This window comes from Salmo salar, chromosome ssa04 (assembly GCF_905237065.1).
Source record: "Salmo salar chromosome ssa04, Ssal_v3.1, whole genome shotgun sequence".
Classification (NCBI taxonomy): Eukaryota; Metazoa; Chordata; class Actinopteri; order Salmoniformes; family Salmonidae; genus Salmo; species Salmo salar.
Window position 1 is genome coordinate 28,127,889 of NC_059445.1, and position 288,358 is coordinate 28,416,246.

Consider the following 288,358-nt stretch of genomic DNA (forward strand, 5'->3'; position numbering starts at 1 on the left):
ACTGTGTGAATGGAAGAATGCCTGGATTTCTTACAAACTTCATGAATGAGTCTAAATGAAAGAAAGCAACAAATGAGATAGTAGTACGTGCAACCATAGACATAACATCTTATCCAGCAACCTACAATGACAGTAGTGAAATAAGTAAGCGGAAGCAATCACATATTGTGACCATTGCAAGTAAAATGATCCAACAAAAACAAGGAGTACAAGAAATGAATAACCTAAAATGCTAACATAGCATCAATAGTTTTAATCCAGCGCAGGCCTTACATACTCTAGTCCTGTCCTGGGGCTGTACGGATCAAGCATCTCAGAGTAGGAGGGTTGATTTATGGTCAGTTTAGCCTTTTAGATCACCATGAATAAGATTACGTGGACAGAGGGGACCTGATCCTAGGTCAGCACTCCTACTCTGAGACCCTTGATACATATGGCCCCAGGTGCATTTCATCCATGCATCCCTCACCTATGATGCCATGTTACCCAATCAGACAGATGATGGCCCTTCAAAACCCTCCAATGACAAAATCACCTCTGACAGGGCTAAATGACACCCTACTGTTAAGGTCAGGATACAGCAGTGCATGACAACTGTTCTCAGGCCAGTTTATACTCAGAAGAAAATAGAGGCTCCAGAGGTTACTCCTGACCACTGTTCTGGGATCAGTTTATACCTGGAGAGAGAGCGAGCTTTACCATTATAATAAAACTGAACTTGGATCAGTGCATGGAGGTTGTGTCTGTCTGTATAAGGAAGGTAGGGCTATCTCCTGTAATGGTAGTTAGCGGGATTTGATGGATGTGAGCATCACTCACGAGGCATGAGTCTGCATACAGGAGCCAAGCAAGACTAGGCAATTCAGCTCTCCTCCATTCTCTTATGTCAATGCATACTCTACCGTAGGTACAGTACGGTATATTAAGAAAAGAAAGGACCTGGCTCACAGACCCTGGGAAAAAGTGAAATGTAAGGATTCATCTTTGATCTAAGTCATGTACTCATGAATTGAGAAGGCATACTTTCAGAACAAAAACAAAGGCAATGCAATAACAAGACACCCAGTAGGCTACAGAAGGATATCTGTTAGCTTCATGTCAACACTACAGCAAGCAGACCAAGCACTCAACTCAAAACGAATGATTTATTTAGATTGTTTAAGGAACCCAGGAAATAAGGACAAGGACCAAGCCATTCAAGGGGTTAAGTAGTGTGAATAACATTGACCTTGCAAACATACGGCAACAATGTATGAGAATAGCCTACAAGTCAAACCATAAAAATATAATAAATCAAACAAGACTGCATATGACACGCATTGCATTCTTGCGCTGATAAAGCAAGTGATGAGAGTAACTGAAACAATGAAACAACTTTCAACATTGAAATAGGCTACTGAAACAATCTTCGAAAAATAATGCGTGTCCCATGAATGTGCTCTAGACTACATGCATCGTTTGATAAAACGAATTGCAATAATTTACAATGACGCACCAAACAACGAACGAACACATTGAACAGATCTCGGAGTATCCCTCCAAGAATAAACTGAGAAATACTCACGTTTTGTTAGAGAATTTATGTATTGTCGGTCAGTATCCTCAGGGCAATATTTACGAGAGAGGAGCAAAAACAGTGCGCACCCCTGCCTTCTCTGTCAATTTCAGTGGAAATGAAGCAGTGGGTTGGTTCTATGCTGCAGTTTTAAAGGCATATCTGATCTACCAAAAAAGCGTGGCAGGGGGGCAATCCCAGCGGAATACACACATGCATTAACCCAATCCACTTTAAAACGCCATCAATATTACATTCACTGGATGTGCGCAGCAGATGTACAAAAATAAACTATATTTCATACATTATTCAAGTGTATGCTGCTTTTGTGATTTTTCTTTGTGACAGGGTGGATAAATTACTGTTTTGTTTGTTTGTTTTCTATTTTATTAGAGCCTATGCCTTAACATACAAATATTAGGATGATACATATGACATATTATATATAGAGATTTGTTTTATTTTTATAATTTTGTAATTGCTCCTTTCTACAGTAATTATTTCACATAGCCTAACTCAAGATTGTTTGCAAACTGTGCCTCTAAAATCACATCCCGCGCGCTCAATTCTCAATTCTTTTGACACTTTTACATTTACATTTACATTTTAGTCATTTAGCAGACGCTCTTATCCAGAGCGACTTACAGTAGTGAATGCATACATTTCATACAACTCATACATTTTTTTTTTTTTTCTGTGCTGGCCCCCCGTGGGAATCGAACCCACAACCCTGGTGTTGCAAACACCATGCTCTACCAACTGAGCTACAGGGAAGGCTTTTCTCCAACTGTGAAAAGTTTTGTTCCCTTCAATGTCCAACTTTATAACTATTATTATCATGCCCAACCTGAAACATACAGTAACTCTTTCTCTCATTTCTATTCTGCGTGCTGGGGAATCCCGCGCGCGCTCAGTTCGCATCGTGGCCTTGGTTACTAAGAACACTCTGCAGCCCCTCCCTCCCAGGAGGGAGGCTGTTGCTATGACAACCTACATTATGCAGCAGTCCATGAAAGCCCCTTTCAGATACTTAAAAAAGAAAAGAAAAGAAGGAAGAAGTTATTTTCATTCCTGTTTGATTACAGAATTCCTTGATAGTTTGATAGTGGCTCAGAGTGGGGTGTGTCTGTGAAGGGGTAGGCCTGTCTCCCCTACCTAGCCCTATGCAGAACTGATTATAATTTTACAATGTATTGTGCACTGTGCTGGGAGAATCCTAAAGTAATAAGCATGTGGTGCACAGAACACACTGGTGCCTAGCAGGACACTGCACCCAAGTCAGACTGTTCTCTCTGCTACCGCATGGTAAGCAGTACCAATGCACCAAGTCAGGACCCTGAACAGCTTTTACCCTAAGCCATAAGACTGCTAAATAGTTAGTTAAATAGTTAACCAACCCAGACTATCTGCATCTGACCCTTTCTGCACTAACTCGTTTGACTCATCACTTACGCTGCTGCTACTGTTTATTATCTACCTTGTTGCCTAGTCACTTTATCCCTACCCACAGTGCATTCGGAAAGTATTTAGACCCCTTCTCTTTATCCAAATGTTGTTATGTTACAGCCTTATTCTCAAATGGACTAAATCCTATTTTTCCTCATCACTCTACACACAATACCCCACAATGACAAAGTAAAACATATATTTTTTTTAAATGTTTGAAATATTATATTTACATAAGTATTCAGACTCTTTGCTATGAAACTAGAAATTGAGCTCAGGTTCATCATGTTTCCATTGATCCTCATTGAGATGTTTCTACAACTTGATTGGAGTCCACCTGTGGTAAATCAATTGATTGGACATGATTTGGAAAGGCACACACTTGTCTATATAAGGTCCCACAGTTGACAGTGCATGTCACAGAAAAAACCAAGCCATGAGGTCAAAGGAATTGTCCATAGAACTCCGAGACAGGATTGTGTCTGGGGAAGGGCACCAAAATATTTCTGCAGCATTGAAGGTCTCCAAGAACGCAGTGGCCGCCATCATTCTTAAATGGAAGAAGTTTGGAACACCCAAGACTCTTTGTAGAGCTGGCCGCCTGGCCAAACGGAGCAATCGGGGGAGAAGGGACTTGGTCAGGGAGGTGACCAAGAACCCAATGGTCACTCTGACAGAGCTCCAGAGTTCCTCTGTGGAGATGGGAGAACATTCCAGAAGGTCAACCATCTCCGCAGCCCTCCACCAATTAGGCCTTTATGGTAGAGTGGCCAGACGGAAGCCACTCCTCAGTAAAAGGTACATGAAAGCACACTTGGAGTTTGCCAAAAGGCACCTAAAGACTCTCAGACCATGAGAAACAAGATTCTCTGGTCTGATGAGACAAGATTGAACTCTTTGGCCTGAATGCCAAGCGTCACGTCTGGAGGAAACCTGACTGGGAGACTAGTCAGGATCGAGGGAAAGATGAACGGAGCAAAGTATAGAAAGATCCTTGATGAAAACCTGCTCCAGAGCACTCAGGACCTCAGACTGGGGCGACGGGTTCACCTTCCAACAGGACAACAACCCTAAGCACACAGCCAAGACAGCGCAGGAGTGGCTTTGGGACAAGTCTCTGAATATCCTTGAGTGGCCCAACCAGAGCCCAGACTTGAATCCGATCAAACATCTCGGTAGAGACCTGAAAATAGCTGTGCAGCAACACTCCCCATCCAACCTGACAGAGCTTGAGAGGAACTGCAGAAAAGACTGGGAGAAACTCCCCAAATACAGGTGTGCCAAGCTTGCAGCATCATACCAAAGAAGACTTGAGGCTGTAATTGCTGCCAAAGTTGCTTCAACAAAGTACTAAGTAAAGGGTCTGAAAACCTATGTAAATATGATATTTCTGTTTTTGCTTTGTCATTATGGGGTATTGTGTGTAGATTGATGAGGGAAAAAAACAATTGAATTAATTTTAGAATAAGGCTGTAACATAACAAAATTTGGAAAAAGTCAAGGGGTCTGAATACTTTCCGAATGCACTGTATATGTACAGTTGAAGTCGGAAGTTTACATACACCTTAGCCAAATACATTTAAACTCAGTTTTTCACAATTCCTGACATTTGAGCCGAGTAAAAATGCCCTGTTTTAGGTCAGTTAGGATCCCCACTTTATTTTAAGAATGTGAAATGTCAAAATAATAGTCGAGAGTATGATTTATTTCAGCTTTTATTTCTTTCATCACATTCCCAGTGGGTCAGAAGTTTACATACACTCAATTAGTATTTGGTAGCATTGCCTTCAAATTGTTTAACTTGGATCAAACGTTTTGGGTAGCCTTCCACAAGCTTCCCACAATAAGTTGGGTGAATTTTGTCCCATTCCCCCTGACAGAGCTGGTGTAACTGAGTCAGGTTTGTAGGCCTCCTTGCTCGCACATGTTTTTTCACTTGTCCAGTTGCCCACACATTTTCTTAGGATTGACTTCAGGGCTTTGTGATGGCCACTCCAATACTTTGTTGTCCTTAAGCAATTTTGCCACAACTTTGAAAGTATGCTTGGAGTGATTGTCCATTTGGAAGACCCATTTGCGACCAAGCTTTAACTTCCTGACTGATGTCTTGATATGTTGTTTCAATATATCCTCATCATTTTCCGTCCTCATGATGCCATCTATTTTGTGAAGTACACCAGGCCCTTCCGCAGCAAAGGACCTCCCCACAACATAATGCTGCCACCCTCGTGCTTCACGGTTGGGATGGTGTTCTTTGGCTTGCAAGCCTCCCCCTTTTTTCTCCAAACATAACAATGGTCATAATGGCCAAACAGTTCTGTTTTTGTTTCATCAGACCAGAGGACATTTCTCCAAAAAGTACGATCTTTGTCTCCATGTGCAGTTGTAAACCGTAGTCTGGCTTTTTAATGGCGGTTTTGGAGCAGTGGCTTCTTCCTTGCTGAGCGGCCTTTCAGGTTATGTCGATATAGGACTTGTTTTACTGTGGATATAGATACATTTGTACCTGTTTCCTCCTGCATCTTCACAAGGTCCTTTGCTGTTGTTCTGGGATGGATTTGCACTTTTCGCACCAAAGTACGTTCATCTCTAGGAAACAGAACGCGTCTCCTTCCTGAGCGGTATGACGGTTGCATGGTCCCATGGTGTTTATACTTGCGTACTATTGTTTGTACAGATGAACGTGGTACCTTCAGGCATTTGGAAATTGCTCCCAAGAACGAACCAGACTTGTAGAGGTCTACAATTTTTTTTCTGAGGTCTTGGCTAATTTCTTTTGATTTCCCCATGATGTCAAGCAAAGAGGCACTGAGTTTGAAGGTAGGCCTTGAAATACATCCACAGGTACACCTCCAATTGACTCAAATGATGTCAATTAGCCTATCAGAAGCTTCTAAAGCCATGACATCATTTTCTGCAATTTTCCAAGCTGTTTAAAGGCACAGTCAACTTAGTGTATGTAAACATCTGACCCACTGGAATTGTGATACAGTGAATTATAAGTGAAATAATCTGTCTGTAAACAATTGTTGGAAAAATTACTTGTGTCATGTCAAAGTAGATGTCCTAACCGACTTGCCAAAACTATAGTTTGTTAACAAGAAACTTGTGGAGTGGTTGAAAAACGAGTTTTAATGACTCCAACCTAAGTGTATGTAAACTTCCGACTTCAACTGTACATATCTACCTTAATTATCTCGTACCCATGCACATCGACTCGGTCCTGGTACCCCGTGCCAACTGGTAAACGTAAAGTTTCCCTGAGGTACAGATCTAGGATCAGCTTCCTCTCCTCCAATCCTAACCATTTACCTACGTATTTTTTATTTTATCAGACACTCTTATCCAGAGTGACTTCCAGTTAGTGCATTCATCTTAAGATAGCTATGAGGGACAATCACAGATCACATTCATAGTAAGTACATTTCTCCTCAATAAAGTAGCTATCAGCAAAATCAGAGCTAGTAAGGAGGGAAAAAGTCAAGTGCGAGTGTTAGATCACCTTAACCATTAGTGGGGAAAATGCTAAACTGACCCAATATCAGCATCAAGGGTAACTTCACACTACACCAGTGCATGACGAGATTAGTATAGTTCCAGATTGTCAATTATTCCCAGGCCAATCTCATTGTTGTATTCACAGTGTTTTGATTGAGCTTTGGTCAGAGGCTGACAAAGCAGAATTAAAGCGCAGAAGCCTGCTGTGCAGAGGGTAGTTAGTGCTGGGGTTGGTTTGTGGTGGCTGAATTTTTCACTCTCTTTTTCTCACTCACTTATCCACTTATTCGTCTACACAAAAATGAGTCCTTGGTCTAGTGGTAACATACACTGCTCCCTTGCAAATGTATTTTATAAAGCCCTTTTAACATCAGCAGTTGTCACAAAGTACTTTACAGATACCCAGTCTAAAACCCAGAAGAGGAAGCATTTCAAATAGTTTCTAAAAAGCGTAAAATGTACAATACATATTTAATAAAGGAACATCTTCAACTCCATCCTAAGCCTTTGGTCCCAAAATGGAACCGCTTCTCTATAGTTCTCTGTCATTTGGGGGGGGGGGGGTAACCAGTATCAGGGGCTTTTTCCAGGATAAAAGGGATAAAAGGGGGAAAAAAAATTATAGCATGAATTTTAAAAGCCCCAGACCCCTTACTGTGTCTCTGTTGGGGGTGAATCAGAAATGATAGTGCTGCGTTTGAACAGATCAAAGAAGACCTACATTCACTGAGCATTTACATATAGGCTAAGTCTTTTTCAAGGAGGGCAATTAGATACAGTGTCTCGGTTGATATAGAATAATGAACCCAGTATATTTGCTCAAATGAGCAAGCTAAGCTTGATGTCATGAAATAAGTGAATTGTGTAAACATGTGTAAGGATAAGTATTTCTTTCATGATTTTTTTAGAGGAAACCAGCCACTTTGATAGAAAATCTGCCCCAATTCGAATTTGTCAATGCCACTGTTTTTGCAACAAAACAAAAAAACACTGATCTAAATTAGTCTGACATTATCGTGTCCATATTCCACCTTCATTTTTGTGCATATTCCTCTCCACAAGCATAAGAATAAATCTGCAATCTTTTCCATTATAAAAAACATAATGGAAAAGATTGGCACCATGTAAATTATTGTAATACCTGTGAACTATCCATTTAACATATTCATATTTTACAGTATGATAATGATACTATGTTTATTGAGGTCTGGCTCCATACCCCATGGCTCTTTTCTTCTTGTCTCTTCTCTCTCTGACACAGTCTCTTTCTTTCTGATGTAGTTTGGTGCATAGGGCGATAATACGACAGTCACCCTCAGATCACATCATGAAAGGACCTGCAGCAGGAAGAGGCAACCATTAGTGTCATACACCCACATTGACACAATACCTGGTCACAAGCTTAAGTGAGGGTTCCCTTTTCAAAGGCATTCTCTTTGAGAGGGTAAGACAAGATGGCACTTTTCATCTATCTGAATTCAGACGGTTTACCTTTCAAGGGGGTATTTCGTTTACTATGCATACTATCTGCCTGACAATTTTTACTACCACTTGTGTGTTTCCCCACCAATATTCACATTGTTGGTTTTATAGGTGTCCATGATATTTTGTGTCACTGAATCCAAGGAGGCCAGGTACAGGCATCAAAACATCAATGAAGTGTAATTAATGTGTAAGAAGTGTTTCAGCACACCAAACCTTATTTTTTACACTTGATAGACCACCAATGGTCATTTAGTCATTAGTTTGTCAAAGACTTTAATAAGAGTGCGACTGAATGATGATGTGGCACCATAAGCTAAGGGTTGACATCCTCATGGTGAGATAAAAACACCAACTGAAACACTAGATCATTTCAGGGCCCTGTTGTATACAATGTGTGTTGTGTCACTAATTGTAGCTACCGTCAATGCATTAGCCCTGTAGACTAAGGCATTAGAATCGAAGACAAATGCTTGTAGACAGACCGAACATCTCATTGTTTGCAGGGTTGCTGAATAACAATCCATTACATGTAATGGATAAAAAAATAAAAAAACTGTAATTGTAATCCGTTACATTACCAGCAAAAATATTGTAATCAGACTACAGATACTTTTGAAAAACTAGGATTGCGGAAAAAGATTTGACACCTTTCTGTTTTCTCAATGACATTTAAATCAGCATAGAAAAAAGCAGTGGTGCAGCAGTGGTGCAGGCTTGCAGCCTATGGGCGATATGGATAGCCTATTATTATTATTATTATTATTATTATAGCCTAACTTATTATTGATATATAGGCTACATAGCGCATTGATGTGAATCCAAATGTTTTGTCATTTAGCTATTTGCGCCTGGATTGTGGTTGTTGTGGATGACTTTACAAATGTAGACCTATACAGTATCTCTATTCTAACCCAATAATAGATGAATTTAAGAAGTTTAAGCTGACTATCAATCATTGTTTTTGTGACCAGTGGTGTATTCGTTAAGGAAACCGTTTACCGTTTAGCCTAACCAGACGGAAGCAAACATCGGAAATTTGAGTTTCTGTTGGACAAATTTTGGTAGGCTAGGTCTTGTTTTGTTCCATTTGCTTCCGTTTAACAACGTTCTGCAACACAATCGGTGTAATGAATATGCCTATGCCTCAGTGAAGAGCCATCCAAAAACTTTTTGTACAGGTAACTGTCCCCCGTGGGAATCAAACCCACAACCCTGGCATTGCAATTGCCATGCTTTATCAACTGAGCCACACAGGAACTGACTTGATTCCAACGTCCACAGATATTGATTTTTGGTTCAGATGTGGGCCGGACCGGCCTTGATATGGCTCAAACATAGATGTTTAATTTTGGTTCAGAATCTGAACCTATAATAGACATCTATGCTTCACAAGTTTGGACAGCACAGTACAGCACACACAGTACATTAAAGTACATTACTGTCACGCCCTGATCTGTTTCACCTGTCCCTGTGCTTGTCTCCACCCCCCTCCAGGTGTCGCCCATCTTCCCCATTATCCCCTGGGTAGTTATACCTGTGTTCTCTGTTTGTCTGTTGCCAGTTCCTCTTGTTTGTTGAAGTCAAACAGCATTTTGTCTCATTTGTCTTTTCCCCGGTCTCTCTTTTTCTCGCCATCCTGGTTTGACCCTTGCCTGTCCTGACTCTGAGCCCGCCTGCCTGACCACTCTGCCTACCGTCCTGAACCTTTGCCCCTAGACTGGATTACCGGCCTCTGCCTGACCTGACCCTGAGCCTGCCTGCCATTCTGTACCTTTTCCCCACTACTCTGGATTATCAACCCCTGTACAGTCAGTAAAGACAAGTACAGTATAGTACAGCACAGTACAATACAGTAGAGCACAGTAGAGTACAGTAAAGTCAATAAAAGTAAAGTATAGTTCAGTACAGCATAGCACAGTAAAGTATAGTTTAATGTACTGTATTACACCCTAATTTACTCTAATATACTCTACTTTAGTGAACTAAACTGTACTGTACTGTACTCTACTGTCCTCTACTGTGCTCTATTGTACTGAACTGTCGTACAGTACCGTTCAAACTTGTGAAACACAGCCTAGATGTCTACGATTGGTTCAGATTTGGTCTGGTCCGGACCGAACAAAAATTGGATCACACTTTATTTGGATAGTCTGGATAGTCCATCTGTAGATGCTCTACAGATGGTCATACTATCAACAAACTATCAGTTGATAAGCAACTGCTTGCTAAGGTTATGGTTAGGGTTAGGTTTGGAATAAGGGTTAGGGTAAGGGTTACGTTTAGGGGTAGGGTCAGTAGATAGTTAGTTGAAATGTTACATGTGGACTATCCAAATAAAGTATTACCCAAATGTGTACTTGTTTGGAGGCGGAGCTCATTAGAATAATACCCAGAATACTTTGCAAGTATTTGTTTTTACATTTATATTTTGGTCATTCATCAGATGCTCTTATCTAGAGTGACTTACAGTCAGTGATAACATAAGTGCATATGACAGATGTGAGCAATAATAAATATTATATGTTGCAATCTTCAATAATACAAATTAGTATTGTGATATAATGCTTACTTCATTGAGAATGTATGTGCAGTTCGAATTTGGCCATAGAATCAATGACCAAAAAATATCTATTTTCAACATCTGTAAATTACATCGTTTCAACTTTCATTCAGACTGGAAATGTACCTGATTTCAACTTCTGGAAAATACATATTTGAATGTCCTGAAAATACATATTTTCAACGTCCTGAAAATATGTGTTTTCAACTTTCATTCAGAACTGGAAATGTACCTGATTTCAATGTCCGGAAAATCAGTATTTTGAACATCTGGAAAATACGTATTTTAAATGTCTGGAAAATGGTCTTTTCACCTTTCATTCAGAACCTAAAATGAACCTAACTTCAACGTCTAGAAAATACTCATTTTAGACGTAATTTTACTTACTAAGACACACATATGAAAGCACACACACATTCACAATCTGTCACACAAATCTGTCACACTCACTTTACACACGTTCAGCCATGCATGCGTGTCACTTTTTTGTGTTTATGTTTCACCGAGCAGCCCAAATCCCAAGTGACATGACAGACACCTGGAGATTTACTCACGGGGAAACTTGCTCTGCCATTAGCCTCTTAGTGCTAAACACTATGGCAACTCTCTAATCCACCGGCTGCTAGAACAGATCTCTATGGGCGTCACGCCCATGTGGAAAAGGGTCTATGAATCATATAAGGATTATTATATGGGTACTCCTGCAACATGTAAGTAACATATAGAGCAAGTGGTATATATGTATGTCTTATAACAAGTAGCCCATAATCAATCACAGGCATAATGCAAGAACAAAATGTTTTACTTTGTCACATGTATGTGAGAAACACAGGAATTGTGAATCATACATGTTTTGCTGTGTTTTCTTATAGGAAGTAGGCCATAATCATAATATGTTGACTTTAAAACATGTGTATAAATTTTTTAGATATGGATGGAGCACATTGTGCATGCTCCCCTGCAAGATCTCACCCAGGAAGTGGTCACTGTGATCGGCCATGACAGGATTAAAATCTTTGAATTTTTTGTTGAAAGGGTACCTGTGTTTTTGTGGTGAAGGAGCTGAAAAGTGAACACTGGTTTGAATTAATTTTCATGCTGTGGCATTTTTAAGCTAGTTTACATCAATGTTAATTTATGGTTTAGCATTGCTCCATGACAATGACATTTTTAAGGGGGTAGTTGACAAGAAAATAAAAGTTTCATAAAGTGGTTTACTGTTGAGATCAATCCACATCCCATGCCATTTGTTAAATAGATACAGCTTTATGATAGGGAAAGATAGGGAGCACCTAATTTTGGAATGTAATGATGACAGAGACTGATAGATACGTACACTACATTGCAAAAAGCATGTGGACACCCCTTCAAATGAGTGGATTTGGCTATTTCAGCCAGACCCGTTCCTGACAAGTGTATCAAATTGAGAACATTGCCTTGCATTCTCCATAGACAAACATTGGCAGTAGAATGGCCCACACTAAAGATCTCAGTGAGTTTTAACGTGGCACCGCCAAAGGATGCCTCCTTTCCAACAAGTCAGTTCGTCAAATTTCTGCCCTGCTAGAAATTTGTGTGCATATGTATATAGAAATGGTTTGTCGAGATCTGTGTGGAAGAACTTGACTGGCCTGCACAGAGCCCTGACCTCACCCCCATTGAACACCTTTGGGATTAATTGGAACGCCAACTGTGAGCCAGGCCTAATCGCCCAATGTCAATGCCCGAACTCACTAATACTCTTGTGGCTGAATGGAAGCAAGTCCCCACAGCAATGTTCCAACATCTAGTGGAAAGCCTTTCCAGAAGAGTGGAGGCTGTTATAGCAGTAAAGGGGGGACCAACTCCATATTAATGCCCATGATGTTGGAATGAGATGTTCGACGAGCAGGTGTTTACATAGGTTTGACCATGTAGTGAATGTCTAAACGTAACCGGTAAATTTAGTTTTTGCACTAGATGGTGCATTTATGTTTTGTTATTGCCTATTATGTTCTGTCAATGTCTAAAAATTGTAACAAGGCAACTGTAAACATGTCATTCCCCACGAATGATGCAGTGCCCCCCTTGGGCCAATCACTGGAATTTTCTTTATAGATTTTTTTTTAAATTTGATTTATTAACACTTTTTATTTTATTGAATATCCAAAACATACAATATACTTGCAGTGAAGCCGCTCAACAACTACACCATACCAGTCATCCAACAGACTCCCATTCAGTGCGACACACAGAAGCATCCAGGTTCAATGCCCTGCTCAAGGGCACGTTGACAGATCTACCACCAGGACAAAAAATGTGAACCCGAACCCTCCAAGATCCCCCCACAGTTCCCCAATAGCTGTCCCTCAACCAATCGAGACCCCTCCCACTGTCCCCCACAAGAATAAAAAATAAATAAAAAATACAATTAATTCCATTCCCCACCCCCAAGAACCCCCCAATGCACCAACAACCAAGAGAATAAACTAAAGAGAAAAAAGAAAAAGACAGAAGACAACAGCAAACAACAATGCAAAAAAATTAAATGACATCAAGGACAACTAAAATCATAACAGCAATGCCAACTGTATATGTTTGTGTGCATGTATGTGTGTGTTCTTGTATGCGTTTATTTGAATGAGAGTGTGTGTATATGCATGTGTACAAACACCTGCACGGCATCAGCCTCAGGCAAACCAGCATTAGCTGTAAAAACACTGCCCCTCAGTGTCATTCAAACATACTTTTTATTATGTTTTATGTTATGTCTTCCCTGTGGCTCAGTTGGTAGAGCATGGTGTTTGCAACACCAGGGTTGTGGGTTCGATTCCCACGGGGGGCCAGTACAAAACAATAAAAAAATGCATGAAATGAAATGTATGCATTCACTACTGTAAGTCGCTCTGGATAAGAGCATCTGCTAAAATGTAATTTTGACTTTTATCTTTGAACATCATTCTATCTCCCGCACAGCAACTCCACTCCCTTCTTGTCTCCAATTCCACATCCCAACCCTCAGCTTCCCTCAACCGATCCCACCTATCTCCGCTGGCCACCCTCTTCGGATTTCTACGCAACATATATCTTTCAACTATGCTGTGATGTTTAATGTACAATTTCAATCTATCTAATCGAATAGAATCCACAGATTGCGAGTTGAAGACAAATACTTTTACTAAGAGTATTAGTATATTAGTAATTGACTGACCCGGTCTCTCCAGATCTCCTAACAGTACTATTTCTAGGGTTAATTTTAGATTAATGCTAAGCATTTTCAGCCATTCCTGAACCTGAGACTAGAAACAGGCTACCCGAGGGCAATACCAAAATAAATGGTCTATTGATTCTGTATCCTCACAACACAATCTGCAGAGTTTCTATGATTTTATGCCCCAAATATTCAACATTTTGTTGGTAGCAAGAATTCTATATAATACTTTTAGCTGAAAAGCACAAAGTCTTGAATCATGCGTTGTTTTATAAATCAACTCATACACCCTGTACCATGGAATCGGTACATCAAAAATCTCTTCCCAACTATTTTGCAATCTGTACGGCACAGATGTCAACATCCTGGTCCTCAAACTGGTATACTTTCCTATTTATGCTAATTTTTTTTCTCCGCCAGTTTTGATCCTTTATATTGGGCAGACAGACCAGTTCCCTACCTCCTCCCACTTCTACCTGCCTCCTCCATTTTTGGGGTGATGCTGTAATCAATTGGTTGAACTCTTGGATTGGGCAGACCTTCCCATACAATTCTGATAACTCCATGAAGGACATAACTCTACCATTCCAATTTACAATATCATTTAAGAAAAAAATACCCTTTTCAAAAATCTTTCCCATAAATACAGGTATTTTATCAACCAGCACATTTGAGTTCAACCATAATATTTCTTTGAGTTCAGCCATATTATTTGTGATATCTTTTCAGGGGGATGAAATTGAAATTGTAGCCAGCTCTACAATGCTTGTCTGAAAAAGAGAGATACTTTGAAAAAAGTATAATTTTCAATTAATTGAAAATGAGACATGGCAATCTGCACAAAGGCAAAAGGCCATTTTTAAACAATGGATGAGCTTTTCTTAGTAATTTACTTGAGGACCATTTAGGGTTCAACCTTTGAATAAGTGAAGCTTTTAGAGAGAGGTTTAGTTCTTTTATATTTAATAATCTCAACCCACCCAATTCATATTCATTATATAGATAGGCACGCTTTATTTTGTCTGGTTTAGCATCCCAGATAAAGTAAAATATTTTTTTGCTCATATGATTTGAAAAATGAATCATCAGAAGTAGGCAGCGCCATAAGTAAGTGAGGAAACTGAGATATGACTAAAGAGTTAATCAGGGCAATTTTTCCATAAAAAGACAGGTATTTACCTCTCCGTGGTTGCAGGATCTTGTCTATTTTTACAAGTTTTCTATTGAAATTCATTGTGGAGAGCTTATTTGTATATTTTGTGATATGAATACCAAGTATGTCTACTTCACAATCAGCCCATTTTATAGGTAAACTGCAGGGTAATGTAGAAGTTGTATTTTTTAAAGATCCAATACATAATATTGTACATTTATCATAATTAGGTTTTAGTCCAGAGAGTAAAGAAAAGTTATCTAGATCTTCAATGAGACATTGCAGGGATCTAGCTTGTGGACTTAATATAAAACTTGAGTCATCAGTTTTGGATCTGATTTTAATAGCTAGCATTTCGATGGCCATAACGAATAGATATGGTGACAGTGGACACCCTGTTTAACTCCTCTTGACAATTCAAAACTCTGAGAAGTAGCTGTTTTTTAACTATTTTACGCCTGGGGTTGCTATACATTATTTTTACCCATTTTATAAGAGAATCCCCGAAATTAAAAGAATCCAGGCATTTCTAAATAAAATCCAGTCTTACTTTATCAAATGCTTCAAAATCCGCTACACATACCAGGTCTGGCTTCTTAGATGTTTCATGATGTTCTATTATTTCTAGTAGTTGTCGTATATTATGTCCAATGTATCGTCCATATAAAAAACCTGTCTGATCAGGATAAAACCCTTTTAATTATGAGTGCTATGCATTTTGCTGGTATTTTTGCATCACAACATTGACGTGTAAGGGGCCTCCTGTTTTTTAGATAGACTGGGTCTTTATATTTGCCATCTGGGTCTTGTTTTAATAATAGAGAAATCAGACCTTCCTGCTGAGTACCTGACAGACTACCATTTCTATAGAAGTAGTTAAAACAATCTAACAATGGAGCATTTAGTATATCAAAAAAGGCTTGATATACCTCTACCGGTATGCCATCAAGCCCTTGGGTTTTTCCAGAATTAAAGGATTTAATAGCCTCAAAAAGTTATTCCTCTGTAATTTGGCCTTTGCACTGATTTTTCTGTACATTTGTTAATTTCCCATGTTTATATTATTTGGAAAGAATTCCTTACTGTTATCTTCATTCAGTGGGAGAGGACGAGACGGAAAAGAGAACATTTGCCTAAAATATTTAGCTTCCTCTTTTAAAATATAATTCGAAGAATCATAGATGACTTCAGTAACGAGTTTCTGCAAATTATTTTTGTTAGTGTTCCTGTATTGGAGATTCAGGAAGAATGTTGTGCATTTTCCATCCAGTTTGCTTTATTTTTGTAATAGATTACATTAGATCATTCTTGAATAAGTCCTCAAGATCTTTTTGTTTTTCCTCTAACTTATTTTGCATCTATGTAGGATCGTTTTTATTGCCATCTACCTGTACTATTAGTTCATGGATTTCCCTTTTTAGTCTTGTCTCTTTAGCCAGAAACTGTTTTTTTTTATTATTGATGAATATTGAATTGAATGACCTCTGAAGGTACATTTAAAGGGATCCCAAACAGTAAGGCGATTTGCTGAACCTGTATTATACTGGAAAAATTCAGTTATAAATTATTTTTAATCTTTGATGCAAGAGAGAACGAGACAAGAAAGTAGTCAAGACGACTAGCTTGATTAATTCTCCTGTATGTATATCTCAATAGGTCTGGGTTTTTTAGTCTCCAAATATCCACTATTTCTAATGTCTATTTCTAATATTTGTGATTTCCTTAAGGGCACGGTGATGATAGTTTGTAGAGTGATTACCTTTACGGTCCATTGAAGTACTTATCACTGTGTTATAGTCTCCTACAATAATGATTTGATCATTTGTTGCCTATAAGTTCAATAAATTGGTATAAATGTTTTTGAAAAAGTATGGATCATCCTGATTTGGACCCTATAGATTAATGAGCCAAATCTCTTTTTCGTCCACTTTCATATTCAAAGCGATCCACCTTCCTTGCGAATCATTCCTGACTATTTGCACATTCAGATCAACATTTTTGTTAATTAATATCATCACACCCTTTGAGTTCCTTTGTCCATAACAGACAATTATTTCACCACCCCATTCCTTTTTGCACGCAACTTCATCTAAGGATGTAGAGTGAGTTTGCTGTAAACAGTATATGTTATATTCCTTTTCTTTTAGCCACGTAAAGACTGATCTTTTTTTATAATCTGCCAAACCGTTACTATGATAACTAGCTATACTTATTTCACCCCTTACCATAACTAGATACTATTCTCAGTATAAATTGACCATAATTAGTGCTTGTAAAGTTACTGCCATCAGAGTTATTATGACGGTCAAAATTAGAGCTTTCAAATGTCTGATATTTAGAATTCAAGAAATTCCCTTGCCTGTTTGTGTCACGTCCTGACATATATAAGTTGTTATTTTCTATGGTAGACTGGTTAGGGCGTGACAGGGGGTGTTTTTGTGTTTGTTCTATGTTTTCTATTTCTATGTTGTAGTTCTAATTTGTCCATTTCTAGGTTGTTTTTTTTGGGTTGACCTTCAATTGGAGGCAGCTGGTCCACGTTGCCTCTAATTGGAGGTCATATTTAGTAGGGGTGTTTCTGCATGTTGTTTGTGGGTGATTATATTTTGTGAGTGTGTATGTTCCTCCTGCATCACGGTTTGTTGTTTTTGTTAAATAAATATGCGGAACCAAAACGCTGCATCTTGGTCCACTCCTTATCACAGCCGTGACAGAATCACCCACCACCGAAGGACCAAGCAGCGTACCCAGGAGAGAAAGGAATGGACCTGGGAGGAAGTTCTGGACGGAAAGGGATCCTGGACATGGGAGGAGATCCAGGCTAGATGGGATCGCCTCCCATGGGAACAGGTGGAGGCAGTGAGAGCGGAACAGCGACGAAGGGAGGTACTAGCCCGGCAACGAGGCAAGTGTGAGAAACATCCCCCCAAAAATGTTGGGGGGGGCACACGGGGAGATTGGCAAAGTCATGTTGGAGACCTGAGCCAACTCCCCGTGCTTACTGTGGGGAGCGAGTGATGGAGCAAGAACCAAGTTATGCTGAGATACGCACTGTGTCGCCAGTGCGTATCTACAGTCCGGTGCGCTCGGTGCAAGCTCCTCACAGGTGCCGTGCTAGAGTTGGCATTCAGCCAAGACGAATTGTGCCAGCCATAAGCTCCAGACCTCCAGTGCGCCTTCACAGCCCAGTACGTCCTGTTCTTGCTCCCCGCACTCGCCTTGAGGTGCGTGTTAATAGTCTGGCGCCTTCAAAGCCAGCCCCACGCATCAGACCTCCAGTGCGCCTGCCCAGTCCAGTATGTCCTGTTCCTGCTCCCCGCACTAGCCCTGAGGTGCGTGTTACGAGTCTGGCGCCTCCAAAGCCAGTCCCACGCATCAGGCCTCCAGTACTCCTGCCCAGTCCAGTACGTCCTGTTCCTGCGCCCGCACTCGCCCTAAGGTGCGTGTTACTAGTCTGGCGCCTCTATGCCAGCTCCACGCATCAGGCCTCCAGTGTGCATCCATAACCCAGTACAGCCAGTGCCTGCTGTGAGCACTCGGCCATTAGTGCGTCTTCCCAGTCCGGTGAGACCAATTCCTGCTCCACACACTCTCCCTCCAGTGCGCATCCATAACCCGGTACAGCCAGTGCCTGCTGTGAGCACTCGGCCCTCAGCGGGTGGTCTGCAACCCAGAGCCTTCAGCGGTGGTCTGCAACTCAGTCTTCAGCGGCGGCTTTTAGCCCAGAGTCTTCAGCGGCGGTTGGCGGTCCAAAGCTTCCGACGATGATCCATGGTCTGGTTCCTCCAGACAAACAGAAGCGGGGGGGATCAGCGGGCGGTGGGGGTACTACGCCCGGAACCAGAGCCGCCGCCATAGACATTTTTCACCCACCCTCCCCTTTGTGTTTAGTTTTTTGGGGGCGGGGGGGGTTGTTGTGGTGTTGGCATTCGGAGTATGCACCTTTGGGGGGGGGGTGTACTGTCACGTCCTGACATGTGTAAGTTGTTATTTTCTATGGTAGAGTGGTCAGGGCGTGACAGGGGGTGTTTTTGTGTTTGTTCTGTGTTTTCTATTTCTATGTTGTAGTTCTAGTTTGTCTATTTGTAGTTTTTTTTTGGGGGGTTGACCTTCAATTGGAGGCAGCTGGTCCTTGTTGCCTCTAATTGGAGGTCATATTTAGTAGGGGTGTTTCTGCATGTTGTTTGTGGGTGATTATATTTTGTGAGTGTGTATGTTCCTCCTGCGTCACGGTTTGTTTTTATTAAAGTATTTATGTATTGCATCACGTTTCACGGTTATAATAAATATGTGGAACGAAAACGCTGCATCTTGGTCCACTCCTTATCACAGCCGTGACAGTTTGGCTGTGAGCCAATGCCACAGATGTTAGAAAATTGAGTCAAGAGATTATGTGTGTAGTAAATCTGAGTAGGTTGATGTGTATGATATTGGATGTGATTTAGTGAGTGTGTACGATGTCTGTATAAGATGAAGACTATAATGTGTGCTGTCCAAATAAATAATAACTCAGCCAATTTGCATGGTTGAGTGTCTATGTGTGTAACATGTAGTGCGTATAGCCTTAATATTCATGATGATAATTGTAATCCATATCGTATCATCGTCATAGTTGCATCGTAAATACCTTTAACATTGAAAAATACATCCCAGCATTGCCATAGTAATTGACGTTTCACATGATCATGAAAGAGACCTTGCATTACTCTAGAGGCTTCATTGCAGTACAAATCTATTCCGTACAATATGTTATATGCCCCTATTCTGATATCTTCCCCTTGCTTGTTGTAAACATATATAAACTTGTAGACAAATACATAAAGAGACAAACAAGAAACTTATTAAACAGTTCTCGACAATAGAGGGAGAGAAGAGAGCAAGATCAGGTGTGTGTGTGTATGTATAAGTCCGTATGTGTAAGCGTTCATATCCACTTCATAGTGTTCAGATATTTTGACCATTCCCATACTTTCTTTTTTTCGTAACCTGAAGTCCCTGTAGAATTTAGTACAGACATGGTGTTATGGAGCTGTCTCGGAATAGCTGTCCATCCACAATGAGAAAGGCACGCTTACCCTTCTCCCTCTGTTGCCGCTGTACCGGATATAGTCTCTTACGACATTCATTTATCTTTCTTGGAAATTGGTAATTGAGACCGGATTTGGTCCCTTTAAGCTCCCTTCCCCTGCTTTTGATCTGCTCCTTTTATTGGTAGTGTTCACATTTTGCGATGATTGGTCGGGGACCCTTGGTCTTGTCGCTCCAAGTCTGTGTACTCGGTGGAAACCCACCTTGTTTACAGTCTCTATAGGAAGTTTCAAGGCGGATTGCATGAATTCTCTGATCGCGCCCTCTGGATAATTGGATGCATCCTCAGGAATCTCAGAAAAAAAAATGATTTTCACGCATGCTATGACTTTGTATGTCTAGTAGTGATTCCTTCATCACCCTGTTTTCCCTAAGTAGACAATCCATGTTGGTATTGTGGATTTTTACTTTGGCTGTGAGTGCCTTGTTCTCTCCTTGGAGCGTGAGAATTTCACTCTGGCTAAACTACAAACTCCCCTCAGCCCTGCTACCTCCTCACACAACTTTTCCAGCGTTGCATGGATTCCAGACAGAGCACTAGCCTCTACTTCAACGGTAAGTAAATCGTCTGTGTCTGTAGATTAATCTGCTTTTCTTTTTTTGTCGGGTTAAAGTTATTTTGTGAGGTAGTTGGATCTTTCCATGATGGAGTTTGTCATTCCTCCATAGCGCAAAGCTGTTGGTACTCATCGATTTCCCTCAGGATCTCCTTAGTATCCAGGTTGGCTCTTTACTGCAACCAGTTGTTTATGAAAAGATAGCAATGAGTCATTCCCACGACGACGACAGGTGTCCGTAGTACAGTCAGCAAGCACTCGCGGAATCCACGCAAAAAAATGGAACACAAACTTGCAGTCCCAACCGTAAAGGCTAACCGCGTCGTGGAATCCTTAGCAACAAAACTTCAGTTCTGATTAAAATCGATTTAATGAAAAAGATTTAATATAAACAACAAACCAAGTGGAGACAGTACAATGCTCTGATGACGTATGTTGCGTGATGACATCACCTCGTGTTTCTTTGCCCAAGCCTTACCTGTCATTGTGTCTTAATTCAGTCAGGTTTTTGAGTCTAAGAATAATCACTGTTATTTTGTAAATTATGGATCTCTATGGCAAGACTTATCATTCACTCAAGTTTCATCAAAATCCGTCCAGTGGTGTCTGAGATATTGCGTGTGTTGGCTAGACCCAAATCCCTGAGCATGTGTGCCAAATTTCAGTGAAACAGATCAAGAGATATAAACATGTGCCCGTTATAGCGCCACCATGAGGTTGATATGTTCTTGTATATGATGAGTCTTGAAAGTGTTTGCAACATGTGTACCAAATATTGTTACAATATATCCTTGACTGATTTATATGCGTTTATGTGCCAGACCACGCCCACGTGAATGTTTATTGGTCAATAGCAGCCATGTAGTTTAGGTACTATTCTGGAAAATATTGCGTTGAGACTACTTTGTCCATAGATGCCACATATCAAGTTTCATGCAGATTTGTCTTTCGGTACCTGAAGACTAGCGTTTTAAGTGTTCTTCCCAAAATTCCAAGTGGCAGAAAATCCATCATGACGGACCTTATGGGTGCCTGAGGCAAATGTGTTCATTTTGAGGAGAGGGACCTGTATACTTAATGTCATGCCTTTAGGTTAAACGGGAAGAGGGGCATGACTTTTCAAAGTTTGTATTTTCAATGGCTTGTTATATTTTGTAAATGTCGGATCTCTATGGCAAGACTCATCATTCACCCAAGTTTATCACGTGTGACTAACGGACGGAGACAGATCCACAGACCCACTCCCCGATTTCATCATGGGGGACAATAATAATAATGATGACAGAGGCAATACATAGGTTTTTGTCTGTTTCATCACAGGATATCTTGGAATTACGCAATCTCACTTTGACCGCTATCACTAATTCATATCACAGTGCATCCTCACAGAGTGTCTTAAATGCCACTGCCTATCACCCCGTAAAACAATGTCCTCCTCACTCCAACCATGGTAATGAAGACAAGAACCTACCTAATATGACCAGACATCAGAGAGTAGCAGGCACCCCACCATGTAGGCTGCACAGATGCTGAGACACCCATTCTGAGAGGCCTTGATAGGAAACCCAATGGAACTCACCTGCAGTTCGGCATTAGAGCTGGGTAAGTGCTCCGTCTGATAGGCATCCAGCTTTGCCGCCACCGTTGTGTTATGGCGTCATCTCTCTTTCGGACTTGGTTAAGAAACAATGTCCTATTTTTAGCCCACTCACCATTGAAATAGTCTGACTCTTAGTCCAACTGTTCCTTCATCGTCTCATTTCAAAAGAACTCACAGACGAAAATGGATAGAATGAATCGTTTCATTAACTATTCTTGGTGTCTACAACCGCTCCCCACTTCATTTGTGAGAAGATACTTTCACTCTGTGTCGCCGAGGAACTAAAGACGTCACTCCGCAGGTGTGAGCCGGAGGATAAAGAGGGATTGAGAGGGAGGTAATCCTAAACGCATGGGTTGATCTACAGATAAACGTGCCAAGTCAACGGCCACGGGAGTCTGTCAAACTAGGGGCCCATCACTAAGACAGTTTGTCTGTAACTGACTGGGATCGAATCTGGGCCTCTGAGCGCTGCACTACTGTGTTAGCCTGCTGACCTAAAGCCTTGGCATTAGCCGGTGGAGCTAATGCAACTCTTCAGATAATGTTACTGCCTTACATGTCACCTCTCCCGCCAGTGCCTCAGATTTAAGACCGGAGGAAACATGGAGTAAACTTGAGGATCACAGGGTGTTTAAGAGTCACTTTGCAGATTAAAAACACATTTATTGGCCCTCATATGTAGTATAGATTGAGCTAACCTGGTTGTTTTTCTAGTTCTATATCACTGACAGTTGGTTTGAGTGCTGGGGTAGCTTTATTCCGTTTTCTTGTTAAACGTAGTTATGTTCAAACAGTAAGGCTGGTCTGAATGCATCTCCTCACATTAAACTTTGATTCAGTATCCTCTATCATGGGCACAGCTGGAATTTCTATCTGTGAGCTATACAAATGTTCTCAACAGGACAGTGTCATGTCACCACTATCAATTAGCCATGTGCAGAATATCAGTCACCTATTATCCTCTAGCCAATGAGCACAGCAGAATAATGTAAAGTAACCATGCTTGCTAAATAACCTATGGACATACTTGTGCAATAATCCCCTTGCTCTCTTCTCACCAATGGGGGCATATATCTTGTGATGTATTTAAATGATTGCTTACCCCTTGTTCCTTCACTTGCTGGCTTGCAGGTGTTGAAGTGTATTAGGTCCAAATGACTTGTCCAGGCAATCTGGACCTAATGGCACAGGAGGTTGAGCACTTGCCCTGAAACACCAGAGTTGCTGGTTCAAGCACTGCTTCAGCTATTCCTCCTCAAATGCTAGAGCTACATTTAACCCAGGCAGAATTCATACACTCTTTATTTGAACTGCTTACAGATTAGCTCATATACCTTATGAATGATATGGAGTCAAAGTCACAAGAAGGAAAAGCAGCTTACATTCAGCATTAAAACTTCATTACCATCTGTTCTCAATAATGCACTCACTGCACAGTAGGATAAGAGAGAGTGAGTGAAGACCCCTAACTGGATTTTCCAGGTTGAAGGACTTGAGGTTCACCTTACAGACAATGTAGTAACCTTGTGTTAGTTATCCCGCTGTATGCATTAGGAGAGATCTGCAGGCATTCATCTCCAATGAGAACCTCAAAGGATATATAGAAGGCCACAGTGCAAAGAAGCAATGGACTTTTTTTTTCTCCACCTCAATAATTGAAGTATACTGCTATTGTTTGTTACTAGAAACCAGAGTTTTTTCAACGAGGACCCAGAGTTTTCACATGCATCACATGATGAGGGGAAAAGCTCAGGGCCTAAACAGATGAGACAGCCTATAGTGAGGAGGTCAGAGACCTGGCTGTGTGGTGCCAGAATAGCAACCTCTCCCTCAACGTAATCAAGACAAAGGAGATGATTGTGGACTACAGGAAAAGGGCGGCCGCGCACACCTCCATTCTCATCGACGGGGCTGTAATGGAGCAGGTTGAGAGCTTAAAGTTCCTTGGTGTCCACATCACCAACAAACTATCATGGTCCAAACACACCAAGACAGTCGTGAAGAGGACACGACAAAGCCTATTCCCCCTCAGGAGACTGAAAAGATTTGGCATGGGTCCTCAGATCCTCAAAAAGTTCTACAGCTGCACCATCGAAAGCATCCTGACTGGTTGCATCACTGCCTGGTATGGCATCTGTTCAGCCTCCGACCGCAAGGCACTACAGAGGGTAGTTCATACAGCCCAGTACATCACTGGGGCCAAGCTTTCTGCCATCCAGGACCTCTATACCAGGCGGTGTCAGAGGAAGGCACTAAAAATTGTCAACGACTCCCGCCCCTCTAGTCATAGACTGTTCACTCTTTTACCATACGGCAAGCGGTACCGGAGTGCCAAGTCTCGGTCCAAAAGGCTTCTTAACAGCTTCTACCCCCAAGCCAGCCCTGCCTCCCCCCCTCCCGCTTTTACGCTGCTGCTACTCTCTGGTTATTATCTATGCATAGTCCTTTTAACTCTACCTACATGTACATATTACCTCAATTACCTCGACTAACCGGCGCCCCCGCACATTGACTCTGTACCGGTACTCCCTGTATATTGCCTCGCTACTGTTATTTTACTGCTGCTCTTTAACTATTTGTTATTTATTTGTTATTTTTTTTATGTCATTACCATAGCAGCACCCACCCATAACACACGCTCCAGCAGGTATATTTCACTGGTCACCTCCAAAGCCAATTCCTCCTTTGGCCGCCTCTCCTTCCAGTTCTCTGCTGCCAATGACTGGAACGAACTACAAAAATCTCTTAAACTGGAAACACTTATCACTCCTGGTCACTCAGATTGATCCCACTTTTACCAGCACACGATTCACCTTCTTTGAGACCCCAAACGGATCTCCCAGTCACACATCGTTAAAAACATACACTTATCATCCCCATTTTAACAATTTCTTATTTTTCCATTCCTTGATTTTATACTACTGTTCTCTAATTTTCTTCTCCAACTCCACTCAACTCACTTCTCGTTTCACTCTCGACATCCACTTCTGCCATGATCCTCCACCTTATACGGTGTCTTCCCCAGATGGTTTTGATCCATCCCCTCCAAAACGGTAACCATAACCACACATCACTTGCGCTATTCAGTATTTTAAAAAAAAACATTTTTAAGGCTGCAAGAAGCCCCTGGAGTGACGCGGTGCCTGTCGTGAGAGCAGAACAGCCAGAGTGCAGCAGCAGCAGAGTCAGCTACAGGTTAGTGCAGGGTTAGTGGTAGCTAAGTAGCTACACACATGGTTATGGGCTTAAAAACAGAAGACATGTACCATGTCAGAGTTTGCATCCCGATATTACACTTTATATACATCACAGAAGACTGAAATATAACAAAACCGTTTGACATATACATTTTTTTTTATAATGTTGATTAATCAGTTCTGAGTGAACACAGAAGTGTGGCCAGATCGGCACAGCAACCCTTCATCAGACCACACTGACCTAGGCTGCCGTAGGAAGGCAGTTAAAAGAAGCACATGATAATTCAAGATCATCAAGATAGTTCACAAACACACAATGGTAATAGCCTTTCAAAGAACCCTTTTAATTTGATAACAGTGCCAGCAGTGTTCTGGACATTTCATTTACTTTAAAGCCTATGTGAAATGGTAGACTATGTATCATCTTTAGAACAACTTTGATTACCGAAGAGCAGGAACAAAAGCCTGCACACACACGCAGTAGCTCTCTGGAACCGGTTAGAGAACCCTGCAGTAAAGGATTTTGAGAATAATTATACACGGTACTCTTTTGCCCTCTAGTGGTTTATCCTAAACTCCCTCTGAGAAAATCAATTCTTTAACAGAATTCTCAAGGCTGTTTCTTTCATCGCCAGTGATAGTAGACAACAATATTTTGTAATATCATCAATCAATCCCGTACACCATCAATCTCACGTATGAACCCTGGGTTGTTTTCAGTAGGGTAAACTATATCAAAATGAAAAAATAAAACGTATGACTTACTTTTTGGACAAATTTAGGTAGTACCTCCCGGTTTCAAAAGGTTTTCTCCCTACTGAACACCACCGTCATACACCTCAAGGTAGTAAAAGTGATCTATAGACACAATCCCTGTCTGGAGTTGACTGATCTACACTCCTTGAAACAAAGCTCTAGATTTGTTCTTAAATGGGTATTTTGTAGCTTTTTAGTTATAGGTACATAATTGTACCCCAGTTCATACCTCAGATAGTAACTTTCTTAAATACAATGCATTCGGAAAGTGTTTAGAACGCATATGTTTCCACATTTTGTAATGTTACAGCCTTATTCTTAAATGGATTAAATCATTTTTTTCCCCTTATCAATCTACATACAATACCCCATAATGACAAAGCAAAAAGAGGTTTTCAGAATACATTTTACAGCCTCGAGTCTTCTTGCGTATGATACTTTAATATGTTTGGACCACAGGAAGAGTGGCTGCTGCCAAGGCAGCACCTAATGGGGATCCCTAATGAATACAAATACAAGCTTGGCACACCTGTATTTGGGGAGTTTCTCCCATTATTCTCTGCAGATCCTCTTCAGCTCTGTCAAGTTGGATGGGGCGTGTCATTGCACAGCTATTTTCAGGTCTCTCCAGAGATGTTCAATCACGTTCAAGTCCGGGCTCTGGCTGGGCCACTCAAGGACATGTAAACTTGACCCGAAGCCACTCCTAGGTTGTCTTGGCTGTGTGGTTAGGGTCGTTGTTGGAAGGTGAACCTTCACCCCAGTTTGGAGGTCCTGAGCACTCTGGAGCAGGTTTTCATCAAAAATGTCTCTGTACTTTTCTCCGTTCATCTCTCCCTCGAACCTGGCTAGTCTCCCCGTCCCTGCCACCAAAAAACATGATGATGCTGTCAGCACCATGCTTCACCGTAGGGATGGTGCCAGGTTTCCTCCAGACTTGACATTCAGGCCAAAGTGTTCAATCTTGTTTTCTTCAAACCAGAGAATCTTGTTTCTCATGGTCTGAGAGGTCTCAAGATTTAGATGCACTATTGTAAAGTGGTTGTTCCACTGGATATTATAAGGTGAATGCACCAATTTGTAAGTCGCTCTGGATAAGAGCGTCTGCTAAATGACTTAAATGTAAATGTAAATGAGAGTCTTTAGGTGCCTTTTGGCAAACTCCAAGTGGGCTGTCATGTGCCTTTTACTGAGGAGTGGCTTCCGTCTGGCCACTCTACCATAAAAGCCTGATTGGTGGTGTGCTGCAGAGATGGTTGTCTTTCTGGAAGGTTATCCCATCTCCACAGAGGAACTCTGGAGCACTATCAGAGTGACCATCCGGTTCTTGGTCACCTCCCTGACCAAGGCCCTTCTCCCCCGATTGCGCAGTTGGGCTGGGCGGCCAGCTCTAGGCAGAGTCTTGGTGGTTACAAACTTCTTCCATTTAAGAATGATGGCGGCCACTGTGTTCTTGGGGACCTTCAATGCTGCAGAAATGTTTTGGTACGTACCCCAGATCTGTGCATCGACACAATCCTGTTTCAGAGCACTATGGACAATTCCTTCAACCTCATGGCTTGGTTTTTGCTCTGACATGCACTGTCAACTGTGGTACCTTATATAGACAGGTGTGTGCCTTTCCAAATCATGTCCAATCAATTGAATTTACCACAGGTGGACTCCAATCAAGTTGTAGAAACATCTCAAGGATGATCAATGGAAACAGGATGCACCTGAGCTCAATTTTGAGCCTCATAGCAAAGGGTCTGAATACTTATGTAAATACAGTATTTTAGTTTTTTATTTATAATACATTTGCAAACATTTCTAAAAACCTGTTTTCGCTTTGTCATTATGGGGTATTGTGTGTAGATTGATGAGGAAAATGTTTCATTTAATCCATTAGAGAATAAGGCTGTAACGTAACAAGATGTGAAAAAAGTCAAGGGATCTGAATACTTTCTGAATGCACTGTGTAGTCAATAGGTACAAAGCTGACCTTGGATACGGTACATGGCACAACACTTCCACTCACTGCTGGCCAAAAGAAATTAACTCAAAGCCACGCCCCCACTAAGCCACGCCTCCAATATAATTTCACAGTGTGCCTTGCCTTTTCGAGTGAATTCGTTCATTTTCAGTCCTGCGGCCTTCACCAAGTGAGTTCCTAGGCTAATGTTATCATTAAAATGTAACTCTTTATGACAATAAATTACATATCTCATAAGGCCTTATTTTGCGGGCCTGCGAAATTCTGGTAACTTTACAGATTTCCTGCTTATTCCCTCCCATTTCCAAGAATCTTCCAACCGGGATTCCTCAAAAACCTGGGAATTTTGTGAAAGTTACAAACATTTTGCAATTCTACCTGCAAGTCACATCATGCTGGTTTGGAAAGTGATGTGTAATTCCTATCAGAATCCAGCCAAGTTAGGATATCCAGCAACTTTTATTCACCCACAACCTGCATTCAGAATGAAAACATTATGAGGAGACTACCTAAACCATTGAAACTGGAACAACTATTTCAGTAACTGGTGCTGTAACGGCCGTTGTAGGAAGTGGACCAAAATGCAGCGGGTACGTGAATGCTCATATTTATTTTATTACGAACTCCACACAAAAACAACAAAACGAAACCACGAACGACAGCTAACAGTTCTGCAGGCTAAACATAGCAGTGCACGAATACAACTTCCCACAAAGGGACAGGTGAAAACAGGCTACCTAAGTATGACTCTCAATCAGCAACAACGATGTACAGCTGTTCCTGATTGAGAGCCATACCAGGCCAACACAAAGAAATACACAACATAGATAGAACCTAGAATACGACACATAGAACATAACCCAAAACCCCCCGGAATACTCAAACCAAACACCCCTCTACATAAACACACAACCCGAACCACATAAAACAAATACCCCCCTGCCACGTCCTGACCAAACTACAATAACAAATGACCCCTTTACTGGTCAGAACGTGACAGGTACAAAAAATCTAATCTATTACATTAGTTTAGAAAAATATGTTATTTATCTTTGTGTAGCATAAGATTACTCAATCAATCTACGTTAATGAAAAATCAATCTGCATTAGAGCATGTGATAATGATTATAGTACAAATTTGTATTTTAGGGTACTACCCCATTGACAAAGCCATTAGCTCCTTTTGAGTGGCAAAAATACATCAATTGTACCCTATGGTGGGTATTGAGGGTACACAAAATACAGTACGTTTGTATCCTTGAAAAAACAGAAAAGTAGCTTCACAGTAGAGTGGGATGATTGCATATTTTATATTCAAAATATAGGGTACAAAAATGTACCATTATACTAGGTTATCTGCACATGTACCCTAAAAGGTACTGAACAATACCATGTGTGTCACGCCCTGACCTTAGAGCCTTTTTTATTCTCTATTTTGTTAGGTCAGGGTGTGACTTGGGTGGGCATATCTAGGTTTCTATTTCTTTGTTGGCCTAGTATGGTTCCCAATCAGAGGCAGCTGTTTATCATTGTCTCTGATTGGGGATCATACTTAGGGCAGCCCTTTTTCCCACCTGTGATTGTGGGATCTTGTTTTTGTATAGCTGCTGTGAAGCCTGCAGAACTTTACGTTAGTTTTTTGTATTTTGTCGGTGTTCATCAAATAAAGGTAAGATGTACGCTTACCACGCTGCACCTTGGTCCAGTTCTTCAGACGATCGTAACAGAAGATCCCACCACCAAAGGACCAAGCAGCGTGGCCAGGAGGAGCCGACATCCTGGACATGGGAGGATATCCTGGACGGTAAGGGATCCTGGACGTGGGAAGAGATCCAGGCCGGAAAGGATCGCCTTCCATGGGAGCAGACGGAGGCAGCGAGAGAGGAACGGCGAGGAAAACAGGGATCAAGGAGACGACGGAAACCCGAGAGGCAGCCTCAAAAAAATTTTTGGGGGGGGCACACGGGGTGGCGAGCGGAGCAAAGGTGGGAACAAGAACCAACTCCCTGTAATTACGATGAGGAGTTGGTCACGGTTCAGATACCATGTTCGGTTCTGCGCACCGTGCTTCCAGTGCGCACCGTGCTTCCAGTGCGCACCCTTAGCCCGGTGAGTTCTGTGCCTGCTTTCAGGAGTTGCCGTGCTAAGGTGAGCATCTGTCCAGGACGGATTGTTTCAGCTCAGCGGTCCTGGTCTCCAGTGCGTCTCCTCGGCCCAGGATATCCTGCGCCAGCTCTACGCACGGTGTCCCCAGTTCGCCAGCACAACCCAGTGCGGCCTGTGCCAGCTCCCCGCACTTGCCGTGCTACAGGGGGTATTCAGCCAGGACGCTTTGTGCCAGCTCTATCCTCCAGACCTCCAGTCCGCCTCCACGGCCCAGTGTATCCTGCGCCGGCTCTACGCACAATGCCTCCAGTGCGCCTTCACAGCCCAGTGCGTCCTATGCCAGTTCCACGCACTCGGCCTCCAGCGACGGTTCCTGGCCCGAAGCCTCCAGGGATGATCCATGGCATGAAGCCTCCAGTGATGATCATGGCCCGAAGCCTCCAGTGATGATCCATGGCACGAAGTCTCCAGTGGTGATCCATGGGACGAAGCCTCCAGAGATGATCCATGGCCCGAAGCTTCCAGCGACGGTCCGCGGTCCGGAGTCTCCGGCGACGGTCCGCGGTCCGGAGTCTCCGGCGACGGTCCAGAGCTTCCGGCGACACTCCGGAGCTTCCGGCGACGGTCCGCGGTCCGGAGCTTCCGGCGACGGTCCGCGGTCCGGAGTCTCCGGCGACGGTCCGCGGTCCGGAGGCTCCGGCGACGGTCCTCGGTCTGGAGTCCCTGGCGACGATCCGCGGTCCGGTCCCTCCGGCGACGATCAGCGGTCCAGAGCCTCCGGAGCCTCCGGCGACGATCCACGGTCCGGTTCCACGGAAGTGGGGGGAGCCTCAAGCGGAGCAGGGTCTGCGTCCCGCACCGGAGCCTCCACCGAGAGGAGATGCCCACCCGGACCCTCCCCTATAGGTTCAGGTTTGCGGCCGGAGTCGGCACCTTTGGGGGTGGGTACTGTCACGCCCTGACCTTAGAGCCTTTTTTATTCTCTATTTTGTTAAGTCAGGGTGTGACTTTGGTGGGCATATCTAGGTTTCTATTTCTTTGTTGGCCTAGTATGGTTCCCAATCAGAGGCAGCTGTTTATCGTTGTCTCTGATTGGGGATCATACTTAGGCAGCCCTTTTTCCCACCTGTGATTGTGGGATCTTGTTTTTGTATAGCTGCTGTGAAGCCTGCAGAACTTTACGTTCGTTTTGTATTTTCTTTGTTTTGTCGGTGTTCATCAAATAAAAGTAAGATGTACGCTTACCACGCTGCACCTTGGTCCAGTGCTTCAGACGATCGTAACAATGTGAGATTATTATGTGTACCTCTGAAGGTATATTATGTGTATTTTGATTTTATTTTTACCCCAGGGAACAATTTGCACCCTAACCGTACCCTTATATATCCTTTTTTAGTAGCTAACCCAGACGACGCTGGGCCAATTGTGCGCCACCCCATGACCACCGTGCAACTCGGGAGGCCACTCCATAATAATTTTTCCAGAAATGTAAAAGATTTTACCACTGTTATGTGACAGAGCTGTGAATTCAGGAGATGCCAATAGACTACTTAAAGGGATAGTTCTCCCAAAACGTTTGCCAACATTTTCATGTTGTAAAGACTAGGGGCGCGATTAGCAGTATGCAACGTTTTGGAACGTTCCGATAGAAATAGGCTATGTAGAACAAACATGCCTGTCTAACATGTAGAATATGGTATCACATCGTCTCTATTCATGGCATTTCTATCTTCAACGTTCGCGATCGATTGGCAACTGAACATTGCCCAGCTGGCCATATTCCACATTATGATTGCTTACTCTCCCTTTAATTAATATAACAGATGAGAGAAAGGGTGTTAAATGTCTAGCACGCTGTAGCGCAGCCCTCAGTGCGTCTGCTTAGAACAGCCCCCTGTAGAATGCATACAAAAACCAATATGAGCCACGCAAAGTTTCAGATTCACAGCAATGTCCATTCCTGACGGAAAAAGGCTGAGAAGGACGGAGAAAAAAGCTTCACGGCTTCAAAGTGACATAGCATCGGATGATTTTATTGATTTTGTTTAACATCATCATTTTTTTAAATGATCAGTGCTGTAGAATAACATTCTAATATTCAGTCCTGTGTAGTTTAGTGATTACAGAAATGTTCTCCATGTAGAAGTTTGAGTTTATTAACATCAAAGACAGTGACTTGGAGAAGAAGGCAGCAAAGCAGAACCAAGGCAATTAAGTGGAGCAGCTATATAGAGTGGTGGGAATTCCAGCTAAGACATGCGTAGTCTGATCCCCATAAAGAATCACATTAAAACAGTAAAAAACACCAAGCCTGGTCCTGGATCTGTTTGTGCTGTCAGGCCATGACAACAACCATATTGTTGGCTGTAGAGCACAAACAGATCTGGGATCAGGCAAGAAAACATTCCTCCTTGCTTTCAGTTCCACCATCACCTAGGTCCTAAGGAATCCATGCCAATAGCTCACACTGTAATTTAAGGTCAACATTTAAAAGTGAACATGAACTGTAGCCTACTGTGGATGAAGTCACTGTATTGTGTGCGTGCAACTTCTTGAGTTGGCTTGAAAAACCACCAACATCAATCAATCAAAGGGAAAATCTTAATCGCCACCATTTGGTTTGGGTTGGGCAACATTGGACAAATGTTTCAACACCGTTTTGGGTTGCCAGGCGCCTGCTCTGTCATGATTAGGAGTCGGGCCTAAGTTTAGAAAGGCTAAGGCTATTAGTCAGACAGACCACTGCTAGTGTTCAGTCCCACAGCGTCCTGACTGACCTGCTGGACTGGGTTGTCATGGTTACCACCCCATAACAAGGAAGTGGCAGCAGAGTGGTGGGGGGATGCAAGGGGAGACATTCTGTATTGAAGTCCCACCGTCTTTAGTGGCTCTGACGCAAGACCACCCATTGTCGACATGTCCCTATGAAATGAGCCCGACAGCAGGAGACATTGTGCGATAAGATGTGGGAGGCCGCTCTTGTAAAGGGCCATCCTTGTAAAAGACTGGACATTGTTTTAAGTCTGGCGGAGAGGGGATCTGTCATACACTCTGACTGTGACTGTAGATGGGGAAAGAGAGGGAGAGAGAGGAGCATTGTGTCTCACTCTTTAGTCATTAGACATGTCGTAGGCCAGCGTCCCAAATGGCACCCTATTCCAATATAATGCACTACTTTTGATCAAAGCCCTATAGGGTGCCATTTGAGATGCAGCCCGTCTGGGCTGACGTATGGCCTTTGGGTCTTTTGTGACATTCACTGCCTCACTTCATTTGCATTGCAGAGAGCAGGGAGATAAAAATATAATGGCCTACTGCAGGGATGTGGCCTGTAGGATTGATTTAGGCTTGCTCTGAGAGTTACAGACAGAAATGTTACAACAGCTGTATAGAGAGTACAGTAGATTGAACTTGTTGATTCAAGACCAGTTGAATTGAGCGCCTCAGTGTATGGTCTGTGAACAACGATGCTGTTCATTGTGACAATTTCAAGAAAGGAAAAAGTCTGGTTAAGCATTTCCTCTCACCTTCACCTTCACTACTTCCAAGCCTCCATATACAGTTTGCTACATGTAAACATATTGCAAGCTCTACGTATAATAAAAAATAGTATGTCTTTACACTATGTACACAGAGTGGACGGCTAATCGGCTAAGCCCGTGATTTGTAGTATCCATTCTAATAGCTATTTCGGTCAGTGCAATGGAATGTAGGGAGGATTTACAATTCAGGAGACATTACTGATGATGGGACGGCTACATCAAGCTTCAAGTTAATGTACTCTAGTTGTTGTTATTTAAGTCAATGGCACAATGCTGTTTCAAAGGCAAGTGGTGTGACAAGCTGGCCTAGTTCCAGATCTGTTTGTGCTGGCTTGCCAATGACCATAGGAGTGGGCAAGCCAGCACAAACGGATCAGTCTAGTGAGGAGCAATTGCAGGGCTGAAGAATCTACAGTATTACTTGAATCACAACCATTGGCGGTCAAGGAACACAATTACACAATGTCATGTAGTACAAAAATCAGATGACAACATTCACAGTAGAAAGGTTAAGGATTACAAAGACGATTATTGTGACAAAATACGGAGACAAACAACACCATGTTGGGTGTTACTTCAGTCTGAAGAGCTAGATATTCAATGCTGTTTTTCATAGCATTAGCGTTGGTCTAGGTATAGCATATAGCAGGAAAAATATTTCCTTTGTGTGCACTTCTACTCAATGCTAGAATGGAGGCATTTTATCGAGAGCATTTAGAAACATTGCTTGTTATTGATACATAAATACAAATGTCAAAAGTACCACAAGTACATGAAAATACATTGCATGACAAAGTACATGTACTGTATTCTAAGAGGTAAAGGTAAAACTTTACAGTGGAATCATACCAAAGGACTAACTGGAGTATCATAAACAGAGGATAATGGCTCAATAACTTTCTGTTCTTGCTAATAGTAACAGTTAATGTACTTGATACAGTACACAATAGGATACCCGATTCAATCAAACCCTGACAACCTGGTTTCCAAAACAAGTGAAAAACAACATTCTTTATTGACAATTCAAATTTCGTTCAGTTTCCTAATGTCTGACTGCACATATTATTTTGTCCAAGACAATGCAGCACATCAGCTATAATGTCTATTTAACTTAACCTCGGAAACCTGGATAGCCAGTTGGATTGAATAGGGCCTATGGGCATTTCTTTTTTTTTTTTTTTACTATATACTATTTCTGCAATGTCAAGTATAACCGAGGTATAACTTCAGTGGAGCAGGAAAGGAACTCAGTGGTCAACTGCTGAGGAGTACAATGACACTGAGAGCAGGGTCGTACTCATTAGTACAAATGGAAAACAAAAACGGTTGTTTCTTATTGGTTTCTAGTGAATAAGGCCCTGAATAGTTATTTTCACTATTGTCCCGCCCATAGTATCTGAGAGGACACTGATTGGACCAGCTCTTTTTTGCCAATTCCAAGTGAACCCTAATGGATCAGACTCACACTAAATCAGTGAAGTGAAGCAATAGAAAAACAGAGCGATATTCAGTGTGGACTCCAGGCTACTGTATAGTTTAGCTGTGCAAAGGAAAGTAGAGAACCACAGAAATCAAAGATACAATCACAACAGCAGCAAGGCAGCGTCTCACAAAGCTCATACCCTGAATGAAGACACTAACACAGTCCCCAAATTGTCAAAGCTAATTAGCAGCATTCAAACATGTTTAGTAGTGGTTTTTCAGTAACACTTCGTTTTACAGTCACTGTTTACCAGGTAGTTACCTAGAAAGTACTTGTTAAAATGGTAATTATCTAATAATTGCATAGTAATCACACTTCAGTTTCTACGAGATTCATTGACACACGTGTCTCTATGTACCATTCGGTAACAGTCAATTACCAATAGTGTTGAATTCTTTGAGGTGAGTACCAGAAAATATTACTACCACATAGTTTGTAAGTAAATACCATGTAAACACCATCTTAAAATGGTCTGTAAAAAAAAGCATTCTAATTTTTCTTCTATTTTGACATGTCATTATACAGTATTTCATACAGTTTAAGACCACAAAGCAGGCAAAGAAGGCTCCTAGGAAAAAAGGGGGATTTTGCCATTTGTCAGTTCTGTCTCCCCGTGAAAAATGCTCAAAAACAAACGGGGGCTCACGAAAAAATAATCTTATCTACAGAGAGGTTACATAGAGTGCATTTTATATTTTGCAGTTCATATAATACGTTTTGACAGAGCCCTGTACATTGACTTGATATGGATGAGGTGGGATGTCTTAGAGTAGCTAATGAAAGAGGACACAAAATGTCCATCTACAGTACATGGGGAAAACCATAGTACATTTCTTCCTCTCTGGCTCCAATCGAGCTCCACTATATTTGAGTTCTACTTCCAGGTGGGCTTGATGGTCCTACATGACATAATGGATTGTACAGATTTCTCGGAGAAACTGCTGCTCTTGCGTGAGCGCTCGCGGGTGGGCGGCGGTGGGGGGGTGTCGCTACGCTGGGTGCTCGCCCGGCTTGACGCCCTGACGCTATGCACCCTCTGCAGACCACCCCCTTGGGCCTTCTCCTTCTCCTCCCCCCGGGGTGAATGCTGTCCCCCTTTGGCAGGAGGTGTGGTTGTGGCGGCGGCTGGAGGCCGAGCGGGTGCTTGACTCTGGGAGCTGCTCCGGGACAGGAGAGAGGGGCTCCTGGAGGGGGTCGGGGGGTTGGAGAGGGCGGGAGCGAGTTCCTTCTTGGTGGTCCTAGAGGAGGAGGCCACAGTGTTGCGGGCCCAGCCAGGCAGGGTGGCTGATGGGGTTTTGGAGCTGTGGGTAGGTGTTTCGGGAGCAATGGCCTCAGAGGGTGCTCCAACCTGACCTTGGGCCTGGGCAGCCAGGGCTCTCATGGTGGAGCGGCACATCTTTGCCTCCGGCGGTGGCTTGGGCAGGTTCCTCAGCGGCTTGGCGCTGGGCTTTCGGAAGGAGGGCTTTCGTGGGTTGAGGTCACGTGCCCAGCCTGATAGGCCGGCGCTCCCCTGGGATTTGGTCTCCTCTGGGGGCAAGCTGGAGTGGCGGGGGGGCCTACTGATCTTCTCGCCCCTCCCCCTGGCTGGGGTGCTCTTGTCACGGAGCGGCTGCCTGGGTACTGCACCCTCATGGCTCCCGGTGGGTCTCTCCACCCGCCTGGCATTGCTGCCAGTCCGGCTGAGCTTGGTGATGGGCACCACCTTCCGCATGCCCTGGTTCTCAGTGGTGGTCAACATCCTGACACCGCGACCCACTCCGCTGTTTTTGGAAACTTTTGACACATTCTTGGTCTTGGCGTGTGTTGGTTTAGGGCTATACGTCTCTACAGCTTTCTCACCCACCTGCCTACCCTCCGCCGTGTCCCAGCTATCTGTGTCCCCCTCTTCCGTGGTGACGAAGGAGCCGACGGATGGGGCACGTTCGTCTCTGGACTTTGACGCCGACATCTCATTTGTGGAAGCGGAGACGGACTGATCTTTTGTGGATGTGGAATCAAAGTTGGAGTTGGAGGATAGCGAGCTGGGGTCTTGAAGGTTCCCCTGGACGTTGTTGCAGTCAGTGTTCTTTACGTCGGGGACCAATCCTTCCTTCATTAAAGGCGAGCTTTCGATCTCAGAGTAGTCAAGCGCTACGGAGCAGTCCGTTTCTGTGCAGTCTAAGATGTAGAAAACCGGTTTCTTATTGGATACGGAGGGGTCAAGAGGGAGGGTCGTGTCGCAGGTGGTTGAGGAGATGGTGCTGCTGTCCTCCTCTTCCTCCTTCTGAAGTGGGCCCACCACAAACTGAGAAGACGCCATTTTACCTTCCCACACCGCGGGCTCTGGCCCTCTTTCCAAACTCTTTGGATAAGGAGGAGGAGTATCCAAAATGAGTGTCTTTGGAGATTCCCTCTCCCTTTCCAAGTCCGTCACCACCACGTCTTCGTGGTCGACAAAGTGCATGTGATTTGTGTTATTGTTCGGACTGGGGGGGTCAAACGGTTGAATTCCCGGGACTAGTGTGTGCCTCTCCACGCTGACGTTCATGTGTGCCGTGACGATCGCTCCGGGGTTGGGAGTCTTCTGAAAGACGTTATGGTTGTGACACGAGCGAGGCAGATAGCTCCCCTCGGACACGGTCGTGTAGTTGTTATTATTGTTATACGGTTCCTCATTGACATTAAATCCTGTGGAAGAGTACATGGCCAAGGGGCTGATGGGCTCTGTCTCGGCCCGGTGTGACGTGGCCAGCACCTGACGCCCGTTCCCCAGCTCGCGGTTATCGTCCTGGGACACAAGCCAGGGGGCGGTTCTCCGTTGGAGGGTGCGGCCGGAGCGCGGCAGGCTGTTGAACTTGTTGGCATAGTCTGCTGGCAGCGCCGCGCCACTGCCAAACAGCTCCAGATAGCTGTGAAGCTCGCGGTCGGCCATGGCGGCCACAGTGTGGCGGTGGCGACGGGCGCTGGCTGAACGACCCAGGGGGCTGTGGGGGCTGGCGGGACGCTGCTGGAGGAAGTCCAGTAGGCCCTCCTTGGTGAGCATGTCCACGTCGTTCTCGCTGCTGCTGCGGCCAAAGCCGCTGTTACAAGCGCCGGCAGCCTGCTGCTGGTCAGCATTCCAGGCAAAGCGCTTCTCCTCCAGCTCTCTGAGACGCCGCTGCCTGGCCGTCTCCTTCAGCTCCCGCTCCAGGTTATCCTGACAGAGATAGCGAAAGGACGGGCTAATTAATAACATTTTGTGTACAGGAAAGTATTCAGACCCTTGACTTTTTCCACATTTTGTTATATGTTTACATATACCTACATCAGTATGTTTTTTTAAAGAGTTTATCATTTTTTGTTACTTCAGGAAATGCAATGCATGTTAACGTGAGTTACTTATCTGAAACTACATAGTAGAGACTTAAAAGATTTGAATTGAAATATTTAAAGAAAAAACACCTCACCTTGACAGCCTTTTTGAACTTGAGACAGAAGTCCTGGAAGATGCGGAAGCACTCATCCAGCATGAAGGTGTCCTTGTCTTCACAGAAGAAGTCAATAAGCGCATTTCCCTCCTTCCGCAGGTCCAGCCTGCGCCTCTTCAGGTCTTGTAAGGTCTTTGTGGAGCTCTGTTGGGGATGACAGACAATGGATGACAGACACATAGATTAGATATATAAAAAACAACACATATTTGAACATATTATTACCATCAAAAAAATACCAAAAACAGGGGGCTTGGTGATACTGTATATCAGGGATGTAGGATAGTATGAATGGTAAGCACTTATCAACATGCAAAATACATATGGACTCATATTGGCCCATATTTGTTATGCTTATGGGGTGTTCTTCCAATTGAGATCATGGTGGTAAGTTATCTGATATACATTTATTTGTCTACTATATGTACAGACACACCTCACATGACATTGAAGCCATGTTACAGTCACCCTAGGATCCGTTTTGGTATCACAACTGGCTAAGGATGCCTTCACTGTGTGCCGCCCTCATGCGCCGTAATCAGCACAGAGTAGAATTTCCAAATTAGATTCTGACTGAATGCGCTCCCACCTGCAGGAAGGGGTCCAGCTGCTCCAGGAGCTCCGGGTCACTCTGGACCTTCTCCTCCAGTGATCTGGTCCTGACGTAGAGAGACGAGAACTCCAACTCGATGTTTTCCACTGATATTCTGCGGGGATATACAAATCATCCAAAGCCTGTTAAAATACATTGTGTGGCTCAGTTGTTAGAGCGTGGCGCTCGCAACGTCAGGGTTGTGTGTTTGATTCCCGCTGGGACCACCCAAAAAATGGGCTCCCGAATGGCACAGCGGTCTAAGGCACTGTATCTCAGTGCTAAAGGTGTCACTACAGACACCCTGGTTCAAATCCAGGCTGTATCACAACCGAGTGTGATCTGGAGTCCCATAGGGCGGTGCACAATTGGCCCAGCATCGTCCGTGTTTGGCCAGTGTAGGCCATCATTGTAAATAATAACTTGTTCTTAACTGACTTGCCTGGTTAGAAAGAAGAAAAAAATGTATGTGCTTTAGATAAAAGCATATTCTAAATGGTGTATATTATATATATTATAATAAATGTGAATAGTTTAAGATTCTAAAACGTTGTGGACTGCTGTAGCAGATGGCTATGTCAGCATCATAAAATGTGACTTTGTATTCCTGAGACTTGAAGTACTGCTGACCCTGAACCCAGAAATGCCTTGGCTTGTATCGGTCAGTGGTATTGATGGTGCTTTAGAAATTGCTATGTTGTGGTTCACTGTGGCAGAAATGGACCATGTTATGTATGGCACTTGTCTATATTTGACCATTGAATGCAAAGGCCTATCTACAGTGCATTCGATAATGGTGAAGGCACGACAGTTAGAGAGGCTGGAAGTAAGGATGATGTGTTAGCATATCCACAGCGGAGCATTAACTGTTGGCACACCAGGAGAGAGGGAGAGCTGAACTGTAGCATGCAGAGGTGACCTTGTAAAAGAGCTTGACAGCCAAAGGGAAGATAATGCATCCTAAACAGTGCAGAGCCATTGGGAGCTTAAATTAATTTGAAATTCAACTCATGGCGTTAGTAGGGATCTGCGATTTCATTCAGTGCTGCTGTTATTCTAGCCAATAATCAACCTCTTCATTTGATTGGATTTAAACTATGAGTATGTATTGTACCATATATTTTTTCTATGGCGTTAAAGCTACAGTCTGCGATTCAAAAAACAACAAAGTGGTCACCTCGCCACTTGGTAAACAGCTGAGGTATGCGGCTGGAGAAATGTAACCAGACTTAAAGCTGCAGTCTTATTAAAGCAGCAGTCTGCAGTTCAGAATACAACAAACAGGACACCCCACCACTTGTTTAGGTAAACGGCTAAGGGATTGGGGTGGGGCTGCAGGAATGTTACTAGACTGCAGCATTAAGCACAAATCATCATCCAGTAGTAGTCATATAAAGGCAACATATACTGATATGGCTAATGGAGGGGAATAATCATGCTAATGCTCTCTAAGAGCAGTGGCTGAAGCAAGAACCTAAAAGCTACACATAGCATTCCAGGAACTGAGTTAGTGTTCTTGACTGTGAAAAGAGACCCATAAAAGTGCTTTTACGGTATAGGGCATCCATAGATAACGGGTATGAAATTGACTGGGAGTCTTCTAGGTGAACTAGTTGTAAGACTCTTGTCAAAGGAAAGCAGTGCAAATGCTGCGTTCTTGACATGTCAGAGTGTTCGGAAATAAAACGTGCAAACTCTGAGCATTAAGATGGACTTTTTACCTGGAAGCACTCTGGATGTCCTGAAGTTTCTCAGGGAACTTCAGCAGCTTCTCGTCCTTCTTCTGTGCCTCCTGAGTAGATAGGAAAGGAATTATAATTAGCCTTGTATAATGCTTTATTACATGTTATGTACACCCATATAATTAATTACCCCTTGTAATTTCCACTCTGTTTAATAAAGCTTGAAAATACATAAGGACTCCTTAAAAAATAAAAACACACAAACATCTGCCATCCTTCCTGCAATATTCAAAATGTCTCTCATTTGGCCTCTGTTTACTCAAACATCAATGTCATGCAATATTTACAAGTGACAACTTCTCTGCTGTTGAAAGGGCATCTGTGGAAAGCCTCTCCTTATTCTGTGTCAAAAAAGACATATTCACACATCTGACATTCTAACAAACTAATTCAAACAAACTACTGAATTCTGACCCACTGGGCACACCACGTCATTTAACATTTACATTTACATTTAAACGTGGAAATGTTGGTAATATTTGGATGAGATATTGATCAATAAGATTTCAACCTTTATTCAGCATTAGCATATGTGCTAACATGCATCTATAGGTACAGAACGGTAATATTTGAATGCAGCAACAATCTTTTCTCAAAAACCATTAAAGACTGATGTAATGAGTCTAAATACAAAATCTGAAGTGAATCTGACGTATGGTTCACAAGGATAAGATGAATGCAGATGATTTTGAGCATTAGCGTTACACATGCAAAGAATGAGTTGTTAATAGTTTCCTTGTTTTTTTAAATATAAATACCAAATTCAGTATGGTTCAGTTTAGGGACGGCAATGATAGCGATGATAAGTTTCAAGTTGATAGGCCACTGTGGTGTCGATTGGTTTAAATGGACAAGGAAAATCTGAGTTTTGGTTTGTCAATAACTTCACCATCTTTTGGCCAATCCCTTAGCTTTTCAACTAAGTTAAGATATGCACCATAGGCCTACATTCCACATTTTGTGTGTACTTTCAGCATATTTTAACATATTAGTGAATGTGCTAATATGCACCTACTGGTATAGTGTGGCCATCTTTGAATGCATCAACGCAGGGACTATTGTGACCAAAGACCAAATTTGGAGTGAATCTGACTTTTAGTCCATGAGAAGATTCTTTATGAATATTTTAAGCATTAGCGTAACTTTGTCAAAAAAGTGAATTGTTAATAGTTTCCTTATTTTTTAGGATATCAATGGCAAACTTAACATGGTTCATCATGGTAATGTCTCTGATGAACCTAAACGGTTTCAAGTTGATAGGCCATTACGGAGTGGATTTACAAAGGATTTAGATGGACACGTAAAATCTGATTTATCAACAGCTCAGCCATTCTTTTTGAAGTTACTCATAGCCTCTAGTTTCTGTGTGCTTCGCTCTGAACTCTGAATTACCTGGATTGCAGTTGAGATGACATTAAAAGTACATAGTGCAAGTTATCAATGCTGTTCAATATTCTGCACAGATTATTATAGCAACTGCGAAGATTTCCACAGACCTGCGACCTTTGCATGCTATTTTGAACATGCACGCTTTCTATGATTACATAAGACATTTATAGTTACAGGAACCTCAAAACATGGTTCTGGATGTGTTACTCATTTTAAAGTTGAATAAATACTGTTACATTAGTTTGTAAAATATCCTAACTTTAGGCTATTAATTGTATTACAAAAGTTATATTTGTAATACAAATATCAACATTGTCACGTCCTGACCAGTATAAGGGGTTATTTGTTATTGTAGTTTGGTCAGGGTGTGGCAGGGGTGTGTTTGTTTTGTGTTGTCGGGGTTTTTGGGTATTGTTCTATGTTTTGTATTTCTTTGTGTTGGCCTGGTATGGCTCTCAATCAGGGACAGCTGTACATCGTTGTTGCTGATTGGGAGCCATACTTAGGTAGCCCTTTTTCCACCTGTCTTTTGTGGGAAGTTGTTTTTGCACTGCTGTGGTTTGCCTGCAAACTGTCTAGCTGTCGTTCGTTTTTTTCTTGTTTTGTGTAGTGTTCAAATAAAGTTAAGATGAGCGTTCACATACCCGCTGCATTTTGGTCCAATCACTACGACGGCCATTACAACATTTAAAGGGAATGAATCTAATGCTTGGATAGTTTCATCTGAGCCACTGGCTTAATCCTATTCTTTAAATTATATTTTTGGTTTAGTTGGAGACGTGAATCCAACATATCATTTGTTAACTTGTGGACAAGTTAATAGGCAAAAGTGCATCGCAAAAGTGATATTGAATTGTGCTTAGTTGTCCACACAAACAAAAATCTACATTTGAAGGAATTGTATCTTTTGTACCACTGACTTAGTCTGACTTTAATTCCAGTTTGTCTACAAATTAATAATTGATATGTTGAAATAACCATCTCAAGAATAGGACTAAATCAAATCAAACTTTAAACACACTTTAAATAATGTTTGACTTGATTTAGTCCTATTATTTTACTTAGAGATGGAGATGTGAGTCCAACATATTAATTATTAAGTTTAATATTACATTTAAAATCAACCAAAGCTTGAAATCCTAGGCCCATATGCATTGTCTATTTTTAGTTGAACCGTGGGTTGACTTGAGACAATATCTGTTGATGACTTTGCAAATTCAATAATAATAATAATAAAAAGGCCTAATATAGGCCTAAATAGTATCATTGATGATATATGACTTAACATTTGTTCTGTTAAACCCACCCCTTGAAAATACAATAGTGAATCTATTTAGTTATTAAGAGATCTCTCAAAAATCATTCTCACTATAACAAATTGGTAGTAGTCAGTGACAAATATTAAAGCTAAGCAGAGCTGGGCTTAGTTAAAATCCTGGAAGTGCATAGTGCAAGTTATCAATGGTTGGTTATCTTTGAATGCAGCAAATGGATGGCTGTAGATAGATCAACTCTCCAGTAGGAGGTGCTGCACAGTTTATAGATTTTTTCTGATAGTGGATATAACGTTGAAGATCTGAAGTTGTTTCAAATATACAAATTCAACAAGGTATGTCTATGTTGAAAATTAGTAACCATGATGACATAATCCTGTGATTGAAATTTTACCCTCAAAACAACAGTTGATGACTTTTTGCAAATCCAATGTATTTTCCACCTAGATTCCATGTCTCAATACATTGACAAATTACGTTAAAACAACGTTGATTCAACCAGTTTGTTCCCAGTGGGGAGTGTCTGTACTCTGGTCGAATGCCAAAAGGATCCACAGGTCAGCACACTGATTCATACACCCAAATGGTGACATTTCATTTTAAAGTGAGCATGACCAGAAGAAACCTGAAGATATTCCTGCACACTGCTTGCTTACAAAGTGATTCTCCACTAATCTGTCTCTCTGTGTGTCTCCTCCAGTGTGTTTCCTCCAGTGTGTATATGTGTCTTCTCCTGTGTGTGTTGTACATGTCTGTTTGTCTCCTCCATTATGTGTCTCCTCCAGTGTGCCTGTCTCCTCCAGTGTGCCTGTCTCCTCCAGTGTGCCTGTCTCCTCCAGTGTGCCTGTCTCCTCTAGTGTGTCTGTCTCCTCCAGTGTGTCTGTCTCCTCCAGTGTGTCTGTCTCCTCCAGTGTGTCTGTCTCCTTCAGTGTCTCCTCCCATTTCTCTCTGTCAGACTCACCAAAGCCACAAAATGCAGCAGGTTCATGCCCGGTTTGTTAGCCTTGGTGTCAGCCAGTGAGAGGAGCGATGACAGCTTGAAGCCCACGGCGTTGCCCGCGTAGCCGCCCTGCGGGACGGGGAGGAGGATAAACGAGCAGTGTCATAGTGGTGCCATAAAAGCCATTATCCCACCTTAGCCATCGTCATATCAGATAGATAAGGAGAGAGTGAGTGAGTGAGTGAGTGAGTGAGTGAGTGAGTGAGTGAGTGAGTGAGTGAGTGAGTGAGTGAGTGAGTGAGTGAGTGAGTGAGTGAGTGAGGATAGATAAATAGAAAGAGGAAAGTGAGAGATAACGGCATCATTGGCTTACAGCGTTCATGATGTTTCCAGCCTGCAGGACCAGGTGGAGGATGGCGTGTAGTTCCTCACAGGTCATCAGCTCTACAGAGAGAAAGGAGTGAGGGGTCAATACAAACCCATAGCATGCAGAGCATTTAGCAGTAACCTCCATCAGATCTGGGCTTCAAAAAAATAGATTCAAATACTTTATCTGTGCCTAGTTGAGCTTGCCTGGCTTAATAAACTAATAGAAAAGTCCTAAAACTGCAAACACCGCCCATCTGGCACTCCAGGCAGACTCAAGCTAACGCTCAAAGTATTTGAAAATACTTTCAAGTATTTCAACCCAGGTCTGCCCCCATCAAACACCATCACTGGTTGGAATTAACTTCCACCATACACTTCCACTATAACTCAAGCTAGCTTTCAACTGAGATATACAACTGTATAGAGATGATGTCATAGTTTTAGCATGACTGTAGGCCTATTGATATTTCAAATACTGTACAATACAGCTAGCTACTCATTAGGAGTAATGTCAGCCCCCACCAAGAGTCTGGTTTCACTAGTAATCACAATCAGGAAGTAGCTTGTCTGTGACTTGCACTTTGTTTAAATAGCAAATGGACAACAGCGTAACAAAATGCATCATATATGTACATGCACATCCTAGATCAAATGCTATTCATGATGAGATGGAGTAAACACAAAAAACACCCACAAAATAATGACGGTTCAAACCAACTTATCCAACGTTGCAGCAATGTGCAGAGCTGTGGTCGAGTGGATAACACTCCTGGCACATGCCACATAAGGCCCTGTACTGGAGATCAGGGTTCAATGCCTTCTTTCTGTGTCTCCCTTCTCACTGTCTTCCATCCATCTACACCTGTCTAATAAAGCACGCCAAAAAACCTTGCAGCTATAACCTCTTTTATGTAACATAACGCCGCCCAGAGGCCTAATGTTGATGAAACAATTCTTCATTTTGGCCAAGTGCCGTGCCGAACTGACATCTCAATTCAGCACTGCCGCGAAGAGGATACGGTGCATGGGCATCCTGAGAGGGAAGCCAATAAAGTGTGGCTGAGGGGTGAGAAGCTGTGACTCAGCTAAAATGACATTGAGCCGCGTTCAGCTTAGAGCATGGGGGGTTGGTGTGTCAAATATGTCCCACCATTTATTGGATGCTTTGTAAAGCCCCAAATTCGCTGAGAGGTGAAACTCCATGTAAGGACGTTTTACGAATCATTCAAAAACCCTGCGCTATGCCCTAAAAGGCCTCACAATGCAGATTTTACAGCAGCCTGCACTCTCAAGACATGTTTAGCTTACTAAATGTATCAGGGCAATTAATTTGCTAAATTGGTGCTGCTCTTTAGGCACTACCAAGCTCATTTGAATGTATTAGCTACAGTAGCTGCATACCAACAAATCATGCATAGGCCCACTGTACTACCATAAATGTCAACGTGTTGCATATTTCGGAGCCCAAATGACAAAAACCAGTCGACTGTGGATCATATGATTGGTTTCAGACGCAGTGCTTAAATGGGCACCCTACAGTATAATAACACTGACACACTGCGGCCATCCGCTGGTTTCAACTGTTTGTCATCACGGCCTATTTTGTCCTTAGAGATCATTAACCATTAAACAAATGGTTAACCAAATGAGGTCTACTGTCCCTACCCCCGAAAAAATCTCTAGGTGCATCCATCCACGTCTCTATATATCTGTAAATACAGTATGTATCTCAGTATCTTTCTATCTCTGTATTTAAATGTCTCTTCATTGCATGAACCTCAATTTCTGTCATTAACCTGAAAACCTCCTCTGCATGAACCCTGCATCCAGGGGTTGGAAGCAACATTATTTTTCAATCATTTAGTTCTGAACAGAAATATAAAGTTTTTGGTTCCGTTCCACTTTTCTAACCAGGAAAATAAAGTTCTGAAACGGTTCGAACCCAAAAAAAGTACTGGTTTGTATCGTTCCTCTCTGTTCCTTTTTAAACCTCTAAAATATATATATTTTTTACATTTAGCTCAACATTAAATTACTTCACGGATCAGTGCAACTTGCTGTGGAGCAGGTAAGCAATTTAATGTGTAAAGGAAAGTAGATAAGAGCAAATAGTATTTTGCCGTAACAGCATAGTTTAATCATAATGAAAGACAAACACACACACTGGGCTGCCAGTCACAGTGTAGGGCACAAGATGCAACTGACATTTTGAGGGCGAGGAGAGAGCAAAGCGAGAGAGGATGGCGGAAGCATGCTTTGAAACACTAAGCATCTTGTTATGATATGCATTATCTGAATTAGGCCAACAGAATTATACCTACGGAGAAGAGGCGGAGGAACTTTGAATATCTTTAGCTAGAATTAAAAACATGTCTTTACCTTTTTGTAGGACCATTAGCATTGAAAAAGTAAATCCATTCTTCTCTAATTAAACATCTCTCCCTAATTTCTGAAATATGCTTGTAATGTCATCCGATCCTCGTTTGTTAAGTGAAACGACACCGCTGGTCCTGCTCACATTGCCCTACCCTATGCTTTGACCTCTTTCTCCCCTCTCTCTCCAGATGAAATCTTGCGTCTTGTGACGGCCGGCCGCCCAACAACCTGCCCGCTTGACCCTATCCCCTCCTCTCTTCTCCAGACCATTTCCGGAGTCCTTCTCCCTTACCTCACCTCGCTCATCAACTCATCCTTAACCGCTGGCTACGTCCCTTCCGTCTTCAAGAGAGCGAGAGTTGCACCTCTTCTCAAAAAACCTACACTCGATCCCTCCGATGTCAACAACTACAGACCAGTATCCCTTCTTTCTTTTCTCTCCAAAACTCTTGAACATGCCGTCCTTGGCCAGCTCTCCTGCTATCTCTCTCAGAATTACCTTCTTGATCCAAATCAGTCAGGTTTCAAGGCTGGTCATTCAACTGAGACTGCTCTTCTCTGTGTCACGGAGGCTCTCCGCACTGCTAAAGCTAACTCTCTCTCCTCTGCTCTCATCCTTCTAGACCTATCTGCTGCCTTTGATACTGTGAACCATCAGATCCTCCTCTCCACCCTCTCCGAGTTGGGTATCTCCGGCGCGGCTCACTCTTGGATTGCGTCCTACCTGACAGGTCGCTCCTACCAGGTGGCGTGGCGAGAATCCGTCTCCGCACCACGTGCTCTCACCACTGGTGTCCCCCAGGGCTCAGTTCTAGGCCCTCTCCTATTCTCGCTATACACCAAGTCACTTGGCTCTGTCATATCCTCACATGGTCTGTCCTATCATTGCTATGCAGACGACACACAATTAATCTTCTCCTTTCCCCCTTCTGATAACCAGGTGGCGAATCGCATCTCTGCATATCTGTCAGACATATCAGTGTGGATGACGGATCACCACCTCAAGCTGAACCTCGGCAAGACGGAGCTGCTCTTCCTCCCGGGGAAGGACTGCCCTTTCCACGATCTCACCATCACGGTGGACAACTCCATTGTGTCCTCCTCCCAGAGTGCTAAGAGCCTCGGCGTGACCCTGGACAACTCCCTGTCGTTCTCCGCTAACATCAAGGCGGTGACCCGATCCTGTAGGTTCATGCTATACAACATTCGCAGAGTACGACCCTGCCTTACACAGGAAGCGGCGCAGGTCCTAATCCAGGCACTTGTCATCTCCCGTCTGGATTACTGCAACTCCCTGTAGGCGGGGCTCCCTGCCTGTGCCATTAAATCCCTACAACTCATCCAGAACGCCGCAGCCCGTCTGGTGTTCAACCTTCCCAAGTTCTCTCACGTCACCCCGCTCCTCCGCACACTCCACTGGCTTCCAGTTGAAGCTCGCATCTGCTACAAGACCATGGTGCTTGCCTACGGAGCTGTGAGGGGAACGGCACCTCCGTACCTTCAGGCTCTGATCAGGCCCTACACCCAAACAAGGGCACTGCGTTCATCCACCTCTGGCCTGCTGGCCCCCCTACCTCTGCGGAAGCACAGTTCCCGCTCAGCCCAGTCAAAACTGTTCGCTGCTCTGGCACCCCAATGGTGGAACAAGCTCCCTCACACCTGAAACCCCACCTCTTTAAGGAATACCTGGGATAGGATAAAGTAATCCTTCTAACCCCCCCCCCAAAAAAAAGATATAGATGTACTATTGTAAAGTGGTTGTTCCACTGGATATCATAAGGTGAATGCACCAATTTGTAAGTCGCTCTGGATAAGAGTGTCTGCTAAATGACGTAAATGTAAATGTAATGTCGTCAGTAGGCTACAGTAACCTATGCTTCAGAGGGGAGGGGCAGGTAGCCTACACACACACGCACACCTACTGGCAAAGATTTCCAGCTGGCAGGCAGACGCTGCATAGGCGCTTGGTTGTGATTTTTGTCGGACAGGAAGAAAATGCCCGGAACGTAAAATAACGTTATTAACCGGTTCCCATGCTTTTAAAATAATGGTTCCGGAACAATATAGATCACTTTTGTTTTCGGTTCGGGTTCTGTTCCTCAAATAATTTTGTTATTTTCTGGTTTTCTGTTCTGTTCTCTGAACCGGTTCCAACACTTACCTGCATCTACCACTCATCTACTTTATATATTGGTCCGAATACAGCGCCAGCTCAAATGACACGCACGCACCCGCGCACACACTGGGTCCTTGTTACACCTCAGTGCTGCGACTCAGATATCTGGGTCTCCAGTCGATGGTGTGTGGCAGCACCAGCGGTGGCCGCTAGTGGGGCAGTGGTGTGTCAACATCCTTACCTTTGGTGGCCACGCGGATTACATCGATATCACGGCTCATCACAGCGCAGGATGGAAAGAACTCGTCACGCAGGACCATGGCCTCGATGCGCAACTCAAACCTGGCAGGGGCGACAGAGAACAGGGGGTGTCAGATTCACTGGCACATGGAACAGAATAGTACAATTTACTATACAACTCCAGGCCCTCAGTTTCGAGGGCCAAAGCACTGATGGTTTTCATTCTCTCCTAATCAGGTACTGCCTTGATCAGACTGTTGCATGATGATGAGGAAACCCATGGTCCTAAATGACTTTTATGACGAATCACACCTGGTCCTAAATATCAACAAGACCAAAGAGGTTTGCATAGACTTCAGGAAGCGTACAACACTTACCTCTGCAACATCTAGGTCAGAACACAGAGATTGTAGAAGAATACAAATATATGGGTGTCCTCTTGGACAGTAAGCTTCACTGGAGTAAATGTACAAACCTGATCTTAAAAAAGAGTCAACAGAGACTGTACTTTCTCAATTTTTATGTTGACTGTTCTATACTGACTCTGTTTTACAAATCTTTCATTGAGAGTATTTTAACTTTTTGTATTGTTTGTTGGTTTGGTAATGCCACTGTCAGCCAGAGAATTATGCTGAGAAGGATTATTACCACAGCAAGCAAGGTACTTGGAGTCAAACAGACAGGCCTGGATGAGATCTTTAACATCAGGGCCCTCCGCAAAGCTCACAAAATAATTTTAGACCCAAGCCACCCCCTGTACTCAGACTTTGAACTACTCCCCTCTGGGTGCAGGTATACGGCACCCCCCAGGAGGAAAAACAGAACTAGACAATAATTTGCGCTAGTTGGGATATCCCTCCTAAATAGCTCTGGCTAATGTTCCTATCGACCCAGTAAGGCCAGCAGGCTAGTCTCTTTTTATTGGTATGTAACTGTTATGGAAGTTGTATTGTCAATTTGTTTTGTATTTAAACACCACTTTAAACGTGTACATGACACTGCAACAAAATTTCCCCATGGGGTCAATAAAGTCAGTAAAGTAAAGTATGACTTACACTTGGCCTTGATCAATTAACTACCAGGAAGAAAAACAGTAGTAGCTTAGCCCTCGAAGGGCAGTAGAATTGACCTCAGGTACAGCGTCAGATACTGCACACCCGTTTATTTAATTGAAATAAGTACTCAGTAAATTTCTCAAACCTGCACAGTTTATGCTTTAGTATATAACCATGCATTTTCCTTTGAAGCAAATTAAATTGCAGAATGAACAGTTGTGGTTACTGGAAAAATACTAGCAAGGTAGACTCATGAAGATATGCTTAAAATGGATGATAAGTGAATCAAGATTTGATTGATTCATGCAGTAACAGGGACGGACTGGGTCCAGAAATCGTCTCAGGCATTTCAAACACACCGGCCCATGTTTTTCCTCGAGGCCCGAACACCAGCTCATTAATTTTGTTGAGGCCCTCATTATTAGGCAAATAATGATCCTTTTGCACAAAGAAAAAAAGTTTTAGACCGGTCGTCATTAGGCTAAATGAGTACAGCTTACCGAGGCACCTGGATCAACAGGTACATGAAGGAGTCTGCCAGGGTCAGTTTGCTGGAGTCCCCTTTGAACTCCCTCAGTTTCTTTACCTGTGGATGTGACAATAAACATATGAACATGTTCCTATGTGGCTCAGTTGGTAGAGCATTGTACTTGCAAAGCTGGGATCATGGTTTTGATTCCCACTGGGGCCACCCATATGAAAATGTATGCACACATGACTGACTTTAAGTCACTTTTGATGAAAGCGTCTGCTAAATGCCATTAATATTATATTGTGCTGCAATATGTGCAATCCATAAGAACTCAACCTCAACAACACAAATGTACCTTAAACATTGTTTATGTACACAGTAACTTAGACAATGTCTGTCATTAAATCATTTAATTATTGTGCTCCATCCATTTCAGAATGATTTACTGGTATTTATATCATAGACATGGAGGAAACCTATGCTATCTGGGATGTGCTAGTACCCTATTCAAAAACTGTGGTGCATTGCCTGGCTGGTACACTGTGTTCTCTCTCCTTTACACTCTCTCTCCCTTTACACCTCTCTCTCTCTCTCTCTCTCTCTCTCCTTTACACCTCTCTCTCCCTTTACACCTCTCTCTACCTCTCTCTCCCTTTACACCTCTCTCTCCCTCTCTCTCCCTTTACACCTCTCTCTCACTCACTCACTCACTCACACACTCACTCACTCACACACTCACACACTCACACACTCACACACATACCTCTTCAGACTCGGGCAGGAGTTTGAGCAGGTCTTTGAGGAGATCAGCTCTGTACAGCTTGCCGTCTCCATGGCGAATGTCCTCCACAATGGACAGATTGGACCTGGATAAGATGAACACAGTGATAAACCTTATAGTGCATTATGATGCGGTTATAATGCAGGGCAAGATGTTATAAGCATGTAAAGTATGACCCCATTATAATATCTTATTATCATCAGAATAGATAGCCATTTTGAGTCGGTTGACAATTTGCTGCAGAGAGACTTAACATACTATAAGCCTTGTTATAAGAGGCTCTTACATGCTCATAACAAGTTATAAGCATTATACCCGTACATTAAAGAAACACAACATATTATACACCTTATAATAGAACATCTTAAAGGCTCATACAAAACAAGTTATAAAGCCTTATACCCATTAGCTGAAATGGTACTGAAGTTCAGTTCATTGGTAAACAGCACAGGCTCTCACTCTATGTCTGCACAGAGCAGTAAATCCAGCTAATCCTCACACAGGCACCTTGATATGTGAGCCCGATGCCCAGGCCTGATGTGGATTTATGAGCCATGGGACTGGAGAATCCATGAATTGAAAGGGATTCGGGGAGATGCGGTGGGAGCCCGTGCAACTGCAACAACATGCTGCTAATTCAGTAAGAATGCATTCTCTGGAAATTGGGTTGTGTCATATCAAATCGGGGGGAATCACTTAACATATGATATTCTCATTGGTGGTCAACTGTAAGGGGGAGAATGTACAGTTGAAGTCGTAAGTTTACATACACTTAGGTTGGAGTCATTAAAACTCGTTTTTCAACCACTCCACAAATGTCTTGTTAACAAACTATAGTTTTGGCAAGTCGGTTAGGACATCTACTTTGTGCATGACACAAGTAATTTTTCCAACAATTGTTTACAGACAGATTATTTCACTTATAATTCACTGTAGCACAATTCCAGTGGGTCAGAAGTTTACATACACTAAGTTGACTGTGCCTTTAAACAGCTCAGAAAATTCCAGAAAATGATGTCATGGCTTTAGAAGCATCTGGTAGGCTAATTGACAAAATTTGAGTCAATTGGAGGTGTACCTGTGGATGTATTTCAAGGCCTACCTTCAAACTCAGTGCCTCTTTGCTTCACATCATGGGGAAATCAAAAGAAATCAGCCAAGACCTCAGAAAAAAAATTGTAGACCTCCACAAGTCTGGTTCATCCTTGGGAGCAATTTCCAAACGCCTGGAGGTACCACGTTCATCTGTACAAACAATAGTACGCAAGTATAAACACCATGGGACCACGCAGCCATCATACCGCTCAGGAAGGAGACGCGTTCTGTCTCCTAGAGATGAACGTACTTTGGTGCGAAAAGTCCAAATCAATCCCAGAAAAACAGCAAAGGACCTTGTGAAGATGCTGGAGGAAACAGTTACAAAAGTATCTATATCCACAGTAAACTGAGTCCTATATCGACATAACCTGAAAGGCCGCTCAGCAAGGAAGAAGCCACTGCTCCAAAACCGCAATAAAAAAGCCAGACTACAGTTTGCAACTGCACATGTAGACCAAGATCATCCTCTGGTCTGATGAAACAAAAATAGAACTATTTGGCCATAATGTTTGGAGGAAAAAGGGGGAGGCTTGCAAGCCGAAGAACACCATCCAAACCGTGAAGCACAGGGGTGGCAGCATCATGTTGTGGCGGTGCTTTGCTGCAGGAGGGACTGGTGCACTAAACAAAATAGATGGCATCATGAGCAAGGAAAATTATGTGGATATATTGAAGCAACATCTCAAGACATCGTCAGGATGTTAAAGCTTGCTCGCAAATGGGTCTTCTTAATGAACAATGACCCCAAGCATACTTCCAAAGTTGTGGCAAAATGGCTTAAGGACAACAAAGTCAAGGTATTGGAGTGGCCATCACAAAGCCCTGACCTCAATCCTATAGAAAATGTGTGGGCAGAACTGAAAAAGCATGTGCGAGCAAGGAGGCCTACAAACCCGACTCAGTTACACCAGCTCTGTCAGGAGGAATAGTTCAAAACTTATTTGTGGGAAGCTTGTGGGAGGCTACCCAAAACATTTGACCCAGGTTAAACAATTTAGGCAATGCTACCAAATACTAATTGAGTGTATGTAAACTTCTGACCCACTGGGACTGTGATGAAAGAAATAAAAACTGAAATAAATAATTCTCTCTACTATTATTCTGACATTTCACATTTTTTAAATAAAGTGGTGATCCTAACTGACCTAAGACAGGGGAATTTTACTAGGATTAAATGTCAGGAATTGTGAAAAACTGAGTTTAAATGTATTTGGCTAAGGTGTATGTAAACTTCCTACTTCAACTGTATGTTTCAAATGTCTAATTAGTCTTGTTAGCATTATCAACCATTATCAAGATTCCCATCGACATGAATAACAAATAACATACTGTAAGTAGTTGAAGTTACTGTTAGCAACAAAGTTGTCTGTGAGTGACAATATACTGTACTGCACTAGCGACTGTGTTACATAAACGAAAGTGTCCAAGTCCAGTGTGGACGAGGCAGTATTGATAGGTGCTCTTGTGATAAGAGTCAAATGCTATGAAAATACCAGGGGGAGCCATGCAAAACATCCTATGAGATCAGCCCTCTGGCCCTGTACACACTGAAGTTGTACAACTGATGTAAAACGCATTTCAAATCATATCATATCAAATTGTATTTGTCACATGCGACGAATACAACAGGTGTAGACCTTAAAGTGAAATGCTTACTTACAAGCCCTTAACAAACAATGTAAAAATAAATAAATAAGTGTAACAAATAATTAAACAGCAGCAGTAAAATAACAATAGTGAGGCTACATACAGAGGGTGCCGGTACAGAGTCAATGTGCGGGGGTACCGGTTAGTCGAGGTAATTGAGGTAATATGTACATGTAGGTAGAGTTAAAGTGACTATGCATAGATAACAAACAGAGAGTAGCAGCAGCGTAAAAGAGGGGTCTGGGTAGCCCTTTGATTAACTGTTTAGGAGTCTTATGGCTTGGGGTAGAAGCTGTTAAGAAGCCTTTTGGACCTAGACTTAGCGCTCTGGTACCGCTTCCCATGCGGTAGCAGAGAGAACAGTCTATGACTTGGGTGGCTGGAGTCTTTGAACATTTTTAGGGCCTTCTTCAGACACCTCCTGGTATGGAGGTCCTGGATGGCAGTTAGCTTGGCCCCAGTGATGTATTGGGCTGTACGCACTACCCTCTGTAGTGCAACCAGTCAGGATGCTCTCGATGGTGCAGCTGTAGAACCTTTTGAGGATCTGAGGACCCATGCCATATCTTTTCAGTCTCCTGAGGGGGACCTGCTCGATCTGCTCCACTGCAGCCCCGTCAATGAGAATGGTGGCGTGCTCGGTCCTCCTTTTCCTATAGTCCACAATCATCTTCTTTGTCTTGATCACATTGAGGGAGAGGTTGTTGTCCTGGTACCACATAGCCAGGTCTCTGACCTCCTCCCTATAGGCTGTCTCATCGTCGTTGGTGATCAGGCCTACCACTGTTCGGTAAACTTGATGATGGTGTTGGAGTCGTGCCTGGCCATGCAGTCATGAGTGAACAGGGAGTACAGGAGGGAACTGAGCATGCACCCCTAAGGGGCCCCTGTGTTGAGGATCAGCGTGGCGGATGTGTTGTTACCTACCCTTACCACCTGGGGGCGGCCCGTCTGGAAGTCCAGGATCCAGTTGCAGAGGGAGGTGTTTAGTCCCAGGGTACTTAGCTTAGTGATGAGCTTTGAGGGCACTATGGTGTTGAACGCTGAGCTGTAGTCAATGAATAGCATTCTCACATAGGTGCTCCTTTTGTCCAGGTGGGAAAGGGCAGTGTTGAGTGCAATAGAGATTGCATCATCTGTGGATCTGTTGAGGCGGTATGCAAATTGGAGTGGGCCTAGGGTTTCTGGGATAATGGTGTTGATGTGAGCCTTTCAAAGCACTTCATGGCTACGGTAGTCATTTAGGCAGGTTACCTTAGGGACAGGGACTATGGTGGTCTGTTTGAAACATGTTAATATTACAGTCTCAGTCGGGGACAGGTTGAAAATGTCAGTGAAGACACTTGCCAGTTGGTCAGCGCATGCTCGGAGAACACGTCCTGGTAATCCGTCCGGCCCTGCGGCCTTGTGAATATTGACCTGTTTAAAGGTCTTACTCACATCAGCTACGGAGAGCGTGCTCACACAGTCGTCCAGAACAGCTGATGCTCTCATGCATGCTTCAGTGTTACTTACCTCGAAGTATAGAAGTAATTTAGCTCATCTGGTAGGCTTGTGTCACTGGGCAGCTCGCGGTTGTGCTTCCCTTTGTAGTCTGCAATAGTTTGCAAGCGTGCCACATGCGATGAGCATTGGTACCGGTGCAGTACGATTCAATCTTTGACCTGTATTGATGCTTTGCCTGTTTGATGGTTCGTCGGAGGGCATAGCGGGATTTCTTATAAGCTTCCTTGTGCGAGTCCCACTCCTTGAAAGCGGCAGCTCTACCCTTTAGCTTAGTGTGGATGTTGCCTGTAATCCATGACTTCTGGTTGGTGTAAGTACGTATGGTCACTGTGGGGACGACGTCATCGATGCACTTATTGATGAAAAACTTGGCACAACCATTGTGATACAAGGGAGAGTTTTTCTGCACAAAAATAATTACACACGCATTGTGGAGACACCGCACAATGGTTGTGTAAACAACAATTAGTATCACAAAAATATAAATTGAATCACACCCATTGTGTCAAATGTGTTGTACATCAGTTGTACAAGCTGAGTGTATACAGCACATGCTCTGTGCTGGCATGCAAATCCCGAGCTACAACTCTCTCTCAGTCTACCACACCACAGTGAGTTAGCATTAGCCACTCCAGACTGCTTATGTAATACATAGGACTTATTGCTAGCCAAAGCTATCGCCACCAATTAAACATGAATGAAACAATGTGGACCTTTTCTCCTGGATTATCAACCCAGATAACCTTCTCTGTAACTGTATTTTGTGTGTGTGTGTATGTGTGCGTGCATGTGTGCGTGTGTGTGTGAATGTGTATTGTATGCGGGGCATTGCTCTTCCTGAGTAGATATCTTCAGGGTCAATACTGCTATATTCCTCAGTAAATGTAGGAAATGGTCCAAAGAAATTATCATTTTTTACATAAAACAATTTTGCAGGGGCCTTTGAAGGATATATGCACAGACAGTGATGTGTTAAGGCCAGACTATACTTCTTCTGCAGGCCATCATGTCCCCACGCCATACTTATTAACTGTGTGTTTGAGCTGAGGAGAGAACTGCCAGTCACACACACACTGAATAATACAGTATATGCCCAGTCAGTCTGGGTAAAGAAATACTTTGATTAAAAAAACAACTCCAGGGGTTTTTCATTAAAACTACTGCTGTATAAAACATAGATTTTAGGGTGAGGGACTTCAATATCCCTAGACAGAAACTTTAAAATATCTAAAATGAGTCTAAGCCTTATTTATACTTTACGTATGTACGCAACGCAAGAACGCAATGAAATATGCAAAATGGCGATCCTGCGTAGTTGTGTTAAGTTACAAAATGGCGTTGCTGCACATGTTTGCATATTTTTGCTTTGCAAGAACGCAGGACATCCAATTTGTGTAGCTAATTCTGTACTTGCGTTGTGTACACGTAAGATATAAATTAGACCTAAGACACTCAAATAGGACAGAAAGCTTGGAGCTTGGGGGCTTTCAGACAAGGGACTCTGATCCTTATGTGAGTTTTCAAAGGTCTTAGACGAGAAACTTCATTACGATTCCGCTATGTCCTTCGTGGTCAGCCCGGTTATGACGAAGTTTAATACAGAATCGGAAACCTTTATCATCTAGCTTTTCTTGGCATTTAGGGAAGTTGTAGCCTGCAGACACTGTTTCTGCATCCAACTGTGCAGCAGTGTCGTCTTGCCAAATAAGACAATGACAAGCATAAAAAGATTGGCAAACCAGCTAGAATTTACCCAAAGGATTTCAATAGCATTTTGATTTAAACACTATACTGTCATGGCAAGTTGTATTACAATAAAGTATCTTCCTATATAGAGTAGTAGGCATCAGTGAGCACTTCAGCCTGAGCGCATGGTAGGTCACCTTGGGAGTTGGTACCATTTAGCATTTGAGCTACGTTGTTTCGCGATGGAAAAGTCAGTCAGATAAAATAAGGGCTAAATCTGTGTCTGATTACTCTAGGGACCAGTGGGAGGAGAGCTGGACTGTCCACTAAGCACCTGGCTGCTATGGAGACAGGTAAAGAGAAACAGACAAATGACGCAAATATGCACACGCGAGCGCGTGTGAGCATGCATGTGTAACCGATGTGAAATGGCTAGTTAGTTAGCGGTGGTGCGCGCTAATAGCATTTCAATCAGTGACGTCACTCGCTCAGAGACTTGAAGTAGGGTTTCCCCTTGCGTTGCAAGAGCCGTGGCTTTTGTGGCGCGATGGGTAACGATGCTTCGTGGGGTGTCAGTTGTTGATGTGTGCAAGGGTCCCTGGTTCGAGCCCGGGTTGAGGCGAAGAGAGGGACAGAACCTACACTGTTACATTGATGCTGTTGACCCGGATCATTGGTTGCTGCGGAAAAGGAGGAGGTCAAAAGGTGGGATGAGTGTAACCGATGTGAAATGGCTAGTTAGTTAGCGGTGGTGCGCGCTAATAGCGTTTCAATCAGTGACGTCACTCGCTCTGAGACCTGAAGTGGTTGTTCCCCTTGCGTTGCAAGGGCCGCGGCTTTTGTGGCGCGATGGGTAACGATGCTTCGTGGGGTGTCAGTTGTTGATGTGTGCAAGGGTCCCTGGTTCGAGCCCGGGTTGAGGCGAAGAGAGGGACAGAACCTACACTGTTACATTGACGCTGTTGACCCGGATCATTGGTTGCTGCGGAAAAGGAGGAGGTCAAAAGGTGGGATGAGTGTAACCGATGTGAAATGGCTAGTTAGTTAGCGGTGGTGCGCGCTAATAGCGTTTCAATCAGTGACGTCACTCGCTCTGAGACCTGAAGTGGTTGTTCCCCTTGTGTTGCAAGGGCCGCGGCTTTTGTGGCGCGATGGGTAACGATGCTTCGTGGGGTGTCAGTTGTTGATGTGTGCAAGGGTCCCTGGTTCGAGCCCGGGTTGGGGCGAAGAGAGGGACGGAACCTACACTGTTACATTGATGCTGTTGACCCGGATCATTGGTTGCTGCGGAAAAAGGAGGAGGTCAAAGGGGGGGTGAGTGTAACCGATGTGAAATGGCTAGTTAGTTAGCGGTGGTGCGCGCTAATAGCATTTCAATCAGTGACGTCACTCGCTCAGAGACTTGAAGTAGGGTTTCCCCTTGCGTTGCAAGAGCCGCGGCTTTTGTGGCGCGATGGGTAACGATGCTTCGTGGGGTGTCAGTTGTTGATGTGTGCAAGGGTCCCTGGTTCGAGCCCGGGTTGGGGCGAAGAGAGGGACGGAACCTACACTGTTACACATGCATGCACATGCAAGCACACACACCTGCACAGAGATATACTCAAAAACACACACACACACCTGCACAAACACGCGTGCACAAACAAACACAGGACACGAGTTCGGTAAACACAAATAAAGGTCATTCATAGGTCATGCTTTGAACAACAAATGCAACAGGCACAGATAGTTCAAACTAGTTGTACTATAATTGGCCTCACCCCTCTATGGAAATACCCTAACCCAGTGGTTCTCAAACCTGGTCCTGGAGACCCAAAGGGGTGCAAATGTAGTTTTTTTGCCCAAGCAAAATCAAATCATCATCAAGCTTTGATGATTTTAATCAGGTGTGTAGTGCAAAGGCAAAAACAAAAATGCACCCCTTTGTGTCCTCAGAACCAGGAATGAGAACCACTGCACTAACCCATTGACAACTATACAGGGGCAGCAGGTAGCCTAGCGGTTAGAGCGTTGGGCTGGTAATCATAAAGTCGGTGGTTTGAATCCCCAAGCCGACTAGGTGAAAGATGTGCCGTGAGCAAGGCCCATAACCCTAATTACTCAGGTAAGTCGCTCTGGATAAGAACGTCTGCTAAATGACTAAAATGTAAATACAGAGAACTCCATAATTACAGACATCCATGCACACACACGTGACCTTATCCCCAAGTGGTCAACCTAGCGTGCTGGACTAAGGACGCCACCAGTTACACAACAGCGTTGTGTTTCGCACAAGGCGTCTCAGGCCGATCGGTGGAATTTCATGCACGCTTTATGTAAACTAATCTAACAGAACCGGAGGAAGACTTACTTCTTGAATTGCTTGAGGAAAATGCCCACGTTCATGCCCCGCTTGGAGTCCAGAATGCTGATCTGAGAACAGTAGAAAGAGAGGAACATGATTCAGTACAGGAGGATATATGTGGGAATGATGGTGATGCTAGATTAGGGTTGCAAAGCTACCGGTAATTTACCAAAGTTACCGGGATCTTCAATAATTTTGGTAAATAATATGGCAATCTACAATGACTATACAAAACATTAAGAACACATGCTCTTTCCATGACCAGGTGAATCCAGGTGAAAGTTATGATCCCTTATTGATGTCACTTGTTAGTGTTTTCTCTTTTCTTTTTTATCCTGAAGAACTCCCAAGTCCTTAACGATTACAAACATACACATTACATGATGCAGCCACCACTATGCTTGAAAATAATGAAGAGCAGTACTCAGTAATGTGTTGTATTGGATTTTCTCCAAACATAACACTTTTTAGTCAGTACAAAAAATGATTTGCTTTGCCACATGTTTTGCAGCATCACTTTAGTGCCTTGTTGCAAACAGGATGCATGTTTTAGAATATTTTGTATTATGTACAGGTTTCCTTCTTTTCACTCTGTCAATTAGGTTAGTTTTTAAATCAATCCACGATTGTGCCCCCTCAATACATGTCAGACATGCTTTTAAGTTATGTACCAAGTAGGTTCCTCAGGTCCTCTGGCACTGGCCTTTTAACTACCCCAAAGCCTAGGACCAAGAAGCATGGAGAAGCAGCCTTTAGTTATTATGCCCCCAGCCTCTGGAATAGCCTGCCAGAGAAACTGAGGGTGGCTGAAACTGTGGACATATTTAAAACAAAGATCTTAAAACACATATTTTTAGCTTTTCTTTTCCTTAGGGTGCTTTTTAGTTGTTCAGTTTGCGTAATTCTTTTGTTTTATATCATATGTGTAGTAAATATTTCAGCTTTTATTTTCATCGTTTTTTCATCGTTTTTTTTCCCAGTAAAACACATTGCGTTGCATTCCACATCTGAAATGTGTTGTATAAATAAAGCTTGATTTGATTTAATACAGATAGTAAAACAGACATGTATTTATCTTGGTTGATTTTAATATGAATGGGAAGGATCATAATAATTCAAATAGAACTAAATTGATGAGATATGCCGAGAACTGTGGTTTGAAACAAATGGTTAATGATACTAATAGACCATCAAATAAGTTGGGTCACCGTTTAGACACGTGCATTGATCTGATCTTCTGTAGTATACCATTGCAATGCTTAAAAGCCAGATCAATGCCAGTGGGCTGGACAGACCATAATATTGTAACCATAAGCATGAACACCAAGGTTCCAAAGAAACCCCCAAGGATTGTGGTCAAGATACATTTTTAAACATTTAATCATGAGCTATTTCAAAATGATTTGGCTGCTGCACCCTGAGAGCTGATTTGTCTAGAGGATGATTTAAATCACACTACAGAATGTTTTATTGATTTGCTCACTGATGTAATGGACCATCATTCTCCAGCAAGAAAGAGTACAGTTGGGGCTTGTTCATCTCCATGGATTGATGATGAACTGGGTGAGGCTTAAATTAAACCGTAAGAAAAAAAAGTTATTTTACAAAAATGCTTTTATTGATTGTATTAATGATTCGAAAAAGGTATGGAATACAGTTAAGGGAATACAGTTAACTTGGTACATCTATATACAGTCAACTTTGTACTGTATGGAATACAGTTAACTTGGTACATCTAGGTTGACGGGAGAACAATAACAAAACCAGCTGATATTGCAAAATCATTTTGCAGATTTTTTTACAAAGAAAATGAATTTACTGAGCGATAATGTAAACACCCATTCTTCCACACAAGCTATTGTCCAATGGATTGATGATCGTATTATGAGCAAAAAAAACCTGCTCTTTTTGTCTACAAATGGTATCAGTAGAGGTGTGAAACCTATTGAAGTCATTACCCGATGGTAAATCTACAGGTTATGATCTTATGGACAATTTTATACTTTGCTATGCTGCTCCACAGATTGCAACTCCACTGAAATACATATTGAATTGGTCACTGGAAAAGGGGACGTTTGCAAATGTATGGAAGCACGCTAAACTGTGTCCTATCCCGAAAGACAGCAAAGAACCCATTACTCCTGCCAATGGTCGACCAATTAGTCTAATCCCCTCACTCAGTAAGATATTGGAGGGTATTGCGAGTAGACAAATACGGGAGCACATGGAAAATAATGATCTGATTACAACCAATCAGCATGCTTATCGCAAAAACCATTCCACTACCACTGCATTGGTGACATGACTGACCAGTGGCTCAGTGCTATGGATAATGGCAGGTTTGTGGGTGTACTATTTTTTTAGATTTAAGTGAGCATTGGATTTAGTGGATGATGAAATCATTTTGACAAAATTATTGCATAATGGAATAATGTCCACCTATATCAATGGTTCATTTTCTTCCCCGCATTCTTATTGGCAGACTCAATAGCCCTGGCTTCTCAAATGACTGCCTCGCCTGGTTCACCAACTACTTCTCAGATAGAGTTCAGTGTGTCAAATCGGAGGGCCTGTAGTCTGGACCTCTGGCAGTCTCTATGGGGGTGCCACAGGGTTCAATTCTCGGGCCGACTCTTTTCTCTGTATATATCAATTATGTCGCTCTTGCTGCTGGTGATTCTCTGATCCACCTCTATGCAGACGACACCATTCTGTATACATCTGGCCCTTCTTTGGACACTGTGCTAACAAACCTCCAAACGAGCTTAAAAGCCATAGAACACTGCTTCCGTGGCCTCCAACTGCTTTTAAATGCTAGTAAAACTAAGTGCATGCTCTTCAACCGATTGCTGCCCGCACCCTCCCGCCCGACTAGCATCACTACTCTGGACGGTTCTGACCTAGAATATGTGGACAACTACAAATACCTAGGTGTCTGGTTAGACTGTAAACTCTCCTTCCAGACTCACATTAAGCATCTCCAATCCAAAATTAAATCGGCTTCCTATTTCGCAACAAAGCCTCCTTCACTCATGCTGCCAAACATACCGTCGTAAAACTGACTATCCTACCGATCCTTGACTTCGGCGACGTCATCTACAAAATAGCCTCCAACACTCTACTCAGCAAACTGGATGTAGTCTATCACAGTGCCATCCGTTTTGTCACTAAAGCCCCATATACTACCCACCAATGCAACCCGTATGCTCTCATTGGCTGGCCCTCACTACATATTCGTCGCCGAACCCACTGGCTCCAGGTCATCTATAAGTCTTTGCTAGGTAAAGCCCCGCCTTATCTCAGCTCACTGGTGACCATAGCAACACCCACCCGTAGCACGCGCTCCAGCAGGGATATTTCACTGGTCATCCCCAAAGCCAACACCTGCTTTGGCCACCTTTCCTTCCAGTTCTCTGCTGTCAATGACTGGAACAAATTGCAAAAATCACTGAAGCTGGAGTCTTATATCTCCCTCTCTAACTTTAAGCATCAGCTGTCAGAGCAGCTTACCGATCACTGTAACTGTACACAGCCAATCTGTAAATAGCACACCCAACTACCTCAACCCCATATTATTACTTACCCTGTTGCTCTTTTGCACCCCAGTATCTCTACTTGCACATCATCATCTGCACATATATCACTCCAGTGTTAATGGTAAATTGTAATTATTTTGCCTCTATGGCCTATTTATTGCTTACCTCCCTACTCTTCTACATTTACACACACTGTACATAGATTTCTATTGTGTTATTCGACTGTACGTTTATCCTATTTGATCATCGACTGTATCCTACCTCATTTGCACACACTGTATATAGACTTTTTCTATTGTTTATTCCATGTGTGACTCTGTGTTGTTATTTTTGTCGCACTTGGCCAGGTCGCAGTTGTAAATGAGAACTTGTTCTCAACTGGCCTACCTGGTTAAATAAAGGTGAAATAAAAAAATTCAAAAGCTTTAAACTGTGGAATACCGCAGGGCAGTTGCCTTGAGCCACTTCTTTACTTAATATATACCAATGACCTTCCGTATGCCTTATCTGAAACTCAAGCTACTATATTTGCTTATGATACTACAATTTCTACAGCAAGACAATCGGTTCAACAGGTACAGCAAGCTCTACAAGTTGATCTGGAAAATATCAGGAGCGGGTTTGCCAGAACAAACTTGTTTTAAACACCAAGAAAACCAAAGTTATGTTTGTCTGTTCCACCAGGAAAATGCCAACACAGCATGGGATACAAATAAGTATGGGGGGAGTACAAATTGAGGAAGTGGCAGAACCCAAACTACTACAACATTTTTTTTAACTGCATGCATGATCAGAAGGATAGCTAAATATTTCCTAGGAAAGATTCTTAAGCAAATAACCCAAGCATTAATTGGGAGTCAGGTGAACTAGTGTTCTGTGGTCTGGGAAAATGCATCATCAAGTTAAATTAGGAGGCTGCAGATTGCACAGAACAAGGCAGCAAGGATTTATTTTATTTCATAATTTAATCAATTTAAATCAGCCAAACTCATTCACAACAGTATTCAGTTGGTAAGAGACAGACATTCAGTAAATACTAGGAATAGATTGTCCACCATCTATGTGTTATCCAGAAAGAAAAGACTGTTAGAGTATTTATCTGGTCAATATGTCAGTGTATTATGTATGTTTGTAACAGTGTGTTATATGTGAAAATGTGATCGTATTATAAATTGTATTTTAATGTTTAAGGGCTCTTGGAAGATTAGTCCAAATGAGGACTAAAAAAGATCCTGATAAAATAAAATAAAACCATTGGCCTCGTGGTGAAATCCCTGAGCGGTTTGCTTCCTCTCCGGGAACTGAGTCAGGAAGGACGCCTGTATCTTTGTAGTGACTGGGTGTATTGATACACCATCCAAAGTGTAATAAATAACTTCACCATGCTCAAAAGGATATTCAATGTCTGCTTTTTGTATCCATCTACCAATAGGTGCCCTTCTTTGTGAGGCACTGGAAACCCTCCATGGTCTTTGTGGTTGAATCTGCGTTTGAAATTCACTGAGGTACCTTACAGATAATTGTATGGGGTACAGAGATGAGGTAGTCATTCAACTAATATTACACACAGAGTGAGTCCATGCAACTTATTATGTGACTTGTTAAGCACATTTTTACTCCTGAACTTATTCTGAAGGCACTGTATGTCCTACGTACAATCAAAGGGTTCTCGGGAGTAGAGCGTAGCATGATGCTATATTTGGAGTCCGTTGAAGAATAGGGGTTGTGAAATAACAGACTATATTCCCTCCAGGTTGCTCAGACTATCAAACTGTGACATTAGCTTCACTAAGCCTCATGCGGGCATAGCTTACAGTTCATTCAAAGCCTTTTTCAGGGGTATACAATGATTTACACTACACTCGCCATTGACACGTTTCCTGTTTCGAGATATGCAATGCCGTAAAATTGGCTTTTGTATCGGTTAGTATTATTTCCATCCCTCGAGACAAAGCTGATTGTGCTGTGCTGTTAAGTAGTTTTGTAAGCTTGTGATAAGTACAGTGACTTCCAAGAATAACCTTTGAGTTCAGGTACAGTATACTGTCTGTCTATACTGCTCTTGTTGTTGTCAATTTATGTTTTGTTATATTGTTTTTACTACAGAGCAAACTGCCATACCAACCAGTCAATCTTAGTCATGTTAGCGCAAACCCAAAACTCATTGTTAAGCACATTATACTGCTAATGTCTTTTTCTAGTGAAGTGGACCTACCAGCACTCTTATGTCCTGTAATTCCACCAGTAAAACATAAACATGTCAGGGCGTATCCCCATCCACCTATCACAATCTACCTAGTCAGACTCACCTCGTCCTTGTTCTCCTTGAAGGACCTGGACCGGGTGATGCGGGCTGAGGAGCATCCACCGGTGGCAGGCATACCCTCCCGGCCCTGCGCCTCCTCCTGCTGGCCGAACAGCTCCTCCACGGAGCGCACGTCGATCTGGTACTGCTGCTGGCAGCGCACCGCCATGGTCCAGATGTTGGGCTGGCCCCGCACCTTCTCCTCCGGGATGGGCTTCCAGAAAAAGCTCCGCACCCTCCGCTTCTTCCGCACACCGTGGCTGGAGAGGGAGGTTGGTGGTGGGGGAGGGGGAGGAGGGGCGTTCGGGGGCAGGGGTGGTGGTGACGGTGGGGCGTAGTGGTGGGGTAGTGTGGTAGGGTGCAGGGGGGGTTCGTTGGGGAAGGGAGAGGGGAGATTAGAAGGTGAGGGGGTGTGGCCCGACATTGGGGAGAGGTCGGAGGTGGTGCTGGTGGTGCTGGCGGTGGTGGCGGCGCTGCTGCACTCGCTGCTGCAGCTCTCTCTCTCATTAGCCAGCGACGGGCTGCTCATAACATGCATCACACTAGCGCACCACTGGGGTGGGGCCTAGTTCTGAGAGGCCACTGCGTCAGATTCTCTCTGCCCTCAATTTCGCTCTCGAGAGTTTGAAGTAGCCCAATCAACTAACAACCATTCACGCAACTTAAACTCAAGTTATTCAGGTATGTCGAAGAAATTATAAACTGTCTGTGGTTTTAAAAACTAATAAAATCACGGGTCAAGGGTTAAATGTCAAAATAGCTCGAGCACAATAGACGTTCTGTCTAGTCACGGCGAGGTTAACATGCTCTCTGATTCCGTCTGTCTCCATCTTGCGGCCCGTATACCATCACTCCAAACTGGGCCTTGGTAGGGTTCTGGAGCGTTCTGTGGAAGTTGTCGTTGGGGGAACCACCATGGACCTATAGGGAGGTACAAAAACAACAGAAGAGAGGATTATTTGGGGGCAGTCATGCGTGTTGTCCCCAGGATAATCTAAATGAGGGGAAATTGAGGGGTGCGACACATCAAAAGAGAGAAGGGGGAACCACCTCGGTCGAGGGGAAACCACAATAGGGATATGACAGACTCCATTATTCTTTTGATGTCCTTGAAGTCAACCTGTTGGGTGTAAAATGTTCGGTGACACTAGTCTACACATACTTACGCCCAGGGTTACTGGAAGGTTTCCAAAGCACAACATGGATTTGCCAGGAGCGTATTTAGTTTTCCACAGGTTAGCGAACATGCCATTTCTTTACACTTTCCCTTTGTGGATTTGAATATAGTTTTAGAGTATTAAACCATTGAATTGGATTGATTTTCATTTGTACTAAAGTTCCCAGTCCACTTCTCTGTGGAACTTTTCTCATGTATGAGTTAAATATCATAGATTGGATGATAGGTTGTTCTACTGACCTACCTTTATGACTGGGAGTGGACTGACCAATCTACTACATGAGTGACATCATCTTAGACCTTTGCATAAAATGAGTAATACTCCATCGACGTTCGCACAATAACCCACATTTCAATATGCAAAGCACCTGATATCACAAAGACAGCTGTTGCCACAGGAGCGGCACAAAACATAAAGGTCAACTTTGAGAGAAAAGTACCTCAAACCAAAATGCTGTGAAGGGAACGGCACCTCCATACCTTCAGGCTCTGATCAGGCCCTACACCCAAACAAGGGCACTGCGTTCATCCACCACTGGCCTGCTGGCCCCCCTACCTCTGAGGAAGCACAGTTCCCGCTCAGCCCAGTCAAAACTGTTCGCTGCTCTGGCACCCCAATGGTGGAACAAGCTCCCTCACGACGCCAGGACAGCGGAGTCAATCACCACCTTCCGGAGACACCTGAAACCCCACCTCTTTAAGGAATACCTAGGATAGGATAAAGTAATCCTTCTAACCCCCCCCTTAAAAGATTTAGATGCACTATTGTAAAGTGGTTGTTCCACTGGATATCATAAGGTGAATGCACCATTTTGTAAGTCGCTCTGGATAAGAGCGTCTGCTAAATGACTTAAATGTAATGTAAATGTAAAATGAACCACCTTAAACGACCAAAACAACCGCTGCACTCCCGAGTGGCGCAGCGGTCTGAGGCACTGTGTCTCAGTGCAAGAGGTGTCACTCCAGTCTCCGGTTTTGAAACCAGGCTGCATCACATATGGCCATGATTAGGAGTCTTATAGGGCGGTGCACAATTGGCCCAGCGTTGCTGGGGTAGGCCGTCATTGTAAATAAGAATTTGTTCTTAATTGACTTGCCTAGTTAAATAAATAAAGGACCTTAGCTTCTACTAAAATATGATGCATTATTCTTGTAAGGAAGCATTTGAACCAGTCCTGGCACAATGATCATATAGCCAACTGACATTTACTCCTGAGGTGCTGACCTGTTGCACCCTCGACAACCACTGTGATTATTATTTGACCCTGCTGGTCATCTATGAACATTTGAACATCTTGGCCATGTTCTGTTATAATCTCCACCCGGCACAGCCAGAAGAGGACTGGCCACCCCTCATAGCCTGGTTCCTCTCTAGGTTTCTTCCTAGGTTCTGGCCTTTCTAGGGAGTTTTTCCTTGCCACTGTGCTTCTACACCTGCATTGCTTGCTGTTTGGGGTTTTAGGCTGGGTTTCTGTACAGCACTTTGTGACATCAGCTGATGTAAGAAGGGCTTTATAAATAAATTTGATTGATATTTCATGCAAAGCCTGATTGCTTAAATGTTGTTTTGTGTTACATGCCAAAATCATCTTAAAGTTACTTTATTGAGCTACACAGTCAATTTCAATTCAGGATGATTTGTACATTGAATGCAAAGCATGTTAATATCGGGGATATTGACTTGCATAGGTTTTTTGAGAAAAGGTATAACAACTTTGGAGAAAGTGGCAAGGTAAAGTAAACCAAAGCATGGATTGCTATCTTTTCTGTTTACAGGGTAAGGAAACCAATATATAATTTTGTAATTTGGGTGAGCCATCTCTAAGTTCCGCCTTAACAATACCTTCTGTTGTACAGTACATTCAGGTTTTGTCTGATAATAAGAATGAAAGGAGTAGCCTCCGGAAAACGGATAGGAAGACAGAAGACTCAATCACATTTCTCTCATCCTAATCCCTTTGTCTGTTTGATAAAAGACCATGACCATAAGGAAGGCAAATAGGGTCTTCCTCCCTTTTCAAATCAACCCCGATAGTTCTGTGATGGTGACTAACTCTCTTTCAGAACAACACATCACTCACAACCTAAGCTGACATGGCCTTGGTCATGTGATAGCCACTCATTTCCAAACAAGGAAAGGGATAGCTGACCTGACAAAACAAGGAACTGGATATGAGGTATAATAATGGTACAGTGGAAACATCAGTCAGGAAACATCAGTGCTCTAGTATGCCCCTAAGCACTGACTTAAGATCAGCCTTTCCTACTCCAACCCTATCATTAACCATATGAGCCAAAACAAAATCAAATTGACCCTGGGTCAGGGATTTAAGACGTTTATACTAACCCTTTAGTCTATTTTAACCAAAGGCCTGCTGTTTTCTGGATCTTTCCGTGTCATGGCAACGGCACTACATCCGTTAGCGCCCTGTCCACCGGATCCCAGGGGTCTTTTACTAATTCATACGGCTGACGTCACGGCTGGCCTCGTGTTGCCTGCTCGTAGTGCAACTTCAGCTGTCCTGTCCTCGCCCGTCGCTCATGCCTTATTCATGGGGCCTGTGAGGAGCACTTGACCCCATGGTGAATCATCTTCTAAAAGGATGCTGCTAGATATGTGGTGATTAGGTAGGCTAGGCTATGCTATGCTAGGAGATGCTATTGGGAAAACAGGCAGTGGGAGGGAGGGGGTTAAAGCTGCTATAGCCACCTTCTCTGGCTCACTCGCCTATCTGGTTGTTGGCATAATGTATTTGCTGCGAAGTCAGCTGCTCCAGAGTCGCATGGTGTGTACACACACACACACACACACACACACACACACACACACACACACACACACACACACACACACACACACACACACACACACACACACACAGGAAGGAATAGGGCTAGAGGGAATAGAGGCAGTTTTACGGGTTCCTGACCAATTGTGCTATTTTGTGTATTTTTTTGTAGCTTTTTTTGTACATAATGTTTCCGCAATCATTTCCTATGGCAGATAAGAGCTTCTGGGCATCAAAACAGCTATCACTAACCTCGATTTGGACGAGGACTTCTACTTCAACGAGTCGGAAGCGAAATATATGTTGATTATGTTGGATCAGGCCCAGATCACGAACAATCGAAGAAGGAGGGGACGGCGCTGTAGAGGCCGGCGTGTGGGATACCAGACGAGACTACGACGGAGAGTGGACAAATCACCTCTACCCTCCGTTCTATTGGCGAACATGCAATCACTGGAGAATAAACGGGATGAGCTCTAGAGTTTTGGACGACTGTGTGATCACGCTCTCCGTAGCTGATGTGAGTAAGACCTTTAAACAGGTCAACATTCACAAGGCCGCAGGGCCAGATGGATTACCAGGACGTGTACTCCGAGCATGCGCTGACCAACTAGCAAGTGTCTTCACTGACATTTTCAACCTGTCCGAGTCTGTAATACCGACATGTTTCGAGCAGACCACCATAGTCCCTGTGCTCAAGAACACTAAGGTAACCTAACTAAATGACTACCGACCCGTAGCACTCACGTCTGTAGCCATGAAGTGCTTTGAAATGCTGGTCATAGCTCACATCAGCACCATTCTCCCAGAAACCCTAGACCCACCCCAATTTGCATACCGCCCCAACAGATCCACAGATGATGCAATCTCTATTGCACTCCACACTGCCCTTTCCCACCTGGACAAAAGGAACACCTATGTGAGAATGCTATTCATTGACTACAGCTCAGAGTTCAACACCATAGTGCCCTCAATGCTCAGCACGAAGCTAAGGACCCTGGGACTAAACACCTCCCTCTGCAACTGGATCCTGGTCATCCTGACGGGCCGCCCCCAGGTGGTAAGGGAAGGTAACAAATCTGCCACGCTGATCGTCAACACAGGGGCCCCTCAGGGGTGCATGCTCAGTCCTCTCCTGTACTGTACTCCCTGTTCACTCATGACTGCATGGCCAGGCACAACTCCAACACCATCACCAACAAACTATCATGGTCCAAACACACCAAGACAGTTGTGAAGAGGGGACCACAAAGCCTATTCCCCCTCAGGAGACTGAAAAGATATGGCATGGGTCCTCAGATCCTCAAAAGGTTCTACAGCTGCACCATCGAGAGCATCCTGACTGGTTGCACTACAGAGGGTAGTGCGTACAGCCCAATACATCACTGGGGCCAAGCTAACTGCCATCCAGGACCTCCATACCAGGAGGTGTCTGAGGAAGGCCCTAAAAATGTTCAAAGACTCCAGCCACCCAAGTCATAGACTGTTCTCTCTGCTACCGCATGGCAAGCGGTACCAGAGCGCTAAGTCTAGGTCCAAAAGGCTTCTTAACAGCTTCTACCCCCAAGCCATAAGACTCCTGAACAGTTAATCAAAGGGCTACCCAGACCCCTCTTTTACGCTGCTGCTACTCTCTGTTTATTATCTATGCATAGTCCCTTTAACTCCACCTACATGTACCTATTACCTAAATTACCTCGACTAACCGGCGCCCCAGCACATTGATTCTGTATCGGTGCCCCCTGTATATAGCCTCGCTATTGTTATTTTACTGCTGCTGTTAAATTATTTGTTATTTTTATTTACATTTTTTTACTTCTTTTTCTTAACTGCATTGTTGGTTAAGGGCTTGTAAGTAAGCATTTCACTTTAAGGTCTACACCTGTTGTATTCGGCGCCTTTGACAAATAAAATTTGATTTCAAAATATGAAGAACACCTGCTCTTTCCGTGACATATACTGACCAGGTGAATACAGATGAAAGCTATGATCGCTCACTTGTTAAATCCACTTCAATCAGTGTAGATGAAGGGGAAGAAACAGGTTAAAGAAGGATTTTTAAGCCTTGAGACAATTGAGACATGGATTGTGTATGTGTGCCATTCAGAGGGGTGAAAAGGAAAGACAAAAGATTTAAGTGACTTTGAATGGGGTATGGTAGTATGTGCCAGGTGCACCGGTTTGTGTCAAGAACTGCAACTGTGCTGGGTTTTTCACACTCAACAGTTTCCCTTGTGTATCAAAAATGGTCAACCACCCAAAGGACAACCAGTCAACTTGACACAACTGCGGTAAGCATTGGAGTCAACATGGGCTAGCATACCTGTGAAACGCTTTTGACACCTTGTAGAATCCTTTGAGGCTGTTTGAGGGCAAAAGGGAGGGGGGTGGGGGGTGCAACTCAACATTAGGAAGTTGTACTTAATGTTTTGTACACTCAGTGTATATGACAGATATCTCAGGCAATTTTAAAGTCATTCCCACAGATGTTCAAATAACGCTAACTGTCAACGACAGCTTAAAACAGCAGTGCTAGTTTAGTGCATCTTGAGACAAAAGACAAGACAGGTCCCCAAGAAGACAACAACAAGAGTGTCTGCTCCCTTCTAAAGAGACAGTGAACTATTTGTAACTCTGTAAAATGCCCTGAAGGCAACAGACATAGTTTGAATGAGTGTCTAGCTACAATACATCCACCTGCTGTACTGAGAGTGAGTGAGCCCAGACAGACTGTTGAGGGTCTCATTGTGGTAGTCCACCTGTTGTCAGCCCTGCAGCGTTCCCACTCCCATCAGTCTTTATCAGTGACAGGGATACCCCACCCAACCTCATTAACCACTGGGTACGATGTGCCCCCCCGCCACAGAGAGAAAGGGTTAAGATGGACGCACAAAGGCTTCTTTAAAGTTTATCTTTAAAGGAGAGGTAGTGTGGATTGTTGAAGCTGGCTTTTAAGCCCTGAGGATAGTGTGGCCAGATTCTACACAATAGGGGGAAAGGGGGGTGGCAGAGACATGATATTGGATGGATGTGTGTGTGTGTGTGTGTGTGTGTGTGTGTGTGTGTGTGTGTGTGTGTGTGTGTGTGTGTGTGTGTGTGTGTGTGTGTGTGTGTGTGTGTGTGTGTGTGTGTGTGTGTGTGTGTGTGTGTGGTTTCCCAACTCTAGGGTGACATTCTTTACCTAGACCATGTGGCATATTACTTTCCCCCTAGCCCACCACCATCTTCTCATTCACTACTCCAATATTGGGGGCTAAGGGGACAAATCCTCCTCCAGATCAGAGGGCAAGTTGTAATCCGGCGTCCCTGAGAGAGGTTACTTCACAGTCTGAGTGCTCGTTAACCCCCGCACCCCCGGGGCTTTTCACCCACACAGTCGGGGCAGAGAGGGTCCGCCTCTCTGGGATTAAGCCAATCCTGCATCCGCCATCATCGCAGCGGAAACGCTTATTAGAGGAGAACAGCTTTGCGGAGAGCTCAGTGGGGGAATGGCTCCCGTGCTTTTGAACTTCTATGTTTTAGATCCCTCAAAAGGGTCTTGATCTGGACTTGTGTATGTGTGTAAGGTAGTAAAATTGTCTATGGCCTTCTTTCGTGTCTTCGTCATATCTCTTAGCCCTATTTTACTAGTGTTTACCTCAGTAGGACTGCTTGTTGACCTTGTGACAGTGAATCTTGTCCACATCTGTCTCTTTTCACTATTCATCATCATGGAATGAATGTGTCATACCGGAATCAGTGTTTTCTGTTCAAGCTCCTTTTCAAGATAGTATAGTAAAATCAGCACACTACGTCATAGAAACAGTCCTCTGCCTGGGCTGTCTAGTTGTATCTACACTGTATATTTATATTCTCTTTCAAACCAAACTTGCTAGGAAAACAAGGCAGCTTAGTCTTTGTTCAGTTTAGTACAGCATACCAGCTTCCTCACTTCCCCCTTCTCTGACACATCAGATTGGGAGGTGAGTGACACACACTCAAGCACGCACACACACACACACATAGAAACAGTAAGGGGAGGCGGAGTGTGAGTGAGGCAGAGCAAACGATGGGGCGAGCAGGTGGATATGTCAACTGTGTGAGATTAAACACACGCAGGCATTTACACAGACATACATAAACACAGTTACCCAGATACCCAGACAAAAGAGCCTCTCAGCCAAACAATCTCTTTTAATGAAAAGGATATGAAATGACGCCTTATGGGTGCATGTGGCAAACAGGGACAGATGCTTCCAGTACACGCTGTACAACAGTCACTGGCAACAGCAGCAGAGACACCCAGGGCGGCAGGTAGCCTAGTGGTTAGAGCGTTGGGCCAGTAACCTAAAGGTTGCAGGTTGGAATCCCAGATCTGACAAAAAGCTGTCGTTCTGCCCCTGAGCAAGGCAGTTAACCCACTGTTCCCCAGGCGCCGAAGACGTAGATGTCAATTATGGCAGCCCCCCACACCTCTCTGATTTAGTGGGTTAAATGTGGAACACACATTTCAGTTGTACAACTGACGGTCATTCAGATAAGGCAGGAGATGACAGATTGCAGCAATAATGTGCCATAGGGTGATCACAATACTGCTTTCAGTCTTCTCTGCTCGTGGACTTGTCTACTCTGGTGTATCCACTTTCATACGTCACTGAATCCACCGCAACTCCTGTCGTGCAATATGTGTTATTCAGAGCAAAATGTGTCACTGCACCTGACGAGTCGAAGATTGAAATGTTTTGAGTGTAGACCAAAACGTCATCCATCTACTGTTATGAATATTGACAACAACTAGCACAAACAACAGATTAATAAATCTACCATTCACTGTCTGGAGGGCATGTTAGGCAACGGTGTGAACAAGGGGGGCTTTTATTAGACAAATCCTGATCGGATTCAGGAAAGAAAAGGGATTAATCAAATACTTTGAAAGATTGAGATTAAGACTGAGATTAGTGCTCGGATGGAGCCTGTATTTTCTGATTGAACATTATAGGCCAGTGTAAGTAGCTCTAGTAACTGAAAATGCACATGCCCCTTATGAAAATTAATCTCTCTTCCAGAATGAATGACAAAAAAAAATCCAAGTTGCAGTCCTAAACAGGTACTGACCTCTAGGTTCCCTGGTACCCTATTCTCTATAGTGCACTACTTTTGACCAGAGCTTTTGACCAGAGAACTATGGACCCTGGTCAAAAGTAGTGCACTATACAGGGAATATGGTGCCATTTGGGATACAACCAGACAGACAGCTTACATAAGCTTCTGAGTCAATGCAATATTCAACACAGCAAAAGCAACATGTACTTGCTCCTATGCAAATATATTATGAATTCATGATTCTCAAAGGAGTTCTTCCTTTCAAAGTTTGAGCCATTTCTACCAAGATACTTCACAAGAAATCACTGTGCATTTCATGGGGCATCTTCTATTCTACTATGAATCAAACTAATTAAAACAAATAAATCATTATAGAAATCCAGTTGGATTATGCTACACACAGATAGGCCTAGATGCACTGGGAATCAAACATGCAAACTTGACATGTTAATGGACCTTGAAGGAGGGGAAGTTGATTCCCTACTGTCTTTAGACTTTCTACTAATGTTAAAACATGAAAGAACTGTAAACATCTAACCAAATCCTTTCCCTGGGTTACACGCTTCCAGCTTTGAACATCATCCCTAGAGACAAATAACTCACCATTTAGACTCTTGCTGAGCAAACATTTTATCTAATGCGTCCCTACCATCTGTCAAATGAGCTCCTTATAAAGTGAAAGCCCTCTCCCTAAACACACACATACTTTCCCTCCCGCTTTCCCTCCTTTCCCTTATCTCATCTCTTGACTGAGGTGTTCAAACACCACATTGTTTTATGGCACGATTATGTCCCTCGCTATTGGAATGGCTGTGATAACTTGGGGCCAGTAAAAGATATCCAATGAAGGATACTAGCGTCTAAATTTTAAGATAAGGGAGAACTACTGCTTGACCTCTATTTCATAGCATCCCAAATAATCAAATGCAACCAGTACATTATCAGACGATCTGCTGCTGGTTCAAGCTGGACTCAGGGGTAGATATAATATAGTAAATGTAAATCTGGGACACTCCAATTAGTATGATATATTACGTTTCATATGGTATGTATCAATTTGTGGATGTCTATCATCCATTTCGTATGATATGTTACGAATTGAAATTCGTACATGTTATGAAATTTGCTAAACATATGATATGTTACAAATTACAATTTGTCAAGGAAGCTAACTCCAACGTTAGCTCGGTGGCTAACGTTACCTAGGCTAGGGGCTATGGTTAGCGGTTAAGGTTAGGGTTAGGAGTTAGGTTAAAGGGTTAACGTTAGGGGGAGGATTAGCTAACATGCTAAGTAATTGCAAAGTAGCTAAAATGTAGTAATAGTTGCTAATTAGCAAAAATGCTAAAGTTGTCCATGATGAGATTCGAACACGCAACCTTTGGGTTGCTTGACATTTGTGTCATACGCCCGACCAGCCACCCTACTTCTATTTTTGCCTAAAGTAACCTTCTGTCTTATGTAACCATACCAAACGTAACATATCCTACTAATTTGAGTATCCCGGATTTACGGTTATTATGTTACGTATGAGACAAGGCTGGCTGGTTAAACATATTCTGCAGGATCAAGGATACAAACAAACAACCAAAGCTGTGTATGGGACAGGTCATTATACTGGGTGTAAGGGTGTAACAGAACTCAATAGCTCATAACAAATCTCCCGGCTGTTAATGAGCTTTCAGCAGATTATCACAGTTTGTTGTTGGTCTACTAGTAATTATGGACACTGAAATAATGGACAAGGATGATAAGGCCATGGTGAACTTTGCAATGAGTGAAGTAGTTATACTAATCAAATACATTATTTGTGAATAATATAGAGGTTCACCTCACAATATTCAGACAAAACATTTAGCCAGACTAAACATTATGTTGTAATCAATTAAGCTACATAACAATTTTAGATGTGCAATGGATACACTTCATGGTTTGGAAAGCAGTCATAACAAATGGCAATCAAAAACATGAAGATAAAGTTATTTTCAAATCTCCTTGGTTTTTAGAGTCTATCTGGGATCACCAAAATTATCATAATTCTTCCTCCAAACTGTTCCCCTCTGCCTCCCTGCTCTGACTCAACAGTGGCCTACAGACTACATTTTTTTTCAAAACGTTGCTATTAATACACTTCTATTCATTTTCTCCGCATCATAAACTCGTTCACGGTGCGAGAGGGGCTGGGTGAAGGTGACAGTAATTACAGTGGCAAGAAAAAGTATGTGAACCCTTCGGAATTAAATTGATCATAAAATTTGATCTGATCTTCATCTGTCACAACAATAGACAAACACAGTCTGCTTAAACTAATAACACACAAACAATTATACGTTTTCATGTCTTTATTGCACACACCGTGTAAACATTCAGAGTGCAGTGTGGGAAAAGTATGTGAATCCTTGGTTTTAATAACTGGTTAACCTGACTTTGGCAGTACTAACCTCAACCAAACGTGTTTTGTAGTTGCGGATCAGACCTGCACAACGGTCAGGAGGAATTTTGGACCATTCCCCTTTACAAAACTGTTTCAGTTCAGCAATATTCTTGGGATGTCTGGTGTGAACCGCTCTCTTGAGGTCATGCCCAATCGGGTTGAGGTCAGGACTCTGACTGGGCCACTCCAGAAGGCGTGTTTTCTTCTGTTGAAGCCATTCTGTTGTTGATTTACTTCTGTGTTTTGGGTCATTGTCCTGTTGCATCACCCAACTTCTGTTGAGCTTCAATTGGCGGACAGATAGCCTACATTCTCCTGCAAAATGTATTGATAAACTTGAGAATTCATTTTTCCATCGATGATGGCAAGCTATCCAGGCCCTGAGGCAGCAAAGCAGCTCCAAACCATGATGCTTCCTTCACCATACTTTACAGTTGGGATGAGGTTTTGATGTTGGTGTGCTGTGCCTTTTTTTCTCCACACATAGTGTTGTGAGTTTCTTCCAAACAACTCAAATTAGTTTAATCTGTCCACAGAATATCTTGCCAGTAGTGCTGTGGAACATCCAGATGCTTTTTTGCGAACTTCAGACTTTTTGGACAGCAGTGGGGCTTCTTCCGTGGTGTCCTCCCATGAACACCATTCTTGTATAGTGGTTCACGTATCGTAGACTCGTCAACAGAGATGTTAGCATGTTCCAGAGATTTCTTAAGTCTTTAGCTGACACTGTAAGATTCTTCTTAACCTCAATGAGCATTTATGCAAGTCAACAATTCTTAATCATGGGTTTTCTGAGATCTCTTTCGTTCGAGGCATGGTTCACAACAGGAAATGCTTCTTGTGAATAGCAAACTCAAATTTCGTGAGTGTTTTTTATAGGGCAGGGTAGCTCTAACCAACATCTCCAATCTCGTCTCAATGATTGTACTCCAGGTTAGCTGACTCCTGACTCCAATTAGCTTTTGGAGAAGTCATTAGCCTGGTTCACATACTTTTTCCAACCTACACTGTGAATGTTTAAATGATGTATTCAATATAGACAAGAAAAATACAATAATGTGTGAGTTATTAGTTTAAGCAGAGTGTGTTTGTCTGTTGTTGTGACTTAGATTTTTTGATTTATTTATTTTATTTTATTTCACCTTTATTTAACCAGGTAGGCAAGTTGAGAACAAGTTCTCATTTACAATTGCGACCTGGCCAAGATAAAGCAAAGCAGTTCGACAACATACAAAAACACAGAGTTACACATGGCGTAAAACAACATACAATCAATGATGCAGTAGAAAAAAATAAAAAAATTAAAAAAAATAAGATTATATACAATGTGAGCAAATGATGTGAGATAAAGGAGGTAAAGGCAAAAAAATGCCATGGTGGCAAAGTAAATAAAGTATAGCAAGAAAAACACTGGAATGGTAGATTTGTAGTTTGAGGAAAGTTCAAAGATAAAATATAAATAATATGGTGCAAAGGAGCAAAATAAATAAAATAAATAAATACAGTAGGGGAAGAGGTAGTAGTTTGGGCTAAATTATAGATGGGCTATGTACAGGTGCAGATGAAGATCAGATCTAATTGTATGACCAATTTATGCAGAAATCCAGATAATTCCAAAGGGTTCACAATACTTTTTCATGCCACTACACTTAATTCATATCTCTATTCAATTTTCTCTGCGGCTCCAATTATTTATTCCTCCTCCACTTGTTTTGTAATTGAGTAAAAGACATTGGGGGTATGGATGACACGAATGGCCACATATTTGTCACACTGTGGAATTATCCAAATGAGTTGTGGTGTGATGGTGTCATACAGAAGTTAAACAGACAAACAGACAGACAAATTCATCAATAAAAGTAAACCTACACAATCTTACTGTAAACATTAGTAAGATATATACAGTTGAAGTTGGAAGTTTAGATACACCTTAGCCAAATACATTTAAACTCAGTTTTTCACAATACCTGACATTTAATCTTAGTAAAGATTCCCTGTCTTAGGTCAGTTAGGATCACCACTTTATTTTAAGAATGTGAAATGTCAGAATAATAGTTGAGAGAATGATTTATTTCACATTTTATTTATTTCATCACATTCCCAGTGGGTCAGAAGTTTGCATACACTCAATTAGTATTTGGTAGCATTGCCTTTAAATTGTTTCACTTGTGTCAAACGCATTGGGGAGCCTTCCACAAGCTTCCCACAATAAGTTGGGTAAATTTTGGCCCATTCCTCCTGACAGAGCTGGTGTAACTGAGTCAGGTTTGTAGGCCTCCTTGCTCGCACACGCTTTTTCAGTTCTGCCCACACACATTTTCTATAGGATTGAGGTCAGGGCTTTATGATGGCCACTCCAATACCTTGACTTTGTTGTCCTTAAGCCCTTTTGCCACAACTTTGGAAGTATGCTTGGGGTCATTGTCCATTTGGAAGACCCATTTGTGACCAAGCTTTTAACTTCCTGACTGATATCTTGAGATGTTGCTTCAATATATCCACATAATTTTCCTCACTCATGATGCCATCTAGTTTGTGAAGTACACCAGTCCCTCCTGCAGCAAAGCACCCCCACAACATGATACTGCCACCCCCGTGATTCACGGTTGGGATGGTGTTCTTTGGCTTGCAAGCCTCCCCCTTTTTCCTCAAAACATAACGATGGTCATTATGGCCAAACAGTTCTGTTTTTGTTTCATCAGACCAGAGGACATTTCTCCAAAAAGTACGATCTTTGTCCCCATGTGCAGTTGCAAACCGTAGTCTGGCTTTTTTTACGGCGGTTTTGGAGCAGTGGATTCTTCTTTGCTGAGCGGCCTTTCAGGTTATGTCGATATAGGACTCGTTTTACTGTGGATATAGATACTTTTGTACCTGTTTCCTCCAGTATCTTCAGAAGGACCTTTGCTGTTTTTCTGGGATTGATTTGCCCTTTTCTCTCCAAAGTACGTTCATCTCTAGGAGACAGAATGCGTATCCTTCCTGAGCGGTATGACGTCTGGGTGGTCCCATGGTGTTAATACTTGCGTACTATTGTTTGTACAGATGAACGTGGTACCTTCCGGTGTTTGGAAATTGCTCCCAAGGATGAACCAGACTTGTGGAGGTCTTGGCTAATTTCTTTTGATTTTCCCATGATGTCAAGCAAAGAGGCACTGAGTTTGAAGGTAGGCCTTGAAATACATCCACAGGTACACCTCCAATTGACTCAAATTATGTCAATTAGCCTATCAGACGCTGCTAAAGCCATGACACAATTTTCTGGATTTTTCTGAGCTGTTTAAAGGCACAGTCAACTTAGTGTATATAAACTTCTGACTCACTGGAATTGTGATACAGTGAATTATAAGTGAAATAATCTGTCTGTAAACAATTGTTGGAAAAATTACTTGCATCAAACACAAAGTAGATGTCCTAACCGACTTTCCAAAACTATAGTTTGTTAACAAGACATTTGTGGAGTGGTTGAAAAACAAATTTTAATGACTCCAACCTCAGTGTATGTAAACCTCCGACTTCAACTGTAAGGAGAGATAAGTAAGAGAAGGCCACTGGCCATTCAATTTCATGTTTCAACCATGCAAATGTCTCTCCATCTTTGACATGCCTTCAGAATTCATGACTGATGGCTCTCATTTATCTGTACAACATCCAGTCTTACAGTTTTTGTCAGTATAGGAGCATCATGGCAAAAACTAAGATTGGCCAATAGGTTCTACCCCTTGACCCCCTCCACAATGAACATTTGAATTCTATTTTTTGGGGCATGATTATTTCTTACAGAAATAAACAATTCCACAAATCTGCCCGAACCAGCTATCCTTTCACTCTCTTTTTTTAAACAGAGGCACCCACACAGACACACACATAATGGCATCACTACAACAACAAACCCTCCAAAACAAAAAGGGCCTCAAATTCTACTATAGCTTTTCTACATTTTGCTAACGATTTTGCTAACTTCTTCTTATCCATCTGTTGCTTATATGATGTAGTGCAAAAACACCTCTAATGCCAGATCCAGACCATTGGACTTCAGTGGAAACCAGCCAGTGAGTGTGTGGGAGCTAATCACTACCCCATATTTTCTGTCTGGTTTTCACCATTGATCCTCTGAGTCATTAGAGAAGGTACATCTGGGGAAACAAAGTGTGTGTTTGAGATTTATATTGCAGCCCGACTGCGTATGCAGTGCCCAGAATCACGGGATCTACAAATCACATTGCATCCCAAGAAACTACTCATTATGTGATCAAGATCAAACTGATCTCTTCAAACACGTTAAAAGGGAGGCCTACAGTTGGCCATCCATTCCCAGGAGTGGCTGGACAGATGATTAAACCCATAAGGCACAGAAAGTGGGTTTCTGGGTTAGGTAGTCCACGTTGTAAAACCAATCCTCTGTTTATTTGGGGCGTTGTCTTAAGACTACAATTAAGATGAAAAAGGATTACGTATGAAACTCTTCAAACTACAAAGTAGAAGTCTTTCTCTGTTGTCGGATATGTAACTTTAGGCAGCATCTTGTCACCTGTCTTGTCCACAATCTTCAGCATCCACTTTGAACACGTTGCTATACTGTACTTTGTATACTATAGTCACTATTGAAAATGTTGATATGAAAATTTTGCAATAAAGGCTGGTCTGGGGCTCAACAGTAATATCAAGTAATTTGTGTTTTTGCTCCGAGACCGAGTGAAGACCGAGTACAACGTTATCCAAGTCCAAGAACGGAAATATAAAAAAGCAGTCTCAAGACCGGATTTGTGACCGAGTCCAGTCTCGAGTACTACTGCTATAGTGCATATAATACAATAACTAGTGAGGTACATGAAAGCATCTCTCTGATCTCACAATCAGTAACAGTGTCACTTTTAAATCCATTTCATGAAAGTGTCATTAGTGTCTTCTCATCATGTTACGTCTATCAAAACATATATATAACCCAGAAAATATATTAACTATGGAGCTCAAAGACATACTGTATCTTGCAAATGATCCTGAGGCAGACAGAATCTGAGTTCTCCTTTATACAACTTGGTCATTCATGTACTTTCCTATAGAGTGGACAACCTGACAGTATGAAGAAGTTATTAATGAAATAAGAGAATTTATTGAGGGTCCCTAGAAAATACTGTAATTGTACACGAGGAAAGATTGATTGCCTAACTCATTCACAAATCATACACCTGGACAGCCTACATAAATGCTGTCATGGAAATGTTGATAGAAAGACACAAGGCATTGCCAATGAAATAGGACTCCAGATCTCAGTGTGAATAGTTTAATCACATATCTCTCTATGAAACCTGCAGTACTGTACCAATGTCCTCTAGCCCATAGCCCCAATAGCAGCACAAACACCTGCAATCTATTTTTTTTCCAGGCTTTTCATACTATAGACTTCCAACACGGCAGCACATAACAAATCCCAGAGCTTAGGATCAATCCCTTAATCACAGCCTGGGAGTCTGAGACAAAGGGTTTCAGAATGGAGAGATTCAAGTCTGGAAGTTTTGCTCTGTCATTTTGCACTCAAAAGGCCTAATATACAGCAGACAGCTATATAGAAGCTAAAACTTATAAACTGCATCCCAAATGGCATCCTATTCCTTACTTTTAATCAGGGCCCAAAGGGGCTATAGGGAATTATATAGGGAATTATATTGGGATTAGCGTGCCATTTGGGACATTCAGTACATTCAGAAAGTATTCACACCCCTCTACTTTTTCCACATTTTGTTGTGTTACAGCCTGAATTTCAAATGTATTAAATTTTGATTTGTTTTGTCACTGGCCTACACACAATACCCCATAATGTCAAAGACGCATCATGAATTTCGATTTTTTTTTAGCAAACTAATAAAAATTGAAAAGCTGAAATGTCTTGAGTCAATAAGTATTTGTTAAGGCAAGCCTAAATAATTTTAGACGTAAATATGTGCTTCACAAGTCATATAATAAGTTGCATGGACTTACTCTGTGTGCAATAATAGTGTTTAACATGGTTTTTTAATAACTACCTCATCTCTGTACCCCACACATACAATTATCTTTAAGGTCCCTCAGTCGAGCAGGGAATTTCAAACATAGATTCAACCACAAAGACCAGGGAGGTTTTCCAATGCCTCACAAAGAAGGGGACCTATTGGTCGATGTGTAAAAAAAAAAGCAGACATTGAATATTCCTTTGCGTGTGGTAAAGTTCTTAATTACACTTTGGATGGTGTATCAATACACTTAGTCACTACAAAGATGCAGGCGTCGTTCCTAACTCAGTTGCCAGAGAGGAAGGAAATCACTCAGGGATTTCACCATGAGGCCAATGGTGACTTTTAAGCAGTTATAAAGTTTAATGGCTGTGCTAGGAGAAAACTGAGAATGGATCAATAACATTTTAGTTACTCTACAATACTAACCTAAATGACAGAGTGAAAAGAAGAAAGCCTGTATAGAATACAAATATTCCAAAACATGCATCCTGTTTGCAACAAGGCACTAAAGTAATATTGCAAAAGATTTTGCAAAGAAATTCACTTTTTGTCCTGAATACAAACTGTTATGTTTGGGGCAAGTCTAATACAACACATCACTGAGTGCCACTTTCCATATTTTCAAGGATAGTGGTGGCTGCATCATGTTATGGGTATGCTTGTAATCGTTAAGGACTGGTGAGTTCTTCAGGATAAAAAAGAAATGGAATGGAGCTAACCACAAGCAAAATCCTAGAGGAAAACTTGGTTTAGTCTGCTTTCCACCAGACACTGGGAGATGAATTCAACTTTCAGCAAGACAATAACCTAACACATAAGACCAAATCTACATTGGAGTTGTTTCCAAGAAGACGGTGAATGTTCCTGAGTGGCCGAGTTATTGTTTTGACTTAAATCTACTTGAAAATCTATGGCAAGACCTGAAAATGGTTGTCTAGCAATGATCAAAAACCAATTTGACAGAGGTTGAAGAATTTTGAAAAGAATAACAAGCAAATGTTTTACAATCTAGGTGTGGAAAGCTCTTAGAGACTTACCAAGAAAGACTCACAGCTGTAATCGCTGCCAAAGGTGCTTCTACAAATTATTGACTCAGGGGTGTGAATACTTTAGTAAATTAGATATTTCTGTATTTCATTTTCAATCAATTTGCAAAATATCTAAAACCATGTTTTCACTTTGTCATTATGTGTTATTGTGTGAAAATGGGTGAGAAAAAAGTTGCAGAGGGAGGTATTTAATCCCAGGGTCCTTAGTTTAGTGATGAGCTTAGAGGGCACTATGGTGTTGAACACTGAGCTGAACAGCATTCTTAATTCTTTTGTATTTTACCCCCTTTTTCTCCCCAATTTCGTGATATCCAATTACGATCTTGTCTCATCACTGCAACTCCCAAACGGGCTCGAGAGAGGCGAAGGTCGAGTCATGCCTCCTCCGAAACATGACCCATTAAACTGCGCCTGTTAACACCCGCTTGCTAAACTCGGAAGCCAGCTGTACCAATGTGTTGGAGGAAACACCGTTCAACTGACGATAAAGTCAGCCTGCAAGTGCCCGGCATGCCACAAGGAGTCGCTAGAGCGCGATGAACCAAGTAAAGCCTCCCCGGCCAAACCCTCCCCTAACCAGGACGACGCTGTGCCAATACGCTCTGCCAATTGTGCACCGCCCTATGGGACTCCCAGTCACGGCCGGTTGTGACACAGCCTGGGATCAAACCTGCGATGCAGTGCCTAAGACTGCTGCACCACTTGGGAGGCCATGAACAGCATTCTGATGTAAGTGTTCCTTTTGTCCAGGTGGGAAAGGGCAGTGTGAAGTGCACTAGAGATAGCGTCATCTGTGGATCTGGGGCGGTACGCGAATTGGAGTGGATCCAGGGTGTCTGGCTTGATGGTGTTGATGTGAGCCATGACCATACTTTCAAAGTGCTATGGGGCGATAGTCATTTAGACAGGTTACCTTGGCATTCTTTGGCACAGAGACTACGGTGGTCTGCTTGCAACATGTAGGTATTACAGACTGGGTCAGGGAGAGGTTGACCATGTCAGTGAAGACACTTGCCAGCTGGTCAGCGCATGCTCTGAGTACGCGTCCTGGTAATCCGTCTGGCCCTGCAGCCTTGTGAATGTTAAACTGTTTAAAGGTCTTCTGGTTGGGATATGTACGTACGGTCACTGTGGGGACGACGTCATTGATCCATTGGAGGAATCGCGGATCATATTCCAGTCTGTGCTAGCGAAACAGTCCTGTAGTTTACCATCCGCTTCATCGGACCACTTTCATATTCAGCGTGTCACTGGTTCTCCCTGTTTGAGTTTTTGCTTGTAAGCAGCAATCAGGATGATAGCGTTATGGTCAGATTTGCCAAATGGAGGGCGAGGGAGAGCTTTGTATGTGTCTCTGTGTGTGGAGTAAAGGTGATCTAAAGTTTTTTGCCTCTAGTTGCACAGGTTTCATACTGGTAGAAATTATGTAAAACAGATTTCAGTTTTCCTGCATAAAAATCACAGGTGAGCATTTTTTTGTTTGCTTGTTTGCAAGCTTCCTATACAGCTTGTTGAGTGCGGTCTTAGTGCCAACATCGGTTTGAGCTAATAAATAGACAGTTATGAAAAATATAGATGAAAACTCACTTGGTAAATAGTATTGTCAAAATGTAACCAATTATAATGTGTATCACTTTACATGACACCGCAAGTCTTCAAGATTCGTATTACAGCAATAAAACAGAGAGCTGCTGGCCTTGGACCATCTGCTTTATCCCCCAAACAGTCTCCAAAGGGCACAGTTTCACAATTGCAGTGGGAGATATCGTGTCCCCAGGAAAGTAGTGGCCTACATAGCAGATCTAATGAAATAGATGACATTGTCCCCCAACAATACAAACAACTTTGTCATACTACACTGAACAAAAGTTACAGTTTATATAAGGAAATATGTTGAAATTAATTCATTAGAACCTAGTCTATGGATTTCACATGACTAGGAATACAGATATGCATCTGTTAGTCACAGATACCAAAAAAAGGTACAGGCGTGGATCAGAAAACCAGTCAGTATCTGGTGTGACCACCATTTGCCTCATGCAGCGCGACACATCTCCTTTGCATAGAGTTGATGAGGCTGTTGATAGTGGCCTGTGGAATGTTGTCCCTCTCCTCTTCAATGGCTGTAAGAAGTTGCTGGATATTGGCGGGAACTGGAACACGCTGTCGTACACGTCGATCCAGAGCATCCCATACATGCTCAATGGTTGACATGTCTGGTGAGTATGCAGGTCATGGAAGAACTGGGACATTTTCAGCTTCCAGGAATTGTGTACAGATCCTTGGAACATGTGGCCGTGCATTATCATGCTGAAACATGAGGTGATGGCGTTGGATGAATGGCACGACAATGGGCTTCAGGATCTCGTCATGGTATCTCTGTACATTAAAATGTTCATCTGCCCGGGACAGTTAAAACCGGGATTCATCCGTGAAGAGTGCAATTCTCCAGCCTGCCAGTGGCCATTGAAGGTCAGCATTTGCCCTCTGAAGTCGGTTACGATGCCGAACTGCAGTCAAGTCAAGATCCTGGTGAGGACGACGAGCACGCAGATGAGCTTCCCAGTGACAGTTTCTGACAGTTTGTGCAGAAATTCTTTGGTTGTGCAAACCCACAGTTTCATCAGCTGTCCGGGTGGCTAGTCTCAGACGATCCCGCAGATGAAGAAGCCCGATTTTTTTAAGGACCTTAGAGGCGGCTTATGGTAGAGAAATTAATATTACATTCTCTGGCAACAGCTCTGGTGGACACTCCTGCAGTTAGCATGCCTGCACATTTTAGAGTGGCCTTTTATTGTCCCCAGCACAAGGTGCACATGTGTAATAATCATGCTGTTTAATCTGCTTCTTGATATGCCATACCTGTCAGGTGGATGGATTATCTTGGCAAAGGAGACAACATTTTAGAAAAATAAGCTTTTCTGGGATCTTTTATTTCAGCTTGTGAAACATGCGACCAACACTTTACATGTTGTGTTTATATTTTCGTTCAGTGTAGAATGAGAGCCCCGAGAGAGGTGGAGGCTAATTACTGCGTGTTGAAAGCCATTCTGAGAGCACAATTGAAAAACATCATATCACAAAGAAACTGGCTCTAAATCACCAAGCCTATCGAGAGTTAAGAAAAGCGGGGATATTCATTGGGAAAGACAAGTCAGATCCATTGACAGAGGGGAATGAGAGAAGGGAACACACAGAACAGGGAAACACAGTGAATTGAGATAAGCATCAAAACAAAGGTATGAATCCGTCCCCTTTGTTCCATTGTTAAGTGGTGGTGAATGTTTAGCCCAGAGATGATGGAACACTGAGTTCTACTAACTGAGCCTCTAATATTGGTATTTAGAATTGTGGCTAGAATAACACCTTTTATGGTACCGTACAACCAGATTTTACTTTTAAATATACTTTAATGCTCATCTAGGGACAAGCACTGGAAATTAATATGGGTTAAAGTGTGTGACTGTTGTGTATTCAATGTGTCAATGGTGTCATTGTATCTGTCTTTATTCAAAATAACATTTTAAATGAAATGACATTTCAAAATGGCTTCTTCAGTTTGATCAACATATTCAACCCTGACACAGAATGCGGTGATTGGCCTAGGCCCCTAGGCAGATGAGGAAGGGATGCTGTTGATGTTACCATAGAGATAATAGGAGGGGGAAGCAGGGAGGAACTGAAAACACCTGATGTTTACTTCGAGAGGGGAAAAACAAGGTGCCCAGGGCAATTGCTCAGAGCAAGACAAATACCCCAGACCCTTGTACCCTGAGAAAGACTGGTTATAGGTGACCCATATGTGTGGTTTAAATTACAAGAGTGCTTAATGATACTACGCACCCCATTAATAATAAAGTAGTTTCCCAATCCTAAACAGTTAAAACATATTAACGTTCATCTAACTCAAAAAGTAAATATGTAATATGAATCCTGAAGATTTACTTTATTAAAACCTCAAACTTGATAAGGTTTGTGTTGGAAGTATATCGTCATAGCGAGTTATATAGACTTTTTAAAGTCTCATTGTTCTCTTTCCGATGCATATTGTGGCTTCTAATCCGTCATTGTTGTAGATGAAGACATCGCATTTTCCACTCTTGAACTTTACAGCGCTCTGACCTTTTCTATTTCCATGACAGTGCAGCACAGCAGCAGTTAAATGCGATTTCCACCGTTAAAAGAAAGGAAGACGAAAAGCTAATCTCACAAAGTTTCAGGTACTTCCTTTCAGAATAACATCAGAATCAGAATCACATTCCAATTCAAATCAGATGAAGTAGTTTTTTTTTTTGTGCAATAAGCATGGGTAAACCCAGCCTTTTACAACAATCTAAGCTGTAACACTTTTATAGACACGATTTAAGAAAACAGAATTGTAGAACTTAAAGTAGACCCCAGCTTCCCACCCTTTTTTATTATGCTGCTCCCACACAAATCAATCAAGCCTCCTCCAGGGCCCCATAAGATGGCCGATGGCGTCACAAAATGTAGTTTTCCCCGTTGGTCCCGGTATCCACGGTAACGGGGGGTGATACCAACCCACCCCCTTGACCAGACCCGGGGAGCAACTTTTTTTTCCTTGGGCATTGCTCCCCTCACTTGAATGGATTGCCTCTAATTCATCTCAGCATGAGAAATGGCATACAAAGGCCAAGGAAGAGCGAGGTTTTGGGATTAGACCAACGCAGGCAGAGTTGCAAAGCCTTACATGTAGCCTCGCGGGTTGAGGGGTCACAGAGCTACTAATTGACTTGAGGACATCCACAATAACATTGGAATTGCTTTGAAGAAGTTGTAATTTTCACTCTTGTTTTGAGACGATTGGTGAACTGCAACATTCAACACTGTTGCCAAATGCAAACATACTGTACAGCAATGAATGAATGCGTTTTCTGAGAGATGGGGCAGGTGTTTTGGTGGAAGAAATAGTTGTTTTTGTATGGTAATACTATTTTCACACAAAACAATATCATCAATCTTAGATGGGCTAATGCAGTTTAGTAGACTACACAGTTTGCAATAAATTCAAAGCAAGCCAAAAAAATCAATTGATGGCAATTGTCAAACTTACATTATCAATTGGTGGCAAAGCTGAATCAATTAGAATTGGGGCGGCAGGTAGCCTAGTGGTTAGAGCGTTGAGCCAGTAACCAAAAGGTTTCTAGATCGAATCCCTGAGCTGATGGTAAAAATCTGTCGTTCTGCCCCTGAACAGGGCACTGTTCCTAGGCCATCATTGTAAATAAGAGTTTGTTCTTAACTGACTTGCCTAGTAAAATAAAACATTTAATAATCACTGTTAATTGTATTCAATTAAAGACATGTGAATGAATTCTGTCATGTTAAAATGTTAAAGCCAAATACAAGCATATTGATTATTTTAACAGATAGATATTTGGCAAAACTGTGACCACTTGTACATTTTCTGACTACAAATTCATAACATATTTGTAAAGCCAGAATAGATGAACATACAATATGTTATGCTCACACATGACATGACATGTGCGTTGTTATCAAAGATACTAAGCTACTATATCTCTATCCTGTGACATTGTCCTATCAATAGAATTAGGAATCATTGTTGGATTTAATGGCCTATACTGTACCATTCCCATAGTAGGCTACAACATCTTGTAAAACAACCCTAAAACCGAAGGAAGGAATTCAGGCTGGCAAATACATGAAGGTTAAAACAACCTTATGCACAGACATCCATAAAAATAGCAAATAAACTTCACATAAGAATAACTGTTTAGAAGCACTGACTTGCATGATGTCATTTCACACATCTTCACAGTTGCAGTGAGTTATCTACTATACTTAATTGCAGACTCTAAATAAGCAAATAGTAGACCGATGAATCACTTACCGAGAGCGATAGGATGGTGAAATACATACTAGGTAATCCGCACGGATAACGTTTTAGTTAGCAGGTGTACTTTTCAGAGAAAGAAAAGGTGTATATTGTTATTATTTGGTTGTTAGAGCAGCGACGGTGTCCTCTGTTCGTTGCGGCTGCTCTGAGGGACGAGCATCGATTGAAGGGCGGCAGAGGCGACAGTAGCAGCAGCAGCAGCCGCCAGGCAGCAAAGCGATCGCGTGCACAATCTCAAACGTGATTGGCTCAGGTGAACGCGGTGTGTCCACCCATATCTTGCGCTGAGGCGCGCGACACTGCCAGTGTCAAATGTTACAATTTGGTGCAACGCGTCTTGTTGCGGATATTGATGTCTTATTATGAATGTCAACATTTTAACAGCATATTTGTTAGCTATACACTTTCGTTTTGCAAACTACGTATATGTAGTTCGCAAGTAGGCCTCTGCAATAGTATTAGTCAGCATTTCTTGAAGAAGTAGAAAATCACCACCTGTAGGGCAAACATATTATAGGCTAGATACTGATGTCTTTGAAGGTGACTATTTTGGTGGAGGCCACGAAGATGAAGGGAGTGCATGGGATATAGATAGGAAGAGAGAGGACCTGAAGAGAAAGATGATGGTGAGTAAAATGGTAGAGAATAATACAGAAAGGTGACAGATATTTGGTAGCATTTAAGGTCAGGAGTACAACATTTATATAACTATTAATAGTTCAATTCTGACCCTGGCCCCTTGTAATGGGGAATATGTAACATTAATATTTATTTATATGTTTTCCCTTTCTATAATACACGTAGGTTGATGGACTCCATGCTGTATGTTATGGATTAAACTGTATCTGTTGATAGTGATTGACGCCAGACTGGAGTTCCAAGGACCAAGGATACTGATTGTTGTTGTATTCTGTGAAACACTGTGTGATTCTGTAGCAGCTGACAAAGTTGTTTTGACTTCCTACAAGCCTCCCAGGCTATTGTTTACAGAACATTTGGTGCTGTGTAATTAGGATATAAGGGCCTTCTCTGCTAAGGTCAAGTTAGACATGTTCTCTGCTTCTGTGCTGGGGGTGTCTCCCTGTTGCAACTTATAATTAAACCGAGATAATTCTGATTGATTTGACTGCTCTCCTTTTTGCTCAACTGGAAATTCCCATTAGATCCCTCACCTTTGACCCGAAGATTAACCCTATCTCCCCTACTGTATGTCCTGTTTTTTTATTCTTCTCAATAAAAATGGGCTGTCACTGGACCTCTGTTTGGTCCCTAAACGTAACCCACCTTGAAGGCTGGACCCCCAATTTTAAATTCACAGGCAAAAGGTAGGCTACACCATACATCTTACATCCAATTATAGAGAGAGAGAGAGAGAGAGAGAGAGAGAGAGAGAGAGAGAGAGAGAGAGAGAGAGAGAGTGTGTGTGTGTGTGTGTGTGTGTGTGTGTGTGTGTGTGTGTGTGTGTGTGTGTGTGTGTGTGTGTGTGTGTGTGTGTGTGAAGAAAAGAGATTCAAACTGATAGGAAGGTAGGTAATAGGTTGTTATACTGTATGGACCGGTTTCCCAGACACAGATTAAGCCTAGTCCAGGATTTGAGAGAGCTTTGAGAGAGTTTAATAGTCCAGGACTTAATCTGTGTCCGGGAAACCAGCATTATATGTTTTATTAAAGTGCCACAGCCTTTGCTGCAAAGGAGCTGCTATGCGATGGTGAACATTTACACTTATTTGCTACTTCAAGATGAATGCCATGCAACGCTACTGATCCCATGTCTAACGGCACTGACCAGCCCTTAGTTTTAAATCCCTAAATGCTGAATTATTGTTGTGATAGTAAACTGTCTGCTTATACTGTAACCATCTTTGATGAAATGAACTTCTACTACAGTATAAGGCGCTAAAATTTCAGACTTGATTTTCCCTAATGAAAAATGTATCAACACTTACAAAAATGTCCATGAATTATAATCCACATAATAATTCACATGTCCTGTTGCTGCAGGATTATTTTCCTGCTGTAGCAAACTGGCTCAAATCTTCATATCTGCCATATTTCAAATCATATGGCTATTACATTTTTTTCATAGTGACAAACAATTATCAACATTTCATAGCCAGACAGAGGTTGATGAATAAATGAAAACCTACAGTCAAGGGGATTAATTAATAAACACATGAATTAGTTCTCAGTCCTTCCATGCAAGGACCCAATGAAATACTTCCACTCTCTCCTCCCTCTTTCCTCGAGCTAAATGTCTCTTGCTGAGGTGGCGGCTCAACTAGTTTGAGGTTGAGCATGTAATAATTTTACTCAACTAGAGATTTGGACCAATTATGCAAAGCGGAGCATAAACTTGAATTGTCCTGCGACAGAACTGGATGACATTGATACAGGCATTAGTTGATGAAAAGTGTACCTGTTGCGGATTTCTTAATTCAATTACCCTTAGAAATTGGGCACACGTGTTGAAGATGTGATTTGCAACAAGTATACACAGGGATCTACAGTATACTTCGTACAAAAGTAATCGAAATCCTTTTTTTTTGTGGTTAAATTCTATTTGACATTGTCACTATGACAGGGACATGGTGTTATAAGACTTCTCATTTATGGGCAGTGTGCTAAGTCACTACAGCTATCATAATGCCAACTGCTACTACAATACAGTCATCATAATGCCAACTGCTACTACAATACAGTCATCATAATGCAAACTGCTACTACAATACAGTCATCATAATGCCAACTGCTACTACAATACAGTCATCATAATGCAAACTGCTACTACAATACAGTCTTCATAATGCCAACTGCTACTACAATACAGTCATCATAATGCCAACTGCTACTACAATACAGTCTTCATAATGCCAACTGCTACTACAATACAGTAATCATAATGCAAACTGCTACTACAATACAGTCATCATAATGCAAACTGCTACTACAATACAGTCTTCATAATGCCAATTGCTACTACAATACAGTCATCATAATGCAAACTGCTACTACAATACAGTCATCATAATGCAAACTGCTACTACAATACAGTCTTCATAATGCCAACTGCTACTACAATACAGTCATCATAATGCAAACTGGTACTACAATACAGTCATCATAATGCCAACTGCTACTACAATACAGTCATCATAATGCAAACTGCAACTACATCTGTCATGATAATTCCAATTGTGATGACTGTACTAACATAGGGAGGTTGCTTTCCAGCCGTGCTATGTCAGTGGTGTCATAGCATGGCACTAAGGGCCGGTTTCCCATACACTGATTAAGCCCAGTCTTGGACTAGAAACCTTGCTCAGTGGAGTATCCCCATTGAAAGTGCATTTAGTCCTGGAATAGGCTTTCATCTGTATCTGGGAAACCAGTCATAAATGTAATATAATAACAATGAAACTAAACTGTTATGCAGTAGGCTTATACATGTCATAGTGACACCATTTCACCTTTAGTCAGTGCTCAGTTTATCTAGATTTAGCAAACATAACAAATCAAAGGTGGCCAAAAACACCAGATACACATCAGCTGCTGGTTAGTCTTAATGACACATATCAGTCAATTTCTGACACCCTCTGGGAGGCAGACGTATTGTGAGTGTGCTGTGTAATTGTTAAGTGAGCCCTTTGCTCCATGGGCCATGGACCCATGTGTTATAGCAGCACAGAATGTGAACACATACACACACACACGTAATGTCGATTTAACAAGTTTAAGATCACATACACACACACCTTTCCCTGAAGTCAATCAAATCAATCAATCAAATGTATTTATAAAGCCCTTCTTACATCAGCTGATGTCACAAAGTGCTGTACAGAAACCCAGTCTAAAACCCCAAACAGCAAGCAATGCAGGTGTAGAAGCACCTGAAGTGTGTGTGTGTGCTAAAACATATGCTCAGTCAACCGCCTGTACATAAGTGACATTGACAGCCACATCCTCTCAGCATCTCTCTCAGGGCCTATACCTTCAGGTTCCTCTCCATACTGCCCAACTCAGACTCATGATTACATTCATGCAAAATCCTATTTTGAGCCTACCGTTCACGTAAGTCCCCCATATAGACTTGGGGATACTTAGCCTAGCCATCATGCCAATGCGGTACTGGACTCTATGCTAATTCATTAATGCGCCTGGCTAGGCTAGCTGATGATCAAATAAAATAACATGTTATTGGTTACATACACATGGTTAGCAGATGTTAATGCGAGTGTAGCGAAATGCTTGATCTTCTAGTTCCGACATTGCAGTAATATCTAACAAGTAATCTAACCGTTCCACAACAACTACCTAATACACACAAATGTAAAGGGATGGAATAGGAATTTGTACATGTAAATATATGGATGAGCGATGGCCGAGCGGCATAGGCAAGATGCAATAGATGGTATAAAATACAGTATATACATATGAGATGAGTAATGTGAGATATGTAAATATTATTAAAGTGGCATTATTTAAAGTGACTAGTGATCCATTTATTAAAGCGGCCAATGATTTGAGTCTGTATATAGGCAGCAGCCTCACTGAGTTAGTGATGGCTGTTTAACAGTCTGATGGCCTTGAGATCGAAGCTGTTTTTCAGTCTCTTGGTCCCAGCTTTGATGCACCTGTACTGACCTCGCCTTCTGGATGGTAGCAATGTGAACAGGCAGTGGCTCGGGTGGTTGTTGTCCTTGATTATCTTTTTGGCCTTCCTGTGACATCGGGTGCTGTAGGTGTCCTGGAGGGCAGGTAGTTTGCCCCTGGTGATGCGTTGTGTAGACCGCACTACCCTCTGGAGAGCCTTGCGGTTGATGGCGGTGCAGTTGCCGTACCAGGCTGTGATACAGCCCAACAGGATGCTCTAAACTGTGCATCTGTAAAAGTTTGTGAGTGTTTTAGGTCACAACCAAATTTCTTCAGCCTCCTGAGGTTGAAGAGGCGTTGTTGCGCCTTCTTCACCACACTGTCTGTGTGGGTGGACCATTTCAGTTTGACCGTGATGTGTATGCCGAGGAACTTAAAACTTTCCACCTTCTCCACTACTCTCCCGTCGATGTGGATAGGGGGGTGCTCCCTTTCCTGAAGTCCACGATCATCTCCTTTGTTTTGTTGATGTTGAGTGAGAGGTTGTTTTCCTGACACCACACTCCGAGTGCCCTTACCTCCTCCTTGTAGGCTATCTCGTCGTCGTTGGTAATCAAGCCCACTACTGTTGTGTCGTCTGCAAACTTGATGATTGAGGTGGAGGCGTGCATGGCCACGTAGTCATGGGTGAACAGGGAGTACAGGAGGGGGCTGAGCATGCACCCTTGTCGGCCCCAGTGTTGAGGATCAGCGAAGTGGAGATGTTGTTTCCTACCTTCACCACCTGGGGGCGGCCCGTCCAGGACCCAATTGCACAGGGCGGAGCTTAATGATGAGCTTGGACGGTACTATGGTGTTGAATGCTGAGCTGTAGTCAATGAACAGCATTCTTACATAGGTATTCCTCTTGTCCAGATGGGATAGGGCAAATTAGCCATTCATGATGGCGATGACATTGTCTGTGGGCCTGTTGGGGCGGTATGCAAACTGAAGTGGGTCTAGGTAAGGGTGGAAGGTAAGGTGGTGTTATGATCCTTGACTAAACTCTCACTTCACTTCATGACTACATGACAGAAATGAGTGCTACAGGGGCAATAGTTATTTAGTTCAGTTATCTTTGCCTTCTTGGGTACAGGAACAAAGGTGGCCATCTTGAAGCATGTGTTGACAGCAGACTGGGATAGGGAGCAATTGAACATGTCCGTAAACACACCAGCCAGCTGGTCTGCGCATGCTCTGAAGACGGTGGCTGTTGTGTAAATGGCTAATCCAATCGGTTTCTACAAGCTTCTTTTACTTCCCAAGGGTGGTGGGAGGAGTGGGGCACATAAACAACTTAGAGCCCTTCCAGAATTCACCACTCGCTCAAGGGAGGGCCGTGAGTGTGGTCTGGGGTGACAGAGGGAAAGGGTGGTGACAGATTTGTTGGTGTCAAGGTTTGTTTTATGCTGCCTAGATTTTATGGTTACTGTTATTAGTGTGTTTAGGCCTGGGATGAGCTAGGATACACTTACATGTTTTATGTGTCACACCTCGAGGCACACTTATGACTATGCAGGTGTTTCACATGACAAACATGTACACATCATTCTATATTACAGTAACAGTGATCCAGGCAAACATAAATAACATATACCATAGAGTCTATGCTTATGAATAATATATCCCGTGAGTGAGCACTTACACTTAATGTCTGATGACCACAAATGGACTGTTAAAACTGATAGGCTTTGACGTTCTGAAATTGTACAAATCAGAAAAATTACAAACAATAGAATCTGAGGAATGAAATAGTTGAAAACTGACCAGGAGCGAGCAAAGTTGAATTGTTGACAAATTGCAGAGCAACAACAATTTATTAAGCACTGACAAATCAGTTCCACAAACACTTTATATACTGTAGCTAAGCCTTCTCATACCAGGCCCTGGTGGCAGCACAAAATGAGGCTAAATCATCCAAATGTACACACACAAATCATACAACCAAAGCAGCAAATGCAAAGACATTGTGAAAATATAAAAACGCCTTCACTCAATTATTGGAAACACACCAAAACACCAAATGAGCCATTCATGAAGAAAACATTTTATTTTCCCCCAAAAGACGTTACACAACATTCAGAAACCTGTTTTTGAACTCAACATCTTAATCAGCATGAGAAAAATGCCCCATCGCTTCATTCATATACCCTATAAAATATCTAAGGTAAAATAGAGGAAATTACAAATATATATTTATCTATGCTTACATCATTTCATTGAACAACAGATTGATGTACAATACACACACGCTGTTGGACAGCAGGAATGGTACTGTAGGTACAAATAGAAGACAGAGGAACCCGTGGGCAAAAGTGGTTGCAATGACATTTTGTGAACATTATGGTCAGGTTCTAAAAGGAAGGTGTTTAGATGTCATTTTACCAGATAACCAAAATATGGCGTCATGAAAAAGATGTCTTCACCTAGTTGTCATCTGGCTAACATTTCAACAACCAGAATATAACGTCATTATGACATCCCATGCCATATTTTGCCCGCGGGACAAGACAGCTGGCTAGAATACCTGTGGTCCTTTCGAAGGAAATAACCATAGTATTCAGAAAATAAGCTCAGGCAGAGGATGCTGGTCTTTCCTATGTACAAAAGTTTTTCAAGTCCACTTTCATTTAGGTTTAATCTCATATACACAGTTCTTACAAGTGTTTTTTTTGTCTCATAGTACATAAATGTGCAGTATTACATATATATTTGAGAGGAAGATATCGTTTGAAAAATTTACTGCAATTGGAAAGTCAAGGGAATCAACATGCTTTTTGTGCCATTAACTAGCATAGATTGTCATTATCCAATGCCAAGACTGAACATTTGTTGCTCTGATTCTAAAATGCAAACATCTACGTTCACGTTTAACATATAGGTTAGTTTTAAAGCAGATAAATATCTCTAATTAGCAGCTAAATCACTGTTAACTCGTATTTACCCCTCTTCTCAAATGCAGCAAAAAGGATTCTATTCACACGGCGAGGTAATCGTGAAATAGGATAATTGAGTGGTTTATGTTGGTATGGAGTGTATGTGATGTAGGCATGTTTGGTCCATTCTTTATCTATCCATCTGCCGCTATGTGGTCCTGAAGCTGGCAGTGTGAGGGGTCTGTGTTTAGTTGAAACATCAGACAGAGCGAGAGATTTGTAGAGACATAAAACAAGGCACATCAAGTTCACGTGGTAAGGCTGGTCCTTCAATTTCTCTGGAATTACAAAATGTTCAATTCAATAATTAATATTGTCCATCATATACCCATGATTAAAGTCAAAGACAAACACAAGTGGTTAACACTAATGAACATCATTATTGCAAAATAATAGCACCTTAAACATGACATTGACGCTTGTTATAAAATGGTTATTCATTACAGTACAATGCAATGACTCAAACAGTGAAAACCAACCATCTAATCTACTGTATTCAATTCCAAGAAGGTGGTAATCCATTTCCTGCAGTCATACACTGGGTATAACAGGTGTCACATCAAGCTTATGATGCATCATGTACATTTAATGATGCCTATCATTAGTGTTACTTCATCAATAGGTGGCCAGACTTTTACAAAAAGTGGAGATAAGTTAACCAACTGGCTGCAGAGCCAAGAAGACGACAGCCATTTTGTCCCAAAACATCTCTGCAGTGTCGAGATACAACATTCATAAGCTGGAGTAAAAAGTCTGTTTACACTTTCCAAAATGTATTTAGCATCTCTGTGCTTCTCACTAGATTTGTCAAATCAACCCCAAAAAGTGAATTTCCCATGATTCGAAAAGAACTGCAGCAGTTCCATGTAAAAAAAAGAAGAGAACGAGAGAAAAAGAGAGATGGCCACTTCACGATTAGAACGGTCAATGGATTTCCTTGTACAGGAAGAACAAGAGCATAGTAGAAAACAGAACGTACAGTTCTTCAACCAAGAGATTGATAAATATTTCTTAGTTTTTTTATTATTTATTTGTCTTAGTGTTGCTTTGCCTAACAACTTTTACAATCCTGAAGAAAAGTGGGAGGAACAGAGGCAGACAGGGAAGGGAGAGCGTTTCCTGGTGCCTCTCCAGACCAAACCACTCGATTTTTTGGGAGGGGTGGATCGGTTGATTAGTGCTCCTCCAGCCAAGATGGCGTATCCCCGCCGGGCATTTTCAACTTGATGTTGAACTGCTTGAGCGTCTGATCCAGCTGCTGCTGGTTTCCTGCATAGTATGCCGCGATGGCATTGTGGAAGAGGATCAGCTGGTTGTGCAACACTTTCACCTGGGAGAGGAAGGAGGAGAAAGAACAGAAAGAGATAAGTACTCACACCAGAATCAACAAACAAATACTTGCATTTAATGCCTTTTGAAGAACTGTGTAATGGACCAGTCTTTTTTTTTAATTGAGCAAATATCCCAGCAGACTTTCCAAACAGCAACACTGGTCAGTTTTAGATTTGGCCAACCTGGTTTCAGAGCATTTTAGTAAACAGAAGATAGCCCTATTTGGGTAAAAGACCATGTCCATATACAAGCACACCAAGACAGTCGTGAAGAGGGCATGTCAAAACCTATTCCCCCTCAGGAGACTGAAAAGATTTGGCATGGGAACTCAGATCCTCAAAAAGTTCTACAGCTACACCATCAAGAGCATCCTGACTGGTTGCATCACTGCCTGGTATGGCAACTGCTCGGCCTCCGACCGCAAGGCACTACAGAGGGTAGTGCGTACGGCCCAGTACATGACAGGGGCCAAGCTTCCTGCCATCCAGGACCTCCATACCAGGCGGTGTCAGAGGAAGGCACAAAAAATTGTCAAAGACTCCAGCCACACTAGTAATAGACTGTTCTCTCTGCTACCATGGCAAGCGGTACCGGAGCGCCAAGTCTAGGTTCAAAAGGCTTCTCAACAGCTTCTACCCCCAAACCATAAGACTCCTGAACAGTGAATTGGGTATAGGCCTATACAATTTGTGACTGTCTGAAGAGTCACAATGACAGCTCAAAGAAGCACACATTTTATAGGCTATAGTGTAGGGCAGGGGTGGGCAACTCCAGTCCTCTGGGGCCTGATTGGTGTCACACCTTTTCTCCATCCCTTGCAAACACAGCTGATTAATCAAATTGCATTCTAAACTGAAGATTATGATTAGGTGATTATTGGAGTCAGGTGTATTAGCTGGGGCAAAACTGTGACACCAATCAGGCCCTCAAGGACTGGAATTGCCCACCCCTGGTGTAGTGTTTAACTGCATTCAGGTCGCATGTGCAGTCCGGCAGTGTCAATGAGACGTGTGCTTTGAATTTATGGATACTTTGTGTGAAGTAAATACGCTAGGCTAAAGAAGGCTTCCATGCAACAACCTGTTTGGATAATGTGCTATTTTATTTTTGGCTAATCTGCCGCTGCGCATGTTGTGTATTTTTGGAATTGCATTAGTGCGATATTGGGGAAAAATGTTGTAATTTCCCAGGTTATTATTTCGGGAAATGTGAAGTGTTCCAGGGACAGTCCCGGGATGCTGGTTACCCATGTTAATCCCAAGTTGATAGCAAAGGTTCCAAGACAATTACATCCTAGTAAAGACGCAAAATCTGGTCACATGTATTCTGTACTAGCCCTTGATGCTGAAAAAAAGACTTAACTGCCATATCAGGAGTCGCCTAAAACTAGCTTCTGAAGTACCTTGTTCTCTTCCAGGAATTTGAGCTTGATGGAGACGTCGTTGCGCATCTTCTCGTACTTCTCGCGGTGGATCTGGAACTGCTGCTGGGAGTATTCTATCTTGGGCAGAGTGGTGGCATCCCGCGGCCCCAGGTTCAATTCTTCCAGGTCTGTGCGGTACGCGTCAAACTCAACCCTACAGGGGGTGTCAAAAAGCAGACGGAGGTCAACTACATACAATTTTTTTCACTTACATTTTTCGGGTACTATTGCTGTCTGACAACTCCAACGGTCATCGTCTTGCCAGACAACGACCAGAGGAGTTGGTTATACAGCACAAACAGATCTGGTACCAAGCAAGGGGTACTAACACGACCAAGAGTCAAACAAAATCCTACAAAACACTTAATTGGCCATGGCAATTTCCTAAACTGAGTCCATTTCAGAAAATGACTAAGAATAACATATGCCCTCAAAATGTTCAATAAGAGGATGCAAGTCAGTCAACAAGTAACAGTGAACCAATTTAAACTGATATTCTCATTACCTGGCAGTTTCATACTGTTTGATGTTAATCATAGTGTCCTCAATTGTTTTGTCCACCAGTGTGTTCACACTGGCAATGAAGAAGTTGATAGCTCCCAGTAGGGTCTCCCCATTTTTGGACAAAAGTTTTTGAGTGTCAGCATTGTAGCCAAACTCCTCCTGAAAGACAAGATTGCGTCACAATTGTTTTTGACAATTCAATAAGATAACTACCATAGAACAATTGTATTATCTGAGCAAGCACAGTATCGTTGAATATGATCAAAATACTACTTCCCTAAAATATGAGGCAAAAGGTCTTTATTTCCTAAAGAGATTAATGGATATTGAGTGACCCATCAATGTCATGGGAAAATTGCTTTTAGAGTGAGGACTTAATTACATATATTGAATCATTATAGAATTCCCTTAAAGGGTTTCCAATTGAGAGCTCATAGATCATTTTGACATAACCACTTGAATCTATGGTAATCCAATGACAATTCAGACAGTCACATTTAACTTCCAACCATGTGTTGTGCTTTCTTAAATCTAGATACATGTTTATTTAAACCTTTTATACAAAATGGAAGTCTTAAACCATAAACGTCTAGGCCTAAATGTCACAGCAAATAAACAATTTTGGACGGGCTTATTCATAATACAACAGAAGGCTGTTTAAAAAAAATAAAAAATAATCTAACATGAAACATGGCAGTGCTACCATCTTATAAACAGAACACTGAAACACAAACATGTACACACACACAACCCTTTCATTAAGCAGCAGGTGGGGATGTGCATAAATCCCATTACAATAAAGAAAGAACATGAAGTACGGGTCCCACCCAGTTTACTGTTCATAATTGTCTTTAGATCTGACATGGGTTTTAGGTGGCTATAAATACTAGCTGTCATTTACGCATAAGCAAATACTTAAAAACACTTATTTCAAATAAATGCGCAGAATAAAAACAGGTGTAGACTTCACCGTGAAATGCTTACTAAATGAGCCCTTTCCCAACCATAGAGTTAAAAAGAAAAATGTGCACCAAAAAAATAAGGAAATAGTAACAAAATAAAATAACGAGGCTATATATAAGGAGTACCGATACCGAGTCAATTTGCAGGGGTGCGAGGTAGTTGAGGTAATATGTACATGTAGGTCGGGATAAAAAGGGACTAGGCAATCAGGATCAGGGGTTGGAACCGGTTCAGCGAACATAACAAAACCGGAAAATAACATTTTTGAGAGGAACAGAGCCGTTATTTTAAAAGCATAGGAACCGGTTAATAACGTTATTTTATGTTCCGTGCATTTTGTTCCAGTCCCCCCAAAAAAACTAAAAGCGCCTATGCAAAGCCCTCACTGTTACTCAAACTTCCAGTGTCTAGCTGCCCACCAGCTGAAAATCTTTGCCAGTGCGTATGTAGGCTACCTTCCCCTCCCTCCGAAGCCTGCAGTCTACTGTAGCTACTGACGTTACAAGCGTGATTTAAAAATTAGCAAGAGGGATCTTTTAAATTAGAGAACAATGGATGAACTTGTTTAATTCTGGTTAAGGATACTATCGATATCACGTTTCACATTGGATTTATTAACTACAAAAGTCTATTTTAATTCTGGTGCCGCTCTACACATACTAGCTAGCTCTGGTCTAGCTCTTAAAACTGTAGGCCTCATTATGTGTAATGTAATGGAACTAAGAGTCATGATCAAGGGCTATCCCTGGTCCAATGTTAGTTATCGCCAACTCCAAAAGTTCAAAGACATTCAAAAAAGTGTCTTCATCGAAGCCGCTCCTTCATAGATATAATTCTGTGTGCCTAATTCAGATCATGCATGTCATAACAACAACATGCCCATGCCTTCATGCCCAGCGCTCTCCTCACCCGGAAAATTTCTGCCGCACCCTACATTTGTCTGTCCAATGCATGTACATATCTTGCCCACTCCATAGCAAGCTGCTCTATCCATTGGTGAATTTAATTTGGAGCTAAATGTAAAAAATAAAAAAATAAAGAGGGTTCGAACCGGTTCAGAACGTCATTTTGCTGGTTGGAACAGTGGGGGGAAAAAATTACAGTTCTGTTCAGAACGAAACGATTGGGAAATCATTTGTTCCAACCCCTTGTCAGGAAACAGAGTGGCAGCAGTGTATGTGAAGATCGTGAAAGTGTGTCTGTGTGTGAGTGTGTTAAGCGTCAATATACATGTGGGCGTGTTTTGTGTGTGTGTGTGTGTGTGTGTGTGTGTGTGTGTTGGAGAGCCAGTGTAGTATGTGCGAGTGTGCATAGAACCAGTGCGAGGGACATTTGTTTATTATTTCAGGGTATATCAATAATGCATTTACTACAAATAATAAATTATGCGTCATGTATGAAACAGCTAAGTCACATAAAATAGGTCCGGCTTTGCATTAAGTCGTCTGTCTTTTAAATCCACTTTATATAGAGAAAAATGAAACCAATTTATCAAAAGGCTTTTAGTGCGTTTGAGAATTCAACACACGTGAACCCACTCAGCATCATCCGCACTGAGGCAACCTGAAGCAGCTCAAGTAAAAAAGGGAGAAAAATCACTGACTGATCAGACAGGTGAAAGCAGAATAGTGTTAACCTACCCAGTCCTTTCACCTAGCTATCAGTGGTTATGAAAATTTCAGAGTACTGATAACAAACCAGAGCCAGAAATGGCCATCCTTAAAAGGTATGTCCCAAACCACAGATCTAGGATGAGTTTACTTTACTCCCAATCCTAACATTAACATTACAGGCATGAAGAAAAAAACTGATATTGTATCAGTGGTTCGTTTTCAACTTCTTCAACCTACTCCAGCTTCAGGTTGCTCGTTTAGGTCAAAGTTAAAAAAGAGTGACTGACTCACATGGAGCTCTGGCGACTTGAGGCCGAGATCAGCGAAGGCGTCACCAAGCTGCCGCTGAGTCTGCATCATCTGGGTGAGCTGGTTGGCCAGAGTCTGGGTCAGCTTGACCACGTGCTCGTACTTGCGCTTGTTGTCGCGCAGCACTTCGATCTGCCCCTCCAGCTCCAGGTCCACCGTCCGTGAGCCGCGGCCCAGCTTCTCTGACAAGATCTGCCTGGTGCACTGTGGGAAGAGAAGTGTTAGCATTCCTAGTGTAACTGACCAAAGAAATGGAACGATTTAGCATTCGAGAATAACAGACCTTGCGTTTCAAACAAGTTAGCGTTAACATATATTATCCCAGTGTAACTGACCTGGGGTTTCAAACGACTTAGCGTTAGCATAGTTAGCGTCCGAGAGTAGCTGACCATAGTTTCAAATGAGATAGCGCCAACATCGTTAGCATTCTAGTGAATCTGATGTTGGGTTGAGAACCCAACATCAGATACATAGTTAGGATCCTAGTGTAACCAACCCCAGGTCATCGACTTGTCTCAATACCATGTTAGCCCTCCAAGCTAAAGCCTGTACGTTGGATCTGGGAACAGACAGATTTTATTTAAAGTTTATCTAAAGCTGTGATCACATTCAAAGAAATATCTTTAATGGATATTAAAAGTATGTAGTGTCGTGTATTATCACTGAGAAAGTTTGGCTAAATCAGATGTTCTACAGCAACCCTTTTGTCTCGTTCTTTTGTGAGTGTACAGTCGTGGCCAAACGTTTTGAGAATGACACAAATATAAATGTTCAAAGTCTGCTGCCTCAGTTTGTATGAAGGCAATTTGCATACACTCCAGAATTTTATGAAGAGTGATCACATGAATTGCAATTAATTGAAAAGTCCCTCCTTGCCATGCAAATGAACTGAATCCCCCAAAAACATTTCCACTGCATTTCAGCCCTGCCACAAAAGGACCAGCTGACATCATGTCAGTGATTCTCTCATTAACACAGGTGTGAGTGTTGACGAGGACAAGGCTGGAGATCACTCTGTCATGCTGATTGAGTTCAAATAACAGACTGGAAGCTTCAAAAAGGAGGGTAGTGCTTGGAATCATTGTTCTTCCTCTGTCAGCCATGGTTACCTGCAAGGAAACACGTGCCGTCATCATTGCTTTGCACAAAAAAAAGGGCTTCACAGGCAAGGATATTGCTGCCAGTAAGATTGCACCGAAATTAACCATTTATCGGATCATCAAGAACTTCAAGGAGCGCGGTTCAATTGTTGTAAAGAAGGCTTCAGGGCGGCCAAGAAAGTCCAGCTCGCGCCAGGACCGTCTCCTAAAGTTGATTCAGCTGCGGGATCGGGGCACCACCAGTACAGAGCTTGCTCAGGAATGGCAGCAGGCAGGTGTGAGTGCATCTGCACGCACAGTGAGGCGAAGACTTTTGGAGGATGGCCTGGTGTCAAGAAGGGCATCAAAGAAGCCACTTCTCTCCAGGAAAAACATCAGAGGCAGACTGATATTCTGCAAAAGGTACAGGGATTGGACTGCTGAGGACTGGGGTAAAGTCATTTTCTCTGATGAATCCCCTCTCAGATTGTTTGGGGCATCTGGAAAAAAGCTTGTCCGGAGAAGACAAGGTGAGCACTACCATCAGTCTTGTGTCATGCCAACATTAAAGCATCCTGAGACCATTCATGTGTGGGGTTGCTTCTCAGCCAAGGGAGTGGGCTCACTCACAATTTTGCCTAAGAACACAACCATGAATAAAGAATGGTACCAACACATCCTCCGATAGCAACTTCTCCCAACTATCCAGGAACAGTTTGGTGACAAACAATGCTTTTTCCAGCATGATGGAGCACCTTGCCATAAGGCAAAAGTGATAACTAAGTGGCGCGGGGAACAAATCATCGATATTTTGGGTCCATTGCCAGGAAACTCCCCAGACCTTAATCCCATTGAGAACTTGGTCAATCCTCAAGAGGCAGGTGGACAAACAAAAACCCACAAATTCTGACAAACTCCAAGCATTGATTATGCAAGAATGGGCTGCCATTAGTCAGGATGTGGCCCAGAAGTTAATTGACAGCATGCCAGGGCGGATTGCAGAGGTCTTGAAAAAGAAGGGTCAACACTGCAAATATTGACTCTTTGCATCAACTTTATGTAATTGTCAATAAAAGCCTGACACTTATGAAATGCTTGTAATTATACTTCAGTATTCCATAGTAACATCTGACAAAAATATCTAAAGACACTGAAGCAGCAAACTTTGTGAAAATGTATATTTGTGTCATTCTCAAAACCTTTGGCCACGACTGTACAATAAAGCAGGGGAGCCATAAGTAAACCTTCCCAGCACACTGGGGAATTATGGACAGATGAGATCATAGGTAGCTCACCAATCCAACTCTGGCTATGAAAAGCTGTGTGTGTTGCGATGCCAGGAAAAAAAGGGGTAGTCTACCTGCTAAGTGGGAACCGGATTGTGAGAGGACAGAGGTACTAAGGAGATAGAGGTGTGAAAAAGCAAGGTTGAGAATGTGTGAGTGAGGGGGAGTTAAAGAAGAAAGAGGGGCAGTAAGTGCTGGTGGCAAATGTTACTTTGTACGTGTTGATGCTCCACTTCCTCACTAGGTCCAGTTTTTCCATGGCCGGGTTCTTCAGGTCGTCTGCCAGAACCACCGGCCCGCTCTGTGGCTGCCCTTGCATAGTGCCTGAAGAGAAAGGCGACTGTCATGAATGGTCGAGAGAGGCTGTATCTGTTAGCTTGGGGCTCTTGTAAGATAAAGTGTTAGAGAATATAAAATATAGATGTGAGACTATGGTGAATCAATCATAGGATTGATATATCATTTCCAGTCGTGTCAGACTGGAACATGGAAACACTGAGTAAAAGTTAGATGCTGACTACGATACTTTGACGATTATCATCTACAGGTGAAATACTACAAAATATATACATTTACCTGCAGGGAAAATAAATTAGTAACAAGCAACAACAAGGAGTTTCATTTAGAGTAGAAGGGAGGTTTTTCCGTTTGAGGGAGAGACAACCTGCAAGGAACTATGGGAGCCCAGTGATGCAAGGAGGATACAGGAGTTAAGCAGGGATGCTGATTAAAACTCAGGTGAAGCTGTGTAAGGTTTGGTTGGTCGTAGCAAGTGTGTGTTTGTGAAATGTTGAAACAAGATGAGGACCCCTATAACCAGCTATGGGAGAAATGCAGACATCCGACAGAATTAGTTTCCAGTAGCCTAACCTCAGCTGTTACAAACCAGAGCCCACCGTCAAGCTTTCAGGTAATTGCATCCTTCGCAGCTAAAAGCCAAAGGTGAAATTGAACGAAGAGAGAGAGGGGAAGGACGCCAAGACAGAAGAGAAACGTCAGTAGAAGTCGATGGAGGAGGACGTGGACGATGGATTTTGAAGGAATGACACAGAGCCTTGGTACAAGGAGGGAGCAGGGGAGAGAAGCCCAACCAGAAATAAGAGAGGGAGAAGAAAGCAAGTCCGTATATATATATATCGTCTCTGTTGCTGCGGGTACCTTTCTGTATCTCTGTCTGACTATCGCTGAAGGGTCGCGCCAGACGGCTAGCTGCGGCTGAGCTGGGAGCTACAGGTACCACGGGAGACGTGGGCTGGCTTGCTGACACTGGAAACAGCAGGCAACAGTGGCGATTGATTAGTGAGTCAATTCAACAACACCCCCCTCTCTAGAGCTGTCAAATGGAATCTCCCACAGGTCCTCCTTGGATGTTCCTTTGGGTCTAAATGGCACTATAGATGGGGCGGGCCACCACTAAGACCGAATAAGAGGTGTAATCTTGAGATGACAGGCACAGAACAGTACCACTGGACTAAAATGGGATCAGTGGCACAACTAGGTTCATATTGTACCAAGTAAAGACTCCTAGAGCAATTGGACTACCTGACACCACATTGGACACAATGTACTGTGCCTGCACCTTGCTTTTGGTTTGATGTTACTTCTCAGAGAAACCTCCATGGGATAACCATTTTGTACTTGCCATTTAAGCCTATGCTCGACCTTTAATGAAAAGCACAGATGTCGCTGTAAAATGACAGGGTTCTATCATTATGGCCTTACTTTCTTTGTAGACTTGCCTTTGGATTCTTTTATGGGTTTGCCAGTTGAGAAGTGACATATCAAGTCTGAGTCTGTATTCATAAAGTGTCAGAGTAGGAGTGCTGATCTAAGATAAGTTTAGACTTTTAAATCATAATGAATGAAATATATGGACAGATCCTAGATCAGCACTCCTAGATCAGACGCTTTGTGAATACTGGCCCAGGTCAGGTCAGGAACCTTCTCAGTGTGTTGATGTGTCCTTATGAACACCACATACCCACAAACAGGAAGGTATACAAACAGAGTTCAAAGTTGTTGCCTGGGACATGGTTCAACCCACCGCCGCCTTGCTGGTGATGACTGGGCATTTCAGCACATCACGCAAAGCCTCTGATGCTAAGTATTTGGCTACTATCAACCAACACTACTGTATGCTAGCTATGTCGGAAAGGACTACAACTTTCAAAGTGTACCCACTTCATTATCATTATTACCCATGTATTGTTTGTTCAAAAGTTTGGGGTCACTTAGAAATGTCCTTGTTTTGAAAAAGCAAATTTTTTTGTCCCTTAAAATCACATAAAATTGATCAGAAAGATAGTGTAGACATTGTTAATGTTGTAAATGACGATTGCAGCCGGAAACGGCGTACAGAGGCCCATTATAGGCGTACAGAGGCCCATTATCAGCAAACATCACTCCTGTGTTCCAATGGCAGAGTTGCAAAGAAAAAGCCATATATCAGACTGGCCAATAAAAAAACGTCCCGTGAGGCTCAGTTGGTAGAGCATGGTGTTTGCAACGCCAGGGTTGTGGGTTCGATTCCCACGGGGGACCAGTACGGGGGGAAAAAATAAAAATGTATGAAATGTATGCATTCCCTACTGTAAGTCGCTCTGGATAAGAGCGTCTGCTAAATGACTAAAATGTAAATGTAAAAAGAAAAGATTAAGATGAGCAAAAGAACACAGACACTGGACAAATGAACTCTGCATAGAAGGCCAACATCCCAGAGTCGCCTTTTCACGGTTGACGTTGAGACTGGTGTTTTGCTGGTACTATTTAATGAAGCTGCCAGTTGAGGACTTGTGAGGTGTCTGTTTCTCAAACTAAATCAATTAGCCCTTTAAAATGATCAACTTGGATTAGCTAACGCAACGTGCCATTGGAACACAGGAGTGATGGTAGCTGATAATGGGCCTCAATACGCCCATGTAGATATTCTATTCAAAATCATCCGTTTCCAGCTACAATAGTCATTTACAACGTAAACAATGTCTACACTATTTCCGATTTGATGTTATTTTAAAATGGACCAAAAAAAATGTTGCTTTTCTTTCAAAAACAAGGACATTTCTAAGTGACCCCAAACTTTTGAACGGTAGTGTATAATTCTTTATTATTTTCCCCCTAACCCAATCATCCCTCCTCTAATTGGAGTAACCTAATGGACAACAATACTTAGGCTTCTACTTCCTGCTTATACATACATTTTACAGACACAGTATATTAGTCACCTTGTTTTTTTTGTTATTTTTTTGTTCCAACCCTTCAGCTCCCCCCAACCATCCAGGTTTGGTTTCAATTAACCATATTTTTCAACTGTACTGTGATGTTTCACAAAAGTCCTGAACCTTTCTCATAGTTTCTACAGATTTTAATTAAAGAAAAAAAGTTTTGTTAAAATTATTAGATTATTGATCGATTTACTATGACTTCAAATCCCCCAGCAGTGCCATTTGCAGAGTTAGCTCCAAGTAAATGTAATTCTTCAGCCATTCCTGAACCTGCGACCAAAAACAAGCTACAAATTGGCAGTACCAAAACAAGTGACCAAATGATTCTGACTCTTCACAGCAAAATCTGCAGAGGTGGGATGGTTGTATCCCATACACACACACACACCAGGTAGTAAGAATGTTACATAATAATTTACACTGAAAAGAAAAGAGAAACCAAAATGTATTATTTATATAAAAGACATTATGTGGACCTGGACAACTTCTGAAAAAGGGCAGTCTTGTTGAATATTGTTGCATAAATACTGTATCATTGAAGTGAAACTTCGGTTCCGTTAATTACAGTCACAAGAGTCAATTGATACAAACGTCAAGTCTCTGTGTTCAGTGACTTCACCTCCCTTCCTTGAATGGGCAAGCCAAGGTAAGTATTTTCCAGTTCCCACGACAGCCTGAAATCTATACAGCTTGTGTTAATAACTTTCCAATAGGTCTTGTTTAATTCCGAGTGATAAATGATATCTACATGACTTGAGAGGGGACGGCGGACACTCAGAGTCCACAGCAACATCCAGTCTGTTGCCAAGGGGGAGAGAGTTAATTTATTTGCATGTGTAACGAGGATGTGATAATGAAAGAAAGGGGAGCCAGGAGGAAAACAAACAGAGATCAGAGGCAATTCATTAAAACTCAATTGGACTCCTCCTTTATAAATTCAAATGTCGTCCTCATCTATCCATATCTCTGGCGCTGGACAGAGGGGCAGCTTGTTAGGGCGACACAAACAAAGTACCTTGCAACCTGAACACCAGGGTTGAATGAGTAGGGCGAGTGCGGAGGGTCGAAACACGGGAATAACGCAAACTAGGCTTGGGCAGTATACCATACTGGGGTATTTTGAAATACCGATGGTATGATTTTAAATACAGTCCAAAAAATATAATGTTTTATTTAATCAATACTCACACACACAGTACCAGTCAAAAGTTTGGACACACCTACTCATTCCAGGGCTTTTATTTTTTTTTATTACCCTAGTATTTTTGTATGTCCTCTATACTTGAAAAAGTATAAATGGACCAATTCGGCACATTTGGGCACATAATGTGTTATATTCTACATTTCCACAAACTTCAAAGTGTTTCCTTTCAAATGGTATCAAGAATATGCATATCCTTGCTTAACCTCTCGGCCTGGGGGGCAGTATTTTCACGTTCGGATGAAAAGCGTGCCCAAAGTAAACTGCCTGCTACTCAGGCCCAGAAAATAAGATATGCATATAAGTAGATTTGGATAGAATACACACTGAAGTTTCTAAAACTGTTTGAATGATGTCTGAGTATAAACAGAACTCATATAGAAGGCAAAAACCTGAGAAAAATCCAACCAGGAAGTGGGAAATCTGAGGTTGGTAGTTTTTCAAGTGATTGCCTATCCAATATACAGTGTAAATTTGGTCAGGTTGCACTTTCTAAGGCTTCCACTAGATGTCAACAGTCTTTAGAACATTGTTTCAGGCTTCTATTGTAAAAGGGGAGTGAATAAGAGCTGTTTGAACCAGTGGTCAGGCTGAAAGCCTTTAGTTTAGTCACGCGCACAGCCGTGAGCACGAGCTCCGTTCCCTTTCATTTCTAAAGACAAAGGAAATGTCCGGTTGGAATATTATTGAAGATTTATGATAAAAACATCCTAAAGATTGATTCTATACATCGTTTGACATGGTTCTACAAACTGTAATGGAACTTTTATGACTTTTCGTCTGGACTTAAAATGCATCCAAATGCGTCTTGTGCATTTGGACGCGCGAACAAAAAGGAGGCAACTTTATCGAACAAAATGAACATTTATTGTGGAACTGGGATTCCTGGGAGTGCATTCCGATGAAGATGAAAGGTTGTGAATATTTATAACACTATTTCTGACTTTTGTTGACTCCACAACATGGCGGGTATCTGTATGGCTTGTTTTGGTGGCTGAGCGCTGTACTCAGATTATCGCATTGTGTGCTTTCACCGTAAAGCTTTTTTGAAATCTGACACAGCGGTTGCATTAAGGAGAAGTTTATCTATAATCCTATGCATAACACTTGTATCTTTCAAAGTTTATGATGAGTATTTCTGTAAATTGATGTGGCTCTCTGCAAATGGATGTTTTGTAGGCAAAACATTACTGAACATAACGCGCCAATGTAAACTGAGATTTTTTGATATAAATATGAACTTTATCGAACAAAAAATACATGTATTGTGTAACATGAAGTCCTATGAGTGCCATCTGATGAAGATCATCAAAGGTTAGTGATTCATTTTATCTCTATTTCTGCTTTTTGTGACTCCTCTCTTTGGCTGGAAAACGGCTGTATGTTTTTTTGTGACTAGACTAACAATCGTATGGTATGCTTTCGCAGTAAAGCCTTTTTGAAATCAGACACTGTGGCTGGATTAACACGAAGTTTATCTTTAAAATGGTGTATAATACTTGTATGTTTGAGGAATTTTAATTATGAGATGTCTGTTGTCGAGGTGGGACATATCCCAGAGAGGTTAATGTCCTGAGCTACAGGAAGTTAGATATGGGTATGTAATTTTAGGTGGAAATTGAAAAAAAAGTGTCCAATCCATAAGAGGTATTAAGACAAGGTCAGTCAATACGTAACTTTTCAATAATTTTTCTTCAAGCGCAGTCGCAAAAACCATCAAGGGCCATGATGAAACTGCTTCTCATGAGGCCCACCACAGGAAAGGAAGACCCAGAGTTACCTCTGCTGCAGTGTTTAAGTTCATTGGAGTACCAGCCTCAGAAATTGCAGCCCAAATAAATGCTTCAGAGTGCAACAGACACATCTCAAAATCAACTGTTCAGAGGAGACTGCTTGAAATCAGGCCTTCTTGGTCATTTTGCTGCAAAGAAACCACTACTAAAGGACACCAATAAGAAGAAGAGACTTGCTTGGATCAAGAAACATGAGCAATGGACATTAGACATGGGGGAAATCTGTCCTTTGGTCTGATGAGTCCAAATTTGAGATTTTTGGTTCCAACTGCCGTGCCTTTGTGATACGCAGAGTAGGTGAACGGATTATCTCCACATGTGTGGTTCCCACTGTGAAGCATGGAGGAGATGGTGTGATGGTGTGGGGGTGCTTTGCTGTTGACACTGTCAGTGATTTATTTAGAATTCAAGGCACACTTAACCAGCATGGCTACCACAGCATTTTGCAGCGATACACCATCATCTGGTTTGCGCTTAGTGGGACTATCATTTGTTTTTCAACAGGACAATGACCCAACACACCTCCAGGCTGTGTAAGGGTTGGACCACAAAGTAAAGGAAAAGCAGCCAACAAGTGCTCAGCATGTGTGGGAACTCCTTCAAGACTGTTGAAAAGGCATGCCAGGTGAAGCTGGTTGAGAGAATGCCAAGCATGTGCAAAGTTGTCATCAAGGCAAAGGGTGGATACTTTGAAGAATCTCAAATATAAAATAGATTTATGTGTTTAACACTTTTTTGGTACATGATAACATGAGTGTTATTTCATAGTTTTGATGTCTTCACTTCTATTCTACAATGTAGAAAATAGTAAAAATAAAGAAAAACCCTTGAATGAGTAGGTGTGTCCAAACTTTTGACTGGTACTGTGTATTACAAAATCTGGATAGCACCCAATTGTAACGCAAACTACCAAAAAAATCCACAATAGACAGGATACATTTGATTTAAAAATTCTAATGAATTAAAAACTAGACTCTCCAACTCATTGACAAAAACAACAATACCAGGGTTCGATAGTGCATCCAAAAAAGTTGAATTTGTGACAGTCTGACTTGGCAGTGCGACATATTGCCAGTGAAAAATGTTACCTGTTAGTTTCAGGTTCACAAGCAGATTTTATGTTTTATCATCATGATTTATTCAAAACAGTAATGTGCAAATATATGGGGGCGCACATCCAGGTGCCTTGTGAGAATTTGTCGGCGAGTGGGTAACCCGCTTCGACCATCCGTTCTATTGGCCAACGTGCAATCACTGGAGAATAAACTGGATGAGCTCCGCTCGATACTATCATACCAACGGGACATTAAAAACTGTAATATCTTATGTTTGGGTTTCCGTGCATCGGCCAGACAGAACAGCTACGTCCGGTAAGACAAGGGGTGGTGGTGTGTCTCTATTTGTCAATAACAGCTGGTGCGTGATGTCTAACATTAGTCTTGAGCTATTGCATGCCTGAAGTAGAGTACCTCATGATAAGCTGCAGACCACACTATCTATATTTTTAGCCGTCTATTTACCCCCACAACCCGATGCTGGCACTAAGACCGCACTGAATGAGCTGTATAAGGACATAAGCAAACAAGAAAATGCTCATCTAGAAGTGGCGCTCCTAGTGGCCGGGGGCTTCAATGCAGGCAAACTTAAATTGGTTATACCTAATTTCTACCAGCATGTCACCTGTGCAACCAGAGATTTTTTATTAAATAAACTCTAGAACACCTTTACTCCACACACAGAGACACATTAAATGCTCTCCCTCACCCTCCAGTTGGCAAATCTGATTCTATCTTTGGTGCGAAAAGTGCAAATCATTCCCAGAACAACAGCAAAAGAACTTGTGCAGATGCTGGAGGAAACAGGTACAAAAGTATCTATATCCACAGTAAAACGAGTCCTATATCGACATAACCTGAAAGGCCACTCAGCAAAGAAGAAGCCACTGCTCCAAAACTGCCATAAAAAAGCCAGACTCCGGTTTGCAACTGCACATGGGGACAAAGATTGTACTTTTTGGAGAAATATCCTCTGGTCTGATAAAACAAAAATAGAACTGTTTGGCCATAATGACCATCGTTATGTTTGTAGGAAAAAGGGCGAGGCTTGCAAGCTGAAGAACACCATTCAAACCGTGAAGCACGGGGGTGGCAGCATCATGTTGTGGGGTGCGATTTGCTACAGGAGGGACTGGTGCACTTCACAAAATAGATGGCATCGTGAGGAAAATGTTGTGGATATATTGAAGCAACATCTCAAGACATCAGTCAGGAAGCTAAAGCTTGGTCGCAATGGGTCTTCCAAATGGACAATGACCCCAAGCATACTTCCAAAGTTGTGGCAAAATGGCTTAAGGACAACAAAGTCAAGGTATTGGAATGGCCATCACAAAGCACTGACCTCAATCTTATAGAAAATTTGTGGGCAGAACTGAAAAAGTGTGCGTGTCAGGAGGAATGGGCCAAAATTCACCCAACTTACATTTTGATTACTGTATAAATCTCTCTAATACAAGGTGACAATATATTAGCCTTTTTTCACTTACCAAAAAATAAATGCTAATTAGCTGCTAATGCGGCTATCATAAAGAACTACAAATGCCATGATGGGGACTACATTGCCGAATCGAGGCAAAGGTAAGAATCTCTGGATTAACTATCTAATGTTAGCTAAATTTAGTAATGCATAAACTGGCAAAAATTTCTTTAAAATGGACAATTCTGTGAACTGTCTTGTGCAAGTTTTAAATTGTCACAATACCTGTTAGCAAAGGTGCCAGCTAGAGTTAACTTACAGGGATGTGTTGTCTTACTCGGATTCAAAAATGGTAATAAGCGTCTAAGTAGCCACCGAATATATTGATAAAAGTAACTTTGTCCGAGACGGATTTACATGGTTATCAAAACTTTACGCCAGGGTAAGCCTACACGAAACACAGCCCTAAGTGTAAGTGTTTCTAAAATTCCCTATGGGAAAAATGAATGGTGGAAAAACGATTGGAGCCATTTCCCTGTTTGACTGCTAGGTTTTATGGGTATTAGGACACCATTGTGGAGCTCGATTGTAGGCTATTAGTGTCTCCCCTTGTCGTAGGCCGATTATATGGATCAGACGCTGTTTTTATTGATCTGTTTTTCAGTGTCCGCAGAAGTAGGCTACCAAGTAATTCTTGTCATACTAAAAAAGATTCTGCTAACGTCTCCAGTCATATAAATTGTAGTAGAATTGCATGAAATGGGTTTATAAAAAAGGCCAAGAAACGTATCTGATATAGCCTAGGCTACTCTATGCCACTACGCACTCAACCATGCATTGAAGTACTTTTTGCTAACACTGAGGTATATTAGCCTACATTATGACTACCCAATCTACTCATCACATTAACCTACTATTCCTAGCTTACCTACGTCTGCAAATGCGATGATGCATGGAATGCTTTATTATAAAGCATCGTTATAAAGCGCCGCCTATGGCTACAGAAACACAGCTAGCCAAACACAACAGTCTGGGTGGTGCCCACCTAAACTAAAGGGTAACTACACAATAATAATATTGTCTCCTAATGTGGTTTAAGCATTGATGTGGACTTAGGATGTTCTTCTATTTAAAAAGTTGGATTTTGAAAGCGAAAACCTGGGGGGAAAAAACTGTGGGAAATCAAAGTCCTTCCCCCGTTTTTTGTTGACGTTGTGTTATCAAGCATCGTTTCTTCAAATTCTGCCCTCTAGAGGATTTAGCAAGAAAAAAAACATGGCACTTAAATACATTTTTCACTTTATTTTAAGTCTCTTTTCTATACTGTTACTGTAAATCTATCCAAATCATTGATAGGAACACAACGGCATGCTAATTTAAAAGATGGCTAATCATTATAAGCCTGGTTCTGTATGGACTGCAGGCACATTATGGGACACAGGACAGGTAATTATCAATTATTTAAAAGAAAAATAAGAAAATTGGTGCTGAAGAAGTTGGTAGCACCTGTGCCACCAGTCGAAAAAGTTGGTGTAGAACCCTGAATACCCCAAAAAGTGTCTCTCAAACGATAATGTAGTAAGGATGGCGTTCTAAATCATGTGTAGGCTAGATATAATAACGTTAATTTGAGCTCAATGACATGTGTGTTGTAGAGTAACAAGTGGAAGTTGGGCTACAGGCCATTGAGACAAATTTAGTAAACACTTATTTAAGGCAGGGACTAAAAATAACAAGATAACTAATGTAAAATATACTGTGTCCTTAAAATTTACAGTTGAAGTCGGAGGTTTACATACACCTTAGCCAAATACATTTAAACTCAGTTTTTCACAATTCCTGACATTTAATCCTTTGCTGTTGTTCTGGGATTGATTTGCACTTTTCACTCCAAAGTACGTTCATCTCTAGGAGACAGAACGTGTCTCATTCCTGGGCGGTATGAAGGCTGCATGGTCCCATGGTGTTACTCGCGTACTATTGTTTGTACAGATTAACGTGGTACCTTCAGGCTTTTGGAAATTGTTCCCAAGGATGAACCAGACTTGTGGACGACTACAATTTATTTCTCATGATCTCAAGCAAAGAGGCACTGAGTTTGAAGGTAGGCCTTGAAATACATCCACAGGTACACCTCCAATTGACTCAAATTATGTCAATTAGCCCATCAGAAGCTTCTAAAGCCATTACATTTTCTGGAATTTTCTAAGCTGTTTAAAGGCACAGTCAACTTAGTGCATGTAAACCTCTGACGCACTGGAATTGTGATACAGTGAATTATAAGTGAAATAATCTGTCTGTAAACAATTGTTGGAAAAAGTCCTTGTGTCATGCACAAAGTAGATGTCCTAACCGACTTCCCAAAACTATAGTTTGTTTAACAAGAAATTTGTGGAGTGGTTGAAAAACGAGTTTTAATGACCCCAACCTAAGTGTATGTAAACTTCCAACTTCAACTGTATGTAGGTTAAGAACTTTTGCGAAACAGCACAGTTGAAAAATATATGGCAAATAGAAATCAAAACTAGATGGTCTTCAGAGATAGATGGAAGGGGTTGAGGGTAGCTGAAAGATGGAATTAAAACCAAAAGATAACTATTGTAAGATATACTGTGTCAGTAAATTGTATATAGTATGTATAAGCTGGAAGTAGAAGCCTAAATATTGTTGTCCATAAATTTACTCCAATTAGGGGAGGGATGATAGGGTTAGGGGATAATAAATAAATGTATATATATATAGTATATGTATATAAATATACATATATATATATATATAAAAATATAATATATATATATATAAAAATACATACATATATATATATATAAAAATACATACATATATATATATAAAAATACATACATATATATATATATAAAAATACATACATATATATATATATAAAAATACATACATATATATATATATAAAAATACATACATATATATATATATAAAAATACATACATATATATATATATAAAAATACATACATATATATATATATAAAAATACATACATATATATATATATAAAAATACATACATATATATATATATAAAAATACATACATATATATATATATATAAAAATACATACATATATATATATATATAAAAATACATACATATATATATATATATAAAAATACATACATATATATATATATATATAAAAATACATACATATATATATATATATATAAAAATACATACATATATATATATATATATATAAAATACATACATATATATATATATATATATAAAAATACATACATATATATATATAAAAATACATACATATATATATATAAAAATACATACATATATATATATAAAAATACATACATATATATATATAAAAATACATACATATATATATATAAAAATACATACATATATATATATAAAAATACATACATATATATATATAAAAATACATACATATATATATATAAAAATACATACATATATATATATAAAAATACATACATATATATATATAAAAATACATACATATATATATATAAAAATACATACATATATATATATAAAAATACATACATATATATATATAAAAATACATACATATATATATATAAAAATACATACATATATATATAAAAATACATACATATATATATAAAAATACATACATATATATATAAAAATACATACATATATATATAAAAATACATACATATATATATAAAAATACATACATATATATATAAAAATACATACATGTATATATAAAAATACATATATATATATATAAAAATACATACATACATACATACATACATACATACATACATACATACATATATATATAAATACATCTGGGGTATTGGAAATGATGCAGACAATTACACTGATGGAAGCCACAATCTGCAATATTAAAGCTGACCTACACTTCACCCCCTCCCCCCCTAAAAAAAAACATTAAAGAAAATGTACTAGGTACTCTGGTTACAGTAGAAAAGGAAAAACCTGCACTCACTGGAAACAGTCTTTTCATTCAATTTGCTGCTGCATGCCGTTTCTTGATAGTCTGGTTACTGTACCTTTGTATGGTCCTGATGCAATGATGCCCTCTGTCATCGAGGCAAAGCTTCCAGAGCTGATGTGGCTTTCTGACAGGTTCAGGTCACCGTAAGAAGGGTCCTAAAGTCAGGGAGGAAAAATTGCAACGGTCAGAGGATAGGGGTTGACATTGAAGAATACGACACTGGTGTAAAGTAAAAATACTTTAAGGTACTAAAGTCCTTTTTGGGGGGGTATCTGTACTTTACCTTGCTATTTATATATTTTCAAACTTTTACTTCAATACATTAAAGAAAATTCTTTACTTTTTACTCCATTCATTTTCCCTGACATTGAAAAGTATTCGTTACATTTTGAATGCTTTGCAGGACAGAAAATGGGCCAATTCGCACACTTATCAAGAGAACATTCCTGGTCATCCCTACTGCCTCTGATCTGGCGGACTCACAAAACACAAAGGCTTCATTTTTAAAATGATGTCTGAGTGTTGGTGTGACCCTGTCTATCCGTAAATTAAATTAAAAAAACAAGACAATTGTGCCGTCTGGTTTGCTTAATAAGGAATTTTTAATTATTCATACTTTTACTTTTGAAACGTAAGTATATTTTAGCAACTACGTTTACTTTTGATACTTAAGTACATTTAAAAACGAATACTTTTACTCAAGTAGTATTTTACTGGGTTACTTTCACTTGTACTTGAGTCATTTTCTATTAAGGTATCTTTACTTTTACTCAAGTATGAACATTGAGTACTTTTTCCACCACTACCAATGAGTTTGACCTAAGTTGATGCATTCTCACGGTTTACAGAATACTCCTGACAACTGAAGGACTTCAACACATTGGAATTTACTTTAAAAGGGAGATGACAATCATCATGTATCCTACACATGACAATGTTCTGTAAATAACATGATTCATATGACATATTAAAGGACATGTTCATTTATTTTTATACTTAGCTCTAGTTTATCACTTACGGGATTGATTTGGATGCGTTTCAAAAGCCACTGCTAACTTAACTATAGCCAATGCTAACAGAAGAAGAACAGTGATAGGGGTAAGATCCACATGTTCAGAATGTGTGGCCCAAACACATAAGTAACCTCAAACCAAGGAGGAGGTACAGAAAGGAAGGGCACAAACAGTTAGGTGAGCAGAGACCCATCGCCTTGGGGGCATACGGTCCAAAGTCGGGAGCGTTATTGCTGCGCCAGACTCCGGTATTACAATTTATTCCATCATAAAATAGGCATATGTCAGAGATTTCTAACTGTTCTTATGGGAAATATAGCATTATTGCTTGCCCCTTATTACACCATATAGCCTAACAAAGCACAGCACGACCCCTAAACATAAATTAGACAGCAAGGCCCCAATGGGGCGATGTTCTGTGTGCTTACAATGGTCACAAAAGCCTTACCGTCAGTGACATAAAACAGAGGATTGATGGGATTTGAACTGCATGCGACCAATTTTCACAATGTCTGTCTTGACATTCATGTTAATAGCATGTACCATCGGTCTGCATTTTCTAACGTGGATAAGTATGATATATTCAATCAATCAATACATGATAAACATGGGCATAGATAGAGAGCAGCAACAATACCACATGGACAACGGACAAGAATAGGCCTATGGTTTGATCCATTACATACGTAGGATTACATGTTTACCGGTTAGGCTTGAGTGGTATAACGTATATACTGGGGTATTAGGAACAAGCCATGGGATGCTTTTTCAATGCCATTGAATTTTACAATACGTTTTAATATTTGTAGCTACTTTAAGAAAATACCTGCAGTCAACGTGTGCAATACATTAGGAGATGAAGCGTTCTTCTTTTCACATTATTTTACATAGATTACCATATTTCCTCAGAACATGTTTGTTTGTAAAGAACCCAATGACCAGAACTACAGAGTTCCTCTGCTGAGATCAGAGAACCTGCCAGAAGGACAACAGTCTCCACAGCACTTCACCAATCTGGGCTTTATGGGAGAGTGGCTAGACGGAAGCCACTGCTGAGAAAAAGGCACATGACAGCACGCCTGGAGTTTGCAAAAAGGCATGTGAAAGTCTCAGATCATAAGGCAAAAGATTATGTGGTTTAATGAGACCTGAATGCAAAGTGCTACGTCTGGAGAAAACCAGGCACAGCTCATCACTCGTCTAACCCCATCCCTACCGTGAAGCATGGTGGTTGCAGCATCATGCTATGGGGATGTTTTTAGCGGCAGGGACTGGGAGACTGGTAAGGATAGAGGGAACAAGGAAATAGAGTCAAGTGCAGGCAAATCCTTAATGAGAACCTGCTTCAGAGTGCAAACGACCTTTGACTGGGGCAAAGATTTACATTCCAACAGGACAATGACCCCAAGCATACAGCCAAAGCCACGCTGGAATGGCTTCAGAACAAGAATATGAAAGTCCTTCAGCAGTCAAGCCAAAGTCCAGACTTGAACCCCATTGAAAATCTGTGGAAAGACGTGAAGATTGCTGTTCACCATAGCTCCCAAACTGAGAAAAATTGCAATGAAAAATGGGAGAAAATCCCCAAATCCAGATGTGCAAAGCTGATACTGACATAGCCAAGATGACTCAAAGCTGTAATTGCCACCAAAGGTGTTTCTACAAAGTATTGACTCATGGGTGTGAATACTTATGGAAGAGACATTTCTGTATTTCATTTTCAATAAAATTAACAAAAATGTCTAAAAACATGTTTTCACTTTGTCATTATGGGGAGTTAGTGTAGATGCATAGCCTATGTAAAGTATAGGCCTATCCATCTTATCAAAACATAATTAAATCCCATGATGTGGAGCCACAAAAAGATCTGCCGCTACTGTTTCAAATGCACATCTGGGGCATCAAATTACTTTAAATGAGGGAGACCAAGTATATTGAAAGCAGGTACATCCACACAGGTGTGGTGCCTGAGCAATTCCTAAACAATTACTGCTTAGGGTCATAAAAATGCTGGGCAGGCCCAGTTGCTCATTGTTTTGGCTACCATGGCTATACCCCATAGGATGACAATGCCCACATCCCCAGGGCACGAGTGGCCACCGAATGGTTTGACGAGCATGAAAAGTATGTAATCCATATGCATGGCAGTCACCAGATCTTGACCCAATTGAACTCTTATGGGAGATTCTGGAATGGCGACTGACAAAGCATTTTCCACCACCATCAACAAAACACAAAATTATTGCATTTCTTGTGGGAAAATGTTGTCACATCTATCCAATAAAGTTCCAGACACTTGTAGAAACTATGACAAGGCACATTAATGCTGTTCTGGCGGCTTGCGGTGGTCCAACACCCTATTAACCCCTAGAGTAATGTCTGCGAACCTGTGGAAATCTAATAAGCATAAGAAAAAATATCCAAATAAGAATCTGTAATTTTAACCTAGAGATATGCATTAGATGCTTCTCAATCCAACTATGTAGCACTTCCGCATCTGCGGTGAAAGGTGACAAACACAGCTTTGAGACATCCCGAAAATCAGTCTTCTCACAAAATTATCTGTAGAGTCCGAACATTTTTGCCTACAAAATATTATGACACCTCTATGGAAAAATTACACTCTCACGAACAAAATGGTGTTCTCCGTTTTGCTCTACGGCCTCCACAAGCTGTAGCGTCCGAACAGTTTGTGCTACACACTAAACGGTGAGACTCTCACAAACACATACATGTCGGTTGTTTGCTCTAGGACGCCCACAGGCCTCAAAAGACTTGTCTGATGGTCAACTGGTACCAGTTTGAAAATAATTCTGTAAGTACACTACATGTGGACACCTGCTCGTTGAACATCTCATTCCAAAATCATGGGCATTAATATGGAGTTGGTCCCCCCTTTGCTGTTGTAACAGACTCCACTGTTCTGGGAAGGCTTTCCACTAGATGTTGGAACATTGCGGCGGGGACTTGCTTCCATTCAGCCACAAGATCATTAGTGAGGTCAGGCACTGATGTTGAGCGATTCGGCCTGGCTCGCAGTAGGCATTCCAATTCATCCCAAAGGGATTCGATGGGGCTCTGTGTAGGCCAGTCAAGTTCTTCCACACCGATCTCGACAAACCATTTCTGCATGGACCTCGCTTTGTGCAAGGGTACATTGTCATGCTGAAACAGGAAAGGACCTTCCCCAAACAGTCCACAAAGTTGGAAGAACAGAATCTTCAAGAACGTCATTGTATGCTGTAGCATTAAGATTTTCCTTCACTGGAACCAAGGGGCATTTTTCTTCACTGGAACCAAGGGGCTTAGCCCGAACCATGAAAACAGCCCCAGACCATTATTCCTCCTCCACCAAACTGCACAGTTGGCACCATGCATTGCGGCAGGTAGCGTTCTCCTAGCTTCCGAGATGCCCTTCGAACTGCCGGATGGTGAAGCGTGATTCATCACTCCAGAGAAAGTGTTTGGCGGCAAGCTTTAAATCACTCCAGCTGACGCTTGGCATTGCGCATGGTGATCTTGGGCTTGTGTGGCTGTTCGGCCATGGAAACCCATTTCATGAGGCAGTTTGGAACTCAGTACTGAGCGTAGCAACTAAGGACAGACGACTTCTTACACACTACGTGCTTCACCACTGAGCTGTCCCCTTCTGTGAGCTTGTGTGCCCTACCATTTCGCGGCTGAGCCGTTGTTGCCACTAGACGTTTCCACTTCACAGACACAGCAATTACAATTGACCGGGGCAGTTCAAGCAGGGCAGAAATTTGACAAACTGACTTTTTGCAAAGGTGGCATCCTATGACGGTGCCAAGTTGAAAGTCACTGAGCTCTTCAGCAAGGCCATTCTACTGCCAATGTTTGTCTATGGAGATTGCATGGCTGTGTGCTCGATATTATACACCCATCATCAACAGGTGTGCCTGAAATAGCCAAATCCACTCATTTGAAAAGGTGTCCACATACTTTTGTGTATATGTGGAGACTGTTTAGTGCCAAAAATAAGGAGTTAAATACATGTAAAACATATATCTCAGATATAGGAGAGACACTATAGAACTAACTTCCTTTTGATATTTGTTCCATGTAGTGAATCTGTTATTCAATTTGTTCGTATGGGCTAATACGTAGCAGTAAGGCCAAATACAGATTTTCATCTAATAATTGTTTATATCCTTGGTATGACCTTCTTAAAACAATTCCATATAGCTTAGTAGAACCCCCCTCCCTTCCCCGGCTTAGACAGGACTTAGACTGTAATGAGTTAAGAAACTATGTTGGCTTTTCCTTTATTTTGTCAGTTACCAGTATGTAGTGGAGCCTAGGTCCATCCATAGTATGTCTTGCAGTGATGTAATCCTTAGAAAGACATATCTTTCCAAACGTCATTGTATGTCTAGTAAATTGATGCGACAATAAACAAAGCCGGACACTGCTTGCCTGTTAAAAGCCATGCCAAGGATCGCAGTCTAGATGTCTTATCGCACTGCGACAAACTAAGGCTGAAACGGAATTTCACTGACAACCAATTATCCTCCTCAGAGAGTGGAGGAGAATACCTGCTGCCTCATCCTACTGATTACAACTACAACCATGTAGCTACAGTGGCAAGCTATATGAAATGTAATCCTTTATTGAATAATTGTATAGCACTAGGAATAGGGTTAGACTATCATTGCTGGGGAGATAATTTGGTAACGCTTTACTTGACACCCAGTGTCAAGTTATGACAGTCATAACCATGTCATAATATGTCATAACAGCTGACATAACATGGTCATGACCCATATATTTACAAGTGTTTTGACATATATTGCGTTATTATACAGCTGGTTATGACACCTACATAAATGTGTCAAACCCCACATTTATTTTAAAAATTATAATTTTCAGCCAAGAAGTTTCCTTTCACTTGAATGTTTGTTTCTTAAATCCTTTGTTGTTGTAATGAACTCTTTACAGTTATTTTTTTTCATCATATTTTAAATAACTTGTAGAAAATACACTATGACACCGTCATGAAGCATTATGACCATCCTGTGTCACTTTACTTGGACTAAGAACATACACCTTGACAATGTCAAGAAGCATTATGACCATCAATCATAAACGCCAGATAGGCCTATCACGTAAATGCCCTTAAATCAGTCATCAGTCACAAAGAGGGTGTCTTGTCCTGCTCCTGAAATCTGCTCCTGTATTCATCCCAGTCATCAGCAAAAGAACATTGGGGTAGGAGCATGTCTGACATCAATGTGTGCACAATAACAATGATAATTTTATATGGTCAATTTCCCAAAAAATAATATAACAAACATACTGTTGACAGTACGCTATGGTGCAATGTAATAATTTTGCCTTGTATGGTAGCTTTTGACACTCATGTATGTGTTATAACCAGCCATAAAATAAAGCAACATACTATGTGTCACAACAGGTCTAAATATATGCGTTATGACCATATTATAAACAGGTTGACAATGACGCTGGGTGTCAAGGTATTTTTTGGCCAATTTATCCATCATCACATTTGTGAATGTAATTTTTTTTTTAACAAGCGCAATGGAAGCCAAGCCATCTGTGCCTTACGAATGACAATAGAAATGCCAGTCAGTGCAGGGCTATTCATTATATGGAGGCTGGTGTGGATCTGACTTGGGCAAACTGCTGATTTCAACATGTTCCCGGAAATAAAAGAAACTCCTTTTGTAAAGCTTGGCTGTAAGCTCAAGCAGCGTTGTGTATCCAATTGCCCAATCGATCAGTGCGTTGTTCCACTGGCTCCGATTGCAAAGTTGCTTAAGCCTACCAATTCATTCTGTCTTCATTATTGTCGCAATAATGTGGTTCCCTTTCAAGTAAAAAATTCAAGTGCAAACTCAGTTTTGCGAAGCAGTGCGTGCATGTAATTATATGTAGTGAGTGAATGCAGTGCCAAAGAGAAGGCCCTGTCCAGCACTTACCCTGAATACATCCTCGTGGCTCTCCTCCAGTTCTCCATTGCTGGTGACCGATATCTCTGCCGCAGGGCTCCTGTGGACCTCCTCATCCATAGTGCTGTCCTGCAATCACAAACAGCTACGGTAAGAGTGTTTCATACATTGCATGAGACTTACCTCAATTTCCTGTTCCAAGTGTGCTCTTTGCATGAGTGAAGCTGTAAGGCCTATGCTTTTAACCTAACGTTTGTCTGGAAGAGTAAGCAGAGGGGACTCTATCAACAGAATTTTATGACTATGGGCTGCCATCTTGTGGTCACTGCCACCAGAAGTGATGAACAATTCATTGAGATAACATCCTGCAGTATTAGGGTGGTTTTTAAACAGTGTATTAAGCTCAAGCTGAGTTATTGCATAAAAGGAGATCAGTCAACCTTCAGAGAATTACACAAGATACCTCACATGCAAGCTCACCTGGCCTCTTCACACAGCAAGAATAAATTGGAAATCTTCAAATGGTTTTTAGAGCTAGCCATCACTGCCCTGATTGAGCAGTATCAAATATTTCTTGCAACCAAATTAACCATTTCTACTATACATAAATAGAACTGGAATCAACGCATGGTCCTTCGGTTGTTCGAAAGATCCACCCGGTCTCCATGCAATGCTTTTATGGAGGGCCTCTCCCAGGCCATTCCAGGTCTGCCACAGTTATCAGGGCAAAAAAATCCAACCATCTCTTTAGTCCTTTAGGATTGAGACGCTGTGCTGTGACGGAGTAACGTAGATTTTCAAATTGCCTCTCATTACCTCAGACAAAGCAGAACTATCTGGGACAAGCAGAGTTATTGTACTGTTTCATATTTATAAACTAAGACTCCTCCAAGGAATCTGGGCAAGGAAAATACAACAAACACAAGGGTGAAGCCGCTGTCAGTCAACAGACAAAAAGAATTGCCCACACCAGACCAAACAAAAGTTCCAGTTGTCAAAACAGATAGGGCTAAATGTCTGGTATGATATTGTTAAGAGAGTCAAAGGGCAACCCTTCAAGCCATTTACACACTTCAGTCACATGTCGTCACCTATAGGGAGAATATATAGGACTGTGAGAAGTGTGACGAGCATGCAGGACTTTCACACCTTCTCCCACAGAACCACACTGACTGTCTGAGTCACTGTCAGAAGAGGCTAAAAATACAAATGGGCGTACTTGCTAAAGCAGCAACACCAACCCTGTTAATGCAGCATGAATTGTGTCGGGCAATTAAGCATGAATCTGTTTTTGTCTAAAGGCTTTGCTTAAACCATGGGTCAAGAAGAGCTACAATTTTAATTAAATAAGTATTCATTGAAACAATTCCAAATTCTCTATAGAAAATGAAAAGTTATTATTAGGCTATAGTCTGTAGGTAGAAAACCTCATGACATTGTCATCATTGACAAGACCCATGTGGAATTACTTTAACGGTGGTTAATAATTGGCATTTGATGCCTGCTATAAATGTAATGGACATAGGAAGCTGTATTACATCATTCAGTCAGGCTTCGACACATTGGCTTACAACACCACCATAACTTCCTCTTGGAAGTTGGACACAGTAGAATGCTGTTCACACATCACACTTACACAAAAGCCTGAATGACAAAAGCTTTGCATTTTCTGGGCCAGGGCACCCAACTATGGTGAAAGGCTAGCACTTTTATAGCACTCAGTCCGTATAAAGCTAACTGATAGCGGCTATATTATCGGTGTTTCTAAAACCACTGTGGTCCCCTGCCATTTTCCAGGGTTTATTACTATTCGGAAATACCAAAGTCGAGCATGAACTCCGTTCCTCAGTGGCCTTGGACTGATGTCTAAATAATGCAGATAGCCGCCACTGGATAGCTAGCCAAGATAGGCTAGCATAAATGCATGTGTGAGGTGCAGGTAAGCTTCAACTGCTCCATTCACAGACCATGCTAACGAGATCAAGCAGTGCTAATGCTAACATCAAAATGAGAGGATGAGCCAAGCCCTTAAGATTTAAAATGGCATGACAGAGAGCCAAAAATCAACCAGGGAATGGGACAGGTCTGCTTCATGGGAACCAGGTGGGATCAAGTTCGTGAACCAAGAGTAGGCGATCTGCTTGTTCAAACCTGGAGGCTACACATTCATTTGTGGCTACCTAAATATTACTATTATTTCACACTCCACGCAAATGGGAAAAAAAACACTATAAACAAGTGCAAACACAGAGCATCGCTTTGTTTATGTGTGTGTGTCATTTGGTATGTGCATGAGTACATGAACCGCTCCAGACAACAAAACCTAATAAAAGACTGTTGTGTTGGAGTTTTGGCCTCAATATATTTTAGAGGCTCATCCAGGGAAGAAGTAGGCCAGTATACTTTCTCCTTATTCCCTTGCATTAGGACAAAGCATAGGTCCTAATGCATTTGCAATAGTTCAATAGGATTCAGTGTATGAAGATATTCTCTGTATTTTCAACTTGTTTTAAACATTGCCCAGAAACCAGCTCCATAAGCAACAACAAGCTTCATAAAATTATTTGGACTGCTTTGGCAGCGGAGTGTGTCAACAGTGCAGAGAGCACCAGGTATCAGATAACACACAACATAAATATTTAAAACGGCCACAAGACACCCACATGCAGGCAGGCAACAGAGACATCCACAGGTAGGCTTGTCGAACTGTTGAGGTAGATAAGACAGACTCCCGTCTATCTGTCCTCCCAGAGTAGGAGTTGTAACAAGTCATCGGGGAGTTGTTGGGTATACCAGTGTTCACACAACTGTATTGATAGACACCTGACAACCTCAACAACTACCGGTATATCTAGGCCTAGATTAAATACATTTGTTGGCAAAAGCCAATAGCACCACCAATTCCTGAAGAACAAACAGACTGGTTACAAGACACAGAAATGGTTCTAAGGTACTGAAAGGGTGAACATGGGGGCAATGTTTGGCATAACAGAGAGACAGAGCTCAGGCCCCTGGAGCTCAGTAGCCTGGAAACTAGCTAACAAGTGGGGGGAGGGAAGGATAACAACAGCAGCAGCCTGATCAGCTGAGCTGAGGGAGGAAACCAAGTCTGGCTTCTTAAAGAGCAGGGCAGAATGTAAAGCAAACGGGGCTTACTAGCAAGACGGGTACAGTGATTGCATAGTATTTGACTACTTCATGCAGCCTTTCTATATATACTGCTCAAAAAAATAAAGGGAACACTTAAACAACACAATGTAACTCCAAGTCAATCACACTTCTGTGAAATCAAACGGTCCACTTAGGAAGCAACACTGACAATAAATTTCACATGCTGTTGTGCAAATGGAATAGACAACAGGTGGAAATTATAGGCAATTAGCAAGACACCCCCAATAAAGGAGTGGTTCTGCAGGTGGTAACCACAGATCACTTCTCAGTTCCTATGCTTCCTGGCTGATGTTTTGGTCACTTTTGAATGCTGGCGGTGCTTTCACTCTAGTGGTAGCATGAGACGGAGTCTACAACCCACAGAAGTGGCTCAGGTAGTGCAGCTCATCCAGGATGGCACATCAATGCGAGCTGTGGCAAGAAGGTTTGATATGTCTGTCAGCGTAGTGTCCAGGGCATGGAGGCGCTACCAGAAGACAGGCCAGTACATCAGGAGACGTGGAGGAGGCCGTAGGAGGGCAACAACCCAGCAGCAGGACCGCTACCTCCGCCTTTGTGCAAGGAGGAGCACTGCCAGAGCCCTGCAAAATGACCTCCAGCAGGCCACAAATGTGCATGTGTCTGCTCAAACGGTCAGAAACAGACTCCATGAGGGTGGTATGAGGGCCCGACGTCCACAGGTGGGGGTTGTGCTTACAGCCCAACACCGTGCAGGACGTTTGGTATTTGCCAGAGAACACCAAGATTGGCAAATTCGCCACTGGCACCCTGTGCTCTTCACAGATGAAAGCAGGTTCACACTGAGCACATGTGACAGACGTGACAGAGTCTGGAGACGCCGTGGAGAACATTTTGCTGCCTGCAACATCCTCCAGCATGACTGGTTTGGCGGTGGGTCAGTCATGGTGTGGGGTGGCATTTCTTTGGGGGGGGGGGCCGCACAGCCCTCCATGTGCTCGCCAGAGGTAGCCTGACTGCAATTAGGTACCGAGATGAGATCCTCAGACCCCTTGTGAGACCATATGCTGGTGCAGTTGGCCCTGGGTTCCTCCTAATGCAAGACAATGCTAGACCTCATGTGGCTGGAGTGTGTCAGCAGTTCCTGCAAGAGGAAGGCATTGATGCTATGGACTGGCCCGCCCGTTCCCCAGACCTGAATCCAATTGAGCACATCTGGGACATCATGTCTCGCTCCATCCACCTACGCCACATTGCACCACAGACTGTCCAGGAGTTGGAGGATGCTTTAGTCCAGGTCTGGGAGGAGATCCCTCAGGAGACCATCCGCCACCTCATCAGGAGCATGCCCAGGCGTTGTAGGGAGGCCATACAGGCACGTGGAGGCCACACACACTACTGAGCCTCATTTTGACTTGTTTTAAGGACATTACATCAAAGTTGGATCAGCCTGTAGTGTGGTTTTCCACTTTAATTTTGAGTGTGACTCCAAATCCAGACCTCCATGGGTTGATAAATTGGATTTCCATTGATTATCTTTGTGTGATTTTGTTGTCAGCACATTCAACTATGTAAAGAAAAAAGTATTTAATAAGATTATTTAATTCATTCAGATCTAGGATGTGTTATTTTAGTGTTCCCTTTATTTTTTTGAGCAGTGTATATAAAAAAAAGAGGCAGTATGAAGCCACAACACTTCAGGGTAGCATCACCACCTGAAGCACAATTACTCATTCGACGTTGGGAACGACCTAAGGGAATCTGCATCGAACTAACAGCTTGGAGTGGTTGAACACAACAGCAGTGGATCTGAGATTGACTGGGAACGTCGAGGCAGCAGTCCAAATCCTTACGCCTACAGCGATGACCCAGCCATGTGACAGGCCTATTCAATTCAGGGTGCTGTATCCACACACACAGGAAACACTGGGTTGGATTCTTATCATTGCAGGGAACAGTCACACATACAGGCCACACCATGGCTAGGATGGGGACAATAGTGTCACTACTGCATAAAGGTGGCTACAGGCTGGTATGCTGAGACTCAAAGGCAAACATAACATCATGGCATGTACCTGTAAACACAACTCAATTAAAGTTAATCCATAAAAATACAAATTAAACAATTGTATTGGCATTAGGCGGAGAATGCATGCAGGGGAATTCACAGGAATCATAGGCCATCACCAGCATTTTCACTGGCGCTACCAGACATCATAGTACAATTAATCAGGAAGTACACCCCGTAAAAGAAAGATAGTTATGCAAAAGTTACACCAACAACACAAATGCACTAGCCCGTACTCCTACTAGAGTTGCACCAAGCAGACAAATTTGAAACGTAAGAGGAAGGCACCAACAACCAAAAGGGATCAACGATTAAAGGAAATCAAAAATGGATAATTATTGATTCAGAGCTTTAACTCAAGTTCATGTTGTATTAACAAATGGTTCATAAGCTGTATCAGCATTGGATATCATAATAATAACAACGATATCCTTAACTATGGTGTAACACTATCCATGTTTTTGTGACATATAGCAACATGAACCAGAGTGCTGGAATGAATGATTCCCAGAGCTGTTGTCTGCATTGAAGATAAATATGTCACCTTTGTATGAGTGTGAGAATCTTCATTTTTCTTTGGTGTATCATTATCAGTAGTCACTGTATGGCAATTTTCCCTTTTAGCACCGGCATTGTCGGCATGTGCATTGCCACTAGTGCTTGGAACATCATCAACATGCTCAGCATTCACACTGTTTTGCATATTCTCATTATCGCTCTGAACATCATTTTGAGCGCCATCGCTGTTCTCAGCATTATCGTTGTCATTTTGAACATCACTGTCGTTTTCAGCTCTGTCACCATGAGGCACTTCATCATTGTTCAGTACATATTCAGTACTATCAAAGCTGTGAGCATCCTCCTCGCTCTCGCTTTGAAAGTCCTCAGTATTCTGAGCCTCCTTAGAAGAATCCATTTGCAGGTCCTGGGCTGGGGACTCAGCCTCAACACTAACTTCGGACATTCCTGAAAACAAACAGATAGGAGGGCATGAATAGGTCCCTACCAGCCACCACATTAAATAACGTAGAGGGCATCGATCCAGGCTGCTACATTGGTGGTCAACACCTCAAGACGCAAGATAGCAGTCCTTTCAAGTTATTGGTTTGCTGGGTGGACAGAATGTAGCCTAAACTCATGGCACGCGTGTTTGTCTGGTGATTCTGTTTTACTAAGACTTAACAAGGAGTAAAAAAGTGTAATGATATTACAGAGGCTGAATATTGTTAACAAGAAATACTAGGCCTATTTTAAATGCAACTCCATAGGGTGGGGTGGCATAAAGCACCTGGGCCACTATTCCAGAGAGACAAATGTCATTGCATATAATGGCAATTGACAAATTAGGTTGGACAGCTATGCTGCTGGATAGGCTAGTTCATCACCACACAATCATTGTTTGTGCAGGGATCTTGACCCATGTCTGCAGGGGCGATTCCAAGCATAAGCGACATAAGTGGTTGCTTAGGGCCCCTGGCCCCCAGGGGGCCCCGATTGATTTTGTTAGTCATTCTCACTCAGATATCAAAACATGGCATAAGTCATTACAAAATGATTAGGTGACGGTGATGGTATGAGGGGCAGTTTGGGAATTTAGCCAGGACGCCGGGGTTAACACCCCTACTCTTACGATAAGTGCCATGGGATCTTTAGTGACCACAGAGAGTCAAGACACCTGTTTAACGTCCCACCCGAAAGACAGCACCCTACACAGGGCAATGTCCCCAATCACTGCCCTGGGGAATTGGGGTATTTTTTTAAGACTACTTCCAGCAGCATCTGGTCTCCCATCCAGGAACCAACCCTGCTTAGCTTCAGAAGCAAGCCAGCAGTGGGATGCAGGGTGGTATGCATGTTTATCTCCAGGTAATACCACAAGACTGTGGCTCCAACTGCAAAACAGTCCCTTCCTGTAGATTACCAGATATTAGACTGTATACGTCATGGAAAAAGGAATTAAGAAAAAATAAAACAGATGTAAGGAGTCAAAACAATATTACCATTTAGACCTCTGAACAGAGAACATTATACTCTTCCTCAACATTTTACTCATTATAACATTAAAGTCATGTTTCACTTTAAAATGAGGGTGCTGATGCATCCTGTTCAGTGAAGGACACGATTGGCATGATGTCTTGAACCAAATACAAAAAAAACTATCCAAATGAGAGGATAAAAGAAACTGTTGAAAACAGAAGGAAAGCTGATAATGTTGACTATGGTTGTTATTATCAACCAATTCAAGTGTGACAGAATTTACGCATGCAACTTAGATTTAAAAGTTTAACACTTGATTCCATAACAGAGGGCGTTGGTGACCTAAATGTCTTACTTATATAGTAGAGAATAATGAAAGAAACTGGGGAAGTTCGTTTTGCATGGCCCGGTGCCCCGGGTGAGTGGATATTATTTCGAATCGCCAATGGTGTGTCTAAAAATATATATACAAACTGGGCCATGCAAAACGAACTCACCAACCGGACTAAATGTCATAATGGACACGTAAACGGTAGTGAGTTCACTAGTTTGCAATCTTAAAAAAGAGGACATGCTAATTTGTAGACATATATAAAGTTCTCATTAATATGTGGTTATCATCTCATTTATTGAATGAAAATAAAACTATTGGCTAACTTTTAATTGTTTGTAACGAAACCCTGAAAAGTTGCATGGCTTCACGGCTACCCCTAGCATTCCACTCTAACAATGCAACACTAACTTTTGATGTAAAATAGTACCTAACCGCTACCTAGCTAACGTTAGAATATTTCTTAGTTAGTTAGCTAGAAACATTAACTTAGACAACGTAATTGCAATTAATTGCAACGTAGTTGCTTAACTATGAATGACAATGTCGACAGTCAGTCAGAATAACGTAACATATTGCTTAACGTTGGCTGTGCCACTTTCTGCATTTGTCCAGCTGAGTACAATCACCAAACGCGGAAACCAGCGGTGACACGAGAGCTAACTTTTTCTACATACAAATGAGATCGGGAGTCCCATAGGGCGGCGTACAATTGGCCCAGCGTCGTCCGGGTTAGTTGAGGGCTTGGCCGGGTAGGCCGTCATTGTAAATAATGTGCTCTTAAATGACTTGCCTACTTAAATAAAAGGTTACATAAGAACAAAAAAAACAGCTAGCTAAATCACATGGCACCACAGATTAATGAGACACGGTCATAGACCGTCACTGGCTAGCTAACTAAACTTAGCTATTTAGCTAAAGTTAGCTAGCTTGACTGCTTGTTGTTGTGCTGAAACACTTACATATGCAACTGATAATGGTCAGAAAATGTACCTGCAGCTTTTATCCGGACCTTTATCTCTCTGTGTTTCTTGGTGCAAAAGGTTCCACTCCCGGGATTTGGGAAGAAAATACAGCCAGCTTGCTACTCACAGTATAAAATGTAATTCAGCGCCCATTGGGTCTCTGGTGTCCCTGGCCTGTGTGAAGCTACCCACAATAAGGACAACAGTGGAATTTGCGGTTCGCATTCAAAATAAAAGTTCCCCATTGAAACTGATCCAAACGGATACACATAGTGGAATATTTCTAGATAATGCTAAATAAGGTTGGAATGTTGTTATATAACTTAAAAATAAATACAATACAGCATTAATTTGACAATAAACAGTAAAACAAACTATTAAAATAGCACGGTGTATGTATTAGACTGCATATTTGCATTAGGGGAATACATACACTGAGTGTACAAAACATTAGGAACACCTTCCTAATATTGAGTTGCATCTCCTTTTGCTCTCAGAACAGCTTGAATTCGTCGAGGCATGGACTACAATGTGTCAAAAGTGTTTCATATGGATGCTGGCCCATGTTGATTCCAATGCTTCCCACAGTTGTGTCAAGTTGTCTGGTTGTCCTTTTGGTGGTAGACAATTCTTGATACACACGGGAAACTGTTGAGCGTGAAAAACTTAGCAGCATTGCAGTTTTTGACACACTCAAGCTGATGCACTTGGCACCTACTATCATACACCGTTCAAAGGCACTTAAATATTTTGTCTTTCCCATTCACCCCTCTGAATGGTACACATACACGATCCATGTCTCAATTGTTATCCAAAACACACAATAGAATGACTGGCGAGGTGATTTCCCACAGTCAAAGTCCAACAATAAGAGCTATGATGCTAATATTTGTGTAAATTCTTTGGAAATGTAATCTGTGGGTGTCACTGGGTAGGCTTATACCCCATACAGTGCATTCGGACAGTATTCATACCCCTTGACTTTTTCCCCAAAAAATGTACACTAAAGCCTTATTCTAAAATTGATTAAATGTTTTTTTCCCTAATCAACCTACAAACAATACTCCATTTTGAAAAGCTAAATCAGGTTTTTAGAATTGTTTTTGAATGTATTAAAAGTAGAAACATAAATTCCTTATTTACAGTACATACAGTTGAAGTCGGAAGTTTACATCCACTTAGGTTGGAGTCATTAAAACTCGTTTTTCAACCACTCCACAAATTTCTTGTTAACAAACTAGTTTTGGCAAGTCAGCTAGGACATCTACTTCATGCATGACAAAAGTCATTTTTCCAACAATTGTTTACAGACAATTGTTTACAGATTATTTCACTTATAATTCACTTTACATACACTTGACGGTGCCTTCAAACATCTTGGGAAATTCCAGAAAATGATGTAATGGATTTAGAAGCTTCTGATAGACTAATTGACAATTTGAGTCAATTGGATGTGTACCTGTGAATGTATTTTAAGGCCTACCTTCAAACTCAGTGCCTCTTTGCTTGACATCATGGGAAAATCAAAAGAAATCAGCCAAGATGTCAGAAAAAAATTGTATACCTCCACAAGTCTGATTCATCCTTGGGAGCAATTTCCAAACGCCTGAAAGTACCACGTTTATCTGTACAAACATTAGTACGCAAGTATAAACACCATGGGACCATGCAGCCATCATACCGCTCAGGAAAGAGACGCGTTCTGTCTCTTAGAGATGAACGTACTTTGATGCGAAAAGTGCAGATCAATCCCAGAAAAACAGCAAAGGACCTTGTGAAGATGCTGGAGGAAACAGGTACAAAAGTATCTATATCCACAGTAAAACGAGTCCTATATCGACATAATCTGAAAGGCCGCTCAGCAAGAGAGAAGCCACTGCTCCACAACCGCCATAAAAAATCCAGACTCCGGTTTGCAACTGCACATGGGGACAAAGATCGTACTTTTTGGAGAAATGTCCTCTGGTCTGATGAAACAAAAATAGAACTGTTTGGCCATAATGACCATCGTTATGTTTGGAGGAAAAAGGGGGAGGCTTGCCAGCCGAAGAACACCATCCCAACCGTGAAGCATGGCGGTGGCAGCATCATGTTGTGGGGGTGCTTTGCTGCAGGAGGGACTGGTGCACTTCACAAAATAGATGGCGTCATGAGCAAGGAAAATTATGTGGATATATTGAAGCAACATCTCAAGACATCAGTCAGTTAAGGCTTGGTTGCAAATGGATCTGCAAAAAGCTCACTTCCAAAGTTGTGGCAAAATGGCTTAAGGACAACAAAGTCAAGGTATTGGAGTGGCCATCACAAAGCCCTGACCTCAATCCCATAGAAAATGTGTGGGCAGAACTGAAAAAGTGTGTGCGAGCAAGGAGGTCTACAAACCCGACTCAGTTACACCAGCTCTGTCAGGAGGGATGGGCCAAAGTTTACCCAACTTATTGTGGGAAGCTTGTGGAAGGCTACCCGAAACGTTTGACCCAAGTTAAACAATTTAAAGGCAATGCTACCAAATACTAATTGAGTGTATGTAAACTTCTGACCTACTGGGAATGTGAAATAAAATCTGAAATAAATCATTCTCTCTACTATTATTCTGACATATTTCACATTCTTAAAATAAAGGTGTGATCCTAACTGACGTAAGACAGGGAATTTTTACTAGGATTAAATGTCAGGAATTGTGGAAAACTGAGTTTAAATGTATTTGGCTAAGGTGTATGTAAACTTCCGACTTCAACTGTAAGTATTCAAACCCTTTGCTACGAGACTCAAAATTGGGCTCAGGTGCATCCTGTTTCCATTGATCATCCTTGAGATGTTTCAACAACTTGATTGTTGTCCACCTGTGGTAAATTCAATTGATTGTACATGATTTGGAAAGGCACACACTTGATAATAATAGGTCCCACAGTTGACAGTGCATGTCAGAGCAAAAATCAAGCCATGAGGTTGAAGGTATTGTCCGTAGAGCTCCGAGACAGGATTTTGTCGAGGCACAGATCTGGGGAACAGTACCAAAACATATCTGCAGCATTGAAGGTCCCCCAAAACACAGTGGCCTCCATCATTCTTAAATGGAAGAAGTTTGGAACCACCAAGACTCTTCCTAGAGCTGAGCAATCGGGGGATCAGGGGAGGAGGGCCTTGGTCAGAGAGGTGACCAAGAACCCGATGGTCACTCTGACAGAGCGCCAGAGTTCCTCTGTGGAAATGGGATAACCTTCCAGAAGGACAACCATCTCTGCGGCACTCCATCAATCAGGCTTTTATTGGTAGAGTGGCCAAACGGAAGCCACTCCTCAGTAAAAGACACATGACAGCGTTTGCCAAAAGGCACCTAAAGACTCTCAGACCATGAGAAATAAGATTCCCTGGTCTAGAGATTGAGCTCTTTGGCCTGAATGCCAAGCATCACGTCTGAAGGAAACCAGGCACCGCTCATCACCTGGCCAATACTATCCCTACAGTGAAGCACGGTGGTGGCAGCATTATGCTGCGGCGATGGTTTTCAGCGGCAGGGACTGGGAGACTAATCGGGATCGATATGTGATATATATATATATATATATATATATATATATATATATATATATATATACACATTTGCAAAAATGTCTAAACCTGTTTTTGGAAAAAGTGAAGGGATCTGAATACTTTCCGAATGCGCTGGATATTTATGTTCCCAATGCAGTCTAATACATCCACAGTGGAATTTGAACAGTTTTTCTTAGTGAATTAATTATTGTATTTATTTACAAGTTACATTTCAACATTCCAAACTTGTTTGGCATTATCTAGTCCAAATATGGCATTATTGTCACGTCCTGACCAGCAGAGGGAGTAGTGGTGTAGTATTTTGGTCAGGACGTGGCAGAAGAAGTCTGTATGTGTTGTCTAGTATGTCTGTTTCTGTGTTAGTCTTGTGACTCCTGATCAGGAACAGCTGGGGATCGTTGTTCCTGATTGGGAGTCATATATTTAGGAGTATGTTTGTCACTTGGGTTTGTGGGTGGTTGTGCTAACACTGCTAGCCTTTTGTTTGTACGGAGCATGTCGTGAGTTCGTGTTTATTGGTTTCCTGTGTATACTTTGCTTTAATTTATTATTCTTTACATTAAAAGATGAGTATCCACATTCCGCCTGCAGTTTGGTCCGTTCAACACTGCTGCAACTATTATGACAATTATTCCACTCTTTGTATCCGCTTGGATTAGTTTAAACTTTTATTGTGAAGTTGAACAACAAATTACACTATTGTGGCTCATCCTTTTTGTGGCTTGTTTCTAGTGATGGGCATTCCGGCTCTTTTCAGTGAGCGGACAAAAAGAGCCGGCTCTTTTATCCTAAACGTCTCTTTAAAAAAATTATGTTTTGTATTTTTTTCAAGTCGAACAGTTTGCGATAGTTTGACTATGATTGGTGTTAAAACAATTCTAATTAAATGAAATCATACTCTACCTTAACCACAATGTATTTAAAAATGCATTGCTTTGTTATGAAAAAGAATGCTATTAAACATTTGCATTTAAAGTATAACATTTACGTCATTTAGCAGACGCTCTTATCCAGAGCGACTTACAAATTGGTGCATTCACCTTATGATATCCAGTTTAATGTATATAAACAAAGTGCATATAAATCTAGCCATTCAAAGCAAATATCTGTATAGCATAATAGAATAGTGCACCATATCAAAGAAAAATAAATAACAATTTGAAAAACTGCAGCATCCCACAAATTGAAATAAATGTAAAAAAGGATGCTATTACACATGTGCATTTAAAGTATACATTTTTTTATGTATATAAACAAAGTGCATATAAATGTAACAATTCAAAACAAATACAATCTGAACAACATAATAATAGAATATTGCACTGGGGCGGCAGGTAGCCTAGTGGTTAGAGTGTTAGACTAGTAACCGGAAGGTTGCAAGATTGAATCTCTGAGCTGACAAGGTAAAAATCTGTTCTTCTGCCCCTGAACAAGGCAGTCAACTCACTGTTCTTAGGCTGTCATTGTAAATAACAATTTGTTCTTTACTGACTTGCCTTGTTAAATAATGGTAATAAAATATCAAAGAAAAATAAATAACAATGTGCAAAACTGTAGCATCCCACTTATAACATTAAACTGGTCCCTCTTTTCTCTCTCTTCTTCACTGCCATGTTATAGCCAGAAGCACACAGCAATGCTGACCATATTTTGCTTTTATGAGAGATTTGCTTTCAGAAATGCAAGCTGCCTCACTTTCGAGGGGCTGATGCGGTTTCTTCTCTCAGAAATGATTTGTCCCATATTCTAGAAGACCCTTTTGCCCTGGTGCCAGTTGCCCTGGTGTTTGAGCCAGCTGACTGCTGGGGATGTCCCTCCCTGCTCCTGAGGTTATTCTTTGAAGAGCCTCATCAATCGTTCTGGCATCACTGAAGGCTAACTTCTTAAACCTGGGGTCAAGTGCAGCGGTTTCTGATTGCACGTGATTATATTCCATTCTGTGGAACTTTCTGTCCATTGATGAACATAGGGTGTCCATCAACTCTGTCACTCTGTGGTTACATTTGTTTCTCTCTGGGGGCTGGCTGTGATTCGCTGCAGATCCTTACACAGGAGTATAATATTTGAGGCTGTCAAATTGCTGAAGAGAGAGAACAGTAACTTATTAGTTCAGGTTCATGTTTTGTCTACTGATACTACATTCTCATCTACTGCTCATATACATATATAATACTAGATTAAATAATGATGTAGTAATAACTGCTTACTGTACCTCTCTCCACTGATCTCCACAGTGACCTGCTCAAAGGGTTCCAGGACTCTGAACACCTCCTCCACCACCTTCCATTCCTCTTGTGTCAGAGCATCAACAGGTGCATTGACAATGGCCAGGGTAGATATGATGGCATCCTTTGACTGAAGAAACCGCTTCAACATTTAAAATGTTGAATTCCACCTTGTAGTGCAGTCTTGGTTAGGCCTCAGCTCAGGCATCCCCATCTGGCGTTGTGTAGACTTTAGTTTTTCAGCACCTACTGCCACCTTTCACTTTGTCCACAGTGGGCTTCCTCACCTTCAGAGCATCTCTTACAATCAGGTTGATTGTGTGGACAAGACATGGATGATGGGTCCATTTAAAAATGTTCATGGCTTTGATTATGTTAGCTGCATTGTCGCTAACACAACAGACCACTTTTCCATCTACTTGCCATTCTCTGGCCGGTTCCTCTGCCAAGTTCTCTGAGGTGTGTCTGTCGCTGAACTCAAAGCAGTCCAGAAGACAGCTAGACATTGAAAAATCTTCAATGAAGTGACATGTAACCGACATGTAAGAAGTGGTTACCCTTGATGTTCAGCAGTCAGTGGTAAGGCAAACTGCTGTAGCTTTTTGGACTTTTTCCCGCACTGAAGCCTGTGTGCTCTCGTACAGTTGTGGAATAAGTGATTTTGAAAGGGTTTTCCTGCTTGGAATAGTGTACATTGGATTTCGACTATTGCTATAATTTCTAAAACCTCTGTCCTCCACGATCGAAAATGGCTGGAAATTGGTGGCAATCATTTTAGCCAATGCAATATCAATTTGGCCTTGTTTTGCTACATAGACTTTGGCATAAACTGGTCCATAGAAGACTGCGTTGCTGTGGGTCGCGGAGTAGGCCTACTTAACTGTGTGGATACATCTCCACGTGTGGAGGTGCTGGCTCCACCACTATCACTAGCAGGCCCGCTAGTTTCTCGAAGCTCGGCTACAGCTAGCTTCACAGTTGGGCGCACAGTTCGCATATGCTGGTGTAGGTTGTTCATAGAACCGGCATTATATGAGATTTTGTTTTGACAAATTCTACACTGTGCTCTAACATTGTTTACATTATTAAAATGCATCCAAATGCTACTGTGCTTCCGACACATTTTCCAGCTGTTGTTTTCACAGCTGTCCTTCCTCTCTCTCCTCAGCTGCTAAGTGTGTGACTGTGAGTGAGCTGGCTTGGCCCTCCCTCACGCATCTTTGGTTCATTGGTTGACACTGCGTGTCTGATTGACAGGAACAGGTGAGGATGACAGTCAGAACGAATGTGTGTGCGCTTGAGCATTTAGGCCTATATTATTTTATTTCTTTTTTCGTTCTTTGAATTAGTTAATTCAATTCATTTAAATCTTTTGATATATTCATTTTTGTATTTATTTTTATAAATAGATTCAGCTCTTCTGATATGCGAGCCGGCTCCCAACGTTCACCTACGAGAGCTGGCTCTTAGAGCCGACTCGTTCGCAAACGACCCATCACTACTAGTTTCACACAGGTATCAACCCTGCTTCAGGGTTTCTACAGTAGCATTTATATAGCCACAAAGTCATATTCCACAGTCACAATGTCAAAATTGGCTACAAAAATGTGCTTTTTGGTCTTAATTTAAGGTTAAGGCTTAAGGTTAGCAGTGTGGTTAAGGTTGTGTGTGCAGTGTGGTTATTAGGGTTAAAATCACATTTTAAGAAGAGAAATTGTCGAAATGGGCGGGTTTTATGACTTTGTGGCTAAAGAAGCTAGTGGAAACCCTGTTTGAGCTCAAACCAGATCCAGAAAAGGACACTGTGGCCCCGTCCAAAGTTACCACTGGATAGGGCCAACCAGGCAGGATATAACCCCACCCACTTCGCCAAAGCACAGCCAGCACACCACCAAAGGGATAACAACAGACTACTAACTTACCCCTAATTTACTACTTACTACCACTAACTTACTAACCAAACTTACTACCCTAGCTCCCTTTCCTCCTTTACTAGCTAGAGAAGGGAGCTAGGAGATACGGATCTTCATTTCCTTTCATACCTCCCTTTCCTCTCCTCCTACCCTCACCTCTTTTCCACCTTTCCCAGCTCGCTTCCCTAGCTTCCTTTCCTTCGCCCTTTCCTTTACACATTTTATTTCCTAGATTCCTTTTATTGCTCCCTTTCCTTTCCTCCTTTCCTAGCTTATTTTCCTCCCTTTCCTCTCCACCTTCTCTATCTCTTAGATCCCTTCCCTAGGAAAAGGGAGAAAGGAAAGGAGCTAGGGAAGGATGTGAGGAAAGGAAGACAATAAAGGAAAGGGAGCTAGGAAAGGTAGAAAGGAAAGGAAGCAAGGAAAGGGAGGTGAAAGCTAGGAAAGAAAAGGGGTTAGGGAAAGGGTGATAGGGATGGAAAGAAAAGTAGGAAATGAAAGGAAGAAGGGAAGGAAGTTGGAAAAAGGGAGCTAGGAAAGTTAAGGAGATGAGGAAAGGTAGATAGTGAAAGAGGATGAATTGAGGTAGGGAAGGAATGGAAGCTAGGAAAGGAGTTAAGGAAGCTTTAAAAGTAGGAAAATAAGCTAGAAAGGGAGGAAAAGAAAGGGATCTAGGAAAGGTGGAAAGGAAATGGAGAGAGGAAAGGAGAAAAATAATGTAGGAGAGAAAATGTATGTGGTAGGGATTAACCACAGCCAGTAGAGAGGAAAGGAAAGGAAAAAGAAAAGGAAGTTAGGAAAGGAGCAAAGAAAATGAAGCTAGGGTAGGAGGAAAGGAAAGAGAGTGAGGAAAGGAATATAGGAAATAAAGGAAGAGTTCACACGTATGTGGTAGGGATTAACCACAGCCAGTAGATGGCGATAGTATTGGTTTTAGTGACAGGCTAGTTTTATTCACAGGCTGCATCTGGATACTATTGAGCATGCATGCTCTACACTTGTGCAAGGCTCCTCCTACTGTTGGATTGCAGAACACACCCTGCTGATACAGTAAAATTATTTTGTTGCCAATATACAAGTTTCTTAGCTAATTGATTACATTTTCCAAAGACCATATAGATAGGTTCAGGGGCCCTAAGTGAGATTTGGCTCTTATCCAGAGTAACTAGGGTTAAGTGCCTTACTCAAGGGCACATAAATTGATTATCTAGGGCCCTTGACCAGAGGGCCCAACAGAGGGTGGTGCGGATGGCCCAGTGCATCACTGGGGGTAAGCTCCCAGACATCCAGGACGTACATGTCAGGCGGTGTCTGAGAAAGGCGCGAATAATTGCTAAAGACTCTAGCCACCTGAGCCACGAACCGTTCTCCAAGCTCCTGTGCGGCAGGCGGTACCAGTACATCAAGGCTCAGACCAACAGACTCCTAAACAGCTTCTATCCCCCCTTAAATGGCTAACAACTACTGCTCTCCCTCTCCCACAAACTATCCACACTGACTCTATGCCCATCCATAGGTCTCTACCCACTCAGACACACACACATTTACTGTCATTCTTACACGCACACCTAGATACTCACACACCCACAATCGCACACTCCCCCACACCTACACTCGTGCTAAAATGATTATTTATTTGATTTATTACTACCACTTATGCTGCTGTTCATTGATTACTGATTGTCATTACCATTACCATTAGTATTTATCTATTTATCTAGCTACTGGTAACTATTACTCCTGTTTACATGTGTATCTGTCTATCACGCCTACACTGACACTCTTGCACATACACAAACTTACATACACACACTCACCACCACGCACTTATGCACCCACCATGCACCCACCACTTATGCTGCTGCCATACTGTTGACTATTATTATTAATATTATTATTATTTATCCTGCTACCAGTCACTTTCTCCTAATCCCTGCCTACACATTTGGAAAGTATTCAGACCCCTTGACTTTTTCCACATTTTGTTATGTTACAACCTTATTCTAAAATGGATTACATAAAATGGATTACATAAAGACAAAGCAAAAACAGGTTTTTAGAAATGTTTGCTAATTTATAAAATTCAACAACAAAAAAAATCCCTTATTTATTTTCAGCATTTCACTGGACATATGACAAATAAAACTTTAAACTGTATAGAATTTTTGCTCTGTTTGTTTTTTTCATTTTTTTATTTCACCTTTATTTAACCAGGTAGGCTAGTTGAGAACAAGTTCTCATTTACAACTGTGACCTGGCCAAGATAAAGCAAAGCAGAGCGACACAAACAACAACATAGAGTTACACATGGAATAAACAAACATTCAGTCAATAACACAATAGAAAAAGTCTATATACAGTATGTGCAAATTAGGTAAGATAAGAGAGGTAAGGCAATAAATAGGCCATAGTGGCGACATAATTACAATTTATCAATTAAACACTGGAGTGATAGATGTGCATAAGATTAATGTGCAAGTAGAGATACTGGGGTGCAAAGGAGCAAAAATAAAATACAATAACAGTATGGGGATGAGGTAGTTGGATGGGCTATTTACAGATGGGCTATGTACAGGTGCAGTGATCTGTGAGCTGCTGTGACAGCTGGTTCTTAAAGTTAGTGAGGGATATATGAGTCTCCAGCTTCAGTGATTTTTGCAATTCGTTCCAGTCATTGGCAGCAGAGAACTGGAAGGAAAGGCGGCCCCATTAGGAATTGGCTTGGGTGTGACCAGTGAAATATACCTGCTGGAGCGTGTGTTATGGGTGGGTGCTGCTATGGTGACCAGTGAGCTGAGATAAGGTGAGGCTTTACCTAGCAAAGACTTATAGATGACCTGGAGCCAGTGGGTTTGGCGACGAATATGAAGCGAGTGCCAGCCAACGAGAGCATACAGCTCACAGTGGTGGGTAGTATATGGGGCTTTGGTGACAAAACAGATGGTACTGTGATAGACTGCATCCAATTTGCTGAGTAGAGTGCTGGAGGCTATTTTGTAAATGACTTCGCCAAAGTCAAGGATCGGTAGGATAGTCAGTTTTACGAGGGTGTGTTTGGCAGCACGAGTGAACGATGCTTTGTTGCAAAATAGGAAGCCGATTGTAGATTTAATTTTGGATTGGAGATGCTTAATGTGAGTCTGGAAGGAGAGTTTACAGTCTAACCAGACACCTAGGTATTTGTAGTTGTCCACATATTCTAAGTCAGAACCGTCCAGAGTAGTGATGCTGGATGGGCGGGCAGGTGCGGGCAGCGATCGGTTGAAGAGCATGCATTTAGTTTTACTTGCATTTAAGAGCAGTTGGAGGCCACGGAAGGAGAGTTGTATGGCATTGAAGCTCGTCTGGAGGTTAGTTAACACAGTGTCCAAAGAAGGGCCAGAAGTATACAGAATGGTGTCATCTGCATAGAGGTGGATCAGAGAATCACCAGCAGCAAGAGCGACATTATTGATGTATACAGAGAAAAGAGTCGGCCCGAGAATTGAACCCTGTGGCACCCCCATAGAGACTGCCAGAGGTCTGGACAACAGGCCCTCCGATTTGACACAATGAACTCTGTCTGAGAAGTAGTTGGTGAACCAGGCAAGGTAGTCATTTGAGAAACCAAGGCTGTTGAGTCTGCCGATAAGAATGTGGTGATTGACAGAGTCGAAAGCCTTGGCCTGGTCGATGAATAAAGCTGCACAGTATTGTCTCTTATCGATGGCGGTTATGATATTGTTTAGGATCTTGAGCGTGGCTGAGGTGCACCCATGACCAGCTCTGAAACCAGATTGCATAGCGGAGAAGGTACGGTGGGATTCGAAATGGTCAGTGATCTGTTTGTTAACTTGGCTTGCGAAGACCTTAGAAAGGCAGGGTATGATAGATATAGGTCTGTAGCAGTTTGGGTCTAGAGTGTCTCCCCCTTTGAAGAGGGGGATGACCGCAGCAGCTTTCCAATCTTTGGGGAACTCAGACGATATGAAAGAGAGGTTGAACAGGCTAGTAATAGGGGTTGCAACAATTTTGGCGGATAATTTTAGAAAGAGAGGGTCCAGATTGTCTAGCCCAGCTGATTTGTAGGGGTCCAGATTTTGCAGCTCTTTCAGAACATCAGCTATCTGGATTTGGGTGAAGGAAAAATGGGGGAGGTTTGGGCAAGTTGCTGTGGGGGGTGCAGGGCTGTTGACCGGGGTAGGAGTAGCCAGGTGGAAAGCATGGCCAGTCGTAGAAAAATGCTTATTGAAATTCTCAATTATCGTGGATTTATCAGTGGTGACAGTTTTTCCTAGCCTCTGTGCAGTGGGCAGCTGGGACTAGGTGGTCTTATTCTCCATGGACTTTACAGTGTCCCAGAACCTTTTGGAGTTTGTGCTACAGGATGCACATTTCTGTTTGAAAAAGCTAGCCTTTGCTTTCCTAACTGCCTGTGTATATTGGTTCCTAACTTCCCTGAAAAGTTGCATATCGCGGGGGCTATTCGATGCTAATGCAGTACGCCACAGGATGTTTTGTACTGGTCAAGGGCAGTCAGGTCTGGAGTGAACCAAGGGCTATATCTGTTCCTGGTTTTACATTTTTTGAATGGGGCATGCTTATTTAAGATGGTGAGGTATGCACTTTTAAAGAATAACCAGGCATCCTCTACTGACGGAATGAGGTCAATATCCTTCCAGGATACCCGGCCAGGTCGATTAGAAAGGCCGCTTGCTGAAGTGTTTTAGGGAGCGTTTGACAGTGATGAGAGGCGGTCGTTTGACCGCAGACCCATTATGAACGCAGGCATTGAGGCAGTGATTGCTGAGATCCTGGTTGAAGACAGAGGTGTATTTGGAGGGCAGGTTGGTTAGGATGATTTCTATGAGAGTGCCCTTGTTTACGGATTTTGGGTAATACCTGGTGGGTTCATTGATAATTTGTGTGAGATTGAGGACATCGAGCTTAGATTGTAGGATGGCCGGGGTGTTAAACATGTCCCAGTTTAGGTCACCTAACAGTAATTGTATCTCTTTAAGCTGTTTGAATTGTTTCCTGTAACACAGCGCACCATTGAAAAAGCGACCCTGGTCTCATTTGGGAGTCTCTGTATAATAAAGGTTATATAAAAAATGTGATTGTGATGCAGAGCTAGGGGGAAAGGCGGGTCCTCTGCCCTAAATTATCAAACTCATTAAACATTAGCCTTGCATTATAGGCCTAATCCTCCCACAAGTAGCCCAAATTCTCACCATACCACCAAATTTTGGCCGTCAGGACCATCTGGGACGGTATCTCGTAGTGATTCTTTTCAAGGTCTATGTCCATAGAGTTGAAAAATGTGTCCTACTATTTCAGCAGTGGTAGCTCTCTGTTTCTTTCATTCATCCATCCCATAAATTTTTCACATAGGATTTTACCCTAGGACAAATGATGGCAGTAGAGGACAAGCTATTACACATTTATTCATCATATATCATTGGAAAGTTTATATTAGTGTCAACTACCCTGTTGACATTTGACCTCTAGGCTACATATCAGAAATGACCTACACTACCGTTCAAAAGTTTTGGGTCACTTAGAAATGTTTTTGAAAGAAAAGCACATTTTTGACCATCAAAATAACATCAAATTGACCAGAAATACAGTGTAGACATTGTTAATGTTGTAAATGACTATTGTAGCTGGAAACGGCTGATTTTGAATGGAATAGCTACATAGGCGTAAAGAGGCCCATTGTCAGCAACAATCACTCACGTGTTCCAATGTGTTACGCTCATCTGAAGAAGGAGAACCAAGGTGCAGCGTGGTAAGCGTACATCTTCCTTTTATTAGATGAACACCATCAAAATACAAAAACCGAACGTAACGTTCTGCAGGCTTCACAGCAGCTATACAAAAACAAGATCCCACAATCACAGGTGGGAAAAAGGGCTGCTTAAGTATGATCCCCAATCAGAGACAACGATAAACAGCTGCCTCTGATTGGGAACCATACAAGGCCAACAAAGAAATAGAAACCTAGATATGCCCACCCAAGTCACACCCTGACCTAACAAAATAGAGAATAAAAAAGGCTCTCTAAAGGTCAGGGCGTGACAGTACCCCCCCCAAAGGTGCGGACTCCGGCCGCAAACCTGAACCTATAGGGGAGGGTCTGGGTGGGCATCTCCTCTCGGTGGAGGCTCCGGTGCGGGACGCAGACCCCGCTCCGCTTGAGGCTCCCCCCACTTTCGTGGAACCGGACCGTGGATCGTCGCCGGAGGCTCTGAACTGCCGACCATCGCTGGAGGCTCTGGACTGCCGACCATCACTGGAGGCTCTGGACTGCCGACCGTCGCTGGAGGTTCTGGACTGCCGACCGTCGCTGAAGACTCCGGGCCTTGTCTCATCACTGGAGGCTCCGGGCCATGGATCATCACTGGAGGCTCCGGGCCATGGATCATCACTGGAGGCTCCGGGCCATGGATCATCACTGGAGTCTCCGGGCCATGGATCACCACTGGAGGCTCCGGGCCATGGATCACCACTGGAGGCTCCGAGCCATGGATCATCACTGGAGGCTTCGGGCCATGGATCATCACTGCAGGCTTCGTGCGTGGAGCTGGCACAGGGCGTACCAGACTGGGGAGACGCACTGGAGGCTGGGTGCGTGGAGCAGGCACAGGGCGTACCAGGCTGGGGAGACGCACTGGAGGTTGGGTGCGTGGAGCAGGCACAGGGCGTACCAGGCTGGAGAGATGCACTGGAGGCTGGGTGCGTGGAGCTGGCACAACACGTCCTGGCTGGATACCCACTTCGGGAAGTGTGGAGAGCTGGCACAGGACGCACTGGGCTGTGAAGGCGCACTGGAGGCATAGTGCGTAGAGCCGGCGCAGGATACACTGGGCCGTGGAGGCGGACTGGAGGTCTGGAGCGTAGAGCTGGCACAACGCGTCCTGGCTGAATACCCCCTGTAGCACGGCAAGTGCAGGGAGCTGGCACAGGCCGCACTGGATTGTGCTGGTGAACTGGGGACACCGTGCGTAGAGCTGGCGCAGGATATCCTTGGCTGAGGAGACGCACTGGAGACCAGGACCGCTGAGCCGGAACAATCCGTCCTGGACAGATGCTCACCTTAGCACGGCAACTCCTGAAAGCAGGCACAGAACTCACCGGGCTAAGGGTGCGCACTGGAAGCACGGTGCGCACTGGAAGCACGGTGAGCAGAACCGGAAAACATGGTATCTGAACTCCTCATCGTAATTACAGGGAGTTGGTTCTTGTTCCCACCTTTGCTCCGCTCGCCACCCCGTGTGCCCCCCTCCAAACATTTTTTGAGGCTGCCTCTCGGGCTTCCGTCGTCTCCTTGACCCCTGTTTTCGTCACCGTTCCTCTCTCGCTGCCTCCGTCTGCTCCTATGGAAGGCGATCCATTCCAACCTGGATCTCTTCCCACGTCCAGGATCCCTTACCGTCCAGGATATCCTCCCATGTCCAGGATGTTGGCTCCTCCTGGCCACGCTGCTTGGTCACTTGGTGGTGGGATCTTCTGTTACGCTCGTCTGAAGAAGGAGACCAAGGTGCAGCATGGTAAGCGTACATCTTTCTTTTATTAGATGAACAACAACAAAATACAAAAACCGAACATAACGTTCTGCAGGCTTCACAGCAGCTATACAAAAACAAGATCCCACAATCACAGGTGGGAAAAAGGGCTGCCTAAGTATGATCCCCAATCAGAGGCAACGATAAACAGCTGCCTCTGATTGGGAACCATACAAGGCCAACAAAGAAATAGAAACCTAGATATGCCCACCCAAGTCACACCCTGACCTAACAAAATAGAGAATAAAAAAGGCTCTCTAAGGTCAGGGTGTGACACAATAGCACGTTGTGTTAGCTAATCCAAGTTGATCATTAGAAAACCCTTTTGCAATTATGTTACCACAGATGAAAACTGTTGTGCTAATTAAAGAAGCAATAAAACCTTCTTTAGACTAGTCGAGTATCTGGAGCATCAGCGTTTGTGGGTTCGATTACAGGCTCAAAATGACCAGAAACAAAGGACTTTCTTCTGAAACTCATCAGTCTATTCTTGTTCTGAGAAATGAAGGCTATTCCATACAACAAATTGCCAAGAAACTGAAGATCTCGTACAACGCTGTGTACTACTCCCTTCACAGAACAGCGCAAACTGGCTCTAACCAGAATAGAAAGAGGAGTGGGAGGCCCTGATGCACAACTGAGCAAGAGGACAAGTACATTAGAGTGTCTAGTTTGAGAAGCAGGCGCCTCACAAGTCCTCAACTGGCAGCTTCATTAAATAGTACCCGCAAAACACCAGTCTCAATATCAACAGTGAAGAGGCGACTCTGTGATGCTGGCCTTAGTCATGACATCATCCCCACAGTGACCGTACAGACAACCCCAGCCAGAAGCCATTGATTACAGGCAACATCCGCGTTGAGCTAAAGGGTAGAGCGGCCGCTTTCAAGGAGCTGCCGCTTTCACGTGAGTAGAGCTGCCGCTTTCACGTGAGAATGCTATTTGCATGGGTCCTCAGATCCTCAAAAAGTTCTACAGCTGCACCATCGAGAGCATCCTAACTGGTTGCATCACTGCCTGGTATGGCAACTGCTCGGCCTCCGACCGCAAGTCCCTACAGAGGGTAGTGCGTATGGCCCTGTACATCACTTGGGCCAAGCTTCCTGCCATCCAGGACCTCTATACCAGGCGGTGTCAGAGGAAGGCCCTAAAAATTGTCAAAGACTCCAGCCACCGTAATCATAGACTATTCTCTGCTAACGCACGGCAAGCGGTACCGGAGCTTCAAGTCTAGGTCCAAAAGGCTTCTTAACAGCTTCTACCCCTAAGCCATAAGTCTCCTGAACAGCTAATCAAATGGCTACCCAGAGTATTTGCTTTGCCCCCATCCCCTTCTTTTACGCTGCTGCTACTCTGTTTATTATCTATGCATAGTCACTACCTACATATAGATATTACCTCAATTACATCCACTAACCTGTGCCCCAGCACATTGACTCTGTACCGGTACCCCCTGTATTTTGCCTCACTACTGTTATTTTACTGCTGCTCTTGAATTATTTGTTACTTTTATTTCTTATTTTTTTTAGGTATTTTTATTAAAATGTCATTGTTGGTTAGGGGCTTGTAAGTAAGCATTTCACTGTAAGGTCTACTACACCTGTTGTATTCGGCACATGTGACAAATAGCATTTGATTTGATTTGATAAATACTTGCCCACTCCCCCTTGAGGACACGTGATTGCACATACCAATAGCCTACAAATGGCCACTTGCATTAATGAACAGGAATGGTTATGAATGAGATCGTGAATGGTCACTTCTGGTGTTTTTCCTAATTTTGGGGATAGAGTCTGAAAACCAGTTTGTCATCATCCAGCTCACCCATGACCTCACCGGCACTAATGAGAAAAACATCATATCCCATGAATCCTCAAAGAGAGAAGGGGGACGTACTGTTGCAGCGCAAGCTCGAGCAGCCAATTCCTGTCCAGTGGCCATATTGAAATCTCAAGTCTATTAGGACTCTGAAGGTACTGGGTGGTTGTCTAACTGGAAGTCTTTAAAATATCGTCTATTTATACCAGAGGGATTTGAGCCAGACATTCCACCTGAGACCCTGCCTGTACTGGACGGCAAGTTGTCTCTGACTTTTGTGGGAAAATGAGTCCAACCGATGCTAAACGAGGTGCTAAACGCAGGAAGAACAAGCGGGGCGGTGGCAGCAGTAGCTGCAGTAGTACTGTCTGCAGTACCAGTGGCAAGGCCGGGGTTTCAGCCACGGACCTGAGTCTTCAAGCCACGGCAACACCCGTGTCTACCATGGGCTTTCTGACATCAGGGAGCTCTGGAAATGGGAACATGGGCTCTATAACAGGCCTGAACGGAGAGGTGAGAATATACAGTTGACGTGTTGAACACTAACGTAAGAGATTTTGATTACACATAATCGACAGACATTTGAGGCCTGACATTCTTCAGAAGCTAGCCCAGCTACCGAGGAAGATAGCTAGTTAATGTTAGTTAGCTAACGTTAGCTAACTCGGGAAATGGGAACCTGACGTCGACAACAGCCAACAAGTTAGTTTAGCAGACTAACTACGTTAGTAAGCTTTCTATATACGGTAATGCGTTAGTTATAACTTTAGCTACTTGCTCAATTTTAAAATAAACTAGACCGGCTGACGTTTCTAGCTATCTTGTTCTAGCTACTCTACAACCACAATGTTGACAGCCCGAAAATAGCCGATTTTGCTTACTCGACAGTCGTTATCTTATTATCTAACTGTTCGCGACGTTGTGGGAGTGGATGTTTGTTACTTGTTAGATGGATACTAACGTTAGCGTGTAAACTAACGTTAGCTATGACCAAACTGACCATCGCCACTGCACTGTGTCCTTAAACTGAAGTGTCTCTTGTACCTGACTAGCAGCTAGGTACAGTATGTAGCTTGTTAACAATGCGCAACAATTTGGACAGCCAGTTGGCTGTCATTTCTTGTCTGACGTTTTCATATTCACAATTTTAGCAGGAGTAGTAGGTCTCCAGACTAACGTTACTGTACTGTTTACAAACATGAAGTCTCAGTCGAGTCGGTCAGTGTCATCGGATTAGCCTGCTAAGTAACAGTAGGCCTATAGTTCGTTTACTCATACCAATTATTTAATAGGAAGGTCATTACTAGTTAGGTCGTCCACGGTGTTTACAGACAAGAATAATGTGTAAGACAACTGCAAGACTACTGTCACACAGCCAAGTGAGCCAAATTACTTCCACGATCCTGCGTTATACCAATGGTATAGCAAACATTGCAACATTACATACTTGGCTGTCAAATTGTATATTGAGTGTCTTGCTTTACTCATGGTTTCTTGTCTCGTCTCCATAGCTATGCTTTGTCAGTCTTCTCTATATCACAACAATAGCCAGGGAAACAACATCCACTAATCACCAAAGACTAGGCCTATCATGTGTATGTCACATTGGCTGCGACTAGGACTTCCTCATATGATGAGCCAATAGTCCCAAACAAGTCCATAATGCAGACTTATTAATAACTTGCATACCTAGTCACTGTCTAAGCAAATCCAAGGAAAGTCTGATTTGTGTAAAATGCAATGCATTGTATTGCAGTCACTCAGTTTCATTAGCCTAGCTAGCTTATATGCCAGACAGTTTCCCCATCATTTGGGATGTAGACAAAGGTTCCATATAATAAATCAGGAGAAGAACGCATATTGTGAATACTGATTGTGGCAAATTTTTACTTTGTGAACCCTTGATCCCGATTCTTACAAATTGCTATGATCCATCTATAGAACGGATGTAAGCCCCAGAATATAGGCCTAGCAACATCAGAGTTATGATAGTGGTCTTAATGTTTCTTTCTTTGAAAGCTCAAGATGAGATTAACTTATTGCCTAGGCCAGGCTACTTATGGGGAAGGAATTTGCCTAGATCTGCTCAGCATTTACACTAGTCAGGGCTATTATTTCCATCTAAGAAGTAATATAATATTCTCATAACCTTTTGTTTACTAATAAGTGTGTTTTGATTCATTCTTCAGATGTTTACAAAATCTTTGCATAGTGCATACAAATCGAGACTACACTCTGCTTATGTAAAGATTGGCTGTTGAAGACAGAAACAGCAGGTGAACTTGCTGGCCGCGTCAATATACTGCTGCACCGAGCATTAATATGAAAAGTAATATCTGCGTATGTTCCTTGCAATATCGCCAGGACATATCATCAACTGCTTTGTGTTTTATTTGTTGTTCAAATAACATAATTCGGAGACAAACCTTAATTGTGTGTGGCCAAGTAGCCCCCAGCCAGGTCAAGCGCTAACATACTTCAGATATCCTTGTAATAGACGCTTGGCATCGGTGCTAATGAGAGGGGTGACTCCGGAGGTGTTGGTTCATGTCGGGCCCTTTGTGTCCTCCAGGTCTCTATGAACGGTAACGTTACACCACAGTTTTCGGAGGGGCCAGTGAATTCCGACTTCTCTGGAGTCCTTCAGGTAATGCATCACTCACTGTCTCTGCAGCTACTCCTGTTAGGCCTACGGTAACATAGATCAGCATCAGCTTATCTGTTATGAGTATCACTGGGTGGACTGAAAAGCCCCGGGTGGCATTCAGTAGGCACAAAATGTATGAAAAAGTTTTGAAATGGGAAAGGCCCATCCTAAACGTTATGACCAATAATAACTTTACCAATCAGTTTCTAATTTTAAAACATTTTCCACCTGTTTGTGCTTACTGCTCATGACCCTGTCTTAACTAACTTTAGAACCTGCCTAGGTAGGCTACATATTGGAGCACTAGTTAGTAGCTACTGGTTACTGCCACTACAGTAGTGCTACACACACTCGTCTAACTGACATCCACTCCGTCTCCAACCACCAGACCCCGTTCACATTTGGCCTGAGCCAGAGGGCCCCATATTCCACCACCGGCGACCGCTGCCTCCTGTGCCGGAGTGAGCGCAAGCCAGACGGCACCCTCCATCCTGACGCGATGCTCCCCGGGGCGGGGCCGAACGGTATGGCACAGCCCCCCAAGTCCCCCAGCGCTCTGCAGCTGCCCCTGTGGGTGTGCCCCGACTGCCGGCGCACGGTGGAGAAGGAGGACCGCCACGCCTCCCTGGAGCAGTCGCTGGTGGTGAGTCACCACAGGCTGGTGGAGGGGTGTGGGTGGGTGGGTGGGTGGGTGGAGGGAGGGAGGGAGAAGTAGGGTGGTGAAAAGGTGATGCTGGACCAATGAACTGAATGACAAAGGCTGTTTAAGTGGATGTTTGTGTACAGTTAGTGGCTAGCCAAGCCCTAGATAGATGCAGGCAGGCATTGGTGGATTATATCAAGTAACAGAAACATTTTGTCTAGGCCTTTCAACGTGTGTTGCATTATGAGGGTGAACATTTTCTGTCTTGCACCTCCAGGTCGACTGCATGAACTTCACAAAAACCATGTGATCAAAGGTCATTCAGTTTTTTTATGAAGTCGCCTTCAAGTCGCTGCAGTTGCTTCTCACCAACTGCACCATGCAGCCATCACCTGCGTTGTGGGAGGCACTATTTGTCAACCAATCATTAGGGTGTTTTTGGTTGAACCACGCGAAAGTGACCAAAGACGTGACTGAAACGGGAACCAATTTTACTGCGATTCTAAAGAAACAAGGGATCCAAACGAAAGTGATATTTGAGACCTCTGTAATCAATCCATTTTACACAAGTTATGTTTTCAGTTTGTGAGTGTGATATGAGGGTATAGACATATTTATAAAGAACATTTTTATAAGCAGTAGCAGCTATGTTGACACTTCCATGTTGATCTGAGCCTTGTCAACTTTCGTCTACAGTCGGCTTTGTTAGCGTTACTGCTCGAACACATCCATAGAGTCGGCGCGAGAGAGAGAGATGGCGACAGGTATACTAAAGGTAGATTACAACAAGGAATAAAGAGGTTCAGAGGGCTTGTAGGTGACTGCAATTACGCATCTGTGTGGAACGGGTCGGTCTGTCTCTCTTTCGCTGTGTTCGAGAGCATCAAATCGGTGATGCATTGTGGTAAATGGTGACTGACTAATCTACAAATAATGAGTAGTTATTTATGATACAAGGTCATTTGTAGATCAGTCAGCGGACTGATCTACAAATGACCCGTACCACACAGACGCGTACCACACACAGAGAAAGCGGAGGAAACAGGCAAGCTACAGGTGGAGTGTAACAAGGAGCAGAAACACCTGAGTCCTGACCAAACACACACATTGTAAAACATTAGTTTCCCTCTGTTCGATGACTCAGCATTATAGAGGCTTTGGCTCCTCCTTTACTATCAGCAGGAGATAATAACCTCAGACAGAAAGCCACACCAGTGTTTAGACGTCTCTCTTGCTGATGACATGTTAGTGGCTGTTCCGCATACACTGCCTTGCCTCACTCATAAGAGCCACTCTGTGTTGGCGACGTGTAGCAGCTAATTGCTAGGCTAAATGAATTCGAAAGTTGGGAAGAGCCCGACAATTCCTGGAGTGCCCCTCTGGCCTGGAATGCGCTTGTTTTTATTTCCCTTTCTTTTTCTGCTATTTTGCTTGATGACGTTCTCTAATTTCTCTCCTGTTCTGAAATTTTGTCTCTAGTCTATTATAATGAGCATCGATCTCTGTGCACTTTGCTGCAGTGAAATACTTCAGAGTACAGACCTAAGGCGACAGTTGGTAACGTTAAGTCACCTTTATGGTCGCTCTTGGTTTCATTATCACAGCTTTTTTGCACGCTCTGATGCCCTGTAATTTCTCATTCCCCCAGAGCCAAGACTTCCTGTTGCACATGCCTGTGGGTAACGGAGGCTTGGGCCAGGAGCTGCCCGCCGCAGGGGGCAGACTGACCAATGGTGGCACACCCCCAACCCTCCCCACTCTCCCTGTCCCAGACCTCACCACCCCTATGACCGCTGACACCGTGTGCAGTTGTGAGGCCTGCAACGAGAGACGGTGAGCATCCTTTTTAGCATTTGTGGTGGTCACTAAATGACCACGCTAGAAAGGACGAAAGTGTCTATCGTTTGACATGTTGAGCTAGCCTAGTATATCAGCTATGTGTTCAGGAAGTTTCTAGAAGCCGCCACCTGTGCTACCATTTTTTTTAGCATTGTCAGATAATAACTAATCTCGTCCACCAGCCGGCTCTATCTTTCTCTCTAACAGTCTGGTTTCACAGCGCCTCAGAACGGGACTTGACTGTAAATCGATGGACTAAACAACTGCTGGTTTTATTGGCTGATCTCTCAGTCCATCAGCATCTTGTTTTCTTTTTCTTTCAAATACTTTAACTGAGATTGAGCTTGCCTGGTGATATGGAACCAATGGGATAGTCTCAAAAGTGCAAACACCGCCCATCTAGCACTCCAGGCAGGCTCAATGAAATGCTCAACATTTCAATGAATGCAAATACTATTTTAAAGTTGCACAATGCAGAAAACGCTCCGCCATTTCCTGTTTGCTAAAACTCGAATAGTTCACCAAATTTTTGTTTATGCGACAAAATAAGCTAGTATAGTGTAGAGAATCATTGTACCATCTAAACCACTGTGAAATATATCTTCCGTAATCAAAAAATGCTGTTTTAGCTGTTTGAAGCTGGTGTACAAAACCGAAAGTCAAAGAATGGTAGATCTATAACTCAGATTTCTATGTGAATTTGGTTGGGTTGCCCAAAAAGTTACATATTTCCACTTTAACCCATGACTGATATCCAGTCCCTCCAAGATCTGCGAAGTATTTTTGTTATCTGTGGCCAACAATTCTTGATTTTTGCAGCGGCTTTCTATGAAATTTGGCGAAGAGTTTTGTTGTTTGTCATGTTCATTTAATATGAAGCTTTAAGAAGTAATATGTGCTCAGCCTGCAGCATGATCTATTTTCTTGTGCGCACATATGATAAACAGTTGTTGGTCTGAACACGTCTATGAGACGGAGGAGCATGTATCAATCCTTCACTGCAATTCATTTATTTTACTCCAGCCAGCAGTTCAATCAAAATAATAATGATTCTCAAATCAGTCAAGTCATTTAAAAAGAACGACTCATTTGCGATCTGCACATCACTACCACAGATTTCCCTGCTTTTGCTTCGGTCACGGTGATCTGCGTCTGCTGTGGTGGCTGTTCGGACCAGAGTATGTGAGCGGAGCTGGAGCGGAGCGTGCCCAATTTGACTGGTGCGAGATTCCCAAAGGCTGGCCTTCTCACCAGCTCCAATTTTGCTCCAGTAGCGCTCACTTCACCAGCTCGGGGCATGCCGGCCCAGGATGAATTTGTAGTCTACTTGTGTTCTGCTTTAGCTACTGTGATGGAGTTCACTAAATATTTTCATAAATTAACTGATACATCAAGGTGACTTACAAAGATGCGGACCAAGAGCAAGAGAGGGAGTGCAGTGATGTAGTGTCCACAACTAAAGAATCTTTGTGGAATCACAAAAACATGGTGTACTTACTACCTGTACACAGTGGTGGAAAAAGTACCCAATTGTCATACTTGAGTAAAAGTAATGATACCTTAATAGAAAACGACTCAAGTGAAAGTCACCCAGTAAAATACTACTTGAGTAAAAGTCAAAGTATTTGGTTTTAAATATTCTTAAGTATCAAAAGTAAATGTAAATGCTAAAATATACTTAAGCATCAAATGTAAAATTAGAAATCATTTCAAATTCCTTACATGAAGCACACCAGACTGCACCATTTTCTTGTTTTTTTTAACCAGGGGCATACTCCCAACACTCAGACAAAATTTACAAACGAAGCATGTGTGTTTCGTTTGTAAATTATGTAGGGATGATCCGGGATGTTCTCTTAATAAGTGTGTGAATTTAACCAATTTCCTGTCCTGCTAAGCATTCAGAATGTAATGAGTACTTTTTGGTGTCAGGGAAAATGTATGGAGTAAAAAGTACATTTTCTTTAGGAATGTAGTGAAGTAAAAGTTGTCAAAAATATAAATTGTAAAGTACAGATATCCCAAAAAACTACTGAAGTAGTACTTTAAAGTATTTTTACTTAAGTATTTTACACCTCTGTGTGTACATGCTAAAAGAAAGGAACGAGTTGGGTAGATAACTAAGTGCGTCATTAACAAAGTATTTATAAACAAAAAATCTGATCTCTTAAACTTCTTCTTCTAGCTATACAATAGACCATCCTTGTTTCATTTGTATTTCATTCTAAGTATGTCACATCCTATATGTGAAATTTATATACTAATGATTTAATACAACTAAATGTTTAAATGCTGAGCGCTTAATGTCCCTACCACCCTATTGTGTTGCACTCGCAAATGCTTCACAATGTATTTCTTTGTAGGCTATAGCCTTGAAATAATTGGAATAATATAGCCTGAATAATTCATTTTAGGCTCCCTGTCTGGCTCTTGACCTATTTGCTGTTTTAATATAACATGAAATTATTTAGGCTTATTACATTCATCTTTTCATGTTTAATAAAATACTTTTCATTCAAATCCATATGGTTTGGTTTTAATGCTTAAAAACCAATTGGTAGGTCCAGGTAGTCACAAAAATAGATGATGTTGGTTAAATTGTGATTTTAATTAATAGAGCGAAATTTGAGCGGCAGTTTCTTTTTTTCCCCCCATTTTTTGTGGAGAGGTTTTTAGCTGAGCGGTAGGAAACCGCTCAGCTCCTCTCACATGCTCTGATTTGTACCTTCTTTTCACATGCTTTGCTGGCTCTTGTGTTCCAGCACAGCATCGCACTGAGTGCAAAACAATTTGCCCCCATTTTCATGTAAAACATTTGGAAATCATTTTGCACTGTCTTTAACTATGATTTTTGTTTGTTTGTCATTTACATGAGATGGATTCCTGTTCATTGTTCTGCCTGTCAGTCTTAATCTGTCAGTAATCAACCATAGGCTTCACACGCTGACAGAGGGGGAGTTTGTTGATGTTTTATTGGGCTGTTTTCCATGGTAACAGTGATCAAAATTGCTAACCCTCTTTTGATTGGACACTTGTGCAGTGATTGGTCAAAATTGCGAGCTCTTGCATAAATTTGTGGATTTGTTGATTTTGTTTTGAATTATGAGATCGCAGAATTTTTGAATCCCGGAGGGACTGAATATCAGCCCTTTAAAAGAGGAACATGGATGCACAGACGCACTAATACTTCTACCAAATGGGTTGTATTCATATAGTAAATGAAGTAGGAAATGCTCATTTTGGTTTTCTGTCTCAATGTTTTAGTGTTTTCTGTTGCTTGCCCTAATGAACATGACCCTGGGTCCCTTGTATAAGCGCACCCAGTGTCCTCTCACTGATGCATCACAATTACCTCTTTTGGCCTTTACCCCCTCCAGGGAGGTTTCGGCCGAGTCAGAGCGTGAGTCCCAGCTGCTGCAGAACCACTGGTCGGAGGTACGCTACCTAGTGCGGTGCATCTACCGCCAGACAGGCACGCCGCTGGCCGACGACCACGACCAGCCCCTTGACCGCGACAAGGAGGGCATGAAGGAGCTGGTGGACAGGTATGACCCAACTAGAGAAAAGGCAGCTTGTCTTCCACCCTCTTTCCCTCAGTCTGCCTCTGCATTTCTCCTTTCCCCCCTTCCTATTCCTTCCATTTTTCCTTCCCTCCTACATTCCTTTACACCCTCTCCTTCCTACCCTCCATCTCTCGCTGCTTCCTGCCTCATTCCTTTCTTTCCATTTGCCCTCCATGCTCTCTCCCATCCCTACCATCCTCTTTTCACTTCCATCTTCAAGATGATCAGTTATCTGACAAGAGTACCAGAGTAATCATTGAGTGGTTACCTCACATTCCCTTATCCAATTTTTCCAGATAAGAGATTACCTTCAGAAAATGGTTAGCCATTTCAGAGGCTAAACCTTCCTCTGTGCTACTACTTGGGGCTAGGCCATTTGTTACTTTGTACCAGGAAAACTAAATCAAACTCAAGTTATTTGAAAGTGTTTGAGATGCATTTGACCCAGGACTGACCACCATAGATAATCCCTACAAGTATTAGCATATTTTGCTATTGTATTAGCCTATTGTACACTGGGTCTTATGACGTACATCTTGCCCACCTCCTGTTCAGGCTGTGCGAGAAGGACCCGTACCAGCTCTACCAGAGGCTGGAGCAGCAGGCCCGCGAGTATGTCCTAGAAATGAAGGTGCGCCTGCTCAAGCACCTGTCGACCGGCTCCAAGGCTGCGACGGCCGCCGCCCAGGGCCCCCCGCAGGCCCACCAGTTCATCTCGCTGCTCCTGGAGGAGTACAGTGCCCTCTGCCAGGCTGCGCGCACCATCAGCAGCTTCCTCCTCACCCTGGTGAGTCTTCCTCTGTTAGCGATAGCATTGAAGATAGCCTCATGTTAGCATAGTCTTAGACCAGTGGCTAACAAACAGTCTTGCGAAATACATTTCAGGTTTGGCGTTTCCGCTAGCCTTACTGTTAGTCTTACTGTTGGCCTTTCAATTATGCTTTGCATTAGCCTTTTGCGTTAGCCTTTGTGGTTACCTTTACGGTTGCCTTTGTGTTAGCCATTTTGTTAGCATCAGACTAGCACAGAGGGACAATGCTTTGTGCTGTTCAGTGTCTCTTTTAGAGGCTTAGCCTGAGTTTTGGCGACTACGTGAGTTAAACCAGACTTGCCCCCAATACATGAAGGCTAAAAAGTAGCGTTGCTTCAGTAACTCGCACAGGATTAACATAGGCTTTAGAATTTCCCTAGAACTCTGGGACAAGCCACAGACGGTGTCACAGAATGACTCATACTTTTTGGAAGCAGTACAGAGGTTTGTCTTAAAGTTGTCACCTTAGCTTAGGGACAATCGTCATCAGCCCAGACAGCTGCCACTGCTGTGGCTACACACACACACACACACACACACACACACACACACACACACACACACACACACAGTGGGGTCCAGATTATTGACACCCTTGAAAAAGATGTGCAGAAATGACTGTATAAAAATAAATAATTTACATACTGAGCTACATTTTATGCTTAAAGAAATTAGTTCAATTATATTATTTTATACTAATACAAATCAAACTTTATTTGCCACATGCACCGAATACAACAAGTGTAGACTTTACCGTGAAATGCTTACTTACAAGCCCTTAATCAACAGTGCAGTTATAGAAGAAGAAAATATTTACCAAGTAGGCTAAAATAAAAATGTATAATAAAAAGTAACACAATAAGATTAACAATAACGAGGCTATATACGGGGGGCACCGGTACAGAGTCAGTGTGCAGGGGTACATTTACGTCATTTAGCAGACGGTCTTATCCAGAGCGACTTACAAATTGGTGCATTCACCTTATGATATCCAGTGGAACAACCATTTTACAATAGTACATCTATATATTTTTTGGAGGGGAGGGTAGGGGGAGGGTTAACAGGATTACTTAATCCTATCCCAGGTATTCCTTAAAGAGGTGGGGTCTCCAGAAGGTGGTGATTGACTCCGCTGTCCTGGCGTCGTGAGGGACCTTGTTCCACCATTGGGGTGCCAGAGCAGCGAACAGTTTTGACTGGGCTGAGCGGGAACTGTGCTTCCGCAGAGGTAGGGAGGCGAGCAGGCCAGAGGTGGATGAACGCAGTGCCCTTCTTTTGGTGTAGGGACTGATCAGAGCCTGAAGGTACGGAGGTGCCGTTCCCCTCACAGCTCCGTAGGCAAACACCATGGTCTTGTAGCAGATGCGAGCTTCAACTGGAAGCCAGTGGAGTGTGCGGAGGAGCGGGGTGACGTGAGAGAACTTGGGAAGGTTGAACACCAGACGGGCTGCGGCGTTCTGGATGAGTTGTAAGGGTTTAATGGCACAGGCAGGGAGCCCCGCCAGCAGCGAGTTGCAGTAATCCAGACCGGAGATGACAAGTGCCTGGATTAGGACCTGCGCCGCTTCCTGTGTAAGGCAGGGTCGTACTCTGCGAATGTTGTAGAGCATGAACCTACAGGATCGGGTCACCGCCTTGATGTTAGTGGAGAACGACAGGGTGTTGTCCAGGGTCACGCCAAGGCTCTTAGCACTCTGGGAGGAGGACACAATGGAGTTGTCAACCGTGATGGCGAGATCATGGAATGGGCAGTCCTTCCAGGGGAGGAAGAGCAGCTCCGTCTTGCCGAGGTTCAGCTTGAGGTGGTGATCCGTCATCCACACTGATATGTCTGCCAGACATGCAGAGATGCGATTCACCACCTGGTTATCAGAAGGGGGAAAGGAGAAGATTAATTGTGTGTCGTCTGCGTAGCAATGGTAGGAGAGACCATGTGAGGATATGACAGAGCCAAGTGACTTGGTGTATAGCGAGAATAGGAGAGGGCCTAGAACTGAGCCCTGGGACACCAGTGGTGAGAGCACGTGGTGCGGAGACGGATTCTCACCACGCCACCTGGTAGGAGCGACCTGTCAGGTAGGACGCAATCCAAGAGTGAGCCGCGCCGGAGATGCCCAACTCGGAGAGGGTGGAGAGGATGATCTGATGGTTCACAGTATCAAAGGCACCAGATAGGTTTAGAAGGATGAGAGCAGAGGAGAGAGAGTTAGCTTTAGCAGTGCGGAGAGCCTCCGTGACACAGAGAAGAGCAGTCTCAGTTGAATGACCAGTCTTGAAACCTGACTGATTTGGATCGAGAAGGTCATTCTGAGAGAGATAGCAAGAGAGCTGGCCAACGACGGCACGCTCAAGAGTTTTGGAGAGAAAAGAACAATATAGCACAGTATTTGAAATATTTTATAGTTATTTTTTCTTACCTTTATCAAGGGTGTCAATCATTTTGGACCGCACAGTCAAAGGATTTTCAGTTTTGTATTTATTTAGTTAACAGATAGTGATAGATGATGATAGTGGGGAAAGACAGAGAGGTTGTGTCAAACGGCCGGATTCGACCCTATGCAAACACAGTAGACGTGTGCTGGAGGCTGCGGCATTACCGCTAGACCGGCCAGGCCGCATAAACTTGGTTTCTAACTCTCTTCTTGTCTCGGTTCCACAGGAGAACGAACACCTGCAGAAGTTCCAGGTGACGTGGGAGCTGCACAACAAGCACCTTTTTGAGAACCTGGTGTTCTCCGAGCCCATCCTGCACAGCAGTTTACCTGCACTGGTTGCACAGCTGAGGTAAGACTGAGTCGAATGACAAAACAGCCATTAAGAAGAGGATTTCTCCATAATGCTATTGACGTTATTTTTTTAAATATTTTTTTTATTTCACCTTTATTTAACCAGGTAGGCTAGTTGAGAACAAGTTCTCATTTGCAACTGCGGCCTGGCCAAGATAAAGCGTAGCAATTCGACACATACAACAACACATGGAATAAACAAAACAGTCAATAATACAGTAGAACAAAAGAAAACAAGTCTGTATACAGTGAGTGCAAATGTAAGTTAAGGCAATAAATAGGCCATGGTGGCGAAGTAATTACAATATAGCAAGTAAACACTGGAATGGTAGATGTGCAGAAGATGAATGTGCAAGTAGAGATACTGGGGTGCAAAGGAGCAAGATAAATAAATACAGTATGGGGTTGAGGTAGGTAGATAGATGGGCTGTTTACAGATGGGCTATGTACAGGTGCAGTGATCTGTGAGCTGCTCTGACAGCTGGTGCTTAAAGCTAGTGAGGGAGATATGAGTCTCCAGCTTCAGAGACTTTTGCAGTTTGTTCCAGTCAATGGCAGCAGAGAACTGGAAGGAAAGGCGGCCAAGGCAGGAATTGGCTTTGGGGGTGACCAGTGAGATATACCTGCTGGAGCGCATGCTACGAGTGGGTGCTGCGATGGTGACCAGTGAGCTGAGATAAGGCAGGGCTTTACCTAGCAGAGACTTGTAGATAACCTGTAGCCAGTGGGTTTGGCGACGAGTATGAAGCGAGGGCCAACCAACGAGAGCGTACAGGTCGCAATGGTGGGTAGTGTATGGAGCTTTGGTGACAAAACGGATGGCACTGTGATAGACTGCATCCAGTTTGTTGAGTAGAGTGTCAGAGGCTATTTTATAGATGACATCACCAAAGTCGAGGATCGGTAGGATGGTCAGTTTTACGAGGGTGTGTTTGGCAGGATGAGTGAAGGATGCTTTGTTGCGATATAGGAAGCCGATTCTAGATTTAATTTTGGATTGGAGATGCTTAATGTGAGTCTGGAAGGAGAGTTTACAGTCTAACCAGACACCCAGGTATTTGTAGTTGTCCACGTATTCTAAGTCAGAGCCGTCCAGAGTAGTGATGCTGGGCGGGCGAGCAGGTTCGGGCAGTGATCGATTGAATAGCATGCATTTAGTTTTACCTGTGTTTAAGAAAAGTTGGAGGCCACGGAAGGAGAGTTGTATAGCGTTGAAGCTCGTCTGGAGGTTAGTTAACACAGTGTCCAAAGAGGGGCCAGCAGTATACAGAATGGTGTCGTCTGCGTAGAGGTGGATCAGAGAATCACCAGCAGCAAGAGAAACATCATTGATGTATACAGAGAAGAGAGTCGGCCCCAGAATTGAACCCTGTGGCACACCCATAGAGACTGCCAGAGGTCTGGACAACAGGCCCTCCGATTTGACACACTGAACTCTATCAGAGAAGTAGTTGGTAAACCGGGCGAGGCAATCATTTGAGAAACCAAGGCTGTCGAGTGTGCAAATAAGAATGTGGTGATTGACAGAGTCGAAAGCCTTGGCCAGGTCGATGAATACGGCTGCACAGTAAAGTCTCTTATCTATGGCGGTTATGATGTCGTTTAGGACCTTGATCGTGGCTGAGGTGCACCCATGACCAGCTCTGAAACCAGATTGCGTAGCGGAGAAGGTACGGTGGGATTCGAAATGGTCGGTAATCTGTTTGTTAACTTGGCTTTCGAAGACCTTAGAAAGACAGGGTAGGATAGATATAGGTCTGTAGCAGTTGGGGTCTAGAGTGTCACCCCCTTTTGAAGAGGGGGATGACTGTGGCAGCTTTCCAACCTTTGGGAATCTCAGATGATACGAAAGAGAGGTTGAACAGGCTAGTAATAGGGGTTGCAACAATTTCGGCAGATAATTTTAGAAAGAGAGGGTCCAGATTGTCTAGCCCAGCTGATTTGTATGGGCCCAGATTTTGCAGCTCTTTCAGAACATCAGCTATCTGCATTTGGGTGAAGGAGAAATGGTGGGGGCTTTGGCGGGTTGCTGTGGAGGGTGCCGGGCAGTTGACTGGGGTAGGGGTAGCCAGGTGGAAAGCATGGCCAGCCGTAGAGAAATGCTTATTGAAATTCTCAATTATAGTGGATTTATTGGTAACAGTGTTTCCTAGCCTCAGAGCAGTGGTCAGCTGGGAGGAGGTGCTCTTATTCTCCATGGACTTTACAGTGTCCCAGAACTTTTTTGAGTTAGTACTACAGGATGCAAATTTCTGTTTGAAAAAGCTAGCCTTAGCTTTTCTAACTGCCTGTGTATATTTGTTCCTAACTTCCCTGAAAAGTTGCAAATCACGGGGGCTATTCGATGCTAATGTAGTACGCCACAGGATGTTTTTGTGCTGGTCAAGGGCAGACAGGTCTGGAGTGAACCAAGGACTATATCTATTCCTAGTTCTACATTTTTTGAGTCGGGCATGCTTATTTAAGATGGTGAGGAAGGCACTTTTAAAGAATAGCCAGGCATCATCTACTGACGGGATGAGGTCCATGTCATTCCAGGATACCCCGGCCAGGTCGATTAGAAAGGCCTGCTCGCAGAAGTGTTTTAGGGAGCGTTTGACAGTGATCAGGGGTGGTCGTTTGGTCGCAGACCCATTACGGATGCAGGCAATGAGGCAGTGATCGCTGAGATCTTGATTGAAAACAGCAGAGGTGTATTTGGATGGCGAGTTAGTTAGGATGACATCTGAGGGTGCCCGTGTTTACGGATTTGGGGTTGTGCCTGGTAGGTTCATTGATAATTTGTGTGAGATTGAGGGCATCAAGCTTAGATTGTAGGATGGCCGGGGTGTTAAGCATGTCCCAGTTTAGGTCACCTAGTAGCACGAGCTCAGAAGATAGATGGGGGGCAATCAACTCACATATTGTATAGAGGTCGACCGATTATGATTTTTCACCACCGATACCGATTTATTGGAGGACCAAAAAGCCGTTACCGATTAATTGGCCGATTTGTATTTATTTATTTGTAATAATGACAAGTACAACAATACTGAATGAACACTTTTCACTTAATATAATACATCAATAAAATCAATTTAGCCTCAAATAAATAATGAAACATGTTCAATTTGGTTTAAATAATGCAAAAACAAAGTGTTGTAGAGCTAACGTTTAAGTGCCTTGCTCTCACATGGGAACATATGAAAGCAGGTGGTTCTTTTTAACATGAGTCTTCAATATTCCCAGGTAAGAAGTTTTAGGTTGTAGTTATTATAGGAATTATAGGACTATTTCTCTCTACGATTTGTATTTCATATACCTTTGACTATTGGATGTTCTTATAGGCACTTTAGTATTGCCAGTGTAACAGTATAGCTTCCGTCCCTCTCCTTGCTCCTACCTGGGCTCAAACCAGGAACACATCGACAACAGCCACCCTCGAAGCAGCGTTACCCATGCAGAGCAAGGGGAACAACTACTCCAAGTCTCAGAGCGAGTGACGTTTGAAACGCTATTAGCGCGCACCCCGCTAACTAGCTAGTCATTTCACATCGGTTACACCAGCCTAATCTTGGGAGTTGATAGGCTTGAAGGGGTGGGTATAATTTGTGGAACGTTCCAACAGGAATCTGTTCCAAAAAATGTAAAGTAAAAGGTTGCCAACCAACAACGCATACAAAGTAGCAACGCATACAAACCTAGCTAACTAGCTGCCGAATAGGCATCAACTCACCACGTAGCTTATTCTTAATGTTTGTCCATAGGCAACTAGAGTGAGGACAGACATTTTTCGGAATAAACGTGATGAGTTAAAAAAACGCAATGAAATAGACCACTCCCTACCCGGTATCTTATTCTTCTGCTATACAACTTTGTAAGCGTTGTTTTTTTGGCAAACTTGTTATTTACGAAGTTTTTGGAATAGATTCCTGTTGGAACGTTCCACGAATTATACCCACGCGGCTTGAAGTCATAAACAGCGCAATGCTTGAAGCACAGCGAAGGGCTGCTGGCAAAACGCACGAAAGTGCTGTTTGAATGAATGCTTACGAGCGTGCTGGTGCCTACCACCGCTCAGTCAGACTGCTCTATCAAATCATAGACTTAATTATAATATAATAAACACACAGAAATACGAGCCTTAGGTCATTAATATGGTCGAATCCGGAAACTATCATCTCGAAAACAAAATGTTTTTTCTTTCAGTGAAATACGGAACCGTTCCGTTTTTTATCTAACGGGTGGCATCCCTTAGTCTAAATATTCCTGTTACATTGCACAACCTTCAATGTTATGTCATAATTACGTAAAATTCTGGCAAATTAGTTCGCAACCAGCCAGGCGGCCCAAACTGTTGCGTATACCCTGACTGCGTGCAATGAACGCAAGATAAGTGACACAATTTCATGTTAGCAGGCAATATTAACTAAATATGCAGGTTTAAAAATATATACTTGTGTATTGGTTTTAAAGAATGGCATTGGTGTTTATGGTTAGGTACATTGGTGCAAGGACAGTGCTTTTTTCGCAAATACGCTTGTTAAATCAACACCCGTTTGTCGAAGTAGGTTGTGATTCAATGAGAAATTAACAGGCACCGCATCGATTATATGCAACGCAGGAGACGTTAGATAAACTAGTAATATCATCAACCATGTGTAGTTAACTAGTGATTATGTTAAGATTGATATTTTTTTATAAGATAAGTTTAATGCTAGTTAGCAACTTACCTTGGCTTCTTGCTGCCCTCGCATAACAGGTACAATCATCTCTTAAATAATTATGAATAGATCCACCATTGAGCACAAAAACAACACTTGTTACAGAATATTTTACAAAGAAATAACACCATGCCATGCAGGCTCCTCGTGGAGTGCAATGTAAGGCAGGTGGTTAGAGCATTGGACTAGTAAGGAAGGTTGCAAAAACGAATCCCCCCTGAACAAGGCAGTTAACCCCCGTTCCTAGGCCGTCATTGAAAATAAGAATGTGTTCTTAATCTGACTTGCCTAGTTAAATAAAGGTGTAAAAAACAAACAAACAAAAAAAATCTGCAAATTGGTGGCAAAAAAATACTGATTACCGATTTGTTATGAAAACTTGAAATCGGCCCTGATTAATCGGTCGACCTCTAATATGGTATCGAGGGCACAGCTGGGGGCAGAGGGAGGTCTTTCGCAAGCGGCAACAGTGAGAGACTTGTTTCTGGAAAGGTGAATTTTTAGAAGTAGAAGCTTGAATTGTTTGGGTACAGACTTGGATAGTAATACAGAACTCTGCAGGCTATCTTTGCAGTAGATTGCAACACCGCCCCCTTTGGGAGTTCTATCTTCGCAGAAAATGCTATAGTTAGCGATTGAGATTTCAGGGTTTTTGGTGGTTTTCCTAAGCCAGGATTCAGACACGGAGTTTTCCAAAGTATTTATGATTTTTATTTACAGATTACTGAGTAAAACAAACTTAGGGAGTAGGCTTCTAATGTTAACATGCATGAAACCAAGGCTTTTACAGTTACAGAAGTCAACAAATGAGAGCACCTGGGGAGTGATAGTGGAGCTAGGCACTACAGGTCCTGGATTAACCTCTACATCACCAGAGGAGAAGTAGGATAAGGGTACGGCTAAAGGCTATACGAACTGGCCGTCTAGCACGTTTGGGAGGAAGAGTAAAAGGAGCAGGTTTCTGGGCACGATAGCATAGATTCAAGGCATAGTGTACAGACAAAGGTAGGATGTGAGTACATTGGAGGTAAACCTAGGCATTGAGTAATGATGAGAGAGATATAGTCTCTAGAGACGTTTAATTAAACCAGGTGATGTCATCGCATATGTAGGAGGTGGAACAACATGGTTGGTTATTAAGGCATATTGAGCAGGGCTAGATGCTCTTCAGTGAAATAAGACAATCACTAACCAGTACAGTGGTGGACGAGGCATATTGATATTAGAGAGAGGCATGCGTAGCTAAGTGAACATATGGGTCCAGTGATTGGTTGGGCTGACTGGGGACACGGCGATTCAGACAGTTAGCAGGTCGATGCTAACAAGCTAACAGTTAGTAGGCCGGGGCTACACAAGCTAGCAATTAGCAGAACGGGGCTGGCAAGCTAGCAGTTAGCAGACCGGGTTAGCAAGCAAGCAGTTGGCAGACCGGGGCTAGCAGTTAGCAGACCGGGGCAGGCAAGCTAGCAGTTATCAGCTAGCAAGTTAGCCTTTGGGGGACGTCGCGATGGGGGTAAGTCTGTTTTTGCCTCTTCGTGCAGTGACGTCCATAGACCAGTCGTGGAATTAGTAGGGTTCCAAGTAGCTCTAGATAGCTAGCAGGCCGGTTAGCAGAATGGGCCTTCAGCGGGCGTCGCGCCTGAGGGGCCTGTTGGAATCCTCGGGCAGATTATGTCGGTATTCCAGTCGTAGAGGATCGGCGGGGTTCCGTGCCCCGTACCGGCAGTAGAAGGGGTCCGGATATTGTAGCCCAGGAGTGGGCTTCGGTGGTAGCACAGGAGCCCTGGCCGAGCTAGCTTCAGGCTAATTGGTGCTTGCTCCGGGATGGAAACGCTAGCCAGGAGTAGTCACCCGGGATTGCAGTTAGCTATTTGCGAAGATCCAGATGAAAATGGTCAGAGTTTGCGGTAGGAATCCGGGGATATGGGGGAAAAAATATATAAAATAATAATAGGTCCGTTATGCTCTGGTTTGAGTCACGTTATTCGAACTGGCGACAGCTTTCAGAGCTAAAGGTTAGCTGATGACCGCTAGCAATGGTTTGCTGACTGTTAGCTGGTAGGTAGTTAGCTGGCTAGCTTCAGTTGAGGGATTCCAGATCCGAAGTAAATAGAAATACTTTAGAAAAAATAAATAAAATCCACGCCACATTGGGTGAGGCGGATTGCAGGAGAGTATTTAGAAGTTGAGGTTTAGGAAAATATTTAAAAAAGATGCAAAGAAAAAGATAAATACATGGGACCCGACAGGACAAAGACATCTGACTGCTATGCCATCTTGGAAATCAGTTATTGAGGTGTATGCTTCTGTGAGGATTATTATATCATTGTTTTTGATGTCTCCCTATATAATCTCTTTTTGTTTGTCTTAGTATAGCAACATCATTAAACCTGGTCTATTCTCAAACCTAAATAGGCCATTGGTATGATAAACTGGCCTAGCTGTGTGTTTCCAATGTTTTCTTTAAAAAAATAATACAATTTCTGATTAGGCACGGCACGGCCTCCCACGACTCGTATAGCGAGGACATGTACAGGACCCTGCTGGAGAGCTACCAGCAGCTGGAGCAGGAGATGGCCACCGTGGCGGCCGAGTGGCAGGAGTGTGAGAAGAGGATTGACGACTACGTCGACGAACAGGTACACACACACCCACACACACACACAGACCGAGAGAAACACATCATATACACACAATTTCCATGTCTTTGCTACATTCCACGGGCTGTTCCTTGTGTGTGACAATGGAACTTAAATAAATGTCAATAACATATTGTGATGTCCTGAAGGTTTTTAACAAATGCATCTCCTTTGAATGGTTTTCTTTTGGTCTCTCTGATGCTTAACTATTTGTTTTTCTCTTTTTGGCAGCTGCTTTTTAAGGTGGAGAACCAGAATCTCACAAATCAACGGACAGAACCACATAAGTCTTTAATTAGCAAAAATGTAAGTGGTTTATCACACAACTAAATATTTTTTTTTTTTTTTTACTGTAGTTAACAGGATTGTCTAACACTTACCCCTATTATTTATGTCATATTATTTCTGTAGTCCAACAGAGAAAAGGTGATTTTACGTACTGTTATTTATTAAAAAGCTGACATGTTTCGACCTCAATCTGTCAAAGCTCATAATTGAAGTCTACCTATTTACAGACTTTGAAAACAAAACAACGGATGCTGAAGGAAGACTGGGAATTCTTTAAACAGAGGAGGTTTATAGAAGAACAGGTATGATGGACAAATAGTCTATAGAAATAGTTGATTTATTTGTGGAACTGGTCAGACAGATTTTGATGGTGTACCCTTTAAATCTCCTGTTCATGAATTTGATTTTGTCTTTGCAGTTAACCAACAGTAAGAAATCTTTAGCTGGTGACAGTAACTTTACAGACACGATGAGAATGCTCTCCTCTCGTCTCAGCATTCCAGACTGTCCAAATTGCAATTATCGAAGACGGTGAGTTTGGAGGATTCATTTTGCTTACAATTTACAGATGGTGTGTTTGTTTATTTGTAGTGTGTGTAAATAAAATACTACCTTTTTTTTTTTTTTTTTACCTATGTGGGTATTATATGACACAGTCCAATGAGACATTCAAACTTCGTGTGCTGGTATGTTTTTAATCCTTATTTATCAACCCAAAGTAGAACAAACCTATGTTTCTAGCCAGTACCCAGTGTTATTCAGTGACCCGAAAGGAAATGGGGTATACAAGTGTTTAGCATCTCATGAACCACATCACTATAATATATCAATCTTCTGAGATTTTCAGCTCGACCATAAAAAAGATGACCTAGAACACCACCACTGGCCACTTGCGAAACCACCTTTTTTAATTAACAACCATCCCTCCCCCAGATGCACCTGCGACGACTGCAGCCTCTCCCACATCCTGACGTGCGGCATTATGGACCCGCCCATTGCCGAGGACCTCCACATCAAGCTGCCGCTTCAGGCCACGGAGCCCCCACAGCACCGGGACTACCTGGCCGAGGTGCACCCCCCCAGTCTGTCCTCCGGGGGCAGCTCAGCCTCTGCTTCGGCCTCCAGCTCGCCCATCACCATACAGCAGCACTCGCGCCTCATCCTGCCAGAAGGGGTCGCCACCACCTTGTAAGTCCACCAGGGGTGGCGTGTTCTTTGTTGTAAAAATATGTATTTATTTATTCAGGAGATCATAGCAAATGTTTTTTCCAAACAAGACCTGAGTATATAATGTAAAGCAATAAAATATCATACAAAAAAAGCAATACATTACGATAATGTAATGTTATTTTTATATATATATATATATATATATATAATATATCAAAGATATACATGACTAAAATGCACAAATAATGGCTTTATGAGTTCATGCTAGAGCTGGGACGATCATCTGAAATGATCAACACCGACCACTTTTTGCTGATATCGATCATTACTATAAATAACCTATAGGTCCCTACTAGAGAAATGTGAAGTATGAAATAAGTTTGCTAATACGTGTAATTGTTAATGGGACAATTGATAGCTACAACATTCAAAGTAGTAGTTTTATGGGTAATATTACAAAAAATAACTGTTACACATTAATGTTGTAAATGTATTGTTCAATTTATCATTCTTGTTATTCATCCAATTTATCGTGATGTGGATTTTTTTTGTCCAGATCGCCCGGGACTAGTTCATGCTACCAGTAGGATTTATCCCAATATCTAGTTGATGTGGGTATGGTTGTATTTGTTGTGGTTATGATTACTCTTGTGGTATATGTAGTTATAACTCTTTTATCAGGTATGTGCTCTCCAATCATGTAATGTCATTTCCTATAATGATTTTTATCATGAAAACATGTTCACTCCTGTTTTGGTATTCACCTTCATTATTTTCTTTTTCCCTCTCTCTCTTCCTCCTCTCCTCATAGTGGTAGCGATGAGGACGAAGTGCCTCCGCTGTTGGGCAAGTTTGCAGACATCTACCCCATGGGGGGCTACGAGGACCCAGGGGTGGTGGCCAGGATGAATGGCCTGCACAGCGAGCTCAACGGTGGCGGGGAGAACATGGCGCTCAAAGATGAGGTGTGGGTGGGTGGTTGACGGCTGCGGGGTGACGTTTACCCTAGTTACAGATCTAGGATCAGCTTCCCCAATCCTAACTATTAGTGGGGAAAATGCTAAACTGGCCCAAGATCAGCATCTGGGGTAACTTCACCCTACACCGTGTGTGACGGTGCCCTTGATGCAAGTTTGGCACATTTCTCTGCTGAATTTCTCTGTGCGACGTTCCTGGACTGGGACAGATTTCATTGAGGAAATGTACTTTGACTCTGACTCATTCCTGCTGCATTTCTCTCTTTCTCTCTCCCATCTCTATCCTCCTCACTCTCCTCTCTCCCTCTGTTTTCTCTCTAATTTCTCTCCCTCTCATCCTCTGCCCCCCTCCCCCCCTCCCCTCTCTCTGTCTTTCCATTCCCCCCACTCTCCCCTCTTCCTCTGATTTTTCGCTCTCTTCCTCCCCTCTCTCTCTGTCCAGTCTCCTGGAGGGAGCAGCAGCAGTAGTTCGTCGGAGGGTGACGAGGAGGCTGACGAGGAGAGCGGCGGGGAGCCTCCGGGCCAGCAGGGGGAGCTTTCGCCAGGGAAGAGCAACAGCCCTCCGCCCTTCTACCCACAGCAACAGGTACAACCACACTACACAACTAGGGCTTGAGGTAGAATTTGAATCAGGTTAACCTACTGAGATATAGAATACCTAGAGAAAGATTCTGTTCAGTTTGAATGGATTCCAATGCATGGGGTACACAGCCTCCACACACCCTGTTGTGTATGTCGCCATCTTGCTCAAAATGCTTGCACAGTAGTCTTAATGCTGAAAGGAGGAGAAAAAATGACAAGCAACACTGGTGCACATGAAGGACAACTCACGGTAGCCATCTTGTTCCTCTCTCATTCCAGGTGGAACAGCACGCCTGCGAGTGCCACGTGTGCAACCAGGACCTGTCCTCCTCCCTTGCCCCCCTGGGCCCCCCCCTCTCCCCCAGCCGGATCCTCGCACCCCCCTCCGGCCACCACCACCAGTTCTTCACTGGGGGCGACAACCAGACCCCCAGTCACCCGGCCCTCCACCTCTACCCCCACATCCACGGCCACCTGCCCCTGCATAACCTCTCCCACCTGCCTCGGCCCCTGCTGCACCCCACACTCTACCCCAGCCCCCCCCTTTCACACAGCAAGGTGAGTGAACACACACATACCACTAACAACTGTACTTGCTTGAGGTAGATGAAATCTGACCCTGTGTCCGTGGTTAAGGGCAGCTTCTATTTACTCCTCCTGAATGCTTGACAGATACAGGCTGTGCCCCAATAGTCTTGAAAGGCTTCCTTGTGTCCCTTACTGATCTTACCACTGCTCTGTAAGGATGTTGATAGGTGAAAGTCATTTCAACGGTCTTGAGGGAGAGGAGACAACGAATGGAAGTCATTTATGGGGTATTGGGATACAGATAGGGCTGGCACGGTTATCGTATAATCATGCAACTGAGTTATGGACAATGACCAACAAAAATTATAATCGTATTAGTACATTTATTTCAGGAGAATGGGGGATTTAACTATGTATAGTTTACCCAATAGCAGTTTTTAATTTTTACATGAAGTGGGTAAAGTTGGTCATCATTTCACAAGCAGTCTTGAGGAGAAGCTGCATTTACAAATGTTCCAAGCAGTCAAAACCATTAGTTTTTTAGACGGCTGTGTTATATTCATTAGGTATGTTGTATACAATTTTCAAAGATGCATTAATAGCTCAAAGTATTTTAAAACAAAATTACAATTATGAGTAACTGTGGTCATCTGCATGACAATTAACAAAAATGCTATAATTGTCACAGCCCTAGTTACAGACACTGTATTGGCTATACTTTGTCTAGAAAATTGATGGGGATTTACATGATTTAAGTTTCAGGATATGATTTGAGTTGTAACCTCTCATCCCTCTTAACTGGTAATTTTTAATTGATGGAGTTCATTTTGCATGGCCCGGTACCCTGGGTAGGTAGAGTTTTTGCATTTTACACCATTCCATTGGTCCTTAAGTGAAATCTCCACCCAACCGTGGCACCGGGCCATGCAAATCGAATTTGCCCATTGATACATTCCCTTCAGGGGATTTACACCAACATCACAAGGAAGTGATTCAACTCTGTTATACCTTTTTGGTTGATTATTTCGCTGTAATTGCATGGATATACCACAAGAGGTCGCACGGTATCAAATGAGCTCATATCTACTATGAGGGATTGCAGCTTGGTTATGCCAATCAATCAAATGTATTTATAAATCCCTTACATCAGCTGATGTCACAGTGCTGTACAGAAACCCAGCCTAAAACCCCAAACAGCAAGCAATGCAGGTGTAGAAGCACGGGTGTTGTAAAAAGCTGTCACTATTGAAAATTTGTTGAGAGACTAGGAGTCCAATAGGGTCAGAGGCAGAGAATCCCAGTGAAGGGAGCTGGTCAGACACAATCACATCAAACTTTGTCACATGCACCGAATACAGCAAGTGTAGACCTTACCGTGAAATGCTTACTTACAAGCCCTTAACCAACAGTGCAGTTCAAGAAGAGTTAAGAAAATATTTACCAAATAAACTAAAGTAAAAAGTAACACAATAAAATAACTAATGACGCTATATACAGGGGGTACTGGTACTGAGTCAGTGTGCGTGGGTACAGGTTAGTTGAGGTAATTTGTACATGTAGGTAGGGGTGACGTGACTATGCATAGATAATAAAAAAAGTGAGTAGCAGCAGTGTACAAAACAAATGGGCGGGGTGTCAATGTAATTAGTCCGGTGGCCATTTTGATTAATTGTTCAGCAGTCTTATGGCTTAGATGTAGAAGCTGTTAAAAAGTATTTTGGACATAGACTTGGTGCTCCAGTACCTCTTGCCGTGTGGTAGCAGAGAGAACAATGACTTGGGTGACTGGAGTATCTGACAATTTTATGGGCTTTCCTTTGACACCGCCTATTATATATGTCCTGGATTGCAGGAAGTTTGGCCTTAGTGATGTACTGGGCCATACGCACTACCTTCTGTAGCGCCTTACGGTCAGATGCCGAGCAGTTGCCATACCAGGCGGTGATGCAACAGGTCAGGATGCTCTCGATGGTGCTGTTGTAGAACTTTTTGAGGATTTGGGGACCCATGCCAAATCTTTTCAGTCTTCTGAGGGGGAAAAGGTTTTGTCGTGCCCTCTTCAGTCTTGATGTGTTTGGACCATGATAGTTCGTTGGTGATGTGTACACCAAGGAACTTGAAACTCTCGACCCGCTCCACTACAGCCCCGTCGATGTTAATGTGGGCCTGTTCGGTCCGGCTTTTCCCGTAGTCCACAATCAGCTCCTTTTGTCTTGCTCACATTGAGGGAGAGGTTGTTGTCCTGCCACACTGCCAATTCTCTAACCTCCTTCCTGTAGGCTGTCTCATTGTTGTCTGTGATCAGGCCTACCACTGTTATGTCGTCAGCAAACTTAATGATGGTGTTGGAGTCGTGTTAGGCCACGCTGTTGTGGGTGAACAGGGAGTACAGGAGGGGACTAAGTACACACCCCTGAGGGGCCCCAGTGTTGAGGGTCAGCGTGGCAGATGTGTTATTGCCTACCTTTACCACCTGCGTACGCCCCATCAGGAAGTCCAGGAACCAGTTGCAGAGGGAGGTGTTTAGTCCCAGGGTCCTTAGCTTAGTGATGAGCTTCGTGGGCACTATGGTGTTGAACTCTGAGCTGTAGTCAATGAACAGCATTTTCACATAGGTGTTCTTTTTGTCCCGAGACAGCAAGGGTGGTTCGTCACTCCGGTGTCTTGCCATTCACCTTCGCATCCCTGAGCCATGCTACACTTATTCATAGGACCTTCTGAAGAGATGAGTCTTCAGTAAAGACTCTATAGGAGGAAGCCCTGCCTCCAGTTGTTTGCTTAGAAATTCTAAGTACAATAAGGAGGCTTGCGTCTTGTGACTGTAGCGTACGTTAGGAGCCCATGTAGTGCTTTGTAGGTTAGCAGTAAAACCTTGAAATCAGCCCTAGCCTTAACAGGAAGCCAGTGTAGAGAGGCTAGCACTGGAGTAATATGATCAAATGTTTTTGTTCTAGCCAAGATTCTAGCAGCCGTGTTAGTGTCAAACGGAAGTTTATTTAGTGCTTTATCCGGTTAGCCTGAGAGTTGAGCATTGCAGTAGTCCAATCTAGAAGTGACAAAAGCATGGATTAGCGTTTCTGTATAATTTTTTGACAAAGTTTCAGATTTTTGCTATGTTAGGAAGATGGGAAAAAAGCTGCCCTTGAAATATTCTTGACATGTTCTTCAAAAGAGAAGTCAGGATCCAGAGTAACGCTGAGGTCCTTCAGTTGTATTTGAGACGACTGTACAACCATCAAGATTGTCAGATCAAACATAGAACTCTTCTATTCTCTTCCTAGCCTATCCCCCTTGCCCCTACCTCGAGCCACACGGGGCCCAAGCAGCAGGCCTTCAGCCCCTCCCTACCGGACCACGTCTACCAGAACTGCTTTGGTGGCGGTGCTGGCGACTGGAACAGCTCGCTGCAGTGCCTCTCGCTCAAGTTCGAGAACATCTGCGATGCTGCCATGATGAAGAATTGGAACCCATCAGTGCTGCTGCAGGAGCCCCTGCCAGGTGAGAACATACCTCTTCATCTAGCCCATGGGCGACCAACCTTCCTCCTGGAGAGCTGGTGTAGGGTGAAATTGCCCCTTGACGCTGGTACTGAGTCCGTTTTGCATTTTCCACACAAAAGGTTACAGTTAAGATTGGGGGAAGGGAAGCTGATCTTAGATCTGTGAGGGAACTTCACCACGGAGCTAGCTATCATACTGCAGAATTTCACTACAAAACCTAATACAGCCCACCTGATTCTACTAATCAGCTGCTCACTAAGAATAATTCATCTTAATTAGTTAAATCAGGTGTGGTACAACGGGGTTGGAGCAAAAGCCTGCATACCAAGTAGTTCTCCAAGAGGAAGATGATTCGTCCATCCCTAATGTAGGCTAAAGGAGGAGCTGCTCATTTTATTTCAGCTCCATTGCCTGCATCTGCATCAAATTAAATTGTATTTGTCAAATGCGCCAAATACAACAGGTGTAAACCTTACAGTGAAATGCTTACTTACAAGCCCTTAACCAACAATGCTTTAAGAAGTGAAGAAAAATAAAATAAACAAGTGTTAAGTAAAAATTTGAGAAATAGAAAATGAAAGTAATTAATAATTAAACAGCAGTAAAATAACAAGCGAGGCTATATACAGGGGTTACCGGTACAGAGTCAATGTGCTGGTGCACCGGTTAGTTGAGGTAATATGTACATGTACGTAGCTATGGTAATATGTACATGTCTGCTCTTGTAGTAAGAGGCCCCATTTCAGCCTCCTTCTCCCAGCTCCTCCTCCTCCTGTCGGATCAGTGTCTTTGTCCGAGGGGTGTGGTCTCTGTAGTTTATACAAGGATGGGTCCCGACAAGGTTCAGTGTTGTGTGTTTTGGCTCTATGAAATAGAATTGTTCCTCCCTCGTGCCATAGAATTCAATGTACACTTGAACTCTGTATACTGTGAGAGCCATCCTTATTGTTTGTGTCCGATGTTCCTTCTCACCCATCTAAATCTTTGGACTTACACAGGATCTTACACATGCACCTAACTCTTGTTTTTCACCAGGCCGCCCTTGTAAATAAGAATTTGTTCTTAATTGACTTGCCTGGTTAAATAAAGGCTAAATAAATACAAATAAAATGTTTGTCTTCATCTCCAGGGGACATGCTGGGATCACCCCATCACCCTGATGTGCCCCTCCCCCCTGCCCTCCTCCTCCAGCTATGGTGACCACACCGCCTCGGCCGAACCCACCCCCCTTCACCTCCTCCCACCCTCGCCGTCGGAGCAGCAACAGCCCCTGCCCAGGGAGAGGAAGAACGGCGCCAAGAAGAAGTGTCTCTACAATTTCCAAGATGCCTTCCTGGAGGCCAACAAAGTGGTGATGGCCACCTCTGCCTCCACCGCCTCAGTCTCCTGCACGGCAACCACTGTCCAGTCAAGTAATAATCACATCCAAGTTTCATCTAAAAGACCCAACTCCTTAGGTAAAACTGAGGAGGAGGAGCGCAGCTTAGGGCTAGCCCGATGGCACACTGCTACGTTCCAATATCCATACTAGCACACCACCACATGCCCGATACATTTGGTTCATTCTAAAGGTGTCAGCATGCTTCATAACCAAACTAGTGTGCCTGTGTGCTCCTTTAAAAGACCTTCGCTTGAACATTTAAAAAAAAGCAGCAGTAGTACTGTTTGTCCTTTTTGAGGCGCTGTAGTCAGAATTAACTCAAGAAATCCGTCATTAATTTTGACGTTTTTGCAGAGAAGGTCTTAGTCGCACAATTTTACATTTAACTAAGATGTTTGGTGCAATATTACTCAATGAAAAGGTCTGTCGTGAAGGACAGCAAAGACTTTTGAAGAATCCCTACTGTTGACCAATCGTAAACAAAGGGGCGTAGACTTCGGCTACCGACTTTGTTTTGTAATTATGTGATAAAATGGGGTGGGGGGGTGCTTACGGCTAGCAGTCACTAGCCCCAAGGCTGTGTCTCAATGGCCTGAATTAGCTTCTTCTTGATCTGTACTGATGTGACAGGAAAGCTGCCTGAGAAAGGGAAAGTGTTGTGTTTGCAGCAATGATTGTAATTTTAACATGTTCCAAATACAGAATAGACAAGCAGAGGTCAGAATATACCTGATTACCCAAAAACATGGGTCTGACTTAGTGCAAATAGATTGTAAATGTATATCCTTCATTGAGGCATTTAAGATTACTTCTTGTGAATTGTCTCCGATCTTCACTGACCAGCTGCTGAATGTGCAAATGCATCATATGCATTAGTTTTTTTCTTCTGTCTCTGCCAGGTGATGTATTTCACAATATAGGTAAAGAGGACCATAGGCAACAACCTGGCCCCATTGCCCCTAGGAATAGCCCCACAGGCCTGGCCTCCCTCCCTCAGCTCTCATCTGGCCCAGCTCTGCCTCCTGCCCCTGGCCCCACCGCCCAGCACCACTACCCCAGCATGAGCTCGCAGCCCTTCCCAACGACTCCCACCCCGGCCCCAGGCTTCATGGAGGCCCACCACCAGGGCATGTGCTTGTCCCCAGCCGAGCCGCCTACCGCCGCCCCAGCCGACGGGGCCATCAGCGCCCCGCCCAGCGTGTGCAGGTCAGTCCCTTGTTTAAGTTTCCTTTTATCACAAATCTAAAATCAGATTAACCTACTCCTGATACTAACATTGACCAGTAGAGCGATGAGAAAATATCAAGGTCTGTATAGTGTGTCCAATCAAAAACACATTGTGTAGATAATCCCTTAAGCAAAACAATGGGCTAAACCTTATGTCTCTATCATAATCTGTGTGAAGAAAGGTAAGACATTTGGGCGACTAAATCAACGGAGGTCAGATGAAAGAAGGTAGTCAGGAATTTGGAAAATAGCTTTGCGTCAGCTAGGCTGGATGCTGTGCGAGAATTAAGGCTACCTGACAGGCATATGACATTCATCTTTCTTCTCAAATCCGGAGGACGTTAAACAGTAGAGGTAAGATGGATATTGAATTTGAGACATGATATGTAGTATTTTCATATTTTAGTATACGCTGTTCATATTGACAGTGTTAAACAAGCATATCTCTGTGAAATGTCAATGGAGCACTGAGCGTGCTGCAACCTTTTATTTTTAATATTGCGCACTAATTAAAATCTGATCCTGTATCAGTTGATTAGGCAAAACATCAGCCTACTACCTCTCCATGGCTATTGGAGAGCATTGAATTGTAACCACCCACTGATGCTTTGAGTGGACTTCTAAACAACTAGGTCTTACTCATAACCAGAACATTGGAAGCCCATAGCGCCCTTCTATACTCCATAAAATGGATGTCAACGTTACTTTCCAAATGGCATACCGAGAGGCCAAACTGATCAGTCTTACTGAAACATGGTTAGATGACATGTCATTGACTCAGAACTGAGCTTTGTCGGATTCGGAAAACCATACAGGCATGCCATTGACATGGGGGAAAAGCATGGAGGCAGGGTTTGCATTTATGTCAACAAAGCGTACAGCAGATCTGCCAATATCTTGAGCCCTATACTTCGAATGAGGTTTGAGGAGTTAGTGAGGCAACTTTGGTCAACTGAGTTCAACTATAAATAACCGGTAATATGAATGTGGCACAGCTTTTAGCCATGTACATTTCTATGGCAACGAGTCCTTCAGAACTAACTTGTTCCGGATCAGGCTAACTCCATTTACTCTGAATGAAGTGTGGTTGGAGGACCAATAAAATCATATATTCCCTCCCGCTCTGAAAGATTGCGTCATCATCCCCTTGGCTCCTGGTCTAAGGCACTGCATCTAATTGCAAGAGGTGTCACTACAGTCCCTGGTTCGAATCCAGGCTGTATCTCATTCGGCAGTGGTTGGGAGGCCCATAGGGCAGCGCACAATTGGCCCAGCGTCGTCGGGGTTTATGTAGGCCATCATTGCAAATAAGAATTTGTTCTTAACTGACTTGCCTAGTTAAATAAAATAATAATTTGAAGATGACTGAGTAAATATTGTATTAATCAAAGTGTATTTTATTATTTTTTTTAAATATAGTAATGTTAAAATACCTAGCACATTACACATTTATTAATGACAGAATGTGTTTGAAACTTCACACCTTTTGTATGACTTAGATAATACAATTATTTTAGATAAAAGCTGCAGTTGCATTGATAAGCACACCAAAGACGACATTAAATCGTCGTTACAATACGTAATAAAAGACCGACAGCACTTCTAACGGCAAATTTCACACTATAGCCTGCTGAATTTGCAAGATAACTTGACTCGCCCATCGATTTTGATTTTTCAGCTTTGTTTTAATCAAGAATGAACTCTGTTACAAGCCTACTAGAGTTAGCGGCAGGCAGACGAGCACAATATCCACAATCGTAGTATGAATGAAGTCTCAGCTGGAATGTGAAGCTAACTGAAGTTGGCTAGCTTTATAAAAGCCTCAGTAGATCTAGCTTCCATTGTCGTATATTGTACCACTCTGGAATCGCACTGCTCATCAGATGTGGCGCTACTATCCCTCTCCTTCACACCAAAGTCCGGCCCCGTGAATTCGTTCAGTTCTTTATCATTCTTGTTAATGTACTACCCACAACCAATATTACTTGCACAGCAGATGTAATCACGTCATGCGTGCAGCGCATAGTCAAACTCACCTGACTCCGCGATTTTATTTTATACTGGGTGATTTTCAACAGCTGTGCTCTCAAAAAGACTCTTCCTTCTTATCAGCAATATGTTACATGTGCAACAAGGGGTAGTAAAACACCAGTCTATTCAGAAGGCTCCTCTAAGCACATAGGATCTTAATGCAGTCCACCTCATTCCAGGCTACCAAAGTAAACTACAGAGGGAGTAGTCTATAAATCAGTCAAACAGTGGAATGACACATCCAGTGCAGTGCTGCAAGACTGCTTTGACAGTAGCGATTGGACTGTGTTCTCAGAAAATGCCACACTGGATGAAACTTTAGAGGCTTTGTCTGATTACATACATTTTTGTGAGGATACAGTGGTCCCTTCAAAATATGCAAAAAGGGTTACAAAGAGAATGGTGAAGGACTATTCCAGGATGGAAAGATGAGGGATACTTGGAAGGGTCTAAAACCCCTCTAGACTACCAACTAACCACGATGAGCTCAATGTCCATTCAAAAGAACATTCTATTGAGTTTGCTGAGAGTTTGAGCTCTTTTTATTCTAGTTTTGGTAGTCTGGACTTTAGTACTGAGGAGGATGAGCTGTTGTGAAATGTTATCTTTAGCACAAAGGGAAGCTGATTGGGTTATAGAGGAAGTAGATGTTGATAGGGTATTACATCTAATATCAGAAAACAAAGCTACTACCCCAAGATAACATCTGCAACTGAAATCCTGTCACAAGGAATTGTCAGGTGTGTTCTGTGAGCTGTTCAAACGCTCACTGAGAGAGCGTACAGTACCAGCTCTGTAGAAATCATCCATCGTATGCCCAGTACCCAAGAAGATCCGCTCTGCTGTCCTCAGCGATTACCACCTTTGTTTTTATTTTCACGTTTTTTTGTTATTGAACTGGGCAAGTCGGTTAAGAACATTCTTATTTAAAATGACGGCCTACCCCAGCCAAACCCGGACGACGCTGGGCCAATTGCGGGCCGCCCTTTGGGACTCCCAATCACGGCCGGATGTGATGCAGCCTGGATTCGAACCAGGGACTGCAGTGACCCAGTGCCTTAGACGGCTGCGCCACTCGGGAGCCCTTGTTGCATTAACGCCTGTCATAATGAAAAGTTTGAGTGTTTGGTTCTCTCGCACATACAAAATTTGAGGCATTGTAGACCCCCTACAATTGTCCACTCCGTTGCTGTAGGCAAATGTTCTTGTCCCTACTGTACTACACATTGCCAAGTCCTATGCCTAAATGGTGTTTGTGGCCTTTTCCAGTGCTTTTAGCGCTATACAGCCATATCTAATGGGTCAAACATTTGAATATGAACCTAAGTCCAAAACTCATTCTGTGGATTTTATCAAATAGACCACCATGGGTGGGATTCATTGGTGAGTGCAGGACAGGGCTCAATCATCTCTCCTGTCCTGTTTACACTATACAGATGACTGTAGGAGCACCTGCCCTGAGAACATACGGTACATAAAATACTCAGATGACAGTGCTAATCTTGGCACATCTGATTCTGATGACCTGATTCAGTCCACAGTGGACAAGTTTGACATCTGGTGAGGAAATCTGAATGACCAAAGACCTAATCATAGACTTTGGGAAACAACCATCAAGCTGATTGCTCCAAGTCAATCACCATCGGTACAGTAGTTAATAACAAGCTGAACTTTGGAGCTAACTGTGGGCAAGTGTTATCTAAGTATCAATCCGGACTGTATTTCCTTTGTAAACTTAGAAGGCCTAATGTAAATCTGTTTTAGTCCTTTTACAGATTGTTTTATTGAGCCCGTCTTAACATTTAGTGTTGTTGCCTGGTTTGGCTCCCTCACATGGGCAAGTCAGAATACCTTAGACAGGGTTGTGCAGGTCAGTGGTAAGATTGTAGGAAGAAGGTAAAAGGCTCTCCAGCATTTACAAAGAGCGCACACGTAAGCGGGGTAAAGAAATCATTTTGGATCTTACACATCCACTGGAGAGCAAATATGCAGCACTGCCATCAGGGAACAAACTCTTTACCTCTTAAAACCAAGAGCACTACTAACAGTTTTGTATCAGTACTGCTTTTCAGTGAAAAATGTATTTGTGTGACTTACAGTATGCTTATCTTGTATGGCACTGCTCTTTAATGAAATAGATTTTTGTGCCTTACATTTATCTTGCATATACCTTGTAAGAATTTGTATCAGTCATGTGTGAACGTTGTTTTTATGTTTACTATACATCTTTATCTTATCCGACTTGCCACATTTGGAACCAGTTTATTTGACAGTACAGAAAGTTCCAGATATTTATTGGATGAAATTCACCTACCGGTATTTCAACTACTACATATTGGCATGACATTGACATTTTGACCTTGGCTTTTGACCCCTTCTAGTGACCCCGAGTGTGAGGGCCACCGTTGCGAGGGAAACGGGGCGTACGACCACCAGGGCTACGACGGCGAGGAGAGCCAGGACGAGGACAGCTGCTCGGAGCACAGCTCTTCCACCTCCACCTCCACCAACCAGAAGGAAGGGAAGTACTGCGACTGCTGCTACTGCGAGTTCTTTGGCCACGGCGGGGTAAGACATGCACACATGCGCGCACACACATATACTCGTACTAATATGAGTATATTACTATGTATCAACTTGCAGAAAAGTGAGAAACAGAAGTCTGTAATAGGGGTTTATGATGTAGTCTGACATTTTGTGGAATACAGAATCTAAATCTTTACTAGAATGGCCTGTTGGACACTGTCTAGCCAGCAGCTGAACGGGCCTAGTCTGGAGAGATGGCACTTTAAATAGCACTTCTGATAAGGTCCCCAACACATTTTACATTGTATAGCGGAAAGTAGCGGAAACTCACCCCAGATAGTATTGGGTGCTCTGATGATATTCAACACACAATTCAACACAAACTACCAGAATAATCTAAACCGTGTTTCCTCCCCTAGCCTCCGGCGGCGCCCACCAGCCGGAACTACGCAGAAATGCGCGAGAAGTTGCGCCTAAGGCTGACCAAGCGGAAGGAGGAGCAGCCCAAGAGGGAGGAGCAGCCGGCCGTGGTGGAGCGCGACAGCGGCGCCGACTGCATGGAGGACCACCGGCGGGTGGAGGACCTGCTGCAGTTCATCAACAGCGCCAGTGACAACAAGCCCGCCTCCAGCTCCAAGGCTGCAAAGCGGGCCCGCCACAAACAGAAGAAGGTAGTGGTTTAAAGTGTTTTACAACATTTTGTTTGACGTGTTACCCCTTTTTGTTTTGACGACAGTGTTGTGATTTAAAATGTCACTTTGAAAGTAATAGTTCACCCCAGCTGATCTCAAAAGTGGTCTACAGTTGCACTGATAATCCAGACATGATATGTTTTAGTATTTGATTTTGGGCTGAACTCTAACCCTTCAAGGTGTAATTTTAACATTGGTGCTAAGGACTTAGTTCAAATAGGGAGTTGGGTCAAACCAGAGTTCTATTCTTTTGTTACTAAATGAAGCAAAGGACCAACTGGATATGAACTGTGTGTGTGAACTGTGTGTGTCTCAGATGGAGGAGAAGGTGCGTCTGGAGGCAGAGGCCCGCGAGCGGGAGGAGGAGCAGGTGCAGCAGCTCCTGGAGGAGGAGCAACGACGGCGGGAGGAGGAGGCCCTCCAACGGGAACTCCTCCGCCTGCAAGAGCTGCAACACCTCCGCTCCGCCAAGAAGAAAAAGGAGAAAGCCAAGGAGCTCGCCGCCCCCGTACCTCAGAACAACCCCCAGCCCCTCAAACAGACGGCCCAGAACGTCCTAGAGAACCTCCGCAACGGCAAGAGCCAGCTCCTGCATAGCCTCATGCGCCTCCCTGGCCACAAGGATCCCAGAGTGGAGCACCAAGCCCAGCCCCGGCCTCCCCCCTCACAGCACAGTCCAAAGAACAGCAGGGAGAAAGCCCCTACTCTGGCCCCCTTCACCCCAAATGCCTCCAACTCCCCAGCCCCCTTCCTTCTCAACGGCACCTCCGTCGCACCCCAACCGACGGAGGCCAATGGCAAAGCCAAGCCAAAACAGCAGCAGCCAATCAGGCAAACCGCCAGCGAGACAACGATGGTCAAGAAAGCCCCAGAGGCGACCACCACTAACAATACACCACAACTACCACCAGATGTCAAAGTGACCCGGCCCAGGCTTCCCGCAGAAGACCCGGTCGTCCCTCTGGCACCTGGACCCAGGAAGGAGGAGAGGAACAACGGGAAAAGGCAGCACCATCAGCAGTCGGCGAGCCAGGTGAAAGATGAGAGGAGCCGACCCTTGTTGGAGCCCTCCCCACCGCCTGCCTCGCAGACGGAGCAGCCCCAGCAGAACGGCAAACCCCTCAGCGCAGAATCTCCCCAGCCCAAGGCCAAGGCCAAGAAGAACAAGAAGAAGAAGGCCGACAAGACAAACAACTCAATAGGTCAGCATGCTATGCTAGGTTATGCTGTACAGTTTTATTTATCCCTGTAGGATGGTTAGTTTCAGGGCCGCAGAAGTGTTTCAGGCACGTACAACATCCAGAGATAATATTGAGATGGGGACATTTACATTTGTTAAGTTGCCATTTTGTGTTCTCTTATTGCAGATGACGTTTTCTTGCCCAAAGACATTGATCTGGACAGTACTGACATGGACGAGACTGAGAGGGAGGTGGAGTATTTCAAAAGGTACGGCACTTGACTCTTGCTTTGCATTGACTCCATAAAGCTTTTGTTTAAAGAAAAAATTGCTTAAACGTTCTGTCCGGAAGCTTAATTAGCAGAGTGTTTAAATTGAATCTAGCTTGAAGTGAAGTTGGATGCTTTATATGCAGAATCTATTATGTGAATCAATTTGTCATTAAATCCCCCAAAACTATTAAAACAAATTACTTGTATTCCTAAGCTTATGGTTGTGGAGAGGACTAGGGGTGTACCCCAATAATATCTATTTTCCCCTGAAGTGTGCACTTGTTCACTACTTCCCACAAATCCAAAAGCATTGGATTGGTGGAGTCCTTTCAAATCCGTGAAGGGAAGAGAACAAATGCACACTTTGGGAGGAAGGAAAGCTAATTGGTACTTAGCTTGAGCGTACTTCCCTCCTCCAGATGCCCCTAGTGAAAAGCGTTGCATGGAGTGGATCTTTAACTCCCCATCTCTCCCTCCCCAGGTTCTGCTTGGATTCCGCCAGGCAGACCCGACAACGGCTGTCCATCAACTGGTCCAACTTTAGCTTGAAGAAAGCAACGTTCGCCGCCCACTGATGGGACCTCGCGTAGGACAAAGAAAAAGAGACTGTGGCAGGAAGCAATCACCCCCCCCCCACCCCCCCACCCCCTATTCAAACTGCTACCACAGACCCCGTCATCCCGTAGCCCTGCTGTGCCCAAATGGCGCACACCCACGCTGCCTTCGCCTTGTTCTTTGTTGCTGTGCGGTTCTACCATGAACCCATCCTCCAGTCTGATCCTCAAGCAGAACTCTGAGAGAGAGAAAAAAGATTACATTAAATGACACACACAAAAGAATAATCACAAAATGCTACTTTCTACCTGGTTTTGTTTTTATTGCTCGTTTGTGTGTTTTTGGTCTGAGGGGCATTTCTCTTGACTTAAAAAGCCATGTTCTGAAATTCATTTTCTCTTTTTTTTGCCTGACTCGTAGTCAAAAGATCCTTACTATGTAGGCCTTGTGAAAACAGACACACATGGAAAAAATTCTGAGGAAAAAAAGATATCTGATGAATTAAAGCCTTTCATTCAGTTACTGTGGCTTACTATCCCCTTGTTACCCACGATTCCTAGCACGGCATCTCATTCAGATAACTGACAAGGGAATGAATGGGCATGGTCTGCCATACTCTCCCCTGCCCCAATAACTCTCACTTGACTGAGAGGAACTTGGCTTAGTACTTGACGACGTTCTTTTTTTATTTTTTCAATTTCATTTAACAAAACCGATAAGTAAGTGTACCAGTTACAGTTTTTATTTTGTTTTCTTTCCTATTTTTGACTTGTATCCAGCTTGTATCACAATACTTTCAGAATGAAATTGAAGAAAAGAACAATGCACACTATCAATCTGTTATAGAGTGTATATTGTATTAACACTGAAGCCAAACTGGCTACCTTTTAACATATTGTTAAGTAATATTAAAATCTTATCTTTCTTTTTTGAAAGATGGAATACAGTAGTATGGCAGGATGTGTGTGTCTTGTGTCTGTGCTTATTTCATTGGTGGTGCATCTTTAATGCAGTGGATGGGGGGGTAGTTTAGTTTAATTTAGGAGTATTTTTGTAATTTAAAATGTTCCCCAAATCTATAGGGGAGGTCCATTCTCCCCTTCGTACCTGGATTGTAAAGCATATCCAGCCGCACATTATACACCGAAATAGATTCTAGAGAGGTGTAGGCTTATTGGTTAAGTAAGAATATGCTGTAGCGCTATCATCCCCTCGATACTAAGTGACTTTAACTGTTCACCATTACCTTCTACCCCAAGGTGAGTAATATTTACTGGTTGTGCTTTCAGTGAACGTTTGGCCTATAAAGACATCACTGATGCTTCTCCATTTGGGGTGTGCAGCCACACTAGATGTGGGGTCCCGTGTGGCTCAGTTGGTAGAGCATGGTGTTTGCAACGCCAGGGTTGTGGGTTCGATTCCCACGGGGGATGATTCCCACGGGGGACTTATGCAATGTAAGTCGCTCTGGATAAGAGCGTCTGCTAAATGACTAAAATGTAAATGTAGATGATGGGACAGTGAGTCACCTGGAGGACCGGGTGCTTTCCAGGTTATCCACCACTGATTGTAGTCAGTCAGTCAGTGGAGCTATGACAGTCCTGTGGGACCCCACGTTCTCGTAGCAGTGACTGAAAAGGTAAGTTAAGGGACTGACTTGACTGTCATATGGTGAAATGTGAGTGTGGGCTGTTTGCCCTCAGTCCTCCAGAAGAACATAAGTTGCTCTGACTCCTTGATGCTCACAGAACCCTGGGGAAAACGTGGTTGGAGGTTTTCCTTTGGAGGGTAGATGTGTGTTTGTGGAATAATGTGGTAGTCTGGTAGAAATGAAGGTCCTAGATGCCTACATACCAAACTAATGTATGAGACTGTTGGCATTGTCTGAGCCTCTTACTATATTTACTCTAAATGCTGTTTTCTGTGGGAACATGCCTTAAGTATTCACACCCCTGACTTTCCACATTTAGTTGTTTCGACCTGAATTTAAAATTGATTACATTTAGATGTGTTTTTGTCACTGGCCTCCACACAATATCCCTTAATGACAAAGTGGAATAGTTTTTAGAATTGTATTACAAATTAATTAAAAATTAAAAGCTGAAATGTCTTGAGTTTAGTATTCAACCCCTTTTTTATAGAAAGCCTAAGTGTTCTTAAACAGAGTTTAATTGCTGTGATAGAAGACTGAGGATGGATCAACAACATTGTATTTTACTCTACAATACTAACCTAATTGACAGAGTGAAAAAAAAGGAAGCCTGTACAGAATCGGACATATTACAAAACATGCATCCTGTTTTCAACAAGGCACTAAAGTAATACTGCAAAAATGTGGCAAAGCAATTCACTTTTTGTTAATAGTGTTTGGGGTGATTCCAAAAACACATTACTGAGTACCACTCTCCATATTTTCAAGCATAGTGGTGGCTGCATCATGTTATGGGCATGCTTGTAATTGTTAAGGACTGGGGAGTTTTTCAGGATAAAAAAGAAACAGAATGGTGCTAAGCACAGGCTAAATCCTAGAGGAAAACCTGGTTCAGTCTGCTTTCCACCAGACACTGGGAGATGAATTCACTTTTCAGGAGCACAATAACCTAAAACACAAAGCCACATCTACACTGGAGTTGCTTACCAAGAAGACAATGAATGTTCCTGAGTTAAATCTGCGTGAAAATGTATGACAAGCCTTGAAAATGGTTGTCTAGCAATGATCAACAACCAATTTGACAGAGCTTGAATAATTTTGAAAAAAATTATGGGAAAATAATGTACAATCCAGGTGTGCAAAGCTCTTCGAGATGTATCCAGAAAGACTCACAGCTGTAATTGCTGCCAAAGGGGATTCTAACATGTATTGACTCAGGGGTGTGCTAATTTGCAAAAATGTATAAAAACATGTTTTCACCTTGTCATTATGGGGTATTGTGTGTAGATGGGTAAGAAAAAACTATTTAATCAATTTTCAATTAAAACTGTCACACAACAAAATGGGGAATAAGTCAATGGGTATGAATACTTTCTGAAGGCACTATATGTCCAGTTAACATACCTAAAATGAAAGCAGTACACATTCATAGGGGGCTCAGGTGGATGTGCTCTTTAAATGACAAACTACATGATTTTAAACCCTCAATGGCAACCCCCATTCATTTTCTTTTCTCTTTCAAATGACACCTACAAAAAGGGAACTTTTTGAGGCTATCTGTCATCTTCTGAACTTCCTTTGTCTTTTGCTTAGCATCCTGCCAAGCGCCACAGTGCGTGGTTGAGCAAGCACCTTCAATGTCACATGACACCAAGCGAGATTAATTCAACAGTGCTTGATCATCTGAGCTCATTTCCATATGAATAGATAGACAAACTAGTTATTAGGTAGATTAGCTCTGTGTTTAACTGTATGAGTGACTGCACATGTACACTAAGGGTTCACACAGGAATGAGGTCACAGTGACACAATAACCAGAATGTACTTCCTGTGAGGCAGACTTGTGTCTGCTACAGTTCAGTTCGGTAACACCTACTTAAAACTGACAGGTATAAGGCTTTATAACTTGTTATAAGCATGCATGAGCCTTTTTGATGTTGTATTATAAGGATAAAAAATGTGTTATGTCAGTTTTTGTGGCAAATTCTCAACTGCCTCAAATGACTAATGGACCATACATGTTTATGACAAGTCTTACAATGCATTATGACCGCATTATAATGCATTGTAAGTAAAGTGTTCTCATGACATTACATATCAAATACAGTTATTTTAGCCCATAAACTTAACTCTTAAAACCTACATCTTTAAAGAGTATTTTAAATAAATCCCACAGCACTTGTCTTTTCCTACTTTGATGATAACTACTTTGTTGAGGGAAAATGTACTTGCTACGATTGTCATATGTTGTTGTCTCACCTAGCTATCTTAAGATTAATGCACTAATGTAAGTCGCTCTGGATAAGAGCATCTGCTAAATGACTAAAATGTAAAACAAGTCGGAGTGACTTAATCAAACATTTCACGCTGAAGAGGAATTGAGTAACAATGACATTAACAGTTGGACATTCTCCCTTATTGCTTGCTTCCTCATATTTTTCAAGAATCAACTGTTCTTATCACAGATGGGTTTCACAATGAATAGTAACTATTCATACACATTTATCGGATGAAAGAAATGCGGGAAATTTTTATCACGCAGAGAAGTAAAAACAGCATGGATTGAAGAGACAGCCCAGCTGAAATTAGTCATTGTTGATTTCTGTAATGAATAGCCGACCAATTGACTGTCTATTTTACTGACAGACTGTCTGCCTTACTGACAGTTGTGGCTGCTTTGCGTGATGTATTGTTGTCTCTACCTTCTTGCCCTTTGTGCTGTTGTCTGTGCCCAATAATGTTTGTACTATGTTTTGTGCTGCTACCATGTTGTGATTCTACCATGTTGTTGTCATGTTGTGCTGCTACCATGCTGTGTTCTCATGTGTTGCTGCCATGCTATGTTGTTGTCTTAGGTCTCTCTTTATGTAGTGTTGTGTTGTCTCTCTTGTCGTGATGTGTGTTTTGTCCTATATTTTATTTTAATTCGATTTTTAATCCCAGCCCCTGTCACCGCAGGAGGCCTTTTGCCTTTTGCATTTTGGTAGGCCGTCATTATCAATAACAATTTGTTCTTAACTGACTTGCCTAGTTAAATAACGGTTAAATAAAATAAATGCCTGTACAGTGTGTTCGCTATCAGTCACCAATAATGTAAAAACGGACATCTGCTTTTGAGTAAGCGAGGACGTGCAAGAAAATACTACCTGAACCAGACAAGGACATAAACATTTGCTCTGGTATTTGTGAAACATAATTTAAATGACTGTAAATTATGCATTAATACATTGATGAAAGTATTATTTATTTTCTTTTTTCAGGAATCCCTCAGCTCATGAAAATGACCATGTTTGAATCATCATATATATAGCAGACGCTTTTATCCAAAGCAACTTACAGTCATGCATGCATACATTACATATGGGTGGCCCCAGGAATCGAAGCCATAACCCTGGCGGTACAATTGCCATGCTCTAACAACTGAGCCATACTGGACCACAAGTATGTGTGCATGTATGACATTACTCTGATTCTACATTTACTATATAAAAAAAATATATATATTTTTTAAAAACCCTATCTGCATCACTATTACTTTGAAGAAATCTGACAGTCCTTGGCTTTGGCCTCCGCTTTGGCCTCTATCCCTAGCCAGTGATGGCTGGGGTTAAAAAATATCATGGTGCCATTGAGTCTTCAGTACACATGGCAGGGCTCTAACTATGACGGGGAGAGAGGCAATAGGGTTATAAGAGGGGATCAGAACTTTCAGATGGTGGCCTGTAGCTTGTAATCAGTAGAAGGGGGGGGAGATTTTTTCAATGTGGAGTGTCTGAATTGAAGAAACACATCCACCATCCACTTACATTGGGGGGGAACCCCAGTCTTTCCCACATATTATACTTCACAATGGTGTTTTGTACCAGCAAGTGGAAAACCACTCTAAGCGAATGAACTGGCCTTTCTTATAAAATAAACAAAACAAAGGAAATTGACAATAATACCAACTACCTCCACCCCCCTATAACTAACAATGATCTACAGCTACCAAGTATAGAGCTGCCACGCTCCACTTTCAAGTGAACAAGAGAGCATCGCATACAGTGCGTGTTGGGAATTCCCTTTATGGGAATTTCCCATTATTTTTGGATACACATGAGATTAAAGGCCACATCTATCCATTCTGTAGTCTGTCTAGATAAGTGTCAGGGTAAGTTTTCCTATTGCTGATAAAGTGCTAGACAGGGACTGATCTCGTAGACACCCGGTTAATGGAAACCTAGTGGCGCCAGGAACTGTTTTGCCACGTCATCTGACTTGAAATGAATGGATTTGTAAATGTATGTAGTCAGACATTGTTTCTATCAAAAGGTCACTGAGTACAGCAAAGGGGATTTGTGACACCACATTTTTCCACTCCATAAAGGTGGGCTTTGTGTGTGTGTGTTCACATATAGACCAACCGTGCAGCTGTGTAGGTGTTTGGGGGGAGGAAATTCCTGTCAACCCCAACCATGGCTTATCTGGGGGCTGTGTGTGTGACACTATGTGTGTGTGTGTTCTATGCAACAGTCAAATAAGAATTGCTTTTCAAAGCTACAATCTGAAACACAACTAATTGAATTCTTGAATTAAACTTCTCATAGAATCACCCTCTTTTCACTGAATAGATGTAGATGTGTGAGAATGATAAGAACTGGCCCAACCGCATCCATCTTCCCCAGACTGCATATGAGTAGGTGAGCATGCGGCGTGCTATGTCATCTGTGTCATCTCGAGACTGTGGCTAAGTCTCAAATGACACCCTATTCCCTATTTACTGTATTATTTTTGAGGGAATAGAGCACTATATAGGGAATAGAGTGCCATTTGGAACACAGTCTTTGACTTGGCTCTTCGGAGGACTTTGAAACCTCTGATGGAGTTTCTAACTCTTTCGGCTGCTATAGTCCCTTGACACAATTAGCGAGGCCTTTTTTGTCTGAGGTCACAATTCCTATAAACGATGTCCTATCTGCATCTGTATGGCAAGAGTGACCTAGTGCCTGTACTCTACTTCTATATATCATTAATCAATCAAATGTATTTATAAAGCCATTCTTACATCAGCTGATGACACAAAGTGCTGTACAGAAACCCAGCCTAAAACCCCAAACAGCAAGCAATGCAGGTGTAGAAGCACGGTGGCTAGGAAAAACTCCCTAGAAAGGCCAGAACCTAGGAAGAAACCTAGAGAAGAACCAGGCTATGAGGGGTAGCCAGTCCTCTTCTGGCTGTGCCGGGTGGAGATTGTAACATGGCCAAGATGTTCAAATGTTCATTGATGACCAGCAGGGTCAAATAATAAGAATCACAGTGGTTGTAGAGGGTACAACAGGTCAGCACCTCAGGAGTAAATGTCAGTTGGCTTTTCATAGCCGATCATTCAGAGTATCTCTACTGCTCCTGCTGTCTCTAGAGAGTTGAAAACAGCAGGTCTGGGACAGGTAGCACGTCCGGTGAACAGGTCAGGGTTCCATAGCCGCAGGCAGAACAGTTGAAACTGGAGCAGCTGCTCGACCAGGTGGACAGGGGACAGCAAGGAGTCATCAGGCCAGGTAGTCCTGAGGCATGGTCCTAGGGCTCAGGTCCTCTGAGAGAAAAAAAGAAAGAGAGAAAGAAAGAGAAAAAGAGAGAGAATTAGAGAGAGCATACTTAAATTCACACAGGACACCGGACAGACAGGAGAAATACTCCAGATATAACAGACTGACCCTAGCCCCCCGACATAAACTACTGCAGCATAAATACTGGAGGCAGGATATAGGATATAATCATTAAAGGCTGTTCAGGACACTTTTTAGAGTTTAGAAGATTAGAGTTTAGAATTCTATTGTGTTATTGTACAATACTACACCACATAATACCTATTACAGACTTAAAACCATATTGTATATACTGTATGTGAAACTATAATACTCCGTAGGCAGTCATAATACACTATATCAATATCAGCCATAATACATTAGGCTAAATCGTCAATACAAATATAGAAAAAACAAAGGTACAATAAACAATGTAACATCTATACCTCTTTGAATTGCTAAATAATTTAATTGTGTTCAAATAATACCAGAACACAGAACAGTATGACATGGATCTGTCTCTCTGTCAAGATTGCTATAAACTGGGACTCCAATAACAATGGAGCTCCGCAATATTAAAGCTGATCTACCCACTAAATAAAAAACTAAAAACAATGGAGCTTAATGATCCAGTGATCTGCTACTTTAGTGTCTCTAACACGCACGCACGCATGCACACACACACACACACACCTTGTTTGGTGCTTCATCTGCCTCCCCTTTAAATAACTACTTTCTAACAGGGAATGTCCAGCTCCCTGCGGCCATATTATACCCGTAACAACTGGTCCTGGACTTGTTGTGTTGTTTAACTCAAAATTATTTAATTGAGAACTAGTCTGAAGACAACTGATCCCAAATCAGTAGTTAGGAGCAGGATGTAACCAGAGCCTCTTTCTCACTGGTCTCTAGTCCCCTTGCTGTGTTCACTTCAGCCACACAGGACAGCTGGGAATGTGGAACAGACACACAGGACAGCGTGCCCATTCAGGCTACTCTGGGAAGGGGTTTTCCAAAGTGTGTACAAACACACACAGTCAGACAAGGAACGTACACAGTCACACAAATGCACACACACACACACACATACGCGCACACACAGACACAAATCCTGTGGGACCTGAGTTTCAATGGTTTATCTATGGTCAGAGCCCCTCACTGTCTTACACTGTCACTCCTCCTGACTCTGCACCCCAAACTATAACTTGACTGGCAGTTATCCACCAAGCAAACTAAAATCTAACAAAAGTTACTCAAGCTGAGATGTTGTCTGGTTTGTATCAGAAACACTCCACATGACTGGTCAAACAAGTTTTTTTTATTACAAATATCCTTTCAATTAAACAGGTTAAAACAGATAATCACATTTTGATGTTTATAAATCAATGGCTTCTAGAAAAATAAAACTTGTGTCAGTTCGGAGGTAATTTCTCCAAATGTAGTTTCAAATGTCAGATCTGAAATGGCACTTTTTTTAAGGTTGCCATGTTGTGGAGAATTTGTCTCCCACACTGTCTTGTGAAAAATCCTGCTTAGGTGTACCAGGATTCAGACGACACCTCAAAACATGATGGCGATGTTAATTTTGACACAGCATTATAAAGATTTTCCAATTTGAAAAAGCCCCACTAATTGCAAATAAATATTCAATCATATATAATACTGTGAATACATATTTCCAGGCACAAAGATCATAGGTCAACATCTATAGGTTAAATTGAAAATAGATGACTTACTCAAAACGTGAACAACATCAAAATATACAGTACAACAAATAGCACCATGCTAACGTCAGACAATGTTATTTTTTTAATAATTATTAAACCTTTATTTAACCAGGAAGGGCTCATTGAGATTTAAAATCTCTTTTTCAAGAGCGTCCTGGCCAAGATAGGCAGCACCAAGTCATTACAAAAATTACAGACAAACAACATGAAAAACTACAAATAATCTAGTAAAAACCATAGAATTCACAAGAGTATAACAAAATCAAAAACAGCAAATTAAAAACATTGACAGGTCAGGGAATCAGTCTCGAGATCATTCATCAGTGATTTAAAAATACCACAGTATCTTCAACCAGAAAGAAGCTTATGTATTTCAAATCCAATAAATCAAAAAAATAAATATGTGCATTAATGACTACTTTGGTAAACAGGTTAGGAAAGTGCAACAGGTTAACAATTTGATGCCGGAATATTGAATTGAGGTATGTGACATTCAAATATCGCAATTAACATCCAATTTTCCATCTAGATTTTCTACAGACCACACAATCAACCATCTCCACACAGAAACACACCCATGCAGTATCATGTGATAATTCATATGGATCATGTAGTCAAACATGTGTGGGTTTGCACTGGAAATCGCTTCATCTTGCCAAACCAAAGGTATTTCACCCAAAAATGTTTTACACTTACTTACTTTTTCCACTGGTATTTATCAGGTATTTACTCGGAAATTATATGGTAACAATGGGAACTTTCTGGTATTTCCTTCAAGGAACTCAACCCATTCAAATGGTGGCCAGTGGTGTTTGTTGTAACGAATCCGAAAGAAAGAAACAGGTAATTCAAAGTCAATACTGTGTTATCATTTTACCATGTAGTTTCCTGGTAAATACCTGGTCTTTTCTGTACTGTAAAATAAAGTGCTACCGCTATTTCTCCCACTATGACCACCAAGCTAGTACTGACACTGCAACTCTGCATCAATAATCTATTAGATTCTGTCTTTTAACAACCAAAAAGCATGGTAGCGTCTGAAGTCCAGGTAGTACCTCCCTGTTTCGGTCCATTTTCTTCCATTTAGTGCCTAATGAACACAACCCAGTTGAACTAGTCAGTTTTCTAAGCTCCCCGGTCCCAACCCTTCTTAGGGTGCATGTAGTGCTTTTTCTTCAGTGCTCAATTATCGTCAGTTAGCAATATTTGTCTTAACACCCCCGTGGGGTGGGAGGGGCAGTAACTCTCATAGCTTGGGAGTAGGGCAAAGTTGCCCCTAGATGTTGGATCAGTTTTGCATTTTCCCCACTTTATGGTTTGGATTGGGGAACGGAAAATGATCCTATAGCTGTACCTAGGGGAAAGTTCACGCCGGAGCTCATAGCCTGACACACTCCATGCAGTGTTTGAGGTACTCCACCGCATGTGTGTCATCATATGTGGTGAGGCATCTTGGGCATTGGAGTTCCGACGAACCCTAGCACTTTGTCCAGGTGGGACTGGGTGCTAAGTACCGCTGACGCCGCCCCAGGTAAAGGCCCGCTTTTAATTTTTGATTTTTGTCACAGGTGGATTGGCGCTGTTCCTCAGCAGTGATTCGGCCGAGTTCGTGCTCATGCGTGGGGAGATCCGGTGTCCTTTATGGACTCGGCACGTGGAGTTGGCATCTCTAGTAGGGCTCTGGAAGATAAATGAATGATGATCATGAGTAAAAGTGTACCTTCCCATAGCCTAACTAGGCATAGTAGCACTTTGAGGATAATGTATGAAACACTCCACACAAATAAAATGATCACTATAGCATTATTATTATTTTAGGGAAGTGCCCTTTGTTGTACCCTAATGTGATAGCTGACCAATCAGCCTGTTACCAAACCTTAGTAAACTTTTTTGACCCAATACAATGCTATTTTACAGTAAACAAATTGACAACAGACTTTCAGCACGTTTATTGGGAAGGACATTCAACAAGCACAGCACTTACACAAATGACTGATGATTGTCTAAGAGAAATTGATGATAAAATAATGTGAGGGCTGTTTTGTTAGACTTCAGTGCTGCTTTTGACATTATTGATCATAGTCTGCTGCTGGAAAAACATAACAGCTATATTGTGGATAAACAAGAGCTATATTGTGGATAAAGAGGTACCTGTCTAACAGAACACAGATGTTGTTCTTTAATGGAAAGCTCTCCAACATAATCCAGGTAGAATCAGGAATTTCCCAGGGCAGCTGTCTAGGCCCCTTACTTTTCACAATCTTCACTAATGACATGTAAAACCAGTGTGTATATGTATGCGGATGACTCAACACTATACACGTTAGCTACTACAGCAACTGAAATTACTGCAACACTTAACAAAAAGCTGCAGTGAGTTTCAGAATGGGTGGCAAGGAATAAGTTAGTCCTAAATATTTCTAAAACTAAAAGCTTTGTATTTGGGATAAATCATTCACTAATCCCTGAACCTCAACGAAATCTTGTAATGAATAATGTGGAAATTGAGTAAGTTGAGGTTAACTGTTATCGTCAAAACATATTGATACAACAGTAGCTAAGATGGGGAGAAGTCTAAAGCGCTGCTCTGCCTTCTCAACAACACTATCAACAAGGCAGGTCTTATAGGCCTTAGTTTTGTCTCAATTGGGCTACTGTTCTGTGTGGTCAGGTGCCACAAAGAGGGACTTAGAAAAATTACAATTGGCTCAGAACAGGGCAGCATGGCTGGCCCTTAAATGTACACAGGGAGCTAACATTAATGATATGCATGTCAATCTCTCATGGCTCAAAGTGGAGGAGAGATTGACTTCATCGCTACTTGTTTTTGTAAGAAGTGTTGACAAGCTGAATGTACCGAGCTATCTGTTTAAACTAGTAGCACACAGCTTGTGTGTATAAATACACCTTATGGAACAGCGGGGAGTGTGAAGAGATACACAAAGGTACAGACACACGCATACGCACACAAGCGCTAGCACACCCACTTTACACACACGTACATTGTAATATTGTTGTATGGTGGTATTATACATTTTGTACTGTAGATATGTTGTGGTGTAATGTTTTATGATGTACTATTTTATCTTTGCTTTATATGTAATGTAAGTGCCTTTATGTGTTTGGACCCCAGGAAGAGTAGCTGCTGCATTGGCAACAGCTAATGGGGATCCCTAATAAATACAAATACTGTATCTTATTAGCCGTTAGCGAACTGTATGAAGAACATGTCTGTCGAAACGTCATTGTATCATCAATTCTCAATAAATGGCAAATAGGGGACGGACATAAAAGCTTCCTTTCATGGCTATTTATTTTACTCCTGTTACAAGTTTGTATGTAATGTATGTTAGTAATGACTATGCGTGTGTGGCCTTACCTGTGCCTGTGTGTGTAGCTGCTCCTGTAGTCGAGATACTTCCTCTTGCAGGTCCTGGATCCTGCCCTGCGCTCTCTCCCTGTCTGCCCGCTCCGACTTAAAGTCATCTGTGTAGATGAGAACCTGTGAAGGAGAGAGGGAAAGGGTGAGGGTGTGTGTGAGAAAGAGAGAGGGATATGTTTCTGATTCAACTGAATAGGGTGGATCTGTATGTGAGAGAGAGGTTTCTGATTCAATGGGGTTTTCTTTAATGACTGTTGTGTGATGCATGGATTCATGTGTACGTGTCAGAGAGAAAGAGAAGGAAGAGGGAGAGCAAGAGTGGGGAGACAGAGGGACAGACAGAGAAATAGAAAATAAAGATAAAGAGAATGTGAGCGAGACAAAGAGAAAGAAAGAGAGAGGAGTCAGACAATCCTACACCACACTAACCTGTTGCTCTAGCATCTGGATGCGGTCCTTGTATCGTCTCCTGCTCTCATCCAGCTCTCTCCCCAACCTCCCACAGTCCCCCAACTTCTCCTCCAGTAGGCCGTTGAGCCTGGCTATCTCCTGCTGGAGCAACCCAGCTTTGGCTGAGGCCAACTCTGGGAACAAGCCCAGGCCAGCCCCAGGCTCTTGTGTAGGCCCGGGCCCTACCCTATGCCCCACACCTGGAACAGGACTGGAGGTAACAGCCAGGGCACTAGACTCATTCAGCTTCTGACACAAGTACCTCACATATGCTTCCCTGCTCGAGTCATACTTTTGCCATTTGGAGTTTAGACCTTCCACCTGGGAAAATGAAGGAGGGAGGGAGGGGAAGAGGGAGACATTAGTCACAAACATGTACACACACACTTGTGCACACACAGCTTCACACAAACACAAGGCTGTTCAACTTTGGTTCTGATAGCCCATATGCTATGACAATGTTGGATAACTACAGTCTGCAAAAACACTACAGTAATTACTACAGTATATGTGTACTACAGTTTCTTTACTATAGTATTTATACTTTAATAAACTGTAAATAATACTATACTACAGTCATGTATATTCAATACTACAGTATTCACTGTAGTGTTTTTAAAGACTAAAGTATGCAAAAACACTGCTGTCCATACTTCAGTAAAGTCTACAAAAACACTACAGTGAATACCATAGTATACTATAGTATTTTTTCATGTGGGTAGAATGGGGTTTCTACAGTGTGTTCCTGCTTACATATGCCACTCTTTGCGTTAGCTTTTGGTTCTCTTCTTGGAGTTTGCTGACTAGAATGTCAATGCGACCAGCTTCCGTATAATCCAATATCTGACCATGAAAAGGGGAAACAAGAGCTCAAAATGATACCATCCATTTAGAAATCCAACAGAAACAAACACAAATAACTTGGTTGAAAAGCACATAATGGCAGAGACAGAGAGATTCATTGTTTTCATTTTTAGTTTTGAAAGACAGTTACAGTGAATACGCTCTTCCCAGTGAGCACAAGATATTGAAAATACGTAATTTGCCGATAGGGTTGTAGCTCGGATGTAGCTACTGCTGTTCTCCTCTCTCAGTTGAAGTTTAGTGCTTGCAACCCCAGGATTGTGGACTTTTGGGTTCGATTCCCGCATAGGCCACATATACTGAATATAACATTCAGTATATACACAGTTTGTGGATATGAATTAGCTCTTTACACTTGTACCCATCTACAGGTTCAAAATAGCAGATTTGGGTGATGATAAATGCCTAAATTGGAACCCAGTGGCTGTACAGTAACATGCTATACGTGAAGTCAAAACGCAAGGTCTCTGCTTCCTAGCGCAGTACTGGTTTTGACTGAACTTGACAATAAGTTACCCCCATCTCTCCCGCAAATGTTGTCTGAGTGAGGGAAATGCTGTAAATAAAGAGGACTCTATGTATTTTGAAAGATGAGACATTGAGGATTATAATACCACTTTGATGTCACACAAGCAAGCCAAACACCCCTTAGTTCAAATGTGCACTTCCCCATTCCATATCATAAAACTCATGTAATATACAGTGCCAACGATTATGATCACAATGCGTTCTTACAGTGTTAGGCTTACACAAGGCAATTCAAAGATGACATGGCATGGCAAAGATGACATGGCATATTGTGCCGAAATTTGGCAGGGAACACGCATCTGAACGCACTCGTGATTCTTTTATAGTCGCACCAAAATTACTATTTGCTTCTTTGAATTGCCTTGTGAAAGCCTAACACTGTAAGAACGTATTTCGTAACTTAGATAGCAATAGAACACGCTTTCAAATTATGCCCACCTGACCAGATTGCGATTTATAATGGACAATTTTTGAATGCGTAAACAATTACGTAGGAAATTACGTAGGAACTGTGCACACTTTGGAGAGGTGTGTTGCCACATAGAGACACCAGTTAGACCTCTCACTTGTCATTTCTTTGTCTTATGTTGCACCTACCCCAAATTTACCATGAATGTTCTTATCATGTTACTGAATGTATCCAGAGCATTTTCAGATTTCGTATTCAACAACTGCGGCAAAAAGTACAGTAAATGTAAAACGCACATAAAATCAACAGTGTAATGTTTGGATTCAGTTTTGTGTCAGATTAACTGTTTTGTCCTCACCTTTAGTCTAATATTTATTTTTCCCATAATCTCCAAACTGTTCCCTTATGATTGCTACCATGGTTATGCATGTGCTTTCCATATTTCTTCTGTAAGAAACATTTCAATTTAGCCCTATCTATATAGGCCAATTCCCACGAGTGTAAGGGGTTAACTATAATTTGCCTTGGATAAAAGTGCTTGATAACTATGCTATTACACACTTATTATAAACTGTGTGAGTCGAGCCCTGAATGCTGATAACAATAGCAATAAGGCACCTCAGGGGTTTGTGGTATATGGCTGTGTCCAGAACTGCCCTTAGCCGTGGTATATTGGCCATATACCATATCTCCTCGGGTCTTATTGCTTAATTATACAACCTTCATACACACCTCTTTTGCCTTCTGCTGCATTTTCACCTCCTCCGTCACTCTCTCTCCTCCCTTCTTCTCTCTCTCTAGTCGGCCCAGTAACTCCTGACACACCCTGACTGTGGCTCCCAGTTGGCTCCGGAGCTGGTCGGCCTCTCCAGCCAGCGAGGTGCACAGGACGGCACGGGTGGCCTGGGCACGGTCCCTCTCTGCCAGGGCAGAGCGGAGCCTCTGGATATCCTGGTCCTTCTCGTGGTCTGGTTGACGGGTCACACTCTCCAGCTCTCGCTCCATCTCCCTCAGCAGCTGTTGCAACCTCTGTATCTCCTTCAGGGGTGGGATAAAATAATAGAATAGGCTTCAGTGTCAAATGTGAGTCAAATGCAGAAGATACTTAAAAATATATATATTATTATTATTGATGGACAATATAGCTTTTTGGAATGTTTTATTGTATTGAATTATGACTTTTATCTGACACAGATGTGTTTGTTTTGTGAAGGCGAAACAACACTGACCGCTGCAGTTGTACACATTGAAATGGAAAAAAAAAGATTTTTGCTATAGCAACATCCTCTCTGTACGGCAAGGTGGTTTTGAAGCAGGGACATTTTTATCAAGCCTGATTGGCAAGTTTGGTGGTAGGTTAGGCCTACACTAATAGTCTTCCCAATAGACCTCAGTTGTGAACTAGTGTAGGGTTAGGGTTATCTCAAACCAAGTGCATATAGGCATGGTGTAGGCTAGTGGCTATTTTCAGAGAAAACCATTTACAGTAGGCCTAAACTACCCTGCTTTCATAATGTACAAATTGAAAATGAAAGAAAGAAAAGACATATATATGTCATAAAGGATCGTTTTAATACTTGCAGACGTTGAAATTAAGTAGGGCTATAACCTAATGTTAAAAAGCACAACTATGTTTCACAGGGTTAGCCTAAACATTAAATGCACATGATACATATTAAGAACACATAACATAAAGTCAATTCTACTCACTTGTTGGCTCAACTCTGCTTGCTGAACCGCATTCATTTCTGTGTCTTTCAATTTTTGCTTCAGTTTGCAGATTTCTTTGCATAAACTTTCCAGCAAAGATTCGGCAGGTGCTATGACAACAGGGTCATACCCTTCCACATTGATACAGGTATTTTCGTATTTGCCTAACCTAGCCTTTAAATCTGCGATTAAATTGTCCCTTTTCTTGATTTTCTTACTTAATGTGTCAATCTCCACCCGAGTTTCGTGGTAGAAAGTAGTCAATGTATGGCAGCTCCGTATTTTTGATTTCAGCGTATCATTATCCAAATCGACATCCATCGTGTTCCTTATTCCAGTCATGTTCCTTATTCCAGAGGTAATTTATCACTGTTGCTTCTGACAGATGGGGATGGCGAAAAATCTTCAATATTCCATCAGCTTCTGAAATGATTCTGTTTATTTGTTCGATAGAGTTTGTGTTCGTAGGTTATACAACATGTCTTCAAGATTAGTCTGAGGAGGATGTCAACTGCGTAGCCTGAAGGATGTGTCTCATCTGAATTTGGAAATAAATAATTCCGACAATTACAGGGGATTTCCAAGAGGGACTTCCCCAACACAATAGGTGGATTTTTCTTGTACTTTACTTTTTAACAACGTCGGGTAAATTGCCAACTCCTTTCCGAGTTGATCAATCATCCATTCCAGTAACAATCTAAATAATATGCTTTCGTTCCTTAATAAATGTTCTAACAATAAAGGACACTGGACTAAATTGACACAGTTTGACGGGAGCAAAATAAAAAAACGCAGCTGCTTGAACAATATGCACATGCGTACAACTTTTCCGGTAACATAGTGGGCTAACGTTACCTCCCTCTTGTGACATGCGCAAATCCACAGATCATGCAATTCTGGTTTGACGGTTTCTAAACATACGGCCTTTGCTTGAGTGATCCGCCTTGGTGAAAATTCGTGAAGCAACTCTGTTTTATCGGATGGAATGTAAATTAGTTGCCGGTAGCTCTATTTTCCAGAATGAATGACAATTCCGATAAATTTCATGAAAGGAAATTATGTAGCCCTAATCTAGTGTGTTTAATTCAATTGTTTACAAAACAGATGTTGTATTCAACATTATACAAAAGCGTCCATTTTAAATGTGCCAGCAGTGGGACGTAGGCTAGCCTATCCTGGACTGATAAATGAGTTTACCCGTAGGCAATTAATTTTCAACCTCAAAAGCCTATGGCCAGTACGGGTATCGAACCCGCGACCTTCGCGTTATTAGCACGACGCTCTGACCAACTGAGCTAACCGGCCAGATGAGTTCGACATTTGATAAAATATAAAATAACATGCGTTCACTCTACAAGACAAGTAACAACGGCCAGGTCGCACTGACGCGTAACAAATCATGATACAATTGTAACAAAATCGGTTACCAATGTCAAAGTTATTTTCTGTGTCGATGTAGGCCACTGCCCTAAAGAAAGTAAGATCTGAGTGGGTAACAGCTCATCACAATTTTCTAGGCACTGGGGGCCCTGGGTAGAATAATTGCCCAAGGCCAGTGGTGTAAAGTAGTAAAGTAAAACTACTTAAGTAGTTTGTTGGGGTATCTGTACTTTACTTTACCATTTCTATATTTGCTTGTACTTCACTACATTCCTAAAGAAAATAATGTACTTTTTACTCCATACATTTTCCCTGACACCCAAAAGTACTCTTTACATTTTGACATGAAAACCTACTCATTCAAGGGTTTTTCTTTCTTTCTTTTTATATTTTCTACATTGTATAATAATAGTGAAGACATTAAAACTATGAAATAACAGATATAGAATCATGTGCTAAAAAAAGGGTTAAACATATCAAAATATATTTTAGATTTGAGATTCTTCAATGTGGCCACCCTTTGCTTTGATGACAACTTTGCACACTCTTGGCATTCTCTCAACCAGCTTCATGAGGTAGTCACCTGGAATGCATTTAAATTAGCAGGTGTGCCTTTTTAAAAGTTAATTTGTGGAATTTCTTTCCTTCTTAATGCGTTTGTGCCAATCAGTTATGTTGTGAGGGGTGGTATACAGACCATAGCCCTAATTGGTAAAAGACCAAGTCCATATTATGGCAAGAACAGTTCAAATAAGAAAAGAGAAACGACAGTCCGTCATTACTTTAAGACATGAAGGTCAGTCAATACAGAACATTTCAAGAACTTTGAAAGTTTCTTCAAGTGCAGTCGCAAAAACCATCAAGCACTATGATGAAGCTGGCTCTCATGAGGACCCCCACAGGAAAGGAAGACCCAGAGTTACCTCTGCTGCAGAGGATAAATTCATTAGAGTTACCAGCCTCAGAAATTGCAGCCGAAATAAATGCTTCACAGAGTTCAAGTAAGATTCACTGCGTGAATCTGGCCTTCATGGTCGAATTGCTGCAAAGAAACCACTACTAAAGGACACCAATAAGAAGAAGAGACTTGCTTGGTCCAAGAAACACGAGCAATGGACATTAGATCTGTCGAAATCTGTCCTTTGGTCCGATGAGTCCAAATTTGAGATATTTGGTTCCAACCGCTGTGTCTTTGTGAGATGCAGAGTAGGTGAATGGATGGTCTCTGCATGTGTGGTTCCCACCGTGAAACATGGAGGAGGGTGTGGGGGTGCTTTGGTGGTGACACTGTGATTTATTTAGAATTCAAGGCACACTTAACCAGCAAGGCTACCACAGCATTCTGCAGCGATACACCATCCCATCTGGTTTTCACTTAGTGGGACTATCATTTGTTTTTCAACAGGACAATGACCAACACACCTCCAGGCTGTGTAAGGGCTATTTGACCAAGAAGGAGAGTGAGGGAGTGCTGCATCAGATGACCTGGCCTCCACAATCACCCGACCTCAACCCAATTGAGAGGGTTAGGGAAGAGTTGGACAGTGGAGTGAAGGAAAACCAACAAGTGCTCAGCATATGTGGGAACTCCTTCAAGACTGTTGGAGAAGCAACATTCTTGAAGGAGTTCCCACAGCTGGTTGAGAGAATGCCAAGAGTGTGCAAAGCTGTCATCAAGGCAAGGTTGGGTACTTTGAAGAATCTAAAATATATTTTTATTTGTTAAACACTTTTTTGGTTACTACATGATTCTATGTGTTATTTCATAGTTTTGATGTCTTCACTATTATTCTACAATGTAGAAAATAGTACAAATAAAGAAAAACCCTTGAATATGTAGGTGTTCAAACTTTTGACTGGTACTGTATGTATATTGATGTCACAAATGTATAATTTGTACTGTTCTTTATATAAAAAGTAGATATTTGTTATATTTGACAGTGTAAAACCTAGCACTACTATCTATTTATCTGAGATTGAGGCAAATATATAACATTTATCACGTTTTAGGGAAGACCCAGATGCAGACAGTGTCGAAGTAACAAAAGTTTATTACTAGAACAAGGGCAGGCAAAACAACAGGTCAAGGGCAGGCAGAGGTCAGTAATCCAGATCAGAGTCAAAAGGGACAGAACTGCAGACAGTCTCAGGGTCAAGGCAGGCAGAGGTCAATAATCCAGTGCGTTGTGACAAGGTATAGTACGGCAGGCAGGCTCAGGCTCAGTGCAGGCAGAATGGTCGAAACCGGGAAAACTAGAAAACAGGAACTATAGAAAAAGACATGAGCAAGGGGAAAACCGCTGGTAGGCTTGACGGATAAAACGAACTGGCAACAGACAAACAGAGAATACTGGTATAAATACACTGGGGATAATGTGGAAGATGGGCGACACTTGGGGCGGGTTGGAGACAAGCACAAAGACAGGTGAAACAGATCAGGGTGTGACAGCATTTTGCCAAAAAACATGATTATTTGTCTCTGAAATGAAACCATCAAGTGATAGATTCTAAACAAATACATGTCTGTCATTGAACAACCCCATGCCATAATTAGATAGTGAAAAAACACATCCATCTCTATCATAATTTCTATAAACAATAAAAGATCATTTACCAACATTTCTGAAAATGGATATATAGCGTTTTGGAATTCAACTCTTCATGAAAATGAGTGAAAAAAGCAAATGAATAGGAAAAATATTTGCAACCATGACTTCAAACCATCTACTACAACACTTAAACCTATATTTCTAAGCAGTAGGCCGAACAGTTTATTTTCAGTTTTATTTCATGCCAACATCAAAACAAAACATAGAAGTCAATGTCATACTATATTGCTTGATCTACACTGTACTCCCTCCCCTTGCTTCATTTGAAATGCATCCAACCTGATACAGTCAAATGGGGGATGTTAGCATTATCTCCGTAAACTCAACTCCCTATGCTCCTCTTCAGGCATGAGCAAATCATCCATTGGATAATGACCATCGTCACCTATATCTTGGAAGAAATACTCCTCACTGTCACAGGCAGTGCTGTGGACACCCTGCTGGCAGTCTGTAGCTTGGCTCTGGTGTCTCTCCTCACTCTCACTGGTATCACTCTCTTTACTGTCACTGGTATTGCTGCTATCACTGGTCTCACTAGTGTCACTGCTCTCGCTACTTTCACTGCTTTCGCTACTATCGCTGGTATCCTTGCTGTTACTTGTGTCTCTTATGTCAAAGTTAACAGTACTGACGTCTCTGGTAACAGTACTGACGTTACCAGTAACAGCACTGACGTCACTGGTATCAATGCTGACACTGGTCTCACTAAGAGAACCAGAGGCTTTGAGGAAGCTCTCTACCAATGCCAAGGCTGCATTGCTCTGAACTGTATTGCCAGGCTGGCTGTAGTTGGTTGTCAAGGCGGTGGGAGAGAGTATGCTGTGTTTCACTGCCCCCTGATTAGTGGGTAGGTCCAGCTGCCCTTTGACCTCAGAGCTGCTGTTGTTCTCTGCACTCAAGACTCGGACGGCAAACACTCGGATCCAATTCTAGAGAAGTGGACAAGACACAGATGGGTGAAATAATGGTTGGTTGTCGTCAGTTCATACAGAATGGTAATCCTTCATTTTAAATCAAATCAAACTTTGTTGATCACATGCGCCGAATATGACTGTACAGTGAAACTCTTGCTTCTGAACCTTTCCCAACGATGCAGAGTTTCAAAAATAGTAACTAACACAAACGGAATAAAATCAAATACACAAGAATGGAGCTACAGTGCATTCGGAAAGTATTCAGACCCCTTGAGTTTTTCCACATTTTGTTATGTTAGTGTTATTATAAAATGTACACACAATACCCCATAATGACAAAGCAAAAACAGGTTTTTAGATTTTTTTGCAAATGTATAAAAAAAAAAAAAAAGATATATCACATTTACATAAGTCTTCAGTCCCTTTACTCAGACCCTTTACTCAGCCTTCCCTGTGGCTCAGTTGGTAGAGCATGGTGTGGGCAATGCCAGGGTTGTGGGTTTGATTCCCACGGGGGGCCAGTACAAAAAAAAAAATAATAATAAATGCACGAAATGTATGTATTCACTACTGTAAGTCGCTCTGGATAAGAGCGTCTGCTAAATGACTTAAATGTAATGTAAATGTACTTTGTTGAAGCACCTTTGGCAGCAATTACAGCCTTGAGTCTTCTTGGGTATGATGCTACAAACTTGGCACACCTGTATTTGGGGAGTTTCTCACATTCTTCTCTGCAGATCCTCTCAAGCTCTGTCAGGTTGGATGGGAGTGTTGCTGCACAGCTATTTTCATGTCTCTCCAGAGATGTTAGATCTGATTAAAGTCTGGGCTCTGGCTGGGCCACTCAAGGACATTCAGAGACTTGTCCCAAAGCCACTCCTGTGTTGTCTTGGCTGTGTGCTTAGGGTTGTTGTCCTATTGGAAGGTGAACCTTCGCCCCAGTCTGAGGTCCTGAGCGCTCTGAAGCAGGTTTTCATCAAGGATTTCTCTGAAATGTGCTCTGTTCATGTTTCCCTCGATCCTGACTAGTCTCCCAGTCCCTGCCGCTGAAAAACATCTCCACAGCATGATGCTGCAAACCTCATGGCTTGGTTTTTGCTCTGACATGCACTGTCAACAGTGGAACCTTAAATAGACAGGTGTGGGACTTTCCAAATCATGCCCAGTTAATTGAATTTACCGCAGGTGGAAACATCTCAAGGATGATCCAATGGAAACAGGATGCACCTGAGCTCAATTTCGAGTCTCATAGCAAAGGGTCTGAATACTTATGTAAATAAGGTATTTCTGTCATCTTGTGATATTTTGTATAGATTGATGAGGAAAATGTTTTATTTAATCCATTTTAGAATAAGGCTGTAACGTAACAAAATGTGGAAAAAGTCAAGGGTTCTGAATACTTTCCGAATGCACGGTATATACTGGGAGTACTAGTACCAGATCAATGTGCACAGCTACGAGGTACTTGAGGTAGATACTGTATGTACATGAAGGCAGGGTAAAGTGACTAGGCATCCAGATAGATGATAATAAGAGTAAAATAAAGAACAGAGTAGCAGCAGCAAATTATTAGTGTAAAAGTGTGTGTGTGAATGTGTGTGCGTGCGTGTATGTATGTTTGTGTTGTGTCGGTATGCGTGTGTGTGTGTGTGTGTGTGTGTGTGTGTGTGTGTGTGTGTGTGTGTGTGTGTGTGTGTGTGTGTGTGTGTGTGTGTGTGTGATTACATGTGTGTATATGGTGTCAATGTTTAGTGTAGTGAGTGTGCGTAGGGTCAGTGCACGATAGAGTCAGTGCAGATTGTTTGGGTACCATTCATTGGCTATTTTAGCAGTCTGGCTATTTAACACACAGGAGGTTGGTGGCTCCTTAATTGGTTAGCACGGGCTCATGGCAATGGCTGGAGTGGAATTAGTGGAATGGTATCAAATACATCAAACACATGGATTCCAGGTGTTTGATGTCATTCCATTCCCTTCGTTCCAGACATTATTATGAGCTGTACTCCCCTAAGCAGCCTCCTGTTTTTTTAGCAGTCTTATGGCTTGGGGGTAGAAGCTTTCTCGAAGCCTGATGGTTCGAGAACCGATGCTCCGGTACCATTTGCCAGACGGTAGCAGAGTGAAGAGTCTGGCTTGAGTGGCTGGAGTCTTTGGCAATTTTTGGAGCATTCCTCTGATTAGCTATTAGATTGTAAATGACTCGTAAGCACATACTGTATGTAGTAAGTGCTTTGTGCAGACAAAATATAAATGTCAAACTAAGATTTTGACAGGCTTAGTATTGTGTAAAAATGTGTTCTTATTATAAGTATATGACATAACAGGACACAGGATATTATGACAAGTGCAAGACTAACCTTTCGAACGTTTTCTTCACTGCCTTGGCTGTTGTCTCTTGTATCCCCAATAGCATTGGAGTCAGTCTGTTGAAACAAACCAACACAAGATACAGTAAATGCAACCATCGTCATTTTCCTGACATATTGTAAATTGATTGCATCTTTCTAATTTTATTGTTTTGATATGCACTCTGTGAAATTATGTACATCTGAGGCTCTTTACCCTGTCCTCCAGTGATTGGCTCTCACTCTCCAAAGAATGGCTCTCGGAAGACTGTGTGAAGGGGAACAGATTACAACAAAATGGACCAAGGAGGTATTTTTCAATGTATTTATTTTTGTATCGACGAACAGCCCTAGTATTTGCACAACCAGAACAACCCACATTAAATACAATACTACAGTTTACTATAGAATACTACAATACTTACTATAGAATTCAATCGTAAACTGTAGGATACTGCAGAATACTATACTACACACTGTAGTATCCCTCAATCATATCTAGTACTTACTATACAACATTGTAGTATACTGGAGAATACGATAGTAAATACTACAGTATTATCTGCAAAAAAAGCTCTGTAGTAAATACTACAGTAATGTCTGCAAAAACACCACAGTGTGCAGAATACTGCACTTTTTATACTACAGTATTTCATTTGCATTTACTCTGCTCATTCCCCTCCCCATATAGCAATTTATGCCACGCATAAGTGAGAAACCTACATGCCAAGTATAGACCATATATTGTGTTCTCTACAGGTTATAGAAAAGAGCAGAAGCTCTGAACTATCCGTTCAGACCCCAGTCCTACCTACGTACAGGTTATGGAAAATGTGCTCTTTTAGTATTTCTCCAGTAGGTTTCCTGAAGGAGAAAGCCTCCACTTCTATGTCAAAGATAATAAAACTAAAACACTACAGTAAATACTATATTAATGTCCGCAAAAACACGACAGTAAATACTACAGTATACTACAGTCTGCAAAAACACTTCAGTATATACTACAGTACTGTATACTACAATCTGCAAAAACACTACATTAATTACTATAGTATATACTACAGTTTTCTTTTACTACAGTGTTTATACTATAGTTTACTGTGAATACTACAGTATACTACAGTAAACACTACAGTGAATACTATAGTATTTATACCATAGTATACTTAAGCAATAAGGCCCGAGGGGGTGTGGTATATGACCAATATAACACGGCTAAGGGCTGTTCTTATGCGGGATGCGACTCGGACTGGCTAGATACAGCCCTTAGCCGTGGTATAATGGCCATATAGCATAAACCCCGAGGTGTCTTATTCCTATTATAAACTTGTTACCAATGTATTTAGAGCAGTAAAAATATATGTTTTGTCATACTCGTGATATACGGTCTGCTATACCACGGCTGTCAGCCAATCAGCACTCAGGGCTCGAACCACCCAGTTTATAATATAGTATTTTTTCATGTGGGATGGATAATACTGGAGTAGGAATACTGTTGTTGTCACTCACCTCTGAATTGGATTCCAATGATTCGGACTCAGACTCTGAACTCTGAAACGCAATTTAACACAGATTGAATAGTACAGATTAGAGCCACTTGATAATGGAGAACAGGGGCATCTGTATCAAGCGTATGTATCAAGCGTCTCAGAGTATGCTGATCTATGATCAGTTTTGTCTTGTAGATCCTAATGAATAAGGTTACATGGACAATGGGGACCTGATCCTAGATCAGCACTACTGCTCTGAAGCGCTGTGTGAATACGCCCCCAGATATATTTAGGCATTGCTTGTAATGTCAATACTTTTGAGCAGAAAATAATGAGCCTTTTTTTTTAAACTTACTTGGTCCTCTGAGGTACTTTCTTCAGAGCTCTATAAGTAAAGAGATGTGGGTTATTATAAACATTTATATGTATTACAATTAATAAGCAATGTACATTTATGAATATTTAAAAAGTATAAATAATGTCTTGTTCATGCAAGTAATTATAAAGTGTAACGGATATGTGTTAGATAAAGACCTATTCTGATTTTCGCCAATGCACTTACAGTTGTATGTTTTACATTCTACACCTGGTGACATTTTAATATTATTCCATTCAACCCACCTCGAGCTCTGAAGTGTCACTTTGATCCGGAGATTGTGAGGCGGATGAACTTAACCTTTGCGTTTGAGTCTGAAACACAATGCCAGTGCCATGCATTTAATGACAATCTGTGTGTCAGCATCAACAATCATCATTCTTATTTAAAATCTTAACAAGTCCACCATTGCCCAAACAACCCATTGTAGGGATAAATATGGGTGTATACAGTGCAATGACCTCTACCTCGAATACAATCTAAACTTGAGGTTTGGCACAAGAATGATGAACTACCGTAACTGTCAGCTTTTCTGACTTGGACTGCGGTGGAGGTTGCCAACGTGATTGCAGTCAACAGGCTTGCGTTTCTGTGCATTTTTCAGACTCACAACCCAACACAATAATCAAACTGCAGATACTTTTGATTGCTTGTTTTGATAGCACTTACCATGTTTGATGATTCCAGTTCGCTCTGCTTCAAAATAACTTTGTACAGAATCTGTCAAAAGAAACAAATACAGTAGGAGAACACAAAATAATACAAAAGTCTGATGTGTTACATCTATATCAACTCATCATTTACATTTTATTGTGACTATATTAAGATTGTTCAATAAAAAAACAAGGGTACTTACTGGGTTGGCATAAACCGCCCCAACCAAGCAAAAAATCACTATTGTAATCTTCATTCTACAATGAACACAGAATATTAACATTGTTGATTTTAGTAACTGTGGATTGATGCATTAGGCCTACTGAAATTATTTTTTGTATTTCTAATAACATGTATCAAGCGTCTGAATAAAACCATCAATAGTTGTCCTAGGTGTGCTGTTAAAAGAAAAGCATAAAAATGTTGCCAACCCAAACAAGTTAGACAGTCACTTAGGCAGTGCAATTCATTTTCCACACGCAGAATTCTCATATACATTTTATATACTATAGCTATATCCACTCTATATACTACAACTATATACACTTTAGTGTATAAATTCTGTGCTAAACCTGTGTATTGTGTATGTGTTGAAATCAACCACGGTCCTTTACCTTTTCACCAGTTCCACCAGAATCAGATGTTTTTAGCTGTAAACCCAACTCTGCCAATGGTCCGTGTACTGTGTACAGTAGTAGTTTGGAACGCCAGGCACTACTATCCCACTGGATGTTGAGACAATAAGAGCGGGATTAAGTGGATGTGGTGAGTTGAGGAGACAGACAGGGCTATATACTAACCAGAACCCTCAATTAACATGATCGCCTCACTTCCTCCCAGCCAACTCAGCTTCACCACACTTTTTGTGAAAGTGTATGGGTGCCGGATACCGAACGCACACACACCACACGTGATTCCAAGAGCATGACCACATCGGCCACACCATCTCCTCCACCTTCAAGGCCTTCTACATCCCCATGGCCTCATCTTCATTTTCTACTACAGGATCTTCATCCTGGACCTTGTACCACAAACAGAGCCAGCAACCACAATTACCTCAGTAGCTACCGTGTCACACAAATGCTTCACTAGGACTGCTTTCGATGGCTATGTCTAGACTGATTGTTAATCGGCAAGTAAACAATGTATTAAAGATGCTATGCTATACCATAGAAAATGTTACAATTTGGGGGGAATAAAAGCGGTTTTCATTTGTACTTAGAAAATTGTAGATTGCCTTTATCCAGAGTGGTATTAGAGAAGAGTATATAGATAATTTACAGAATGTTACCAGTGGTGTAGTGGAGGGTAAATGCACACAAACGCTGTTCGTGCAAATGTTTTATTTTGCACATGCGTTTACCTACCTTTTGCAGAAAAATGCATTGAAAGTAAAGTGACTGGCGATCAGTGTTTAACCACATATTTTTAGTTGAGAATGCATTTAGTTGACAATATGGTTTTCATCTTTCGTCTTGTTAATGAAAACATCAATAATAAAACACCTTTGCAATTAGTCTTAAGGTTTTACAGTAGGCTATACAATTACTATTTTGAATGGAGAAATACAATTACAGTAAGAGTGCAGGATGGAAGAACAGTTATGGCTCATGACATGGTTGCACCATAAGCCTTTAAATCTCTGAGATTTCATGTGCCGTCCTCCATGCATATTGAGTTACACCTGCCTGGGTCTAGTCTCCAATGCAACCAAGGTCGGGAAATTTTAAAACATAGGTAAACGGAAAGATGAAAAGATACTGTGGTGTAGCTGTTCTTACACTGATCAAAAATATAAACGCAACATGCGTATTTTGTTTTTATATTTATTAAGGATCCCCATTAGCTGCTGCCAAGGCTGCAGCTACTCTTTCTGGCGTCCAGCAACATTAAGACAGTTATATACAGTTTAAAATATTACATGACATTACATTTCATAACACTTTACCCAATACATTTAGTGTGTTCCCTCAGGCCACTCCTCCACTATCACATATTACATATTTACAATACAACATCTCATGTGTGTAGAGTGTGTGTCTTATCATGTATAAAGTGTTGGTCCCATGTTTCATGAGCTAAAATAAACAATCCCTGAAAATGTCCATACGCACAAAAAAGGTATTTATAAAAGATTTGGTGCACACATTTGTTTACATCACTGTTAGTGAGCATTTCTCCTTTGCCAAAATAATCCATCCACCTGACAGGTTTCTGCATAGTGTACCTTTAATTTAGAGTACACATTCATTAGCATACCTCTCATTTAATTGAGGATACACTGACTCATTAATGTTATTACATGAATATAAACATATCATTGAACTGCATCTCTGAGGGAAATACACTACATGGCCACCACATCTCTTTCCAAAATCATGGGCATTAATATGGAGTTGGTCCTCCTTGTTGTTATAACAAGCTCTACTCTTCTGGGAAAGCTTTCCACTAGATGTTGGAACATTGCTGCGGGGACTTGTTTCCATTCAGCCACAAGAGCATTAGTGAGGTCAGGCACTGATGTTGGGCAATTAGGCCTGGCTCTCAGTCGGTGTTCCAATTCATCCCCAAAGGTGTTGAGGTCAGGGCTCTGTGCAGACCAGTCAAGTTCTTCCACATCGATTTCAACAAACAAGGAGGCACTGTCATGATGAAACAGGAAAGGGCCTTCCCCAAACTATTCCCACAAAGTTGGAAGCACAGAATAGTCTAGAATGTCATTGTATGCTGTAGCTTTAAGATTTCCCTTCTCTGGAATCATGAAAAACAGCCCCAAACCATTATTCCTCCTCCATCAATCTTTACAGTTGGCGCTATGCATTGGGGCAGGTAGCGTTCTCCTGGCATTCGCCAAACCCATATTCGTCTGTCGGATTGCCAGATGGTGAAGCGTGATTAATCACTCCAGAAAACGCATTTCCACTGCTCCAGAGTCCAATGATGGCGAGCTATACACCACTCGGCCATGAAAACCCATTTTATGAAGCTCCCAAAAAACAGTTTTTGTGCTAACGTTGCGTCCAGAGGCAGTTTGGAACTCGGTAGTGAGTGTTGCAACTGATGACAGATGATTTTTACGCGCTACTCACTTCAGCACTTGGCGGTCCCGTTCTGTGAGCTCCTAGACAATTCCGCTTCACAATAACAGAACTTACATTTGACCGGGGCAGCACTAGCAGGGCAGAAATTTGACGAACTGACTTGTTGGAAAGGTGGCATCCTATGATGATGCCATGTTGAAAGTCACTGAGCTTTTCAGTAAGGCCGTTCTACTGCCAATGTTTGTCTATGGAGATTGCATTGAAGTGTGCTCAATTTTATACACCTGTCAGCAACAGGTGTGGCTGAAATAGCGAAATCCACTCATTTGAAGAGGTGTCCACATACCATTGGCCATGTAGTGTATCTGTTTGGCTCTCTGAAAGGATAGCATTATTTCATATACCGTATTCATTGCTTGCAGTCATGTTAGCACTGTCCCAGATGATAATAAAGCATGGCCAGGGACAAGTCCTCATGGTTTATATAAGAAACCCCATTTATTTAATGAGAAATATTTCACTTTTTTGTGTAGCTTACATATTTACTTATTTTGGGGGGATATAATTCAGCATGGAAAGATGAATCAGATATTCAAAGTATTAAAAATGTCTTTAGATGTATTGATTTACAAAGCAAAAGACCATGAACATAAATTAAACTAATGAACCAATGACCTTGCCTTGCCTTCTGCATGACATAACAGCAGTTACCTAGCAACATCCCACCTGTTTAAGGGATTAGAAGCTTCCATCCATAGTCAGGATGGAAGGATGGAAGCGTGTTTTGACTTTCGACCGCGTGTGCAGTTCCTTTTTTCATTTAAAGGATTAGAGCAGGTAGCCAAGTGGCCAATGCCTTACAGATATCACTGATAAGGTTGGAGGGGTTTACCTAATCCTGGTCGAGCACATGGGCAGCGGTATAAAAGTTAATGGAGGGAGCAATAGGGTCTACACACTGAACACTGACCAGGCTTCCACTAAGATAAACATACGCAGGTAATGCTTTTCCCATTCACTATGTTGTGTTTCCAATGTATTGTTTCACTGCTGTGTTTTGTGTTTATGAGTTTTCAACTTCTGAGATGAATATGATGGTTTTGAATGGTTTTATTCATGTTTGCTGTCAGGATATTGCCAGCCGTCACTAAAATGTGCTTGTTGAAATCAACTGGACTATCCCTCATCCTGTCCGCACTTCTAGTCATCGCAGACTCTTATCCAAACAGTGACAAGACAAACAGTAAGTTTTACATTTCAATAACTGATTTTGTTGATGGTTTATGTGTTCTGGGAACAAAATGAGCAGTGAGTTGTTCTGTTGTCATTATAGAGAGAGAGAATATAAATTGGTATATTACCGCCTTATTCCCAAACTGTGTGTTTACAAGGAAGAGAGCCACACATTGGTGATGCATAGTACACCAAGCTTAAGATCAGACTATTCAATAAATTCTCAATGAATTTATGTCATTATCTTCCCAGTGGGCTGTGAGGAATGCACACTGAAGCCAAACACAATCTTCCCCAACATCATGCAGTGTACAGGCTGCTGCTTCTCCAGAGCTTATCCAACCCCACTACGGTCCAAGCAAACCATGCTGGTCCCCAAGAACATCACCTCTGAAGCCACATGCTGTGTTGCAAAAGAAGGGGAAAGGGTAAGACAATATTTAACTAATAAAGTAGTTGGGATTAATATTCTCTACAACCTAAAGTTTGATCATCTGACCTGACGACATTCCTAGTGTAACGCACATAACATCTAAACGTATCATTTAACAACAACTCCAATTAACCTGAATGTTTTTATATTAAACCGTCTCTCTTTCACTTGATTCTTTCTCTCCTTCTCCTCTCTCAGGTCACCACCAAGGATGGCTTCCCGGTGACGAACCACACAGAGTGTCACTGCAGCACCTGTTATTACCATAAATCATAAACTGTCTGTACGGGCTGGAAATCTCCTTGTCGTAGAAGTAAAAGCTTGGCAACAGATCATATATTTTGCACAACTTATTCCTGAAGTTCCTTGTGTTTTAAGAGAAATCACATATTAGGAAATCATTGTGAGGTAATATTCTACGGATAATATTTATAGTGCTCTTATGGTAGCAAAGATATAAAGTTGTATTCCTGTACTGTGTTAATCAATGTAGACTTTACTGTATGAATTGAATACTGATTAAAATCCCAATTAACATGATTGCATCACTTCCTCCCAGCCAACTCAGCTTCATCACACTGTATTGGTGTCGGATGCTGAATGCACACACACACACACACACACACACACACACACACACACACACACACACACACACACACACACACACACACACACACACACACACACACACACACACACACACACACACACACACGCACACACACGCACATACACACACACACACACACACGTACACGTAGGCACACACACACAAACACATGCGTGCTTCCAAGAGTTACTCCATTCGGTCTTTCTTCTTCTACCTCCTCCCCCTCACTGACTTAAGTCAATATAATTTAGGATGCTAAACTATAGGGTGGGCAGCTTCTTGTAAAAACAAGCGTGCCCACTCCTGGAACGGAAGACGGAAGGTCAAATAAGAACATGTCTCCTTTCTGTGAAACTATTCCATTTCCTCAAAGAAATACAGTAAATACACACTGAACATACATAGATCATCATTCCAGCCATGAGCCTGTCCTCCTCATTTCTCCCATCACTGGCCTGCACTGGTTGTAAGTGAGTGAAAATGTACCTTTGAGTCGGTTTAGATGATAGGGTGGATTATACATTCATACTTGTTGTTAAGATGAGGATACCAAAAGTATTATACACATCTCAAAAGTTTTGGACAGACAATTTTACTTTAAGTGTATTGTTTTCTTTCTGAATGTCGATAGTACATTATTCAATGCTTATAATATGAGTCATACACAGTAATATGATGGATATGAGTGGAATTCTTATGCTATAAACATAGCACAGTCTGTCTAAATGCTGGCTACAGTCGCTTTCCTCTAGAAGCTCATGTAATAAATTGTTTCCTGGATATCCATATTTGGCTCATCCTAAATCGGCCTATGGAATTCCATGTGTGTGGGGAGGGGACTGATTCTCAGAACAGTGCACTATTCTGGGAGAGAGCCTTTTGTCTCTCACCACACCATGGGTGTGTGTTTGTGGGTGTGCAAGCATATGTTTGTGTGTGTGTGGGTGTGCACGCGCATGCATGCATGTGTGTGTCTGGCTGTGGCTTGTGTAGGCAATGTGGTTTAGTTTAGGTTGGGGGGGTGTAACATGTGGCTGAAGACAAAAAACCCACAGCTCACAAAATCAAAAAAATGTTGGTCTCTTTGGTAAACAACCTAATTAAACATTTTAGCTAAACATGTCGGCACATACCCTTTTGGAAACAGTTATCTTATTGTAAGAATCCGTTTTTACCCATGTAAATTACCTGTATTGACCAACCCCATTTTGAGAGAAATCAATTTTATCCATTTTACAGGCACCAAAACTATCACATATTAATAGTTGTCGCTATCACCAAATGAAGATTGCACAAAACTAATTGCTGAATTATATTAAATGGGATGTAAGGAAACTTTCTTAGCTGACTGCTTACTTTCAGGGTGACTGAGGAACTTGATACAGATGGACATCTAGTGGTGCAAAGTGGCAACATCAACACTTCATCCTCACTATATGAGCCATGTTATAATTCCCTGGTGGGATGCATAGGGTGTTTCACTTTAGCGACCTGGCTTGCTTTCCTGTCCAGCTGTTTGCTACTTTGGCGTCAGAGTGGGATGCGCCTTCCCTGTTCGGAGGGGGCAGTGTAGCAATCTTTGCTATATTAGCCACGTTAGAATTCTCACAAAGTGAGTTAACCCTGTTGGCGTGATGTATAGGGTGTTTGCCTTTCACACCAGCCACCTGTGTTCACTTCCCTGCTCTGCTGTTGGTTACAGTAGGTGTAATACATGAGTTTAATACAATATGAGCTGAAACAAGAGAACAACAATCAGCATAGAGCAGAAGACCAGCTTTTCTATTGTTAATCTCCAATAGAATGACGTAATACAATTGTTATACGGAATCAACTAGACAAACCTACTATTACACCATACTCGCAAAGTCTATGCTCTAAAAATTAGGGGTCCAACAAGGGTTCTTCCAAGATCCTAAAAGTTCCTCGAAGAACCTTAGGGTTCTTGGCTCAAAGGAGGTGGGGTTCATCGAGGAACCTCCTTGGTTGGTGGAGATTCTTGCAGGAACCTAACTGCCCAACTGAAACATGTGGATTTGAATTTGAGATGACAGCAGGTGCAGGCACTTAACTGAAAAATTGAAAGATCTCCTCAATGTAAGGTGAGGTTTCTCCTTTGTATGATCTAAATTGATATTTTTTTATGATGATACCATCTATATTTTCATATTTGTACAAATGGCATTGTTGTTTGACACTTCCTCCCTTTTCAAATTATTTCTAAAACAGAAAATGGACACAATTCAATAGATATCAATCAACAAAGAGGTAAGAAAATGTTAAAGGCTATGGCTGCATTGGGTGCAGATGACTGAACTGCTCACTTTTGTGTTGATCTGAGTCTGCAGGTATACTGACCAGAAGGCACACAAAGGTACGTACGATTGGTGTTGGTATGTTGTGCAGATCACATGTATCATCTACATTTAATTTTGGTTTCTCTAAAACCTTATAGGGCTCCCTTACCTCTTCAATAAAAATCCCAGAGGCCTCTACATTATGGACAAGGTATTTGTATAAATTTGTACACATTTTTTCATTCACATTTTAATCATCTGTATGATTTCAGGTGGACAGCTCCAGTGTTACTCCGTGGTTGATGTCACGTCTTCTCCTGCTCCCAGCTCCGGTGCTCGTCGTCACCGGTCTACTAACCACCGGTCCTGGCAACACACATTGCGCACACCTGCTCCCCATCATTAAGCACACCTGGACTTCATCACCACCCTGATTACTCTCCCTTCATATAGCCCTCAGCAAGCCTCAGTAATCAGGCAGTATTGGTTTTGGTTACGTTCAGTACGCGGCTCCTGTTTTGTATTTTCTTCTTCTTCTTCTTCGTGATGATTATTCAACTCAACTCAGCTTCTGCACCTGTTTCCTGACTCCCTGCGCATACGTTACAGAATACTGTCTCTTCAAAAGAATGGAAGCAGCAGAAGATAAGGACATCTCCCAGACGGTCGATGAACAAGGACATCTAATCTGCCAACACCACGATCAGCTTGCGTAACTGGGTGTGGCTATGGGTGAGGTCCTCCGCATCCTCCACCGTCTCAACACCATGCGAGAAGATTCACCTCCAACTAGCGGAGGACCTTCTACCATGAGTCGTCCCAGCGAGCCAGTCCCCCAGCCTACCCAGCTGTCTGCCCAGGTTGGGGATGCCCAACTGTCCCTCTCGGACAAGTATGACGGGACTCCTTCCAAATGCCATGGCTTCCTACTCCAGTGCTCCCTCTATTTCGCTTATCAGACAGAAGCCCCCACCACTGAGAGGTCCAAGGTTGCCACGGTCATTTCCCTTCTGACCGGGCGGGCGTTGGAGTGGGCTACGGCTATCTGGGAGAGAGGAGAGGAAGAGCTGGGTTCCTACGAGGGGTTCATGGCTCTGTTCAGGGTGGTCTTCAACCATCCACCGGAGGGCAGAGAGGGAGGTGAAAAACTACTCCAACTTGAGCAGAGTGCCCAGACCGCTGCGGATTACACCCTCACCTTCCAGACCGTGGCAGCCTCCAGCGGATGGAATGAGCCGGCGCTACACACCCTATTCCAACGGAGTTGACATGCAGAGACGCCATCCGTCTGGAAAACCTTCTTCGGGAGCGCCGGCGCTCTCCTTGCCCTCCTCCTTTGGTTGTCCTGAACCCATGGAGATAGGGGTCACACACCTCCCCGCGGCAGAGTGACATCACCGGAGACAGATGGGGCTGTGTCCCTATTGCGGCCAAGAGGGGCACCGGCTCCAGCGGTGTCCGGTGCGTCCCAACCCAAAGTCCATTGGGGCAGAGAGATGGCCCCGTGATCATCCGTCTCCCAGGGCAGGCGTGAGTATTCCTTCATCATCGTTTTCTGCCAAACCCTTCCTGGTTTCCATTTCACTGGCTTGCTGTCCCTCAGGTGTTGTCTCTACAGCTCTAGTGGACTCTGGAGCCGTGAGGAATTTTATCGACCAGGCCCTCGTCTCCTCCCTGAACATCAATGCATTCCCTCTCTCCTCTCCTTTTTTGGGTCCAAGCCCTGGATAAACAACCATTGGGATCCGGCACTATCCCGCACATTACAGCACCCACACCGTGGGACCCATGCACCAAGAAAGACTTCCATCATCACTGCTCCTGTACGCAAAGTCATCCTAGGCCTACCGTGGCTCCAACGTCATGACCCCACAATCTCCTGGTCGAGGATGAAAGTCACCGACAGGGCACCCAGATGTCGGAAGACCTGTTTTCTCATACCTTGTGGTTCCACATTGGTTGAGTCATTCTGTCCTCCCATATTGTTGGCCCCGTGTGGACGTCAGCCAGGTTCTGGAGAGGGCCTGCTACCTGCCCTCTTGAGCGCATCTACGTCCTCGCAGAGGTGAGGGATCGGCTGTTGACCTGGGCGCACACATCCCTCGCCGCTGGACACCCAGGTATCACCCGCACTATCTCCGCAAAGTACTGGTGGCCCACCTTGGCACAGGACGTTGCCCGCTATGTCAATTCATGCTCAGTATGTGTCCAAATAAAATCTACCCGGCACGTTCCAGCAGTAAACTCTTCCCCCTTCCTGTGCCTTAGCGGCCTTGGTCCCATCTTTCCATAGATTTCATTACTGATCTCCCTCCGTCTGATGGTTTCTCCACTATTATGGTTGTTGTGGACAGATCTTCTAAATCCTGCTGTTTTTTTACCTCTTTCTGGTCTCTCTACCACTCTCCAGGTCGCTGAGGCACTGTTCCAGCAGGTCTCCGGCACTATGACCTTCCAGAGGACATCATATCTGACCGTGGCCTTTAATTCACGTCCCGGGTATAGAGAGCCTTCATGGAGAAGTTGGGGGACACAGTCAGCCTCACATCCGGGTACCGGCCTCAGTCAAACGGGCAGGTGGAGAAGACAAACCAGGACCTTGGGAGGCTCCTAAGGAGTCACTGTCAGGACTGGTAGGGGGAGGGGGCCCGGTTCCTTCCTTGGGCGGAATACGCCAGAACTCACTTCATCACTCCTCCACCGGGTTGACTCCCTTCCAGTGTGTCCTGGGATTTCAGCTGGCCCTGGCTCCGTGGACTCCGAGCCAAACTGAGGCCCCTGCAGTGGAGGAGTGGTTCCAGCATGCAGAGGTGTGGAACGCCGCCAACGTGAGGCTCCAGCGCACCGTCCGCTGTCAGAAGGATCAGGCGGACCGCCACCACAGTGAGGCTCTCATGTTCCATTCTGGTGATCGTGTCTGGCTCTCTACCAGGAACCTCCCACTCTGCCTGCCCTGCCGGAACCTGAGCCGCCAGTTTGTGGGGCCCTTCAAGGTACTTCGTAGGGTCAACGAGGTGACGTATAGATTACAGCTCCCCACTAACTACCAGATCTCACCCTCTTTTCATGTTTCCCTTCTCAGGCCGGTGGTTCCTGGTCCCCTGGCTGATGCCGTCCCCCACGACACCCCTCTGCCTCTTCTGAACATCGATGGAATCCCTGCCTAATAAAGTTATGATTATTGCCGTGACCTTATTAGAAAAAAAAGAAAGCTGGGGTCTTGGAAAGGAGATGAGCTGGCTGTTTTTACAGCCGCCCCCAAATATGTTGTACATATTTGCTTCAGCTGACAAGCCAGCAAGAGTCACTAGCTTCTTGAGGAAAAGCGAGCAGCAGGATCGAGCAACAGGCCTGAAGTAGGTTCTGTCCTTGACTTTGATCTCTGCTGTCCTCACTTTCCCGTCTGCTCCAGGGATAACGGACTTGACAGTTCCAACTTGCCAGAGTGCCCTAGGAGACTGATCATCCACAATCATCATAACGGTCCCAACTACACGATCTTCCTTGTGCCACTTATGGCATCCTTGAAGTGCAGGTAAGTAGTTCCATGTGAAGCAGTGCCAGAAATGGTTGGCTAGAACCTGGCTGTGTCAGACTGGGTAGATCACCTGTGGTAGTGACGAGTCTGGCCATCCTATGAGAAGAGTTAGGAGTGATTGGATCCGGTTACGCGATGTCCGACTACACATATCCCAAGGGCTTAGAGTTCAAGTTCCCTTCTATTTCAATTAGGACAGTCCCCAGCACCTCTTTGGAGATGGTCTGTGTGCCAAGGGTGGTTTGCAGGGCAGTCTTCCAGCATCCTGCAAAGTGTGTTGCACTTGGTGGGTTGAAGGCGAAGCGAATCTTCTGACTGGCTAACTGTTCCTGGAGCTGTGGGTGGAGAGTCATGAAGGCCTCCTGTAGCTCTCATTCCCCTCCCTTGACATTTGTTCCTTGATCGGACCGGAACTCAAAGGGCTTTCCTCTTCGAGCGATGAAGCGACTCAATGCCAGTAGGAATGAATCAGAGTCCATGTTCATCAGTAGATCGACTTGTACAGCCCGGGTGGTCATGCACTTAAAGAAGATGCCCCATCTCTTTTCATTTCTTCGGCTAATCTTGATAATATACTGTCCAGGGCAGTCCTTTCCTGTAGAATAGAATATGGGCCTGTGGAGCTACAGTCGGGCTAGAGGCAGGTCAGCCATCCTTGGCACATCTGGCTGGCCTCACCACTTCCTGCATTCTGTGTAACCAAGCTGAAAAATGTGAAAAGCTACCCTCCCTCTCAGAATCCAGAACCTTCGACGTAACTCAGCAAACAGTCTCTCTGGGCCTGGGTGCCTCAACAGTGAGTGGATGACCTGGGTCCAGAACCAGAGGGTGAAGAACGTCAGGGCCCAGATGGTCACACCTCCAAATGTAACCTCCAACACGAATCAGTCCGGTGTCATTGTCATACTCTGGGGACAGTGTCGCCATTCGGCTGCTCACAGGGTCTGGCTTGCCTTCCTCTAGTGGGGAGAGGTCTTTGTAGACAGTTGTCTACATAGAAACACCGTTCTACAGAGAAGCACACATCTTCTTCGGGCTCACTGTGGTTGAGCACTTGATTCTGAAGGGCAAATGTTGCACAGCAGGGGCTACATGTCGGTTTAGGTCTTACCACAGAAACCGGAGAAGAGGCTGGTCTTTGGGTAACAGGCAGACTTGATGGAACATCCCCTTTATGTCACTGCTGATGAACACAGTGTGTTCCCGGAAATGGAGGACTCCAAGCAGAGTAGCTTCCAAGGTAGGCCCGAAAGAGTTGTTCGTTCAAGCTCTTGTCCTGTAGTTGGAGGGACAGTTGAAAGCGACTCTATTTTCCCATTGTGATGGACCATATAATGGGGAATGTACCAACTTTGGTATTCTTTGACTGCTACTGGGGATAACTTCTTGACGTGGCCGGACTCCACCAACTTGTGAATCTCTGCGTTGTACACTGCTGCTTTCTCTGGATCCTTGGACAGATGCTTCTCTGTCCCTCACAGATGAGCTAGTATTGTCTCCTCTGAGCTTCTAAGGGAGGAAGGTTCTTCTTCCACAAAAGGGGAGTGGCGTACCTTTTGAACCCCATCCACTTCAACTCTGACTGTCTTCTCCCCCAGTAGATGCATGGCTTCTACATCTTGTCTGGACTGTATGACGAGCTTCTCACTCCTGTACGGTAGCTTCTCTACATGGCTGAAGAGCTCTGCAGATGGAGAGACAAGGACCTTTGAAGGGTCCATCCAACTGAGTCTTGATGGCAGCAGGTCCGCCAGGGGGACCCAACTGCACTTGCTCTGTTGGGGTGATTAGATGGGGGATAGTCTGAACCGATGAGCAGTAGCGGCTGCGCCTGATCTAGCAGTTGAAGGGGAAGGCCTTTGAGGTGCCGATACCTTTTCTGAAGGGCTTCGATAGGGTAGGTATGCGGTGCAAGGCCCAACTCTTCAGCTGTGAAGGCTCTGTGGATGTCAAAGGACCTGTTTGGTTGAGTAACAGGGGCCACAGAGAATGACACAGAAGCTCCATCGATGACTTGTCACTTCGTACAGTGTGTCAAGTCCTCAGGATTGCCTTGGAGGCCAAGCTCCTCTGATGCTTCATGTAGAAGTATAGTGCGCTCCGACCCGTCACGTGACTTGTTGCCGCTCCGCAAGACAACTCGACTCATATTCAGCAACACCTTTCTGCTGCCAGAAGGTGGAATCAACATAGAGGGTCTCTGCAGTGGAGCTCACCAAGCAAATGCTCTCTGTTGGCGCCTTAGTTCTGGCGGTCTTCATAACGTTCGTGCTAGCGTTCTTTGTAGCAGTCGGGCTAGTGTTGAACTTGTGGAGAATCTCAAGATACTTCTTCTTGGTCTTAGCCTTGAGAGTACACTGAGCTGCTTGGTGTTCACGTCCACACTTCCAACATCTTTAATTTGTCTTGATCCTGGATTCTTTCTGTTCTTTGGAAAGGAGCTGAAATCTGGTGCATTCATTCATGTAATGCTGCGTGGTGTTGCAGAATGAAAAATGCTTATTTGGCTTCTCCTGTGATCTTTCCTCCAGAGACTGATTCTGTGCTGAGACTTTGGCTTTGTCCTTTCTCTGCTCACCTCCGTGGATGATGGTGGTGGTCTTTGGGAAGGATTTGTCTTTACGCTTGTCTCTGCGTGAGCTGGGGTGGTCCCTGCTTTGGTTGCTACTGAACAGCGTGCCATCTAGTTGCACTCTCATGTCATACTTGAGTCACTCTGCCAGGTGAAGGAGGGTTGGAATGGGTGTCTTGATGGGGTTCACACATCTCTTGAAGCTAGCTCTTAGGTCATGTGATAACTTAGCTAAGAGGCGGAAGACGTGTGAGCCACACCTCAGTTCTGTCTGTCCATTACTCCCAAGCTGATTCAACATGCCAACTAAGGCACACACCCTCAGAGGGACTCCATTGTGTCACTGCATGGGTACCTGCTGTTGCTGTAGGAGTCTGCAATTAGCAACGCCTCTTCCAACTTCAGGTGGTCCACCAATATCTGAAAGTTGAAGCACTCTGTTGCATCTACAGGCAGCACATTGTCAAGAGTCACCTTCAGCCTTGCAAACTCTTGTGGGTCTTAATTTATGAAGTTGGGGATGGTACGAGTTGGTCTATGTTAGGCCCGGCGGCGATGGTCAGGCAAGTAGTCGCATCGGCGATGGTCAGGTAAGGCCTGACGACAACGGTCAGGTGAGAAGTTGTGGCGGTGACAGTCAGGCGTGGGCTGACAATGGCAATCAGCTGAGGGCTTACGACGGTAATCAGGTGTAGGCTGACTAGCGGTCAGGTGAGTAGTTGTGTCAGTCAGGTGAGTAGTCATGGCGGTAACAGTCAGGTGCGGGCTGACCACAGCGGTCAGGTGAGTAGTTGCGGCGGCAACAGTCAGGTATGAGCTGATGATGGTGATCAGATGTAGGCTGACCGTAACGGTCAGGTGAGTAGTCTCAACTGTCAGGTGTGGGCTGACGATGGCGATCAGTGTTGGCTGACCGCAGCGGTTAGTTGAAGGCTGTTGTTTTTGATCAGGTGTAGGCTGATCCCAAGGTTTAAATGAGCTGCTCTCTTATCACGCTGCCTTTGTGACTGCAGTTTATCATCTCTGGTTGTCACCAGCTGTTCCCGCTCAAGCTGACTTTGATGACGATCTCTAGTCGAAGGTGCACGTGCTATGGGGGGGCCGGTGAGTTGGCAACCGATGAAGGTGAGGCTCCATCCTCACTGTTGTGGGTCAGCCTGGGAAGTGACTGTTGGGGATCCATTGAAGCGGTTGAATTTAGCTCTTCCAATGGCTCCAGTGTCAACTTCTCAGTTATGACTGTGTTGAAAGAAGAACCGGTTTCTCTCTCATCTTATACTGAAGGGTAGCTGCTGCTGGTCTTGTTGTGAGAGTAATTAATTCCACTTACAGCAACCACCACACCGTGTCTGTTCAGAACATGAGGAAGCAGTAGTTCCAGTTCATGGTTTCATGAAGATCCACACACACACACACACACACATACAACACCACTCTCTCTGATATTAATTGTGGTTCTGTAAAGAAAAGAGAACTTAGGCTCTAGCACAGTACTGGAAAAATATGCCTATTTGCATGTCAACAAACTATGTGGAGCCAAACACATGCTTGATGCACAGAGAAACAATAGAGCAATGTAGAAACATCTACACATTATAAAACATAAGCATGAGCGATCTGCAACCGAAAGTAGTCTAGCACCACATGCAAATGCTAATCGCTAATAAGCATGCTAAATAGTAATGCATTCCGGATGACAATGCTAATGATAGCTAGCAAGTTTAACACAAATGGTACATATTTACAACAGACATTATTTAGCTCCAAACAACAAGACCTCAGGATTTTGGAATTTACATTTAGCTGCACATACAATAAAACATCAGAATGAAAAGCAATTATTTCTAAGGAGGTAGAAAAAGCAGGAGAGTAAAACCGGTTGGTCATCAGAATGGAAACTACAGACTGCCTGAAGCCCTGCCTGGTCGGATTTTACACTAAGTCTCAGGAAAAAAGGCTGCTGATTGGTTAATAACATTTTGATGATTGGCATGACCTTATTTCATTAAGAAAACCAAAAGAAAGTTGGGTTCTTGGAAAGGAGATAAGCTGGCCGTTTTTACAACTACAGTATGTTCCCATGACATGTAGACCTTAACTAGACCTGACTGGCGTATACAGTAGGCCTCCCCTTTTTCCTATCGGTCACTCCCAACTCGGGACAAGGCATCGGCTATCACGTTATCCTTGCCTCCTACATGACAAATAACCTGATTATTCGGCTTCAAAGACAAACTCCAGCGGAACAACCTCTGATTGTTAATCTTGAACTTTTCTCCAAGAACGCGAGCGGATTATGATCTGTATAAACAACCAAATCCGCGCCCACCCAGGACACATACACTTTAAAGTGCTTAGCAGCCAGTACCAGAACCAAAGCCTATTTTTTTTATCGTTGTGTGAGGCTGTTGATGCTTATTCAGTTTCTTTGAAAAGTATGCTATAGGCCAGTGGTCACCAACCTTTTCTGAGCCAAGATCCCTTTCTGAGTCAAAATGCAGGCCCAGATCTGCCCGTCAGATAAAAAATAAAACATGACTTAAAAAACGTAAGCCTACGCAACATTAACTTATTAAAAACAGTGCTGCAACAATGAGGTTTACGCAATAGGCTATAGGCTCAACACTATCACTGCATATTGGCTATTCTTAAATTGCCCTGCCAATGTTGTTATTCTCAGACTATTTAAAAAAATATATTTACAAACATGAAGCATATGATCACACTGGTAATAGATAACTTGTTGTATTCCTTGTGAAGCATACATTGAAATCATTTGCGTTTCACATTTCTTTACTGGACTGATGGTGCCTTCTTCTGATGGTCAGTCACATCAGATGGAGGGAGAGAGAGACGCTGCCTCCCACCGTCCCTCAGCTCTTCCTCTCTCCGCTCCTCTCTCCGCTGACTGACCAAAAAGGGGAAACTGTCTTCCAGCTGATGGCGAAACTCAAGTCGCACTTGATTATTTCTCACTCTGGCATTAATTTATGTTTTTACCTTTACTTGCATGACTAGAGAAAATTAAATACTCCTTGATATTAGAAAGACACTGTCACGTCCTGACCCTTGTAAGAGGTCATTTTCCATAGTAGAGTGGTCAGGGCATGACAGGTGGTTGTTTTGGGTGGTTTTTGGTTTTCTGTTTATATGTGGGGCTTTTTCTAGATTTCTATTTCTGTTTTGTTTTCTATGTTTTGGCCGGGTATGGTTTCTAATCAGAGGCAGGTGTCTATCATTGTCTCTGATTGGAAGCCATACTTAGGCAGCCTGTTTTTCCTTTGGGTTTTCTGGGTAGTTGTTTTCCGTTTTGTCTATGTACCTGACGGAAGTGTTGGCTGTCGTTTTTGTTATTTTGTTTAAGTGTTATCATAAATAAAGGAAATATGAGCACTTTACACACTGCGCCTTGGTCGACTTCCTTTGACACCTGTGACAGACACAAGCCGTTAATAACAATGCAAGTCTATCGATACACTTTGTAGCACAAGTGGATTGGGAGACGGCGTTTCATGGCTTATAAAAATGTTGAATAAAGTGTTGACAGTGCTGAGTAAAATCTTAAACATTAACAGACTCATTATGACCACAGCACTTTGCTGTATTCGTTGACAGTCTCTCTATAGTCTCTCTTGAAATCTCACACAGTAGAGTCAACTTCGCTGTGAGCTCATGGAAGCATCCGACACGGTGATCTGAGCTCTCTCATTGGCCAGCGGTAGGCCTATAGGTGTACTTGATTTGCTCTCCGAGCCCACTGAGTATGCGGCGTTTGTACTAGTCAAAATGGTTAAAAGTGGGACACTTTGACTACCTGACGTGCAGGGCTGCTGAATCAAGTGCTCCTACAGCAAACAGTGTGAAACAAATACAAAAATAGGAATGTAAGGCTTTATTGTTGGGATTTTTACAGAAATGTTTGGTGATTGAATAGGAAAGCCTAGGAAAGCCGGCCAGTCGATCGCGCTAGACTGGTTGGTAACCACTGTTAATAAGCTTTTCGACCCCAGACGAGTTCTTCTTCAGCAACACAGCCCCTACCCCCGCATCACATGCATCAGCCGCCAGCTTGAATGGTACTGTGAAATGTGGTGCCCCATACACTGGCTCACATGATAAGATGGCCTTGGCCTGTTCCAGTGCTTGCTCACACTGCTCCATCCAGCAAACCCTAGCCCCTTTTTTCAACAGATTTGTCAGGGGTTCAGTCACTGCTGCGAAGTTGGGTAAAAATCTCTGATAGAACCCACTCATTGTCAGAACTCTCAACACCTGCTTCCATGTCTGTGTCACCGGCAAGTCAAGTATGGCCTGGATCTTGGCTGCCCTTGGCTTCACCTTCCCCAACCCTACCACATGACCCAAAAAGGTCACCTTGGACTTGTGCAATTTCACACTTGGGTAAGTTTACCACCAACCCTGCCCCCTCCAAACACTGGAACAATCCACATATATGGTCCACATGCTCTGCTCATGAGTCGTTGTACACTACCACATCGTCAATGTAAGTGACCACATTGCTCAACCCTGCCGTCACATTATTCATCAAACGTTGGAATGTGGCTAGGGCATTTTTCATCCCAAACGGAAGAACCTGACACCGATACAAGTCCTCTGGTGTCACAAAGGCAGATACCTCTTTAGCATGTTTTGACTGGGACACCTGCCAGTATCCCTTCAGCAAATAAAACTTTGAGACACCCTGAGCTTTCCCAATCCGATCGATGTAATCCTCCAGCCGGGGAATAGGATACAAATCGTTTGTTTTTGTAAGAAGTATTGACATGCTGAATGCACCGAGCTGTCTGTTTAAACTACTAACACACAGCTCGGACACCATTGCATACCGCACAAGACCTGCCACCAGATGTCTCTTCACAATCCCCATGTCCAGAACAGACTATGGGAGGCACACATTACTACATAGAGCCATGGCTACATGGAACTCTATTCCACATCAGGTAACTGATGCAAGCAGTAGAATCAGATTTAAAAAAAACAGATAAAAATATACTTTATGGAAAGGCGGGAACTGTGAAGAGGCACACACACACAGGCACAGACACACACATACACATGCTAACACACGCACTCTACACACATGTACACATGGATTTTGTATTTTGATATGTGGTAGTAGAGTAGTGGCCTGAGGGCACACACTTAATGTGTTGTGAAAAATGTAATGTCATGTAATCTTTTTTATTGTATATAACTGTAACTGCCTTAATGTTGCTGGCCTTGTCAGCAGCTAATGGGATCCTTAATAAATACAAATATGTCGCCCAGAACCAATCCTTGAAGGAGGAGACATACTGCAGAACATCAACTCCTGTCTCTGGTAACAACAGCCTCTCCTTTGCCATCTTAAGTGGACCTCTCACCTCGTGCACATACACAATCTGTAAACAGCAGAAAGGGTACCTGGGTACCCCACACAGTATGCCTTCATCATGGTTTTCAGGGTCTGATGCCACCGCTCTATCGCCCCCTGTGACTGTGGGGGATACACAGAAGATGTTATCTGTTAGAGTCCCAACTCACTCTGTACTTCCCGAAAAACTTTGGACATGAAATTCGACCCCTGACCCGATTGGACCGCTCGAGGTAGGTAAAGAATTGGAGCAAATCTTCCACTACAGTCCTAGCCTTAATATTCCAAAGAGGGATGGCCTCTGGGAAATGTGTAGTCAAGTCCAAAATTATCATCAAGAGCATATTTCTCTTCTTAGTATTTGTTAATGGTCATACGTAGTCTATCATCACCCGAGAAAAAGGTTCCTCTACCACAGGAACTGTTTACAGGGGTGCCACCGGAATTGTCTGGTCTGGTTTGGTTTCCCCACCATCTGGCAGGCATGACATGTTTGACAAAACGCTGCTACATCCCCCTGAAATCTGGTTCATGTATACTTTGGTCCATGTATTTTGCACACCAAGATGTCCGACCATAGGATTCGCATCCCTTCCTCACACAAACACTCTGGAAATTACTATCTGATGTACTACATTCCACTCTTCTGATGCTGGTCAGTCTGGAGCCCTCCATTTCTGCATCAAGACCTCCTCCTGAAGGTAACCCCCTCTTCTATCTCCTGACTCTCCTTGAGCGATGATGCGGTATCGATCAGAGGGGCCATGGTAGGGTCCTTCCGTTGCTCCTCAACAAAAACCTTCCGCTTGAATTGAAGGGGGTCCCGCACCTCCCCTAGCAGAGCAAACCAGGTGTCTGCTAACTGGGTTGCTGGGTCCTCTCAATTCTTTGCTGGGAGTATTCCTTTTGCCTCAAAGCTCTCAAACTGATCCCGGAGCCCAGCAACAATATATCTTGAGGCCACAAAATGAAAAGCGTTAGAGAGGTTCAGTCAGACTGCCGGAAGTGCACTGCTTATATTCTTAAAACGTTGGAGTATTGTGTTCCACAAGTTACACTGTAAAGCAATCTCAAGTTTATCCATTGGGTATAGTGCGGTAGAGCCTTGTTACACATGGCCAGAGTGTGATTTCCATCCTTAGATTCTTCCAGAAGAGACTGACTAACATTGGCATAATTGAGCCACAATGCTTTTGTGGCTTGTGCATGGGCAGACCACATCATACCAGAAAGAGTTTTGTGGGTTTCAATTCAACTGTTTTCATTTGGTTGTAAACCTGATGTAACAATCTGCCATCGCCAAGTGGATTTGGGGCAAAAGTTAAATATTGACTGCACAAGCGTGAAAAACACATCTGTGTCAAGGCAGCAGTTTACAGTATTTACCCCAATCAAATTTAGAGTATGATAAGTGCAAGGCACCTACTCTGCCAATGGGTTGATCTCTCATATGCTTGATTGCAGGCATTTTGGTTGTTGTGTCTTTATGTTGTGCAGAAAAATAACCTGTCAGTTTGGGTATTGTTTGTTTAAGTTGTTGCTCATGCTGTTGATTTATTTTCTGTAATTTTATTTTCTGGGCCACACTCAGGCCACTATCACTTTTCCCCACATTTTCAGTAGGCAGGCTAGCTAGCAAGATGTAATATGCCATATTTGGTAAGAGCTTTCTGATTGGATTATGAATGACGCTTGACTCACACAATTGACCAGTCACTTGTACTTATTTTGCAGTTTATTTTTTAAAACTTTTTATTAATAAGTTACCCAATCAAGGCGGAACCCCCAGTTACCCACGTGGGCCCCCCAACTCCTCTCCTCCCCCATCTAATGATTAGCAGAGCAGCAGCAGGCAGCAACAGGCTGTCTACACTTATTGAGAGTGGACTCTTGAGTCCAGCTGTGGTTGGCAGTTGCAATAAAAAAAAATATATTATATACAGTTGAAGTCGGAAGTTTACATACACCTTAGGCAAATACATTTAAACTCAGTTTTTCACAATTCCTGACATTTAATCCAAGTAAAAATTCCCTGTCTTCCGTCAGTTAGGATCACACCTTTATTTTTTAAGAAAGTGAAATGTCAGAATAATAGTAGAGAGAATGATTTATTTCAGCTTTTATTTCTTTCATCACATTCCCAGTGGGAAGCCTTCCACAAGCTTTTCACAACAAGTTGGGTGAATTTTGGCCCATTCCTCCTGACAGAGTTGGTGTAACTGAGTCAGGTTTGTAGGCCCCCTTGCTCACACACGCTTTTTCAGTTCTGCCCACAACTTTTCTATAGGATTGAGGTCAGGGCTTTGTGATGGCCACTCCAATACCTTGACTTTGTTGTCCTTAAGCCATTTTGCCACAACTTTGGAAGTGTGCTTGGGTCATTGTCCATTTGGAACATCCATTTGCGACCAAGCTTTAACTTTCTGACTGATGTCTTGAGATGTTGCTTCATGTTGCAAAGCACCCCCACAACATGATGATGCCACCCCCGTGCTTCGCGGTTGGGATGGTGTTCTTCGGCTTGCAAGCCTCCCCCTTTTTCCTCCAAACATAACGATGGTAATTATGGCCAAACAGTTCTATTTTTGTTTCATCAGACCAGAGGACATTTCTCCAAAAAGTATGATCCTTGTCCCCATGTGCAGTTGAAAAGGAGGAGGTTTTGGAGCAGTGGCTTCTTCTTTGCTGAGCGGCCTTTCAGGTTACGTTGATATAGGACTCGTTTTACTGTGGATATATATAATTTTGTACCTGTTTCCCCCAGCATCTTCACAAGGTCCTTTGCTGTTGTTCTGGGATTGATTTGCACTTTTTGCACCAAAGTACGTTCATCTCTAGGAGATGAACGCGTCTCCTTCCTGAGCGGTATGATGGCTGCGTGGTCCCATGGTGTTTATACTTGCATACTATTGTTTGTACAGATGAACGTGGTACCTTCAAGCGTTTGGAAAATGCTCCCAAGGATGAACCAGACTTGTGGAGGTCTACAATTTTTTTTCTGAGGTCTTGGCTGATTTCTTTAGATTTTCCCATTATGTCAAGCAAAGAGGCACTGAGTTTGAAGATAAGCCTTAAAATACATCCACAGGTATACCTCCAATTGACTCAAATTATGTCAATTAGCCTATCAGAAGCTTCTAAAGCCATGGCATCATTTTCTGGAATTCTCCAAGCTGTTTAAAGGCACAGTCAACTTCCTGTATGTAAACTTCTGACCCACTGGAATTGTGATAAAGTGAATTGTAAGTGAAATAATCTGTCTGTAACCAATTGTTGGAAGAATTACTTGTGTCATGCACAAAGTAGATGTCCTAACCGACTTGCCAAACTATAGTTTGTTAACAAGAAATTTGTGGAGTGGTTGAAAAACGAGTTTTAATGACTCCAACCTAAGTGTATGTAAACTTCCAACTTCAACTGTATACTGTATATATATATATTTTTGCTGTCTCCTGGGCAGAGGGGCTTCAGTCCCGGTAAGCCTCTGCATTAATCTGGCCCTGACTGTGGCCTACCCCTCTTACCCACCTACTACATAACACAATGCTTATGTATGTTCACCCCACAGGAAGCTGCTGAGGGAAGGATGACTCCTAATAATAACTGGAACGGAGTGAATGGAATGGTACACTATATATAGCAAAGTATGTGGCCCCCCTTTCAAATTAGTGGATTCGGCTATTTCAGCCACACCCATTGCTGACAGGTTATAAAGTCGGGCACACAGCCATGCAATCTCCATAGACAAACATTGGCAGTAGTATTGCCTTAATGAAGAGCTCAGTGAATTTCAACGTGGCACCGTCAGGATGCCACCTTTCCAACAAGTCTGTTCGTCAAATTTCTGCCCTGCTAGAGCTGCCCCGGTCAAATGTAAGTGCTGTTAGCGAAGTGGAAATGTCTAGGAGCAACAACATCTCAGCCGCAAAGTGGTAGGCCACACAAGCTCACAGAGCCGGACCGCAGGGTGCTGAAGCACGTAGCACGTAAAAATCGTCTGTCCTAGGTTTCAACACTCGTTATTGAGTTCCAAACACCTCTGGAAGCAACATCAGCAAAATAACTGTTCGTCGGGAGCTTCATGAAATGGGTTTCCATGTCTGAGCAGCCGCACACAAGCCTAAGATCACCATGCACAATGCCATTGGACTCTGGAGCAGTGGAAACCATTCTCTGGAGTGATGAATCTCACTTCACCATCTGGCAGTCCGACCGAAGAATCTGGGTTTGGCGGATGCCAGGAGTATGCTACCTGCCCAAATACATAGTGCCAACTGTAAAGTTTAGTGAAGGAGGAATAATGGTCTGGGGCTGTTTTTCATGGTTTGGCCTAGGTCCGTTGGTTCCATTGAAGGGAAATCTTAACGCTACAGTATTCAGGGACATTCTAGACGATTCCATCGAACACCTTTGTGATTAATTAGAATGCCGACTGCGAGCCAGGCCTAATAGCCCAACATCAGTTTCCGATCTCACTAATGATCTTGTGGCTGAATGGAAGCCAGTCCCCGCAGCAATGTTCCAACATCTAGTGGAAAGCCTTCCCAGAAGAGTGGAGGCTGTTATAGCAGCAAACGGGGGACCAACTCCATATTATTTCCCATTATTTTGGAATGAGATGTTTGACGAGCAGGTGTCCACATACATTTGGTCATGTAGTGTATCAAACACATGGCAACCATCTGTTTTATGTGTCCAATACCATTCCATTGATTCCATTCCAGACATTACTATGAGCCCATCCTCCCCTTTTAAGGGGCCACCGGCCTCCGGTGGTTCACGCATCAGTGTATCATCCATCCTTGTGATTGTAAACCGTTTTGGGTGATTTTAGTTGACCATAGGAAATAAGAGCTAGTGCGTAAACATCCGCAATACGGGTTTGATTGAATAAGCTCTCTCTCTCGCTTCCCTGCTTGGCTATACTCAGTTGACTGTCTCCTCTGCTGTAGTCCACTGTCCGCTGTTTCCCTTGACACAGAAGGCACAAAAGACCCTGAGAGGTATGGTGTGTGTGTTGCTGGATGAAGCGTCAGTGTGCGAGAGACAGTGTGGGCACTTTCTTGGGTGAGATAGTACATTGTGTGTGTTTGTGTGTTTGCGTCTGTGTGACCCAGGCTCAAACCTCTCTTTGCAGCTGCCAACATCAGGTAACAACTTTTTCTTCTTCTCTCATCCACTTGAAATTATAATTTTAAATTCCTTGAAGACTCATTTTGTTGTCACAAAAACAAATCCCTTTAAATGTATTTATTGTCTTATTGAGGAAATTGATACTGGGGATGTGGTGGATATATATGAGAAGAGTGATTTTGTGTTTTGTTTACTGCTAAATCAATCTGCTCAGATATATATTTTTTGGCCCCATTGTGTTGCATAGGGGGCTACTGCAGGATTGTTTTAGATGTTATGGATGTTTTAGACGTCTATGACTCAGATTTGACATTAGCATGCATGCTTTAGAGAGCATTTCATAAAATTACTGGGTAAAAAAACCCATTTTGTTCATACTTTAAAAACTCTACAAAGTTTGACCAAAGAGTAATCCCATAAATTTATGTAGCTAGTAAAACCGACAAAGACAACATTCACTTGATATTTATACCATTAGGTATTAGGTAAGTGATTTATCATTTTTGGCATGCAATATCCCCCCCCCCCCCCCCACATTGTCTCCAAACCCAGGGACAAAAAGTTTGTGGACTTAGTCGACTCCCTTTCCTGTCTAGTAGCTTCTGATGTTTGCTTTAGTGTCCACTGAACTCTCAATGTGACTTTTTGAGAGAGCGGTGCATCTCTAAAGGGAGAGTTTCACACTATGGTAACTGAGAGGGAGGGTGTTTAATTTTGTATTTTAGCTTTATTTAACTTGGCAAGTCATTTAAGAACATATTCTTATTTACAATGACGGCCTACACCAGCCAAATCCAGACAACGCTGGGCCAATTGCACACCACCATATGGGACTCCCAATCACTGCCGGTTGTGAAACAGCCTGGAATTGAACCAGGGGCTGTAGTGACACCTCTAGCACTGAGATGTAGTGACTTAGACCGCTGCACCACTCAGGAGCCCTAAAGGGACTCAAGATTTAAATGTTCTAAAGTTGGGGGAAATGGTTTGTCCGTTGGTTTTGAATTGCATAATAAGGGATTGTCATTGCCCTTATCAGAGACCAAGGTGGACAAACCTCATGTCTGTCTTTGATATAGAGTATGATAAAATAATTTGAATGGCCCATTTATACCCATAATTAAAGGGGCAGTCTGCAGTTCAAACAATAACAAAGCGTTTACCCTGCCACTAATTTTTTAAACAGCTGAGGGATGGGGCTGGTAGATAGACAGAGCTATGGATGCAAGGACTGCAAGGACTGACCATCCATGAGATATATCAAATATAATATTTTAGGTTCTGATGGAGTACGACAATTAAACAAGGCATTAATAACTTATATTCTTCAAGAATCAATGGGTATATAACAATAATATAAAAGTACAAAAATGTATGTACTAATCACACTTTGCCGCTTTAAAGGCCCAAAACAGCTGTTTTTATCTCAATATCAAAACAAAGAAGCAAAAAACGATATCTCAAGCAAGAATTTTGCTAGCAATGTTTGGGAGTGGTCTGAGTGGAAGGGTTCCCTTTCAGTCGGTACTCTCGGCACATCACAACTCACTTTTGCGACTTCGATTGAAGAACTAAAATCACACCTGACAAGGCTAATGAAATCTGTGCCTTTCTGAAAGCCCCACCTTCCACAGGTGATAACCCTGTGGCTCGAATTCATTCCTTAAATTATTTCACTCTTCACCTCAATGTGAGCAAGAACAATTCACGCTTCTACAAAAAAAATAACATTGGAACATGAGACTATCTGACTTTGTGCCATCTAAACTGTCCCTTCATGGTTGAGCATGTTCACCCGATGGACGTTGTGTGCTGGGGTTTGTATTTGTTCTCAGAGTTTTATTGTCACAAAAAAATGTGTTATTCTTCGATTTGCTTTAGCAATGAGTAAGATGGCAAAAAATTTCACAGAGACGATGAAGGCTAAGCCGGGCTCGGGTTCGCGACCATGCCTCCAGTATTGCGGTTATACTATTTCTCCCAAAAATACTCACAATTTCTGTTGTTCGGCTTGGAACACACTCAGGAGGACTTCACTCAAATTAGTTTGTGTGCGCATTGCCAGCGGCTGCATGCAAACTCCTTGGATAGACATGTAGCATTCTTGAGAAAGCTTGGGGTTAACATTGGCGACCTTCCTGTGATGGATGCCGGTACCTGCCAAGTTGCAGGATGTGGGGAGGGATTTGGGGCTGTGGTCAGAGCAGAACTAGCCTCCCAGCAGGGCGATAGTGAGCCAGCTCCCATAGTGACTCACTGGGCCCAGGTTCGGATGACGACATGTTGACTCTGGCGGGCTCAGCAGGGTTCTTGGTTGATGAGGAGGACTTAATTCAGGGGCAGCCACCTCCTCACGCTAGTGATTGTCCTCCCCCGCAGAAGTGACCTTCCTCCACCACAGAAAAAATCTGTACCTGCCCCCTGTGATTGCTGCAGTCAAGCACCACCTGCCTCTTTTTACGGATTTCGGCAAGGAGTGACGACAACCTGGTCCAATCAGAGACAACGATAGACAGCTGTCCCTGATTGAGAACCATACCCTGCCAAAACATAGAAAATAAAGAACATAGAAAAAGGAACATAGAATGCCCACCCTAGTCACACCCTGGCCTAACCAAAATAGAGAATAAAACCCTCTCTATGGCCTAGGCGTGACAGGAATACAACTTTCCCGAATTGGATCCTTTGTTTGTACCCCTCAGGGCAATTGAACTGATCCCAGAGGCTGATCCAAAACACAGCTAGCGGAGAAGAGATATTCGGAGTGGACTTCTAGTCCGACTCAGGATGCGTGCACACCATCCACCACTTTCGAGTATATTTCTCGCTAATGTTCAGTCTCTGGATAATAAAGTAGATGAGCTCAGGGCGAGAATCTCCTTCCAGAGAGACATCAGGGATTGTAACATACTTTGTTTCATATACTGTCTTTGTCCATACAGCCAGCTGGGTTCTCAGTATATCGCGCAGACAGGAATAAAGAACTCTCCTGGAAGAAGAAAGGAGGGGGTGTATGTTTCACGATTAACCACTCATGGTGTGATTGTGATAACATACAGGCCTTTTGTTCTCCTGACCTGGAATACCTCACAATAAAATGCCGACCGTATTATCTCCCAAGAGTATTCTCTTTGGTTATAATCACAGCCATGTATATTCCCCCTCAAGCCGATACCACGACGGCACTCAAAGAACTTTACTGGACTTTATGCAAACTGGAAACCACACATCATGAGGCCACATTTATTGTAGCTGGGGATTTTGACAAAGCAAATTTGTGGAAAACGCTACCGAAGTTCAACCAACACATTGACTATAGCCCTCGCTCTGAGAAAACATTAGACCACTGCTATACTCAGCTTTGAAATGCCTACAAGACCCTCCCCTGCCCTCCCTTCGGCAAATCACGACTCCATTTTGCTCTTCCCTTCCTACAGGCAGAAACTCAAAAAAGAAGTACACGTGCTAAGGACTATTCAATGCTGTTCTGACCAATCAGATTCCATGCTTCAAGATTGTTTTGATCGCACAGACTGGGATATGTTCCGGGTAGCCTCTGAGAATAACATTGACGAATACACAGATACGATGACTGAGTTTATCAGGAAGTGTATAGGAGATGTTGTACCCACTGTGACTATTAAAACCTACCCTAACCAAAAACATTGGATAGACAGCAGCATTTGCGCAAAACGGAAAGCGCGAACCATTGCATTTAACCATGGCAAGGTGACTGGGAATATGGACGAACACAAACAGTGGAGTTATTCCCTCCGTAAGCAATCAAACAAGCAAAGTGTCAGTATAGAGACAAAGTGGAGTCGCAATTCAACGGCTCAGAAACGAGACGCATGTGGCAGGGCCTACAGACAATCACGGACTACAAAGGGAAAACCAGCCATGTTGGGGAGATCGACGTCTTGCTTCCAGACAAGCTAAACACCTTCCTCGCCTGCTTTGAGAATAACACAGTGCCACGGATGCGTTCCGCTACCAAGGACTGTGGGCTCTCCTTCTCTGTGGTCGACGTGAGTAAGACATTTAAGCGTGTTAACCCTCGCAAGGCTGCCGTCCCAGGCGGCATCCCTAGCCACGTCCTCAGAGCATTTACGGACATATTCAATCTCTCCCTATCCCAGTCTGCTGTCCCCACTCGCTTCAAGATGTCCACCATTGTTCCTGTACCCAAGAAAGCAAAGGTAACTGAACTTTATGACTATCGCCCTGTCACAATCACTTCTGTCATCATGATGTGTTTTGAGAGGCTAGTTAAGGATCATATCACCTGTACTTTACCTGACACCCTAGACCCACTCCAATTTGCTTACCGCCCCAATAAATAATAAATAAATGTGCTGCTGATGTTTGAGAACACTGGGAGCATCCCTGTCGAGTGGTCGTTCCTGTTCCCAGAAGACCAGCAGATAGAGCTTGAGTACTGGGCTGAGACTGGGGAGTTCAGCACTACAGAGCTCCACCATATGAAGGTGCAGGATAACAGGCTGTTTAATATAACACCCCGCTCTGGTAAACTACATCCAGGACAGCAGAAGGCAGTGACATTTAGCTACAGACATGACTTTGCTGGTACTGACCGTCTCCCAGTCCTGTTCAAGCTATCTCACGGCAGAGAGATTCTGTTGAACTTCATGGGAGTGACGGTGGAGAGAGACAGGCACTACCTCCACTTCACCTCCACCAAGCACGTCTTCGCCCCAGTGGCAATCGGGGGGTTCAGTCCACCTAAACAGGTGTATGAGCTGTACAACGGAGGGGCTATCCCTCTGAGGTACCGTGTGGACACAGAGCCCCTTGAGCAGCTGACGGCTGATAACTTTGGTCACCCCGTGCTGCAGTGTCTCAACCCCCAGGGAGAGGTGAAGCCTGGCAGGACAGCCCTGCTGGAGTGGGTCCTCTCCCCCCTGGAGGCAAAGACTTACAGTGTGGACATCTCTATCCATGTGCTGGAGGGAGACACTATGCTGTTGACGTTTGAAGGCTGTGGGTTTGATAACAGTGTGCTGGGAGAGTCGGCACCAGTACAGCTTCATGATGCCTACATGTCTGTCCCCAGCACACAGAGGATGGCCCTGCCCAACCAGGTGCTGTTCCTGTCAGAGGAGAGATTGTCTCTTGGGGACATCCCAGTCTGCTGTCGCTCCACACGGGTCCTGTTCCTGACGAATGTCTCCCACAGTGACAGAGTCCTCTACACCTGGAACCTGACTGACCAGTCAGTCCAGATCTACCCAGAGAATGGTACTCTGTCTCCAGGGGAGAGTTCTCTCTGTATCCTGACTCTCCAGGCCTCTGGCAGCCCCAGCTTCTACCAGCTAGACATCATCTGTGAGGTGACCCTGGAGGAAGCTCTATCTCAGTACGATCAGGATCTACAGCAGTGGGAGCTGGAGAGAGACAGACAGATGAACGAGTTTACCCTGACTGAGAAAGACCTGCAGCCGAGTCAGACCAGCTACCCCCAGGGTCATACACCGAGTCAGACCAGCTACCCCCAGGGTCATACACAGAATCAGACCAGCTACCCCCAGGGTCATACACAGAATCAGACCAGCTACCCCCAGGGTCATACACCGAGTCAGACCAGCTACCCCCAGGGTCATACACCGAGTCAGACCAGCTACCCCCAGGGTCATACACAGAATCAAACAAAGGAGAGCAACACTAAGGAGGTTGTACCTTCCCCACAGAAGCCTGGACCTGTAGTCAGGAAGTACAAGACTCTGCCTCCTATCCATAGCAGCAGCAGCAGTGCCGTGGTGGGGGGTATGTGTACCAGGCCCAGTCGTGCTGAGCGGAGGGCCCAGAGAGAGGCTAGCCAGGTATGGAGGAGACTTGAACCGCACTGCCCCACCCTGCTACACCTGGGGGTCACCGCCCGCTCACACTCCCTCCTAGAGTTCCAGACCTTCTTCCCCTCCCTGCTCAGCACACACCACATCAACAGGTCGGCCCGGCCCAATGTGACCCGTTGTGAATCCCGTCAGAGCAGACCTCCATCTGTAGACATGCCCCCTCTCAGCCACGGACCAGAGAGAGACATCATTACCCACACGCTCACCTCTATATTCAGGAGCCTCCTGGACGACCCTCGCTTCCACCACTCTCTGGTGAACGGTGTGGCTGAACCCGTGCCTTACTTCACCCAGCTGAGACAGACTGCTTACTCCCCTACCACACCTCTCCCTGGGGCTGCTTCGCCCTATCCTGGTACCTCCATGCCCTATCCTGGGACCAGGGAGGCCCATCCACCTTACCCCCCTACTCCTCAGCTCCTCATGGGGGGCAGTCTGTACAGTGCTGGGGTAACAGAGGTAACAAAGCAACAGCCACAGACCCCGAAGCCAACAGTGAAGCGAGAGCATCAGTTCAGCATTCAGGAGACCATCCGCAGGTTGCCAGAGTTCTGTGACGTGACAGAGGAGGTTCTCCTCAACACCTTACAGAACCTGATTGTGGAGGCCTTCCTGGGAGAGCTGGTCCTTACAGCCAGGCCACGAATCATCGCCCTTCCTCCTGTCTCTGCCAGGTCTGTCAGAACCTCCTGGATGCCAGAATAGCCTGTTCTCAGATCTGTTTGTGTGGGCTTGTCAACTCCTATGGTCAGACCCACACCCCCTCCAGCTTGTACAATGATCATAAACCGATTTTCTACGGAGAGTTGATCTATCAAGCATGTTCATTAGTCCAGACTCCACAGATTACACATTTTTATTGATCACAATCATTTTCAACCATTATCAATAACGTTAAACCATGACTTATCACTCGTTGATGGATATAGTAATTAGCTATGTTTCCATTCATTTATCCAGTGAATTCTTGTCGACGTTGGTATCCCGAGTGGCGCAGCGGTCTAAGGCACTGCATCTCCTGTGCTAGAAGCGTCACTACAGTCACCCTGGTTCGAATCCAGGCTGTAACACAACCGGCCGTGATTTGGAGTCCCATAGGGCGACGCACAATTGGCCCAGCGTCGTCCGGGTTTGGCCGTCATTGTAAATAAAGAATTTGTTCTTAATTGACTTGCCTAGTTAAATAAAAGGTTAAATTCGCGTAGAATATAGATGCGACAGTTGCCTGCTAGGGTGAGTCGATAGCAACAAACAGTTGGACGTAATGACGTCACACCAAACAACAACAAACACCTGCTGTGTCATATAAATGTAGTGGGTCAATAGTTTCCAAATTCCCCATCTAGCCAAATTGCACATTTAATAAATTGGAGACAGCCTACAGCCTGTATGACATCCCACACATCTGTTTAATGTATCAGGTTACCTGTGAAAAGGAGAGAATGACAAAATGAACCAATATTTGCCATGTTCCACAGGCCTTCCCTGTGGCTCAGTAGTTCCCTGTGGCTCAGTTGGTAGAGCATGGTGTTTGCAACGCCAGCATGGTGTGTGCAACGCCAGGGTTGTGGGTTCGATTTCCCACGGGGGCCCAGTACAATTTTTTTTATTTTTTTTTAAATGCATGAAATGAAATGTATGAATTCACTACTGTAAGTCGCTCTGGATAAGAGCGTCTGCTAAATGACTAAAATGTAATGTAAATGTAATCCACAGACGATGCAATCGCCATCGCACTGCACACTCCCCTATCCCATCTGGACAAGAGGAATACTTATGTACGAATGCTGTTCATTGACTATAGCTCACTATTCAACACCATAGTACCCTCCAAGCTCATCATTAAGCTCAGGGCTCTGGGTCTGAACCCCGCCCTGTACAACTAGGTCCTGGACTTCCTGACGGGCTGCCCCCAGGTGGTGAAGGTAGGAAACAACACCTCCACTTCGCTGATCCTAAACACCCCACAAGGGTGTGTGCTCAGCCCCCTCCTGTACTCCCTGTTCACCCATGACTGCGTGGCCACACGCCTCCAACTCAATCATCAAGTTTGCAGACAACATAACAGTAATAGGCCTGATTACCAACAATGACAAAACAGCCTACAGAGAGGAGGTGAAGGCCTTGGGAGTGTGGTGTCAGGAAAATAACCTCTCACTCAATGTCGACAAAACAAAGGAGCTGATAGGGTGCACGCCCCTAGCCACATTGACGGGACCACAGTGGAGCAGATGGAAAGCTTCAAGTTCCTTGGTGTACACATCACTGACGATCTGAAATGGTCCATCCACACACACAGTGTGGTGAAGAAGGCGCAACAGCGCCTCTCCAACCTCAGGAGGCTGAAGAAATATGGCTTGGCACCTAAAACCCTGACAAACTTATACAGATGCATAACTGAGAGCATCCTGTCGAGCTGTATGGCAACTGCACTGACCGTAATGCCATGAGTGTGTAAAGCTGTCATCAAGGCAAAGGGTAGCTACTTTGAAGAATCTCAAATATAAAATATTTGTTTAACACGTTTTTGGTTACTGCATGATTCCATGTGTTATTTCATAGTTTTGATGTCTTCACTATTACTCTACAATGTAGAACATAGTCAAAATAAAGAAAAATCCTTGAATAAGTAGGTGTGTCCAAACTTTTCACCGGTACTTTACATACATAAATATAAATACACACACACACACACACACACACACACACACACACACACACACACACACACACACACACACACACACACACACATATATATATATATATATATATATATATATATACATATCTTTTAAAAATACATTTTCCTTTATTATTTTCAGCTAACCCTACCACCCCTCCCCTAATTGGAGTAAACTAATGAACAACAACATGTAGGCTTCTACTTGCAACTTACACACACTATATACATTCTACGGACACAATCTGTTTTACAATAGTTATAGTTTGTTTGTTTTTAGTCTTGTCCTTCCTGTACCCTCAACTTCTCCCATCTTTTTCTGATGTCCATCCAGTTTGATTTATATTTGTCATATATTTTTTAACTGTGCTGTTTCAAAAAAGTTCTGAACTGATATACATTTTACAGACACAGTATATTTTAAAATGTTATATTGTTGTTATTAGTCCCAACCTTCACCTCCATTCCTCCCATCTATCTCTTAACAGCATTCATATTGGATTTATTTTTGCCAAATATTTTTCAGCTGTGCTGTGATGCTTTTCAAACGTTCTGAACCTTTCTATGCTTATAGTTTCTACAGATTGTAAATGAAATATAAACCTTTTTGCTAAAAGTATTATTATATTATTGATCAATTGGCTATGACTTTTCAAATCACCCAGTATTGCTATCTACAGCGTTAGTTCCAGGTAAATGTTGCAATTCTTCAGCCATTGCTGGACCTGTGACCAAAAACAAGCTACATATGGACAGTACCAAAATGATCTAATGACTCTGTCTGTTTGCAGCAAAATCTGCAGAGCTGGAAAGGTTGTATCCCCCATATACTGTATATAACATTATTTTGGTTGCAAGAATTTTGTATAATAATTTAAATTAAAAAATGAAACGTTTTGAATCCGGCGTCATTTTTGCATGTCAGTTCATAAACCACGTGCCATGGAATCGGTACATCGAAAATCTCTTTCCAACTAAACTCAGCAACCCAGGGTCCCTGCTCATCTGCGTGAACGTGCCTTAGGCATGCTGCAAGGAGGCATGATGACTGCAGATGTGGCCAGGGCAATAAATTGCAATGTCCGTACTGTGAGAAGTCTAAGACAGAGCTACAGGGAGTCAGGACGGACAACTGATCGTCCTCGCAGTGGCAGACCACGTGTAACAACACCTGCACAGGATCGGTACATCCGAACATCACACCTGCGGGACAGGTACATGATGGCAACAACAACTGCCCAAGTTACACCAGGAATGCACAATCCCTCCATTAGTGCTCAGACTGTCCACAATAGGCTGAGAGAGGCTGGACTGAGGGCTTGTAGGCCTGTTGTAAAGCAGGTCCTCACCAGACATCATCGACAACAACGTTTCCTATGGGCACAAACCCATCGTCGCTGGACCAGACAGGACTGGCAAAAAGTGCTCTTCACTGACGAGTCACAGTTTTGTCTCATCAGGGGTGATGGTCGGATTCGCGTTTATCGTCAAAGGAATGAGCATTACACCGAGGCCTGTACTCTGGAGCAGGATCGATTTGGAGGTGGAGGGTCCGTCATGGTCTGGGGCGGTGTGTCACAGCATCATCGGACTGAGCTTGTTGTCTCTGCCCGCAATCTCAATGCTGTGCCATTACAGGGAAGACCTCCTCCCTCATGTGGTAGCCTTCCTGCAGGCTCATCCTGACATGACCCTCCAGCATGACAATGCCAACAGCCATACTGCTCTTTCTGTGCGTGATTTCGTGAAAGACAGGAATGTCAGTGTTCTGCCACGGCCAGCGAAGAGCCCAGATCTCAATTCAATTGAGCACGTCTGGGACCTGTTGGATTGGAGGGTGAGGGCTAGGGCCATTCCCCCCAGAAATGTCCGGGAACTTGCAGGTGCCTTGGTGGAAGAGTGGGGTAACATCTCACAGCAAGAACTTGCAAATCTGGTGTAGTCCATGAGGAAGAGATGCACTGCAGTACTTAATACAGCTGGTGGCCACACCAGATACTGATTGTTACTTTTTATTTTGCCCCCCCCCCTTTGTTCAGGGACACATTATTAAATTTCTGTTAGTCTCATGTCTGTGGAACTTGTTTAGTTTATGTCTCAGTTGTTGAATCTTGTTATGTTCATACAAGTATTTACACATGTTAAGTTTGCTGAAAATAAACGCAGTATACAGTCAGAGGACGTTTCTTTTTTGCTGAGTTTATTTTGCAATATGTATGGCACAGCTGGCAATTTTTTTGTCCTTAAATGAAACTGGTATATTTTTTTAGTTATCACAATTTTCTTTAACAAATTTTGGTCTTTAATGCAGGGCCCTGGGATTATTATTGATGCTGCCTTTCCAGCGCTGGGTGGTAGCCACTCTCTTGGATGCATCAAGGTCCCCGACAGGTCTGCTGGCACTGGCCCAGTGGGGAGACCCTCCGGTACTGTCGCAAGGGGTGCTCATGGGACAGGTGTTATTCTGTTGGTCATGACAGACGTGTTCCCCCAAGTGTGGGGTGCGCTGTGCGACGGTTACTCGATTTGGGGGTATGGACGGTGGGACAGAGTGCCCGACATATCAATTACCTGGAGCTTCTGAGGGTTCAGGCGCCTCCTCCCACATTTGTTGGGCTGTTTAGTGGAGGCTACACCCCTGGTTGGTTGCCCAGATATGGCAAAGGTTAGGCAGGGCCGACCTAGATCTTTACGCATCGCAAGAAAACTCGCAGTGTTGTCGGTTCTTCTCGCTGAGGGACCTGAGTGCCCCTTTGGGAACTATTGCGCTCCAGTGGTCTTGGACCCTGCTGTACCTATTGCGCCCACATGGGATTTAGCTCTGGTTTTGGAGGCATTGTGCCCGCTTTGAGCCTCTGGAGTTGGTGGATCTGAAGATCCTCTCCTACAAGAGCTCTCTGCTTATGGCTTTGGCCTCGGCTAAATGTGTTGCGGGCCTCCACACCTTATCTGTACATGGTTCCTGTACTCAGTTCACCCCTGGCGACTCTAAGGTGACGTTGTGTCCTAATGCGGCCTTCATGGTTATGACCTACACGTCTTTAGCCTTTGAGCTATTTTCCCTTTTCACCTCCTCCTTTTGCTTCTGAAGAGCAACAGAGGTTTCATGCTCTGTGTCCAGTACTAGCTTTATGCATGCCCTTTGAGTGGACCCGAGATATCTGGTTATGTGACCAGCTTTTTGTCTGTTTAGCTAATCCAGCTCGTAGCAGGGCGCTCTCTAAGCAGCGTCTCTCCTACTGACTTGTGGAGGTTTTCTCCCTGGCATACAGCAGCAAGTGATAAGGGTTACTTAGCGGTGTATGTGCCCACTCGACCATGGGCCTGGCAGCGTCTTGGGCATTATTTAAATGATTGACTGTAGGGGATATTTGCGCTGCGGCAAGTTGGGCATCACCACACATTTTTTTATAGCTTGGATGTCACTGCTCCCAGTGTATCCCACAGTGTGCTTACAGCTGGGACAGGAGAAGGTGTGCACAATACCAAGACTATCTTGCGGGTGGAGGTCTGGGTGGTCTGCCATGGGCCATTTCAGTTGGTATCCATTGGGGCCGGCTTGGGGCGGGATTTCAATTTTCCATAGTTGTGTTGAACTGACATGGTTTGGTAGGTTACTTTCTAAATGCAATCCATTAAAGTTACTAATTACCTGTCCAAAAGTGTATCAGTAACGTAACTTTTGGATTACCAAAACTCAGTAACATAATCTGATTACTTTCCTATTAAGAGGCATTAGTAGAAGACACAAAGGAATATTACCAATTGAACGACACCTATTGCAGGGTCAGTCAATGTTAGAGTTTAGCTGGCCATAAATGTATGTTGCAATTGACTTTATGGGCTAGGTATGTTTCTAACCCATTGCTTTCTACTTCAATACAGATAATAATACGATTAGGCTCTATCTTTATATTAAAAAACAAAATCTGTCAGATTTCTAATAGTTTCAGTTGATTAAATACCCTTTATCTTCAAGCATATGACTTGGAAATATTGATTAGATAAATAGTTTTACCTGAACATAAGCCAAAATCTAAGGACTTATTTGCCTACTCTGTTGTTTATATTTTTGCTTCAAAACATTGTTGAAAAATAAATACTGCTGTCATGGAATGACATGCCTTGAGCACTTCCCGAAAAATGGCTATTTGCATGTGAAAAATGATTGCCCAGCCTGCTGTTTAAGTTTTTGTTGGTGACACTTTGATATCTCGATAATTTCAGTCTATTAAAAGTGCACAAGTTTGAGCATGTGTCCGTTAGGCCTATGGAAAAATATTAAATCATCTCAAATTTGATTGAGCAATAAAAAGTCCCACTCGTGGTATTCAATATGATACAAAACGAAGGAAAAAAATAATTTGCCTGCTCTGGTCCTTTAAACTTTATACTCAATTATAAATACTAATAAATAATATATGCCATTTAATTTGTTGTCATTATAGGTATGAAGAATCGTTTACTATTCCTTTGCCTATTGGCCTCAGCATTTGCTGTGTCTGTAAGTACTGATAAATCCACTCTTGCTTTTCGAAACAGCTTTTTAATAAAATAAATGAATAACCACAAGTCTAATGATATTTTATCAATAATTCCTTGCTATTCCCAAGGTCAAAGGCAAACCTCACGACAAACATCAAGCTTTATCCAAGTCCTCACACACAGCTAAAGAGAAGGTAAAGTGCATCCAACTCCTGTATTTTAAATAAATCTCTTTAAAAACAGAACACATTGACAAGGATTCTCCAGAAACTTTACCTTTCATTGTTGTATTATTATTTCATTTATGGCAAAAGTTTGTCCAGAGGCTATATCTTTTGTTATATTTAGAAAACGTTTTTCCAGAAACCTTTCATTTTTAATTGTATTGACTTTTTACACTTCCCTTCCTGTTAAAGGACATTGTTCCAGATGAGGCCAATGAGGGGGAGGTCTTGCCGACTTTCATGACCTTTGAGTCTAGCAGTCAGGAGCAGGAAGACGAGGACATGAGCTACGAGGACAATGCTAATGTTAATCTGGGTCCCTCCAATGAGGAAGGGGTGTTCGAGGTGTCTGACAGTGGTGAGAGGAGCACACCTGTCCTGCTGAGCGATAAGGCACTGGTGGACCTCCTCCAGGGGGAGTCAGAGGAAGAAGAGGTGGAAGAGGAGGAGGAGGAAGAAGAGGAGGAGGGAAAGATCGAGTCTGAGGAGACACAGTCTGAAGAGGAGGAGGGAGAAGAAGCGGAGGGAGACTTGGAAAAGGAGGAGGAGGATCAGGAGGTGGTAGAGGTGGAGGAGGAGGTGGATGTGGAGGCAGAGAAAGAGGCAGAAAAGGTGGAGGCGATGGCGGATGAGGAGGAGTCAGTTGAGGATGAGGAGAAGGGAGAGGAAGAGGAGGAACCTGTGGTCGGGGACCGAGGAGTAAAGCAAGAGGCTGAAGTCGAAGAGACGTACAGCAACACCGAGCCGGAGATTCCAGAGGATCTGGACTACGCAGGCGATAGTGACAACACACAGCCCCTGGAAACCGAGCTTGAGGAAGGGAAACCCCTTGCCGAAGATGCCCAGCTCCTCTTAAATAAGGAAGAGGAGGCAAAGGTGGAGGAGAAAGAAGAACAAGTTAGCAAGGAAGACGAAATCCCCACTGCCACTGATGACTATGAGTCCCAGCAGGACATACAAGACACCGAGGCCTCTGAGAGCCAGGAAGTGCTCGGCCAGTACAAACTCCCTGAGGGAAGCAAGGACCAGGAGAAAGGTTCCAAGGACGATTCCCAAGAAAAGGGGAACAATAAAAAAGACGGAGACACGGACGCTGAACTCCAAGAGACAAAGAACAGTGTGGATCTTGATGGGACACGTCTTGCTGTAGAAGGGGGAGAAGAGAAGGAGGAGAAGAACATAAACGAGAGAGCCAGTCACACCCTAGGCAAAGCTAGGAAGCAGAGGAAGAACCAGAGGGTGAGGAAGCACCCCCCACAGAGGGATGAGGCACCGCCAGGAGAGGGAGTCCCAGACCACCAGGGGGATGAGGGGGAGAAGGAGCACTACCGCACCACTGACAATGCTGTCTACAAGCCCAAGCGGAGAAGAGCAGGGAAATGGGTAACACTTATCACATATCGCCCATTAGCTATAATGCAATGTCATCATAAAACTTCAACCTACATTGAACCATGTAACCCCTATATAAAGCTAGGCCCTTTTCTGTGAGTGACCTATTTGAAATTAAACCGATGGTCCATGGATGGATCTACTCTATTCTCAGAGCTTCCCAAAATGAATGTACTATACAGTATAGGAAATAGGGTGTCAATTAAAATGCTGCCCACATCTTATCTATTAACATCTGTGGGTGGTTTGTTGACCTCTATTGTGATTTCACCTTCTGTTTCCTACCCAGGCTCCTCTGGTGGGAATGAACCCGGTCCAGATCAGGGCGACAGTGGACCTCTACCCCAGCGCCAGGCCCTCTTTGGCGGCAAGCCTATACAAACCCCAAGCCTCCGCTGCCGGTAAGTGTCAATCTCAGTAAGGCAAGCACGCACGCACACGCACACGCACACACACACACACACACACACACACACACACACACACACACACACACACACACACACACACACACACACACACACACACTAGGAATCTGCTGACTGGGCCCTTTCACTAACACTCCCAGAAGAATAGTGCCACTCCAATTCACCGACGCTACCAAAACAACCCCCCCTCACCTCCGCTGGATTAAGGGTTCAATGAGAGAGCTCATGTTGAATTCGAGCACTGTACAAACTCAAATGGCAATGGAATGCAGGGGGTAATGGCTGTGGGGGTAGTGCTGGTGTTTCCATTGACATCTATAACCACTGGAAAGTACATACTTGTTAATCATGATTAAGGCTTGATTAAAACATTAATAACACATGAACAAAGTATAAATGCAATAACTTAGTGAACGTAGCAGAAAAGAAACAACAGTGTTTTCACATCAATGCTCCACTGATATAAAATTCTAGGGCATGAGTGTGTTTAGGCAATTTTTTTCTTCTCTTTTAGACCCTTGTGAGAACTTCCGTTGTAAACGTGGAAAGACCTGCAAACTCAACGAGGAGAAGAAGCCTATGTGCGTGTGTCGGGAGCCTTCTGCCTGCCCACAGAGTGTCACTGACTATGACCATGTGAGTAGGAACAGTGGTCATTGGGGTGGCCTGGGGGAGGTTCAGAGTTTTAAATCGTTGCCTCTGGATGCTGCGAGCATGGGTTGAATCCGACCCACTGCTCTAGCACTTTCTCTCTCTACTCCTTCCTTTCTTTCTATCCTGTCCAATAAACATAAACAATATGAAAGGAATTCCTTTAAACACATTTGGGAAAAGTTGCTATTAGGGACAGGAACTGTGGGCAATAGAAATTGATAAGATCGGTACCACAGAACTATGCCGCTATAAAAGTTAGGATCTGGGTAGGTTTTCTGATCCTACATCTGTAGTTCGAGGAAACTTGAAGGAAATTTGCCAAGAATCTGGCAATGGTAGGTACAACCCTGACATGATATTCTAACAACGTTGGGAAGCTGTTGGTTTTGGCTAGAATTGTATCTGCAGGCCTCTGTTCGTAAGACAGGTGCACTAGCCTCAGTCCCAATAGAGTTAACTCGATCGGAACTCTTTGATGCTTAGTTTCTTACCAAGAGCAGGATTACTACAATATCTTTAGCTGAAGCATTTCATTTGTTAAATCCATAACACATGAAGTAATGTATCTTTCATGCAGGTATGTGGAACTAACAATGTCACCTACGACACATCCTGTGAGCTCTTTGCCACTAAGTGCAACCTGGAAGGCAGCAAGAGAGGCCATAGACTTCACCTGGACTACACTGGACCCTGCAAATGTAAGACAGCTATAACCAGACCACCTCTACAGTTTCTGACCAATACAGTATCCAATCTGAAATAACTACAGTATAACACATTTTTTTTCAATTTCTTCCTCTCCCTTTCGTTTTATTTCTCATTCTCGTCTGTTTCTCACTCTCTATTTAATTATCTCATCTTACCTTGCCTCTCCCCCTCCTCTCTTTCTTCCACTACCTTGCTCTCTCTGTTAGTCATAGCACCGTGTATGAATGGCGAACTGGTCCAGTTTCCTCTGCGTATGCGCGACTGGCTGAAGAACGTCTTGCTGCAGCTCTATGAACATGACTCCATGTACCCTGGCTTCCTCACCCCCAAGCAACGCATCAGAGTGAGTAAATATCTTCTCTCTTTTTAAATAAATTTGAGAAAAAAACAACCTTATATGGACACCCTTAACTTTAAGCTTAAAATACGCGGGTAACGCTTTACATTAGACATACCATCAATAAAGGGGTTAGAAGTAGTTCATTGATAGTTCCATTATTTGTATTTTCAAAATAATTCATATTCATATAAAGGCGCTTTATGAAGTTTAACCAAATGCATTCTTAGTGATTAATAGTATACATCTCAAAGCCCCAAAACCACCAGTGCCTTACAATTGATTTTCAAATTGGGATCTTGTTAGCACATATTCATATTCAATGCAATACAATTGTATTATTCATGTGTGACCATAAATAATCTCCCAGGTGAGAAAGATCCACGAGAGTGAGAGGCGCCTCCATGCCGGCGACCACCCCATTGAGTTGCTGGCCCAGGACTTCGAGAAGAACTACAACATGTACATCTATCCCGTGCACTGGCAGTTCGCTCAGATGGACCAGCACCCTTCTGACAGGTACAGTACTCTAGGAGAAAGATTCTTTTTTGTTGTTGTTGTTGTTGTTGTTGTCATAATCATAAAAAAGAACCTGCTCTTGGTTACGTCAAGCTTTCATTGAAATGCTAATGAGCTTCTGTAAAAAGTTACACGCCTAGTGCAGTAGGCCAGTAAGACATCATGGATGATGTCATACCTGCAGTCAAATCAGCAAGTAGTGATACAGTCATAAATAATATTGAAGAAGTGTTGTTATATGTCTTTGATATGATTCAAGAGTGAATAGCTTCACTTGTAGCTGTTCATCTTCACAAGACATTCTGATTATGGCTCTCATTGTAATGTTGGTGAATCTGATTCAGATTACTTGTGAATCAGATACATGGTGGGTCTGAATCTAATATGTGATTAAGAATCAGTTTCACTGAACCTTTCACATTTGAGTTTACCTTAAAGGCCCATAGAGTGGGAAACAAAAGTGGAAGCACAGCTGGGATATTACTGGAATTAGTCCATTTGGGTAAATCTAGTTCAGACTGTGTGTGAACCGTTTCTAGTTTTGGGTCAGACTCCCCATACTCAACCCCCAATGGAATAAAACGGAGTGAAACAGGGAAGCTCTACTTGAAGAACGGGAGACGCTTATTTTAGTTTTCTGTTCCAAAATGTTTCAAAACGTTTTCCATTGCATAGGCTTATGAAAATGACACTGGTGTTCCTATCCAGGTTCCTGTCCCACTCTGAGCTGGCCCCCCTGAGGGTCCCATTGGTCCCCATGGAGCATTGTACCTCCCGCTTCTTCCAGGAGTGTGATGCAGACAAAGACAAACAGGTGTCCTTCAGGGAGTGGGCCCACTGCTTCGGCATCAAGGATGGTAAGAGTGTGCAGTCTTATACAAAGTGAAAGCAATTCAATGACCAAAGAATGAGGCTTGACATGATATTGCCAATGTTGTGATAGTTGTAGTAGTTAGATGTGAATGAATGAATGCTGCGTTACTGTAGCTTACAGAAGGACCATGGTCATGTGCTTTCACACATGTTTGATAGTATGACCCTGCATTGTAAACTCTGTGATTTTCCATTTTACCCCTCTGCAGAGGACATGGATGTCAACCTGCTCTTCTGAGTCCAATCAGTACCTCATCAAGCAACCAGCTTTAATAATAATTTAACAAGATCACCTTCAATAATGGCAGAACCACATACCTTAATTGGCAGAAGAGAGACTTGTCTTGATTTAAACTCTATGTTTTTGGGATGCTCTGTAAAGTTAGCCTGGTGGAACCAGCCTAATTGCTGTGTTCACCATTATATTCAACTTCAAGTATCAGTCTGGCATTTATCCTTATTGAAACTGTGTCTGTATGTCTGTAATGAGAAGCATTATTCAAAACTAAGTTGTCAGTGATGGGATCACCTTAAACCAATCAGAGGATGACCTAATTCAAAGCACAGGATTTTGGGGGTGGGTTTTCTGAGAGGACCCTGATTTGACCAGTTCATTTCTACTGCAAAGTACAATTGACTAAAAAGTCAAAGTGAGAATGGACCACTGTCCTTCCATGTCTTATGTCATAGATGAAAGAGGAGGATAGTTCATGTTGTCTTTACATCAGACTAATATAAAACAAATTTGGATTTATAAATATGTGGATGTTCTGTGATACTGTATGCAGATACTGTATAGCTGATAGTGGTATTAGTAGAGTAAGTGATGAGATTATTTTTTTTAGCAATTAACAATGATATCAGTGTTATGAACACATTCCAAGAGGGGGAAGGTTTACGAGTGCTTTTTTGTAGATGACAGACAAGAAAAAAGAAATGGACTTCTATGCAGGTGAGACCGATCAATTTACTTTTTGACCAAAATATTACAGTATTAATTTTAAACATTTAAGTGGGAGCATAACAATACTTTTTTTGTATGAAAACCATTTGTAATTGACTGTCAAAATAAATTGAGCTGTTAAAAGGAGAAATTGAAATGGCAGTAATGGAGTAGAACATGTGATGTTGACAGAATTACTAAGAGTTGAATGCTGCAACAGTTTTTTATGTCTTGCCTGATATAGCTACTTCACTAACCTTTCTAATAAAAGTAATTTTGACCTCATCGGATCTCAGCACATTCCCGTTTGATTGTTTTACTTTATGCACAATTAGATTGAAGGTACATTTATTGATCCCCAGGGGGAAATATTTCATGCACGATAACAAAATTGGTATAACGAAGAGAAACCACTCCAGTATTTATTATTTAGGTTACACTGAAATACACTCAATCCTTCTTTATATTCTTATATGATCATTTGTACTGTGCAATGACATAATTGGGAATTAACTGTAATAAGTTGTGGTTGGTGATGTCACTTTCACGTCAGTGTTGACGTTTTGTCTTTTCTAGTTTGCATGAAAATAATGACAGGCATCTATTTTACACAGCCACCACAGGCAAACAGTTGACTCATCCAACAAAGGCTTATAATAAGGACATAATCGTAATATGATAATATGGTTCAGATTCATGGTTTGGGTTTGCAATGCAGGTGATTTTGAATAAAGCCCTCTTTGGGTCAACAAGCCACAATTGTGTGGTCTGTCAAGATGGTGAGGATGACTGTGCATGTTGAGATCAACATTTAGAGCTGTATTCTGATTGGACTGTTACCAGTAGACATGGAGGAAGGGGCTCTTTATAAGAGTGAAACTAGAAACAACGTGTCATCTTCAGAAGTGTCTTTGTGAGCTGAAAAACTGCCGTCCTTCACAGAGGTATGACAGATGACAACTTAACCATTTTCATGGAACAGCCTTCATGCAATTTAATCCAATTTCATGCACTTATTTTGTATTTATTGAACCTTCATGACACTGGGTTATTGCTCCTATCGGTTATATGAGATGCTTTTCTGACTTTCTTTTTTGTATGGTAAAGCAGAGCAACATGTTTTGTATGCTGTGGATCATCTTTCAGACAATGGCTCTCCTGGTAAGACATATTTAAATATTTATTCAACACTGTAGCTACTACAGCGTCCAGACCTGGGTTCAAATACTTGGAAATCCTTTCAAATACTTTGAGCGTTTGCTTGAGTTTGCTAGTAGTGCCAGATTTAGCCCTTTCAGATTCAGGGTTTCCAGTTTTGGGACTTTTCTAATTTAATTTAGCTAGGCAAGCTCAAACAGGCACAAAGTATTTTAAATAATTTTTTCAAGAATTTGAAACCCAGGTCTAATAGCGTCCACTGTGCTTTCCTGGTTTCATTTGTAGGTGGAAGCTGGAGGACAGTCTTCAGGTAGTGGTGAGGTATTGTGTGTTTCTTAAACATCTTAACAATAAGATATTGTTGATAAAATCGTCTTAACATACATTTACTTTCTGAGCTTCTTTACAATCGCTGAGAGTCACTTTTACCATAATGTTATACACACATACATACAATATAATACATAGCAATGTCTCAATACATATACAGCATAAAGAAAAAGTGTGGACAGTATGACTCAGTGAGAGAAGTTAAGGCATTATGGGCAAAGTAATAGGATAATGTGCATTACTCTTCCCAGACTGGTGGTGGCAATGGAGGAGTTGTGAATGGAGGCATGGTCGGTAACGCTGTAAAACCAGGGGTTATGAATGGGCTTGTCTTAAATGGGCAACCCTTTCTGGCACAGGTACGTATACAGTGTGGGTGGTTCAAAAGTGTCCCTGCGCTGCAACACAGAAATATCAGCTATATATTTCATTACATAGGTTTTTGTTAGAAGACTGCAAGCAAACTTACTAGAGAGTAAACTAACATGGTCCAAGCACACCAAGACAGTCATGAAGAGGGCATGACCAAAGCTATTCCCCCTCAGGAAATATTTGGCATGGGTCCTCAGATCCTCAAAAGGTTCTACAGCTGCACCATCGAGAGCATCCTGACTGGTTACATCACTGCCTGGTATGACAACTGCTTGGCCTCCGACCGCAAGGCGGGTAGTGGGTAGTGCTAATGGCCCAGTACATCACTGGGGCCAAGCTTCCTGCCATCCAGGACATCTATACCAGGCGGTGTCAGAGGAAGGCCCTAAAAATTGTCACAGACTCCAGCCACCCTAGTCATAGACTTTTCTCTCTGCTACCGCAGGGCAAGCGGTACTGGAGCGCCAAGTCTAGGTCCAAGAGGCTTTTAAACAGCTTCTACCCCCAAGCCATAAGTCTCCTGAACACCTAATCAAATGGCTACCCAGACTATTTGCATTTTGCATTACCCCCCCTCTTTTACACCGCTGCTACTCTCTGTTGTTATCATCTATGCATAGTCACTTTAAAAACTCTACCTTCATGTACATATTACCTCAACTAACCAGTGCCCCATCACTGACTCTGTACCAGTACCCCCCCTGTATATAGTCTCGCTATTGTTATTTTACCGCTGCTCTTTAATTATTTGTTACTTTTATTTCTTATTCTTATATATTTGAAATTGCATTGTTGGTTAGGGGCTTGTAAGTAAACATTTCACTGTAAGGTCTACATCTGTTGTATTTGGCGCATGTAACTAATAAATATTTGATTTTTATTTGAGAGTCATATAGACGATGCACCGGTGCTGCAGTACAGGCATTTTAAAAAGTAACTTTTGAACCAGAACATTTGTACTATGGGCTACTTTTCTAACATGTCATATTTCTAATGTAAACAGTTTCTCCTGGTCCAAACTATTCTTATTGGCAAAACAGGTGATACCAGTTGGTGGATCATTACTTATTCAACAACCGGGTGCACTTGGTCAGGCCGCCATGCCCCAGCTGGTCCCCATTGGTGCACTTCAGCAGGGTGGGGCACTTCCTGTAGGACAGGCGGGAGCAGCCAATGGAGTGCCACTACAACAAGGACAGCTTCCTCAACTAGCCAATAGGGTTTGTCTCTTTTGTCCAACTTTGCTTCTCTAACACTTATCAGAAGCCTAGAGATATCAGGAGAATCTATTGAAAATAATCAGTGGTACAGTGTGACTGTTTAAACATATCTTTACAGGTTGTACCATTATTTGCAGTTCTGCCACAGGCAAATGGCATCGGAGGCCCCCAGGCCCCAATGCTGATGCAGGTATATCCTTCCCTGTAGCTCAGTTGTTAGAGCATGGTGTTTGCAACACCAGGGTTGTGGGTTTGATTCCCATGGGGGGCCAGCATAGAAAAATAATGTATGAAATGAAATGTATGCATTCACTACTGTAAGTTGCTCTGGATAAGGGCGTCTGCTAAATGACTAAAATGGAAAAATGTAATTACTTTTGTATCAGTAGTATGTCTTGTATGTTTACGTTTTGTAGATATCTCAATGCACCAAATACATCCCATTTAACGGTGCTCACACTTTGATGTCAATGACCCATGATGGTGATTCTGGCTTTTTCATCCTCTCCTGTCAGCTTATTCCTGTGGGTGGAGGAAACAACCTTCAGCAGCCAGCGGCTGGAGGGAAGGCAAGAAAAGCTAGAGTCAAGGTAACATGATGGGCCATCTCTACTCATTAGACATAAAGTTGCGGGCACTAAAAAGTTCCCCAGGCTGACTGTGCAAAGCGCAGATGGCGGAAGTATCCGGTGAATGAAATTAGGTCGTTCTGTGGTATTAGTAGAACAATTGCCACAATGCAAGCGTGTGCAACACGACACTAAAATTTTCTAGCAAAAATGAAATATAAAACCCTGTGCACAGGAGCACGCTTAGATCCAGGTTCTGGTTTTGGCACGAACCACTACTCTAGTACCCAATAGTATAGTTTGGCATAAGTATAGTAGTAGTTTGTCACAAAAACATGTACTTTGGCACCATTTTAAAAACATTTTAGTGCTCGCAACTGTAGATTGCACAGATTACATCAGAGTCACAAAGCAACGTATTATGCATCTTGATATACCTTTGTAAGAGTTTCACCTTCTCTCTCATTTTAAATCCCCTTCACAGCATTCAGTCCCTTTTCATGGAATGCCCACATCAACAAGAACAGATACTCCACTGGTATATTCTCAGTTATTCCTCCTCTTCACTTCATTTCTGACAGTGTGATTGCCCTTATAACCCTCATCATGTATTTGAAAGAATTGCCCTCAAATAAAGATGACTCATTTCCATATTATCAAGGCAGCTCTCAAATGAACCTTTATCCATTATTCACATTTTAATCACATTCTCATGAAACATGAGACAACTCAGTGGCCTTGTAGTTAGAGCACAGAGTTTCTAAACCCAGAGGCGCAACATCGAGAGACATCCGGGAACGCTTGCGAAACAGACCAAGCAGACCAGGCCGGGGTTTGAGAAGTCAATGAGAGAGAAGTCAATTTATTTAAAAAGTTCTCGAAATGTAAATGACAACATAGATTCGAGCCAATTTCTTAAGTAATTGAACATGTTATTACTCCAACCTTGCGGAAGTGACAAATAGACACATTTTCATTTTCGTCAAAAACAACTTTATATCGAAGGAGTGACTTTGATTTGACAGCATGCACATGCATAGTTCGACACGAGAAGGCTGTTAGACCCGATTACGTGTCTCTGAGCATGAGTTTAGCTAGCCAATGTCGCCATGACATCGCCTACAAGTGTGATCGGACATTTCTATTGGAGAAGCAGTATCTGTCTGTCTTTATACTGTACTGTCTTTGGTTAGTGTCTAATCTGAGATTGGAAGGGTGGGGGTTCAACCCCCGGTCAAGTCATACCATACATAAAATAGCGCCAATTGAGATGGTCACCTTGCTTCGCATTCTTAGGAAACTATGCAGTATTTTTTTTTTTTAATGTATTATTTCTTACATTGTTACCCCAGGAAATCTGGGTCTTATTACATACAGCCGGGAAGAAATATTGGATATAACGTCAATTTACCAACACTACGACCAGGAATACGACTTTCCCGAAGCGGATCCTCTGTTTGGACCACCGCCCAGGACAATGGATCTGATCCAAGTAGTCGACCCAAAACAACGGCGCCGCAGAAGGGGCAGATGGAGCGGCCTTCTGGTCAGGCTCCGTAGACGTGCACATCTCTCACCATTCACAAGTATACCACTCGCCAATGTCCAGCCTCTCTTGACAACAAGGTATACGAAATTCGAGCAAGGGTTGCCTTCCAGAGAGACATCAGGGATTGTAACATTCTCTGTGTCACAAAAACATGGCTCTCTCGGGATATATTGTCTGAATCGGTTCAGCCACCGGGCTTCTCCATGCATTGCGCCGACAGAGATAAACACCTCTCTGGGAAGAGGAAGGGCGGGGGTGTATGATTTATGATTAACGACTCATGGTGTAATCATAACAACATACAGGAACTCAAGTCCTTCTGCTCACCCGACCTAGAATTCCTTACAATCAAATGCCGGCCATTTTACCTATAGTCACAGCTGTGTACATTGCCCCTCAAGCAAACAACAAGACGGCCCGCAAGGAACTTCACTGGACTCTATGTAAGCTGGAAATCATATATCTGCATTTATTGTACTTGGGGATAAATCAGATTTGAGAACAAGGCTACCTAAATTCTATCAGCATATTGATTGTATGACTTGCAGGGCTAATACTCTCGTTCACTGCTACTCTAACTTCCGCGATACATACAAAGCCCTCCCCCGCCCTCCCTTCAGCAAATCCGACCATGACGCCATCTTGCTCATTCTCTCTTATAGGCAGAAACTCAAACAGGATGTGCCAGTGACGAGAACCATTCAACGCTGGTCTGACCATTCGGAAGCCACGCTTCAAGGTAGTTTTAATCACGCGGACTGGAATATGTTCCGGTCAGCCTCAGAGAACAACATTGACCTATACGCTGACTTAGTGAGTGCGTTTATTAAGAAGTGCATTGGAGATGTTGTACCCACTGTGACTATTAAAACCTACCCTAACCAGAAACTGTGGATGGCGGCATTCGCGCAAAACTGAAAGCGCGATCCACCGCATTTAACCATGGAAAGAGGTCTGGAAATTTGGCTGAATTTAAATAGTGTAGTTTTCCCTCCGTAAGGCAATCAAACAAGCGAAAAACCGGTACAGGGACAAGGTGGAGTCACAATTCAATGGCTCAGACATGAGGCGTATGTGGCAGGGTCTACAGGAAATTATGGACTACAAAAACAAAAACAATCACATCACGGTCACTGACGTCACAGTTCCAGACAAACTAAACACATTCTTTGCCCGCTTTGAGGATAATACAGTGCCACCGTCGCGGCTCACTAGAAAAGACTGCGTCCGCCCCTCTCTCCTTCTCCGTGGCTGACGTGAGTAAAACATTTAAACTTGTTAACCCTCAAAAGGCTGCTGGCCCAGACAGCATCCCTAGCTGTGTCCTCAGAACATGCACAGACCTGCTGGCTGGTGTGCTTACGGACATATTCAATCGCTCCCTATCCCAGTCTGTTGTCCCCACATGCTTCAAGATGGCTACCATTGTTCCTGTACCCAAGAAGGCAAAGATAACTGAACTAAATTACTATCGCCCAGTAGCACTTACTTCTGCCATCATGAAGTGCTTTGAGAGGCTAGTCAAGGATCATATCACCGCCACCTTACCGGCCACCCTAGACCCACTTCAGTTTGCATACCACGTCAACAGGTCCACAGATGACGCAATCGCCATCACACTGCACACTGCCCTATCCCATCTGGACAAAAAGAATACCTCCAAGCTCATCATCAAATTGGAGGCACTGGGTCTCAACCTCACTCTGTGCAACTGGGTCCTGCACTTTCCGACAGGCCGCCACCAGGTGGTGAAGGTAGGAAACAACATCTCCGCTTTGCTGACACTCAACGCTTGGGGCACCACAAGGGTGTGTGCTCAGCCCTCTCCTGTACTCCCTGTTCACCCATGACTGTGTGGCCGTGCACGCCTCCAACTCAATCATCAAGTTTGCAAACGACACAACAGTAGTGGGCCTTATCACCAACAACAACGAGGGAGGGAGGAGGGAGGAGGTAAGGGCACTCGGAGTGTGGTGTCAGGAAAACAACCTCTCACTCAACGTCAACAAAACAAAGGAGATGATCGTGGACTTCAGGAAACATTAGAGGGAGCACCCCCCTATCCACATCAAAGTGACAGCAGTGCAGAAGGTGGAAAGTTTTAAGTTCCTGGGCGTACACATCACAGACAAACTGAAATAGTCCACCCACAGAGACAGCGTGGTGAAGAAGGTGCAACAGCACCTCTTCAACCTCAGGAGGCTGAAGAAATTTGGCTTGTCACCCAAAACCCTGACAAACCTTTACAAATGCACAATCGAGAGCATCCTGTCGGGCTGTATCACAGCCTGGTATGGCAACTGCACCTGCAACCTCAACCACAAGGCTGTCCAGAGAGTGGTGCGGTCTGCACAACGCATCACCGGGGTCAAACTACCTGCCCTCCATGACACCTACAGCATCCGATGTCACAGGAAGGCCAAAAAGATCATCAAGGACTATAACCCCCCGAGCCACTGCCGGTTCACACAGCTATCATTCAGGAGGCGAGGTCAGTACAGGTGCATCAAAGCTGGGACCAAGAGATTGAAAAACAGCTTCTATCTAAAGGCCATCAGACTGCTAAACAGCAATCACTAACTCAGAGAGGCTGCTGCCTACATTGAGACCCAATCACTGGACACTTTAATAAATAGATCACTAGTCGCTTTAAACTTTGCAACTTTAAATAATGCCACTTTAATAATGTTTACATATCTTACATTACTCATATCACATGTATATACTGTATTTTATACCATCTACTGAAACTTGCTGATGCTGCTCGGCAATCGCTCATCCTTATACTTATATGTACATATTCTCATTCACTCCTTTAGATTTGTGTGTATTAGGTAGTTGTTGGGGAATTGTTAGATTACTTGTTAGATATTACTGCACTGTCGGAACTAGAAGCACAAGCATTTCGCTACACTCACATCAACATCTGCTAACCAGAAACCAATAAAATTAGATTTGATTTGATTTGACCAAAGACTCTAAAAATTGGACCTGATGCCTCTCTTCTTGGCACTCAGCAATAAGTAAATGTATTGGGGGTAAGGCCTTGCAACAAATAGCGTTTGTACATGCAAAAGACTAGAGTCTTATAAATCAAATTGCCTCATGCTACAGAATCAGGACATAGTGTAGTCTCTTGCCCCTATGGGCCATTCCGGCTTAGACAAGGCTTACTTGCCCAATGTGTACTTCATGAAACATGCATTCTCATGAAACATGCATTTAAATCCTATACGTCACTAATAAACTCAGGTTGTAACAATACATGTTTTGTTAATATAACACTTGTGATACCAATAACAAATGTACAAAGTAGCTAATAATGCTTCGATCATGTTTCCATTTTGCCCATCAGACCAAGGTGATTGCTGGGGAGGTGGAAGAATCCTCTGGCTCTGACACCAGTGAATGCTGAAGTGAGGCTGAGCCTCTGAAACCTGGACAGCATTCTAACTAGGGTTGCACATTTCTGGGACTTCTGGAAAGTGTGAGAGTTACCAGAATTTTGCAACCGAAAATGAACTATATAAACTGTAATACCAGAATCTCGTCAAATTGCCAATTCCAGATGACAAATGATCTCTAGTGGCGGGGGTTCAATTCCCGGGTGCACCACTACAACTTGTTGTGTTGCCCTCTTGTTTGTCTCCCACTCTTACTTCAAAATCTATCTCTGAATAAACATTATGAAAGAAAAGTGGAATTCCAGTCTCCTTTGACCAAAGCTAAAACTAGATTAACAGGCATTGGTCTGACTGTATCTCGACTGTGTGTCCATTTCCAAGTTTTGTAACGGCGTTCCCGATGTACTGGGAATTATGTTATCACAGCTGATGTCTTTGAATAAATTATTAAATGGATAGCAATCTTTGCAAGTTTTATCTCTCCATGTCCTGCAACCTAATTGCCATTCATTCTTTATTAAACTATTGTGATTGATAATTACACACATAATTGACCATTGATCAGAAACAACAACTGCTTTCTTGGGAATATGGGAGAGATCTAGATAGGTATTGTTAATTTGGTGTTGGATAGGAAATTCCCCAAGACTCATAGATAACTGAATGAAACACCACTGTTATTTAAGCCCCATAAATTCTCACTAAATGCCAACACAACACAACAGCCCATACAACACCTGCCTGGCAATATACATTCAGATAGATAGAAATGTATTGTATAGATCAGACAATGACTCAGTTATATCGAGAAGGGTATTAAAATGTCAGGTGGACCCTTGCAACCAAGAACTGAATGTGAGTTTATAAAAATTCTGATACAAGTATTTATCCCTTTTTTGGAACACGTATATCACATCAAGAGTGTCATTATTGAAATATCATGTGATCACACCAGTGGCGTAGGCAGAAATCTGTTGATTGCAGGGCCAGCAAAAATGTTGGTTCAATTATCATAAAAGCACACACAATAAACCATCCAACATGTGATTTTGTATTACAGACCAAATAGTCTTGTAGGCTTACGTAAATCCATGACGGTTGTATTTAACATACGACTCACATAGACCTACACATAACAAACCATAGGCTTATAATTAATACTCTATGAGACTAGAACATAATGCCCTGACACAACAGTAATAATCACAATAGGCTTGGCAACCTCTCACTGGCTTAGCGACCAGGAGATATAAGGCTAAGCTTGGCTAGACTAGGCTCAGCGACCAGGAGATAGTAGGCCAGGCTAGGTTAGGCTATGCTCAGTGACCAGGAGATAGTATGCTAGACTAGGCTAGCCTCAGCGACCAGGAGATAGTAGGCTAGGATAGATTAGGCTATGCTCAGTGACCAGGAGATAGTATGCTAGGCTAGCCTCAGCGACCAGGAGATAGTAGGCTAGGATAGGTTAGGCTATGCTCAGTGACCAGGAGATAGTATGCTAGGCTAGGCCAGCCTCAGCGACCAGGAGATAGTAGGCCAGGCTAGATTAGGCTATGCTCGGTGACCAGGAGATAGTATGCTAGGCTAGGCTAGCCTCAGCGACCAGGAGATAGTAGGCTAGGATAGGTTAGGCTATGCTCAGTGACCAGGAGATAGTATGCTAGGCTAGGCTAGCCTCAGCGACCAGGAGATAGTAGGCTAGGATAGGTTAGGCTATGCTCAGTGACCAGGAGATAGTAGGCTAGGCTAGGCTAGCCTCAGCGATCAGGAGATAGTAGGCTAGGATAGGTTAGGCTATGCTCAGTGACCAGGAGATAGTATGCTAGGCTAGGCTAGCCTCAGCGACCAGGAGATAGTAGGCTAGGATAGGTTAGGCTATGCTCAGTGACCAGGAGATAGTATGCTAGGCTAGCCTCAGCGACCAGGAGATAGTAGGCCAGGCTAGGTTAGGCTAGCCTCAGCGACCAGGAGATAGTAGGCCAGGCTAGGTTAGGCTAGCCTCAGCGACCAGGAGATAGTATGCTAGGCTAGGCTAGCCTCAGCGACCAGGAGATAGTAGGCCAGGCTAGGAGGCCACAAATGTAACCATTCAACACTAGGAGAGCCGAGAGCGTCATATTGACTCAAAGCAAATTAACTTTTTTAATTACTCTGCCAATATTTAAGCCCTTGACTTTTCCTAAATAAGTTAATCTAACACACTATCACTGTTAGTATCTTAATATCACAAGCAGAATTTGTGTTATAAGCAGTTTTATGAGGACATAAAGCACATTAACATATTTCAACTCAAAATATGCCATTCTGTTCTTTGAAATGCATTTTTTTTATTAATACATTAATTCCTTTAAGACCTGCCCTTAACAAATTTATAATAAATTATCTTTGTGATGGTGTTTATTTAATGGATTTTAACACTTGAATTCTGGTGTTTTAGTGGTATTTCTTTCGACATATAGCCTTCCAATTACATAAACTAATGAAAATGATATTGTTTTCTTTCAAATCTATTTGATTTTGTATTCTAATGTTACGTATGACCTTCATAAACAAAAACAAACAATTCCGATAGCATAAATGAAATGTATTTATTAGACTGTTGACTTTCAAAAGACACGTCATTGGCCCGAAGGGGGGTCCAACAAGGCCAGGCTTTTCTAATGTAAATGTTAATTACTTGTAACGTCCTGACCAGCAGAGGGCGTAACTGTGTTAGTCTTGGTCAGGATGTGGCAGGGGGTTTGTGTTTGTTAAATCTTGTGTGGGTGATTGGACTCCCAATTGAAGGCAAGTGTGTTGAGTTGCCTTTGATTGGGAGTCCTATATAGGAGTGTGTGTTTTTCTTTAGGGTTGTGGGTAGTTGTCCTTGCACTGCGTTGTATGTGCCTGCAAGACTGTTGCTGTCGTCTTTATTGTTTTTGTCCAGTGGATACTTTACTCCTTTTTTTAATTAAAAAACATGAGTATCCACATACCTGCTGCGCCTTGGTCCATTCTTGACGACGCTTGTTACATTACTGGCACGGAGGCCAATCAAAGTAGATCAGGTTTGAATTAGGTTGCATGCTGCATATTTAGCACCATCAAAGGACACTTAAATTATAGCCTAATACACATAATAATAGGTCATAGCCTACATAGACTAAAATAGTGGTCACCAACCTTTTCTTAGTCGAGATCACTTTATAAAATGCAAGCCGAGTGCAATTCTCTGCTGGGCTCGGGAAATCCAGTGCGCCTACAATGTATTTTGTGAGATCAGTTAAATTATCAATAGCCTATATAGGGGCCTAACTATAGTGCATGGGTGGAGAAGCACAGGGCAAAAAAATATATTTCCAATTAAATGAAATTCCTAATACTTTTTAGATAATATTCTATAGGAGGAGCAGGAACTCAAGTGGAAGAAAATTTGAGGTGGCGATACTCAGTTCCGGTGAGCTCCTGCCGAAGTCAAGCACTGTGCTTAGGTAAAAAGACAAATAATGTCTCGTTTGGAACACTGACAAGAAGAGCATACACTATACATTTTTTGCACAATCTGATTGGGTGGGCCTGGGTCGACCCAGACCCATCCACTGGGGAGCCTGGCCCACCCATGCCTATGCCCTGCATCACACCTCTCTCTTTCATTTTAACAAGCTGGTTTTTGATTTCATACTTATTTTCCATACTTGTTATAATGCTTTTCAAGATGAACATAGTATGGTTATTTGTCTGTTCAATTCACAGAGACAGATTACCCTCCAGGGGGCCTTCCTGGAGGTCGGGGCACCCCAGATAGCATATGATAGCCAAATGTGTAGAATTGCAGGAAATTAGCTTTACAAATGTAGCATTTTCTCTCAGCCTCATGACAAAATGTGAACAAAAGTATGAGATGCTTATATAGGAGAAAATCTAATTTCTCTTGAGAGTTCTTACATTTCTTAAAGGCCTTATACCTTGCTTGAATAGGTTCCAGAATCGTATGATTGAACCAAGGGCTCGATCTCTGCTTTACTCTGACCTGTCTAGTGGGAGCCATCACATTCACCACATCAAGGAATCTACACTGCTCAAAAAAATAAAGGGAAAACTTAAACAACACATCCTAGATCTGAATGAAAGAAATAATCTTATTAAATACTTTTTTCTTTACATAGTTGAATGTGCTGACAACAAAATCACACAAAAATAATCAATGGAAATCCAATTTATCAACCCATGGAGGTCTGGATTTGGAGTCACACTCAAAAGTAAAGTGGAAAATCACACTACAGGCTGATCCAACTTTGATGTAATGTCCTTAAAACAAGTCAAAATGAGGCTCAGTAGTGTGTGTGGCCTCCACGTGCCTGTATGACCTCCCTACAACGCCTGGGCATGCTCCTGATGAGGTGGCGGATGGTCTCCTGAGGGATCTCCTCCCAGACCTGGACTAAAGCATCCGCCAACTCCTGGACAGTCTGTGGTGCAACGTGGCGTTGGTGGATGGAGCGAGACATGACGTCCCAGATGTGATCAATTGGATTCAGGTCTGGGGAACGGGCAGGCCAGTCCATAGCATCAATGCCTTCCTCTTGCAGGAACTGCTGACACACTCCAGCCACATGAGGTCTAGCATTGTCTTGCATTAGGAGGAACCCAGGGCCAACCGCACCAGCATATGGTCTCACAAGGGATCTGAGGATCTCATCTCGGTACCTAATGGCAGTCAGGCTACCTCTGGCGAGCACATGGAGGGCTGTGCGGCCCCCCAAAGAAATGCCAACCCACACCATGACTGACTCACCACCAAACCGGTCATGCTGGAGGATGTTGCAGGCAGCAGAATGTTCTCCACGGCGTCTCCAGACTCTGTCACGTCTGTCACGTGGTCAGTGTGAACCTGCTTTCATCTGTGAAGAGCACAGGGCGCCAGTGGCGAATTTGCCAATCTTGGTGTTCTCTGGCAAATGCCAAACGTCCTGCACGGTGTTGGGCTGTAAGCACAACCCCCACCTGTGGACGTCGGGCCCTCATACCACCCTCATGGAGTCTGTTTCTGACCGTTTGAGCACACACATGCACATTTGTGGCCTGCTGGAGGTCATTTTGCAGGGCTCTGGCAGTGCTCCTCCTGCTCCTCCTTGCACAAAGGCGGAGGTAGCGGTCCTGCTGCTGGGTTGTTGCCCTCCTACGGCCTCCTCCACGTCTCCTGATGTACTGGCCTGTCTCCTGGTAGCGCCTCCATGCTTTGGACACTACGCTGACAGACACAGCAAACCTTCATGCCACAGCTCGCATTGATGTGCCATCCTGGATGAGCTGCACTACCTGAGCCACTTGTGTGGGTTGTAGACTCCGTCTCGTGCTACCACTAGAGTGAAAGCACCGCCAGCATTCAAAAGTGACCAAAACATCAGCCAGGAAGCATAGGAACTGAGAAGTGGTCTGTGGTCACCACCTGCAGAACCACTCCTTTATTGGGGGTGTCTTGCTTATTGCCTATAATTTCCACCTGTTGTCTATTCCATTTGCACAACAGCATGTGAAATGTATTGTCAATCAGTGTTGCTTCCTAAGTGGACAGTTTGATTTCACAGAAGTGTGATTGACTTGGAGTTACATTGTGTTGTTTAAGTGTTCCCTTTATTTTTTTGAGCAGTATTTATTCAAAGGCTTCCCAGGAACTGTCTACCCTTACACTATCCAGCACAAGTGACCAGTCAATTTGACCCTCTTGCTTCCTAAGCATTTCCACACAGTATGTTTTGAGTGCTCTGATTCGAACAGTTTTGTGGCACTTAAATAGTGCATATCTATAAAAACTCTCCTTGGGCAAAATGTAAAAAAAATATCACTGATTCTACAGACTATTACTCTATGGAATGAACAAGCTGCACATGCTTTCCTACGACAGTGAAGTTCACATGCTGCGTTATGAACTTTTCCTGACCATTCATTCATGAACCCACAAATATGTCACTAAGATGTGTCACATTTTCAGTAAGAGGTTCAAGACAAACACAAGCCACAATGGCCACGTTGACTATGGGTTGAACCATAGTGTGGGAAATATTTTACACAAACAAACTTATTACACAATATTTCCTTACATTTTTGGACAATAGTCTAACTGTTTTTCAGTGTGTGTGTATAACCAAAAAGGATCAGTCATTAGTTGTAACATATCATTAAAAAAACAAAGCGGGGACATTTAGTCTCAGACTTCACAAACAACATGACATAATATTATCACAATACAGCCGCAGACTCACCTAGGTGGTATTTACCTGTAATACTGTAGTCGGGTACACCAATCCCATACAACCTAAGAGCTGCATGACACCATTCCCATCCAACCTCAATGGAGAAGTGTCATAGCTAAGCATGGGTCCTGTGAACGTGTGCGTACTTGTAGGGCTGTTACAGCATGTGAAAGAAAATAGGCAGTTTAAGGTTTAGCAGTGGCACAAGTCTGTTCACAATCTCTTTAGGAAGCAATAAGTATGCATTTACCCTGCTTAAGGAGTACATTTGTTAAAACCACAACAATTGTGATAGTAAAAATAGTTACATGTATTCAGAAGCAATCTACAATCATATTATGTTGATTTACGTTCTTAGATTCTTTACCCATATGGATTTAATTCTTTACTTAGCTCACGGGCCTCCATGATTACAACCTGGTTGCTTAATCTGTTTGCGACCTTTCATGGTCCTACTGCGGTCACTAGTGGTCACTTAGTAATATTTGGAACAATGGTCAATGGTCTTATTTTGGGGACCAGGTATTGGAGTCATTGAAGATTAAAACCACACAATGCCATCGGCTTTATTTTAATTGGGTAACTCCTGTTATTATGGGCATTAGGTGACCAACATGAAGATTTCTTACTTCTGGGCTCTGTTCTAATTGGTTGCTATAGAAGATCTAACATCAATAAAAGGCTATGTTCAAATGTCAGAAGGCAACTGAGAATACTGCTTGGAGGACAGCACCTGAAGCAAAACAATTTTCACCACTTTAAGGTCTGTATTTTTGCCTTCATATTCAAACATTATAAATGATTTAATCATTTGGTTAGCAGCAAATAATCTAGATAATGTATCTAGTACAGTAGCCCCAGTAGTTTAGCAACACTAATCCCGTTTGTGGTCTGTCTGTCAATATTCCAGATTGCAAAATGAAGCTTCCTCTTTTTGTAGCCTTCATGGCCACCATCTTCAATGTGAGTATATCACATGATCATCACACAACAATGTACAAAATCAAATGTTTGCATTCAAAATGACTCAGCCAGTAATGACAAGTTTCCATTTTTTTTCTCAATGATCTCTTTAGGTCAATGCTAGCAAGGTAGGATACTGGACACTAAAAACATATTTATCCTTCACCAATCCAATGCTTTTAGGTTTGTGGGAAGTATTGAACGAGTGGACACTTCAGGAGAAGCTGTTGATAGATTTCAAGGTCATATCATGTCTATCTTTGTCATTTCTCAGAAGCTGAGACTGCTGGCAGGTCTAAATGGTGGAATTGTGTCTGGGGTTAACCCTGGACTGGTGGTGGGGGGCCTGAACCCTGGCGTCCTCACTGGTGGCACTGGGTTGATTGGGCAGCCTCAGTTTGCCCAGGTCAGTCATCAATATCCCTGTTTGCAGTTTCATTCTATTTCAAGAAATGTATTATACAGTAACTGTTCACAACAGGTGGATAAACAAACAAAACACTGTTTTTAAACTACTTATACACCTTTTTATAAATCATTTTATAAATAACCATTTATGCAACAGGCAGTCAATTGTTTATTAGGGAGAGATGATGTGGGAGGGAAAACTATATATTTATCTAAGTGCTGAATAATTTGGCACGACTTTCTCTCCTCACTCGTACAGATGGTTCCAGGTGTCCCCACGTATGTCATGCAACCCCAAGCTGTTCCCAATGGTCCCTATGGTTTCACCAATGTCGGGATGCAGCAGCCTCAACTGTTCCCTAACTTCCCTGGGCAGTACCAGTATCCTGCCCCACCAGCTAATGGGGTATGACTCGAAATAAATACTCGTTCATACTTCTTATTCTGCTACATATGTCCTTTTCTGTTCTTTTAATATTTTATTCGTTCTAAAAATAGGAAATACATTGTACACATTTTTTGTCCTGGGGTACAACTTTGAAAAACAGGACATTTATATTACACATTCTGCTTTTTCATTTGGTGTTATTATAGTATTGTAAGAGAAGAAACAATTTGGAAATGCTTTGCAGTAATTAAAATGTTAGTTCTCCCATGAACAGCTGCCTTACTACATGGGCGTCCCTCAAATGGCAGGAATGAATCCTCCACAACAGCAAGTCATGGTATAGACAACTCTATGTACTCAAACATATTCTGAATTCACTTAATGTTGGAAACTCGGAAACGCTGACATTTCCAACTTGCTAACCTAGGCGGAAGAGTCGGAATGCGAGTTTCCTATTGGGGAGGTATCTGAATGAACCAATATGAATCTCTAAGCAGATAACTTATGTTAATTTTAACTTGGAGGTCCCGAGTTTCCAACATGACGTGAACGGGACATGATCACCAGAGGGCGAGAGTGTATTACATACCAGGAAAATATAGGCACGCACAAATCATGAATACATTTAGACCACTCCATCATTTACAATTTATAATAAATGTATAGGGAGTCCAAGGTGCAGGTGGGATTCCCATGATGCAACAGCAGCAGCCACAGCAGGGTCCTCCACAAGCAGAGCTCGTGAGAAGATTCAAGGTACAGTAATGGTCACTGACTGTACAGTACATGTGCCTCCTGGTCAATAGTGTATTTCAATCTGTAATTGACTCTGTGTAAGGAAAGGAATCTAGTTAATGTGCATATGTTCATACAATTTTCATCTTTAAGCGCTTTCTGATGAGGAGGGATCACACCGTGAAACCTGATTTGGACATTCAGGTACAGAATAATGCACATTTAATCTGATACATTCCAGTTGAATACATTCAGTTGGACAACTGACTAGGTATCCCCCTTTCCCTTTTCTTTCCCTTTCTCATTCAGATTTCAACTGAGACAACCACAACTCCGTACCCAACTACTTGTTAAGACACTATTCAAGTTTAGAGTTGACAAATTTGAGAGGAACAAGGTATACGTCAAAATACAAATGCTATTTGTGGTACTGTACAATATCCCATTATTGAAAAAAAGAAGAAGCAAAATGTATCTTGGGTCCTTTATTTACAGGTGTCTGCTGTAGAACATGGACACGGGAATTTCACCAAGTCGTCCACAGCACTTTAAGTTAATCATATCAGATACGCTAGCGGTTAAGAGCTTTGGGCCATTAACCGAAAGGTTGCTGGTTTGAATCCCTGAGCCAACTACGTGAAAAATTGGTTGATGTGCCCTTGAGCAAGGCATTTAACCCTAATTGCTCCTGTTAATTGCTCTGGACAAGAGCGTTTGCTAAATTACTAAAATGTACACATATAATGTCTTCTAACATTGTATACATGCAGATCTTATTTGACATTTCTTATATGTTTCTTCTTGAAATTTCAATAAACATGACTATTAGCCTTCATAAAAGTTGTTTGTTTGTTTGGTTTGAAATGGGGGTTGACTTTTGTCCCTTCTACATTTGTCAAGGAAATGTATGGCATATTGCCCCGATTTCGCCATCTAGGGGCAGAATTAAATTAATTTGAGTATCTAAAATATTATGAGCCCAGTTTACCGGACTCAGATTAAGTTTAGTCCATAAGAAGCACTTTTAATGGAGAATCTCCATTGAGCATGCATTTCAGTCCAGGACAAGGTTAACAATTTGTGATGACCTGAGAAAGTAAAGACACTGTTGGTGACGAGCACATAGACAGGCTACAAGTGACTGCAGGGCTAAAGGATGAACAGACCCAACGCCATGAAAAAGTGACTAAGGGGGCAGTTGAAATCGGTTCGGAAGCAACATTTTGGGGTATTCTTGCATTGGAATTATATTGAATTCTGCTTTTAATTCTGCTTATATATCACGCAATACCACAATAAACATAAAGTTCAAATGCAAAGACTCCGAGACCATTGATTGAGTGCTTTTGAAGTGACAGGTTGGCGAGAAATCTGTAGCCTATCTCCGCTGCACTGTATCAGTACAATGGACTGCACCCTACTCACTAAAGCAATGACATATCTGTCTTACCAGAATAATGCAAACTAAATGCTAAACGAACTAGTCTAGTTATTCATGCATGCTAACAAAAATAGTTAATAGCAGTTTGGCTTAGAATACCAACACAGCTGCGAATGCGAACAAATGAATGCGAATAGAACAAAACAGTGGTACCAAGTAGGCCTAGAAAACAAAATATCAGATGGATAAAGGCATGACAAAATCTATTTTTTGGCTAGTTACATTAACAGTAAACAAACGCAGTAAACAAAAGGTGAATGGAGATCCAAATAACCAAAATATAGACTACAACCTACTACTGTGAGAAGCAGCCATGCAGAGCTGTCTTGCCAAACAAAATGGCATATAGGCCTGATTCAGACATGGAAAATCATGCCGCTCATGAGTACAGCAACACGTTGTGATATTGCACAATACAATTCTGTGGATTAAATTCAACCCACGTAATCAATTAAGGAATGCCAGCCTACCATAAACACGTTTCCAATACACACAGTTCCATTTACAAGCACAAAAACCAATAGGCTACCAAGAAAACCATAATAGAATGTATGTATTTTTATATTATGAAACATACCGATATGTAACTATACCCAGGAGCATCATTTGGGTTCTTGCATTGGAATTATATTGAATTCTGCAGTAACCCAGTATTCCAGACACTCTTCCTATGAACCAGATGCCATTAAATTAATGTTTTTTGGACAGAAAGCCTGCGGCTAGGGTAGTATTCTAGATTAACCTGGGCTGGCTCCTCTGTTCCAAGATCATCAGGAACAGTCGGAGGTAGAGGGGACTGTGGAGTCAATATCCTGGCGTTTGTGGAATGGTGGGTAGGCTCTTCACACGAAGCTAGCTGGAGCTCCGCAGCATCATCGCTGCTGGGCTTGGTGGTGACCTCGGTGGTTTGATGCTGCAGCTGCTGCTCATCTCACTCCTTTTATCTTTGTTTTGGGTACTTTGGCAAAGCCAATTTCTGATATCCATCGTGGCAGTGGCAGATTAGCTGGTTCGAGCAAGCTAAATAGGCTAAGGCTAATAACAATAATGCTTTTTACTGCTAGCTAAGAAGCTAACTAAACTCTGTAGTGGTGGGGCGTGAGGCAGAGTTGAGTGAAGCAGCTTCAACGGTAGACTTGACCCCATCCTTATAAATCAAAATCAAATATTACAGGTAGAGGTGTACCACATTATTCAATTAGCCTACCACAGATGAGAAGTGTTTTCCCCCCTACTTTTTATGGAAACCCAAAGGAGTCATACCTAACCACCCCAGGGGCTTTCCGTAGCCCCCCTACACACATCCTGTGCTCTCTGTCCATTCTGCTGACACAGCACAGCGGAGATACAGATTTTGCACCAACCTGTCTCTCAGTCATTTAAACTTTTTTGCTATTTTTATATAGGGAGATAGGACTAAAACTGAGGGGGCACAAGTTTCAACTGAGGGCCCAAAGCCACCTTTTGCGCCCCTCGTGGAACCTGACCCGATGAAGAACTGGGGAAAGGTATCTACTGTAGATTGGATTTCTCATTCTTCCTCAATCTCTTTCAGAATATAATTATGTAATATAATATCATAAGAGTATGAAAATGTTTCTTACTTTTTTTTTACAAATGGTTTTATCCTAACCAAATGATGGCGGTTAGGATCTAAACCAGCAGCCCTCCTGTTGCCAGTTCAGTAACCACTGGGATTTGAACCAGTGACCTTACAGCTACCTGCCTAGAATACCTTATTTATAGGACCTAATCAACACTGATAATGTCAATCAAAAGACTTACATTTACACATGCCAACCCCACACCAGTCCATAGACTGATCATCTGTCTGAAAACTCTTAACCACCTGCAGCAAACTCTCTTGTAGTGATGCATATTATAATCACAGGTCTCTATGAAAGGTTTAAAAATAACACAGACTCATGGTCATCAGGGGCATTGAGTTCCAGGTTCTTTTGGCCAATATAGGGAAAGTGATGTATAATAGGAGATGTTCTATATATTGTGAACATACTGTAGGGGCAGAATACCCATTGAAATAATGGGACAGGGGTTGACTGTTATCCCCCTTTCATCCACCTAGTTTGTGTCATATACTGTAGAGTCAACATATTAGACAATAACATTAGAATTGGTGTATGACACGATAGATAATGTCCAGCCATGAGATTCATTTTGACTTATGGTCAGTCCATAATGATACAGCTGCATATATCTGCGCCGTAACTGTCTGAGTCTGAGAGTGATGTCATCTCAAAGAGCCTGTGCGTCATATTGACCATAGTCTGTGTGTGTCTGGGACATGACAGCTCAAATGGGAAGATAGAGATAGTTTAAAAGTAGGAGAGACACAGTAGGCTGGACAGAGATATAAAGAACACACAGGAAAAAAAGAAGATAGGCTGAAGCAGACATTCTCTGATAAGGTAATACTGTCATGGGCTTTCACTTGCTTTTGTATAATCAAAAATAGTTAAAAATAAGTATGTATCACATACAATATGCTCAAGATGGTAACAAGATGGTATTGAGATGTCAGATATAAACTACATTTGTTCTGTCTTCATTGTAGGATATCATGAAGCTGCAGACTATAACTGTTTTGGTCTGCCTTTTTGGTGCTAGCCTTTCACTTCCTGTGAGTTTCACAAGTTACTTGAATATTCCTTCATTTATAGCGCTACACTTCAAAATGAATCATAGCAAACTGTTTTTTTTGTTTTTTTAAAGATATACCAACAGCAAATTGGAATCCTCGCAAGTAACAGCAATGAGGTACATTGAATTACCCCATATGTTTTTGTCTGCAACTCTTGACATTGCATTTGTTGTTCGTGATTTTTCCTTTCAAATTGATGTGTAGTAAAATACAATGCAATGTGGAGTAACGGTTGTTAGAAACATTTTCTGACAGCGCACCCATCCTTTACAGATCTTGCGGTTGAATGGACTGACCCTGACAGGTGTAGGCTTTGGGCAAACACAAATGCAGGTACTGAACCAATCCAATCTGACTCAATCGAGATAGAAATCATTAGCCATGATAATGCTATAGACATACTGTAGTAAAGAAGATTGATATCATTAGCAACATTTGCAGACAGCATAATAGTTAAAATGGTCTCCAGTAATGTATTTCAGGAGCAGCTTCCATTCCCACTTTACCTTTAACTACACCTATTTTCAGCATTGGCACATTAACCGAATTGTTCATTCAGTTGCTCATCACAACTTGAACAACTTTGGTCAGCAAAGCTTTGAAATGATCTTAGGTCAGAGACAGATCTTTTACCCAACCTTGTTTGTTCAGGCGTCTCCATTCATGCCCCAGTACGTGATCCAGCAGCAGCCTGAACTTGGTCTCCCCCAGATGGTGAACTTTAACCCCCAGGTGGGAGGCCCTTTCGGCCCCCAGATGATGTTCCCTACACAGGGGAACCAGCTGCCCCCCATGCTGTACGCCAATGCCCAACAGGAGCAGCCTGGGGCCCCCCAGGACCCCAACAACCCAAATAACCCCCAGCAACCACACAACCCTGCACAGGTAGGCTACTGTACCATTTCAGATCAGTCAGTTGGTCTATGTATGTTTTCACACAAATTCATTGAAATACCAATGTTTTCGATGGATACCAATGACAAAAGGCTTCCCAGCATCTACTAATGAATACACATATTTTTTTCCTGAAGTCAGTTTGTCTATGTTTTTATACAAATTCAATGTAAGTCAATGAAATACCATGTGTCAGGTAATCCACTACTAATTGGCAAAGTCTTTCCAGTATTTGGTGAAGTTGTATTTATTTTCTATTATCCTGAAGGGGGTTCCCCAATTTCCTCAATACTACCCATCATTTTCATTTCCCCAGCAACCAAGAATGCAGGTACAGTGGAGTTTCCCTCTTTCAATGTGATTTGTTCCTCAAGGTGCATCTTGTATTCACTGTAAGAGATGATATACACTCTATATTCAGACTAATGGATCACTTTACCCCCCATTTTTGTGCTGCATTTTCTTAATTACATTTTAGTCATTTAGCAGACGTTCTCATCCAGAGCAACTTACAGTAGTGAATACATACATTTCATACATTTCATTTCATGCATTTTTTTTGTGTTTTGCGTAACATGATGCAAAACATCTCATCATCACACTTTTTGATCCTTTAAGACTCTTAACTTTCACAAGTGTATCTTCCCTAGGGCTACCCCTACTACATGTCTTACGGTTACCCCAACTACCCCCAGCCTAACCAGAACTACCCCCAGCCTAACCAGAACAACGGGCTGAACCAGCAGAACTTGGAGAAGACCCCTCAGAAACCACAGCTCCCACTACAGGTGAGGAGTGGTCATTACATGGGTGTGCTCTCCCTTCCCCTCATACAGGCCTGTTATACTAGACGAGTGACTTTTGCAGAGTGTGAGACACGGCTCCAGGAGAATAAAAAAGTTGAATGCGGCAGTTTAAAGTGCAGTGAAATATTGTCAACAGAAAGGAAATTAGAGATAATGAACCGATAGTATGTCATAATTTCATGATTTTAGTTTCATTTTAAACTAACAATCATTTTAGAATTCGAAAATTCAACAGTCCAGACGGAGTGTCTTAATAATTATTATTTACCCTTTCAAAATTGCAGCAGGCTGCCCAACCTCAGTCACCAGGAAAGGTAAGTAAGCTCTTACTACTCTGTCTGAATCATATATGGATAACATTAATGTGTCCTCTATGTGAGGGCTGCTGATGTAGACTGAGCTGTATGATATCTAACTGTATTTTTGTGTTGTTGACAGACATGGCCTAAAGGATTCCAGACAGAGGCTGCCAACCCTCCACCAGATCACCGTGGAGACACAGTTGACCCTGGCGTAGATGAGGTATGACCTCTACTTCTTATACTATCACTATAACAATACTAATATAATATATAATATATTATAGTATGTATACATTGTATATATAGATGTTAATATGTGATACGAAACATATGTTGTACTTGTGATAATGTCATCCTGAAAAAAAACATTTTACAGGGTCGTCCCAACTTCTCTTTCCTGTTTGAGCCATAGAATTGCATGTGGGGTCAAAGGAAATTGAGGTAGGGTAACATTAGGGCCATTTCCAGGTTTTTATTATGGGAAGGAAAAATATCCTCAACTGAACACCTGAAATGTATTCATATCAGTATTATACTGTACTTCCATTGAAGTGTTTTTTTTTGTTTCATTTTCAGGGATCGGTACATCAATCTCACATTCCTACTCCTATATTAATTTAAAATATGTTTTCAGTTACAATATGATACATTTTCTATTGTCAAATAAATCCATTATCAAGCAAAATCACAGTTGTCAATTGTACTTTGTATGCACACAAAAACAAGAGTTCTTAGTTTGCATGCTGGAAGTTTTAATGAATGTTATAGAGCAATTGTTTGAGAAAGTGTCAAATTATATCACAGAAGTAACCTCCACCAACACCTGCCATGTACTGTATATAAATAGGTTCTAAAGAGGCTACACATATCTTGCCACTGGGGGTGCTCTTTGAGCCAAAAGGGGTCCCCTAAATGGACCGAAATATTGTCCAGAAATTACCTTACTGGACAGAAAGAGGCCCTCCTCCCCACACCCATGAGTAAAATCATATATTGTTAGGCTAAAACTAAAGATTGTTTGGTTTCATGAGTTAAGAAATGTATTAGTATTTAGGAAAACATTTAGCAACTAAAAATCCATAGTTCAGCTGTAAAGTTGAATGTACTCCAGATAGATATGAAAATATGTCAAAAACGTAATCTCAATCCAATCAACGATTCCAATCCAGATGCAAGGCTTGGGCTTCTTCTCCCTGTAAACAGGGAAGAAGAAGTCAGAAACAGATAAAGAAAGAGATGATGCATTGCAAAGAAACGCCTAGGCAAAGTGCTTAACACACCTTGTATCCACCATATTATTTTCCTTCCTCTTCCCAAGTCTTTGTCTCCTCAGCCTGCAGATAGATCAATCATATCATGGTTTAAGAAGGAAATACATTATTTTATTTTTGGTAATACAGATACAACAATGTCATTAGTAATTTCTTACCTTCATGAACGATGGGAGCTTGGGGTAAAGGTTGAAGGGTTCAAATAATGTTTTAGATGGTATTGTGAGTGACATTTGATTGAAAAATAAACAATATTGTTACATTTGACAATATTCATTCATGATGACACTAAAGCTGAAAGGGAATATTAAAATCTCAATAAGAAGCATGTTTAGTAAACAGTCAATACTTACAAGTGTTGTTATCCCATATTCAAATGAGATTTTATTCTGCAGGGAAAAGAACGTATAAACATTTAAAACATGTGTAAAGTATATTTCTTAAGAAAAAAGATAAAATCTCACATAACATATTTGCAGTTAACATTGTGGTATTTTGTTGATGTTAAATCATAAATGTATACATACTGTAGCTGAGGGGTTGTAGATGAGCTTCAGGTAAGGCTGGAATTGAGACAAAAAAACAAAATGTTTTGCTATTTCTCAAATCTTCAAATCAACTTGTTTTCTATTTATTCAGCATTGTAAATATATAACAAAATAGTTTAAAGGTTCATTAGGACACTTACCTGAAAACCAGATGAGTATGGGTATCCAAACTATCAAAACCAGGGCCACAGAAAAATATCAACTGCTTTTCAAGTTCTTTCAAGAAATTCACACTTCACACCAAAATTCACACCAATATGTACTAGAATATGATTTAAAATGGAATATCTCTTCATACCCCTAATTCTTGAGGTCTTTTATGTCCATGCTGTAAAACATATTACAGTTTACTTATCTGTTATATACAGCACAATGGCATACTTCCTGCTATGTTGCCTACAATACTTCAGAGTCATAGAATTAAGCTAACATGGAATGAGAGGCTAGTCCATACCCTTGGTGGGGGTGTTCTTCTTCCTCCCTGATAGTAAAGAAAATACAGTATTTGTTTTACACAATTCCATCATGCAGTACTCTAGCCATCATAATACTAAAATAAATCATTGTTTGTGTGAATTCCTTACCTTTGGCAGCAGGAAAATGTTCTCACCCTACAAGGGGAAACATGTTTGCCACATGAACAGCTTAGAAGACATACACTGTATGACACTGTGACAATTAACACATGTATAATATATGATAACAATTCAATAGCCTGATTTAATCTTAGATCATTCAGGCAAATTCATTATTTACCTCTTTCAGGGGCAGACCACTAGCATTCTGGGAAAGAAAAAAAGCATTTTGTTTCAATATGAGTTTCAGCATGTAAATCCATTCAGTTTTTGATAGTAAAAACATAATCTTACCTGTAAAGTCACATTGTCAGCCTGTAAAAGAACCATAACATAATTTTTTTCTTCTTCTAATTTCTCAAGAATTTCTAAATGAATAAACAAGGAATAACTCATTAACATCATATTTAATAATACATTATACATATCTCATTATCCATGTCTGTATTCACAAAGCGTGTATTCTTCACGACATACATTAATTACCAATGACCAAGGTACTGTACCTGAAAGATGGCGATGAATTCTCTGTTGCCCTAAAACATAAAATAAATAGACATAAGTTCATTTTGTCTAGGTTAAATGCTGGGTTATGACATAACCAGGATCTTTTAACAACCTACCACCATCTCAGGTTGCAACGGTCTTCCTCCAAAGAAGGTGTCATCAAATGGGGGCCGTCCACCTGCTCCAGATGGAACAGCTGAGGGGCGAATGGGGTTCCTGTCAGGCTGGGTAGATAAAGAGACACAGCACCCTTCATTATCAAAACTAATTAGTTCTGGCGTCTCCTTGCCAGCGTCCCATAATCTATGCGCTTTTAACAAAGAAAGACAGAGAGGGATGAATTGGCTAACACACTAACAAACTGGACCACCAGGCTAGTACTTTCCAATATAGTCTGAAATAAAAGTAAAAAAATGTCTTACCCTTGCATCAAGGTTTCTCATGTTGGGTCTTCCTCCTCTTGGGGGCCCTGCAGGTCTACGCCTTTGGGCCCCTGGCCAGCGAAGGGGGCCCTGGCCAGGGTGCGGTCCAGGTCCATTGGGAGCATACCCAAAGTCAGATCCCTGTTGAGAGAGAGAGAAACATTAAAGTCTAGTTCTACAATCAGTTAAGCATCTTAAGTGGGATCGGTGATTGTATTCACAGCAGGTTGCATGGAGGTTGCCATTACACCGTTTACTCACTGTCACAGGTGGAAGATAAGCATGGGATGATGATCCTCGGTCTCCTCTCATGGTTCCCTGGTTCCACCACTGACCTTCATCCTCTCTCTTGACCAGGAGCGAGCATCATATTATACATGTTAACAATAGATTTTCAATTATTGGAGGATCCCTGACAGCTTTTATATTTGTATCCTTTATTTATTCAGGAGATCATATTGAGATTACAAATCACTTTTCCAAAATGAGACCTGAGTATATCATGGCAATAAAAATATCACAAAAACAGCATATGGGAACAAAAAACATCGAAAAAGCAATACATTACATAAATAGAATAGAAAATAACCAGACACGACATACCCTTTTATAATCCCGATCAGGGTAGTCGAGGGGTCCTTCAGACTCGGGTCCCCCCCCGCTCGATCCTCCAGACTGGCGGGTCTCCCCGTTGGGCCCTCCCATTAGTCGCTGAGTGTCCCCACTTCCTGGGCCTCCAGAGGGTCTGTTTGGGTACCAAGAGGGCATTTGATCCTGGTCGGGCTGCACAAAATAAATTCAGTCAAGTAAAAAGTACTATATCATAACTATTACTATTAGTAGATACAATGAATTAGTAGTTTGGGAAAATCACATTTGTTAATAAAATTAGAAGGCCATCATACCCATCCTGGGTTGTCCGTTCCACCCATATTCCATCCTTGCCACATAGGTCCTCCACCGATTGGTCTAGAGTTCTCTTCTCCTCCACCTATTGGCTGGCCCCCAAATGGACGGCGGGTACCATCCTTCATCCAGGGATCTCTACCATTGGGCTTGACAAAGTAAAGGAAAATAATATGAGCTTCAGATATTACCATTAAGTAAGAAAACAAATATATAAAATCTAGAATGGTGTGTTTTTCTCTATATCTTGATTGACTTTGATTAGGTCTCTTGGATCTCTTGGAAGTCTCTTTGACCTTTTTTTCTTACTCTCATAGGGTGTCTGTCTGGACTTTGTTGAGGTCCGCCAAATGGGAGGAATCGACTGTCTCCCTGTTGCCATTGTCTCCATGGGTCAGCCTGGGGAAAGTAAATCACAATTTAATAATGTACATGATCTGCCATGCTGAATATTAATAAACCTAATGCATTGCACCCATATATATTTTTCCTGATTATTCTCCATTCTCTCTTGACTATTTACTCACACGTGTTGCCACAGCAGAGAAAAGTAAAACGACAACACAGAGATACTCCATTGCTTCCTATGAGCCTGTAAAACAATTATTCATATTTAAACACTGAAAACACAAAGTTGTTTAACACTAATATTGCTAACACTGAAAATAAAGTTGTTCAACACTGATGTTGTTTAAAACAGTAAACACAAAGTTGTTAAATACTGGATCGGTGTCCCCCTCGTGGAACGGTTGAGCTAACGTAGGCTAATGTGATTAGCATGAGGTTGTAAGTAACAATAACATTTCCCAGGACATAGAAATATCTGATATGGGCAGAAAGCTTAAATTCTTGTTAATCTAACTGCATTGTCCAATTTACAGTAGCTACTACAGTGAAATAATACTAAGCTATTGTTTGAGGAGAGTGCACAGTTATGAACTTGAAAATGTATTAATAAACCAATTAGGCACATTTGGGCAGCCTTGATACAACATTTTGAACAGAAATGCAATGGTTCATTGGATCAGTAGAACTTTGCACATACACTGCTGCCATCTAGTGGCCAAAATCTAAATTGCACCTAGATTCCAAAGTCATATAATGGCCATTCTCTTGCATTTAAAAAATGATGGAACAAAAGAAACAAACAAACGCATGTTTATTCTTTGTATTAACTTTTACCAGATCTAGTGTGTTATATTCTCCTACATTAATTTCACATTTGCACAAACTTCAAAGTGTTTCCTTCAAATGGTGTCAAGAATATGCATATCATTGCTTCAGGTCCTGAGCTACAGGCAGTTAGATTTGGGTATGTTATTTTAGGCAAAACGTTTTTTTAAAAAGGGTCCAATCCTTAAGAGGTTTTAACACTGAAAATACTTTTTAACACTGCAAGCACAAAGTTGTTTAACACTGACAACACATTACTGAAAACAATAGTTTTAACATTAAAAACACCAAGTCATTCTAGCCACCAGATTGCTTGAAAACAACCCGTCTATTCTAAACCCAGTGTTTCTCCCTAGCACTTACCTTCACCTTGCAAGTCTCTTTGTGCTCTAAGCTTCTGCCTATGGACACTTATATTAGACACGAAGTGTTGAGCAATCTCTGTACAGTTTGAGAAAACACAGCCTATGACTAATGCTTTGATGTGTGCAATAGGGAAATTATCACGCAGGCTTTGCTAATGGGGTATTTAATTGACATTGAGTTGCGCAATGCCAGTTTGCCAACAGAAAGGGCCCTTTGATTGCAATGGCAGTCTGACAGTAGCTCATATAAGTGTATTTAAATGGTATAATGTACACTGAACAAAAAATATAAATGCAACATGCAACAATTTCAAAGATTTTACTGAGTTACGGTTCATATTAGAAAATCAGTCAATTGAAAGAAATTCAATTCAATCTATGGATTTCACATGGAAATACAGATATGCATCTGTTGGTCACAGATACAATGCATTCGGAAAGTATTCAGACCCCTTAACTTTTTCCACATTTTGTTACGTTACAGCCTTATTCTAAAATGGATTAAGTTGTTTTTTTCCCCCTCATCAGTCTACACAAAATACCCCGTAATGTCAAAGCAAAAGCAGGTTTTTATAAATTTTGGCTAATTTATTTAAAAAAACTCATCTGAAAAATCACATTCAGACCCTTTACTCAGTACTTTATTGAAGCACCTTAGGCAGCGATTACAGCCTCGAGTCTTCTTGGGTATGACGCTACAAGCTTGGCACACGCGTATTTGGGGAGTCTCTCCCATTCTTCTCTGCAGATCCTCTCAAGCTCTGTCAGGTTGGATGGGGAGCGTCGCTACAGAGCTATTTTCATGTCTCTCCAGAGATGTTTGATCGGGTTCACGTCCGGGCTCTGGCCGGGCCACTCAAGGACATTCAGAGACTTGTCCCGAAGCCACTCCTGTGTTGTCTTGGCTGTGTGCTTAGGGTTGTTGTGCTGGTGGAAGGTGAACCTTTGCCCCAGTCTGAGGTCCTGAGCGCTCTAGAGCAGGTTTTTATCAAGGATCTCTCTAATTTGCTCCGTTCATCTTTCCCTCAATCCTGACTAGTCTCCCAGTCCATGCCGCTGAAAAAGATCCCCACAGCATGATGCTGCCACCATGCTTTACCGTAGGGATGGTGCCAGGTTTCCTCCAGAAGTGACGCTTGGCATTCAAGACAAAGAGTTCAATCTTGGTTTCATCAGACCAGAGAATCTTGTTTCTCATGGTCTGAGAGTCCTTTAGGTGCCTTTTGGCAAACTACATACGGGCTGTCATGTGCCTTTTACTGAGGAGTGGCTTCCGTCTGGCCACTCTACCATAAAGGCCTGATTGGTGGAGTGCTGCAGAGATGGTTGTCCTTCTGGAAGGTTCTCCCATCACCACAGAGAAACTCTGGAACTCTGTCAGAGTGACCATCGGGTTTTTGGTCACATCCCTGATCAAGGCCCTTCTCACCCGATTGCTCAATTTGGCCGGACGGCC

The 288,358-nt window shown here is 42.6% G+C and overlaps 11 protein-coding genes and 2 non-coding genes across 21 annotated transcripts in view; 6 read left to right on the forward strand and 7 right to left on the reverse strand.

The window, feature by feature from the left end:
* trim2a (tripartite motif containing 2a) overlaps positions 1 to 1,720 on the reverse strand; it is a 62,431-nt gene extending 60,711 nt beyond the window's left edge. The window contains exon 1 of the mRNA XM_014195575.2: positions 1,565 to 1,720. The gene's annotated coding sequence lies outside the window, so the exon portion shown is untranslated. The remainder of the gene's footprint in view (positions 1 to 1,564) is intronic.
* Positions 1,721 to 32,171: 30,451 nt separating this feature from the next.
* On the reverse strand, positions 32,172 to 90,669 carry fhdc1 (FH2 domain containing 1). Its single transcript, XM_014195572.2, has 12 exons — positions 90,505 to 90,669; positions 66,110 to 67,026; positions 60,271 to 60,332; positions 51,966 to 52,068; positions 51,231 to 51,316; positions 49,677 to 49,777; positions 44,948 to 45,018; positions 44,596 to 44,703; positions 40,951 to 41,021; positions 39,227 to 39,344; positions 38,617 to 38,781; positions 32,172 to 38,366 (listed from the first exon to the last, which is right to left on the reverse strand). Exons 2-12 carry the CDS (start codon positions 66,641 to 66,643, stop codon positions 36,066 to 36,068), a joined length of 3,720 nt encoding a protein of 1,239 aa, XP_014051047.2. The 5' UTR covers positions 66,644 to 67,026; positions 90,505 to 90,669; the 3' UTR covers positions 32,172 to 36,065.
* Positions 90,670 to 96,924: 6,255 nt separating this feature from the next.
* On the reverse strand, positions 96,925 to 134,899 carry arfip1 (ADP-ribosylation factor interacting protein 1 (arfaptin 1)). 4 transcript variants are annotated; one of them, XM_014195504.2, is made up of 10 exons: positions 134,726 to 134,899; positions 131,969 to 132,390; positions 126,258 to 126,356; positions 119,340 to 119,439; positions 107,743 to 107,850; positions 106,796 to 106,908; positions 104,202 to 104,423; positions 101,336 to 101,493; positions 100,810 to 100,984; positions 97,171 to 99,405 (listed from the first exon to the last, which is right to left on the reverse strand). In XM_014195504.2, exons 2-10 carry the CDS (start codon positions 132,386 to 132,388, stop codon positions 99,250 to 99,252), a joined length of 1,551 nt encoding a protein of 516 aa, XP_014050979.2. In that variant the 5' UTR covers positions 132,389 to 132,390; positions 134,726 to 134,899; the 3' UTR covers positions 97,171 to 99,249.
* A 16,952-nt stretch (positions 134,900 to 151,851) lies between these two features.
* On the forward strand, positions 151,852 to 189,252 carry LOC106602709 (protein FAM193A). The gene is made up of 24 exons (XM_045716777.1): positions 151,852 to 152,268; positions 154,328 to 154,402; positions 154,791 to 155,045; positions 156,694 to 156,878; positions 160,262 to 160,429; positions 161,003 to 161,234; positions 163,918 to 164,042; positions 171,239 to 171,386; positions 171,618 to 171,692; positions 171,902 to 171,976; positions 172,093 to 172,205; positions 172,608 to 172,862; positions 173,656 to 173,809; positions 174,264 to 174,407; positions 174,683 to 174,961; positions 178,213 to 178,429; positions 179,561 to 179,609; positions 179,665 to 179,843; positions 180,712 to 181,018; positions 185,452 to 185,638; positions 186,016 to 186,267; positions 186,605 to 187,490; positions 187,656 to 187,737; positions 188,222 to 189,252. The coding sequence occupies exons 1-24, from the start codon at positions 152,041 to 152,043 to the stop codon at positions 188,313 to 188,315; spliced, it is 4,764 nt and encodes a 1,587-aa protein (XP_045572733.1). The 5' UTR covers positions 151,852 to 152,040; the 3' UTR covers positions 188,316 to 189,252.
* A 7,556-nt stretch (positions 189,253 to 196,808) lies between these two features.
* Positions 196,809 to 205,409, reverse strand: LOC100306806 (TNFAIP3-interacting protein 2). Of its 2 annotated transcripts, none has more exons than XM_014195503.2 (6): positions 204,581 to 205,409; positions 203,603 to 203,908; positions 201,823 to 201,912; positions 201,049 to 201,390; positions 200,617 to 200,739; positions 196,809 to 198,917 (listed from the first exon to the last, which is right to left on the reverse strand). In XM_014195503.2, the coding sequence occupies exons 1-6, from the start codon at positions 204,920 to 204,922 to the stop codon at positions 198,783 to 198,785; spliced, it is 1,338 nt and encodes a 445-aa protein (XP_014050978.1). In that variant the 5' UTR covers positions 204,923 to 205,409; the 3' UTR covers positions 196,809 to 198,782. The 2 variants fall into 2 exon arrangements, with proteins under 2 accessions (XP_014050978.1, NP_001158817.1); NM_001165345.1 differs by having other exon boundaries at positions 200,617 to 200,870; positions 204,581 to 205,106.
* Positions 205,410 to 205,811: 402 nt separating this feature from the next.
* trnai-aau (transfer RNA isoleucine (anticodon AAU)) lies at positions 205,812 to 205,885 on the reverse strand. Its single transcript has one exon. It is a non-coding gene; the product is annotated as a tRNA-Ile (tRNA).
* Positions 205,886 to 208,005: 2,120 nt separating this feature from the next.
* Positions 208,006 to 215,197, reverse strand: scpp1 (secretory calcium-binding phosphoprotein 1). Its single transcript, XM_014195569.2, has 9 exons — positions 214,963 to 215,197; positions 214,551 to 214,605; positions 214,364 to 214,414; positions 213,940 to 214,008; positions 213,674 to 213,703; positions 213,338 to 213,379; positions 212,046 to 212,096; positions 211,841 to 211,906; positions 208,006 to 209,498 (listed from the first exon to the last, which is right to left on the reverse strand). The coding sequence occupies exons 2-9, from the start codon at positions 214,602 to 214,604 to the stop codon at positions 208,878 to 208,880; spliced, it is 984 nt and encodes a 327-aa protein (XP_014051044.1). The 5' UTR covers position 214,605; positions 214,963 to 215,197; the 3' UTR covers positions 208,006 to 208,877.
* LOC123742639 (U7 small nuclear RNA) lies at positions 212,658 to 212,710 on the forward strand. The gene has a single exon (XR_006769789.1). It is a non-coding gene; the product is annotated as a U7 small nuclear RNA (small nuclear RNA).
* A 3,159-nt stretch (positions 215,198 to 218,356) lies between the features above and the next one.
* Positions 218,357 to 219,595, forward strand: glha2 (pituitary alpha-2 glycoprotein hormone subunit precursor). Its single transcript, NM_001123574.1, has 4 exons — positions 218,357 to 218,388; positions 218,520 to 218,632; positions 218,875 to 219,050; positions 219,254 to 219,595. Exons 2-4 carry the CDS (start codon positions 218,542 to 218,544, stop codon positions 219,329 to 219,331), a joined length of 345 nt encoding a protein of 114 aa, NP_001117046.1. The 5' UTR covers positions 218,357 to 218,388; positions 218,520 to 218,541; the 3' UTR covers positions 219,332 to 219,595.
* Positions 219,596 to 238,194: 18,599 nt separating this feature from the next.
* On the forward strand, positions 238,195 to 257,991 carry LOC106602739 (SPARC-like protein 1). 3 transcript variants are annotated; one of them, XM_014195567.2, is made up of 11 exons: positions 238,195 to 238,452; positions 251,587 to 251,642; positions 251,752 to 251,817; positions 252,040 to 253,230; positions 253,529 to 253,640; positions 254,182 to 254,303; positions 254,899 to 255,019; positions 255,236 to 255,372; positions 255,737 to 255,885; positions 256,594 to 256,742; positions 256,968 to 257,991. In XM_014195567.2, the coding sequence occupies exons 2-11, from the start codon at positions 251,589 to 251,591 to the stop codon at positions 256,994 to 256,996; spliced, it is 2,130 nt and encodes a 709-aa protein (XP_014051042.1). In that variant the 5' UTR covers positions 238,195 to 238,452; positions 251,587 to 251,588; the 3' UTR covers positions 256,997 to 257,991. The 3 variants fall into 3 exon arrangements, with proteins under 3 accessions (XP_014051042.1, XP_014051041.1, XP_014051043.1); XM_014195566.2 differs by having other exon boundaries at positions 238,272 to 238,516; XM_014195568.2 differs by having other exon boundaries at positions 238,275 to 238,599.
* Positions 257,992 to 258,579: 588 nt separating this feature from the next.
* Positions 258,580 to 266,769, forward strand: LOC106602741 (uncharacterized). Of its 2 annotated transcripts, none has more exons than XM_014195570.2 (9): positions 258,580 to 258,645; positions 258,809 to 258,862; positions 259,145 to 259,180; positions 259,441 to 259,548; positions 260,602 to 260,781; positions 260,900 to 260,971; positions 261,297 to 261,371; positions 261,835 to 261,888; positions 266,255 to 266,769. In XM_014195570.2, exons 2-9 carry the CDS (start codon positions 258,818 to 258,820, stop codon positions 266,312 to 266,314), a joined length of 630 nt encoding a protein of 209 aa, XP_014051045.2. In that variant the 5' UTR covers positions 258,580 to 258,645; positions 258,809 to 258,817; the 3' UTR covers positions 266,315 to 266,769. The 2 variants fall into 2 exon arrangements, with proteins under 2 accessions (XP_014051045.2, XP_014051046.2); XM_014195571.2 differs by having other exon boundaries at positions 258,599 to 258,645; positions 258,812 to 258,862.
* A 12,039-nt stretch (positions 266,770 to 278,808) lies between these two features.
* LOC106602794 (proline-rich proteoglycan 2) lies at positions 278,809 to 281,820 on the forward strand. Of its 2 annotated transcripts, none has more exons than XM_014195650.1 (11): positions 278,809 to 278,900; positions 279,047 to 279,112; positions 279,205 to 279,249; positions 279,407 to 279,466; positions 279,785 to 280,018; positions 280,296 to 280,358; positions 280,678 to 280,815; positions 281,118 to 281,147; positions 281,272 to 281,355; positions 281,512 to 281,576; positions 281,712 to 281,820. In XM_014195650.1, exons 2-10 carry the CDS (start codon positions 279,053 to 279,055, stop codon positions 281,545 to 281,547), a joined length of 750 nt encoding a protein of 249 aa, XP_014051125.1. In that variant the 5' UTR covers positions 278,809 to 278,900; positions 279,047 to 279,052; the 3' UTR covers positions 281,548 to 281,576; positions 281,712 to 281,820. The 2 variants fall into 2 exon arrangements, with proteins under 2 accessions (XP_014051125.1, XP_014051126.1); XM_014195651.1 differs by having other exon boundaries at positions 280,344 to 280,358.
* Positions 281,821 to 281,870: 50 nt separating this feature from the next.
* LOC106602793 (basic salivary proline-rich protein 4) lies at positions 281,871 to 286,940 on the reverse strand. The gene is made up of 20 exons (XM_014195649.2): positions 286,901 to 286,940; positions 285,892 to 285,956; positions 285,674 to 285,763; positions 285,364 to 285,513; positions 285,062 to 285,241; positions 284,720 to 284,806; positions 284,459 to 284,599; positions 284,153 to 284,260; positions 284,036 to 284,065; positions 283,824 to 283,844; positions 283,711 to 283,737; positions 283,539 to 283,565; positions 283,409 to 283,435; positions 283,253 to 283,282; positions 283,095 to 283,124; positions 282,934 to 282,969; positions 282,760 to 282,795; positions 282,565 to 282,582; positions 282,416 to 282,469; positions 281,871 to 282,328 (listed from the first exon to the last, which is right to left on the reverse strand). Exons 2-19 carry the CDS (start codon positions 285,940 to 285,942, stop codon positions 282,431 to 282,433), a joined length of 1,128 nt encoding a protein of 375 aa, XP_014051124.1. The 5' UTR covers positions 285,943 to 285,956; positions 286,901 to 286,940; the 3' UTR covers positions 281,871 to 282,328; positions 282,416 to 282,430.
* Positions 286,941 to 288,358: the final 1,418 nt, after the last annotated feature.

Excerpts from the sequence above, each read along its gene's own strand:
- LOC100306806 (NM_001165345.1), bottom strand. The coding sequence starts at position 204,922 with ATGACTGGAATAAGGAACACGATGGATGTCGATTTGGATAATGATACG. Across the intron at positions 201,913-203,602 it reads TGCAGCAGAAGGCAAAAGAG|ATATTGGATTATACGGAAGC; the intron begins GTGTGTATGAAG and ends TTTCATGGTCAG. Across the intron at positions 198,918-200,616 it reads AGCTACACACACAGGCACAG|AGCCCTACTAGAGATGCCAA; the intron begins GTAAGGCCACAC and ends TTTATCTTCCAG.
- LOC106602794 (XM_014195650.1), top strand. The coding sequence starts at position 279,053 with ATGAAGCTGCAGACTATAACTGTTTTGGTCTGCCTTTTTGGTGCTAGC. Across the intron at positions 279,467-279,784 it reads TTGGGCAAACACAAATGCAG|GCGTCTCCATTCATGCCCCA; the intron begins GTACTGAACCAA and ends TTGTTTGTTCAG. Across the intron at positions 280,019-280,295 it reads AACCACACAACCCTGCACAG|GGGGTTCCCCAATTTCCTCA; the intron begins GTAGGCTACTGT and ends ATTATCCTGAAG.
- LOC106602709 (XM_045716777.1), top strand. The coding sequence starts at position 152,041 with ATGAGTCCAACCGATGCTAAACGAGGTGCTAAACGCAGGAAGAACAAG. Across the intron at positions 155,046-156,693 it reads CCCTGGAGCAGTCGCTGGTG|AGCCAAGACTTCCTGTTGCA; the intron begins GTGAGTCACCAC and ends TCATTCCCCCAG. Across the intron at positions 179,844-180,711 it reads GGCAACCACTGTCCAGTCAA|GTGATGTATTTCACAATATA; the intron begins GTAATAATCACA and ends TGTCTCTGCCAG.
- LOC106602739 (XM_014195566.2), top strand. The coding sequence starts at position 238,474 with ATGAAGCGTCAGTGTGCGAGAGACAGTGTGGGCACTTTCTTGG. Across the intron at positions 253,641-254,181 it reads ACCCCAAGCCTCCGCTGCCG|ACCCTTGTGAGAACTTCCGT; the intron begins GTAAGTGTCAAT and ends CTTCTCTTTTAG. Across the intron at positions 255,373-255,736 it reads CCCCCAAGCAACGCATCAGA|GTGAGAAAGATCCACGAGAG; the intron begins GTGAGTAAATAT and ends ATAATCTCCCAG.
- LOC106602793 (XM_014195649.2), bottom strand. The coding sequence starts at position 285,942 with ATGGAGTATCTCTGTGTTGTCGTTTTACTTTTCTCTGCTGTGGCAACA. Across the intron at positions 284,807-285,061 it reads CTGATCGGGATTATAAAAGG|AGAGAGGATGAAGGTCAGTG; the intron begins GTATGTCGTGTC and ends CTCCTGGTCAAG. Across the intron at positions 282,796-282,933 it reads TCTACAACCCCTCAGCTACA|AATAAAATCTCATTTGAATA; the intron begins GTATGTATACAT and ends TTTTCCCTGCAG.
- fhdc1 (XM_014195572.2), bottom strand. The coding sequence starts at position 66,643 with ATGCATGTTATGAGCAGCCCGTCGCTGGCTAATGAGAGAGAGAGCTGC. Across the intron at positions 51,317-51,965 it reads TCCTGCCCGAGTCTGAAGAG|GTAAAGAAACTGAGGGAGTT; the intron begins GTATGTGTGTGA and ends TCACATCCACAG. Across the intron at positions 38,782-39,226 it reads AGCTGGACCCCTTCCTGCAG|AGCTCCACAAAGACCTTACA; the intron begins GTGGGAGCGCAT and ends CATCCCCAACAG.
- LOC106602741 (XM_014195570.2), top strand. The coding sequence starts at position 258,818 with ATGTTTTGTATGCTGTGGATCATCTTTCAGACAATGGCTCTCCTG. Across the intron at positions 260,782-260,899 it reads TTCCTCAACTAGCCAATAGG|GTTGTACCATTATTTGCAGT; the intron begins GTTTGTCTCTTT and ends ATATCTTTACAG. Across the intron at positions 261,889-266,254 it reads CAAGAACAGATACTCCACTG|ACCAAGGTGATTGCTGGGGA; the intron begins GTATATTCTCAG and ends TTTGCCCATCAG.
- scpp1 (XM_014195569.2), bottom strand. The coding sequence starts at position 214,604 with ATGAAGATTACAATAGTGATTTTTTGCTTGGTTGGGGCGGTTTATGCC. Across the intron at positions 214,415-214,550 it reads GGGCGGTTTATGCCAACCCA|ATTCTGTACAAAGTTATTTT; the intron begins GTAAGTACCCTT and ends TTCTTTTGACAG. Across the intron at positions 212,097-213,337 it reads CATTGGAATCCAATTCAGAG|TCTTCCGAGAGCCATTCTTT; the intron begins GTGAGTGACAAC and ends CCCTTCACACAG.
- arfip1 (XM_014195504.2), bottom strand. The coding sequence starts at position 132,388 with ATGTCCGAAGTTAGTGTTGAGGCTGAGTCCCCAGCCCAGGACCTGCAA. Across the intron at positions 126,357-131,968 it reads ATTCTCACACTCATACAAAG|GACAGCACTATGGATGAGGA; the intron begins GTGACATATTTA and ends TTGTGATTGCAG. Across the intron at positions 119,440-126,257 it reads GCCACGAGGATGTATTCAGG|GACCCTTCTTACGGTGACCT; the intron begins GTAAGTGCTGGA and ends CCCTGACTTTAG.
- glha2 (NM_001123574.1), top strand. The coding sequence starts at position 218,542 with ATGTGCTTGTTGAAATCAACTGGACTATCCCTCATCCTGTCCGCACTT. Across the intron at positions 218,633-218,874 it reads AAACAGTGACAAGACAAACA|TGGGCTGTGAGGAATGCACA; the intron begins GTAAGTTTTACA and ends TTATCTTCCCAG. Across the intron at positions 219,051-219,253 it reads TTGCAAAAGAAGGGGAAAGG|GTCACCACCAAGGATGGCTT; the intron begins GTAAGACAATAT and ends CTCCTCTCTCAG.